At 34.2% G+C, this 288,358-nt stretch overlaps 1 protein-coding gene across 1 annotated transcript; it reads left to right on the forward strand.

Moving 5' to 3' along the window:
• The first annotated feature begins 275,661 nt into the window (after positions 1-275,661).
• On the forward strand, positions 275,662-278,366 carry LOC149529071 (uncharacterized). The gene is made up of 2 exons (XM_089810302.1): positions 275,662-277,188; positions 277,261-278,366. The coding sequence occupies exons 1-2, from the start codon at positions 275,691-275,693 to the stop codon at positions 278,364-278,366; spliced, it is 2,604 nt and encodes an 867-aa protein (XP_089666428.1). The 5' UTR covers positions 275,662-275,690.
• Positions 278,367-288,358: the final 9,992 nt, after the last annotated feature.

The raw sequence follows: 288,358 nt of genomic DNA on the forward strand, positions 1-288,358 counted from the left end.
CAAGAAAAAAGGTAAACCCCCACCGTTGATCATCCATTTCTTGATCTTGATCTCAATCATTCTCACCTTTAAAAGAGAGAGCTCTCTCCCTCTCTAAGGATCCCAATTTTGAGCTATTTTTATGTTGCAGGTTTCTTGATAGGTTTTCTTAGAGCTTTGTGGAGAACTTCTTGCTTCTTGTCTCATTCTTACATTATCATCCTCATTCCACTATAGATGTATTTGCAATAGTTTATCTTTCTATTTACATTAGCATAGATCACATAGCTTAATTAAAATGGTTGTAACATGCTAATTTTTCTTAGTTAACTTGCATTCTTGCATTTCATACTACCATAGTTCATTATTGCATTGCATGTTTGAGAGTTCTATTGGATATTTGCACTCTTTCTCTTGTCTAAGGAATCTCCCATTGCATGGTTTACTAGCAAGGGTTGTGTCTCTAAGGCTCAGCAGAGAGCTCTTTACATGCTCATTTGCATACCTTTTCACTCCATGGATAGAGAGCTATAAGCCACCATTCAAGCATTCCAATCCATGCAATAAATTGGATAGAAGGGTTTAAAGGAGTGCACTTTCTTTGTGTACACTTCCTAGTTCTCCATATTTCTATATAGAATCTTGATACATGAACATAAGTTGTGTCACTCATGAGATCTAATGCTAGAAGGAGACTTGTATTAAATAATCACAACTTGATATTCATATAATATCTATAAGCACTTAAAAACCATGTCTACACAATAACTACATGTTTAATTGGCATTGTGTTGATTTTACTCAAGATAGTCTTCTTGGTTGAGAATGTCAACCATACACACACAATGACTAGTTCTAGGGACAATGCAATAAGAGTAACTCATACTCTTAAAGTATTTGTGTCCCTGGTCCACCAAGTCTAGATGGATGCATGCAAAAAAATACAAGTGAAACTTATGTGGCTAGGGCATATGCTCTGAAGTACTTTAGTTGTTGAAATATTTTGAAAGCATTACTAGAAAATCCATTTTGTGCATAGCATGCAATCTATTTTGTGCATGTCTAAAAATGCATATACTAAACCAATGAATGGAAAATGTCGAATATATTTTTGAAATAATCGTTGAGACACTAGACACTAAAGAAGGAACTAATAATTTAGATTTGGACCAAGCATTAATAACAAATAAAACTCAGAATATCATGTTATGTTAAAGGAGAAAACACCCGCAACTATGGGAAGCGATTATAAAAAGAGGTAGGAAATCTATATTTGAACTTTGTAAATTTGATGGTGAAGTCAAGAATCAATAAAAAAATCTCCAATATATTTCATGCAAGGAGGGGGAAGTTTCTAAACTACTAGGCCTTATCTCAAGAAAAAAAAATGATTGAATAAAATTTTGAATTTTAATGTAGTAATAAAAAAATTTCAAGATAGAAATATGAAAATGATAAAATTTGTTCCTAGGGGTCCTAGTGTTGGAAATATAGGACATGCTAGGTTACTAAGAGGGAAGGGGTGAATCAAGAACCAATAAAACTTAATCTTATAGATATTCTAATCTAATTGCATGCATGAATAACTAAAAGCATTAAAACATTCATAACACTTTGACATAAGATATGGTGACCCAAAAACCTTCCAAATTGAAAGTAAAACTGGTGTGGGGATGATTCCCGCAAGCTTTAATACTATAGTATAAGTTGGCTGATTAAGGCTTACAATTGATCACTTCTGATGATCTGCCCTGTTAGGAGCAATAAGGACTGCTAAGTCCACCTTGCTAAAGGATTTACAAAACATACAGTGAAGTATGCACTTGGTAAAGAGATTTGCAAAAGACTATTATGTCTACCTATTAAAAGGATTTAACTATTCCACATGTTGGGATGAACTAGTGGCTAATCTCTGATCTACAACTCTAATTTGTTAGTTGAGATTCCTTTGGAGTGTAATGATCACTTTGTTGTGATAGATAAATCTTTGTTGCTCCTTATAATACTTGTAGCCTTTTTACTTCAAATTTCTACTGTTGATGTGTCTCATATATCTTATTCTCATATTTGGATGTGATACAATACATTACATATATATCAATCCAAAATACAATACATAAAAGTTAGCTACAATACAAGTTTCACCAAAATACACAAAGTTGGCTCAACTGTTGGTACTCAAGTTTTGAAGGCAAACTTAGGAAGGTTCAAATAATTGATAATCATTATCAACACTTGGTGTTGTCATGCTCTTGGTAGACGTAGAAGCTTGGTTTATACTAATCACTTTCAAGTAGTCTAAACTTGGTCAACATTGATGACTTGGTGAATACTACGAAACTCAGCATATAAATTGAATCACTTGGTTGATGCTTCTTGGCTTGGTCAATAATTAATTCACATCACTAATGTTGTGAACTTGGTAAAAAATGGAAACCACAGCTTGCACTATTCAATTTGGTAAATGCTATGAAGCTTAGTTTGCACTAATATTCAAAAACTTAGTAGATACTGCTTGGTACGAACTAAATACTAATTTTGGAACTCAATAGCAACTGTAGAACTCAGTTACTACTATAATTTGCAAGATAAGATTGGTAGTTGCTAACCATTTTGAATAAGTGTGAGTCACTAATGAACAAACTTGACCATAATATCAACAATCTACCCCTTTGGCATTAGCGACAAAAACACTTATCAATCAAAAACTAAATTCTCAAAATTTCAAATTCAAAACAATCTTTAGTCTCCATCCTATTTCTTTAACTTGGTAACATACTCTGTATTTGAGATTTTTCAAAATTTCTTTTGTAAGAGATGTTTTTTGATTAACTATATATTATGCTTCCCCCCATACATATATCATATATCATACTTTACTTACTATATACATATATCTCATATCTTTTTCTTTTCCTCTTTTATATCACATCTTATATTATATTGTCTCCCCCTTTTTGACATAAATGCCAAAGGTGTATGTTACACAGTAATGCCAAAATGTGACAAGAAGTCAGAATGTACCTTCAAACTCAATGTCATTGTCTCATCCCAATTTTTTTGTAATACCTTGCTTGTATGCAATGTAATCTATACTTTTGCTAATAACCCCATCATGTGATCAGCTATGGAGAAGTTATTATCATGGATAAGAGTTTTGGCATGTGCAATATGTTTTTTCAATGCAACCATGTTTTGGAGAATCATGCCTTGGATGTCTACAAGTGTGGCCCTAATCCTGGCTTCTTCCCTTAGTAATTTTTCTTGCATATTAGTCAAAAATCTAATCTTTGAGTAGTGAGAAAAATTGTAGATTGGGTCAAGTGACAACTGATGTGTACTTGCCTTCAAGTCTTCATCTATCTTAGATAGTTTATCTTTGATTCCCTGAGTGAAGATAGATGTATCACATAAATTTTTTGATAATGAAGTTACATTGTTTGCAAATGTTTCCAATGAACTGAGAATAGTAAACAATTCTACTTGATGTATAGTAATTTTTTGAGCGACATGTTCCAATACTTTGTTTTCGAATTTCCTCTCTACTCTTTGTAACAACTTTTCTTACCCATTCAGATCTTCATTAAATTTATGAACAACTTCTACTAACTAAATAAAAATAGGTTGAGTACTATCAACCTTTGTACTTAGTGCATCTACAAGTATGTTCTTTACATCTTCTAGCACTTGATTTTCTTTGCTTTTCTCTTCTCTGAGCTTATGTTTCTTAGCTTTTTTTTGCAATAGTTCACCTATGATGTTCATTTATTAGGATTTAGAGTAGAGATATCCCAATTTGGGATAACCATATCCTCATAAAGATCAATGTCTTCTTCCTTACCTTTATCTTTGCTTGAAACTTTTGCACTCAGTTGAGGCTTGCTCTCAACTTTCTCTGTACTAACTATTTTGATGCAGAAGCATCCTGGGTTACCTTGTTATCTTGCTCATTTTTATTCATTTTCAATGTTGATGTCAAGTTATTGTAGCTCTAGTGGATTTCGAGTTGCTATAGCTCTAGTGGATGCTATATTACTGTAGCTCTAATGGATGCCAAGTTATTATAGCTTTAGTGGATGCCAAGTTACTATAGCTCTAGTGGATGCCAAGTTACTATAGCTCTAGTGGATGCTGAGTTACTATAGCTCTAATGGATGTCAAGTTATTATAGAAATCTAGTGTTGACTGAGTGTTCCTTCATGTGCCGAGTTACCTAGTGTATGCCAAGTGACTCTTCATGTGTCAAGTTACCCAATGTATGCCAAGTGACTCTTCATGTGCTGAGTTACCTAGTGTATGCTGAGTGTTAGCATTTGGATGTGATTTTTGTGAGCCAACTTGCAATATTTATTTTGATCACAATATTTACATTAAGATCTTTTCTTGGGATACATCCAGACCATTGTTGGGTTGGCCTTCCTCTTATGTAATGTTCTAGAATAATTTGTAAGTCATTTTTTAAAGTATATATAATGTTTAGGCTTAGAGTTAGGCAAGTTTGGGTAGCTAGATGAGCCTTTGGCCCTAGTTATTCATCCTTTGTCTACATCAATTGGCAAGTATATATAATGTTTACGCTTAGAGTTAGGCAAGTTTTTGGAGAAGAGGAATTTTAAGAGCATTACTAAAAGTGCAAATTTGCAGTTGGATCTTTGAATGTGAATGTATTTGTAATTGGCCATAACCTAGAAGGCCTTATAGTTGGGCATGTATGAAGATGTTTTGATGAATCAATAAAATTAGTTCTCTCTTTTTCCTCCTTTAGTTGTTGTTCCTTGTGTTTGCTTCCATTGTGTTAACTCTTGTAGGGTGGTTTGGATAGTTGGGTGAGCCTTTGGCCCTAATTATCCATCCTTTGCCTACGATAGTTGGTATCAATGCTTGAGGTTCATCCTTGTAGAGATTGAATCATGTAGAAACCTAATTTAGATTTGGTTGTAGGGTTGCAAATCTATGGATTTGACCTATAACTTATAGAGGGTTACGATCTTGTAGGAAGCTAATTTGTAAAGATGCTTTGTGGTAGAAAAAAATTTGATGATGCTATATTGGATTGGTTGAGATAAATTGTAGCTAGATTAGATGTTGTGGAGATAGCTCGAAGGAGAGGAGCACATCTTGATGATATAAGTGATGATGAAGTAGCAAAACCAAATCATAATCTAGAACCTAAAAAAGATCAAGATGAGGAAAGATTATTGCGAGTGTTGTCTAGAGAAAATTCAATGCCCACTATAGAAGTTGTTCCTTATGATAAAAAATTGGATACCAATGTTGTGTTGGATTGGATCTGAGATATAGAGAAGTACTTTGAGTATGAAAATACTCTTGGTAATAGAAAGGTGAAGATTGCAGCCACTAGGTTGAAAGGTCATGCATCACTATGGTGGGAAAATTTGCAAATTGATAGACAAAGGAGAGGAAAGGAGAAGATCAGAACTTGGCCAAAGATGGTGAATAAGGTAAAGAAAAAATTCCTCCCTGCTAATTACCAAGTTAGGTTATTGATAAAGATGCAAAATTTGAAACAAAAGGACATGACTTTGAAAGAATATATCAAGGAGTTCTATAGATTGGGTATTAGATCTGGACACATGGATGATGATGTTGAGAAAATTGCAAGGTACATTAATGGATTGAGATCTAGAATACAAGATGAAATAAGTTTTGTGAAGTTGGAAAGTGTAGAAGAAGCATATCAATATGCATTGAAAGCTGAGGAGATGTTAACAAAGAAGCATGAACAAAGACAAAGAGGTAGAGGTGGTAGATTCAAGAGAGGCAGAGGTAGATCTTATGGTGAAGGTGGTAGATCTGAAAGTTTTGTACATGATAAAGGAAAATCCAAATGGAAGAATGATGAAAAAGGCAAGACCAAATGGAAAAGTGGTAATTCTTACCAAGAAGGCACTAATTCTTAGTAAGGAAGAGGTAATTCCTATTCTAGAGGTGGATTTCATGGCATTTGTTTTAGATGTGGTAAAGAGGGACATAGATATTTTGAATGTAGATCATCTAAAAGTAGGCAAGGTGATAGAAATGTTGTGATTCAAGGAAATGATGAGGGTTCACCAAGTGGACCTGACGCTAGAGAAAATCTGATGGTGAGAAGAACCTTATGTAATAAGGGAAGTGATGAGGACCCTATTTTAAGGAGAAGTCTTTTCATGACAAGATGTAAGATGGCTAGAAAATACTACAAGGTGATCATTGATAGTGGAAGTTCTACAAATTTGGTATTAGAAGAGCTGGTTGAAAAGTTACAGTTGTTGAGGCTAAAACATCCCAAACCTTATCATGTTTCATGGATCAAAGATGAGCATAAGATATTGGTAAGTGAACAATTCCATATAAAGTTCAAAATTGGACATTAATTTGATGAAGTTTTGTGTGATATTATGCCCATGGATTGTTGCCATATTTTCTTGGGTAGACCTTGGCAATATGATACATATGTTGTACATGATGGAAGATTGAATCAATATACTCTTTGGGTGAATGGGAAGAAGAAAATATTGTTTCCTTTGATTGAAAGTCTAGATAAGATTAGTTGCACTACAATAAAAGTTTGCATGGTTAATGGGAAACAATTTAAAAGGAAGTGAAGAAGAACCAAGTTTGTTTTGCCATATTTCCTAGAGTACCGAGTGTTAGTAGTAATGACTGAGTAGCAGAAGTTGGTAATGACTGAGTGACAATAGATAGTGATAGCTGAGTACTAGTAGAAATTACATAATTATTGAATGAGTATAAAGACATTATTTTTGATGATATTCCTGATGGTTTACCTCTAGTAAGAAGCATAATTCATTATATGGATTTAATTCCTGAAGCTAGTTTGCCAAAAAAAGCACCATATAGATTGACACCTATAGAGAATGAAAAACTTAACATACAAGTGCATGAGTTGTTACAGAAAGGTTTGATCAGAGAAAGCTTGAGTTCATGTGCTGTACCTACTATATTAGCACCTAAAAAGAATGGAGAATGGAGAATGTGTACTAATTCCAAAGCCATTAACAAGATAATAGTGAAATATAGGTTTCCTATGCTGAGGATGGATGACATAATGGATTGTTTGAGTGGAGCAAATTATTTTACCAAGATTGATTTGAAGAGTGGCTATCATCAGATCAAAATCAGAGAAGGTGATGAATGGAAAATTTCTTTCAAGACAAAAGATGGCTTGTATGAATGGTTGTTTATGCCTTTTGGTTTGACTAATGCACCTAGTACTTTCATGAGGTTGATGAATGAAGTTCTAAAAATATTTTTTGGTAAGTTTGTGATTGTTTATTTGGATGATATTCTAATATTTAATAAGAGTAAGGAAGAACATCTTGAGCATATTAGACAAGTATTGTAGAGGCTGAAAGAGGAAAAGTTGCTAATTAATCTGAAAAAGTGTTCTTTTATGCAAGAGGAGATTTTGTATTTGGGATTTATGATTTCAGCTAATGGATTGAAGATGGATCTTGAGAAGGTTAAAGCAATCTTGGAATGGCCTACACCTAAGAATATGGGTGAGGTAAGATCATTTCATGGTTTGGCTAATTTTTACAAAAAAATTATAAAAAAAATTAGTGTTGTTTGTAATGCTATGACTGAGACAATGAGGGGAGATAAAAAGGTATTCAAGTGGACACATGGAGCTGATAAGAGTTTTGAGACTTTGAAACAAAAGGTTGCTAAATTACATGTATTGGCTTTGCTTGATTTCAACAAAGTATTTCAAGTTGAATGTGATGTAAGTGGTAATGAAATAGGAGCTATATTAAGTCAAGAAGGTAAACCCATTGCTTTCTTTAGTGAAAATTTGAATGATTCCAAAAGGAAATATTCCATGTATGATCAAGAATTTTATGCCATTGTCCAAGCATTGAAGAAGTGGAGACATTATTTGATTCTTAAAGAGTTTGTACTATATACTGATCATAAAGCTTTACAATACTTGCGAAGTCAACATAAATTAAATTAGAGACATATGAAGTGGGTTGAGTAATTGTAGAGTTTTACATTTGTGATCAAGCATAAGAGTGGAGTTACTATCAGAGTTTTTAATGCATTGAGTAGAAGATGTTCTATATTGACTGAAATGAAGGTTGAAGTTCTTGGTTTTGATGAAATGAAAGAGTAGTATGATGCTGATCCATTTTTTTTAAGGCATGGAGAGAGTGTAGAGCACCAAATATAATAGATCACATAAGTAAGTATTATGATTATTTCTTTCAAGAAGGTATGTTGTTCAAAGGTATTTAGTTCTGTATTCCTAGAAGTTCTATGAGGTTGAATCTGATTAAGGAAGCTGGACGTTTTTTTTACTGAAAGAGAAATATTATTGTCCATAAATGTATAAGGATGCTAAAAAAATTGTAAAGAGTTGTGGAGTTTGTCAAGTTGCAAAAGGGGCAAGTCAAGATATTGGTTTGTATAGACCTATTAGTATTCCTGAGAAACCTTGGACTAACATCAGTATGGATTTTGTTCTTGGATTACCTAAAATAGTGAAGGGGTATGATTCCATATTTTTTGTAGTGGAAAAATTTTCTATGATGCCTCATTTCATACCATGTAAGAATACATCAGATGCTCAACATATTGCTGAAATTTTCTTTAAAGAGATTGTGAGATTGTAAGGATTATCAAGAAGTATTATTTCAACTAGAGAGAGTAAGTTTGATGGTTATTTTTGAAAGACTTTGTGGAAGAAGATGGATACTGAGTTGAATTTTAGTTCTACATTCCATCCACAGATAGATGGGCAAATAGAGGTTGTGAATAGAAGCTTAAGTAATTTTCTAAGATTTTTATTTGGGAATAAGGCAAGTAATTAGGAGATGGTATTGGCACAAGCTGAATTTGCATATAAAAATTTAGTGAATAGGAGTATGGGGAAGACACCTTTTAAGATTGTTAGTGGAATGCATCCTAGAGGTGTATTAGATTTGAGAGATGTTGTTAGTGAAGAAAAGAAAAGCACTGCAAGAGAAGAATTTGCTGATTTTATGGAGTTTTTGCATAAAGAAGTGAAGTTGAGGTTGGAACAAAGTAATTAGAAGTATAAGGAGAATGATGATAAGTCTAGAAGACATCATGATATTCAAGTTGATGATAAGGGGATGGTTCATCTAAAGAAAGGAATATTACTAGTTGGAACATACAATAAGCTGAAGATGAAGAAATTTGGACCTTGTAAGATCTTGAAGAAGTTTGATAGTAGTAATGCTTATGAAGTTGAGTTACCTGATGACATGAATATATCTCCTATATTCAATATTGCCGATGTTTCATGAGTCAAAGGATGAAGTTATTGTATTAGATGATTATCCTAAGAAGCAGATTGAAGAAGTTGAATAGATATTGGATTAGAGAGTTGGAAAGAGCACAAGAGGAAAATATTACTATGAATATTTGGTAAAGTGGAAGAACAAACATATTGAAGATGTTTCATGGATTTCTCAATTTGAGTTGGATTCAGCTCAAGTTGTGACATCTTAATGATTCAGGAGAATCATTTCTTTCAACCCTAGTTGTTTGATGCATGAGCATCCTAGCTTTCCTTGTTATCCTACTAATTTTTGTTCATTCTACATGTTGATGCCAAGTTACTATAGCTCTAGTGGATGCTAAGTTACTGTAGCTCTAGTGGATGCCAAGTTACTATAGCTCTACTAGATGTCGATTTACTATAGCTCTAGTGGATGTTGAGTTACTATAGTTCTAACGGATGTTGAGTTACTATAGCAATCTAGTGTTGACCAAGTGTTCCTTCATATACTAAGCTACCCAATGTATGTCAAGTGACTCTTCATGTGCTGAGTTACCCAGTGTAAGCCGAGTGACTCTTCATGTGCCGAGTTGCCCAGTGTATGCCAAGTGTCAGCATTTGGATGTGATTTCTATGAGCCGACTTGTGAGATTTATTTTGATCATGATATTTATGTTAAAATATTTTCTTGGGATATGTCTAGCCCATTTTTGGGTTGGCTCTCCTCTTATGTAGTGTTCTAGAATAATTTGTAAGCTATTTTGGCAAGTATATATAGTGTTTAGGCTTAGATTGAGGCAAGTTTTTGGAGAAGAGGAATTTGGAGAGTAGAACTAAAAGTGAAAATTTGTAGTTGGATCTTTGAATGTGAATGTATATGTAATTGGGCATAACCCAAAAGGCCTTACAATTGGGCATGTATGAAGATGTTTTGATGAATCAATAAAAGTATTTCTCTCTTCTTCCTCCTTTGGTTGTTGTTCCTTGTGTTTTCTTCCCTTGTGTTAACTCTTCCAAGTTGGTTTGGATAGTTGGGTGAGCCTTTGGCCCTAGTTATTCATCCTTTGCCTACGTCATATTTGCATACTAGGAATTGTAACAATAGTAGAAATAGAAGCACTAGTAACAAAAGTTGATATTGCACTAATAGTATAAATACCTAGTTGTTGTGTAGCCAAATCGAATGCTGGAGGAAACATTCTAGGGTTGTTTTTAGTGGCAAATATTCATAATTTTGTGAATTTTAGAAAAAAATTTCTAGTAATTTGGCTAATAATTTAAGCTTTAATGCAACTTAAATCACCACATTTTTACTAAATTTAGTTCTAAAATATTTAAAACCACTCAATAATTTATTTTATTAAAAAATTCAAACTCAAAGATTTACCACAATATTTGATACATGATTAGATATGATTCACCTAAATATTATATATTATCAAAGAAACTAAAATTAATTCACTAATAATTATCATAATTATTAGTTACTTTATGGATATATTACCAATATTTAGTTTTCACTATTGATTTTAATATATTGTAATTATCCTCATTATTTCCATAAGATAAAACATGTTCAATTTTGATTTGTAATATTCTGTGATGATTAGTGAACTTCCTATTATTATTGAGATTCACCAATATTTTTTACTAAAAAATTATGATTCCAAAATAATCACTAGTGTAAATAATATTTAAAATAAAAATAATTGGGAGATTTACTAATAAAAATAATTTGACTTTTCAAAATAATGAAAGATTCGCCAACAATTTATATCTTTTTTTGGAGGGGTTTTTTTTTAAGTTTACCCTAAAGCACTGGCTACTTGGTAGATGAAGTGCTGATTACTTCAGTTAATATAGTACTTAGCTAAACAAGTGCAAAGATTGGTTGGGTGCATGGTGTTGCAGTGGTTGCCACAACCAACTTGGCATAAGCTTTCTCTGAGCTTGATGGTATTAAAGCTTTTCTTAAAGAGTGAGGAAATGAGGCCATAACTACTACTGTGATTTTCTCTAGGTTGGTCTCCTTAATACTTTGAATCTCAAGGATATTCTCCTTGGTAGCTTCCTATTCTTGTTCCTCATCATCCTAATTTACATCATCTGCTTCTATATCTTCTTCATCATTATTATCATATTCATCACCAATGTCATTGACATGAACTAAAAAATCACTCTGTCGATGAAGTTTGTAGATATTCTTCTATGTAGTTGTAGTTGTCTTCACTACATGTTCAATGTCATTGACCAATATCATGCAAGTGTTGAATTTTAGAGTTAGTTTCTCTTCAATTTTCTTCAAGGATTCTTTCACCTCTTTATCACTAAGATTTGGCATAAGCTTCCTCAAAGTCTATTCAAATATTTATTTTATAGTTTTCCTAGCCTTTTCCCATCTAGGCTTGATTCCTTCCATGAGCTCATTAGGAATTTTTTGTACAAGTTAATCAAGTGAGTATTCCCATTTACCTAGTTTTGACATTATCATGTCTTCAACTTGTTTCTTCTCATCTACATTCTTGGTCTCATATATGAGAGATTTGAAGTTTTCCATGTCATCTCCTACATCAATCTCTTTTATTTTTTCTTGAATTGTAGGTGAAGGCCTCTTGTAAATAATATCATCTACATCTTCTTCATCTAATTTCAATTTCTTTCTAGATTTGGATGCTCTTCTTGTGAATACAATAGTAGATGACTTTGTAGGTTTGGTTATGATAACCTTACCCTTTTTCCTAATTGGCTCTTCTTCTTTAGATTTTTTTTTTCACCTCATCTTCTATAGTATCTTCTTCAAAATTGTCTCCTTTTGCTTTTGTCAATAGGAGATTAGGACTTGTTTGCCTTAGTTTTGCTATCCTCTTCTTTCCTTTGCTGACTACTTGAGGAAGCTTAATTTCAAGTTCTATTCTAGCTTTTGCTTCATCATAAGTTCCAAAATATGTGGCCTTGGGATCCATAGGTTCATTCAATAATGCTTCAATGATATCCTTAGATTCATCAATGTTAACCTCATATCTTAAAGGCTTAACCCACACTATTCTAGGTTTCACTGCTTGAATGTACACTTTGTCATAGTCTACCATGAAACAAACATCATCTTTTTTGTAATCTTCTACAAGTTTCTTAGGAATTCTAAATTTTCTATTCATATTTTCCTTGACTAAATCAAAGTAATTGTCCATGATATTGATAAAGTTCTCACCCATCTTTGCTATATATTCATTATTATGATATAGTACTGGTATATCTTTTTTACATATGACTCAACCTTTTGAGGGGATTTTTTTTTGCAAAAAGAATAGTAGACAAGTCAAAAGTGAACCAAATTTACACAGGTTATTCTTTGAAGTCCTAATTCTCTCCATGTTCTTGTTGAAGTGATTTAGCATTAGCTTGGCAAGCTTGAAGGACATGACATTCTTCACCACCTTGAAAGCTAGATCAATTGCCTCACATGACATGCTATTGAGATGACTAGAGCTATAGATTTTATAAGCTATTACATGAATTCCAAACTTTAGCTCCATGTCAGTCACACTACTAATCTTCATGCCTCTTCCATCCCACTCAATAAGAGCTTTTCTTTCTAGTACTATCCAATTTAGGGTTTTGGCAGATTTTTCCTTGATCAACATTGAGAGCCTTGTGATTCGATGAATCATTTTCTTTGCTATTTGAATAGGTTGCTCCAACCATAGTTTCTCATTGTGTACACAACTAAAGATGAACCTTATCCATTTTATATGAAAGTCTTAGGACATATGTAGGATGTGTGTTAAACCCTTGGTTTCCAAATGTTGATGCTTGAGTTTCAACACACCATTCACACAAAAAAAATTTAGAGTCTCATCCATCTCTAGGGTTTTGATATCTTGAATTAAATAGAAAAAATGTGATTGAATATCATTAATAAGTAATATATTTGGTAGAATATATGACTGAGCTCTAGTTGGATCAAGTGCTTTTGCACTTGTCGAACTCAATTTGAAGTTTGGTGCCTTCCAATCAACTCCTCGGACCAACATCTTAGATCCTTTCTTGTTCTTGCTATTAGAGGATGCCATGCTTGCTAGGGTTTATGAAAACACAAAAATATTTCAACAAAAAATGCATAGATCACTTGGAAGCATAAAAATCTCTCTTAGAAAATAGCTCTTCAAAAAATTCATGGTGATAAATGAATTCAATTTCCTTCTTTTTAACAAATTTTCATTTCAAATCACCATAAATGCTTGGTACAATTGCTTGCTTGGTGATAGATTGTCTTCCACATAGTTCAAATTTAGTGATTAGTAGAGTCATTCCTATATCAATGTCCACACAATATTTTAGTGTATCTTGACTTTGCTTAGTAGGGTCTTGCAACCTAACCTAGCTTAGTAACATCTAGATTTTCCTTTGACACTCAGTGATCCCTTTTCATCTTGAATGTTGATATGGATCTTTCCTTTTAGTATGCTAGAATTGATGTAGAATGTATGCTTCAAAGTCTCAATTCCAGTCATCCTTGGGTGAAATCAACTAGAAATTCTTGATTGACATGTACTTCATGGCTCAGACTTGAATTCTTAGAGGATTTTACAATTCATTGCTACCTCATCTACTTTCTAGTGTTGTCAACTTTGGCTTTCTAATCATCTTCTATCATTCTAGTGTTCATATAGTTATTGGCAAGATGACCAAGTTTTGTACAAATAAAACATCTTCTAGTGATGTCTCTTTTCCTCATGTGATGTTTTACACAATTTTCTCCAATGTGCCCAAATTCTCCACAGTAGTGCCATCTACACCATGTGTTGTAGTCCCAACCAAATATAGCTTTCATAATTTGTTCTGTTGGGTTCAATATTTTGGTTTTTCATTCAAAATATTTGTGCTCATGCTTCTTGCATTTGTGACATTTTCTCTCTAATTTAGGTTTATCCTTGCATCCATTAGCTCTATGACCATGCTTATTGCAATTGTAACACTTTCCATTGAATTTTTCCTTATTCTTACTCCAAATTTTTTTTGATGTATGACCTAACTTACCACAATAATTTCAAGTAGACATGATTCTTTTGAGCTCCTTTCTTGGATGATTCTGCTTCATCTGTGTATCCTATTCCTTCTTTTCCCTTTTGTCTGTATTGACTTTTCTAATTCAACTAATTCATGTCTACTTGAGATTTCATCATTCTCTCATTGGTTTTCTTTTTAGTGTTTAGATCATTTTGCAATCTTTTTTTTGATCTAAGATTCATGATTTCTTCATTTGCATTAGCAATTTGATCAATGAAATCTACATGTTGAAGGGACATATGTCAAATTTCATTATTTTTTCCTTCTATCTCTTCTTTGTCTTTGTCTTTTTCTTCCAATACTTCACACAATCTTACTAATTAAATTTCTTGTTCTCTTTTCAATTTTCTAATTTCTTCTTGAAGATTACAATTTTTTTCTAATAGTTTTCTAATTTTCTGATTTGCTTCATCTAAATTTATTTTTAGATAGATATCATCAATTATTTCTTCACTATAGAGTTTTTCATTTATTTGTATTGCAATATCTTTTCTTCTTTTCAAGGATTGAGAGAGTTGCTCTTTTGTTTTCTTAAGTTGTCCAATAGCAAATTCCAAATCTAACCTTTTATTGCCAATAGCCTTATCTAACATGAATACCTCCATTGTTTCTAATATTTGCTCAAGTTGTTAAACTTCTTATCTAAGAACCATAAAGCTCTAATACCAATTTTTGGAAATATAGGATAGGCTAGGTTACTAAATGGAGAGAGGTGAACTAGGAACCAATAAAACTTAATCTTATTTCACTATTTAATCCTTTATATATATATTCTAATCTAGTTGCATGAATGAATGACTACAAGAATTAAAAATTTCATAACGCTTTGGCACAAGATATGGTGACCCAAAAATATTCTAAATAGCAAGTAAGATTAAGGTGGGGATGATACCCACAAGCTTTAATATTGTAGTATAAAGTTGGCTAGTTAAGGCTTACATTCATCACTTCAAATTAACTACCCTATTAGGAGCAATAAGGATTGTTAGGTCTACCTTGCTAAAGAATTTACAAAACATACAATGAAGTATGCACTTGGTAAAGAGATTTACTAAAGAATTTTAAGTCTACCTTGTGAAAGGATTTAACTATTCCACTTGTTAGGATGAACCAGTGGTTCATCTCTAATCTACAACTCTAATTTGCTTGTTGAGATTTCTTTGGAGTGTAATGATCACCTTGCTATGATAGATAAATCTTTACTACTCCTTATACTTCTTGTAGCCTTTTTACTTTGCACTTCTTCTCTTGGTGTGTCTCATATATCTTATTCTCATATTTGGATGTAATACAATACATTTCATATATAGGAATCCAAAATACAATACATCAAAGTTGGCTACAATAAAAATTTCACCAAAATACACAAAGTTAGATCAACTACTAGTACTCAAGTTCTAAAGACAAACTCAATGAGGTTATGATACTCAACAACCATTGTCAACACTCGACATTGTCATGCTCTTGGTAGATATAGAAGCTTAATTCATATTAATCACTTCCAAGTAGTTTGAACTCGGTCAACACTAATGACTCAGTGAATACTGTGAAACTCACCATATAAACCTAAATCGCTTGGTTTACACTTCTTGGGTGAGTCAACACTTAATTCACATCATTGATGTGAACTTAGTAAGCACTAGAGACCACTGCTTACACTGTTCAACTTGGTAAACACTATGAAGCTTGGTTTTCACTGATATTCAATAACTCAATAGATACAACCTGGTGTCAACTAAATATTGATTCTGGAACTTAGTAGTAATTATAGAACTTGATAGAACTCAGAAATAACTATAGAACTCAATAGAACTTGGTTACTATTGTAATCTACAAGATAAGCTCAGTAGCTACTAATCATTTTGACTAAGTGTGAGTCACTAATAAATAGACTTGACCATAATGTCAACACTTAGGACTCCTAGGAATATATGTCATGTGTTCAAATGAGTTGAAAGGGGTCATAGAGTACCCTATGACACCTTTCAACCCATTATATGACAACACATGCCTCTAGGGGTGTAATGATCCCTAAAAACATGTGTTGTCATATAATGGGTCAAGAGGGGTCATAGAGTACCCTATGAGCCTTTTCAATCCATTCAAACACAAGATATATGTCCTTGGTAGTCTAAATTCCCCTAGGAATATATATTGTCTTATAATGAGTCAAAAGGGGTCCTAGAGTACTCTATGATCCCTTTGGACTCATTTGAACACATTATATATGTTCCTAAAGTTCCTAGGACCCCTAAGAACTATTGAGAAAAGATTGATAGAAGTATGAGGATGTGTTTTAATCATTGATTCATCATTGATGTCAAACCTACTTCCTGCTGGTAAGACAACTACTTAATTTATTCAAGTATTATCATTTGTTTGATTAATGAAGAGGATTTGATCAAATGAGATAACAAGAGCACCTAGAGGAAAGGTTGAGTTATGGTATGAAAAAGGAGTACAAAGATTAGTTAAGATAGTGATGATATAGTGTATTGTTTATTTACTTAAGGCTACAAAGGCCAATTGGATACACTAATTTCTAGAAGAATGCATAAGAAGAATTGTGTGTACCAAGCTTGACTGAGTGCTCAGTAGGTGCTGAGAAAAGTTAGTGCAAATTGAGTAGAAAATTAGTTGGAGCCAAGAAAAGTGAAGATTCAATGTATGCCGAGAGAACATAGTGTAAGCTGAGTAAAATTTAGTTGGTGTTGACCATCAATAAACTTTAATGTTCACTGAGTAAACTAGTGTTGACTGAGTGGAAGAACAATGTAGAACTTGAGTCAAAATATATTGATGTCAAGTGCTAGTATTCATGTTAAATCAAAGATTTGATAAATCTAAGCTAACTATTTTGTTTTCTTGAATTGTGTGAAGTGTGTGGAAGATAACTATAATGAGAAATTTTGGTTAATTAGAAAAAGATCTTAAATCTCTATTTATAAAGAGAGATGGTCAGAACAAAGGATTTTCATGTGCAAGAACCTAAGGAAGACAAAGAGTCTAGGGTACTACTTCATGTAGTAGCCGAACAAAAGAGATTGCAATTGGCATGCAAACCAAGAAGGCTTAAGAGTATGAATTCTTGAAGGGTAAACAAGCTATTAGAGCTTAAGTGTATGAAAGCCAAGAAAAATGGAGGACTAAAATAGAGATCTATAATCTACAAGTGAGTTGTAATTTCTTATTGGATCAAGCCTTATTGTTGCTTTCTAATCATTGTATCAGTATAAGGTAAATCCTTTGTATTAAGGTTGAGGCAATAGTCATTTGTAAATCCTTTAACTAAATGACATTCCAAGTGAATGGTCTAAAGTCCAGTAACAAGGCTCACTCTTAATAGGATGATTGAAATCCTCTAACTAGGTCACATTTAATAGTGTGTAATGTAACCTTTAACAGGGTTGGCCTTTCATAGGGCATCACTTTAGAAGAATGATAATTAGTAGCATGTTACTAGTGGTTTTTCCCAAATTGGATTTCCATGGAAAATCCTTGTGTCCAATGTGCTATTGAATTTGTTATATTTCATGTTTACATTTCTACAAAGTTATTTACACCTAGGATATCAACCTACAAAGTTTAAGTACTGTATGATCTAATGGATGCATGCATAATAATTTGTTATGGATATGGGTCTACTAAACATTGGAAAATTTTATTTGTACAATTGGACCTTGGATAACTGATTTACCCCATCCCTCCCTCTCAGTTATTCTAAAGAATTACAACTAGAACATATGTTCTTATTTAATTGGTCAAAAGGGGTCATAGGGAACCCTATCACCCCATTCAACCCATTCAAATGCCTGACGTATGACCCTAGAGGTCATACGACCCTTGGGAACATATGTTGTCATATAATGGGTCAAGAAGGGTCATAGTGTACCTTATAACCCCTTTTTATCTATTCAAACACATGATGTATGTCCCTAGGGGTTCTACTACCCATAGGAACATATTTTGGTAGATATTTGCTTGAAAGGAATCATGAAGTTCCCTATGACCACTTTTGATCCATTCAACCACTCAATAAATGTCCCTAGGCTTAGAACATATGATTTCATATAATGAGTCAAAAGGGGTGATAGCATACTCTATGACCCCTTTTCAACCCATTCAAACACATGATATATGTGCCTAGGGGTCCTAGGACCCCTAGGAACATATGTTATCATTTAATTGGTGAAAAGTGACCATGGGTTACCATATGACTCTTTTCCACGCATTCAAACACATGATTTATCTTCCTAGGGTTCTGAGGACACCTATGAACATATTTTGCTATATATTAGGTCAAAAGTGGTCATTAGGCACTCCATGACCCCTTTCAACTCATTCAAACACATGACATATGTTCCTAGGGTCCTAATACTTACGAATATATGTTATCATTTAATGGGTCAAAATAAGTCATAGGGTACCCTATTACTCCCTTCAAAGACATGATGAAAATATGTTATCATATAATGGGTCAAAATGGTTCATAGGGCACTCTATGACCCCTTTCAACTAATTTAAACACATAATATATGTTCCTAGATGAAATGGACCACTAGGAAAATATGTTATCATTTAATGGGTTAAAAGAGGTCATAGGCTACCATATGACCCCTTTCAACCCATTCAAACATTTCATAAATTTCTCTAGGGGTCCTAGTACCCATAGGAACATATGTTATCATATAATGGATTAAAAGGGGTCATAGGTTATTCTATGACCCATTTCAATCCATTCAAACACATGATATATGTTCCTAAGGGCCCTAGGATCCTTAGGAACATATGCTATCATTTAATGGATCAAATGAGGTCATAGGATACCCTATGACCTTTTTCAACCCATTATACCAAATGATTTATGGCCCTAGGGTCCTAGGAACCTAGGAACATATCTTGTAATATAATGCATCAAAAGGGGTCATAAGGTACTATATGACCCCTTTTGACTCATTAGAACACATGATATATGTTTGTAGGGATCACTAGGAACATATATTATCATTTAATGGGTCAAAAGGTCCTATGACCCCATTCAACCCATTCAAACACATGATTAATGTTTGTAGGAGTCCTAGGACCCTTAGAATAATATGTTGTCATATAATAGGTCGACAAAGTTCATAGCATACCCTATGACCCCTTTTGATCCATTCAAACACATGATGTATATCTCTAGGGGTCCTAGTACCCACAAGAACATATATTGTCATATAATGGATTGAAAGAGGTCGTAGGGTATCCTATCACCCCTTCTAATCCATTCAAACACATTTTTATGTCCTTAATGATCACAGTACCCATAGGAACATATGTTGTCATATAATGACTTGAAAGGGGTTGTAGGGTACTTTATGACCCCCCTCAACTCATTTGATTACATGATATATGTTCCTAGGGGTCTTAGGAACCATATGAACGTATGTTATCATATGATGGGTCAAAAGCAGTCATATGTTACCCTATGGCCCCTTTCAACCCATACAAATACATGATGTATGTCCCTAAGACTTCTAGGATCCATAGGGACATACATAATGTGTTCTAATGAGTCAAAAGGGGTCATAAGATATATTATGACCCCTTTCAATCCATATCACAACAACATATATTCCTAGGGGTCCTAGGAGCCCTACACATGTTGTGTTTGAAAGGGTAGAAAGGAAGCATAGGGTATCCCAAGATGCCTTTCAACCCATTACATGGAAAAATATGTTCATAGGGATTTGAGGACCCCTAGGACATACATGTTGTGTTCTAATGGGTTGAATGGTGTTAAAGGATATCCTATGACCCCTTTTGACCCATTACATGACAAAACATATTCATATGGGTCCAAGGACCCCTAGGGACAAACATATTGTGTTCTAATGGGTTGAAAGGGGTCATAGGATAACTTATGACCCATTTCAACCAAATACATGACAACATATGTTCCTAGGGGATCTAGGACCCTAGGGACATATATGTTGTGTTTCAATGGGTAGAATGGGGTCATACGGTATCCTATGACTCCTTTGGACCTATTACATGACAACATATGTTCCTAGGGTTCCTAGGACCCCTATGGACATACCTCTTTTATTCCTAGGACCCTTATAGTCATATGTATTATGTTCCAATGGGTCAAACTATTATGACCCCTTTCAACCCATTACATGACACCATATATTTGTAGGAGTCCTCCTAGGGCCATACATGTTTTTTTCCAGTAGGTCAAAATGGATCATCAAATAATCTATGACCCCTTTCTACCCATTCATAAAAAAAACATGTATGTCCATAGGGGTCTTAGAACCCCTAGGAACATATGTTACCATGTAATGGCTCAAAGGGAGTCACATGATTCTCTATGACCCCTTTCTATCCATTCGAACACAATATGTATGTCCCTAGACATTCTAGGACCCCTAAGAACATATGTTTTCATATAATAGGTCGAAATGGGTTTTAGGGTATCTCATGACCCCTTTCAATGGATAAGAACACAACATATATGTCCCTAGGGAGACCCCTAGGAACATACATCACCATATAGTTTAACAACATAGGTTACTAATACATATAATTTATTATTATAATTTATATGATATATAATTATATAATAATATGTAATAAATAGTAACAATATATAAAATAATTATGTAATAATTAATAATCATAATTATTTAATACTTTGTAATAAATTTTGGTAACTATATATAATAATTGGTCCCCACTCCCTTTGCATTTGAATTTGGCACCACAATTTGGATCCATATATTGAGTACCTATTTTGAAATTAGGTACTCAATAAGGCAAGGTATTACTTTTTTGGTTTGGTATTAGGATGGGTGGGAAAAAAGTTAAAGTGAATTTTGAAATGTTTTTAGACATTTCAAAAATATATATTTTTCATATCACCAGTTTTTGTCACACCATGATCCTGCACAGACCCAAAAGTGATAGCACTAAGATATTAGCTACCTCAGGGGGCTTAGCAATCATTAGGGATCACATGAAGGTTAAACATGAATGGATTATAAATGAATCCAACTATATGGAAGGATTGATCAAAATTATAAATAATTATTTTTTTAGAAAGTAAAATCCACCAAATTAAACTCAACTTATCAAATCCTATTCCAATAACCAATAATATGAACAATGTTAAGAGATATAACATACATAGTGATTTATTAACTAGGGAACCCCTTAATTAGAGGGAAAACATTAGTGGCGATGGTACCCACAAAATGATGTACTAATATAAAAGTTCCTTGTAAAAAGGATATGACCCTTTTAGGAGCCAATTACATACAATCAGTATATATGAGTCCCTGTTAGGAGACTTTGAATCCCTATCAAAAGTTTTTAGCTCTATTAGGAGGAATAAGGATGACAACTGAACCCACTATTCAAATTGATTAAGACTTATTACACAAAGAAAGTCTCTAGGATAACATATCCTAAGTAGTGAACTAACCAATAGAGAAACTTCTTTGCCAATATAGTTCCTTTGAAGTTCTCAAAACAATCTCAACATCATCGTCTACTATTATCTTATCAAATTTTCAGCCTTAGCATCATAATTATTTATAGCCACACTTACAATCAAGGAAAAACCCTTTCCTTTATATAATATTCTAATAAAAAATTAAGTTGTCCTATGAGGGATTTCCAAATACACAATGAGTAATACATGTCCTCAATAAGATATTACAATTTGGTTCCACACACTAGTAAATTTGACCTCATTTGTTGACCATCTATAAAAATGTTTTAGATTGGTTAGAATATGGAAGGAAAAATATCTATTTTTTTAAATCCATGCCCGTATTGGTCAAAATTTTGACCAACATGGGCTTAACATGTTAAAGTTCCTTTTTCATTATTATGTTCCATGGAGCATGCATAGGAGTTGCACAAGCATTCAGTTTGATTTTCACAGAGCACGAGAGCTACATGAATGAAGGAGCGAAGGAGTAGGGTTTCCAATCAAGAGATAATAGTGTATCAATTGAGTGCACACTTGAGGTGATTTGTGAGGCGATGTGTGAAGGGTTCTTAGAGAGAGTGAAGGGTTCTTAGTAGTGTACACCTAGATTTGGATTTGGTATCCTAATCAATCTCAATACTTATCTCTTGTGGATTTAGATCTAGATCTCTAGTATGAAAAGCCCCATGATTTTCTTTTAAGCTCATACTTTGGGTTGTATAAAATGATGAAATCAAGTTTTTACTAGGACCTTGTATGCAATAGGTCTCAGGGAAAGGGAATTTCATGAGTATATTGGATTAACAAACAAGGAATGTGCCTTTGCATTTTGAGGTTTGGACTAGCGCAAATTAGTATAAGAGTCATGTGCATTATGGGTCAATTAATAGAGTATCTCAAATATTGGTGGCCCTGTATTTACTTTGTCAATTTGTTCTTTTAAAGTTTGTGTGAACTAGAAGAGAATCTTTGATTGAGATTTACTAGAAAAATGTATTGGGTGATAGGTGAAAAAGGATGCACAGTTTCTCAGTTTGAACTTTGACTTTAAATAGCTAGAAGTAATTGTACTTGAATACATTCCTATCTAGAAGATCTTAGGCAAGTCAGTTATATTCATTGAATTAATTCTTTGGCTATATCGAGCAGATGGAAGAAATTCATCAAGATTACTCTAGCAAGTGGCAGATGGAACTAATGTCTGTATACTACTAAAGAGGAGGAAATTGGACTGAGAATTTGCATCTTGAATTATGAAAATTTTTCAAGGATTTTAAAGTTCAAATCTATGATGCATGTAACGAAGCTGGGATCAAGGTATTTTTCTACCTGTAGATTTATTTTTCTCTAAATTTAAGACAATTTTCATAGTCATCTTGATAGAATAGTTTCCATGCATGCACACATGGAAAAGAATATTGATTAAATGATTTAATATAGGTATGTGACAATTTAAATCTTAAGAGTAAAATAATGAATAGATGGCCCCCTTTTGGAATAGATGATTGAGGAAATATTCATTTATATCATGATGCAACATAAACTTAAAGAGGATCATAGTTATGATACGAAAGGCAAGGAGTGACATATTGTATTGTAAATAAGAAAAGTAGGAATAAAGTTAAGCTATTAATTACTTAATTTTGCAGTCATTATGGCAAGCCCTTAAAACAAGAATTCAAATGTCTGATGAGGGTTTTCTAGTAGGTATTTTATGATAGATTTAGATATTTTCAATGCAAAATGAAACAAGTTTTACTAACATCTTTAGTTCCAACTTTTAGGACATTTCTGCCTTACCCATGTCAGATTTCATCATTGTTCCACTAAAGAGCATGCTTCTAATTATGGATGATTCATACAGTTATACTCTAGATTATAAAGGTTTTGTGATTCCCCCTTGAAAAACTATAACTATATGGCCTTATAAAAATATTTTTATGGTTCTACACAAACCAAATAAAAACCAACTAGTCAATAGTGCAAAGCAGAAAAGATGCAAGACCATTTGTTTTCTTAGAAAGGAGTATCAATAATGGCAAGAGATATGAGTGGCAACCTTCTTTTCTATGGCAAGGTCATACTTTGCAAATTTCATTGTATACTTCACTTTTGAATAAGATAAAATTATTTGCAATTAGACTAGAACTTTAATTCTAGTTTGTTGAGCAGGCTTGGAACTCATTAATCAACCACTTTGTCAAAAATCTTGGTGGAAGTTGGAACACACAAGATGTTGATGACATGCCACTTATTTTTACTGTTCAAGGCACAATAATCTTCCTAAACAAGCATATAAGTTTTTTGTTTTTTAACTAAAAATTTCAATCATCCATCAATTGTAATAAAGCCCCACCAAAATGCCCTTCAAATGGGCTTCTCTATTTGGATGCTTTAATGTTTCTAACCTCTAGGGCCTTGCCATGCTTCATCAACATTGTCCTCCATTACACCCATGATCTAAACTACATGCTCTCCATTTCAACACCTGCTACTTCCACAAAGTGTCCTATGAGTGCTTTCTAACTTCATTACTGCATAAGCAATTGTCTTCCTAGTGCTATGGTTGTCCTATACTTCTAGTTCTACCATGGAAGGCTTTTTAATCACATATTCTTTACATGGAATATCTGATTTTCTTTTTCCTTCTCATTTTTATGATAGGACCATACACTACAAAGCTATATGCAACACTCATTAAGACCACAAAAAAACAAATATCAACTTGCTTGGTCAAAGGACGTTAATACCATCATTTCTCTTGTGATTGTTTTTGCATTCCCACAATGATCTCAACCATAATGACATCTACTTATACTGTATTTTTTTAAACTTTAGACTCATTTCTTTTTTATTTCCATCCTCTCCATAAGAAAATGAGGCTTGTACTGATTGTCTTTCATCCATAGGACTCTACTCCACCATGAAATTTTTCTATCTTTATCCCACTATTTTTCTTGCTTTCATTTAGTAGTTGTTAATGTTTATAGTTCTCTTTACTAGGACTTCTTGCTAAGCTTTCCATCAAACCTCTTTAGGACCACTTGCTACTGGTAGCCACTAGGCTTGCCATCAAATATTCTCTAGAAATTTTTTAGGACTCTTGCTACTAGTAGCCTGCACTAAGCTTGCCATCAACTATTCTCTACTACTTTTCTTTTTACCATGCACTATTCTTCAAGCTTTTGTTCCTCTTAACATCAATAACACTTTTCTCCTTTGCATGGCTTCATACCTCTATCCACCGTCTTGTGCATCTTGGTAAGGCATTCCTCTATTGTGGAGCAAAGTGACCTATAACTCTTGTTCAAAGTGACCTCTTCTTCTAATAATTATCCACATATTTTCCCATCTAGCTATTGACATAGTCTTCATGCATTCACGTTAATGATTATAGTCCTCTAAATTGTCCTAGGACTATGTTAAGCATCTTTTATCTTTCTTTTATTATGTTCTCATTCTTAAAGATTCTCTTTATTATCCTCCCTTGGTCCTTTATTGTTGACTTCTCACTTCAACCTACTACTAATGCCACTATTTAGATGCTATCCAAAATTGCTTCATTATTGTTCCAATTGGGATTTATGAACAACAGACTGTCATTTTGGTAAGTTTCTAATTAAATTTCTTATGGTGCAAGAAATGATGTAATGACACAGGTAGTATGAGAGTATGTGACTAGCCTAAGGAATTAGTTTGGGCTACAACGTATTGACCTCTAGGTTGTGCATTACTCACAAATCCCCTACACAAGATCTCCCAGCTAGACAATATTCATGTTGTAATGTCATTAAACTCTTTCTTTGTGAGAACTTTTCATAGTTGGAGCCTTTTTTACACTTGTCATTTTGCATGTCATCTTCATCGCCATTGACCTTTTTTGTAACCTTATGCTTTTCCATGCTGAATCCACTCATAACATGCTGGTCATTCTCCATTTGTCCTCTTTTTGTCTTCAATTATTGTCATTTTTTTTTTGTCCTGTAACTTAGATAAGCTATTCATTTTTTATTATGGTCTTGTTTATGCAAGCAACCATTTTTTGCATATCCTTATCACCATTATTTATGTTTTGGAGAACTTGACAAATTTTATTCCCTTCTCATACTCATGCATCCATAACTAAAGTTGTAGCATCTACTTGCAAGGCACCCACTATCATATATGATAATAAATTCTATTGGTTGAGTGGATCCAACAATACATGTAAATTGTGTGTTTCATAATTTGCTACAGAAACTATCATGGTTACACCTCTGTCTTCCTTTCAGACTCTCATCTAGGAAGCATGAATCATTGTCTTCATTAGTGTTGACTGCCTTTTGTTGTTCTTTAAGCTTAAAAATCATGCATTGATGCCAAAATGGACTGGTAATTGCTTGTTTTCTTTGCTTTTACAAGTTTGATGGTCTTCTTAACATTTTCTCTTTTCATTAATGGGTAGTAATCTCCATTACTTTTGTTCTATTCTCCTCAAATCATTCCATTAGAACCTAATAGATTGCCTCTTTGTGTCCTAGTTGATTGTCACATGAGCACAACTGCCTCTTAAGCTCAAGGCCCAACCTATTTATTCTTTATCATGTAAGAACTCATGGGAGGCTAGTATTTTTAAAGATATACTATTGCTGATCTCCTCATTAGAAAAATTGTTTTCTTTTATGAAGGTTAGTCTTCAGCTTACTACTTTATTCTTCCTTTATAGCTAGCAATTTTAGTATCACCTGGGCATGGATTTTCTTAATATGCTTCATCTTCTCTATATACATGTGTGCTACTTGGAAATTCTACCAGATCCACTAGACCCTTTATGTTGTTTATAAAATGTATTGGAATATCAACTTTCTTGTTGATATGTTCATATCAGGATTATAAGCAAACTTGGCTTGTGGAAAAAAATTAGTGTTTTATTGTATTGAAGCCTTAACTAGAATTTTCATGAAACAATTGATGGCGAATTCCCAAAATTCATTTTTCCTTCCTCTATTTCACATTAGTTTATGGATGATATGTAGAATTGTACTGAGTCTTGTTGGTCAAGTTTTTGACATGAAGCTCATTAGAGATGACTAATGAATCTAGTACCTTATGACTTTAGGGTTGAGAAATACTATTGAAACACTCTTGAACTAATTGAAAAATACATCTTTTGTTTTTCTTGCATTGTTTTGCTTGGTAAATTGAATGAAATTGACCATTTCTATACAAGTGTAAAACAAAATAAGATAATTTCTTAGTAGCTGTTCATGAGAGTTTACTACAAAATCCATCTTGATAGCAATTGAAGGTCCATCTACTTCTTGCATATATTTTCTTGTGGATTTGAACTTGCCCTGGTAGCTTAAGCAGTAGAGAAAGGGGCATATCTATTGATGCACTCCCCTATGAGAGGCCAAAATACCATCTTCATGTTGTTCAAGCTTGTCTCTACCAAAATATTTAGTAGAGCCTTGGCATGTATGCCCTTAATCAAGTTGTTTTTCATAGAAGCCACAAGTTTCAAGAATGCAAAATCACAACTCACAGGAAGACATCCAGGTTCTAAGCATAGATAGTTTTTGAATAGATTCTTGTATGATGCACGAGATGATGAAAAAAATTATTAATTAATAATCTCAAAAGACTTAATCTCTATCATATGCTTCACTTAATGCTTAAAACTACTTACATTTTACATTTTTAGAAGTTGATTGAAATTTCAAACTCTAATTATGTACTATTACAAATAATTTCTCTTTTCAATTTTGAACATGAAAATAACAACAAGGCAAACATGTTGATCATTATCCATCATTCTGATAATTTTTCTTGCAATTCAACATTTTTAACTTTAAGAGCTTGATGTGTAGTCAACAAGTACTTGTACTACATGAATATAGTGCAATATATGATAAGGATATAGTGAGTTTAAAGTCAAACACTATAAATATAAAATGTATACAAATATTTGCTAAAGAGAAACTTTAAAACTTGATCCAAGAGTTAGAAGAAATACCATTCACAATTTTTAGGCCTTTTAGCAACTATCATATTTTTGGATAGATGTACTTCATTCTAAAAAATTTTGGATACATATAATTTGACAATTTCCTGAAAATTTATATAAACATCAATATGACCTAAAAGTATGTTCAAATTATCCCTAATATTATATATCTGTTCTATCAAAGATATTACTAAGTTTTTTTTTTGTGTTATACTCTTTAGCTTGACATTTTTCTCAAGGTTATGTCAACTCTATCTACTTCTTTGTTGCCAAACTAGGTTCTTTGTTAATTTTATAGTACTTTTATTGTAGTTGAGTAATCTCTCTCTCATAATATCATGATGCAAGGAGATTTGGCAATATATGCAAAATTTAAAGAATCAATACATTTTATTCCAAACTAATATGTTTATATATTTTGCTTGATATTTTGATCAATAATAAGTCAACTCTATCTACTTCTTTGTAAGCCAAACTAGGTTCTTTGTCAATTTTATAGTACTTTTATTGTTGTTGGATAATCTCTTTCATAATATCATGATGCAAGGAGATTTGGGGATATATGCAAAATTTGGCCTACAATATGTAATTATTGACTTATCATCTAGTACATAATCACTATTACCAGTCATCAACTATGTAAAATATGCATCTAGTACGAATCTAGTTTTTTTGTTTTGTTCCATCATTAGTTTGAGACTACCATTGGTATAACTTCACATTGTACTAAGAAAAACATGCAACTTAAAAGTTGTCATTCATTTGACCAATGTACAAATCTCCTTTATTATCTTCAGTGAACATTGGGATAACCATCTCTAATAATAGGGAATCTTGTAATGTACAATGGACTGACATAGCTAGGTGTCATAATACAAAAATGCTTGAGAATTTAAGGAATGATCTTGTAACTTCTATTGGGCATCAAAATGTTTCAGTATCAAACATAGTTGGATTTGATCAGTCATCTTGGCAAAAAGAGGTTATAGATAAGAACATTTTTGAGCATTTGTCAAAGAATGGTATTCATGGAATTAACCTTGTCAAAGAAATTTCAAAAAGTGCCATGTCTGACCTCAACAACTATTCTGCTATTCTATCTGATTTTGATAATCCCAATGTTATAGAATTTGGTAGCTCTAATAACAATAGGTTTTCCCCTTCTAAAGGGAAAAATAAAACTATGAATGTTGTTTCATGCACTCCATCAAGTGGTGAACTACTTGAGGTATTGAGACCCACTTTTAAGGTACCAGAGAATAGCATTTGGGATGGCATATTATTTCATGGAGGCGTATCAAGTGCAAATCTAGGAAGCCAAAATCTTGAAGTTTCTCCTTTTTTAGATTATCATTCTAAGGAGAATGTAAATAAAAAATCTAATTTATACATAATAACAACAACTAAAGGGTGGTTTTTTCCTGAAACCAAGTCTAAAGATCTTTTAGATGCTATAGTTGCAAATAGATGCTTGCGCACTAACCAAGAGTTGGATGAGAATATATCTTGTAAAACTACATTTTCAAGCACTAAAAATTTGACCCCTATGTATTTTTCCTTTGCTAAGTCTAACAATTTCTCTATATTATAGGTGAGTGCATCTGAGAAGGAATAGTCTATGGCTGTAGACATTTCTAAGCCTAGAGAAAGCCTAGATTTAGGAGACTATACAAATTGAACCTTTTCTTCTATGTTCCATGAGGACATGGGGATAAAAATATTTGCAAGTCAGTCCTCAACAAATTCAATGCCAAAATCTCTAGTCAGTGAGGCTCATTGTGAAAACCATGGGTTTGCATAGACAAAAAGACCTAGGGGGCCTATAAAAGGTAACAAGAAGCGAGCCAAGCCTAACGAGAGTTTTAGGCTGAGCCCAAAGGATAGGCAATAGATCCAAGATCATCTTAAGGAACTATGGGATATTATTCCAAATGGAGCAAAGGTAGCTTCTTGTAATTGGTACCTCATTTTTTGTTTTCTTTGGATCATAGTTGTTATGATAGATTTTGAAGTTAAAAAAGTGTCTGGTCTCAAAAGAGTAGAACTAGAAATTAAGGGCCTCTACTTACAACAACTTTTTAACACTTTAGTGTAGTATTGATACTTTACTTGAAAGTATCATCAAGCACATCTACTTCCTACAGAGTGTGACAAAGTATGTAGATAAACTCAAGCTTACTAGGAAATCAAAGGTATGGTTCCTTTTGTATGATCCATTCCCTTTTTATTACAATCATAGTATTTCTTTTAGGATGTTTTGACTTTTTCTTTGATAGGCTCCATGGAAAGTGGGAAGTTGTCAAGTGGAACCTAAGATGCCAAATGGGATAAAATGGATGTCAATTTGCAATTTGTCAATTTTGTACTAGGAGGTCCTTTGACTAGCTTTAAAAACTAACAAAAATACCTGACCGGGCTTTGAAAATGGACACACTGATTCTCTAGTTTGCATTCTTGCACCCTGCCAAATCTCGTCTCATGAAGAATTCTCATTCAAAATATATTGTCTATCAAAGTTTTCCTCTCAGAATAGCCTATAAGCAAACATGTCAGCAAATAATAAATCATGTTCTATTTTGGTTTCAAAACTCGGACAAACTAATACTTGGGGAGATGAAAATTGGGGCATTGGTTCATTGTCATGAGGATGATATAAATCTATGGTTAGGGCTCATGAAAAATAACTAGACACATTGGCAAGTGGTCAAAGTAGGCTACTCAAATTTGCAAGATTGGAAACAGTGGCATTATTATTTCTAACATATTGCTCAATCTAATACACGACACATAAAAGACCTTAACCATAAATTATAACAATAATTTTCTATGAAGGATTGAATTTTCAACAAAACAAATCCCTAGTATGAGGATAATAGAGACAAGAAAAATCATACATTAATATTATCTCAAAGTGATTACATAGATTAAGTGTTGAAAAGATTTAAGATGTGGGATGCACAACTAGTTAGTACACCTTTTCCTAGTTATTTTAAATTGTCTAAAATATTAGCTCCATAACACAAAAGGAGATGGATTACATGTCTAAAATTATATACCTTTCATTAGTTTGAAACTTGATGTATTCCATTGTGTGTACAAGGCTAGATATTATGCACACAATGAGATTTATGATTAGGTTTTGTTGATTTAGATATAATAGGATATATTGATAGTAGAAGGAGAACTATAAGGTATATTTTCACTATAGGTCATACAATGGTTAAATGGATATTTAATGCCTCACTCAGGAACCCAAAATAGATAAATTTAATATGTTACAGATTTTACAAAACTATTTTATTTTTTAAAATTTAAACAACATCAAAGCAACAATGTGAAAGCAATATACACATACACAACACTTACACAAATGCAATTGCAATAGAGATTTCATTCTTGAAGGATTCCTTCACGTTGAGTTTCTTTTAAGAAAGTTTTATTAATAAGTTTACATCTCAATTACAATATTCATAATCATAAAATGAACAAACACATACATAATCTCATATGTGCAAACATAAAATAACTCATATGATAGAGTACATTCAAATAACATCATCCACTGCTTATGTCATAGGGTGTACAATAATAAATACAAGTACATCAATATCCAATACAATATCCTATACGATCTAAAAACACATGATACATAGAAACATCAAATGAATAAAAGTCTCCAAAATAAGGATAAGAATGATAATGATATAACTATATCAATGAGCATCCAACATCTATCAATTTGAGGGGGGCCAAATTGTAAGAAGACATTACCTCCCAACTATGTGGTTATCTAATTAGGTTCCCACTCCCATCGTGCATGAGAGATCATGTACAATGCACACATAGATAATCAAATCATAAAACAATCCTAGGTAAGAAATCTTGATAGCCAAATTTACCTCAAGGGTAACAAAAATTACTAGTAAAGAAAAAATAGCCAAAGTCAAAAAGACACTCATCCAAACCAATGCCACATACCAAAATCAACAACAAATACCAAGTACAAATCAAATATCAAAACCAAAAATATACAACCACCTCCAAATCAATGTCAAGTGTCACAAGCACGATAACCAACAAATAACAAATATTAGCCATAAAAGTAAACCACCAATCAATAACTCCAATAATAAAACACCACCAATGAATAATTTACATCCATTAATAAAAGTGAACTATCAACAATAACTAACATCAAATCAATAAATAATAACTCACAATAAATACACCATCAAAAGTAATATCCAAAAAATATACCACCAAAGGAAAATATAAAGAAAACATGAAGGAGACTCAAGCTACATACTATGGAGTGTCCTCACATGAGCCAACTCTAAGGTTACCCTAGTAGCCTCTCAGGACCTAGACTCCCTAATGACTCTATGCAGAACTAGAATATTGTCTTGTAAAGATGAGGAAACTAGTCATACCTCTCAAGGTATCATCTCATTCTCATCCTTAGCCTATACAAGCACTTAAGGCATGGATGAGGAAAAATCTATATCTTATCTTTTTAATTTATCTCAAGGAATGGGGGAGGAAAGTATTTTAATTAGTATGTTATCACTTGTTACACAACTTACAATGAGTTACCATAGCACCCACTTTGTGCCCCAACTCCCATTGCAAGACACTCCCATAGACATGCACCTAAACTACCTTCCCAAAAATCACAAACCAAAATTGTGTTCCATACCACAAAAGTAATATTGATTGAATTTAGTTCCTTAATAGACAACCCAAAAATACCATTGGTTCTCAAAACCCAAGTTCTCATAAATGCTCAAAAAAAGAAATCTCAATTTAAATCATAAAGTACATCATGATATCCAATAAAATAATCATAAAAGAAATCTAAGAAATGTATTTGGTGCATATACTAACTTGGCCAACTAAACAACCCATAAAGAAAAACCATCATGAAAACAAACATCACAAGACTATAAATAGAATATTTAAGAAAACACATAGTTTTCATCCATATGATTTAATTCTATCATTTTCTATTGTTTAGTTTGAGCCATAAAGATGTGTTTAAAATTAAAGTATGAATATGTATGCTGATATAAATTATTATGTTAATACACTTAATTAAATAAATAAGTATTTGAATGTCAAATCTCTTTGTCCATATAAAATACAATGCAATATTATGATGTTATTTTAAAAAAACCTTGAATCATGAATGATTTAATTAATAATAGAAATTTATATTATTATATTAAATATTAATATTAAATTCATTTCTAAAATATTAATTTGACTTCTATTTAAGTCCAATATTAAGATATACTTTTCCTTTGATTCATGAAGCAAATAGAGATAACTCAAACTTGAAATTTTAATTTTAATTTTTTGATAGGCTATTATAGGTGGGCATTTCACTATAAACCTATTTGATAGTAATAATACAAGTGGTAATTTTGTTGATGGTTTATATTTTCTTGTCAAATGTTTTTAGTCATTGGAATAATCATGGATCTGATCAAACAAAGTGTATTATGAATGATGTGGGTTCTTTAAATCAAGTACGGTCAAATTAAATAATTTAGAGATATGAATAGGATTAAATATGATATATATGAAAAAATTAAATATTTCATAGATTTTTCAAATATGATAATTTCAATAGAGGAGCTCATTCCCTTTTCATATGATTTACAAGGGAGCATGTTGATGGTTATAGACGAATTTATTTATGTTCATGGATTTTATGAACACAAGATTTCTCATTGTGGTTGTGTTTTTCATAGATAAAGTTGGGTCAAAGCTTCTATTACTCATCAACATAGTCAAGTTGTCTTAGTGTTTCTAGCCATGGTGCCTTTCCCTGCACAGGACAGGATCAATCCTCTAATGAATCTTGCCCACCTCCTCTCTTCTAGAGGAGTCTTCACCACATTTTTGGACATGAAGTTGAACCACAACCACATGATGTCAAGAGAAGTTGCAATTGAATCTTCTCATCATTTCAGATGGATTGCCACCTGATCACCCTCGTCTCTCAAATCTTCCTAAGTACATAACCATGTTGATCACCTGGTCCTATCATGGAGCACTATTTTCTATCCAACATAGCTAATGGAACTCCTCTAGGGTTTGAGCACCTACATTATAATAGAAAATTTCATGTCTTGCACATACAAAGTCACCAACAAGCTAAGAGTCCCCCAAGTGATCTTTTGGACAATGTAGGTTGCCTCTTCTATTGCACTATACAACACTGACCTTCTCCTCTCCTATTGACATATCCTCATTAAATTTATCGCAGTAATCTTCAATTTTAATTTGATTTGGGCATTTATGAAATGATAGGTATGGTCTCATATGGTGTAGTGTTTGCTAACATTATTATTTTCTAAATATTTAAGTTCTATGGATTAAGTGCATATCAAATTTCTAATTCTACATTTAAATTAATATTTCTAGAGTCCAAATTCAATTTTTGAATGGATTGAATCATAAATTATAGGGCTTTTTTCTTATTTCACCCTAGACAAAAAATATTGTCATAGTAACTTGGTAAATTTATTTGGCATGCTTCACCCATTTTATTCATTAGAACTATTAATAGCAAGACACAATTTGTGTAGAAATCTCATATAATGATTGTGGTATTGTAGAAAAAGAGTCTCCTATTAGGTTTCCATATCAATCATTCTTAGGCCTCTTTCTCTCTATCAATGTATTTGAATGAATCTCACACTTGTCAATTATTTCAATTCTTCTCATAGAAAAGAAAACTTCCAAAAATATGACTTATTTGAATGAATATGATCCTTCCCTAATCAACACTTTTTAAGAACAGTACTTACCCATATTGTTAATCACTATGGTTTTTATTTGTACATTTTTTTCTCAGTTGAGTGCATTTCTTTTAAATTATCTTTTTTTATTTTATAACAAGCACTTAGAATTAGTGAGAATTTTCTAAATACAAGTTTGTCAATGTTTGTGTCTACTTGGGGGTTGTGCAAGTATCTTTTGGTTGTCTATTAAATAATTTGGCTATAGTCATAATTTGTATTTGTCAAGATATGGAGAGATAAAATGACTAATAATCATAGCTACAAAAGAGATCATACACAATCAGATTGATTTCCTCAAGTGTTTATACATCTTCCTTATTAGTTCCTTCCATGTATGGAAGAACTATTATTGAGGCTACCACATAAAAAATTATTAAAATTCTCCTAAACAACCAATAATATTTTCTTATTATTGTCTCAACTGTTTTATTAAGCAATCTTCCTAATGAGAAGTTGCTTGACCCTTACAGGCTCCCTAATTACTTTCTTCTATGGCAGATTTCCATAGTGAGATATGTGCACCCTGGTGTAGATTTCTATACACAAAAAGGTGTAAATGTCAAAATGGTTATATTGAGAATAACAATTTAGCTGGTGAGATTTCAAAATGGCTACATTAGGAGTACCGATTTGACTGATGAGATAACATCTAGTGTTTAGACATACTTTTCCCCAAGACTGGCTAGGCTCTCCTTATCACACCAAGCATACTAGTATTAACAAGTGGCTTCTTGCATGTTTTCCCTATAGATGATCCATGTGCTAAGCTCTATAGGCTCTTCACATTGATTTAGATGGCATGACATTCAACCAAAATAAAATAATATATATTGGGTTGAAATAATATAATAGTTGATTTTCTCCCTTAGGCATGTGTTCAACAAATTACAAAGGTGGTTTCAATATTTTGAAAAAAAAATGGAAGCCTAATAGGTTATTAAAATTGGACCTCAGAAGAATCAAGGCATCCTCTATGCATTTTTTAGGTATGGAAACAAATGTCTTTTTAAACTCCATGCTCATTCAAAAAAAATTAGAAAATGAAATGTTATGTGCATAAATTGGTTTTCTATCTAAGAATCTCTGTTAATCTAGGGCTCTCATTTGGATCTTTTTAGCAACTACCAAAGTTTAGTAACTGGACTGAAGCAACTAATAAAAAATTAACTCAACATCGATATGATATTTAAATAGTGAAACATTGGTAGCTAATTAACCCTGAAGGTTTTAAGGTCTCAATCAAATTTTCTATGGGAATCATGTAGATCTTTTCAATTAAATTTTAATGTATTTCTTTTACATAATAGGGAATTTTTTGTTCTTCAAATGAGTTGTTTCCATTTCTATCATATCTCAACACCATGTGTCATTTAGTTTCTATTGGCTCACCTTCCATAGTCTTGGCCCTTTACAACTTTGAAGGAAGCTGAAAATGGCACTAGAGTTGTTATTTTTTATGACCTCTTGGCTAAAGTAGAGGATGCATCCATGTAGACAAATGATCTTTTTGTGCCTACTAAGCTATACTTTTAGTTAAATAATAAATTTATGGGTTCTTTGTTTTGTCAATTTTTGCAAGTCTACTCCAGTGTGATCATTTGGGAGTGACCTATTGCGGCATTCTATAATTGAGATGTTTATCTATTTATTTTTTATAAATTTGTCATTTGTATCTAAGGTTGATCATCTCTCTTATATGTGACTTGTAGTTTTAAAGATACACATTATTCTCATGTAATTATTTGGATAAAAAATTATCATTTTTAAAAATCATACATATGAGATGAGTTGGTTCTTCTACAAAATTATTTGTTAGACTAGGTAATGTTCCACATATTAGTAAAGGATTATAAAAATGTTTTCTTTAAAACATATTTCCTACACTTAAGATGGGGTTTTAGGTTTCTAGATTCTTGTGGCTTTTTAGTATTAAATTTTTTGCACCTAATTTGACACATCATATTTAGTATGTGCATCATGAAATATTACTAGGAAAATATTAACCCTTTAAAATCACTTGAGTTGGACTTGTGAAGACATAAATAATCTTTTACTATCCCTAGGATTTCCAACCATCACAAAATATAGTAGTGGTGTCTTGCCACATTTCAGGAACATCTTACCATTTCAAATACATTTGTGGTTGTCCCTTGTTGTGTTTTTGTGTTGTAAACATGGAATGGGATAAAAATATTATTTTAGGGAAAGGAAAAAATCCCAGTGGGACATATAATTCATTCATAATGTAGATAAAGGGAATATTGTATCATGAAAATTTCAAATCACTTAGATCTCTACCCTCTACCCCTCAATAGAAAAAGGCCCTAATATGGTATTCTATTTAAAGTATTTTCTGCATATTTTTGGATGGCATCATTGGCTATCTTGTCTAGCTATAGGTCCATATTGCAAAACAACATACCCCTACTCATTATCAATTTCATTACATCATGGATGCTAGAAACACTAGAGATCTATCCTAAATTATCACTGTTGAAATACTTTAGAATAATTGAGAGAGGGGGGGTGGGTTGTGAATTAGTTATCCAAGGTCTAGATGTATAAATAAAACTTTTCACAACTTAGTGAAACCATAAAATATTCATATCCATGCATGCATCCATACGATTATGCAATCACTAAAACTTGTAGGCTACTATCATATCAACTTGCAAAAATGTAAAGCATGAAACATAATAGATTCATCAACACACTCAATACAATGATTTATGTGGAAACACAATTTGGGAAAAACCACCTGTAACATGCTACTCCTTTTCACTCTTCTAAAGTAATGTCATGTGAAAGGCCATCCCTGTTAAAGGTTACAAAACACACTGTTAAATGTGACCCCTTGTTAAAGGATTTCAATCACCCTATTAAGAGTGAGCCTTGTTAGAGGACTTTGGGCAATTCACTTAGAATGCCACCCAGTTAAAGGATTTACAAATGACTGTTAGGTCAACCTTAATCCAAAGGAATTACCCTAGACTGATACAATTGTTAGAGAGTAACAATAAAGCTCTGATTTGATATAACTTACAAGTTCTCTTGTAGATTACAAATCTCTATTCAGTCCTCAATTCTACTTGGCTTTCATATTTTATAGCTCTAATAGCTTGTTCACCCTTTGAGCATTAATCTCCTTAAGCCTTGTTGCTTAGCATGCCATTGCAGACTCTTCTCTTAGGTCACTCAATGAAGCAAAACCCTTGACTTCTTATCTCCCTTAGGTTCTCGGACATGACTCCTTTTCTTAATGACTAGAAATTCCTATAAATAGGAAATTAAGATATTTTCCCACTTATTTTCCATCATCAAAATTTAGGGTTTTGATGGATTAGGTAGGATACGATGTATCTACCCCATATCTCATGTCTCTTCTAGAAACTTCTTCTAGAATCCATTTGAATTTACCTATAAATAGTTTACCTCAAATTTAGTGCCACCAACTCATCATCCTTATCTTCCTTCTAGTTCGCAAAATTCAAGAAAACAAACTTGTTAGCCTAGATTCAGCAAATCTTTGATGTTTTAAATAATGCAATAGCTTCGTATTATCAACCTTTTGATGCTCGGCACATATTGTGTTGTTTGACATCAATTGTGAAATTTCTCGGCATTAACTAAACTTTATTGATGCTTGGCATTAGCTAATCTTTTCTGAACATCAACTATTTCACTTGGAATCCACTAGAATTTTCTTTTACTCAGTTCCAACTAACTTTCTACTCAACTTGCACTGACTTTTCTCAGCACCTACTATCCACTCAATCAAGCTTGGTAGAAAAACTTTGTGTAACGTATTCTTCTAAAATTTCTAAGTGTAACTAGCCTTTGTGACCTTAAGTAGATTATCAATACATCATGTCATCACTATCTTAACTGATCCTTATACATCATTACATAATCATAAATCAACCTTTCCTCTAGGTGCTATTGTTACCTCTTATTGATTAAATCCTCTTCATCAATCAACTAAGTGATAGTACTTGAATCTTATAAGCAATTGTCTTACTAGCAAATAGTAGGTTTGACATCAGTGACAAAACAATGATTGAAACACATAGTCTTCTTCAACAATCTCCCTTTTTCAATAGTTTTCTTCAACAATGATATTTTCAATTAGATCTCAACAATCTCCCTCTTTGGCATTGATGACAAACCAAACTAATCAACTAAGTCAATCAAATGATGAATGTCTTGTTCAACTAAACTGACTAGGTTAAAATAGCAAGACAATACCAAAAATAAAGCTTGTATCAAAATTTCTCCCTCTATTAGTAACTTCCATCTTCTGATTAGGTTACAAAACTCCTTCTTGTATCTCCCTCTTACTAGGTAGATTAGGATTTCTCCCTCTCTCTTACATTTTTCTCTATCTCCCTCATCATACACGTGTTCTCTTCTTATCAACAACATCAGAAATTATCTCCCTCTAAGATCAATTTGTCTTTCCAGTTCTTTGATAACAATCTCTTGATATCTTCCTCTAATATACTTTCTCCCTCTAATCAATAAATTAGGATTTCTTCCTCTTTCTTCCTTTGATGGTGATCATCAGTTTAATGTTCTTTTCTCCCTCTTTGAAAATAATGCCAAAGACATATCATCTTTTCATCTAAAACATGTAGATATAGGCTTTTGGAGTTTCTTCAATTTCTCCCTCTATCACCTTACTTGTGACTATTTTGAAGTTTCAAAACTTTAATTACTTCAGGAAGCTCCTAAAGAAAGATCCTCTGCATTAATGTGTAACATATGAATATCATCTTATTTGATGTAGGGAAAACTTTTTGTTACTTAGATATCCTTTGATAGGGATATCACCCTTAATTTACCTCTTAGATACTCACAAGCATCCTTAGGTAATGATTTTGTGAAGATATCAGCAATTTTCTCCTTTGTGTTAACATATTCCATCTTCACCTCTTTATCTTGAACTAACTCTCTCAAGTAATGATAATTGATTGCAATGTGCTTTTCCTTTGTGTGCATCAATGGATTCTTTAATATAATGATAGCACTTGTATTATCACAATAAAGTATCATTGGTTTTGTGATCTCTTCCTTCATTCCTCTTAGTAGATGTTTGATCCATACAATGTTTGTGTAATTTACAATAGTAGCAACATATTCAACTTTAGTAGTAGATTGTGAAGTACAACTTTGTTTCTTACTAGTCCATATAACTAGTCTCTTTCCTAAGAAAAATGCTCCTCCACTGGTGTTCTTTTTGTCATCTATGTTTCTACCCCAATCAGCATCAATGTAGGCTCTCATTTCAAACCTTTCATTCTTCTTCTAGTATAGACCAAACTCTTTTGTTCCTTTCAGATATCTCATTATTCTCTTCACAACCATTAGATGATTTTCCTGTGATTAGCATAAAATCTTGCAACTATCCCTATAGATAATGTAATATTAGGTCTGCTATGTACTACATATTGATTTCAAAAAAATTGATCTCTCCAAATAGACATTTCAAATTGTTGCTTCATCTGATTTGCAAATTACTTACATAAAGCACCTTGACCTCCAAATATGATATCATCAACAAATATTTCAGATAACAAAAATACCTTTTCCTTTTTCTATTTTTATGTATAGATTACTAGTATCATCAATCCTTTTAAATTTGATCTTCACAAGATAAGTATGAAGTATCTCATACCATGCTCTTGGTGCTTGTTTCGAACCATATAGAGCTTTGTGTAGTCTACATACCATGTTCTTATTATTAACATCAACAAAACCTTATGGTTGTTCTATGTAAACTTCTTCTTTAGTATGCCATTGAGAAATGCAAATTTAACATCCATCTGATAAGCTTTGAAACCTTTGTATGTAGCATAAGCAGGTAGAGTTCTTACTCCTTCCAATCTGGCAATAGGGGCAAATGTGTCTCCATAGTGAATTCCTTCTTCTTGTGCATATCCCTTGCAAACTAATCTTTCTTTGTTCCTTGTGACTTCACCATTTTCATCTAGCTTGTTTCTAAATACTCATTTGGTACCAATCGCATTTTTATCTTCTAGTCTAGGAACTAGACTCCATGTTTTGTTCTTCTCAATTTGTTCAATCTCTTCTACCATAGTATCTTTCAACATATTCTAATGCATCTTTTATAGATTTGGGCTCCTTCGTGCTTAGTAAACATGATTCACTTCTCAATATATTTCTTTTCATTGGTCTAGCATCTTTATCTCCAATGATTTGAGCAATAGGATGGTGTCTTTTAACATATTTGGATGATCTTGAATCATGTCTTTTTTTTTTCATTTTGTCTTTCAACCTTAGAATCTCTATGTACATATCTATAAAATATCTTATAATCTCTTTCATTACCACTAACTTTAGATTTACAATGTGGATCTACTTCATTCTATAACTTGGCATCTAAATGTAGCTCAATTCCTAAATGCAATTCAACATTCATAGAATGTGACTCGGCATTCACTATAACTTGTTGTTGACTTGTAACTTGATTCACAACATCTTCTTCAGAAGGCATTCCTTCATAAAAGTATACAAATGATTTGTATTCTTCTAACCTTATCATAGGATTAACCTCATGTACTTCTATGTATTCATCAAAGTTCACATTTGCACTTTCCACAATTTTGCTAGTGTTAATATTCAAACACTTATAAGCTTTACTTCTTGTGGAGTAGCTAAGGAATATACCTTCATCACTTTTTGCATCAAGCTTACCATTCCTAACATCTTTAAGAATGTAACACTTTCTTCTAAATACCTTAAAATATTTTACATTGGGTGAGTATCCTTACCATAGTTCAAAAAGAGTTAAACGAGTACTTTTCTTGACTTGCACACAACTCAAGGTATAGATAATTGTGCTTACAACTTCTCTGCAGTACTTCAAAGCAACATTCTTCTCCATCATGAGTGTCCTAGCATAGTCCATTATAGACCTATTTCTTCTTTTAGCAATGTAGCATGACTTCTTGCCTTTATCTTTGTAATCTTTGTTGTCATCTTCTCCTTTGTTCTTGTACTTGTCACCACCTCTGTTGTTCTTCTTTTGTGTACATCTTGTAGCAATATGACCAACCTAATTAAAATTGAAACAAATGATAGGTAAATTACGTTTGAACTTGCCTTTACCTCTATGGAATCTTCTTGCCAGTAGTGCTTCCAGTTATTCAACATCTAACTCATTTGTATCACTATCACTAAACACATATTTTATCTTTCTCTTCTTCATCTGCTTCTTCTCTTCAGAATCCTTTAGTAACAACTTATCTTTGAAAGTAGATTCAAGAATCTTAGGTTTGAAATTGTCATAGTAGATAGCTCAAAAGCATTGAGTCTACCTACTAGACCTTCAAGGGTTAGATCATTTTCTGGAATACATCTCAATTCTTGAATTGTAGAAACTCTAATAGCTTAAATAGGCAGTAGTGTTCTCAAGACATTTCTTAGCACAGTATCATCATCTATCTAACTAGTGGCTTCTTTTATTACATTAACAACTTCTTTTATCCTAGCAACATATTGAGCAATATTCTCAGCTTCTTCCATTCTCATATCATCAAACTTACCTCTGAGACTCTTAGATTTGGCTCTTTGAACATTTTTGTCTCCTCCATAGATAGTGTGTAGCGAATCTCACATTTTCTTTGTACTATCACAACCTTTGATGTCATCAAATTTGGCATAGATTAGGGTAGAGGCAATCTCCAACATTGCCTAATTGTGTTCTTTATTCTTCTTCATATATTTAGTAGTCATAGCTCTAGATGGGTCAACATGCTCCACTAAGATGGTAGATTACACATGATCTCCAAGTCCTCCAAGGTGTAGCTTCATCAAACTTTTCCATGTAGGAAAGTTGTCTCTATTAAGATTGAGTACATCTCTTTTTGACATCTTGATCTTTGTGCTTCTAATATCTTCAAACTAGTCCTCTTAAGTAGATGGCTCTGATACCAATTGTTGGAATACATTAGAATAATTGAGAGTGGGAGTGAATTAGTTATCCAAGGTTTGTATGTACAAATAAAACTTTTCATAGATTAGTAAACCCATAAAACATTCATATTCATGCATGCATCCATAGGATTATTCAATCACTTAAGCTTGTAGGTTACTGTTAAATCAACTTGTAGAAATGTAAAACATGAAATATAACATATTCATCAACATAGTTGACACAATGATTTATATGGAAACCCAATTTGGGAAAAACCACCAATAACATGCTACTCATTTTCACTCTTCTGAAGTGATGTCCTATGAAAGGCCAACCCTGTTAAAGGTTACAATACACACTGTTAAATGTGACCCTGTTAATGGATTTAAATCACCCTATTAGGAGTGAGCCTTTTTAGAAGACTTTAGGCCATTCACTTGGAATTCCACCTCATTATAGGATTTACAAATGATTGTTACATCAACCTTAATCCAAAGGATTTACCATAGACTGATACAATTGTTAGAGACTAACAATAGAGCTCTAATCTAATATAACTTACAACTTCTCTTAGAGATTACTGTTAGAGTAAATAATTAATATCTAATTATTTATTCTATTGCTTAAGCTTACTTAGGTAATGCATTTATTTAATATTTTATATTTAATGCATGTAGTGGTTAGTTGTCGACAACTCGGGAGTTTGTTCCTTTTTTTAGCATATTCCACTTTTTGTGGATGTGTGCTGAGTTGTCAATCTTATCTTCTACCTCCTTCCAGCTTGTTCTACAAGCTTCCATGAGCTCTTTATATTCGGGCTCTCTCTCATTGTAACAACTACATCATATCATTTCTTATTGTAAATACATTTCTTCTTGTGTTTGCATTATGATGACTCTCATGTCCGTTTAGGGTTTTGCCCATGCTCCATGCTCCTCCCCTTCTATGGCTTCTCTTTGACAGGTTCGCATGCAGGTGATCTTGGCGTCTTCGGAGTTGGCTTTCCTCAACTCCAACATGGTATCAAAGCCTTCCTGCTGCAGCTTCGTTGAAGAAATTTTGAAGCCGTGATTTGAAGTCACAAACCCTAGTTTGTTTGTGCATTTTTTCTTCAAATCAGGGGATCAGTGATTTTTTGGAGCACTTTCAGCCCAAACAGACATCACCATTGGATCCAGAAGGCCGTTTGCAGTTAGGATTCATATAAAACTTGTCATTTTTGGAGACAGGGCAATTTTGGCAAATTTTTGAGGCCTCCAGGGTCACTGTCGTACGGATCGTACGGACGCAGAGCGTAAAAATTTTTTTTTTAAAAAAAAATAGTTTTCGGCAGCGCCGCCGCCGGGCCACCACCACGCCACCTGCGCGCAGCCCGCAGCGGCCGCAGCAGGCAGCGCCGACCGCGAACCACCGCGGCCCGGCCGCCTCCCGGCCGCCGCCCTCTGCCGGCGGCGCCTCTCCAGTTCTCAGCCCGCGCTCCTCCGCGGCCCGGTCTCCTCCTGGTTCTGCTGCCCCTGCGGCCGCCTCCGCCCGCCCGCTCTGCGCCACATCTGCAGGGTACATCAGCCACTGCGGGGGTAACACGTGGCCTGGGTGCCACGTGGACCCGCCACGTCACCCCTGCCACGTCAACTGCCACGTGGCACTCTTTTTTTGCTGCGATGACCACCAAACCATCAAATTTAATCGTGTGACTTGCTGACATCAGCGCTGCATCAGCCCTTCATTGCACATCTCCCAATTGCTTTTGGACCTACTTGTGGTTTTTTGGCCATAACTCTTGCATACGGAGGTATTTTTCCGATCCGAAAGAAGTACCAGAAAGCTGGTTCCGAGACAGAGATTTTGGTGTAGGTATTTTTTGGTTTTGATGCTTTTTTATTGCCTTTTTGTTCTATTAAATTTTGAAGTCCTATTTTTGACTCCGGCATGCATATCTTTTGCGTCCCATACCCATTTTTTGAAAACTTTATATTTCTGGAAAGCTGGTTTTGTGTACTTTCAGAAAAGTAGTCCTTTTTCTTTGTTTTTGGCCTCTGCTCTTTCTATCATAGTTTTGGCATTTTTGCTCTATGGTGGATATTTTGAGTATTTTAGGCCCGAGGATCGTTTTCCTGGCATGGTTTGCTTTCTTTTCAGCTGTACTTTCTTTTGGTTCAGCTCTTTTTCAGTTTTGATCATTGTAGCTATCCTTTTGAAGCACTTTTCTATTTCACACTGAGATAAATTGTCACTTTTGCATTCTGGGAGTCATGAATGTTGTTTTGAGTCAGGTGTACTTGCACTATTTCATAAAGCACCATGGGGGGGATTATTGTTTTCTATTTTAGGCATTCTCCCTTTGTCAAGTGAGTGTCCCTTCCATGACATTAGCCCATGTAGAGTCAGTCTTTATCAGTGTCTGTACCTCTTTCCCTCTCTCCTCGTTCTTGGTTCGTTTGCAGGAGATTTTGGCCCACCTTCTCAGTTGCCTGTCATCACACCCTGTCTGCATTAAGGGGGGGTTATGCTGTGTTCTAATGCATCCATGGTTCGATGGTTTGATAGTGTGAACTATGTATTCAGTGGTTGATCCTACATACAAGGCGATTGCAGTGGCTGGCTACCTGTGCATTTCGGTGAGATGGATCATCTACCATATAGACATGCTCAGTTCGTGCCTTCTTCTTCCATGGAGGTTTCTTTAGATCAGCAATTTGACAGATTTGCGGCTTTTTCATGCTTCAGTGATGCTGCTTCTTCATGATCACTCTTTGTTCCTATTTTAGGGGACAATTTCCCTAGTTGGAGACTTCTTCAGCTCTTCACTGGGTTCTTACCTCTTTTTGGGGGAGGGTTTTTTCCATGTGGTTTTCTCTCTTTCCCTGCTTACAGAGGTTGCATTTTCTTGCATTGTACTTGGGTACCTAACATGGCCTCGTTGCCAGGACCCATTATGCATTCATCTTAGCTTTGTGAGCTTAAGGCATTTCCCTAAGTTGCACTTAAGGGGGGGTGTTAGAGTAAATAATTAATATCTAATTATTTATTCTATTGCTTAAGCTTACTTAGGTAATGCATTTATTTAATATTTTATATTTAATGCATGTAGTGGTTAGTTGTTGACAACTCGGGAGTTTGTTCCTTTTTTTAGCATATTCCACTTTTTGTGGATGTGTGCTGAGTTGTCAATCTTATCTTCTACCTCCTTCCAGCTTGTTCTACAAGCTTCCATGAGCTCTTTATATTCGGGCTCTCTCTCATTGTAACAACTACATCATATCATTTCTTATTGTAAATACATTTCTTCTTGTGTTTTCATTATGATGGCTCTCATGTCCATTTAGAGTTTTGCCCATGCTCCATGCTCCTCCCCTTCTATGGCTTCTCTTTGACAGGTTCGCATGCAGGTGATCTTGGCGTCTTCGGAGTTGGCTTTCCTCAACTCCAACAATTACAAATCTCTATTCAATCCTCAATTCTACTTGGATTTCATACTCTACAGCTCTGATAGCTTGTTTACCCTTCAAGCATTAATCTCCTTAAGCCTTCTTGCTTAGCATGTCATTGTAGACTCTTCTCTTAGGTCACTTGATGAAGCAAAACCCTTGACTCCTTGTTTCCCTTATGTTCTCAGACATGACTCCTTTGCTTCATGACCAGACATTCCTATAAATAGGAAATTAAGATCTTTTCTTTCTTATTTTCCATCATCAAAATTTAGGTTTTCAATGGATTAGCTAGGATACATTGTATCTACCCCATATCTCATATCTCTTCTAGAAACATCTTCTAGAATCCATTTGAATTTGCCTAAAAATGGTTTACCTTGAATTTTGTACCACTAGCTCATCATCTTTATCTTTGTCTTGATTCACAAGATTCAAAAAACTTGTTGACTTAGATTTAGTGAATATTTGATCTTTTAAATAATGTAGCAACTTGACATTATCAACCTTCTAATGCTCGACACATACTGTGTTTCTTGGCATCAACTATGAAATAACTTGGCATCAACTAAAGTTTACTAATGCTGGCATCATCTAATATTTACTTAGCATCAACTATTTTCCTCAACATCCACTAGAATTTTCTTTTACTTAGTTCCAATTGACTTTATGCTCAGCTTGCATTGACTTTTCTTAGCACCTACTATCCACTCGGTCAATCTTGGCATACAAACTTTGTGTAACTTGTTCTTCTAAAATTTCTAAGTCTAACCAACCTTTGTAACCTTGAGTAGATTATCAATACATCATCTCATCACTTTCTTAACTGATCCTTATACTTCATTATATAATCATAACTCAACCTTTCCTCTAGGTGCTATTGTTACCTCTTGTTGATCAAATCCTCTTCATCAATCAACTAAGTGATAGTACTTGAATCTTATAAGAAATAGTCTTACTAGCAACTAGCAGATTTGACATCAGTGAAAAAATAATGATTGAAACATAGTCTTCTTCAATAGTCTCCCTTTTCAATAGTCTTCTTCAACAATGATATTTTCAATCAGATCTCAACATTCACCTAGTTTGCTAAGGCAATTAACCAAATGAGAGGGTTACTATCAAAAATTGATTATACAGGTTGATAAGTTCCAAAATACCTAAGCAACATTTGATGCTCAATAAACAAAAACTAAGTATTCAAACGCTCATTCAATGAATGAATACTACACCAAAAAACTAGATTATTCATAAAAATTATTTAGCAATAAAGCTCCTACCCAAACAAATTGCTAAAGCATTGACATTACTCACTTGTAGAGCTGATAATAAATTTTCTCAACTTGCTAGAGTTAGATTTCTAGTATAATTTAAAATGTATCCTTGCTTTAGGTGAACAAAAGCAACACTAATCAATAACACCCTTGTTTGTTCAATGACATAAATGTATAAAATCAAGTATATATCAAAAGCTCAAATTAATCCCAATATTTATCAAAACCTTGGTTTTGTCTACTCCATGGATAAATGAATCCCAACATATATCAAGGACTCAATTTTAGTTCTCTAAAAGTATGAGTTTTGTCCAAATGCCCCAAGTCTAAAATTTTAGATCTCCAACTTAACTTAGAGGTAAAAAATAAAAAAGGTACATAAGAGAATTATATAATAAATAAACTTAATGCAATTCAAACTTTTATGCTAGCAAGTTGCAAAAGGAAAAGTCAAATATTAATAAGGAAAATGTAATTATTCATTCAACACTATATCTATAATGAACTTCAAATATCCAAAGTAAAATAAAATATTTTATAGTAAGATGAACTTTATCTTAAGGCATGTCTAAACAAGAGATCACTTGATGTCATTAAGGAAAAACAATTTTTTCTTCAATTCATCAATTATTTGTTCTTAGTGTATTGATTTTCAATTATTCTTTTTGGATCAACCCTAAATTATATTATTTATATAATGTAATATTAAACAATTAATTCACATATAAGGTTTTTGATATTTCTAAATTGTGGTAAAAACACCCAAGCATCTTTAGCAATCGTACCCCCTACCCTCATAACATTTCACTAACCTTACCATCCACCATAAAATGGATAGATATATAGGGTGAGGTTATAGAATATCTTGATTCAAAAGTATAACTATAAGAATAGATATGAAACCTCCAATATGGCCATTAGTATGTATCAATGGATATACGAATGAAACTAAGAAGGAAAGCTTTGATTGCAAGCATCCAAAGGAAAATACTTGGTTATAACTTGACAATGCTCAATTGCAAGCCTATTATTCTAATCTACCCAATTTGAAACTTGGATGGTGGAAATTCAACCTGAACTCAGTGGCAATCTCTTACTAGGAGTGACCCCTCTAAATTGAATTCACAACTAAGAGCTTGACCAACCCTGTGAACTGCCAAAGTCTAATAGGCTTTCCCTTAGGGTAAACACATATATATCTATGGTTTTTGGATTTGATTGTAATATATTGTTTTACGAATGTTTAAGACCAAATCTCCATAATCTATGATCTTTTCTAGGACACCATTGAGCATTATCCAAATAAAAGATTAATCATAGTGAATCTAGAAATAGTGAGTTATATGTTTTTGTATTAATATAAACATATAATATGATACAAATGATATAATTTATTTATTTTTATTTATATAAACATATATTTTGATAGAAAGATGATATAAGGGCATAACTAGTGGCAAAAGGAAAGGATGATGAGGATTATAAGAATGAATAAATGGGGGTGTTAAAAGAAAAAAAAAACTCTATACATTATCATAAGTGGGAGAAGGAGAGACCATGACCAAGCCAGTATTATAAATATTGTGTATTTGGTTTTGATAATAGTAAAAGCATATTTCTTTAGCCTGATTTGAAATCCAGTTGTTCTAATTAAGATAATAAGGTATGATTATCAATTTTTTTTGCCTATTTATTCAATAATCATAGATCTAAGAAAAATGTAACCTCTCACACATTTCCTATCGTTTCCAATTCTAATGTGTCCATCAATCCTCTTTTGGACATAGATAGTTGGCTTGACATCAGTTAGAATAGATAGTCATTCCATTTAGTTTAGACACACTTCCAAGGCATCCCCCCTAAAATGACCACTTCAATATTATGAATTGACATGCTCATCATTAAATTTGGACAACTTTCCTTAACTTGTGGTGAAATAAAATAGTGTACCTTCCCTATCCAATTTCTCTTTGCACTTAGATTGATTCATTATTATTCTTTGCCCAAAATCAAAATAGTTCTTTCAATATTTGGTAGGAACTTGGCTGCTCTACAACTCTTGTCTATAATAAGTTTCATTATTCCTTAAGAAACCATTTTTATAGTGATCATTCCAATTATTATTGTGAAATAAATTATAGCCTTTATATAACATGTTATAAACTCTTGTAAATATTGCTACCAAATTACATTGATAGATTAATGTGTATAAGTGTTGAACTTACAAATCTGGAATTGAGAAATATACTTTATAGACTTGCTTTAGTTGGAAAATAGGAGTTCATTAGGCAAAAATAATTTTAATATGCTTCTCTTCTTCAATCATCAAAGTGTATAGGCTTTTAAACTAATAGGGCAATCTTATTTCTTTTACAGAAAACCAATGTTAATTGTGCTTGTTTATATATTTTTTCTGGCATAAAGACTATGCCAATAACAATGACATCTTGTGACTGATATATTTCTATAAACAAAAAAGATTATATCTAGTGGCTAATCTTTTCATCAAAACATTTTTAGATCCTTGCAAGAATCATTAGGGTGACTATTGTTTGTAGGAAACCAGAGTTCTCATGGGTTGAGACATCTTCTTGCTTGCAGAAGAGTGCCCACCTTTAAGAATTTGATGCTCCTAGTAATTTTTGGTGCAAAATTGGTGGAAACTTTCTTAGCCATTAATTAGGACCTGCTTTAAAGAGTATTATTGGAGGGAATGAAATGAGCTTTGAGAATTCTTCGATTGAATACTAAGAAAGAAAAACTATTCTATGAAAAAATCAAGACATTTATGTGGTTCTAAATTAAGCATTTAGACTATTATTAGTATATCTATTTAATTTCATTTAAATAATTTAGTTTAATATTTCTTGTAGGTTATGAAATTATAAAATTTTAATTGTTTGATTTGATCTTCTTATTTAAAAATAATTAATAAATATGTTCCTTTATATTTTTATTTTTTGTAATTTGATGTGTTAATAATTGAGGGATTAACTATTGAACAATGCTTACTACATTGTATTTTTATATAATAATGGGATTATAGAATAGTAAAAAAATATATATGTGAACAAATCTAACAAATTATAGTATTTATCTTTATAATATTTAATATTATTAAATAAATTATACTCTATAAATAATCCTTAGATCTTGAACATATGTATATGTGAGCATCAAAACTCTTATAATGATTGGTATATATTGGATGACCAAGAAAAAGTCTATACCATTGTTCTCTTTATTTTTCAATGCATAATTTTGGAGTAGGTTGTATAAAGCAACACAAAGATATTATAAGATTTTTTGAAATCTACAACATATATATTTGTAGCCCCATACGAATGTAGATTATTGAGACATAGGACATTTTCCCTTGCAAATTCCATATCACTTTTTAAAATCTTTTAAAATAAAAAGGTGTCTATCATATGTATAACTTGTATATTATTATATAACATTTGAAAACTTATATCCTTCAAATCATATCTTTCCACTTATTTTGAAATTATATCTCATTATGATGGTTGGCATTTTCTATCATGCAAACTATTATTTTATTTTTTCCCATCATTCCAAATCTAATAAATAAGGCTATGATTATCAACTAGATAGTTGTGGCTAACAGTTATCAATATTGATTTTGAAGGATAGTTGATTGGCCATACATGTTCTTGTTATAAAAAAAATTGAAATCAAATTTATTTTAGTTTTAGTTCTTATAGTATTATTTTACCAAATTCAAATATTATATATCAAAATATTATTTTTACTAAGATTTGTGAAGGATTCTAAAATAAGTAATATTAAAATTGTTAAGAATTATCAATAGGTTTTATTTGTTTAAATTAAACCTAAAGGATAGTATTATTTTATATTACTTAGATTAGATTGAGAAAATAATACCTTGAATTATACAAACAAGTTTAGGCATAATGTGTTTATTCTTCATAAACATAAACATAATCATTGCACCTTATTACAATCTTCATGCAAAATAAATTTTATAATCTTGAAAGCTAAAATATTCAACTAAATAAAATTATATTCAATATGAAAAAATATGTAATACATAATATTTTTTATGCTTTGTATAGATATACAATAGTGAACTAAATAGGTTATGTGGGTTATACCATTACACCATAACAATACTGATAGATTCCATGGAACAATCTATGCATCACACTCAAATTGCAAATATCTTTGAGAAATTCACAAGAGTTATCACATTGACAACCCTATTTTACCAACATGGTGACAACCAAACTCAATTTGAATTTTGTCAAAATTTTCAAAAAATGCACAATGTAGAATCAATTGAACAATATTGGGAATTATTAATGTAGCATACAAACAAAATTGTATATATTTTTGAATAAACCATATTTGACAAGTCAATGTACCTTTACTCTGCAAACAAACTAGTGGGGCTACACAACAATAATAATGCTTAAACTACTCAGTCTTCCTATTGCACTTAGTACTATAGTAAAAACACACATATAACCAAACATTGATAGTGATGTTGACCAAATTCTAAAAGAACTCTTACTATGTATAGGCCAAAGAAAAATATTAACAACAAATGTCTGAATTCAAATGGGTCTTGTAAATGGATCTCTTACACCTAGTTTTAAACCCCCATACCTACTTCTATATGTGGTTGTCTTATTTGATAATTTCAATAGGTCACCTTGGAACCAAGATGACCCAAATAATTAACCTATAACACCTTTATCCTTGGATAATCATAGATAAATACCACTACCATATCATTGATATTCACCATACATAAATCTAAAGGATTGAAGCTTAAAAAATTAACAATGGATATTTTAAAAAAGAATAGCAATGTTTGAGTTTATAGCTATATCAAGAGTTGAATCTATACACAACCTTTGTATAGAATGACAATTATCCTTTGATCAGTATTCAAGAATGAAAAATAATCCATATATAATTATTGAGAAAAGGAAGAGTCAAGATTGTAACAACTCTCACTATAGTACATAAAGGTACAAAATCTCATACTTTCCCTTATGTACACTTAAAAACTTTATTCCAGTAGGGAAAGAGGATAGTGAAATGCATGAATGTAGCTAATAAAAATGTGATGAGGGAAAGACACATAGAGTCAATATAGGGAAGGAATGCGATTTTGTACCTTTACACACTATAGTGACAATTGTTATCACTAAGACTCTTCCTTTTCCTTGATAATTGTATAGAGAATATTTTTCATTCATAAATATCAATCAAAGGAGAGTGGTGGTTCTGTATGAAGGTTTTATAGTGATTTAACTCTTGATAAAAATTGGTATAAAAGTCAAACCTTGTCATTTTGTTTTACCAATATCAAATTTTTTTTTCTAAAGTGTTAATTCTTTGGATTTATGTATGGTGTGTGCCCATGACATAAATGATTACTTAGGGATATAAGTATTATAGGAAAACTATTTGGGTCATCTTGGTTCCAAGGTGGGTCATTGTAATTATCAAATCGGACAATTACATATAGTGGTGGTTGTAGGGTTTTACAACCAATTGTGTAAACAATATCTACCACCTCCTCAAGTGATCCTTTTATAAGAACCATTTGAATCTAGAGGTTTTTGTTAACATTGTTTGTTGGCCTCTACATAGAAAAAGTTTTTTTAGAAGTCAGTTAACATCACTATAATGTTTGTAAACCAAAGTGAGAACCCTGGGAAACCACTTAATTAGATTAAATATGTTACTATAAAAACCTCAAAATAAGAATGCAACTAAAATGCAAGCAAGAAAATAGAGCTAGAAACTTGATTCTAGCCCCATAGTGGGTGCCAAAAATGTGTACAAAATGTCTCATGCTTCTATAAACCATTATACTCAAGAATACCCATGAAAGAGGGCATCTCAAGAGGCAACTTATATCTCTCTAACTATGATGTACAAAGGTAAAAGAAGTAAAATGGTGGCTCTCAAATGAACCAAAGCTATCCAACCCTTGCAAGGTGCACCAGAGAATGAGAGATTCAAAGATGGGAGCAAGAATGCTTGCATCCAAGAATCCTTGTCTTTGTGAAGAAATTTTTTTTATCAAAATTTGTGTTCTTTGTCCTGATGTGCTTCTGAGTTGACCACACATCTATGTTGTTTTTTGATCCCAAATCAACCTCACACTTCAACTACATTCTTTGACTACATGTGTTTCCAAAATGATCACACATTAGTCAAAGAGGGGAAAATGTATGAACCCTAAAATGGTTGCCTAGACTATGGACCCCCATTCTTCAATTTATCAATTTCTTGAATCAATTTATCAATTTCCTAAATCAATGCATTGCAATATTTTATAAATTCAAATCATTTTACTTGATCAAATTGTAATTAATTTAATTATTTCAATATTTCCTAAGGTTTGATCATATTATTATAAATCTTATTTAATTAAAAGAAAGCTTCTCTTTCAATTAAATAAAATAGCTAAAGTATTTAATTAAATGATCCTATTCCCTTTTAATTAAATAAAATCCCCACTTAAGTCTCTCCTTATAATGAAAAAAAGGAAATAAAACAAATAAAAATAAATTAAAATCCTTTTTATTTACACTTAAATGCACATATTTCTAAGTGGGATTCCTTAATTTCCTCTTTCCACTTTCTTGTCAAACACTTAAATGCACATATTTCTAAATGGGATTCCTTAATTTTGTCTCACAAAAATCAGCCTTATTATCACATATTGGTTGTGAGAAGTCTTCCATCTCCACAATTGACTATATAAGGAGTCCTCTCCTTCTCATTTGGATAGATCTATATGAGTTGGGAATGAATTTGGTTTGGGTAATTTTGGTAAAATTAGGTATCAATGCACAAATAAGATGACGTGTGAGGCTATGGCTTGTAAGTCAACTTGAAAGATAAGACCAAAGACTACAGATAATGCTAAGAGTGTGAAATTAGAGATTGATATCATGACTAGCATTTTTGAAATTATAGAACTCAAGGTGATCTTTGAGGAATAGGCACATGTGCATTTCATCATGGAGCTATGTGTTGGTAGGGAGCTATTTGATTGGTTGCATAGAAAATTGTGTACTATTACTTCTCTTAAAATATAACTAAATCACAATTATATATTTATTAATTTGTAACTCCACCTACATTAATAAATATATAATAATTTATATCCCATTAAGAGTTTTAAAAGTAATTGACATTAAAAACCCACTTATAAGGAAATAAATAATATTTATTTATTTAACTTTCAAAATAAATAAATAAATATTTTATTTTTAAAAAAAAATACTAAAAAAATATGAAAATTTTATTATATTTTTATAAAATAAAAATAAATATACAATTAGTATTTTCAAATGCATTTGATCACTCAAATCATGCAACCATACTATACTTAGTTTTCTATCTTTAGTCTATTTGTTTTCACATGCATGCATAAGTTTAGTTACAACATGCTTTCTTCTCAATTAATCTTTGTTTTCCCAATAAATTTTGGAAACATATTATTTTAGATATAAGAAAAATATTTTTCTTTATTTAGAAAATCCATAATAATCACGTGGTTCAAATAAAAAAACCAAAGTTGAAACCTTAGTTGTTCAATTTGTTATTTTCTTCTAATTTTCTATACTTGAATTCTCCTTATATTAGAAAGGATTTTAAAATAATACAATCATAACAATTTTTTAGATTTTTTTACAATTTTTTCCAATCAATTTTTCTTGGTTAATCGAAATATACAACACAATTCTTTATCCAAAAATTAATACAATAAATTAATAAGTATTATGCAAACACCCAAGGAGACACAAAGTAGATAGGTCTTTCAATAAAATTCTAAAATGAGTTTTCAAAACCTACCTCAAAACCATAGCTAAAATTTGAGACAATATATGAATGCTTGAAAATCCAAACCCTCTGAAACTTCAACAATTCTTTTGATCCAATTCTAAATTTTTCTCACCAAAACTTGTATTTGTAGAAGTGAGCTCAAATATTTTAATAATAACTCTACCTAGAGTTTCAAATTTTTGAACATGCAAAGGCCTCTCCTTAAAATAAAATTTTATTATTTAATCCTTTCATGCACACTTAAAGAACTTTTTAATTAAACTATTATTTTCATTTTCTCTATTTTATTAATCAATGCAAGCACTATTTAAAGTGTAGTTTATTATTTAAATTATTAATAATAATTAAATCTCATTATTATATTTTTATTTATTTTTACTGATAAATGGCCAAAGCCTTTTTTATATTAATTTAAGATAAATAACATATAATAGAGCACCTCTATTGAAACGGGCACTGGTAGGAAAGAATGGAGAAGAAAACCTCCAGTCTAGCTCGGGACCATGGTCCTTTATTATTACAATATAAAAGGGGCATATGCCAGTAGAATTATTACACATCTGTTATTGTTACAATATAATGGACATATTTCCATAAATTCACTTGATCTATTGCCTCTTATGGAAATATTCACTGATTCCTTACTAACTTCATCATTAGAATGGTTAGTAGTAACATATTCATTAGCTTCCTAATCAGATAAACAATCAGATAACCTGAGAGGGATAAGAAATAGACCAGTTCAAATTTATCCATCCATAAATACTCAAAACCCTCTTCCTCATTCATTGTTAAAAGCTTTGCCATACCCCACTTAGTAAATTCATAAAGCATATTGTCAATATAGATTAGTATTGACCAATATGGGAAATTAATTCCTTGTATGACTAAGTCAATACATTAAAACCATTATTACATTTAAAACTAGCTAAAACCTTCCATAGAAAACTAAGATGTTCCTAAATTATCCTCTTAATGCATAGAGTTCTATTGCCATCCAAAGACAAAAATAAACAACTAGCTATACTCTTGAAGAACACCATTTGCTGATTACATCCTCCAAAGCTACCAAAAATACCAAACTTAAGCCTAAAGACAAAATCAGCAAACAAGTGTTCCAAAAGACCAAACAAAGCATGCTGAAATCAATATTAGTAATAGGAGAATAGAATAATACTTCAATGGATAATCTATGAGAATTTACATTAATGAGATCAGTCAGAGAATTACCCATTCATGCTAAGAGAATTACCAAACTTGATACTCTATATTCATAAAGATCAATCAATCTACATAATCAAAATGAAGATTACCACATAGCAAACTAATTAGGAATAGAGTTCCTTGCTGAAATTGACCATGATTGTTAAGAAATTTTGAGTCAATAATTTAACTACTCTACTATGATACCAAATGATACTCTTAAGTTTTCTTTACAATTCCATTCAGTCCTAACTAAGAATCTTCCCATACTGTAATAAAAAAGAAACAAGCTGAATGAAAACCATTAAACTAGCTATAAAGAGATGAGAAAACCATGCCATATATCAATTAACTCGAGAGTACCACAACTATTATTAATATCCAATTATATATTAAGAATAGAGATAATTACATATTTGCAAAGGCTTCTATATGGCATAAGGCCACTACTCTAACCCTCCTCTTGTTACATTGTGAAGGACATACTATAGAGCCATGCTACTGAAACAAAATCCCTAAAGAGGTAGGTAACAGGCACTCTAGTTGGTTCTAGACTCAACTATAGATACTCGACCGGCGGGGGACCAAACGAGATTATAGTGATAGAAACTATATGAGCTACTAACCATATGATACTAAAAGCTATAAGACCAAGATTACTAATGAACATAACAAGATACCATCAACATTCCTTGCTAGAGAGGAATTATTAGGCCAATATTTGACCAACAACACAGATTAGAGCAGGTAGATGCACCCACCAAAAACTAGAGCTAGCTTACTTTAAATCAGACACAACTTATTTCTTCTAAAATACCATAATGACTTCTACAATATCATTAGGGTTTTTTGACTAAAATTGGGGATCAAAGCTGAACTTCTCCTTGTTGGACTTCTTGATTTTGATTGTACAAAATTTCAATGCCTCCAAGTTACCAAATCCAACCCTCGAATGGATGTATGCATTAAAAAAACTAAGATAGTTGTTGAGCCAATCAATTCTATTATCCATCCTATTTTTTCTCCATCTAAGAAGGAATTGAAAACAAGATTCCATTTTTGGCTATAACTCATTGAAGGCTACTAGATCCCTTATTGCTAGTGTAGGCCACCTCAATATATTTGGCTATGAAAAAGCTCCCTAGTGGGTGGTTCATGTACATTTCAGGAAGGGGCACTCTTAACTTCTTGTACAAGCTCATGATGACTTCTATTAAGCCATGACACCAAATGGGATCAAAGATATTCAAACACAGTTTCACCATGTCCACTTGTTTAGCCTGGCTCTCACCATACACCCAATGAAGGTACCTATGATGTTGTTGTTCATCCTCTAGGTGAGGTCATATTTAAAGAAACCCTCTCCTATTGCCTTGTTGAATACAATACACATCATTCCCTCAACCAACCTTAGCACCCTGTTCCACCTTTCTAGTTTAATATTGTCTCAGAAGGCCATGGTGTGGACCTCTAAGGTATGGAAAATACATATGAATGTATCCATCTCACAAAGACTAAATGCACATTGACAAAGATATGGCAAGACCAAAATAATAGGAACAAAACAAAATCTCATCGAAGACTCTAGAAACACCTTGGTACTTCCTCCAATATCTTAGTGGCTTGATGTCACTTAAATGTAATCATGTTGTGGACAGCCCTTCAAAAGGAACCATAATAAAAGGAGTAATGAAGAGGCCATACTAATACTACTAATGATGAAGAACCAAACTAAAAAACTAAGATAACATGCACTACAAAGCCGAGATCAAATTAAAAGATCCCATAATATAGGTTCTTAAGAAGATATATCTAAGGGATAAAAAACTTAAACCTATACCCACTAGCCTAATTGATATACCATCAATGGTGACTTACTATACTCAACATTATATGCTACTCTTCCATTTGCTACATGTATTCTTGGATAGAGGCTTTACCACTTGCTATCCTCTATGAAAACTACATCATATTTAAAAGGAGCACACCTTATGAAAAATAAACTAAAAATTAAAATAAAAACTATGGTTGGAAGTATTTATCACACATCTTTGATAACCAAGGAGTTTACACCACCATCTCCCTTATTTGCTAAATAATCTACCTTCTCAGTAAATGTGACATCCAAATTTTTGCAAATCGATCTAGGAGCCCAAGAACTTCTTCTACCTTAGAATTAAGGACCTAGTTGGGTGTTTCTCATTTCCTTATTACATTTAAGACAATTTATGAGTCACCTTCAATGATGATATTTGATAATACTAACTGTTGACATAGCTGTAGACCTTTTTCCAGTGCTTCAAACTCTACCAAGTTGTTGGAAGTAGGATGAATAGACATGGCTTTTTTAGCAATCCATTTACCTATATCATCATTAATGATACAACTAATACTTTTTTTTCCTAGGTTGCCTCTAGCTGCTCCATCAAAATTAAGTTTTGCCCATCCCTTCAAATGGGGATACCATTTACATGTTTCCCTTGCCTCCTTGCTTTTCTTAAATAAACTAGTGGAGGAATAATCAAGTTCAACCATTTCTTTTTCATATGACCATCCCAAATAGAAACGGAGCCTTCTTCTTTTCTAGAATTCTTGAGATGGGAGTTAGCTATTTCAACTATGCTAGCTTCTACTTTTAATATTAACTCTTTTGGATTTAACTTTGAATCATAGAAAATTTTTCTATTCCTTTCTTTCCAAACTTCCCACTCCAGAATAGGACAAATGTTCTAAAGTTTACTATAAATGCCCTTATACAGATTGGTGGGCCATCCTTTGAGGAGATCAATAAATGATTTTGGCAATGGAGAAGACCAACCTAACATATGTCTGAGCTAGTCCCAACATGTTTGGGAAAATGGATAGCTATATAATAGATTATCAAAGTCCTTGTTATTTTTCTTACATAAAACACACCTAGAAGGGCCTTCAAAGCCTAATATATAGAATCTATTTGCCATCAAAATCCTATTTTAAAATGCTAGCCATAAGAAAAATTTGGCCTTTGGAAGACAAGCAGGGTCCCAACAAAGTTTAAGTGGAATTTCCACTTTATCCCATCTTTGTGAGTGTATCAATGCTTTATAACCACTTTTCACACTATACTTACCATCATTCCATGCCACCCAAATGAGCTTTTCATTTCTCTCAAGCTGCTTAACTTTCCTATCTTGTGTTATTTCTTCGTATGTCTTTATTACAGTTGGGTCCAACTCTATGCTCTCCAAAGGTTTCCATATCCATCATCTAGAAGTTCCTTCTATAGTGATCTTTTTCTTGTAGTTACTGACTTTACTACCCCACAGATTGACTAATTTTTCTTTAAGTTCCATGGGGATGTGACTATTGTCTATTGGAGGATGAACATCCCAAGAGTCCTCCCAGAATAGGGCATCATCACCCTTACCGAAATCCTAAGATATTTTCTAATGAGATGATGACACTTAATCAAAAAGTTCCAACTCTCTAACCCTTTAGGAAGTGTTTTCATTCTAAAAATTGATAGAGGATTGTCCACATTAAGATAATATTATACATAATCTTTGCCCACTTATGTTCTCTTTCCTCAAAGAGGTGCCAAATTAATGTAGCCCCTAATGCTTCATTTTAACATTGTAAATTCTTAATTCCTAACCCTCCCATAACCTTAGGTTTGCATATATTTTCCCATTTTATGAGAGCCAGTTTTGTGTGTTATTTGCAATCGTTCCAAAAGAAATTTCTAAGTTTTGCCTCAAATTTATGAAGAAGGTGCTTGGATAATGGTAAACAGTAAAGAGGGTAAGTCAGGATGACTAATGAAATAGAGCTTATCTTAATGCTCTTACCAGCTTTTGAGAGCCATTTGTCTTTCCAACTACCAATCCTAGCATCCAGTTTCTCCAAAGTATTATCCCATACCTTATTGGACTTCACACCTTTCTCTAACTCAATGCCTAGGTACTTGCATGGGAACAAACCTTTTTTGTATCCCATGATATGGTAGATTTGATTTTCTATCTTTGGATCTATATTCAAAAAATAAATATCTAATTTCAAATCATTCACTTTCTATCCAGATGCTTTCATGTATAGCTCTATGATGGATTTTAAAACAAGCCCCTCTTTTACTAAGCTTTTTCTTGGTAGAATCATATCATCTACGTATTGTTGATGAGTAATATTAGGAATATTCCTTGTGATAGTAATGCCTTTAATCTTCTAATTATTATAAGCCTCAATGAGTGCTCTCCCATAGGCCTTAGACATTATTATATAAAGGGAAGGGGATAGAGGGTCTCCTTGTCTAATACCTCTAAAAGTTTTGAAAAAACCTTCAAGGGTTTTGAATAAGTATTGAAATCTTGGTAGATGATATGCATTTAAAAATAAGGTTGATCCATTGATGAGAAAATTTGAAAGCTTCTAGGGTCTTACAAAGGAATTGGTAAATCAACCATATCATAGGCTTTTTGAATGTCAAGCCTCTTTATTCATGTAGGTAGAATGAATTGTTTCTTGGATAATGAGAATGCCATCAAGAATATAACTCTAATTTGATTATTATTAATTAAATATTTATAATAAACCCATATTAAATATTTAATCTTTTAATATTTTTATTCTCTTTTTATCCAACTTCTTAAATTAGACTTTTAATTTACATCTTTTAAACTAAAGCACATATTTAATTAATTAAATATCACTAATTTCTCTTTAACCAATTTTCTAAATTAGACTTCTAAATTAAGTTTTTAAAATTCAAGCATATATTTAATTGGTTTTTAATTAATTAAATATTCTCATATTTTGATATTTTCTTTATAATCAAATAATATTTGATCATTCTAAATATTATATGATTAGCCCAAATATTATAATCAAATCATTTACCAAATAAATCACATAGTCAAATCCACATAAAAGCAACATTACCAAAACTGACCAAAACTCAAAAGTAAACAATGTGGATAAAGATAAACTTGTGGGTTTAAAAAGGGTGGAAAGTCATATACATAAACTCCTTCTCAGGATAAGTAATTAGGCTATGGCTAGGATTGGAGCTAAACATTATCTTCTCATTCTTACTATTGAGTTATTGCAATAGAGCATGCTCATCTTGGCAATTCAGGGAAGTTGATGCCTAATACTTGCAGATCTGTATAAAATATGAGCTTGTACATGTGCATATATATCTAAGCTAAATGAACAATGGTGTGGAGTGGTACATTGTGTAGATCATGACCAACAGGTGACTACATCTCCCTCCTCAACCATATTAAGTACATTAAATATAAATGTAAAATAAACACACACACACACACACACATACAAGTATGGGGTAAGTATAATAGTAAATCCTAAGTATAAATAACATAATATTCTAACATGAATATCTCATCATCGTGAGGACATACTAAATATCTTTCTAATACACTCCATATGGCATCATCATAAAAGTAATCTCATTAACTAACTAAGAGAAATTAGAGCATATCACTACTAGTAGGAAATTGTTACAACCTAACATAATCAATTACTCAATATATCAAAGTATTACATTTTAAATATCAAATAAGGGATAACACATCTATAGAGGAGTCATATAGAACTTTAACAATTAAGTCTACAATGATAGAAAATGAGGGGTATTACAAGATATCTAGATTGCAAAAGGTTGTAGCACTTTAAACAAAAGAAGTAGAATATGATGTTGCTAAGTAGACTAGTAAGGAGATAATTTTTGTAATGCTTACCCCTACTTGACTTTTTAAATTTAATTTGACTAGATTCTTTTAGGCCTATTCTATTATTATGTTTTATGATTAGTGGGGCTGGATTATCGAAATTGATTAGTTGTATTTCATATTCACTATATATATATATATATATATATATGTTGAGCTACTTAGTGCTAGTTATTTCAATTATTGAATGATTTTAGTTAGACGAATGATTTTTATGCGATTTTTATGGATACTTACCCTATATTTGTATGTGTATGGTGTGTGTGTATGTTTTCTTTATGTTTGATGTTTTTGATGTAGTTAAGGAAGGGAGTCATAGACATTTGCTAGTTGAGATCTACATGATGCACCACTTTCCACCATTGCCCATTTAGTTTAGAATATTGTGTTTGTACATGCGTGGATTTTATACAAATTGTAGGTACTGAGTATCGACTTCCCTAAATTGCTAGGATGAGCATACCCTATCACAGTATTTCAATGGTATAAGCGGGGAGATAACTCTTGAGTCCAAATCCTAAACCCTATGCCAATTTTCCTAGAAAATAGGACAAGTATATAAGTTAGTTTACCCTTTCTAAAATCATCAAGTGACTTGAATTCATTATTTTAGCCCTGGAATTTGATTTTTGTCCTGTGTCTTGAGTTGAGTTGTTGTATTTGGTTTTGTCGGTTTGTTGTGATTTTCTGTTATAATTAAATCAAACTAAAAGATAATTTAATGATTTAATTAAATGGAAATTTTATAAAGAAATTTGATATTTAATTATGTTTAATTAATTGAGAAACTAATTATTTAAAATAATTAAATTTAAAGATTTTATTAAATTTTTTTTTTATGTATTTATATTTATTTAATTTAATAATACTTATTTAGGAGTTTTATTTTAATAATAAACTCTAAATAATATTATTACTTGAATTAATAAATATATTATTAAAACATCTCATGAATTAATTAAATAAAAGAATTCAACTTAAAGATAAAGTATTGGTTCTAATTTGAGCATATTTATTTATTTAAATTAATTATTTAAGAGTTTTATTTTAAATAATAAACTCTAAATAATATTATTAGTTGAATTAATAAATATATTATTAAAACATCTCATAATTAACTAGAGAGAGAAAACATAAATTTAATAAAGTTATTTTAATTAAATTGCATAAAGCTTATGCATGAAATTAAAATGTAATAAATTAATAAGAGAGAGTAAACAATTATTTAATAAAGTTTTTTTTTAAAAAAATCTATTAGAAATAAGAGTTTTAGAAAATACCAAGCAACCAAAGTACCACCATGAAAGTCAACAAGGAGGCCAAGCCTCACTAAGGAAGAATGGAATCAGTTCTACAACATAACAAAAAGAGAAGAAGAAGGAATATCTAACTAAGAACATCATAGTAATTGACCATCCAAGAAGTCCGACCTAAGGCACCCTCCATCCAAACGACGCTGTTACAATCATGAATTTGCATCAGCCTGAATAAATCTTCTTTTGTAGCATTCACTTTCTTATTGATTTTTTTGTTTAGCCTAATGCAAGCTTGCTCAAAAGCTTTAGATCACCTAGGGTTCTATGCTATTGGTATCCAGGCTTCACCTCATAGTGGAAAAAAGTAGCATGCCCATCATGAAGGAACCTTCTCATCTTATCCCGCTCAATCAACATAGTAGCCTGCACCTACAAAGAAATTTTAAAATAAGTGAGTTTTCAAAAAAAATTAGTAAGATCCCTCAGCTTACCTTGGTACCTTTCCTTGTTCCTACACTTCTAGATCTACCAAAGAATGTTTGACGATAATATATTCCAAAATAAGTTGGTATCTTTAGGAAGATCATTAATATGACCAGTGATAATATCAAGAATATTAACATCGATAGGATAAACAATGCCAAACATTCTCCATATTTCTTTAGCAAAGGTACAATCTAAAAGAATATGTGTACCAATTTCAAGATCTTTGCATAAATTACAAATATTAGAATTAGAGAAATCTCTCTTAATAGGAAGCTTGTCCAACATGACTAACCATCTAAAGCATCTAATTTTAGGCTCAACAGAATTCCTCAAAAAGATATCAAAGTATTTTTTCCAAACATTAGCATCATAAGAAGAGTACCAATCAACATTGACATGATCAATAATATCTGTATTACAATCAAGGATTCTATATATATTCTTGGCCTTAAGTAGATTCATGACAACTCCACTAGGCCAGTTACAATTAAGGTGCCTTTGAGAATCAACATGGCATATAGTGGGAAGACCATAAATAGCTTGCACAGTCATGTTATAAGTTCTTTTATGGGAATTAGGGATATCATATTTATTTTTAAGCTCATCCCAAGGAGTGATTTGATTATGCTCAAAGAGATCTATGAACTGTTTAATACCTTTCTTAGCCCATAGTCTGGTAGAACACCCTTGGGTAGGGGCCAAAGGTTTACCATTTAGGTGAAGATTCCACCAAATGGATCTTTCACCATGGAGTTGATTATTACAATGCAAATCTTTGTTAATGATGAATCTCCTAATATGTTCCCAAGCCTTCCAAATAGATTTGAAAAATGTGGAACCTTGGAGAAAGCCTTCCAAGTTTATTTTAATTAAATTGCATAAAGTTTATGCATGAAATTAAAATATAATAAATTAATTAAAAAGAGAAAGAAAATAAATTTAATAAAGATGTTTTATATTGCAAAAAGTATGCATTAAAACATAAAAGATAATCAAAATATTAAAAGATTAAATGTTTAATATTATTTTATTATGATTATTTAATTAATAATTATTAAATTAGAGTTGTATTTAAATAATGAGCTTTAATATTCTTATTTATTTAAATAATAAACTATGCTTTAAATAGTGCTTACACTAAATAATAAGTGGAGGAAAAGAAAATATAAAAGAATATTTTAATTAAAAAATTCTTTCAATTTGCATGAAAGAATAAATTTAAAAGATTTGATTAAAGTTTTAATTTAGGCGTATTTATATTTATTTTATTTAATAATAATATATTTAGGAGTTTTATTTTTAATAAACTCTAAATAATATTATTAGTTAAATTAATAAATATTATATTAAAAATGTTGAATGATTTAATAAGGAAGAGAAAGCTTTAATTTAATAAAGTTTATTTTAACTAAATTGCATAAAGTGTGTGCATGAAAATTAAAATACAGTAATTAAAGACAAAGGGTTTTCACATGATTACATGATCAAAGCCTTGATTTGGGGGAAAAACTTTTTATTAAGGAAATTAGAGCTCATTTCTAGATACATAGGTTTGGAGGAGCCAATTTCTGGAAACAGGATTTTTGAAGGAAAACAAAGATTCTTGTATGTTTGTGCTTTCATTGTTTTAGCATCAGATCCAGGAAGGATCTTTTGGGTTTGTGCAGTAGTTGCCCATTCTTTGAATTCCTATCTTCTTCGTGTCTGTTGTGTTTCTATTTATAGAATTTCTTTGGGCTAAAACTCTTGTTTGAGAAAATTAATTTCCATTATAGAATTGTTTGTGATTTGATTTAAAAAGTTTTTGTAAATATTGAACTTTAGGGCTTTTCAAAACCTAATGAATTATGAAATTCACTTTTGTATGTAGTTTATGTGATGTGTGATTTACTGGTGTTGGGGTTTTTGGGTTTGACTTAGCTTTGGCCTGTCAAGATGTTACCAAAGGCTTGGGAGTTCTGTGTTTGTGATGTCATGATGATGTTTGTATATGATCTTTTATACTCAACCATGGTAATGTATCTTATATGCTCTATGAGGTGTTTTGATCTATTAATTGTTATTGCTTTCCATTGTTCTTATATGAAACTAAGGTGAATGGTGTAACCTATCTGATATAACCTTTGAGTCTTCGATCAATATTTTTGAGATGCTTTCCAGTTGCTTGTAAAGAACTGATGGATTATTGTGAATTACCTTTTTATGCTTTCCAATCACTTGTGTAGGACTGAGGTGAAATATTATGATTCTTTGATTTGTGAATTTTTTTATGAGCTTAGGGTAGGTTGTCTTTATGTAATGTTGGGAAGTGACTTGCAATGGAGGTTGAGGCCCAAAGTGGCTACCATGATAACCCATTGTAGGTTATTTAATAATTGATAAAATTTTATTAAATGGGTTTAAAATGAATTAACAAGATATTGGTACCATAGAAAGTCACTAAGGGGCCAAAGGATTAAAAGACTAGCCAGGTAACCTTAGAGTTGACTCGTTAGTATGCCTTGTTAGTATGAAAGGATACTAGTGCCACATAGAGTTACTAGTGGGCCAAAGGATTAAAATACTAGCTGGGTAACCCTAGAGTTGGTTTGCACGATGACACTTGCCCACTTGCATAGTAGATTTCCTATGTGTCTGTGTTGCCTCTAGGATTAGTTGATACTTGTGTCTTGGTACCTTTGAGTTAGATTGCTTTCAGGTGATTCCTTGAACCTAGATGTTGGTTTTTGACTTTTGAGTTTGTTATCATGTTTGGGATTTGAGATTGTCTCCACAACATGGTGGGTGTGGGCCATTTAGGTTCCATGAGGTCGGGTGGTAGTGCTTTTTCTTATACCATTGAGATTCGACCTTCAGATGTCGTTGCTGGATGTGTTTGTTCAGATGTTCTTTTCTATCTGTTCTTGCATTTCTATGATGGATAGTTGTACTATTGTATTGTATTTGATTTCATAAGATCTTAAGAGATGATGTAATTCATTTAATGATGTATATTATTTCAGCCTTTCATACCCTGTGACCTGTATAGTGGATGATTGTGCATTTTGTTTATTGCCAAGTGGCATCATATATAATTGCATATTATTTAAATGGCTTCATAATGGTATATTATTATTTGATGTGGATTTATTATATATTAGATTTACTATTAATTAAACTTAAATGTGATTCAACATTTTGGGATCCTTAAGGAATGTAATCTGTTTTATGGTATGTGTTTATGTGAACGTTAATTGCTTCTACTATGTTATAACTGTTGTTGTCAAGTTATTATCTTTAACTTAAAAAAAAAAATGTTTGTTAAACTTAGTGAAACTTTAGGTTAGCTTCTTTTGGTTCATATGGTGAGGCATTACAATTTTGTTACACATTTCCATGGAGGACTTAGACAAGACACAAGATTCTAATAGAAAGTTGTATAATGATAGTTAGAGTGTGATTCAACTTGCAAAGAGCCCAACTCTTCATTCTAATAGAAAAAAGCATGCAACTTCAATACCATTCCATGCACTTAGTTTTAGAGGATGAACAATTGAATTTGGAGAAGATCCATAGCAACCAAAACCTTGTAGATGTGTTGAGTAAGGTAGTAACTTTATACAAAACTAAATTTCCTCTTAGTTTATATTGGCCTTCAAGATTGATCATGGTGGAAATAAGAACTTATTGATTTTAGTTGCATTAGTCTAGTGGCAGCTACATGGGTAGTGATCTTGCTACAGGATCAATATCCAAGTGGGAGATTGTTGATATGTGGCTACTAATCATGAAATTACTATATGTGTTCTTAATCTATCCTTGCCCCTAAGGACTTTTATTGATGGTTAAGTTAAATTTTGTTAATCAAAATTGTAAATTACCTCAAAATGCTTGATAAATAAGTGGTTGTGCAATGTAAAATTGATCAAATTGTAATTTTCTCACCATTGGATAGTAAAATAAGTGGATAGTTGTTTCTTTGGTGGATGCAACCCATATTGTTTTAACCATGTTAAATCTCCATGTTATTCTCTCTCTCTCTCTCTCTCTCTCTCTCTCTCTCTCTCACTCACACACACACACACACACACACACACACACACACACACACACACGCGCGCGCGCGCGCGCGCGCGCACACACACATTTATGATTTATCTTTACATTATCTATTTCTCATATCTACCTAAACCCCAATAGGATCTTGTGATATGAGTAGGGTGATTGGTTTACAAGCCTTTTCTAGTTCATATTTTGTTAGTGATCTAGATTGTAGAAGGCCTATAAGTGACTATGGTATTATTTTGTTTAGAGAAGTAGTTGGTTGGATGAGAAAAACATAGGGTTTAGTTGCATTGTCCATTACAAAAGTAGAGTACATAGTTGTAATACATGTGTGTGATTAGGTACTATGGTTAGAGTGATTGTTCTTAGGTATTGGATTTTTGTGCAAACAAATGTGAGTAGACATGTGATAGTCAAATGGTATCTATTTGGCTAAAAACCCAATGTATCATGCTTGTATGAAGCATATATATGTTCACTATCAATTTCAACTCATAAGCACATTGTAGACAAATTACAATTCTTACCTTTCCAAATTATCTAGTATATAAGGGTGATTCAACTTGTATTAGGAGTGAATATGAATGATTACGAGCTGATAAACATGAAAAAAACCATCTAGAATGGTTTAAGGGTTATACAATCCATGTTAGGGAAGATATTAATTCTAATCAATTGTTTAGAGTATTTTGGGTTTTTAGAATGATCCACAAAACAATAATCTAAGGAACTAAATCTAGTTCTCTACAACATCTTTCCATACTATCAAATAGTTTTATATTATGAGTGATGAGTAGAGAGTTATCGCCCAACCAATTTGAGCTACCTAATTTTTTAGTTTTTAATATATTTGTAATTTTATTTATAATTTTTGTTTTCTAGAGACTTTTCATTTCGAATGGGTTGGCTTCCTAAGACTATTGGTATAAATGAATCTAATAGTGACTTTTGAGCTACACAACTCTTTCTTTCAAGTTTATGCTATTATGCACAATTTTCACATTACTTAGAAGTTTCTTCTTACCTTGTATTTTTTGATGAATCCCTTGACAAATTTAGATCATCTAAAGATTTATTTATTTGGTTTGTAAGGCTATGCTTTTTGAAAGTTGTTTAATAAGTGGGAGAATGTTGAGACAATGTCTTAATTTTTCTATTATTATATTTGTATTTGTAATATTTGGCTATGGAAATAATCACCTAAGATCTAAAGGAAATTTTAAGCACAATGACAAGAAATAATGAAGATGATAAGACTAGATTGTATTTCTATCAAGAATACAGTACAATAGGCATTGAGAAAATAAAAGACATTGTAACAATAGATAATGAATATGTTAAGAATAAATTGTGTTTGCACCAAGAATGCAATAGAATAGATATCATGGATGATAGTACATAGGACACCCTTTGATTATACAAACCAAGGTAAAAATGTAGGTGTTAATTTGAGACAATGACAAGTGGCATTGTCTCAATACATGTTAATTAAGAGACATCATACCATCCACCCCATGTGGAATCACATGTCCAAAAGAGGTAGGTCATCCTCCAATGTGTAATAAAGTTTATGAAACAAAGGTGGAGAGTGATAAAGTGATAAGTCCACAAAATGTGGAAAATTCTATCCAATATAAGTGGATATTACAATGATAAATCCACATTAAGTTGAAATACTTCAAATATTCCTATGTAATTCCTTAAATAAGATTAACTAAAGTACAATTAGTACCTAGGTGTGAATCAACCAAGATAAGATATATTAATTACACTAGCACCCTCTTAAGCTCAACTTAGGGATAATATACAAAAGATAACAATGCAAGACAAGTCTCCACTACTAGTCCATGCTAGATACCTATATACAAATGCAACATAGTATCTCATAAATGGTGAAAAGGAGAAAACCTAGTTAGACAAAACTCCTCTCCAAAAGAGAGATGAAAATACAAAAGAGCCTTTAGCGAAAAAATGAAAAGGAAAAACCCCCATATAAGATGAGAGAGACCACAAATATCTCCTCAATGTAGAATATCCTACAAGGATGGTCTAAGATGACAACTAATGGCCCTTCATAGGAAGAAATAGAACCATTGTTGCACCAAGAAAGTGAAAGTGTGACAAAATTTGGTATTAATGTCAATGAAAGTGATGATGAATCAACCACTACAATATGATAGAAATGAAGAATGGAGATACCTTCTTAAACATCAACTAGATACTTAGAAATGAAAAAATTGGTACTTTCTAAGTCTCTTTTAGAGCCATGGACTGCTAATGGAAGATTGATACTTTTTAAGTCTCATCTAGATCTATGCACCAAGCCTCGCAAGATACTACCTAATACACTAAGTGTAGAAGAATTACATTAAATATCTCATCAAAGAAAAAGTACATAGAAGGATGTGACTTTATATTAGTTTGTGTACGACATAGCTCAAGTAAGAGAATATAATGTGGTATGATAATGATGTCACAACGTGGTGTAAATGTTCATTGATGATTCCCTCTTATTGGACTAACATGACAAGAAAATGTAAGAGTAATTGACACCTTGGCTACTAGTTAGAGAATGGATTGTTGTAATGGGTATAGTAGGGGCACAAAAATATTTGTTCCCAATTTCACATATTTATTTGCAATTATATTCTGAAAACTTATGTAAAAGTTTTTAAAAACATCTATAACTATTTTTTATTAAATTAAAAAAAAAAAAACTCAATTTTGTTTTCCTTTCTCTTTTTCTCTCTTGTACTTTCCATTTTAGATATTACAATCACCACAATCAGGCTAAAAGAGACTTATATCACTATTACAAAAGATGAAGTTAAGGTCTATGCTATACAATTGTAAAATGAAACCAAAATTTCAAAGTACAATTTTTTATCCATCACTATAAAATAACCATACCAATGTGAAATATAGAAAACATCACATCACTTTCATAACAAATTACACTTGAAAAGGAGTTTGTATGAACTCAAACAAGTTCTTGAAAGTCTCAACTTGAGATTATGAAATTTTTGAAAGAATTCAAACACTAAAATCAAAAAAACCTACACCAACTTGTAGAGCATAAAATTCTATCCCAAATAAGAAAATTATTCAAAAAAGGAGTCTAGATGATTATAATATTACTATTTTAAATTTCATCTATAATTATTTTTCTTTATCATCATCGCACCTCCTCCAAACTTCAAATGGCTATATTGTTGGTCTTCAACGCTTTATTTAGATGAAACAAAAGTTGATCATGGGGTATTTTGACCTTCTTAATGTGATGTCAACCTTTGATTTGCACCACCAAGCACCATTTTTTTTCATGTAATAGAAATCCACATAGAGGACCACCCAAAACCCACCAAAATACTTGAGCAAATGGGAAATCAACATGACATCCTATAAGCCTTGATACTATGTAAAAATTGGCAATGAAGGTAGCAACCCAAGCGATAGAAACCAAATGGGAAGCGCAATAAGATTAGAAAATGAATATGATAAGAATGAAATATGTTCTCACCAAAAAGGCAATAGAATAGATAGCATGGATAGTATTATATTGGAGACCCTGTTGGTGTTTTAAAATTCTACAAGTTTCAAATTACCTCAATGAGAATAAGGTACATCTAGGGGGAGCTACTTCCCATTTTCAACATACCCTTTCAGACACTAGCCCAACTATAAGGCTAGACCCTTCTTCTACTTTACACTCTGCAAAACCTAGGTAGGTGGACCTTAGATTCAATTTATATGGTACCAGTGCTAAGCATATTCTTGAATCTAACAAAGTAGATAACAACCCTTAACCTCCTATACTTATGCAATAACAAAGATGTGCAGTAGAAAATTGCAACTCTATGAAATTCACAAGCTGAGCGAGGGCATTCTATTTTAGCTCTTCAACATAAAATATAAAGATAATTTGAATTTGATTTGATTTTATGTGGGTGGGAAAAGTGGATGAAAACCAAGTATAGACAACAAGCTAATGATCCTGTAGCTTATTAGTGCCTCGTCCATTGGGATTATTCACAAATCTCTCTCATGCATTTTGGGACATCTAAGACACATATCCTATGCCAAGATTCTAGATCCATCCATTTACCTTGTAAATTGGATATCAATGCTCAATCTAAATCTCATTCTTATTTGATATCCTCCACAAGAAACTTGCAACCCTATTAGTTTCCCTGAAGCATTTACATAACTCATTGAATTATAAGCAAAAATGAAACAACATATAGCCATAAGGGACTACAACTATGACCTAGACTCTTTGTTCAAAGATCATAAAACATTACAAATCACTAATAAAGGAGACAAGATCTAACTCAACACCTATTGTTCTTTGTATTGATTTCCTTGAAATAATACATGAAAATGCATGAAATTGACTCACAAAATACCTAATAAACCAAACTATACAATAAACATATGTTGTCATACAAGAGAAAAAATGGTTGAAATGAGAAACTGATGAGATGGGAAAGGAGTATCACAGCCAAAACAAAGCTTCATGGTCTGGAACTAGCACATACTAGATCTTTCCATTCAGACTTCATCAATTCTAGAGACAATTCTGCTTCAATTTCCAATTCCTGAATTTTTCCTACTTTTTCCAACCTACAATGGTCTCATAGTGAAAAACTAAAACCCCTCCAATGAATGAGAAAGAGAATGATATAGAGGAGAGTGAATTCTTGGATCTGTTTGTAGTGCCTGCCCCTAGTTCACATTTTGTTTTAATTTCCAAACTCTTTTAGGCCAGTTTTATACTTGATGTTTAGTAGCATTACTTTCAGATTATCAGATGTTGTTTTACACTCAATTTATTATATGATGAGATGACTTGGTACTCTATATTTCATGCATGTATGATGATTATTCAATGTTTTCAATTATCGATGATGATTAGTTATATGGTTTATTATCACATGTGCTTTCTTATGGATACTTACCCCATACTGCATGTGTATGGTGTGTGTGTTTGTTTTCTTTATGTATGGTGTTTCTGATGTGGTTAAGGAAGGGAGTCGTAGTCACCTGCTAGTCAGGATCTACACGATGCACCACTTCCTGCCATTGTCTGTTTAGCTTAGAATATCGTGTTTGTAGATGTGTGGATTTTATGCAGGTTGCAGGTACTAGGTATCGACTTCCCTGAATTGCCAGGATGAGCGTACCCTATCGCATTATCTCAATGGTAAGAGAGGGGAGATAAACTCTTAAGTCTAATCCCTAAACCCTTTAGCCAATTGTCCTAATTGATAATTAGGGCAAGTATTTGAGTTAAGTACCCTCTGAATGCATCAAATGATGTTATTTCATGATTATAATCCTTTTTGTTTGATTTAGTATGTATTTTTCTATGATGGGTTTTTGTATGTTGCTTTATGAGTCCTTGATGTATTTTCTATTAATTAAGTTTAATTAAAAGGATTAATTAATGATTTAATTTAATAGAAAATTATTAAGATATTTTAATATTTAATTATATTTAATTAATTGAGAAATTAATTAAATAAAAAAGAATTAAATTTGGAAATAAAAATTTTAAGTATAATTTTAGAATGTGATAATATTTATTTAATTTAATAATAATATATATTTAGAGTTCGTTTTTAAATAAATGCTAAATATTATTATTAATTGAATTAATAAATATTTTATCAATTAAAGTTTCTTAAATAAATTAAAAGTGGAAAAGATATTAAATTATTAAAGGTTTCCAGATTGCATAATCTAAGCATGAGTTTAAATATAAAAGAAATTAATTAAAATGATTAATTAATGATTTAATTTAATAGAAGATTATTATGATATTTTAATATTTGATTATATTTAATTAATTGAGAAATTAATTAAATAAAAAGAATTAAATTTGGAGATAAAAGTTTAAAGATAATTTAGAACATTATAATATTAATTTAATTTAATAATAATATATTTAGAGTTCATAAATGCTAAATATTATTGTTATTTAAGTTAATTAAATATTTTATCAATTAAAGTTTCTAAAATAAAGTAAAAAGTGAAAATATATTAATTATTAAAAGTTGTAAGATTGCATGATGCAAGCATGTGTTGAAAATAAAGAAATAAATTAAAAGATAAAATAAGAGGAAATAATAATGTTATTTTTAATTTCATAAAGTGCGCATGGGATTAAAAGTAATAAAGATTAAAAATAGAAGTCAAGTGGAATATTAAATAAAGTTATTTAATAATCCATTTAATGTGCATTAAAAAGATAAAGCAAAGATTAATACAAGTTAATTTGAGAGTTAACCCAGTTGAGCAAAGAGTCCTCTTGGGTGAACGCACAATTAGTGCCCCGATTTGAGGAGAAAACTCTTTATCACAGCTTTAGGGGTTCATTTGAGGGGACGACAGATATTGGACACGAAGGGGGACCATGAATTTTGGAGACAGGAATTTTGGAGAGAGTTTTTGGAGGCAAATTTCAGAAGGAGAATTCTAGGAAAGATTTTCAGAAGAAAGTTATTGAAGAGGAGCGAGTTCTCTTACAGATTTTGGGGATTGCGTATTAGAATCAGGTTCAGGTAGGGTCTGGTATTTTGACCCCTAAATGATTTAAGAAATTTAATATGTTCTGTCTACTTCGTGATTGTAACAATCTTGTCTTCTTGAGTGTATCATTTCTTTGTTCTGGATCTTTTTCTATTCGTTTTCATTTGTAAATCTAGATTAAAAAAAAATTGTTTAGGAACATCCTTCAACAAAATTAAATCAGGATTTAGGATTGTATTAAAATAGAGAAGAGAGAGAATTGATTTGGGGAGAGTTTTGAGATTAAAAAGAAAATTCGTAGGGTTGGAATTATTTTCTCTATTAGATTGCAACTGTTAATGTTTAAAAATAAATAAATAAATAAAAATAAAAATAAAAAAATTAATTAATTAATTATAATAATAATAATATGCTTTTTACTTGGAGGTGAATGATTTAAAAAGTTTTAAATAATTTTTTTTTATTAAAAAAAAAAAAAAAAAACAACAACACAAATTTAATATTATGGGAGGGGGCGGGAATACCCACACCCCCCCGTACCTTTCCGGCAGCTCTACTATCCCTGCCCGCAGAGTACTGCCGGCAGCCACAAGCGGCCTTATAATTAAGCCGGCAGGCTTATAAAAAAATACGCGATTTTTTTATATTTGATTTTCAATTAAATTAATGTTAATTATAAAAAGGTTTTATTACTATTAAAAATTTTTATTAATATTTTTTTATTTAATAATGTTTTAATAATAATTTTTATTAATATTTAATAATTAAATATTAATGCATTTAATATAGTTTTTTGTAAGTATTAATTTATTAATAATTTTTGGATAAATATTAATAAATTAGTAATTAATGGAGATATTAAAATAAGTAATTAGCACAATAATTATTGATTAAATTAATTAAAATTAGTTTAATTAAATTATTAATAGAACTGTAGATTATATAGGATTGATTTTTAGTTAAATTGAAATTTCTTATTTAAAATAATAGGTCATTATTTCAATAATTAAATAAATAATTTCCTTCTAATTATATTGATTAATTGACTTAGAATCAAAAGAAAAGTAATTGTACAATTTTATTCGAATATCTATATGGGTTATATTTATATGTTAATTATGAGATGAATGGGTTAACATGTAGGTCAAACTATGAACTTATTTTCGTGAAAACATACATTAAACTAGAAACAAAAATATTACACTTAACCTAATTACATATGTTCAAATCAATCTAGCAGTGAGAATATGAACTATATTGTTTTGTTATATTGTCTATGTTTTGAAGTTTTGGGGTTTGTTCTAGTATTGACCAGTTTAGGTTGTTACCAGAGGCTTGGGGTTGTGAATGTGATGTTATGATGATTTGGTCTCGATCTTTCTTAACCCGACCATGGTAGTGTGACGGAGTGCTCTATGACATGATTGTATTTACTAGTTGTTATTGCTTTCAATCTTCTTGTGTGAAGCTGAGGTGTATGTTTATGAGATACCTGACTTAACCATTTTCGAGTCTCGATCAGTTATATTTGATCACCATTTTTGAGTCATCGATCAGTTATATTTGATAACCATTTTTGAGTCATCGATCAGTTATATTTGATAACCATTTTTGAGTCTCGATCAGTTACACTTGGATTGCTTTCGGTCGCTTGAGAGGACTGAAGTGTTTGTTATGTTCTTGATGATGTCATGTGTTGACTTGACCATTTTGGAGTCTTTGGTCAGTATTGTGATTTATCATTGATGCCTTCAGTTGCTGATAGAGAACTGTTGTGATCATATGATTATTATTTGATGCTTACCTATTGCTCATGAAGAATTGATGTAAATTTTGTGGCTTATCTTTTATGATGTTTTTCAGTTGCTTGTATAGGACTGAGTTGATTTTATTATGATTCTTTGATTTGTGATTTCATGAGCCTAGGGTAGGTTATCTATGTGTAGTGTTAGGAAGTGGCTTGCAATGGGGATCGGGGCCCTAAGAGGCTGCCTGGAGTAACCCATTGTAAGTTGTTTTAACAAGTGAAAACATCTCACCTAAATACTGACTTAAATGAACCTAATAAGATAATTGTATGTTCTCTCCCATGCCTTGAGTGCTAGTACAGGCTAGGATGGGGTAGAGAGAATGCTTGGTTACGACCTTGCATTCTGCAGTATGCCTCGTCAGTACGAGAGGATACTAGTGGCCGCAGGAATCACTAGGGACCCGGGATTCCTAAGGGATTGCTCGGGTAACTTCTACGTGACTTTTGCGATGACACTTTCCCGCTTGCATAGCAGGTTTCCTACGTGTCTTTGTGGTGCCTCTGGGTCTAGATGTCTATCTATGTTGAACCTTTGAGTTAGTATACTTTTAGGATTTCCCAGACTTAGAGAGTACTTGTGTTTTGTGTTTTGATACCTTGTTTGGGACTTGAGACTATCTCCTCAGCGCGGTGGGAGTGGACCATTTAGGTTCCACGCGGTCGGGTGGTAGTGCTTTTTACTCTTACCATTGAGATCCGTCTGTGGTCACCGTGGCTGGAGCTTTCTTGGTTGGCATTTACCTTCACTATGTTCTTGGATTATTATGATGGATGGTTAGATTTTATGATAGATGTTTTATCATTATGGATGTATGGATGTATCAGGTATGTTATTAGTTTCATTTATTTTACTGTACTTTGTATCATGGATTTGAGGATGATGTATCTCTATCTTTACATATGTATATTCTTTTAAGCCTTTCATACCCTGTAACATGTACAGTGGATGATTGAGCATTCTGAATTAAATTGCCAAGAGGCATTCGGAGCAAATGTATATTATGGACATTGCACTTTCTAATTATTCTTTCATATGTATGTGGTAGTTGTTAGACTTAGAATAAATTAAATTTAAATGTGACTCTCAACATCTTGGGATCCTTAAGGAGTGTAACTTGTGATGTATGTTTGTTGATGATTACATGTTATTGCTTCCGCTACTATGTGTTTGATGTGTATGATATACATTCTTACTTTTTTTTTAAAAAAATGTTTAGCAAACTTAGTAAAACTCTAGGTTAATTCTTTTGGATCCCTTGGCCGGGCGTTACACTGTTGTGCATCTGACATGTGCCCACTTGGAAAACATCTCCTAGAAGTGACAAAGCATCTCTCTAATCTCTCTCTACAACTGGTAAATCAAATCCTCTGTCATTTGGCCTCCCAAAAGCATAAAAAATCTTAAAAACTTGATGGAACAATAACTATTTTTGATGCTAGATTTCAATATTTTCCCTCTAACTAATTTTGATACTGAATGATGAAATTTGCCTGTTTTGCTAAGAATGCCTCAAAAAATACAAATTTTCTTATAGAGTGAACCAGTGAATATTTGTGCAAAATCTAACTTCATATTGGAAAATTCATCTTGTCTCAGTTCCAATAGTATATTGGAGTGCATATTTCAAACAAAAAATGCCCCTCTAGTAGCCATTTGAAGTTTTAGGCTCCTTCTATGAACAGAACAATTAAAGGATTTGAATTTGAAATTTTTTAAAGTTTCTATAGTTTACACTATACAAAATCACATTTTAAGCAAAAAAAATCAGATTCTCAATTTAATCATTCAAGCTTGAAAAGCTATTATTTAAAAAAACTTTCCCTTATAGCTCCCTAACCATTCATGCGATGCCACGTGTCATTCTGTGATTTTCCAACTATACCCAGGCGAGCCCCACAAAACCTACAACCTCTCACTAGATTTTAAGGTTTTCCAGGAGGTCAACATGGTGCTTTCCAAAAAATGTTCCAATTTCCTATGGCAACATATCGACCACTGGATTCTAGCCATCTTTCTGACAGCTTCTATTCTGATCACTTAGGTGATGTCACTTGGTGAATTTTGGTCTATCCTCAACATTGATGAATACTCTCCATATTTCTATTTTTCTAGGAGGTCACCATGTTGCTACTGGTGAGATCCTCCCATTTTTTTGTGGTGACATGGTGACCACCAGAATCTTCAAACTTTTTTGGCACCTTTCTTCCTTTGCTCCATTGGTCAAAATATTTTATTGTTCACTGACCGGCCAAGTGGGCCCATCCTCATGCTTCACTGCCTTTCAAAAAGGTAGTGCCTTTTAGACACCAAGCATATTGCATGTTAGCATATTTAAAAATTTGGATTGGGCCTCCCACAATGAATGTGGGACAAATGAACTCCATCCTTTGGCCTAGGTAATTCAGAGTGGGCTCTTCCCTCTATCATTTTTTGGACATGTATTGCCTTACCACCTTTCTGCCAAGCCATGGATTCTCTCCTTCAATTGATTAATTTCATTTAGACACACATCTTCCACTCGAAAATGGTTGAGCTTTTCGCTACCTAACACCCATGGCCCAATCCTGATGCTTTTACAAAGGTAGGTTGGATCTATTTGGTTTGGTTGTATATGCATTGTTTATACACTTTTTCCTTTGAGACCCTTTTTCTTGATTCATGTCATCTGGTGGTGTTTGCTTCTCTGTGTGTGGATTCATCTTATGGCCACACTTGAAGGAAGGTATTTAAAAAAAAAGACTTTCCTTCCTCTTCACATGTAGCTTCCCCATTTTTCTGGCCTTTGCCCTTGGTGTGGATTCCCTTGTTATTTACGTGGCAATCCTCTAAAAATGTGGCTCCCTTGCTTTGATAACCTATGGCTCCTACTTTTTGTGTGGATATCTTTTTGGTTGTGGCTTGTTAAATATTCATTTCCTCCATCAACAAAGAGATGTGGCTGCTCCCTCTACTTTGGTGGCCTCTCTCCTTTTCATATGCTATGAGAAACATCCTTCAAAATGGATGTTAATTCCATTCTACATTTTTTGCTAACCCCTTACTCCAATAAGGCCAATGTGTGAGAAAAGAAAATGGCCTTTCTCGGCCTCATCACAGATTGGATAGTTTGGATGGTCTACAAAGATCCTAGTGTGCTATCATGTGAGGCCCATACATATGGTTTTGCATAGAGATTTCATTATGTCGTTCCACTACTATAGACTAAACATGGCCATCTCCACTTTTCTAGCATTATTGCTCAACTTGAGGGAGTTGAAGGTGGACACACTACTGCTACTCCAGGGGTCTATAATAAGATAATATTTTAAAGCAATAATTGAGCCCAAATTACCTTCCTTCCAATGAGCCCTCTGGACAAACCTACAAGTGGGGGTGGTTCTAACAAAGATTGTCTTTTTCTTTGTCACTGCTATTTAAAAAAACTCAATGCATGTTGAAATTGAAGACATTTGATCACACTTGTAATGCTCCTTAAAATAGTGTAAGAAACTCTTGAAAGCATCAACATTTGGTATCACCATATGCTTGATTTGACTGTTGTTGTATCTTTAATGAACCCATGTAAACATTCCTATACCACTCCCTGGACACTTAGATGTTGTTATCCTTCATATTCATCACCTTTAAATGAGGAAAGACTTGGAGATGTTTAGTATTCAACATCTTCATCGTATCCCCCACCATTCCTTCCTCCATCTTTTTGTTATGCTAGCTTTTGGTTATTGATTAAACCTCTAGCTTTGCCTATGTTATATTTCAACATGTAGATCCCCCACATATCCAGTTGTCTCTGCATGACAATATGCATATGTTAAGACCGTATAAAGTTGATGTCATTATAATCATTTATTTTAAAACATCCTTAATCCTCACAAATGTCATAAATTTTATGAATTTAGCTGGGCCCAAAGTGGGTTTGGCTAAAAATGCTGTAGTGGCAGAGAAGAGAAACGCTACAGGAGGCAACATTGTTGAAAATATAATAGGAAATTTAGTGCTATGTTTTAAATGCTTTTAGTTTTTGAAGTTTGTAATAACGTCCTAATGTGGTGGCATACCTAGAGTAGCAGTTCGATAAGCTCTCCAGATATAGCCACCTAGGACCAGGTATAGGTTTTTAAAATTAGAATAGTTTTAATTCGTAGATAATGATTGTCAGATTCTAATAATAGGTAGTAGGCAGTTTCAGATTCTTATCCTTTTCTTGGATAGAAGACAAAAAAAAATGTGGATATTTAAAATGTGGCCTACTGCATGATTGTCAGATTCTAATAATAGGTAGTAGGCAGTTTCAGATTCTTATCCTTTTCTTGGATAGAAGACAAAAAAAAAAACGTTTCTCATCCTTTTATTAGAAAAGGAGAGTCAGTTTTAAATAAGCCGGTTGGCTATGTAAGAGAGGCATTCGAATTTGGGTAATAGAGAAAGTTTTCAATTTTTGCCTTAGAAAGGATATAGATAATCGACTATGGATTTTGGCAGCAATTTGATCTTGGTCTCTCTTGTAAAAGTGCAAATATATTTTCTTTGAGGACATTCCAAGTTAAAGATCTTGGTGTGCAGGTGAAGATAAACTATGGAGATTTATATATTCTGATTAATCCAATCTTGAGTTTGGTTCGAGTTCGATCCTGGCTGATTGATGTCATGCCCCTTGAAGTAACTCAGTTGAGTGAGTATTCCTCCTGAGCTTTCCAAGGTGTGGCTCTGCATCATTTTTGGTATCAGAGCTCAGCAAAAGGTTTGGGAAAAAGTAGTTGTGTATATGTTTGTGTGATTGTGAAAGATTGAGAGAAATAGTCTGAGAAGAAGTCCAGGAGACTAGATAAGAAGAAAATAACCTAGTTGAGGAATGATGGGACAAGAAGAAGTAGCTTTATTGTATCTTTTTAGAAGGTATCGGCAGAGAAAGGATTCTAAACAGAAGGAGATAAAGGAAAAGAAGAAAAGAGATAAAGAAGAAAGGAGAAAAAAAAGAGAAGAGCTAAGCAAGATAGAAGAGGAGATAAACAATTTGAGAAGGAGACTTGAGGAGAATGACGCTAAGTTGAAAGAGAATAAAGCTAAGTTGAAAGAAGTGCAACACGAACACAAAGTGCAGCAACAAGAAGTGCAGCAAGTATCTCTTGACGAGAGCAATAACAAGACAAGCCCTATTGGATTTGAATGCAAACAATCTGTGGTTGGAACAGTAGCATGTCCTTTGAAAATAGAGAAGAGTACAATGCTGGAAGGTACTCCTATGGAAAAAATTTTGGAGGCAACTGATGAAGCCTTAAATATGCATAATGAAGAAAAATGTCAAGAGGAATGGCATGAAGATGAAACTAAGGAATGTGTAATAGCAAGTTCTAAAGAAGAATCTAATTTATGGAAAAAATTTGTAGCCATTGTGGGAGAATGGAAAAGGCCTGGCGGTAGTACGGAAACTCAGCTTGAAGAAGAAAACAAAGAGTGCAATACTGTTATTGTTCTTGAGCAAAGTTGTAATAAGAAAGAGATATTTGAAAGTGAGATTACTATAGAAGATCAAGATGATGATAAATGTTTAATAAAGGAAGAAGATATAAATACGATTCTTAAGATTCAAGATGTGAAACTGGTTGATAGTCAAGAAGCAGATAAGTTTATGGTTACTATTGATGAAGATAGATATGATGCACATTACATGGTGTATAAGGAAGCTCATATTCAAAAAGAGAACTCAAATAATCTTAATGCTGATGATATGTTTTTTTCTAATAATGTTTATGCAGGGATGCATATTTCATGTACAGTGAATCATGCTGGAGAATTTTTTGTGACATTTACAGCATTAAAGAATCAAAGCTACAATGTGGAGAAGTTGGATATTATCTTTGTTTTTCTTGTAGATATGCTCATCCTAGTTCAAAGAAATTGGAAAGTTCGAAAGAAGAATGAGATTCATTTCTACAACACATCATCTCAAGAGGACTTGAGATTCATTCTACAGGGGAGTATGCTGCAGTGGCAGAGAAGAGAAATGCTACAAGAGGCAACATTGTTGAAAATATAATAGGAAATTTAATGTTATGTTTTAAATGCTTTTAGTTTTTGAAGTTTGTAATAACGTCCTACATGTGGTGGCATACCTAGAGTAGCAGTTCGATAACCTCTCCAGATATAGCCACCTAGGACCAGGTATAAGTTTTTAAAATTAGAATAGTTTTAATTCGTAGATAATGATTGTTAGATTCCAATAATAGGTAGTAGGCAGTTTCGGATTCTTATCCTTTTCTTGGATAGAAGACGGAAAAAAATGTGGATATTTAAAATGTGGCCTACTGCATGATTGTCAGATTCCAATAATAGGTAGTAGGCAGTTTTGGATTCTTATCCTTTTCTTGGATAGAAGAAAAAAAAAAAACGTTTCTCATCCTTCTATTAGAAAAGGAGAGTCAGTTTTAAATAAGCCGGTTGGCTATGTAAGAGAGGCATTCGAATTTGGGTAATAGAGAAAGTTTTCAATTTTTGCCTTAGAAAGGATATAGATAATCGACTATGGAGTTTGGCAGCAATTCGATCTTGGTCTCTCTTGTAAAAGTGCAAATATATTTTCTTTGAGGACATTCCGGGTTAAAGATCTTGGTGTGCGGGTGAAGATAAACTATGGAGATTTATATATTCTGATTAATCCAATCTTGAGTTTGGTTTGAGTTCGATCCCGGCTGATTGATGTCGTGCCCCTTGAAGCAACTCAGTTGAGTGACTAATTCCTCCTGAGTTTTCCAAGGTGTGGCTCTGCATCAAAAAACTTTTTGTTTTCAAACACCTGATCATTTAAATGGATCCATTCATCATCTGATATTGACTCGAAACAAATTCAACCATTGGAAACAATTTTAAAAACTCATTTGATATCATTCTACAATTCGTCAACTTAGTGCTAGGTCATCCTTTGACTGGCCTTAAAAAATAACCCAGACAACTGACTAGGCTCTGAAATCAAACACAGTGATTCTCTGTTCTGTATATTTCTACCCTATCAAATCTTTTCTCCTGAAGAATTCTTAGTCAAAAGATATTGACCACCAAAGTTTCCCTCTCATAATTTCCTACAAGAAAACATGTTAGAAAACAATAAATTGTGTTTGAATTCAACTCCAAAAACTAGGCAAACTAACACTTGGGGGCACGAAAACTAGGGAATTAGTTTACTATCACGAGGAGAGTATGAATTTGCGATTAGGGCTCATGACGAATAACTAGGTGAAAATGGCGAGTGGTCAAAGTGGGCTACTCAAAATTTGCAAACTAAAAGCACTAGTAGAAAAGTGGTTTTTGCAAATGGAATGGACCTGGGAAAGTGTGCAGACTGATTCATCAAAATTTGAAAATTGGCACACTTGAAGTATTTTCAAAGGAGAATACAGTGGTACAATCCATTTGATCTCAGCTATCATGGATCTCAAGTTATAACATCCTGAACAGGGGTACTAACCAATTTTTTCTTTATGGCACCAGTAAAAAGTTACAAATTGCATTTAGAATCACATTTAAAAACTAATCAAACAGATTCATTATAAGCTCAAAATTGAAACATAACATGTCTCTGACCTCTAGAATGTAATGCAAATTTTTTTTTCTCATTTTGGTCAACTGGGTCAAAGTTATAACAAGTCAAATAGGGCTTCCCAAAATTCTATATAATTCACATGAGCATGACAACAATAAATGACTAACTTTGAGGTATTCAAAATCTAGTCAAACGGATTCAAAATGACTCGAAATCTGAAACATAGGCTTTCTAGTATGGACACTAAATACTCCCAAAGTGGTGAGTTATGAAATGTTATTGGGTGAGAGATATTCAATTGCAAATATAGACTCTTGTCAAGATTGAAACATAACATGTCTCTGACCTCTAGAATGCAATGCAAAATGAATTTTCTCATTTTGTTCAACTGGGTCAAAGTTATAACAAGTCAAATAGGGCTTTCCAGAATTCTGAATAATTCACATTAACATGACAACAATAAATGACTAACTTTGAGGGATTCAAAATCTAGTTAAATAGATTCAAAATAACTCAAAATCTGAAACATAGGCTCTCTGGTATGGACACTAAATACTCCCAAAGTGGTGAGTCATGAAATGATATTAGGTGCGAGATATTCAATTAAAAAATAGGCTCTTGCAGATTTGGAAATTGCTCAAAATGGGACTTCACGGAATGGCTTGGAATGACAATTTATCTTCATGGAATGCATAGACGCACTGAATGTAAGGTGTTAGAAACATTAAACACCTCTTAGGCCTCAAAAGGACAGCCGGTGCGCATGCATCAAATGTGCTTATGGGGCTTAATTTTTTAATGGTACTCAAAATCGGGGCTTCAATTTTGATTCCCAACAGACCCCTTGAATATAACCAAGGTACAATTATAGGATTTAATGAGACAATAATGAATGTTGTTATCTCATTACATCATAATCAAGAGATAATTTATCACCCACTCAAGGTGGAATCACATATATACTAAAGGTGGACCCTCCTCCAATGTTCAATAAAGTTTGTGCAACTTATATGCAAAAAAGGTGAAAAGCAATAAAATGACAAGTCCATAAAAGGTCAAAAAGTCCATCCATTGTAAGTGAATGTGACAATGCCAATTCCACACAATATGGAAATGCTCCAGCTCCTCCTATAAAATTCCTTAAGTAATCTTAACTATAGTGTAATTAGTTCATACGTGTGAATTAACCAAATTAAAATGCCTTAATTATACAAACGACATTTAATTATTGATTTACAATTTATACATATCTTTTAATTGTTGTGAGAGTTGCTGAATGCAACGATGACAACTTGCAAGTGTTCCATTTATTCTCATGAGAGATGGATTCATGTTGAATCACTACTCATGAAACATGGGTCATCGAGTTTGACTAAAAATCACACAATTAAATCTTGATATTCACATCACAAAATAGAAAAAAACATGGAAAAGGGGGAAGTGAAACAAATATTTGGAGAATGTAAGAAAGTATGTTTTCCCCTTTTGAGTACAAATACAAATTAAAGCAGAAGTTTCTTATTTTTTGGTTTATGCTTAGACACCATTTGTAATTTGTGAGCTTTTCCATGCAAATTTGCATTTATATTATAATTTATTTAAATCTCTGATGTATTGAAAGATGAATTATGATTTGAATTATATTTGTTTTTCCATGCAATTGCCAACTCCTCAGTATGGTGGCAGAGGAACATTATTTTTATCTTCTCCAATCTCCCAAACACTTTATGGGCATATGCCAAACATATTAATGAGCTGACTTCGAAAAGATGTATGTGTTGAAATCGCTTCAACTGAGCCTCTCTGCAACATAAAAATTGACGGCAATGGCATTTATGATGTGAAATGAGCAATTCTATTCCATCTACGTCTCCCCCGATGGCATTCTGTAAGCATCGGGGTTCCGTTTGGTTGCAGGAATTGGACAAGAATACGAAAATCTGGTATTCACCAATTTGATACTTGTTTGCAAAATACAAAATTAGAATTAGAATTCGTCTTATCCTAATTTGACTTCAAAATGAACATAGTGGGATCCTTGAAAAAAGGTTCAAGTAATGAACTCAATTTGATAGGTTGTCCGGTTTGTGACTTTATTGCTCAATTTTTTTTTGACTATTTCGTCTGTTCATTATAAGATATAAATTAAGTCAACATTATTTAAATTTTTTGTATTTTTTTTTTCTTTAATATATTTTAAAATAAAACGATTTTAGTTTTGATCTTATACTCAAATTTATACTTATATTTAATGTTGAAATTTTTAAAAAATGCTATCAAATATTTATAATTTAAAATATTAAATTTTTATTTTTTAAATAATAAACATAAATATTTAAAAATCTCACTTAGAATTTTAGTAGCTATAAATAATATTGAATATGATTTTAAAATAATATGATTTAATTTAGAATTAAAATTAAAATTTACAATATAATATGTCCTTTGAATTTCAAAGAATTTTAAAGGTTGTGGTATACCTTTCACTGATAAAATTAATTTAAAAATTAAAATACAGGCTACTTAAAATAATTTGACTTTTATAAAATTCATAAAAAAGTCAATTTTTATAAATAAATAAAAATTATTTAAAATATTACCAAACTAAAAAGAATAAACTATTAATATTAAAAAAAACTTGTTCCAATTCATAATTCAATTGTTGCAACCAAACACAAAATATGCATCTTTCGACTCCTCTTCTAGGTCAACCAAACAAGTCCAAATGATATTCTAGAACTTATTTTAAGAATGTGGGAATACCAGAAAAAAACTTATTCCAACATAGATGCATCTCGCATTCAACAATTCTTGCAGCCAAACAGGCTCTTGCGAGATTTCATTTTGAAATGCTAAATTTCAAACCCATTTCCTTATCCTTTAAGCTACTTTCAAATCTAAACTATTTGAAATTGCAAGGGATAGAAAAATATATTCCAGAATTAAGAGGATAGGCTAAATAAATGATATTACAATTTTTTTGAGGGTATCACCATTTGATTGTTTAGTTTTTGAACTAATTAAATTCATTTATAATATAATGATTTATTACATTAAAAATTCGTTATTTATAATAGTAAACATAATATAATAAGTTTTGATTCAAAAAGTATACAATTGAATCTCTCAACATATTATAATTAATAATTAGATTGCTTTAATGTAATGAGATTATTATTTATTTAATATGAGTTAAGAATTTAGCTTTATGTTTGACATCACATTACGATATGTAATGTGCTAAGAAATTGTAAAATGACATACACATAGTCCTCTCTCACACATATGTTTTTTATTAAGAAAAGCAGCAAGAGGGTGTTGGCTCAAGGTACAAACAACTCACACTAGATACTACTAAACATAATTAATAGCACCTAACATTGCCAAATCCAGGATCACCAAGGATCTACAATATAGACTTAGCTTTGTCAAAGATAAAGGTTTGAGAATAACACACCTTGGGACAAACCCCCATACAAGCTATGAAACATAACCAAAAACAAGAACCAAGGACTTCGATGAGCCCTTTAAAACTTCTAGCATACATCCAATCACAAGAAGACAAGAACTGGGAAGAAGGAGGTCCTTTCATCATCATAAAAATTGAACAATTAAACAAGGCAGCAACCTACCTATTATTTCTTCTCTGTTAGAGCTAGAGATCCATAACCATCTTGGCCCCTTTCTCAAGCCAGCACTTTCAAAGATCTTCCAACTCACAGTAGTCTCCTTTCCCACCTCAATAGTGAAAGGTCCCCCACAACAGAAACAAGGGGAGGGAAGATCAAAACATCAAGGTTAGGAAGATGGAGCCACCAACCCCCAACCTATCACAAGCAGCAACCTTGAAAATGTCCCCTTCAATAGGAGTCTCCAACAACTCATAGCAAATCTCCACCTTAATAGGAGATAGCTTCACCTCCATAGAATCCCTGCAAGAAGGAGCGAAGACAAAAATCCAAGTCCACCACCTCTGTAACAGTATTTTACTCATAATGAGAGGACAATGGAGAGTCCTTCTGACAAGGAACCAAACATCAAGGTTAGGAAGATGGAACCACCAACCCCCTAACCTATCACAAGCAATAGCCTTGAGAATGTCCCCCTTAAAAGGAGTATCCTCCACAACCAGCAACTCACACCAGATCTCCACCTCAATAGGAGATAGCTTCACATCCATAGAAGCCATACAAGAAGGAGCAGAGACAAAAATCCAAGCCCACCACCTCTATAACAACATTTTACTCATAATGAGAGGACAATGTAGAGCCTTCCCAACAAAGAACCAACCATCTGCTAGTGGGGGAACCCAAGCTTGATCAACCAACATAAAGGCACAAGAACCTAATGCTTGAAACTAGTAGTGCCCAAGAGAGACAAGCCACATGAGCCTCCACAACCCAAGATTGCCCCAAAGGTAGCAACCCATCATGACATCCAGCATAGGGAGGGGGTGAGGAACCATCCCAACCTAGTCTTTACCTGATATAAAAGTGAGGAGTACCATGCAGATAGCTAAACTCCCCACTAGAGCTTGGGAAGACACAGGATCCAAAAGACTTGATCCAAATAATGTCATTCCAAGGTAAGATGAACCAGGGAGAATGAAAGCCTGGAACAAGCATTGAAATCCAATACCCCCACCCTTGCCTATGTTACCATCACAACTAGCTATGAATCTGGGGGAAAACCTCTCTCCCCACACATGTAGAAGGGCGGAGCTAGCCTTCCAAAAAATTAGACAATAGCCCTCAAAATAAATATGCCCCTAGCAAAGAGCAACACCCTGGAGGAACCCGTCAACACTCTTACCAGTAGGAATGGTACCAAAGACCAGACCCCAATCTCTGCACATCCTTCTCAAAAAATGAAGGCCACAGTGAACATGAGTTCCAACCCAATAGAAAAAACTCCTAGCTGAATTTCACCACACAAGAGGATGATGTGTTTGAAAAACCCTTGCCTTCACACCAACAAACAAAGAGCACTAGGACAACAAGACAACTAGATCCAATAGGGAAAATTCCACCAAAATCTCACAAAAATAAACTCCCTCATAGCCAAGAACAACATCATCCTCATCATCATCATTATCTTCCCCCTCACCAATCTTAGACACCCCTGCAACACTCCTGCATCTATAGGAAACCCTCAGTTTGAAAGCTCCAGACTCGCTCCCTTTCCTGCTCATAGGCTTGTTGGTTACTTGAAAAAAAAGATTTTTTTGCTTGCACGCACGAATGCAAAAGAATACTACATCCATTCTCACACATATGTTACATATATATGTATAATAGATTAACTCATCTTTGTCTTCAATTTCCTTTCCTTGAATTAATCTTTATATTACAATTTTAATGTGTTGCATGAGGTTTCTTTTTTAACAAACATTTACTATAATGCTTCAAGGGTGATTATAATTTGTTCTCAGTTCAATGATACAAATATTTTGCATTGTTTATGTGACACTTACCTAATTTCTTTAAATTATTTATTTTTATCCTCCTTAAGTGTTTTTTATTTGACTAAATATTGTACAATTATTGATTTTTTTTGGTATTATCAAATTAAGTCATGTTTCAAATTTCAAGTCATATAAGAAATTTGGTTAACTTTTCCTTATTTCTTGTTTTAAGTGTTCTTCATTGAACTGAATATTGTACAACTATTCATTTTTTTTGGTAGTATCAAATTAAGTCATGTTTCAAACTTCAAGTTATATAAGAGATTTGGTTAACTATTCTTTTTTTTTTTTCCTTCCCTTTATTTTAGTTTTTCCTAAATTTGAGCCATATGAATATTGTTTTTTTTTTCAATCTCATGGTTCCCCAAATTAAGTATTATTCCAAGTCATATGATAGATGTGGTGAGCTCTAGCTTGTAATTTTTTTAGTTGTTTATTTTGATCTATTTATCATTTTAGTGATTTGTCTCTTTATATGTATCACATATGCATCCTTCATTTCAGTCATATAAATGTTGTTTTGTTTGATCTACCAATTTGCCTCCCAAAAGAAAGGAAGAAGAAAAAGATAAAGAGAACACTGAAGATCATGGTTGGTCTATTCCTAACCCTCTACTAAACCTCATTGATGTATACAATTTTGAGGATGCCAAGATCTGCATCCCTAGGTTAGCACTACTCTGGCCACCTAAGGTGGCTTTTTCTATTTTCATGAATAGTTATAGTTTTTGATGTTAAGGGTACATGAACTCTTGGGGGGTGATCTTGTTGCCCCAACCTTTTTTTTGAATATGTACTTAATAGAAATAGAGTATTCATCAATATATTTGTATGTATGTATACATACATACATACATACACACATATATCCATATATATGCATACATACAGACACACACACACACACATGCATGCATGTATGTATGTATGTACATATGTACTTACATACATACATACATATATTCCCAACCTAATGACAAATGACATCGTCATGCTTATCTTCTTTTGGATTGCCTTTTTATCCAAATTATATTCTCATTCAATTTTTTTGATAGATATATCCTCTTTCAATTTTTAGTTCCTATATATTAATAAGTTTATATATCTATCAAACTTATAATTAGATTTATTTTATTCTATTCTATTTTTTAAACTATTATTCATTTTAATAATATTAATACAGTTAATTTGTGTCTCAGAGTCCTATTTTAAGTTAACTAAGAGATCTTTAGCTCTGAAATATAAAGTTTCTTCTATGTGTTTTAATTTGGTTGTCATTTTAGTCATTCATCTCTTTATGTATGTCATTTATTTCATAATATAAATATAAATAATATTTATTTGTATGGTTTCCTACTTAGCCAAACTATGTATTCTTTGATCTAATGATCGATGAAGTTGACATGATTATATTCTTTTAAATATCTATAAACACTTAAAAATATCTCTTACCTAGCCACACCTAATTTTAGCCTTGAAATCTCACCTTCATCAATATATTGTCTTGATACCCAAATTAAATAAATATTCATTATTTATTTATTCATTTCACATTTACCCTATCCCACTAGTTACATAGATATATTTTAATTAATTAATTGCACAATTCACCTTTTCACCTCTAGCATTGTCTATTTAATCCTATCATTTAATCTTATTCACATGGATCATAATCAAAAGTTGCAGTCATTTGACATGTATCCTACCTTGTCCCATTCATATGTATAACTTAATATTTTCCCTCAATCATTGAAGTTTGATGCCTATCCAAAAATCAACCCAATTTTATATCATATTCCACCATCTTAACTTAAAATTCTTAATCATGGTCATTACTATAAGGATGTTGCCCTACCTTTATCTCAAAACTTATATCATTCCTTTGTGGCACTTTCACATGACTACATATTTTTAGCCTAGCCTTATTCTCCTCCACTTTAACCATTTATCCTCTTAGCCACAACCCTTGATTTTTCCTCATATTATATTTCCATATCTTATGGGTTTCAATCAATCCATGTCATGAGAACTTATGGTATTAAACCTATGCTACTATTTTGATCATATTATTGCTATCATAATAAGGTTATTATAGGTTTTTGAGAAATTAACATATCAAGAGAAAATCAAATAGAGCTAGGGTGCATTCTATATGAAGCTCAATCAAGGATAATAGAGGTGTTACCTAATTTTCACTTGATAGGCTCAATCAAGATGATATTCTACATGAGACAAATTGTTCTACAGAAGGTTGCATTCAATAAGAAATATAAGTAAAGTATAGGAAAGAATGAAAAAATTGGAAATGCATGTTGTTGGAGAAAGCATAATGCAAGTTGCTACAAGAAGTAAAGTGTAGTTACATGAAGTAACAATGGAGTAATAAGAAAAATAAATGTTGTATGAAATATGCAACTTCAAGAATAAAAATATAAGTAATGATCATTGCCATCAAGAATATAAAAAATTGGAAATACATGTTGTGGGGGAAAGCATAATACAAGCTACTACAAGAAGTAAAGTGCAGTTACAAGAAGTAACACTAGAGAAACAAGAAAAATACATATTAAAGGGAATATGAAAATTCAAGAATGAAAATATAAGTAATGACCATTTTCATCAAGAATATGAAGTTATATGTTGCTTCAGGAAGTGTACAATTTTATTAATTTTCTTATTATTATTTTTGCAACCACTTTGCATGCATGGTACATACTTGTATGGACACATGAATGTGTAATATCATAGAAAAATGAAATATATCTAAGTACACTTTCATATGAAAAAGGTTTCAGTCATTTTCACGAGGAAATGGAAACATTATGTCCATTTTAGTGAAAACAAATTGCCCAAAATCTTTTTCAAAATCAATATACAAAAGAGAAAAAATTGGTACATCTACATATGGACTCATATGACCCTATAAATTAGTGAGGAGTAGGATATTGATGTTATGAAAAAACTTTGTTCTTACTAGCAAATTATTTTTCCGTTTATGTGGTTGTATAGCTCATTTTTTGGGACGTATCTTGTTAAAATAGGCGCTGAAGCATATATTTGAATTGTCAAATAGATAATTTCTAACATCACAGATCTGCAAAAATGAATAAAGTAAATTGCAATTTAATGATTATCAATTGATAAATATTATAACTCAATCAATAATTATTAAACTCTTTCAAAGGAAAGAATTAATAATATTTTCTAAAGTAGATGAGGGTGAATATATGAGTTCAAAGACTTCTTCTCAAGAGGTTGAATTAGTTTGTGTTGGTAGCTACAAGCATTGAGAGGTACTAAGTTGGTGGGTAAATCAATACCTCAAGTAGTTCACCTTTTTAAACACTTTCTTCCTTTTAATTGATAGTTAGCTTAAACATTTATCTGATAGCATTATTCATAATCTTTTCAATATTATGTTAGTTAATGAGTTCTAACAATAAGATAAAATAAGAATTCAAACCATAAACATGAAACACACAACACACTAATTTTGGTATTGTAGAAAACCCTTGGTCAGAGGGAAAAATTGTAGTGGGGATGATACCCATAACTCATTACTATAGTAGCAAGGTGTCTGATTAAGAGCTATACAATAATGACATCTTTTGAATGACTACACTCTGTTAAAAGTGTCTAATATAGTGCTAAGAGTACCAAAATTCCTATTACAGACTACTTTGTTAAGATATTTTATCCCACTCTTCCAGTCCTCACCCAACTAAAGGATTTACATAATAAGTTCAAAATAGAACTTCAAAGTCCCATTAAAGACCACCTTATAGAAGGATTTCACAATCTTGTTGATTAAGTGATTAGGAATAAGCAACAAGAAATTGGTCTATAATTGCCTTTCCTCTTCTTGATAGATATGTTGCTTCAACTATTCATCTTTCGGTAACTTTTTGTTCTACTTATCATTGATAGTGTTTTCTCTATTCCTTCTCTGATAACTTTTTGCATCAATATTGCTTCTTATTAGTCATCTTTTAAAAACAAAACTTGTCACTTCCTTCAACTCTCCCTTTTATTTTCTTTTTTTTATTTACCATTTACGCTCGATAACCTAATTAGGATTTCTCAAATTTTCCACAAGCTTCCCTTGATCTCTTTTCTCTTGCCACACTAATAGATCTTTATCTTCTCTAATACATTAGGTCTAACTATGTCCCTGATAACATATCATACTCCAATAACACTTTCCTTATAACATAGTATTTCATTCAATATAATATAAATTTTTGACCAACAATGACAACATACAAAAATCATACCAACAAGGGTGTAGGATTTTGTCCTTAGTAAAAATCTCTCCCTTTCGCATTGGTGGAAAAACTCTATATGTATAGTTTCAATTCAAATTCTTGATTGCTCCCCCTTTCATCATAACCTTCATATTTCTTTCTTTATCTTGACTACCAAACTTCTCACTCATCCTAACTTCTCTACTTCTCCACTTCTCCCCTTTGGAAACAATGCCAAAGGTGTCATAATTGATTAAACTTTTATTTTACTGATTACATGTACTTCATTTCACTTTTTATACTTGATCATTTTATTATTCCAGTTCTCCTATAATTTTGATATACTTGCAATATGACCTTTAACATTTATAATCTTTTCAAGTGTATTTGTACTTAGTTCAATTGATAATTCAACTAAGAATACTTCTATCAACTCCATTTTTTGTTGCATGAGATTCATATAGAATGATAACCTATAAGTAAACCCTCAACAATGTCATTAGTTATCAATATAATTATTTGTCTATCTTTTAGTCCTACCATTTTGTTCTTCAAGTTGCTATGTTTCTTTGATAATAATTCAATAGCTTTAGTCAGTCTATTCTTATCAATTTCTTTTTGTAGCTTTATAATCAATTCCTCCTTAGTCATTTGATCACTTTCTATTATTTCTAAAAATGCTTGTAATTGTCTTCCACTTCCCATATTCTTATCACTTCTTATCTCTAGTAGAAATTGAGATGGTGCACTTAATCTTCTCTTAACTATCCTAATTTGTTTGTTTCTTTCCATCTACTAAAAAATGATCTTTCTTGCAATCTCTTCACATATAGATTTATGTCTTCAGGATGTAGCTTTGTGTAGGGTCTTTTCGTATCTCAAATTCATTTCTAGTATTGATTCTTCTTCTCTCTTCCTTTTTCCTATGACTTCGGCAACCTATGTCATATCTTGAAATTTCCTTGCAACCTTCTCTTCTAGAGATTCAATCTATTCTTTTATATTCCTCACTTTGTTTCCTTCTTCTTGTTCAAGGGTCATTTCTTTGATAGTGGTAGTTTTATTGGTATCCTCTATTTATGCTTCAATTGCTTTTGTAGTTGTTTCATTCATTTGTCCTTCACTTACTTCTTCAAATGTTTCACTCTCCTTTCCTTCATGTATTTCACACAATCCTTCATGTCCTCCAATTTCTTCTTTGGATACTTCTTCTAATTATGTAGTTGATATAATTTCATACTCTCTTTAGAGAAGACTTTCTTCTTTAGTAAGATCAATATGTTCACCAAGGTGCTCGTTCAAATCATAGATTGTTCCAATTTGTCGTTCTTCCTCTACGATAGTGTCCTTGATATGAAAGATGATATTCCACATTCTCTTTCAACATCTTTGATCATGCCTACAAGGATTTTGTCCTATCTATGGTTTATAGAAAACTTCTTCTCATGTTCTTCTAGTAGCCTATCTATTTCTTCAATTAATACATCTAGATTTACCAAATGTGACATTCTTTCTCGACTTTCTCTATCCCATTGATTTGCATTATGCCACTTGACTAAGATTCTATCATACAACTCCATTAGAATTTTTTCTTTTAACTTAAAAAGTATGAAAAATTGTGCATAGTATATATTATAGCTTCTTCAATTACTAATTTTTCTTCTTCACACCATTTACCAAATTTTTAGTCTAAGATGAATCAAATACTTCCATAATTCTTCATTCCATGTGCCAACTCCTCAACAATTCTTTCTAGTCTTCTTGTTCATTGTCTTAGAGCTAATTATGTTTCTACCATCTACCTTTGTGTGCTTGTCTGAGATATTCTTGCAGTTTGACTTTTTGTTCTTCTCTTTGCTTGTGTTGTTGATCTCGTTTGTCTCATGTTTTTGCATTCTGAAATATGTTTCTATTTCTTCATCTTTGTGTACGTAGATGGTATATTGTCGATAGTATTTTTTCTATTGCTTCCTTCACCTTTAGACTTCTTTTCTTCGATAATAATTCTCTTCATATGCTCCAAATCTCCTGACTCCTTCATCCTTTGCTTCAGCCAACAGTTGCTCTATTATAGGTTCAAGTTCATAATTTGATACTTAATAGCCAAATGGTGTCACCCATGAAAATCTAGGCTCTACAAATATCATAATGCATGAGTGTGCACTTGCTAGAAACCACATGTCCTTTGTATACTTATTTACTACTTGTGATAGAATCAAATTTCTTTTCTCCATTTTCTCTTGTAATTCTCTAAAACGAAACCACATTAAATTGTTGTAATTTGTCCCTAATATTTCAATAAATCTATTTGTTTGGTGCACAATCGACTCACTATCTAACCAATTCACATTTCCTATACCATGAAAATAATTTTGCACATAGAAATATATACTGACCAATAAACATACATATCTTAATCCTTGTTTCTTGATCTTTTGTAAATTTATTTTTAGTTGATCTCTCAACATCTCACATAGATCAAATATTTTTCCTTCAATAATAGTTTCATGTGCCACCTGTATGGCTCCTCTAGACATCTTGTCAACTTGCCCAACTTGATAAATCTTGTATTTAAACACTAAAGAAGTGAAACGTGTGCCTTTGTCCTTGATTAATTTTGCATTAAATGTTTTCTAGTCTATCTTGTATCTTATTAGTCCATCAATTTGAACTCTAGGGTCTAAGTCTTTTACACACTTACATCCATTTCCTGATAATCATGTAACAATGCTTATGATTTCTTTGGTCATTTCTACTTTTCCATTCTCCAACCATAGGTATTCTCCATGCATTATGATAAGGACTATTTTGATCCATTCTTTGTCAAGATTTTTAGGTATATGAATGATACACACTAGACCAAATTCATTGTTTCTTGGTTCCTTGGTCTTGAATAGTTCTTTGTATGCCACTCCTATGTCTCCTTTTCCAAATTCAACTTACTTCAAAGATATATAATACATCTTTTGTCAGTAATATTCCATCTTTTCATAATGCTCTAGCTCTAGCTAGATATTTGAATCTTAATGAACAGATATTTTATGTTGGCTCCTCTTCATCAGATCTTTGTATTAGCATATTCCTTCCTTCCATATTGTGCTCTTTCAAAAATTTTGATTATGATTTCTTTTTTTTTCTTACACACATGCTCTTTTTTTCTTTCCTTAGCACACATGTTTTTTATATGAAAAATTTGAGAGGCATTACCCCTAGTTATAGATTTCTTACTTTAACAATTATTGTACCAAGAGTAATAAATTCTAGTCGATAGTAACTAATTATCCCTTTCTATCGATAACACAATTTTATTTTTACTTCTTCGATATACATACATACATATAGGCATCTTTCTATCCCTACCTTATTAGGACTTTATAAATAGTCATTCATAGTTATGTGTCCTAGCTTTATGCTTACCCAGTTAGTTTGTAGATGAAGTTCTCATGTCATCTGACAAGGGTTCCTCAGTAGGAGTAGTTTCCTCACCTTCCTCACCCATATTACTTGCATCTCACTCATCACTAGTTCTTTGTCTAGAGTTCATTTTCCCTTTCTAGTTTGATTACTTCCATCATTGCACTGATACCAATAGTTGTAGGTGGAGTGTTCATATTTTGAAAAAAAGGAACATGAAATTTTTAATGATCTTGAAGGGAGTGATATTCATATTTTGCACCCAAAGGTTATATGTCCCTTTCCTCCACATTAATAACAATTTACAAGGTCACTTACAAAGTCCTCTAGAAAAAATTCAATACTTTTGATGATCAGTTATCTTGGTAATATGACCATACCAATATTACCTCTTTATCTTGTACCAATTCTCTCAAAAAATGATATTTTATAGCAATGTGTTTTGTTTTGGTATGCATCACTAGATTCTTTGATATATTAATTGCATTGGTGTTATCACAGAATATAACCCCTGGATCCTTGATCTTTATCTTCATACCTACCGATAGTTGTTTGAACCAAACAATATTAGAATAGTTAACTGTTGTTGCCACATAGTTTACCTCTATTATGAATTTAGAAATACAATTATGTTTCTTGCGTGTCCAAGACACTAGTATTTTGTCAAGAAAGAATGATCCACTACTAGTGCTTTTTTTGTCATCAATACTTCCTACCTAATCAACATCTGTGAATATTGTTAAATCCAAATTCCCTTATTTTTTGTACCATAAACCATAGTCTTTAGTAGCTTTCAGATATATCATGATTATTTTGATTTCCATCATGTGATTTTCTTTGGGATTTGCTAAGAATCTTGCCACCATATCAACTGCTAATGTAATATCAGGTCTTGTATGCACTACATACTACAATTTTCCAATCATTGATCTATATGTGGTCTAACCTACCTCCTTGGAATCATCATTTTTGGAAAGCTCATGTCCAGTAGGCATAGGAGTTCCAACTGGGCTTGTGTCTTCCATTCCAAATTTCTTTAGTATCTCCTTGATATATTTAGATTGAGTAATGTAGATTCCATCTTTCTTCTACTGGATCAGCAATCCAACAAAGAATTTTATCTCTCCAAACACAAGCATCTCAAATTCTTTGCTCATTTCTTCCAAAAATACTTTTCACAAGTCACCATTTCCTATAAATAAAGTGTCATCCACAAATATTCTACCAACACAATCTTCTTGTCTGGTCCTAATTCTTTGATATACAGACTGTTGTTATCATTTGTTCTTTGAAAACCAATCTATATCCAATAGTTATGAAGTCTTTCATACCAAGCTCTAGGAATTGCTTGAGACCATATAATACTTTGTGTAATTTGCAGACCATATCTCTTTTACTAGGATCTACAAAACCTTTAGGTTGTTCTATGTAGACTTCCTCATCAAGAATTACATTCAAGAATGCATATTTTACATCCATTTGATCAACTTTAAATCCTTTGTGAGTTGCATATGCTAGTGAAGTTCTAACACCTTCTAATCTTGCAACAAGAGAAAAAGTTTCACCATAATCAATACCTTCTTCTTTAGAATAACCTTTACATACTAACCTTACTTTATTTTTGGAAACTTCTCCATCTTCATTTAGCTTATTTATGAATACCCACTTTGTGCCAATTAGATTTTTATCCTTGGCTCTAGGAACAAGAGTGCAAGTGTTGTTCTTCTCTATCTGTTATATTTCCTCATTCATTGCTTCAATCCAACTTTCATTATTTGAAGCATCTTTAACATTTCTAGGTTCAAGTTTAGTAAGAAAATATGTATCTTTCAATTTTTTTCTTGTCATTGTTCTATCTGACTTGTCTCCAATGATCTAATCAGGTGCATGATGCCTTTTGATGTATCTTGCTAACATAGGTACTTTGGACTTGGAGTTTGTTACCCTAATTTCTTCATGATATTCTATATTAAGCTCAGGTCCCACTGTCTATGACTCAGGTCCATCAGACTCAATTTTCTCTAGCAACAACTTGGTAGCTTTTGACTATGACTCAAGTCCTTCAAATTGTGATTAAGGTTGCACTAATTGCAACTTGGTAGATTTTGGAGATTTTTGAGACTTAGGAGGTGAGGCCTCTTGTCTTCTAGATATATTTGGAAAAGTATCAAGTTCATAGTAAATAAATCTTATGTAATCCTCAGGTTCTTTGTTGCTTTCTTCTTCACTCTTTTTTGCAAGCTTATCAATTCTCACATGTGCACTTTCTATAATTTTATAATTAAAAAAATTCAAATATTTGTATGTTTTACTTTTGTAGGAGTATCCTAGGAATATGTCTTAAATCACCTTTGACATTAAATTTACCTTTCCTAGATTCTTTCAAGATATAACATTTGCTGCCAAATACTTTTAAGTAACTTACACTAGATTTGTAGCCATACCATAGTTCATAAGGGGTTTGAGTTGAGTCTTTCTTCAAGTGTACTCTATTCAAGGTATGCACTGCAATACTAATTACTTCCTTCTAGTATTTAATTGCGACATTCTTTTCTATCATTAGTGTTCTTGCACAATCTATGATGGGTTTGTTCCTTCTTTCAGCTATAACATTATGTTGAGGTGTACCAAGGGATGATATCTATCTCTTAATTCATTTTTCAATTTATAATTCATTGAACTCATTGGAAATGAATTCACCACCTCTATCTGATCTCAAACATTTCAGCTTCTTTTTCTACTCTCACTAGACACCACTTTAATTTTTGAAAAGCTTCAAATTTTTCTTTTAGATACATTATAGTCATCATTCTAGAATAATCATCAACAAAAAGAATGAAAATATTATCTCCACTATAACTCTCTATTCCAATAGGTCTACAAAAGTCTGTATGTACAATCTCTAAGACTTCTTCAGAAGATGGTTCCTTCTTTTGGAAGTAGTTTTTCCCTTTTTACCAATTTGACAATTTTTGCATAGACCCATATTAGGTTTCCTCAAGCTAGGAATACCTCTTACTCTTCTATTTTTTTTTTATCTTGTCTATATTATCAAAGTTCACATGACATAATCTTTTGTGCCATAACTAGATTTCTTCTACTTCAGAAATAAAACATGAACTTTCACTGAGATCTAGATAGAATAGATTACCTTTTGTTTGTTTGCCAGATCCAACCAGGTTTCCTTTTCCATCCAATAGTTTGGCTTTCCCATTCATGAATTCTACTTTGAATCCAATGTTATTCAATTGTTCCACACTCAATAGATTAGGTTTTAGTCCTTCAACCCAATAAGCATTATCACATCTAAGTTCATTGGTTAATGAGATACACACTTTCCCCTTTATGCAGCAGGGTTCATTATTTCCAAATCTCACACTACCACCATCATAATGTTCCATGTGTTCAAACTTTTTTTTGTCTCTATTCATATGATGTGAGCAACCACTATCAATAATCCATGTATCATTTTTGCTAACATGAGAGATAAGTGTCATTTTGTCTCCTTCATCATCAAATTCATCTTTTACAACAATACATACCATTTTATCTTCATTGTTACCAAACTCTTTAGCCATAAAACAAGATTTCTTACCTTTGTCCTTGTAATCTTTGTAGTTTTTGAATTCCTTCTTTCCTTTGTACTTCTTGCTTTTCCTTTCATCCTTGTCTTCTCTATTTGGGAACCTTGCAGTAATGTGATCAACTTCTTCACAAGAAAAATAGATTAGACTAATCTTACCTTTGTACTTTGCTCTGCATTTGGAATATTTCTTTGCAAGTAGGTCTTTAACAACTTCAAGATCACTGTTTAAACTTTCTTCTTCTTCTTCACTTTCTAATTGACTAGCCTTTAATTTCTTACTATTTTTCTTGAGTGAAATCTTGGCTTCAAATGCAAACTCAATACCTTTGGAATTGGAGACATTGTTATCATAGTTATCCTACTCAAAAATTTTTGATCTTCCAACTAGAGGATCCATAGTTATATTTTTTTTTGGATCACATCTCATCTCTTGAATAAAAAATACTTTAATTGAATAGATAGGAAGAAGAGTTCTGAGTACCTTGCTTACAACTATATTGTCATCAATGTCTCCTACATATGCATTGATTGCACTCACACTTGCTTTAATTCACTTAACATATTTTGCAATGTTTTCATCTCCTCTCATCTTCATATGTTCAAATTGTCCTCTAAGACTTTTGGCTTTAGCTCTTCTTATGTTATCATCTCCTCCATAGATGTCTTTTAGTTTGATCCACATATCATAAGTTGTAGTGCAACTTTTGACTTCATCAAATTCAACACAATTAAGAGTAGAAGCAGCTTCAATCATCATGATGTTATGATTTTTCTTTTCAGAAATATCTTCAATTGGTAATGTTCCAATAGGAGTCTTGTATTTACTATCAAGATATTTACAACCTGAATCACTGATAGTTTCCAAATGTAACCTCATAAGATGAAAAAGTTGTCTCGGTTCAACTTGGGAATCTCTCTTCTATATGACATTCTAATCTTTAGCTTTGGTCCTTAAAAATCTTCTCTACAAGCACCAAAAGCTCTAATACCAATTGTTGGAAATATAAGAAGAGTAACTAAGAGGGGAGGGGTGAATCAGTTACTGCAAAAATAAATCCCAAATCTCTTAGATGTCAATATAAATCAAAACTGAACTCTGTTGTAACTCATTAAACATACAAGAAAAATGTTGTAACTCAATAAACACTAAAATAGCTTGGTAAATTCTTAACATGAAAATCTTAAGATATTATCTGTGATTGATATTACTTTAACTTGGTTGCAAACACATAAAGAAATAACATGAACAATAGAGATTTTAACGTGGAAATCCAATTTGGGAAAACCCACCAATTGCAACTAGTTACTAATTTTCACTCTTTTGAAGTGAGCCCTATTAGGAGCCATCCCTATTAAAAGTTGTAAAACACACTATTAGGTGTGACACTATTAAAGGATTTAAGCACCGTATTAGGAGTGGCCTTGTTAGAGATCTTTAGATAATTCAATAGAAATGCCACCTTGTTAGAGGATTTACAAATAGTTGTTAAGTCAACTCTATTAAGAGATTTAGATCACTACTATAATGGTTAGAAGATAACAATGAGATGACTTGATTCCTAATGCAACTAAATTTTTGATTATAGATCTCAATTCTAGCTTGTATACTTGATCCTTCTTGATCAAATGTATCTTTGCATCTCAACAAGGATATTCTACTTATGATTCTGATTCACTTCCTCACAAAATCATCAAATCTTTAAAATATGTTCCAAACATTCAATCCTCAACTTGATCTTATATTTATATCTTGCACATTTTCAAGTCAACCTGAATACAACTTAGAATAAGTAATATTCATCTTCTTAGTCGACTAGAACCAACAAACAATTCAATTGAACTCAATATGCCAAAACAAGAAAATCCTTTGTTAATCGATCCTACTTGGTAGATACTAACTCAAAGTGATTTTCCTATGTTGACCAAGTGAATTTGGTTAACACTGCATATTCACAAAGTTCCTTTGGTTATCGAGTGAGCTTGGTTAACACTAGTTCCATCCAATATTTCCTTCATTAATCGAGTGAGCTCAGTTAACACTCAACTTCTACAAGCTTTACTTGGTTGCTTGAGTGACCTTATTAAATACTATCTTCTAAACTAGGTAAATTATGGAATGCTTAGTAGACACAAGAAACTATCTTCAATGCTTGAGTGAGCTCAACATACATTGACTAGCAATGATATGACATTTTGTGTAACATCAAAGACAATACACAATTAATCAATTGTTTCCAATATGTAGATCTTATCATTGTCTTTCTATCACTAAGTCTTTTCCAAACATTGTATCTTGTGTATCCTGATAAATGATTTCAACATCACTTTTCTCATTTTCAAGGGTTGCAACTTTATCCAATAGTTCAGTAAATCTGATGGCTTCAACTTCTTGATCCTTTTTCATTAGACTAATCATTTCCTTGAGTCCTTTATTCTTTTCAATCAATTCATCATTCATTTCCATTAGATCCCTTATGGCATCATCTACTTCAGGTCAAAATTAACACTTCCTTTAGATAGTTTATCCAAGTCATCCAAATTCATATTTAGCTTTTTCGCAAGTTCCTTTCTTTTTGTGAATGAGGCACTTAGTTTGTCTTTTAATTCAAAAATCTATTCATTTACATCCTACAAAACTTCTACCAACTCACTATGATATTTGTAAGTAGCAATTGTCTCAAATTTTCTCAAGTTGTTAAACTTTCTTATGGGAACTAGAGGCTCTAGTACCAACTATTGGTAGCTAAAAGTATTGAGAGAGAGAGGGAGAAAGAAATGTTAGGATTAACCATAGATAGAAATAACAATTACATGCATATAACCAATATCACAAAATAATAGATTGCACAGAAGAGAACACAAGCCACAAAGATTTAACTTGGATCACCCAATCCCTAGGCTACATCCACCAAATGAAAGTTCAATATTATTATTATCTAGTGATTACAATCCACAATCCCTTACAACTCAATACTATCGCAAGAAGCTATAATATCACCATACATTATGAAATCCCTAACCCTAAGAAATTTTATAAAAGCTTTTTATTGCTTATAAAATTATGGCTAGAATAAGTCATCCAATAGAAAAATAATACTCGATGCCTTTTATAATATAAGGCCATTTTTCGCTTGAAAACCCTTGTGGGGGCATTTCCCTTCCACCCCACCCTGTACTAGGATTGACCCCATATTGGGGGTGCTACCCCCAAACCTCTGTAGAAATAATCTAGGGAGAAATCACATTGAATAAACCTCAATGTCTGATTAGGCTCCAAATCATGAGAGAGAGAGAGAGAGAGAGAGAGAGAGAGAGAGAGAGATTCTAGTGTGAGGGGTTAGAGAGGGTGGAGGAGAGATATAAATAGAGATGGGTTATGATTTAAGGGTTAGAGAGAGAGAGAGAGAGAGAGAGAGAGAGAGAGAGAGAGAGAGAGAGTCATGCCCAAAAATTGGGGCAAAAATATAACAACAAAATTTTTTAAAGTTAAATAACCACTATGCTTAATACATGTTACCTTGAAAGTTATGGAAGGTTGACCAAGCATTGGAGTGAGTTTTAGTTATTTTCAATAAGATGCAAAGTTGACATTTTGACCATACTGTACAAGTTTGGGACACTCAAGTCATGGTGTTGTAGAAACATCGAGTTTGAGTTTACTAAACCCTAATTGTTGACTAAGTCAACCTTAATTTGACCCTGTTGTAAGTCACATTATTCTATTTCGTAAAGTTTCATATGTTCTTTTAGGTTATCAAGTTATTTCATATTCATTTGGTGTGTTGATTCAATCTCCTAGGTGAACCAGTTTGCATCATATCATAAGTTGGTCTATCGCCTAAGTACTTGATCTCATTTATAATCATACTTTAATTTAAATAATTAAATCATTATTATTCATCATTTGATTTTTTTACAACATTAACATCATTTTAAAACATAACCCCAATCACCTAAACAAGTTATCTAGTCAACTATGACTTATAACACTTAGATTGTTATATTAACACTAACTAACTCGATAACACTTGATAACCAAAATATTAATAACACTAAGAATTATATTTAATTAAAAATTTAGTTAAAATAATATAATAATTAAATCAACACTCTATGATAAATTTGATTATACCTTCACCCATATAATGAAACATTAGACCACTTCCAAATAAACCTATCTCTATTTCAACTTTAATATTACATCGAAAGATTAATAACCCATACACATTAAAATAATCAATCACATCTAATATATAATCAAATGTAAATCTACAATTATAATGTCCTATCAATTCTCCTAATCCAACGTCTAATCTCCAAATAATAACTCTTAATTATCCTAATCCAAAACTTAGTAAAACTCTTTTTTTTCTAAATTACCTTTATTACTCCTATACTAATCCTTAATAACATAATATTAACATTTATATTAATTCTAAAATAATAATATTTAATAAAAAAGGAGACTACATGCTAACTTTATTAATACAAATCTAATTCTAAATTATTTACTAACTTATCAACTAACATGCTAGTTTAAACCTAACTACTAACTAACTACCTCTCAACATATAACACCTATCCCTATCCTCCTATTACCCAAGGAATTCCCATGCTACCCAAGGCCTTATTTTTCTGTCCAAGGTAGCAGCCTTGTCCCCCGACTTGTTTTGAACAAAATATCCCATGTTGAATAAAGCAAGGGAGGATGAAAGGTAAAAAGGTAAGTGTGAATTTTTATTTATTTTTTGTAGTTTTTTTTTTTTTTTTTTGTAAAAATTGACTTTCTTTGCTGCCCAAAAGCTACATACAAACTCAAGTGGTAATGTTTAGAAGATGGGGGGTGATGTCATCATCTTGGAACCCATGCAAGGGAAAAGTTTTTTAAATTTTTTTAATTGATTTAAACATGGAGAGTTATGTTGTAAAGTTTGTTAGGTGAGGGGGAGAGGGTAGAATATTATAGGTGTTGCATTAAAATATTTAATAACATAAATATATTCTTGTTTAAGATTTTATATATATAATAGCAAACCTCAAAATATGAATTGCCATATACTTTTGAAAATTAAATATTTTCCCATACAAAAGACAACATCTTGTAGGTGCTTTTCTTTGGAAAATATTTTTGTGAGAGCATTATTTTAAAAATGAGTTTTCTAGTAAATGTATCAACCTAGGTCTATTTATATGGTATATTTCTATTTCTTTATGGTTTGGGGTGATTTATAAGGTAGAATGTAGTAGTTCCACAATGGTTATAGACATATTAGTCTAACATTTAAATATTATATTTGAAATTAAGGTGCAACTATAGGGAAGTGCATAATTTCAAACATAGAATTCGATTAGTGAACTCAAGCAAATATTTCCTCAATTCATTTTGATTTCTTCATAAAATATTATGACTAATGCTTAATAAAACATTCCTTTATTCTTTCATGATTGAAACCAATTACAAGGGGATGAATTTTCAATACGATACAAATTAATATTTAGCATCTGCATCTGTTATTTTTGTTCAGTAACAATAATCACAATGAGAGAACTATTGAGACATTATAAAATTCAATGAAACTTTTCTCCTATAAGGAACTATCATTTTATTAAAAACCTGATTCAAAGAGTCAATCAAGTAAGAATGAGCGAAGAAAATTGATATCATTGTTGTTACATATATAAAGTTAGCAATGAATTGTGAAACACTATATGTTTGCATTCATCTTAAACCAATCTATTTTCAAGGGATTTTACGTGAAATCAATTTAACATGTTTTCATTTCTACTACCAAATTTTATACATCGGGATCATATTTTCTAAGGAGAAGTCTCCATAATAATGAACTCAAGAACACCAAAAAAACACTTAATCTAGTTTTGCTCCATATCAAGGTATCAACTAAGTAATTTGCAAATTTACATAAATATATATTTATGGAGAATTGAAATTGACTAGGTGACAATTAGATTCAATCACATTGACACAATTAAAAACTAATCCCATCCAAGTCTTGCACAATAGGTCCATATTGAACCAAGACTACGGAGGTGGATTTTTCTAGGGTAGGAGATGTCAATCACAAATACCAAACATATGCCTCTTTCGAGACTAATAATCACAATGAACTTTAGTTCTTTCTCTCCTTAGCTCCCCAAATAAAAACCAGTTTGTATTGACAAGTAAGGGCCCATAATGCCTTACTTTCTCCCTCTCTTCATTGTGAGGAGAGACTCTACACTGACCAGGAGTCCAACTAAGGCCCTCCTCGTGTACACCTATCCAAGGGTGAGTAATGTCAACACACCCTTAACAATTTTCCCCACAAAATAAAAAGGAAAACATGAAAGGAAAACTCATCCCTCAAATATTTTACCACACATATGAAATACACACACATGCAAGAGGTTTACTTAAGCAAATAAAAATAAAGCATGAAGAACAAGGCCATGAAGGATCCTACCTTCACAAAGGTTATGAAAATGGATTTTTTGAGAAGAGTTAATCCTTCTTCCTCTTCAAATCCAAGCTTGAATCTCTCTAAATGTAGATAATGGGTGAACAACCTTCAACCATTAAAATAACAACTAAATAGGCTTCTAAACTCACCCACCTAAAATGACAATAACTCCAGACTTGACTTAAGCCTTCTAGGGTCTTCCCACTTGATCCCACCATTAAGAAAACTTTTTAGGAGAAATTTAAACTTGACTAACCTCATGGAGATGTTCAATTATCACACTAAAGGGAAAATGGGATTTTTAAGTGGTCATAAAAGTCAACAAAAGGGTCTAGAATGGTGGAAAAGGTTCTCAACCCATACACATACCCCTTGGGCACTTGGATTACATTAAATTTTTCCTCTAGGATCATTTTAGGACCTAGATAAATGACTTGAAATATTGGATCTTTTAAAAACCTAGGAATGTAACCTTTCCACTAAACCCTAAATAGGGTAATTAATCTAGGTTACCAACTAATCAGTCATAGATTACTAACTTAATTAATCTTTGGGTAATGGATTAGTCTAACAAATCAACATAACTGTAAGTTTTAAACATAATGCTCTTATAACAATCAACTCATTTTTTTAGAAGAGAAATTTGAAACCCAGAGATTGAAATGGTTCTCTTAACTTGTTGCTAAATTCCTTGCTCCAAACTGCAATTACACTTCTCTTTTCTCGTTCCCAAAATATTTTTTCTTCAACTACTATTAATCTCCTCCTTTGAATGACTTCTCCCCACTTTATGTAGCTAACATAATGGTTAATAAATGAAAGTCCCCAACCATAAATTTCCACTACCTACCGATAAATGATTTTGATTGGTATTTGGCTTTGGAGTGTTTAAAACTTTTTGTTCTATTAAATTTAACTATATCTAAATTGACCATGAATTTCAAATTTGAAAACTATTAATTACTAATAAAAAATGAAGTTCTTTTTACTTCATATTTATACATATATATTTTATTCCACTATATTAGAAAATAAACAAATCCACACTTTAATTCATCATTCTATTCTTAAAATAATTACTAAATCGAACTATCTTTATAATCAAAAGATAATAGATTTAATACAAAATAAAATAATTGTGTGTGTGTGTGTGTGTGTGTGTGTGTGCGTGTGTGCATACACCAGTCAATCCCATACCAACTCTATCGAGGAGATAAACTCCTCTACCACCACTCTTTCGCCTTCAATACCTACACACTAAAAAACTCGACACCACTCATTGTGTCAGTATTGTCATCATCATGATAAATAAAATAGCATCTTTAAATCGATATATCTTATCAAAATTCATGATCTCATTTACATTTAAATAATATGAATTAAAAAAATTATCATTCTTATAAATGAAAATTTGAACTTAATTTAAAATAAGTCATTTATATCATCGACCATAAGATATAAACATGTGAATACAACCAAAACTTTCAAAAATCATGTTGCTAACTCATATGATCCAACATAAAATGACTAACATAATAATGACTAACCAGGTGTAATCAAAATATATAATGTATTCAACTTGAGTTGAGTCATAACATAGCCAAACATAGTCTAATTCAAAAGAGTCGAATAGATACTAAGTCCTAGAAAATAGCAAGTCAAAAAGTGAGTCATGACATCCCTCCCCACTAGGAAGAGATGTTAACCTAATGTCCATCAAAATCCAAAAGATCATCATAACATGAGATAAACTAACGAAGCATATAAAAGTACTAATCTATGTAAAAAGATGTAGAAAGAATAATGCATATCATCAACATCCTCCTACATAGCACTATCAATAGAGAACTAGTCCCATTGGACCTTATAGTACAAAAAATATATGTCACACACTCAGATAGTGTGCTCATTAATGAGGTGGGTAGGTAGTACCTATTGGACACTTGAATCATTTTGCTCTTGAGACAAATGTTGAACTTCCTACTCTACCTCTTGCTTCTTCAGACACGAGTTCTACTATTTAGTAGGATGAACTTTATGGTTCAGATCTTGCAGTGTGGGATGAATTCTTGGATGCTCTTTCAAATGAGTCTCATAATGTAGATTTGGGAAATCCAATCTCCAAAGAAGGTGAAGAAGAATCTCGAAGAGAAACCCCCTCAGATGTATTAACCAAATCTGCATTATGAGACTCATCTAAAAGAGCATCCAGGAATTCATCCCACACTACAAGATCTGAAGCATAAAGATCATCCTACTGAATAGTAGAACAGATGTCTAAAGAAGCAAGAGGTGGAGGAGTAGGAAGTTCAACACTTGTATCAAGAACAAAATGATTCAAGTGTCCAATATTCTTCTCACATGAATTATTAACCCTTGATAAAGGGTTAGGTACATCATAAATATCATCATCATTGTCAACAAAATATGGAAAAGAATACAAGTGTGATGTGTGATCAAAAAATTCCATAGCTATGACATATCTAGTCTCCATGTCCCTAATATAGACATAATCAGGAGTGAACTAAACAATTTTACCTTATCCCTCATGAGTAATTTGGTAAATGGAAAGGATATTAGCAGTCAAGGATGGTACAAAAAGAACATCATTAAATGTACCCTCTCCCATAGGAATAGAACCTTTCCCACAAACCTTCATGTATGCATTATTAACCATCAATATATGTGGATAAGTACAAGGCTCAATAGAAGAAAACATATCCATAGAAGATGTCATATGATGTGATGCACCTGAATCAAGAAGCCATTTATCTTGCTCAAGATGTGTGGAAGCAATGAGTGCTTGTCCTTTACCTTTGGATGATGATGTAGATGTAATAGTTGCTTGATATTCAAAAGAAGCAGAAGACATTGATGAGGGCAACTGGATATTGTTCTTTTGAAGAATACGAGTGAGGTCATCAATCTTCTTATGCAAACATTTATGCTCATCATGTCCTAACTTTTTGCAATAAGCACATTTATCTCTCTTTGTTCTAGATGTTTCCTCTCTTGAAGAGAACTTGGATTCAACGTTAAGTTGTGAAGGAGAGTCATCACCTTTGTCATGTTTCTTAGGATCCTTATGTTGTTTGTTTTCCTTTCCTTTGGGAGCCTTTGGAGAGGATTCATTTGCAACCAATGCTGATGCTTTAAAGGCTTCAATTGACCCATGTGTGATAACTTTTTTTGTTCCCTTGTGAGTTGAGCTATAAAATCATCAAGAGAAGACATTTTTTATGCACTACCAAGAGCATCTATAGTAGCATAGAATGTGGAAACAAAGATTGAATATTCAGGACCTAGCTTGGAAAGAATAGATAATATCAATTGCTCATCATCTTTAGTAATGCCATAATTAGAAAGCTCCAATCTAAAGAAATTTAACTTAGAGAAAAAGTCTTGAATGTTTTCAAAATCACATGGATTTAGACCTATAAGCTCATTCTCCAATTTGAATTTTCTTATTCTATCAGGTTTACCAAAGATTCCTTCCAATGTAGTCTAGGCATCATGAGGATGTGTGCAAGATGCAATATAATTTAACAAATAATTGGAGATGGTAGATCTAAGAGAGCCAAGTGCTTTATCCCTTCTATCAAACCATTTACTTCTTTCTGCAACACCTATAGCTAGTTCTAGATCCTGTCCAAGAAATATTCTAAGTAATCCAATACTCATCAACTGATTAGAAACTACTTGCTTCCATTTGTGATAGTTATATGGAGTGAGTAATGGAACTTTTGAAAATTCACATTGAAATCAAATGATGACTGAAATAAACTGATAACTCCTTCAAATTACTAACTCAAATAAGAAAATTGAAATTCAAGTATTTACCAAGTGCAAATATAGCCAAAAAAGACCTATTTCTGAAAGTGACATGCCCACTCCAAATCACTAAAATCTAATTACAAATTTGGAAAGTAGAGGAAAAAACATGCTTTTTCAAAAGAAATTGCTCCTAAAAATTTTACTAAATGTGCCCAAATAGAGCCTTGAAAGTTGCAAAAAATGGGATCTACGATTTTGAAAAAAATTTAAAGACAGAGATTCAAAATCACCTGCACCATTGTGTAGATTGTGAAATTCTACCCCCAAAAAAAAAATTGCTCAGAAAAAGGAGTTTCTATAAGGGAGATATTGATGTTTGAAAATCACCTTTGAAATTATTTTATGATTATGATTGGTAATTTGCGTACCTCATATGGCTATGATTCTATTTTGATTTAAATTATGTGATGGTATAATATGCATATTGATGTATTATACTTGAAGTATTTATTTCTTGCATGTGTGATGCAATAAGGGTGTGAATTTATTTTAATTGTTGAGATAGTCAAATGATGGTGACTTTTGAATTATGCTTTGAGTGCCTACCAAATCAAGACTTGGCTTGTGATAGAAAAGAAAAATGTCTTTTATTGCGTAAATAGCATGTGATGCACATGTGGTGCAAGAATTATTCTTTTGTGCCAGATTTATGTGGTTCACTGAGTAACCTAGTATGATAAGTAGGAAGAACATGGATTTTGTTAAAAAAAAGTATTGCATATTCTACTATGCATTTACAAATGTATGATTATCAAGATAAATTGTGTGTCATTCATGTGAAGTTTGTTTATGTTCTTAGTGGTCCTTGGAAACCAAGTGTCATTAAACATCTACTCCCCCTTGGTGATTAGTAAGAGTCATTGTTCTTTATGTGAATTGGGCTTTCATTTGATTATGTTTAATTTTCATGAACTTTGATGTGATGAGGGGCTAGCTTGAAAAAAATTCTTGTGACCACCTAGCCACCAATTTATTATGTGACATATCTACTGTAACTCTTGTTCACTTTTATTTTATTAGTTCTGTGCCTCCTTCTTGGATTTTGATTTGAGAATTGTGAATCTTTATTTCAAGATTTACTTGATCTTGAGGTGGCTAGGGTGTGTACTTTTATGATGCTAGTCTTGTATTTTGAAATGATGTCATCTATCATGTTTAGTGTAGAGCAATAATAGGATGTATAAGGGAATATATTTTGAAGAACCTATCATTCTTTCTTTTGCATTTATTTTTATTTATTTTTAATTTTTTGGAAATCTTACCTCCTAGTGTGGGTGTCAAATGTGGACAATTGGGGAGGGGTAGAAGTGATGCTTTCCTTTTTCACTCTACTTACTAGTATAACACTGGTACTAAAAAAATGCTTTGGCCAAAGATATGTGTATATGTTTATTTGATATGGTTGCCCATATTTCATCTCCTTGCCACATCCATGATTAGTGCTACTTGGACATATGTGGGAAGTAGTATGTTTCATAGCTGCACTAGATACCTCCTTTTTACATTATTGGGTATTACTAGGTTGGGAATTCTACGTGTTAGGTAGGATCCCAAAGATAGTATCTTTTGTACTTTGTGTGCATTGCTAGGTTGGGAATTCTACGTGTTAGGTAGGATCCCAAGGAAGTGCATTTTGTATTATTTGGGCATTGTAGGGTTCGGTATTCTATATGTTAGGTAGAATCCCAAAGAAGTGTAAGGGTTCATGCACTAGTACAAAAACAACAACATATTACTAAATAAACTACTAAAAATTGTAGATATGTGACTAATTTTGATCATGTGACCAATGGTAGTTTATTGCTAGACATTTATCTCCCAACCATATTTATGACTAAACTATTTTAATCATTGATTAGGTCATTGATTTAGTTGTTTATTGTTGTTACTTGGTAGTTTTTGATAAGAAAAAATGAGTTTTATAGGGATCCTAGAACCCACAAGTTAAAACATTTTTAATGGTTAGTAATAAGCAACAAAAGCCCAACGAAAGAACAATAGCCAACCAAAAGGCTAGTACAATAGACAAGCAAAAAGCTAGAACAATAGATAGACAAAATGCCAACTATCAAAAAACTTTAGTAGTCTAACAATCCAAAAGATAGGAAAAGAAAAACCTAAGTTATTCCTCTATCTTTCTCTCAAGTTCCTACATCATTTCCACTGCTTCATAGGCTTTGTGTAACTCCTTAGCAATCTACTCCTACTTCTTCTGACTAGTCCAATCCAAGCTACTAAAGGTAATTTCCATCATTATGTCCTCTTCCATTCTATCTCTGGCTCTATCCTTTTATTCATTTTCATCCAGTCAAACTCTGGCTTTCAGCATACCGGCAAGGGAAGAGATGTTATTGTTTATGGAAGTCAAAATGGAAATCATCTAATTAGCTACATTATGATTGTAATTTTCCAAATTCTAAATTCTCTTTTCCACCAAGTTGAGGCCCTCCTGCTGATCATTCAAATCACCATTATCTGGCTTCTTCCTTTTGTTCTCTAGCCGACCCATTCTTTCTTTGAACTCTTCCAATTCATGCTAAAGCCATTTTATTGACCTAAAATTGTCAATCATATTCTTTCTAGCATTATTAAGAAAATTCATACCCATTTCCCTTGCATTATCTGTAATGGCCACCATGGCCAGATCAATGAGATCCTCCATCTAGAGTTGACCCTTCTTTTCTTCAAGAGTTTGGGGGTTCATTACCTCTCTAGCAATACCCATTTTGGAAGTTCTAACATTGAAATTTTTTTAGGCCATGCACCTATCTTTAATTACCACCTCTCCACTCTCACCATTGTTCTTCTCCTTGTCTTGTTCCCGAGGATGAATAGGAGAAAGAGGAATGAAAAAGATCTCTGGCCCAGAATCCAAATTCCCTTCAGAATCCTTCTCTTTAGACCTCCTCTATTTTTTAGCCACTGACTCCTTCTTATTATCCTCATCCTCATCATTTTCATCATTAGTATTCATATCCTCCCCTTCTTTGTTGTAATCTTTGTATCCCTGACCTAATTTTTTTGACACTAGCCCTCTAGGGCTTTTCCTACATAGGGTTTTGGTTGACAAGGGTGATTTCTTCTCCTCGGCCTTGGCCTTCTTACCAAAAAAAATGCTATCTTTTTCATCCTCTGAACTAATACTCTGAATATCCTCCAAGTTAGATGAGAAGCTAGAGCTTCCCATTTCGATAGAAGCATCCACAACCTGGGTGAGGGTTTTGCCTCTAGTCTGAGCCTTGAAATGCTCATATATCAGTAGCATTAACCCCTTGTGCAAGGTTGGATTAGTAGAGGGATTTTTCTTGTGCCCAAAAATAACCTTACATTTGGAAGTATATAAATAAAAAGCAAAAAAAAAACCTTGACACCATAGCGAAAATGATTGAGTAAAACAAAATGTTGAGTTCTTACTCTATCAAATCTAGTGTCCAAAGATATATACTCTATAATAACCCTCAAAAGATACCTCCATAATTTCATGATAGAGTCCATTTCATAGTAAGTTTCACTCTTAACCAATTCCTTTTTCTCCTTCACATTCTTTGCAAAGTCCTTCACAACGTTCACTGACACCTTCTTATCTCTATAAAACTTTAACCTCTCAGCTCAAATTTTAGTTACATGAGAAATGATATCCTCAATCACCTAAAATGAAACCCCATCCACTTTAATCCTCCCATTCTTCCAAGAATTTACCATACTAGTAGTGATCGAAGGGTCAAATCCATGAACTTTAGCAATATAATTGGCTATACCTCCCTTCTCTAACTTCTCCCAAACTTTAGCCCTTTATTTCCATTTGTCTACCTCTCCAACTAGTTCTTTCCTACTTCTTTCCCCTACCATTGTAGAATTCTCAGCACTAACAATTCTCATAAACTCTGTCCTCTGATTACCTTTCTCAAACCTCTGAAAGCCCTTATGCAAGCCTCTTTAATAATCACTAATTTTCTTTTCTCTTCCCCAAAAATGGTAAAGAAGAAGAAAAAATCAACCCAAGAAACATGTTGATTTGACATTGATAATATCATCTAACTTCACCTTCCATAATCACCATTATTACAATTACTCAGACCCTTACTCACATTCATATCCATAATTAACTTTAGATATCCCCTATACTGCCTTGGATTATTTCCAGCTCAATATGGCTTTTCACATCTTCCAGGATGTCCCCATCCAGGTTCCAAATCATCACCTTTTCTAGCTTAACTCCTTCATTTGAAAACCAATTTTCCGTAGAGTTTGCCTTCCTATATTCATGGCTAACATGGAATCTATCAAAATTTCCAAAAATAGAATGAATTTCTTCAATGATATTAGCTATGGTCCATACTGGGTGGGTAATCCCTTTAATACACCTTATGATGTTATTTGAATCCCCCTCCAACCATAATTTTTTGACTCCCATATCTAAAGCTAATTTCATTGTGTGGAGAGCTGCACTGGTTTCTGCACAGTGGTTAGTCTGATATCCCAAAGGGTGAGATATAGCCACAATCCCTCCACCATAATAATTTCTAATGATACCACCACATCCCGAAGGACCAGGGTTACCTTTAGTTGCACCATCAAAATTTTCTTTATGCCATCCCTCAGGAGGGAGCATCTATTTCACCTCCTATCTTTTGGCCCTCCTATCCTTGTCCTTCTCCTTTATCTTACCACTATCTTCAATGTCTCCCCCCTTTCTAAATTAGTATTTTTCCTTTATATTACTATAAATTTTATCTACCAAAACAAAAGTAGGTTCCTCTCTATCCCTGAAAATTCAATTGTTTCTTTCCTTCCAAACTCCCCAACAAAAATGAGGCAAAGACCAAGTACTTAAATCTTAAAAATTTGTACCTTCATTCATGCTATTCCATTGACAAAAGAAATCTAACACATTACCTAGCTTGCACCAACTAACCCCAAAATTCTTAGTAATACTGTCTCAAACTTCCCTGGAAAAAGGACAATGGATAAACATATGATTGAGCATTTCCATTTGATGTTTACACAGTATACATCTATTTGGGATATAATGTCCTCTTTTAATAAAATTTTCTTGAGTAAGAATTTTGTCTTGTAGCACCAGCGAGAAAAAAATATTAATCTTTGGAGTAAGGCTAGGTAACTAGGCTTTTGCCCAAGGTGGCTTCTCATTCAACCTCCAAAGAGAATTATATCCCAAAGCAACTGAATAAAATCCATTAGGATTATCTTCCCATGTTAATTCATCTCTCTTCTTATTTAGAATCATTCAGTTCAACATTATCATTATTGGCTTGAGATCATTCGAAATGAGAGATAGGTCTTTCCAACCCTGGTCAGTTCTATAGTCTCTAACCTTAGTCCAAATTGCCCAATATAGATATTTACCCAGTTTACAAAATTAGGATTATTTATTAGAGGGCCTTGGATCAACCAATTATCATGCTAGAAGACAATGTCATCACCACTACCCACTTTCCACTTTATCTTAGCTTTGGCTAGGTTCCTTGCCTTGAGGATACCATTCCATATGACAAAACCATTTGGTATATCATCATTATTGAGTAAGAACTGAAAAGTAGGCCTTATGACATACTTCTTAACTAAAATATCTCTCCATTCCCCTGTACTATTAAAAATGCAGCAAATCTATTTAGCTAGAAGAGCCTTATTGAGATGTTTTAATTTCTTGATACCTAGGCTCCCATAGCTCTTAGGAAGACATACATTATCCCAAGCCACAAAAGGATATATTTTCCATTCCTCAAGGCCTCTCTAAATCTTTTCTATTTTATCAAAAAACTTAGTCAATATTCCAAAGAGGCCTAGGGAAAACATTAGGATATTCTGAAGAGTGGACTTAACCAAAAGACATTTGCTTGCTTGACTAAGAGAAGACCCTTTCCACCCCACCAAATTTTTATTAAACCTATCAATAATCCCATTCTAGAAAGAATTAGGAGGCTTAGTACCCATTGGGAGACCAAGATAGCTTGAAGGTAGCTTACCCACTCCACATCCAAGAATCCTAGCAATTTTCCTTTGTCTGTCCTCTAGAGTGTTGATGAAGATAACATAACTTTTCTCCCAATTAATAAGCTAGCCTGATCCTCTGATATAAATATTTAGAAGATCCTTCATCACCTTAGTCTCCTTAATAGAAGCTTCCCCTCCCATAATGGTACCATCCAAAAACTACTGATGAGTAAAAGAAACATTCCCAAAGAAAGGCTTGATCCCTTTAAGTCTCCCTTCATGTTTATTCTTCTCAATCAAGCTTCTAATACATTTAGCCATTATATTGAACAAAATAGGAGAGAGAGGATCTCCTTGTCTTAAACCTCTCAAAGGTTTGAAAAAATAAAAGGGAGCCCCATTAACCAAAATGGCTAGAGAAGAAGTAGAAATAAGCTTGCAAATGTTATGATCAAAGCCAAAAGCCTAGGGGCACCAAACCCAGGAAAGACTAGTCCACTTGGTCATAGGCTTTAGAAAGATCCAGTTTAAGATGTAGGCCTTCTCTTTTTCCTACTTCAATGGAATGAATAACTTCATGAACCATCATGATAGAATCCAAAAAATTTCTTCCAAGAACAAATCTCATTTTTTGCTGAGATATGATCAAAGGGATAATTTTTAGAAGTTTGGACATTAACATCTTTGAAATGATCTTGTAGAAAGAGTTACAAAGACTAATAGTTCCAAATATATCCAAAGAATTATCCCCAAAAACTTTAGGAATGTAGAATTGATCTCTTTTAAGAGGCTTCTAGCTCCAAAAAATTCCTAAACAACCTTTACCACATCTTCCATAACCACCTCTCAGAATCTCTGAAAAAAGAAGGTTGGAAAACCATCTGGTCTTGGGGCTTTATTAGTTGGAAGAGAGAACAAAGCATCTTTAACTTCTTGTTCTTTAGAAATCATCCTCAGCATTTTTTTACGATGGGGTTGAATAATATAAGGAAGACACGAAACAATTTTATTATGATCCTCCACAAATAACATGGGGTCCCAGGACAATAGAGAAGAGAAAAAAAGAAATAGCTTCAGCTGCAATATCATTCTCTCTAGTCAAAAGAGCCTACCCCTTTTCTAAGCCAAATATCCTATTATTAGCTCTGTGCTTTAAGTAGAAAGATGAAAAAACTTGGTGTTCTGATCCCCCTCTTTAAGCCAATTAATTCTTGATCTTTGTTTCTAGAACTTCTCTTCTTTACTTATAATATTGTGCAAGTCAGTCAAAATAGACATCTCAACATTCCTATTCAAATCATTATACCCATCTTATTGAATGGTGTCCTAAATTGGACTGAGCATGATAGAAAACTCTTTTTCTTGAAAAATATGGCCAAAATTTGTCTTGTTCTAGATTTTAATCAACTATTTCACATTACTCAGCTTCTTTGCAACTCTAAACATAGTCATTCCATCCACCTCCATACTCCGCCAAGAGTATATCCTATTCAATAAATCTAGACGGGAAGTCTACATCTTTTCAAACTGAAAAAGTTAGTTCCTCCTAGGTTCAAGAGAGACAAACAAAAGGGATATGGGGGAGTGATTCAATCTAACTCTAGGGAGAATAGAAAATTTGCAAGAAAAAGACTTCAACCAATCTAGAGAAATAAGATCTCTATCCAAACAAACCTAAATAAAATCACTTCCAATTCTTTTATTGAACCAAGTGTAAATCCCACCCAAAAAATCCATATCCAGAAGAGCCAAATTATTAATAAAAATACAGAGATCCAACTTACTATCCCAATCTGAGGCCTAACCTCCCAACTTTTCCTCACCAGTGAGAGGAGTATTGAAATCCTCAATAATGATACCTTTATTCAAATTACTATTCTAAACCATATCACAAATCTTAGTCCAATAATACTTTCTTTCCCTTTTAGAATTAGGAGCATAGACATTGAAAAGGAACCAATAATCATTGGAATGCAAATGAAACACTTTAAAAAAAAGAATATTGCCATCATTATACAAGGGAGTAAAATTGAACTGTTTATTATTAAAAAGAGTGAGCAAACCTCTCGACACTCCTTCAAAATATGTAGCTTCTCCAATCATACTATTGCTAAAGGAAATCTTATGCAGAACCTCCTTCTTCATTTTAGTTTCTTGAATCAACATAATATTAGGTCTTTGATCTCTAATCATATTCCTAAGAATTTCTTGCTTATGGACCCCATTAAGGTCCATATATTCCAAGAAATTATTTTCATTTTTGATTAGAAGCACACTCCAAAATAGTTCTTTGGCTCCCATCCACCAAGTTCCTTCTGGTCTCCTCTTGTAAGACTTGACTTGCAACCCTCTTGCCTACTGACTTAAGCCTCCCTCTCAAGTCCAGTTTTCCATGACTCTTGTTTTGAGCTGGTGACACCGAGGAGAGATCCCTACTATTCTTTTTTCTTTGCTTTCCTTTTTTTTCCTTTGAACAATTATCAAACCTTTCCATCTTATTAGGAGAAGAGGGATTACCCATAATCTCAAATCTCTCTTCCAGATTATAGGAAATAGATTGGTCCTTCTGAATAGGAAATGTAAAACCCAACCCTTTTCTCTTGATTTTCCCTCTTAGACTCCACTTTTTTATCCCCCTTTCTCTCCCTTTGAATTGAGGACATTAATTTCCTTGGTCATAAAATCAATCTCTATCCTATTCTTCTTCCTCTCCCCTAGAGGTGAAACCAAATTAGCTTCCTGAGTTTGATAATCCTTCTGACCCCTTTCGTTATTGGAATCTACTATTGAAATTTCTTTTTTCGAAACAACAACTTTCTCTGAGTTCCCCCTATCCATGTGACCTTCCAACATAGACATAGTTGAAACCTTCTCATTGATCTGAGATCTAGTTTGCTTCTTTGGGATATCCACCTCATTGGCTTTAGAAGAGTCAGGTATCTTAGCTGGCTCTTCCACCTCTATGATCTTAGATCCAAAGAACCTCATATCCACTATCTTCTCTACCTTTGACTCATTCTAAGTTGGTTTATTCCCTCCTTTAATAGGGCCTTCCACTTTTGACTCTGGTTTGTTCCCTCCATTAAAAGGAACCTCCACTATTTTCTCCTAAAACTTTTGGCCTTCCTTTTATATCCTTTTTTTTCTAGATATTTTTCACCTTTCCCAGTCTAGAAACAATGGATTTCCCTATCTTTTCAGCTTTAACCTTGGGACACTAATTTTCCTTATGCCCATATTTCAGATAATGAAAACAAACAAAAGGAATACTTTCATAGTCCAACTTTTGAGTATGTGTTCCAAGCTTAGAATGAAAACACACAGCCTTCAACATATCAACCTCTTCCCACACTCCAATACAAATCCTAGCATATGTTAATCTTCTTCGGGAAGTTGTTATTGGGTCTATTGATAGAAGCTCACTAAAGGATTTTTCCACTCCTACAAACACATCCTTATTCCAAAAATCCAAAGGCAACTCTAGAAGTCTAACCCAAACTGGAGCTTGTATAAAAAAAGAATCGTTCAAATCTAGCTTTGAAGTCCACTTCTGGAGAACCAGGGTTGAGCGACCTATACTCCAAGGTTCTTCACACAAAATGCTTGATAGGTCCTCACTATATGAAAAATAAAAACACAGAAAGCCTTTTTCCATCGTCGTTACCATAGCCTATCCCTTGAGCTTCCATTTTTTCTATGTAAATGATCTTACAATATCTATATTTGACCTTTATCCAAAAAACTTATCGACTAGGGTAGAAGCCATTGAAGTAATGCTATGATCTACTAGCTCATCCGATATAGCAATCACACAAGAACCCTTCTCCAAACTAGACAGTATTTTAACCAAAGGAAAAAAAGACTTACCAGTAGGCTTAACTCCAAAGAGAGAAGACCATTTTGTTAGAAGAGCCCCAGACTGATCTGCCTTGGAGGATGAAAAAGACTTTTCCTAACCTTTGTCCTTCTCATGTGGGTCCCCGTCACCATTCTCTATCACATCTCTGATCTTTGCAACCCCCTAACATTCTATAACCCCTCACTATGATCCATGCTTTTGTTCCCCCCCTCCCTGAGGAATCCCGCCCAAGATAGGTTTTGAATTTTGAAAAGCCATGCTTCCCCATCCTCTTCCTCATCCCCTCCTGCTCACCATTTTTTATTGTTACTTGGTAGTATATTTGGTAGTATATATGGTAATTTTGGTAATTTATTTAGTAGTTTATTTGGTAGTACATTTGGTAGTATATATGGTAGTATATCTGGTAATATATTTGGTAGTTTATTTAATCATTAATTTAGTCATATTAGGGCATGATGGAATTGAACCACCATCATCCTACTTATAAAGCAAGTGCTCTTCAATTGAGCTAGTACCCTTTAAAGAATAATACAAAAAAATTGACACATTTGTCTTCCCAACATTAGATCTACCATGATCATGGTCACTGTAACATGATATACTCTTCTCAAAGAACACAAATTTTAGTTATTATGTAAAAAAAAATCTAAATCTTTATCAATAAAAATTCAACAACTTTAAATTCTTTTGTTCAAGCATTTTAAAATTATATTTCATGTCAATTACACTTCTGCAAATTATTATAGTGTTTGAATCTTATAAAATATAATTTGGAACACTTTGGCCACACACAAGTATTGTTTCTTGTGCTAACTTCTCAGAAAAATGATACAAATGATTATGCAATTTATGTCAAGAAAATAGACCTTTGCATTAAATAAAAACATCAAACCCCATTAAAAATCACATCTATTAAAAAATATGAAACACAATCAATTGAAATATTCACTTTTTAACATATGGAGGTGCCAAAGGATCAAATATTTCCTCTTCCTTATGGTCAGGTGGATGCTAAAAGTGTTCATTACACCTGATGTTGACATTTATTGAACCTTAGTCTACAAACAACATAAATATACAAATTTGATAGAAATACGGCACATGAAAAGAAAGTTGTTATCATTAATCTATAATTAATTTATTCCTAGTAATAGAGAAAGTGGTACCAATTCATAAACATAATAAAGAACTAAATAATATGTTTATGATAAATTGCTTTAAAAAACCTATAACAAAAGGAAATAATGGACTCGAAAAAAACAAAATGAAAAAAAAAAAGGAGAAGGAAATGTAAGCTTTGCCAAGACTAGATTCAAAACCTTGGTTAATTCATTATTGTCCTAATAAGAATATTAGAGACCATTAAAAAAGTCTCTTCTATCACCAACATCTTGTATTACCAAAAGCTCCTTATCCCTCCATGCTACCACAACTGAAAAATCCAAAGAAAGAACAACAATAGGACCAATTCGTTAGAAAAATCATGAATCTTAAGGCATGAAAATTAACAAGAAATATAGATTTTAGAATGAAAGATGATATCTTACGTTTGCAACTAATGACTTTACTAGTAGTTTTTGCAAGAGACAGAGGAACTCTACCATCTCTACTCTAAATTTTGTTGTTGAAAGAATCAATCTCTATTCCACTCTCTCTCCATTATCTAAACAACAAAAATGAAGAAAGAATTTTGCTTCTCTTCTAATTGCTTAACCTTAAAATATTTTCTTCACCAATATTCGAAGCCCTTGGACATAAAATCTCTTATCAATATGTTGGACATAGATAAAGCATAGAAGAAAAAGAAGGATAATAATCTACTGATATTACTCTTTAACAATCAAATATCCAGATTGAACCAATCAACATAAGCACTCATTGAAAGAGAAGAAATCAATATTCAAGAGGAAAATGACATCAAATTAGATCTATTTAACTTACAACAGTGAAGCACTTTGATTTCTTAAAGATCCACAAAACACTAAAATTTTAACTAAAATTCTTAAAGACCCATTAAAATTTTATAAATTTTAATTTACAACTGTAGTGAAGCACTTTGATTTCTTGAATATGTTTATGAATGCCATTAAAAATAGGCAATCCCTCTCTTTATCATCTTCCATGTTCAACAATATAGAAAAATGGCTTTTATGTGCCCAAACTTCAATATCCTCATTAAATATTATGAATATTACAAAACTGTCTTAAAGGTTCAATCTTGCAAAGGTTGAAGTTAGAAAAAATATTTGGGTTGGCCACAAATGTATGTAACCATAGCTACTTTCAAATGGGCATTTGCAATGGGACAATGGTGTAAAGATGTCACAAGAAATCCCATGATGGACACTAGTGCAACATATTGGTGCCCTTGGACAAGTTGATCTTTCTTTTTAATAGTTTACTCCTTCACCATCCCTGAGCCTTCTTTTTTTTCTAATGAGAAATTGACAGCCAATAGATCTATTTATAGGAACCATGTATTTTTCCCTCTGGTCCATCCTTCATCGATCTCTTGTTATCATCAAGCACCACATATGCAAAACCATTATTAGAGCTCCTCAACATATTGCCATTGTTGCAACACTTGCACATCTAGTATCATACACACCCATAATTTAACTACAACATTCTTAAAGATAGAAATTAGTGACTTGAAAATGGCAAGTTTCTAAATGTGCATGCATAAAAGCATTCCATTTCCTTAGAACTTTCACCCTTTCTCTACCTTCTCTACATCCTACAGGAATAGGTCTGATAGGTGCATGAAAGCACAAACACCATTGGTATCAGATGCCACTACCTACACTAAGGAGCACAACCTTTCAGACATGAGCATGTAAATTTGGAAAGGACTATATTAAACTTTCTTTAGGATTCTCATGTAGTCTCAACTAAAGTTGTATAATTTACCAATGTTATGAAGTTAATGTGTTGTCATTTTTTGTTGTTAAACAGATTGGATTCAGTTATAGATTAATGTCATATTAGTCACAAAAAGTAACTCTCTTAATATTAGATGCTTAAGATTTTTGAAATCTCTTGTTTTAGGGAAGTTTGAGAAATGTATGATTGCTCATGAAATAGGAGATTCAATCTCATTTTTTCTGGCCTCATTGTTTATTTTGTTGCTTTAATTGAGCATGTCTACCTTATAAACTATAAATTATTCTTGTAGTATAGGACCTTAACATGTCTACTTTTTGATGTATACTTTATTTTGTGCCCTGAGTTGTTATAGTCTTATGGTATTGTTTTATATTAATTACCAGTATTTTGATTTATCCACCTAGATGTATTGTTTTATGTAAAGATTGTTAAGTTAACAAGTCTGGAGCTCCAACCAAATGTTAGATAACTAAAGTGGATATTCTTCCATGGAAATTTCCTAGGCCAACTTTTTACACTTTATTTTGTAAGAAGTTCACTACCTAAATGTGTAGACAAATCTCAATTGTTTACTCTACATTTTTAATAATGGTTCTAATGTCATGGACCAAAATTATAGGATGCCCCACATGATTTCTTTCCTGGATTCCTAATTTCAACCATACCCAAAAACAAACTTGGTCAGGCTTTAAAAGTTGTGCTCTATTGAAAATGGTTAAAACATCACGATTTGAGGTTATTCTCGAGTTTACTGAAATTTGATCAGAGGCTTGCCATAATTCTAAATCCTACAAATCACATCTTGACTCTTAGGTAGCATTTTTGTCTAAAAATACTTGTGTGAGAAATACTCTTACCATTCTAGTTTATAATATTCATGCTTGTATTGGCTTCAATAGTCGTGCTAGCATGTGCTCTCAAGGTTGTGTCTTCACCTCTGTTGCATGATGTTTCTAACTAGTGTTTTCTTAATCCTTTAAATTTTATCCATTATTCCCTAATTGATTTTATAAATTTTATAAATTTTAACTTACAACTGTAGTGAAGAACTTTGATTTCTTAAAGATGTTTATGAACTGCCATTAAAAATAGAAAATCCCTCTCTTTATCATCTGCCCCATTTAGCATTACAACAGACTAGCTTTTATGTGCTCAAACTTCAATATCCTCATTAAATATTTTGAATATTAAAAAATTGACTTAAAGGTTCAATCCTACAAAGGTTGAAGTGAGGAAAAATATTTGGGTTGGCCACAAATGTATGTAGCTATAGCTACTTGTAGAGGGATTAGGGTTGTTGGTACCAAGACTTGACATTGAGCTACTTTTCTGGTGTGATCTAATTGTAGAGGAATTGGAAATAATCTTCAAATATGTTGCTATTGACAAAGGTTTATAGTATTTTTCTTTTGTTTGAGTTGTTATTTTCCATTTTTTTTGCCACAATTGCTTATACTACTTGCAAACCAGGGTGAGGGAGCTTTGATAATGGAAAAGGTTGCCAAAGGGAATACTAATGGTGAACACATGGACGAAGGCAAACTATGTGGTGACTGCAATTGAGATGATGGAAGTTGTTGCAAAGAACCACCAATATTTGGAATTTGAAAAGACTGCTAGCATTCACACAAAAGGTGTATTCACATTATCTCAGTTAAAATTTACTTCTTGTGATTTCTATTATTGTTTCCACAAAACAACTATGAAGAGTAAAACATAGTGCCATATGAAGAATCAAATTTATTTAGAGATGCAATTGATTTCCTTCATAATGATAGTCTAGAATAAGAGATATTACATTGTTGGTACTTTGAGGCTTATTTTTTTGGAATGTAAATTACTAACTAGATTGGATTCCATCTGTGAAAGTTTTCCAAGTGATGCAATCCATGCCAACCATTTTAAAACATAAATAACTTGTTCCATGTCAATGTTCCCAACCTTTGAATTTTGGACACATCAAACATCATAAGAAAAGTAGTAATAGTTACATAAATATTACATAGCACGATAAGATTCTTGAAACTCTACATGAATATTGTCAACTTAATAAGGATGTCAATTAGAGTAACTTAGATGAATAGATATGCAAGTTACTCTAATTGGGAAAATTTCATTGACAAATAACTCAATAGTTGTGTCACAAGTTGTTAGAAGGGTTCAAATGGAAACCTTAAATGAGACTACTAAATCAATTGGAAATTTACAATATTCATATCAAAAGGAAGAAGAATCAAATTCATATAATTTTAATAAATCTAGTCTTGCAGTTCAAATTCTAGAAGCAGACAAATACAATCAATTTTTTCCAATTTGAAAGATGATATAACTGAGAATGTAAACTTTCTACATAAAAAACCATTAGTGATGACTCACTAGGACTGGCTGAAAATGTACCAGTTTTGACCAATATCAAACCTGCCCTGCTTCAGTAGACTAGCGATATTCTAAATGAAAAAATATTGTCTCTAAATGAATTAGTAGTGGAGTAAACTAACGTGGCAAGGATTGGGAAGGAATGAGCCTCTAGAATCAATGGATAAATTTTAACTTATGCCTTTGATTCTAGAAGATGCAGCATCAGAAGTAGTCTGAACTTTTGACATAACAGGTAAGGTAAATTAGGAAGATTTTCCAACTATGGAAACTAGGAATAATAACATATTGGGAGTAACTAACACCGTGTCTTGTCTGGTCACACAAGCAGAAGTTACTCTAAATGATCAAATATCAACTACATATGATTTAATTATTGTAACCCAAGTTACCACATGGATTGCAGAGGAAATTTCAAGTGAGAATTATCAATCATCTGCGATTGATGGTTTTCTTCTAATTTTTGTTTTCTCTATTGGGCATATCATATGTTCTTGTTTGGAGAATGTCATGTATTAAGGATTGAGCTTTAAATTTATAACCCTGATAATATTATTTTGGTAGTTAATAACAAATAATTAAATGTTTGTTCTGTAATAAAAGATGGAAATCAAAATGGTTATCATTGCATAGAGAAACTAAGTTCAATTTGGGCATTCCCTGGTGTCCTTGGGATGATTGATGCATGCTTACACAACCCATGGTTGTCTCAGAATGTGCCGGAGTACCCCAAACATCCCTTGCTTTGGGAGGGAATCTAAGGGATGTCTTCATTGCAGGTTGCATTCTTTTTGAGTGGGATAGGTCCCTGTGAATGTTGAAGGAATCAAGTCATTTGCATGGAAATAATCTAGAAGAATAATGTGGAATATGATTTTCCTTTTCTCTGAAATCATGTCAAACTGTGATTCCCATTAATTGTAGGTAGAGAGAAAATTAATGTATCAGTTATCATTTGAGGAGGTGTGTAGTTTGAAATAAATGTTTAGATGACCAAGTTCCTTAACTAATCAAATATCATGGGTATGACTTTAGTGGCATGAATTTCTTTTACTGAAATTTTGGCATTACTAAACTTCTACTTTGGACTTACAAGATCTGTCTGTGCGATTCAGAAATAGGAAACAACAATAGAATGATTATTATAATTCTAGAATTTGCTTCCTTGATAATTTATAATTATTCTTTTGACCAGTTCAATGATCTAGGGAAATCATCAACTTGTTTAGCCTTTTTCCTAAGTTACCAGTTTTGCACCTTGGACCATCGATCCGGGTCCTGGTGTGAACTAGATTCAGGTTTCTGTGATGGTCCATGCAGGGTCTGTGATCAGACCTGTGGCCCAAAAAAAAATTTAAAAATACATATTTTTATTTGTTTTTTTGTTCTTTATAGCCCTAAAACAATCCCATATGAACCCTCCAAACACACATCATTTCACATTTGTTCTTTTCATTGGTACTATATTTTGAATTTTCATTTTGTAATTCAGTAATTCAATGTGATGATTTTCTTTAGAATTGTCAACATATATTGATGATCAATTATTTAATTATTTAATGTTTATCTTTGACATTTGGCATTGATCAATGATCAAGCATCGTACTTTGAAATTATAATCGTTAGTATATCTACACATTCCAAATGATCAATGATCAAGTATCGTACTGTGAAATTATAATCGTTAGTCTATCAACACATTCCAAATGAATTCCTATAGTGAAGAGATATCATTGGAAATTAAGTCTAAAGGTTAGAATTATCAGTCAACAAAGTATCTAGAGTTGCAATAGTAGAGTTGCATCCTTTTAGAAGTCCCTCATTCAAGAGAGATGTGTAGGCAATTACAGTGATCCTTGGCCAAGGTGTAAGCGGCCAATCATAATCGTATGACCATTATAAAAGGGTCTGAAGACTACCACGACGAGATTATTCAGGAATATGGAACATGCGATTAGGAAGCAGTGGTATATAAAATCATTGTTAACAAATAACATTTCATAATTATGGTCAACAACGAATCTGTGACTATGTTCCAGCAATTTCTCCTGGAGAAATAAATTGGCGATTACATACAGATGATAAAATATACATATATTATAGAAACCTTGCACTACCGCACTAAGAGTATAAATAAAGTCAAACAAAAGGAAATATACTCTTAAAGCCATTGGGACTTGTAAAGTTGACGATATGCTTCAGGTGTTGAGAAAAGGCAATCGATGGTGTTCAATGTTAATGAATTCAAATTAAGGTAACATACAAAATATTTATATCAAAAAGATACAAAAAAATCCTATGTTGGAGCCTACAAAACAGAACCAAAGGTGCAAGAAAGATAGTAATGAGATCCTATATTGAGAGTTAGTTTGCGGAATGAAAAGAGTGGGCATTTTGCATATTGTAATCAATGTTTTGGTGTATGTGTAACAAGTGATAACCTTTGAAGACACACACTAATGAATAGATGCTTCATCTTAATTTCTTCATTCTTGGATAATAATTCTTGCCACAACTAAGTCTCAGAGTATTATTTAAGAATTCTAATGGTACTTTATTGTTTCTTGCATGTTTGGAGGAGCCCGAATGTCAGCAGAGGATGAATCTTTGTGCCTAAAGCATGGTGATATCAAAGGACTACACGAGCCACAAATCTTTGGAGTTGCATTCACAAATATTCACCCAATATAAATTGTTATAGCGACTACAAACGTAATGGAGTATTGCACCTATAATATTGTTTCAATATCAATGCAAGAATCAAGAGTCAAGTAATAAAGAGTCAAGTAATAGCAGATAGATGGTTATTGTCATGTCCTAAATTTAACAAGACAAAACACAATCAACAATTTTTTTTTTGAATTCTTATACTGATATATACATGTTACGATTAAGCTAGCACAGAGTTAGGTAGTTTTGGATAAACCTATTCCGCATACACAGTTAAGAGTTACGTTCAATAGATGGTATGAGTGATCATAAGTCAAAATTGTTGTTTGGAAGTGAACTTGTAATTCAGCTATTTATCATAGATTAATACTTTTGTCAGACATGAGTTACCTTAACATTCTGCCTAGGTCTTAGGTGCCCCTGAATAATTTTGTTTTAGAATGCCTTAAGATGTAGATGAATAATTATTGATTCTAGTTGGTCACAATGTCAGATGATATGTTTCCTTCGACTCTCTAGTGCCACATCCAAATTAGTTTTAACGGTGAATCCAATTACCATTATTTAGGGTTCTACATTGGTTGTGTTTTAGAAGAATGACATGTAGGGTTCTAGGCAACATAGGTTCACAAATCTCATTCTCTGTCATGAGGATGAATCCTTTCGCATTGTTGATATATTCTAGTTCCAACCCTACATAGTGGAATTGTTAACCTTACTCAACTCTTTTGAGTTTTTCATCATTAGATCCAGTCGGATGAATCCTTTCGCATTGTTGATATATTCTAGTTCCAACCCTACATAGTGGAATTGTTAACCTTACTTAACTCTTTTTGAGTTTTTCATCATCAGATCCAGTCTCGTAACAAGAATCACATTAAGTTTGATTTGTTGTCATAAACTTATTACTAAATTCTAGGACAATCCCTAGACCACCAATATGCACTTAAGGAACACACACTATATCATTTCTAGGATATTGGTGGATCTAGGTGAAACGTTAATCTCTTATGGTTAAATTAATTTTGACATTAAATTCATCATCTAATATAGCCCTATATCAACTATCAAGATATATATACTATTATAACCTATGTCATCCTCAAACTCTAACATAAGCACTTTACTAACTGAATGAACCACACTTAGATTTCCACGCTGCTCCATTAAGTCATACAAATAATATAAGATTTGATAACCTTACCCTATCATCACTTGCACATAGAAAGCATGGACTGACAAGCTACCTATACTAGCATGCTTATTGCCCCTTATTATATACTGACTAACTAATACTTTACTTCTACACTTACAATTTCAAATTGACGTATATTCTATCAACTTTGATATCCTACTAATATCTTCAATCGAATCGAAATTTACTTTACAAATGGCATTTAATGACATAAAAATCCAACATTAACACCTACACAAATTTGATATGCCCATTATAATATACATTCAATCCTATATAGAATGCTTACCTACCAATGTTGCTTTGCTAATTAGATATTATAATATACTTATGCAACTGTGTTCCATAACTAAATTTGAATTTTCTCTTTTGATTATTGTAATCCACCATCCAACCTTATACTTTTATTTTTCAATCCCATCACCCTAATGACTTACTTAACATCACCCTAATAAAACTTCATCCAACTAACTTAATTAACATTCTTAACACTAATTAAAGTCATGAACTAAATTTTAAACTAACATTTGCTAACTAAATTTATTCACTTATCTAGCAATAAAATTTCATTTGACTAAGCAATAAACTTTACTATATTCTACTACTATAGCTAACATACTTCCTAATAAACTTATACTTAATCCATGCATTATTGGCTTATTACTAACCACCTAATCATAATTTATTTGTTTTAAGTTAGTATTTTACTATCCCTATGTCCTAACACCCACCCTCAACATACACTCCACCTACCAACAACCCAATTTAATCTTTACTTCCAAGTCTGCCTTCCAAATTCGAATTTCCATGTTATGGGGTCATGTGCCCACTCTATCCTCCTCTAATGGTGTTTAGACATGTGTCTGATTAGCTTTTCCCAAGCATTAAGTTTAAAAAAAAAGTGTTGGCAAGTGTGATCCCAAGGCATACACCTATCATGGGTCACTTTCCCATCATCCACCTACACCTCCCACTTCCCCAAACACCTATCTCCTCCTCCCTAGGCATGGAGTGTTGGGTGAGGAGTATAAAAGTTTTACCATGTTTTGTTTTTCAAGCTTATTTAGGCGCCTAAGGTAAGAAGAAAGCTTTTTGACTTATGTCAGAGGCATGAAAAGCTTACTAATTTAATTCATTTTTTTTCATTGGTTTCCCAAGTGCATGATATGCCTAGGGAGATGGGGCTCACATTTTGAAGGCCTTGACCTTGCCTTCTTCATGGAAGACTAGACACCTAGATGTGAGTACCTAAGCCCTTTCCTTGACTACCTTTCTGTTTGTTTTAAATTTTTTTGGTGGTGAGTAGATAAAGGTGGTCGGCTAGATAGGGAATTATGGGTTTTTAAAAAAGTTTTTAAAAAAAAAATTGTTTAGTGTTTAATAATATGCAAGCTTTTAAGTAGTGGGTAGTCATGTCAAGGGTGGCCTTGCTTTGAGATGAATATATATATTTCTTTATTTCTTTATTTTTTGTACCATAATGATTTGTATATTGATTTATAACACCTTCAAAAAACTTATGACTTTAGGAATGACCTAGAAGACCTAGCGTTAGCCAACTTCTATCTAACCCCTAAGTCTAATAGACCCCTACTAGGGGCATCAAGCATATTCCTTATTATTATATTAGTCTGTATTCTTGGGAGGACTTTATTTTCTCCTCCCATACATTTTTAAGAGAGGAAATGTATACTTACAAAAAATTTCCCCATAAACTTGGACTATGCTTTTTCTTTCCTTAAGCAAATTTTATTTTATCCTACCCTAAATTTTAGTGATTATATTGAAGATGATAGAGTTATTCTAGAACATGAAAACCAAATATTCTAATTTTCATTCACACAAAAAAAAGATTATCAAAGTATGGTGACTTCCTCCCATTTCATGGCACATGAATATACATTGCAATATCTATATCTTGAATTGCTCAACTGTTTCTGAAATAACCTTCCATATAATTTTAATGAAATATTTCTACCAAATGATTTACAAATAACATAAGAAAAAGGATCTTATTGCAAGTTTCATCATGATACATCAAATTTTATAACATGGATAGTTTCTTACAAGTAAAATATATATACCATCTCTCAATCTTTCCTTTCACCATTTCTAACAATAAACAATGTTAACAATTCTCTTTTACATCAAAATGAAATCACAATGGAAGCTTGATATCACAGTACATTTGAGAGGACATGACACAATTGTCTCTTTTACTCACTTGATTATTTCAACTCTATCAAGGGTGAAACCCTAATGTCTTCAAGAAACTCATCTTCACAAACCTGCACACACACACACACACACACACAAACTAGGAACCATGGAGGCTCACCTCCCATCCTAGGCCTCAAAAGGGCCACCCATTGAGTAGGGGAAACAAGGCACAAATGATTGCATACCTTCAACTCACATATCATTCATAACCATAATAGAAAAAATCAACAAAACACAACACAATACAACCCATCCCAAGACTTGCACAAAGATTCAACAATAGAATCAAGAAATAGGGTGAAGGTGGCCTCTCACCATGAGGAGAATGTCAAACCATGAATCACATATATTTAGATTTTCTCATAAGTAACATACCCTTTCAAGGCTTAACAATGCCTTCCCTCTTCATACACCTCCTTATACCTCCCAAGGTTGCAAGTAATCACGAAGTCCATACTTCATTGAAACACATCAAAATCATCTGCGCACATAGGATAATTTCTCAACTACATGGGTGAGCCCAACTAACCCCTTCACCCAAGCAGCTCTTTCCTCCCAAGGGTGAGTGATGCTTCACACCCATTCTACACAAACAAACAACATGAACAAACAAGATTCAAGGAAAAAATCTCATAAAACTTTTCATGTTCAACACACACACACACACACACAACAAGATTCTTCACAAAACCACATCTACACCATATCAAATCTACAATGCAATGAAGAAACACCATATATTATGGATACCAACCTCACTCCAAGCAATGACATTGAAAATTGTTGTAGAGCTCCTTATCCTCCTTCCTTCAAACCCTAAGTGTCCCTAAAATTACAGAGTGGGTAAGTGGGTCTAATTTGGCCCATCCTCTATAAAAGACTCCCATTTCGGATTCAATAAAAAATGCATTCATTTTGGGATCTCCTAGGTCTTCTAGACACTCTAGTGGTCAAATTTAGCCCCCCAACTTGAAGTATTATCATGGGTAAGGTTTATTTTCATCACAAATACACCTTGGAGCTACTTTTTGGCCCTCATTATGCTAGGTCAAGGCCAAATTTCTAATTTCCTATGGTGGTAACCTTTGTTTCCCTTACTAAGTCAAGGAAAAATGTCTAATCCTTAATTAAGGAATTTAACTTGAGATAAGGTGGCCACATGATCCATCTTTAGAGAACATGTCATTTTTCACATAATGAGTATAAGTGTCAAGTGACACACACCAAATTCACTACACATCACACATGACATGTTCTGACTCTATTCATGAAATACATACTACACACATACATCTCACATTTACAAAATAAACACATCACAACAAGGTTTATGAATCTTCTAAAGATTCACCTTGGTAGCATTATATTAACATGTGTTTATACCTTGTTTCCCCATTATGTTTCCATGGTTCCTTTTCTGCACACTAAACTTGAGCATTAGTAGTCCAATGAAAAGTCACATATAAAATACATATGAAAGTAATGGTACATGATAATTTCGTTATTCCACAATTCACATATAACACATTTCATAATTAACTTCCTATTGTCAACAATATTTGTTTGTTCCCATTCACCCAAAGAGTATATTTATTCAATCTTCTATCATGTATAGCATATCTATCATATTGCTAAAGTCTACCCAACAAAATATGACAACAATCCATAGGCATAATATCACACAACACTTCATCAAAATAATCTCCAATCTTGAACTTCACAATATTTTGCTCACTTATCAATATCTTATTCTCATCTTTGATCCATGAAACATGATAGGGTTTGGGATGCTTCAACCTCTGTAACTACAACTTTGTAACCAAATCTTCTGATGCCAAATTTGTAGAGCTTCCATTGTCAATGATTACCTTGCAACATTTTTCAGCCATCTTACATCTAGTTTTGAAAAGACTTCTCCTTAAGATAGGTTCCTCATTGCTTCCTTTATTACATAAGGTTCTTCTCACCATCAAATTTTCTCTAGTCTCAGGTTCAATTGGTGAAGCCTTGGTATCTCCTTTAATCACAACATTTATGTTACCTTTCCCACTTTCATAGGACCTACATTCAAAGGATCTATGCCCTTCTTTACCACATCTAAAACAATTACCATGAAAACAACCTCTAGAATAAGAATTGCCTCTTCCTCGATAAGAACTAGTACCTCCTCAATAGGAATCACCACCTTTTCACTAGGTCTTTCCTTTATCATCATTCTTCCATTCAAATTTCCCTTTATCTTGTATAGAACTGTCAGATCTACCACCTTCTCCATAATATCTATCTCTGCCTCTTTGGAATCTACCACCTCTACCTCTTTGTCTTTGTTCATGCTTCTTTGTCAAGATCTCCTCATCTTTCAAGGCATATTGGTATGCTTCTTCCATACTTTCCAATTCCACAAAACTTATTTCATCTTGAATTACAGATCTTACTCCATTTAGATGCCTTGCAATTTTCTCAACATCATCATCCACATGTCCAGATCTGATGTCTAATCTATAGAATTCCTTACTATACTCCTTCATAGTCACGTCTCTTTGTCTTAAACTTTTCATATTTCTTAACAAGCTAACTTGGTAATCAATAGGAAGGAATTTGTTCTTTACCTTGTTCACCATTTTCACCCAAGTTTTGATTTTTTCCTTTCCTTTGTCTACCAATTCGCAAATGTTCCCACCACATTGAGGCATGCCCTTTCAACCTAGTAACTACAATCTTCACCTTCCTATTATTAGGAGTGCTTTCTTACTCAATGAACTTCTCCATTTTAGAGATCCAATCTAGCACAACACTGGTGTCCAATTTTCCATCATAAGGAACAAATTCTATAGTAGGTTTTGAATTTTCTCGAGACAATACTCTCAACAACCTTGCTTCATCTTGATCTTCTTTAGGTTCTAGATTAGGGTTTGGTTCTACTGCTTCATCATCACTTACATCATCAAGATGAGCTCCTCTCCTCTTGGTTATCTCCACAACATCTAATCTGGCTTTAATTTGTCTCAATGTATCTAATATTGTATTGTTAACATTTCCTCTACCTCAAACCATCTTTACAAATTAGGTTACTATAAGATTGTAACCCTCTACAAGTTGTAGGTCAAATCCTTAGATCTGCTACCCTACAACCAAATTCACTTAAGGTTGTACACAATTCACTCTTCACAAGGACAAACCTCAGATTTGATACCACCTAACATAGGGAGGTATGAAGAACTAGGGCCAAAGGCACACCTAGCTATTCAAATTGCCTCCATAGAGCCAACACAATGGAAATAATAATAGATATAAACAACTGAGGAGATGGAGGAAGTAAAAATATTTCATTCTTATATTCATCCAAAGATCAATTGCATGCCCAACTGTAAGGCCTTCTAGGTTATGACCATATATTAATTTCAATTACAATCTTCAATGATCCAACTTTGCAAGCCTTCTAAGTTATCCTTAATGCTCTAACCAAGGTCTCTTAAATACATGCATGGCCACAAGTTGGCCTATTGCAAATACAACAAAAAAACTCTCATATTAAATGCTAGCCTAAGCCACAAGTCAACTCACAATAGATACTTAACACTAAATTAAATGAAAAGGCTAGCCTCAACAAGAAACCACACATAGACAACTCACTAAATGAAGGCTCCATGAAATACTGACACTTGGTACCCACAAAAACTTGGCATCCAAACGAACTCAGCAACCACACAAACTTGGTAACCACACAAACTCAAAAACCACATGAACTCAGCATCCAAAGGATGACTTGGCAATCAAAGTGTACTTGGAAGCAACCAGGAAGTTTGACATCCACTAAATTCTCAACACTTGCTTAGAACTCAGCAATCCAAGACATTGCAACTCGACAAAAACTAGAAAAAAAATGAAAACATGTAGGATGGCAATGCAACCCAGGATGCTCCGACATCAAGACTTGATATTCAATGGTGAAATCCCATGGTCAATTTCTTTTTTTGGACTCATCTACTTCACACATAAAGACATTCAAGAGGCTACTAGGGGTAGTTGAAGAAAGAAAATTAAAGACATGGACTTCAAGGGTTAGGGAGGAGGTTGACAAATCTTCAAGTGATAGCCTTCTTCAAGTAGTGTTGTATTCATCGTAACAGGGAAGAAGAAAGTACCACTACAGTATTTGGGGTCAAATTGGGATGGCAATTTGCAACAACGGTGTCATCTGTACTGATTTTAATGTTTTTTTTTGCAATTGTCCCCGATGCCATCACAATACCAATGTTGACCTCATAATTGTGACATTGATGTGATTAAAAAAAAAAGAAACATAATATTAATCATTCTCATTTGATTGATTACAGAGAGCAATGTACAAAATATTGTGGAGAGCTCTGAATAAGGGTACAGAGAAGTTGTGAAAGACGGTGGAGATCTACAATTTCCTAGTTGTTCTCTTGCTCTGCATTTTGTTTCCCTTTCTCTGCATGTTGTTGCCATGGTATTTTTCTTATAATGAATTCTCCTCATTATTTAGTCTTTCTATTGTTTCACACTAACTTTGAATATCTTCCTCCCTATATGAGATATTAAACTTAATAAAATGTTTTTTCATTGTCCATGGCATCGAATGAGCTTGATTGTATTGTAATGCTATTTTTAGTGGTCTATGATGCACATAATCTCCAGTCAATCTATGACCATGCCCTAGCTTGGTGATTGTGTTGTTGTGTCATTCCCTTGTGATATTTGTGCCCTTTTCCTTTATCTACCCTTGTTGTATACATATTCTAGAATCCAAATAATAAAACAATAAAACTCACTCACCCTATGCTAAGTGACTTACCTCAAGATCATGGACAAAAATAATGCAGACCGGGAAAAATGGGCAGAGTTCACAAGAAATTTTACAAAAACATATCATAAAAGATATTTTTAGAAAGAAACAAGCCATAACCCAGTTAAATTGGTCTAGTTTCTGATTAGCTAGGTTGATTACAAATTCCTATAGAACTCTCATCAGATTAGGTACAATAAGATGAACTATCAACTATTCCCAGCTAGCAAGATCACATACAGTTTTCCAAGGTGATAAAATTGCATATGCAAATGCATCACTTACATGCCAGGCATGAAGCACATTCCCCAATTTATAACAATGGTTGGATATAAAGGCTCCATATGTTGGCCCAACAATGGAAGAAAAGGATGTAACAATGCATATATTAGCATAGTCTCCCTGCGAGGATCCCAAGTATCTACTACTATTATTAATTTTGGCATCACTATATGACCTAGGATGTTATAAAGTATTGAAGCCGGTAGTAACTTCTCCCATGTCTCTATAAAATGTATCATAGGTTCAGGGTCCCTTGGATCCTAGGAATTTGTAGTAGTTATTCTCACTATGGGAAGAATAACTTTAGTGAAGAGTTAAGTGTAAGGAGTTGAAGAAGCAAGTTCTGCTTCTGTATAAATGCCATAATCATGAGGCTCGTTCCCTTGCAAAAGCCTCTACCACAATGAAATTACCTCTAAAAAATGCAAAGGATGTTGAAGTGGTTCCCAACCTTGATACAATCTTATAAGTAATGTCAAGAAAATGCATATGCAATACATGACAAATTGCACAACTTGTAGTCCTCCTACTATTTGGATTTTAAATTCTCAAAGACACTTGCAAGTGATTCCAATGTCATAGTACCTACTGCAACACTTTCCTAAATTCTATCTAGTGCTCCCATAATATACTATATGTTATCTAGGTGTTGTTTGAATGGTGTAGTCTCTTTCGAAAGCCACTCCTTCTCCTTTTGGTATATTGCCACAGACTCTCTCTCGTGCCATAAATTTTGATCAAAATTTTGAATATATTCCTCTACCATATCTAAAATAAACTTCACATTATGTTTTAACTCTAGGATAGGTGTTTGATACTTGATGGCTTTCATTTCTATTTTCACAATTTAAGTGAATAGGGAAGAGAATGTGTATGGATTGTGATCATTTGGATCATTTGGGTTTGTTTTGAGATATGTCACTTTGACTTTAGTATTGATTTTAATAAAAAAAAATACTTGGTTAATGGAAAGGAAAATGAATAAATAAAAATTAATGATAAATAACTTTATTAATAGAAGTAGTAATGTAAAATTTTTACATATAGATTTTAGTATGCTTTAATTGAATAAATACCTCATGTAATGGGTAGGAAAATTAATAAGTTATTTCATAAAAATAAAAATAAAAATAGAAATTATCTATTATTTTATAATAATAATTAATTCATATTATATATGTGAGCACATGTTAATATGCATATATGTGTGTGCATGTACATTTCTCATATTCATTTACTTATTGGCCCACAATCTATTAATCTTTCTATGATTTTTAATCAAAGATAGATGCAAAGGAACATCATTAAGAACCTTCCATCCATCTAAATGATTTAGACCTACATATCATTCATATCCATTAGATGGCAACCATAAATTTTAATAATCCAATAATCCACACACAATTAAGAGTTAGCATGTATCATTTAATTGAAAGGTTAAAAAAAAGAAAAATAAAAATAAAAAATGTCATGAAAGACTCTCTGAAGAGGAAATGGAGATTAAAAGTCAAGTGTAAGTTCTAAAATATCTTGTACTAGCTACTATTTTGTAAGATTTAAATGGAGTTCACAAAGATCCAAAATCAGATAAGAGTAGACCTACTTGCATAACTTGATTTGGTGAGAGGGGAATGTGGATATTAATGTGGGGTTAGTGATTAAATTATAGATAAAAAGAATTGAATAGAATAGTACTCGCATAACCCCATCAAGGGAGACAAATTCACAAGCTTTATATAGCTTATGCCCTACATCAATCATGGAAGATAAATCCATTTAGCAAACTGAAATTGAGAAGAAAAAGCACACTAAGACACTCACACAAAGAAGTTCCAACACAAAAATCTCTGTGATTCTATGAATGATCTACACATTAAAAATCTCCACACATGGTTCATACAAAAATAGAATCAAATAAGACCTTCCTTAGGAATACAAGAAGGAAAGGAATAGTTTATTTTCTCAAATGATCAAATGTGTGAGGGGATATGAATGGGAGAAAGATGGTCCAAATAAGTAATTAATACGAAATGGGAGTTGTATTAATGCAATAGATGGAGATATACATGGAGCATATTTACAGGGGTGAGGTGAGATCATTGGGTGAGAAATGTGAAGAAGAAAGAGTGATAAAATAGATAAAATATATTTTATCTTTATATCAAGTTTGCCAATTTACTTATTGGGAATCACAAAAACAACACATATCTACAACAAAAAGTACTCAAATTGTATTTATATATTAGGTGCCTTGCAGCCTGTAGGCACATTTTAATATAGTTCACTAAAGAAATACTAATTTTAATGTAGTTCAGTGAAGAAATATCTTGTTTAATAATTCTACCATCTTCAAAACCATATGTGCAAATATAAACATTAAGTACAACATGTCCAATATTTTTGCATATATACAGATTAATTACACCAAATTTTTCTTTCAAAACCATATGTACAGTGTAGAGATAAACATTAAGTACAAAATGTTCAATATTTTTGTAGATATACACATTAATTACACCAAATTTTTCTTTCAAAACCATATCTGTAGATATAAACATTAAATACAACATGTCTAATATTCTTGCACATATACTTATTAATTACACCAAATTTTTCTTTTAAAACCATATGTGCAGATATAAACATTAAGTATAACATGTCCAATATTTTTGCACATATACACATTAATTACACCAATTTTTTCTTTCAAAACCATATGTGCAGATATAAACATTAAGTACAACCAACTCAATAAGGGTACAAGAATAAGTTATTCTCATGAAGAAGGATTGTGTCATATAATACAAGGAAATTTGATCAAAATAGTGAGACAATCACTAGATTGTTGTCTAACTTTCAAAGAGAAGGCAATGAAAAATGTTATTGTCCTTGCAAGAGTTGTAATGGCTTAAAGACAAGAAAAATCAAAATCAAAACAACTAAGAGACATTGTAGGGAGTACGGTTACACTAAAGGGGGGTTTGATTATCATCCATTGGTAAGTTGCTTGTTATATTGTTTTCGTAATTGATATACATATGAACCATGAAACGGGCGTATGATTATCATCATTTTTATATAGGTCGATCTCCCTAGGGTAGAACATGATATGGATGACCACATCTCAAAGGAACATGGATGTGTGAATATGTAGGAACATGGGGGTGTGAGTATTGAAGGAGAAGATCATGATCCCATGGAATATGATGATCATGCACCAGAAAATACATTTAAGTATGATGGTACAAATGCATTGATCCATGACACATTTGGTACTAGTGTTGTTGATGATGATGAAGATGATTATGATGAGGATGATAGTGAGGTCATCCATGATATACCTCTACTTGAGAAGGAAAACATAACCTTTTATGAAGGATCCCAATCAACTCTTCTCTTTGTTGTATTATTGTTGGTGAATTTGAAGGTTATGAATGTTTTATCCAAAATAACAATGTCATGTATGCTAAGGTTTGTCATATACATCATTATAGTCTATAAAAGGTTAAATATGTATCATTAAGATTTTTTATACTAATGACTTATATTTTTTGTTGTAGATTGATAGGTGACTATTTGTTGCCACCATAAAATGTTCTCCCTTGTTCGTACTGAGAATTATGTGCTGCTATGAAACATATTGGAATGAAGTATCAAGAAATAGATGCTTGTCCTGAAGATCATGTTATTTATCATAAAGAACACAATAGTGCAACATAATGCCCTAAATGCCATACGAGCATATATCGAGATTATCAAGTGATAGAAAAGGTGCCTCACAAGGTTCTTTGTTACATACCCATTATTCCATGTCTTAAACGATTATTCAGGTGCAATAGCTTGGCAAAATTTATGGATTACCATGAATGTAATAGAAGTTGAGATGACATTATTTGAATGCCTATAGATGGTTAAATATTTATGGACATAGAGGAAAAGTAACCACACTTTAAAGAAGAACCTTGAAATCTTTGTCTTTCTCTAGCAACTGACAGTGTCAATCCATTTGGAGAGATGAGATCTATTTACTCAATGCGGCATGTTTTTTTTTATAAACAATAACCTTCCTCCATGGATGTTGATAAAGAGTGAGCACATTATGTTGGCAATGATTTTTTTAGGTATTTTATTATTTTATTGCTATCTACATGTAATTATAAGTCTTGGAGTGAAATGACCATAATAATTATTTGATGTTGTTCATTCAACTAGGTAAGTAAAAAGTGAAAGATATGAATGTATATATTGCACCTATTATCAATGAGTTGATGCTGTTAAGGAATGGTTTCACTATGTATGATATCTCTAGACCAATTGGACAAAAAAAAAATTCCATGCAATGCTTGTGTGGAAAATTCACGATGCCCCAGACTTGACACATTTATGTGGTATGTATAATGTTGAAATCTAGTTGTACATTATAATACTAATTCCAAAAATGAATATATTTAGTCTAATTGTATCGTTATCTTGTAGTTCTTCAAACAAAGGGAAAATTTGCATGTCCAATGTGTGGTATAAATATGAAATCTCATCATTCCAAAAGTTTAAGAAAGTAGTTGTTTAATGAGAATAGACACTTCCTCCACAAAAATCATAAGTATCGAAGTGCTGAAAAAAATCTTTTCAATGGGAAACAAGGGACTACATCAAAGCCATGAAGAATGACACCTCACCTATGGTAGTTGAAATATAATAGAATTTGAGGTAGTATGGCTCCACCTAATGGTTTATGTTTGGAAATTATATATTTTGATTGTGTTTTGTTGGCTAATTATGCAATTGATGATCTTGAAGGTTGTCAAAGCATCATTGAAAACCTTCCAAAGGGACTAAAATGTTATCCCAAAGAATTTAGTAGGCTTCCCTACTACAAGAAGTTACAAATTGTGCATTTGATTGATACTATGCATATAGGAAGGAATGTAATAGACACATTGTGGAAAATATTGGATGGAAGGCATGACAAAGAAAAACTAGCCAAAATTTGTACTGACATGTATGATTCCAATCATGCAATTAAAAATATCATTGAGTCAAATAGCAATGGAGACTATATTAATGCAAGTGCCCTTCCTTGGTTATCAATGAAGCAAAAAAGTAATGCCATAAAAGAAGTCATATGAAAAATTTGATTTCCTATAGGATTTGCTGTGAATATAAGCAATCTCATGTCAAAGAAAAGTGAATTTGGGCTAGGGCTGAAAATGCATGATTGACATACCTTCATCAAGGTAAGTCACAATCTTTTGTGTTTACAATATATTTGTGAAATTTCATTTAATTTTCATTGTATTATGTTAGAAAAGAATGAAATGATCAATTGACAATTTTTGCAATATGTTCTAACTCTACCATTCCCAGTCAACTTTAACAATAATATCAAACAAGTGATATATGATCTTGGAAAATAAATGAGGTAAAAAGTGATATTTATTCAATATATCAAACAAGTATTATATTGTAAAGTTTTTTATTTATATTTTTGTGTGTCTTGAATCCCTTCTAGGTGGTTGTCATGTACAGAAATCTATAAAAAGATATATTAGAAGAAAATAATTTTCCTACTAATGTGTGAAATGAAAAAGTGTTTACCTTCAACTTTTTCAATGCACAAGAACACTACCTTATACACCAAGTTGAGGAGATTAAATTGTATGGACCTGTACAACCTAGGTCAATGTGCATGGTTGAGAGACACTTGAAATTTTTGAAGGGTTTGGCTTGACAAAGATAATGTCTTGAGGGATCTATTGTTGAGGGATATGTGGTATTGTTGGCATAAAGTTATTTGCCATTAGTGACAACACTTTTCTCATAGTATTAACTGAGTAAAGAAGAACTTAGTATTAACCGAGTTCAGTCGGTTAACATAGAACTTAGTATTAACTGAGTTCAGTCGGTTAACTAAGAACTCAGCATTAACTGAGTTCGGTCAGTTAATTAAGAACTCAATATTAATCGAGTAAAGACGGATCCAGTGTTAACCGAGTTCGGTCGGTTAACATAGGACTCAGTGTTAACCGAGCTCAGTCGGTAAACAAAGAAGTTTGTTCTACCGAGTTTGTTTTGCTATTTGGCTGACTCAGTTAAATTTTGTCTACTTTTATTCAGCCGACCATTGCATGTAATTTTAACTTGGATGGTATATATATGTAATGTATTGTATCATTCTAAATGTATGTGAAGAATGTGTGCGAAAGCATGTAAGCTGAATTTTGAAGGTTTTCAGCAAGGTCAGCATTGGAGCATAAATGTTTTATCTGTCATATCAAGGACAATCAGAGCATAGCAGATCTTATCAGCAATCAGTTGTATTCAGATCCACTGTTTCATTCTAACAGGTGAATCAGTTTTTATAAATCCTTTAACAGGGTAGACTTAACAGTCTTTGTACTAAATCTCCTAACAGAGTGCATACTTATGAAGTATGTTTCAAATCCTTTAACAAGGTGGATATAACAATCCTTTATGCTCCTAACAGGGCAGATCAACAGAAGTGATCATTGTATGCCTTAACCGGCTAACTTCCTACTGCAGTAAAGAAGATTTGTGGGTTTCATCCCCACCCCAGTTTTACTTTCTATTTTGGAAGGTTTCTGGGTCACCAAAATCTCTGTGCTTATGTGTTATGAATGTCTACATACTGCAGATTAGGTGATTAAATATTTTACTGGTTAATATGAATTGATTTAAGATTTTATGTTTACTGATTCACCCCTCCCCTCTCAGTAAACTGTTATATCTTGAATATTTCCAACAATTGGTATCAGAGCTAACTTGGGACAAAGCTTGACAGCTTGAGCAAAGATCAAAGTCAATGGAGATATTCAGATTGGAGAAAGTTATAGAAAATGAAAAGTTAGATCTTGAAATGGCCATGGTTCAACTTAAAGAAGCAAAGGAACATCTTTCTCAATCCCTAAAAAGAAGAAAGGATCTTGCAAAACAAATGAATGATCATCAGTATGTTGAAGTGAATATTGAAGACCTGTTACCATCAAGCAATTCAGAAGAAGCTGACCAAGCAATCAAAGAACTTCTAGAAAAGAATGGATCTCTACAAGAAGAGGTAAGAAAGCTTAAGAGAGAACAAGAAATACAGTCAATCAGGCTATGGGAAGCTTTGGATCAAAGAAACAAAGCACAAGAAGAACTGGAAGATAGAAGTCATGAAATCCACAATCAAACTCATCAGTATGAAGATCTCATAGACCAACTCACCAATGCAAATGAAGAAATCAGGATTCTCAGAGCACAAAATGAAAGAATAAGGAATGATTTGAACATTGAAAAGCAAATCAATGAAAGTCTACAGAATGACTTGAGATCAGAAAGACAAATCAATGAAAGCTTGGAAAATGACCTAATCTCTGAAAGGCAAGTCAATGAAAGGATGATGAAATCTCAGGTAGACGTAAATCAATTGAATGAGCAGAATCTTCAAAAACAAACAAGCAAAGCTGGTCTTGGATACAAAGAAGCTGGTGAATCCTCCAAGCAAGGTGAACAAAGGAATAAAAGATCCACTTGTAATCATTGTGGCAAGATAGGTCATACATCAAACAAATGCTGGAGCAATGGGAAAGCAAAATTCAATGGTAAGTTCTTCAACTGCAATCAGCATGGTCACAAGGCAAATGAGTGTAAAGAAAAATCAAAATTTGAAGGCAATTGTTACAAATGAAAAAAGCATGGCCACAAGGCATTCCAGTGCAAATCCAAATCATTCAATCCAGCTGAACAACTTGTCAAAGCCATATTCAGATGGGACTACAACACCTGGTGCAGATGTCACTATTGTGGAGAGTATGGACATACTGGCATGAATTGTGCCAGACATCACCTAAGGAAAAAGGACACAACTGTAAGGTGCTATACATGTACAGAACTCGGTCATATAGCCAAAAATTGCATGAATATCAAAAGAATTGAAGATGAAAAGAAAATCAAAGCAGATAACATTCGAAAGCAAATGAAGCAGCAATGGATTCCAAAATCTACCGAACAAGATAAGTCAGATAGGAGTGTCACTCAAGAGGTGGGTGACTCTACCATTTCCAATTAGTATTCATATAAGAAACATTGGAACTGCATCTTCCAAGATTTATCCTATGCAGCTCCAAAGGAAAAGATGAATCATAGGTTCCGAATTCCACCCAAACTGGTTGAAGAATACAAGGAAGACATATGCTTCATGGTAGATTGCGACAAGGTATACATTCAAGCAGCCAAGCCTCGAGTAGCATGGGTGAAACCTCTTCCCTATGAGGTAAAAATTGACGAAGCCAGGGATATCATAGAAGCACTGGTGAATGAACCAGTAGACCCAAGGCAACCAATTTTTGGAACATATGATCAAGCTAAGGCCAGAATTGAGCTCCAAATTAAAATCCCTCGGGCCATTAGCAAAGGAAAGAGAAGGATAACCCAACTGAAGATGGAAGTTGGCTCTCTTATGATAACAAAAGGCAAAGGAGAAGACGAAGAAGAAGAAGAGGAAACCGAGTCAGAAAAGGAAAAGGAGCCTCAACAAAAGAAAGGCAAGGTGATCATCACCAAACCTAAAAGGCAAGCCTCTGCAGTCTTCTCCAGGAGAACAAGATAAGGAAAGAAAGAACCTATACTTGTTAAGCCTCCACTCACATTTGAGGATAGGTTGAAGCAATTAGAAGCAGGTGCTAGCTTCACAAACTTCAAAGCATTGAAGTTTGAAACCAGAACAGAACAAGAAAAGATGCAGATTGAGGAACTGGTACTGAACAAGATGGGTAAATGGAAATACTCACCGGACCAGATAGCCTCCCAGATCTCCAAAGAACTATTGGAGAGGTTGCAAATCAGATGGGAAGCTGCAACCAAGACTGTAAAAGACATCTATGAGCAGACACTGAAGAATCTCCTGCCGAGTTTCACTAATGCTGAAGTGAAAGCATCACTGAAAGATCACGAAGGCAATATGATGATTAGATTCCACACCTGTTTGATACTTGTCAAAGACATTGAGCATGTGGTAAATGATGCAACAAACATGTGGAAAAACATCTATCATCTACACAAATCCAGTGATGATACTGTTGAAATCAAGGACATTGACAACAGTGATGATGATGAAGATGATGATGATGTTGAAGATATTCCAGGGGATCTTCATTCAATCATGTTAGAAGTGGAAGAAGAGGCTGAGAAAGAATTAGAGGAAGAAGAAGCTGAAAAAGAAATGGAGGAGAAAGAAGATGAACAAGCAAAGGTGGAAGAAGATCCTGTACAAATTGCAGCTGAAGTCATTGCATCTCTTCCACACTCTCCATCCAAAACAGTTACATCAACTATGGAAATAGCTTCTACTGGTAAGTCCTCTCAGCTTCGTGTACCATCTATGCAAGTGCCAATCACTTCATTAACTGAGCTGCAGCCACCTTCATTAACCGAGTCTCCATCAGTCTCTGCAGTAAGTTCATCATGCACATCAACCTCTACTGCAGAATGTATAATAAGTGTACCTATAGATACTACAATTTTGACTTCTCTTAATCAAATTTTGGCAACTATTAGCTCTTCCACTCCATCCTGTACAACAACATCAATTTTTGATACCATTTGCACATTTCTTAGTCTTCCTTTACATAGTCCTATTCCAGTCTTATCAGCCAGCCCTGCCTCATCAACTATAGTCTCAGTTCACAAGGGTCAAGATGAAGTCTTTGCTGGAAAAGCAAAAAGATACATGTTTTCCAGCAAGACACTGGATGAGGAAATTGATTTGGATAAGGAAATTATCCTTCCTAAAATAGATCTTGATACAGCATCAGTTAATGAAATGAGAATGCTCAGTCAGCTATTAGAGCAGAAGGCTAGGCAGAAACAGCTACGGCATGAAAGAGATCTGGAATATAGCATCATTGAGAGTGCTAAAAATATTATAACAGAGGCTATAGGTGTTGAAGTAGATTCTACTCAACACATTTTGATTCAGTTGGAAGAGGCTGTAAACAAATTCAATGAGGATACCTCCGGCCAAGAAAAGTTGATTGAAAAGGCAGAGAAGAAATTTGACAATAAGGTGCTTGAGCACATTGCTCAGCATATTGCATTAAATCAGGTAGAATTGTCTACAATTTTGAATAATTTTGAGAATTCTTTTAATAATGTAACTTCACTTTTTGGAAAACTCTGTGATGTTACTAAGTATACCAAGGATATAAAAGAAAAGTTGAATAAAATTGATGAGGATATAAAGGTCAGTGCCCAAGTGCTACAATCTGACCTCAGTACAAGTTCATCCCATCATCATAAAATAAGATTTTTGTCGAAGAAACAGGAAGAATTGCTGAGAGAGGAAGCAAGAATCAGGTCTACTCTCATAGATATCCAGAATATGATTCTTCCTGTCATGACTTCAATGCAAAAGCATATTGCTCATTCCAGAACATTGATTCATGACAACAATTTCTCAGTTGCAGATCATATGATTGAACTTTCTGTAGAAATTCAAATTGCACTCTCCTCCAGCAAAATTTTGCAAGAAAATTGGGATAAGACTTTGGCTCTTATTCTCAAGGTGCATTCAGAATTTCTCTCTCATTTTGAAATCTCAGTGTAAATATATGTTATTTGGCATTATTGTCAAAAAGGGGGAGACAGAACTTCAGAACTTCAGAGCTATCCGTGCAAAGATATATGTATTAATCTATAAATACTGTGCATATTGTATGGGGGAGACATACATCTAATAAGATCTACAATTTTGGAAACTTTTTTGAAATGTATGTCAATTCCTGTACATAAACTTTGATACATAATTGTTTTTGTCACTAATGCCAAAGGGGGAGATTGTTGGCATAAAGTTATTTGCCATTAGTGACAACACTTTTCTCACAGTATTAACCGAGTAAAGAAGAACTTAGTATTAACCGAGTTCAGTCGGTTAACATAGAACTTAGTATTAACCGAGTTCAGTCGGTTAACTAAGAACTCAGCATTAACCGAGTTCGGTCGGTTAATTAAGAACTCAATATTAATCGAGTAAAGACGGATGTAGTGTTAATCGAGTTCGGTCAATTAACATAGGACTCAGTGTTAACCGAGCTCAGTCGGTAAACAAAGAAGTTTGTTCTACCAAGTTTGTTTTGCTATTTGGCCGACTCAGTTAAATTTTGTCTACTTTTATTCAGCTGACCATTGCATGTAATTTTAACTTGGATGGTATATATATGTAATGTATTGTATCATTCTAAATGTATGTGAAGAATGTGTGCGAAAGCATGTAAGCTGAATTTTGAAGGTTTTCAGCAAGGTCAGCATTGGAGCATAAATGTTTTATCTGTCATATCAAGGACAATCAGAGCATAGTAGATCTTATCAGCAATCAGTTGTATTCAGATCCACTGTTTCATTCTAACAGGTGAATCAATTTTTATAAATCCTTTAACAGGGTAGACTTAACAGTCTTTGTACTAAATCTCCTAACAGAGTGCATACTTATGAAGTATGTTTCAAATCATTTAACAAGGTGGATATAACAATCCTTTATGCTCCTAACAGGGCAAATCACCAGAAGTGATCATTGTATGCCTTAATCGACTAACTTCCTACTGCAGTAAAGAAGATTTGTGGGTTTCATCCCCACCCCAGTTTTACTTTCTATTTTGGAAGGTTTCTGGGTCACCAAAATCTCTGTGCTTATGTGTTATGAATGTCTACATACTGCAGATTAGGTGATTAAATATTTTACTGGTTAATATGAATTGATTTAAGATTTTATGTTTACTGATTCACCCCTCCCCTCTCAGTAAACTGTTATATCTTGAATATTTCCAACAGGTATACCAAATGATGGTGTAGTTTACTCAATATCTTCCTAACCTTGCAGCAAAGACCCAAATAGATTACATTTGGGATCTCAACTCTATTAAATTTTTTTTAAGGGGAGTACTTGGTGAGTAATGATAGATTTAGGAAAGTGAAAGGTAATAAATTATGAGATCTTATTGTATTTAATTAATTCTTAATCTTGAAAATAAATCTGTTGTAAGTCATCTGTTTACTTTTGTATAGTTGCTAAAGAGTGGGATGCAATACATTTGTTTATTGCAAACAATCAAAGATTGGATGATGATATGGATTGAACAATATCAACATTTTTTTCATAGATTAAATTGAGAATTTGTGTCTTCAATGGTTAAACAAGCTCATTGTAATGGAGATATCAATGTTACAAAAAAGGAAATAGATTTAGCATATACTTTAAGAGATCTCCACATACTTGTAAGTTTGTTAATCAACCATACATTTTTGAACCTTTGATGCAATAATTTATACATGTTTGACATTACTATAGATGAAACACCACAAGGCTATGTTATTCAATGGCTATAAATTTCACATCAAATATTTTGATGACACGAAGAGAACTTGTGATTCTAGGATAAGTGTAGTCTTCCAAGTGACCAATATTTCATCTAGAAATGACTTACATCCTCGAGAATCTCAAAATTGATACTATGGTATTTTGGTTGATATACTTGACTATGACTTTAATTCCTTCAAATTAGTTCTCTTCATCATCAAATGCTACAGACTATGACTCAATCAAAATGATTCTAATAGAACTATTATTGAACATGAGAATGGATTTCCAATAATTAATACAAGGTTGTTTGATCCAGTTGGGGATGAGCCCTATATTCTTCCAAGCCAATGTGAGTAGGTATTTTACTCAAATGTTCCACATATTTTGGGTTGGTTATTTTTTGTTAGATATCATCCAAGAGGAAGGCCGATAAAGTAAAATGTGATGGAAGAAGAAGATACCAAGGAAGAGGAAGAAGTGGATCATAATTGAGAGTTACTGAATGATGCTCTTGATGCTTCTACTGATCATGATGATGGTGCTTCTACTAATCACAATGATGATGATGATGATGATGATGATGATTATGATGATGACAATGATGATGTGACCACAATAGTAGTGGCAACGATGTCGATGATGATGATGATCCTAATGATGAGATGGATGAAGAATAATATCAATGATGGGGGGTTTTATTACCTAACATTGGAGGGGGGTTTTATTATCAATGACAAGAATGAAATGTATAGTTATGTGATCAATTCCTATACTATTCAATATTCAGTTCTTGATAGAGCAATGATTAATTTGATTAACTTTTCATGTACCTTTTACTATTTATAATTCATGTGTGATGCTAATATTAATGTAATTTTGAGTATATGTATCATGATTCTTTTAGCTAACTTAAGAAAATTGATTTACATATATAGAAACCTGAAGTCCTTTCACGAGCATCCCACAAAGTCTCATGGATCATCAAGTATAAGTTACTACACTCCATAGAGATTAATTTCTTTTACCATTTGTAGAATATCTCTATGATTGCCACCTATATCTCTTATTTTGTGGAGTGCAGATACTATTGAATATGTATTTATCATATTTGTCTTCCTTGAGTGAGGAAAATGTAGGAATGGAAGAAGAAAGTGAGACATTTAGTATGTCTAAATCAAAGAGATCAAGTCGAGGTTAAAATATCATAAAGAAATTCTATAAGATAATGAAATTTTACCTTTCTCAAGGGGGGTCATGTTCTTGTCATGATGAGTGTGAAGACGACTTTGATGTTCCCTTTAGTTACAAACATCTACAGAGAGAAAGGGTCCCTGATGAACTTCCTCCAATAAACACTAATTTTTGTGTTGGAGAGAGGATATATCACATAACATCATCCTCATTACATGGTTTGGGACTATTTTCCATGGATGGCATAAATGTCTCTTACAACAAGGTTGTTGAATTGATTGAGTATGTCAGACCTTGTTATGATTATAGTAATTGGATGCACATTGTTACATATAAAACAAGTATGCATAGGTATGCACTCACGGAAAATTATATACAACAAAAAATTAGTGAACAAAGTAAAATAGTGGCTATATACATTGATAGAAGGCCAAAAACTTTAGGGAATATTGTAGGTTTTATAAATAGTACATGACCTACATCAACTAAGAAGTAACCCAATTGCATATTTGAGGTGCGTGAGGGAAATCATGTATTTGTATGTGCGATAAAATCAATATGTGGAGATGAAGAGCTTCTTATTGATTACAATTTGAATCACATAGATACAAAAAAAGCTACTATCATGGGCGAGGTGGTACGTACTATGCACATTTAAAATCAGCTTCAATCAATGAATCCAACACATCATTAAATTTTTATGTGTTTTTTGCTAATTTAAAATAATAATACATGTGTTTTAACATGTCTCAATTTTTTTTTTGAAATAAAGGGCTACAATATGGATCAATAGCCATAGGATACACATGACGGCAATGGTTGTCATAGGACTTCTTCTTCCTGATAGGTAAAACTCATTGTTTTTGTACAAATTAGATACAAGAAATATGTTAATGTATACTCTTATTATGTATTATTCTTCACTATTATTTTGGATTGATTTTAAATATAGCACTAATAATATTATTCTCACAAATGAGTGTTGATCAAAAAAAGGGAAAGCAAAAAGTAGTCCACAAGGAGCCACATGATGAGCAGGATGAATTCATGATTGATTTTGCATTAGTCATAGATCCTATGGCTACATTGAAAAAGGTACTACATGATTTAGCAAGAAGGTTAAGGAAATTGGCATCAACTTGACCTCTAACTCCTAACATACAACAAAGGGAGGATGAGTTGATGCACCTAGTTGAGACATATACAGTAAGTATTAATGTAGTTTATAATTATAACAAAAGTTCAATAATAGTTTGTATAGTATACTATTTTATTTATGTCATTAAATAAAATACATGTGTTATTTTTATAGAGGATGCTAAAGAGGTTCAAGGGTGATGCCCGAGAGGATGATACTTTAGGTGTTTCAAGTACATTGCATGTTCTATCCTACACTAGTATTTTTCTCAAATAAGTTGTTTTTTAATAGCTCTAACAATCTTGTTTTATTGTGCTCTAACAATCACATTTTTTAGCTCCTACCATTGATCCTATGTTCACTATGCCACCTGCTACAAGGAATAGAACTGAAGAGGTAATGTTGACTAAAAATTCGGCAATATGTAGCATTGCCATAGATGTGATGACAATGCCTATTGGTAAGTAGATTTCTCTTTTTCTCTCTCATCTATCATATATTTATTTCACTTGAAATATTATTTCTTAGGGGGCATTTTGTAATATTGTATTTATTTTATGTAGGAGATGATGAGGACATTCCTGGGTGTACCCATGTTAGATGTACGGGAACACTAAAGCATTGTGTTGAATTGCTCATGAGCAATGAAGATGGTCTTCCCTTGAGAGTAACCCGATTTCTAGGTACTTTAAAGATTGATCCTTTCTTTTACTATACAATCTTATACTCATAATCAAATGCACTAACCTCTCATGTAATCCCTTGCAATAACTATAAAACCATTATTATTTTGCATGGAATAATCTATTTTATGAAAAAAATAATGATGAATGTTTGCATATATTTGGGTAGACTATATGCATAGGGTATCTTATTTTGATTTCATTAGTAGATCATGTTTCCTTTGATAAATTTATTCAAGTAAATTAAAAGTTAGCTTCAATTCATTTATGAATCTAATAATTATTTTCTTTTCTTAAAAGGTGAAGTTTGCAAATAAAAGAGTTAAAGGATAAACTCATTGATGCCCTGACAACACTATTTTAACCCAACGTCTTTCAAAGACTTAGGCTCCTTGAGAAAGTAGGCCAATATTTGAAGTATATTAGGTACAATTACAAGAACCAAATGAAAAACAACCATTATTATGAGCAGCCCCCTATATTCCTATTATTGAGTGAGAGAATCTTAAAAAGGACGCCATTGAGAAAAAACCAATACATGGTGGAGAAATAGTACCACCTGAGGGAAGAAGGTATGTCATAATATTAAGAATGAAATTATATACTAATTACTCTTAATACTTATGTGATCTAACATATTTCAAACTTCACATAGGTTTCCTGACACATCAAAGGCAACCGAAATAAGAAAATAGAAGCATGGGAAGCACAAGCTCGACTCGGGTGGATATTCAAAACTTGTTGCACAAATTGTAAGTATAAGTAAATGAAAAATTATTTGCAATAATTTATAAATTATAAAAAAATTGGTCTTGATGAAATTCATTACAAAAAAAATCTCGATACCAAGCAAAAATGTAGGCCATGGAGTTTAAAAAAATAACTTTTGAAGAGGACAAGAAATTAGCCTATAGACAAGGTGATACAACCATGGCTGAATGACTCTAAGAAATGAGAGTGTAAGGTTCTTCTATTGGACCTATCAATGAGGTAAATAATTCAATTGATTTTTATTTTAAATTGAATACTTTAGCAATCACTGTATTTGATATTAAGTTCCAAAAATATAAGTCGTTATATTTGTTTTAAGGAAATAATGATTATATATTTGTTTAAAACTTTCAAGTGAGTATATTTATATGTATTAAAATGAATGATTAATATTGCTCATTATTTTTCTTGTATTTATATGTATATATTATTCATATATGCACTAATTATTTATAGTGGATTGCAACCTAATATGGATCATAGTATTGAAAGTATGTATTTTCTATTCTATTTTTTATTTCTAAATTATTAATACAAGTAAAAAATTTAAATTGAATTTTGTGAAGCAATACAAAATTTAATTATAATATGTGTTGTGATTAAGAAAATATCTTGTATTGCAGTTGCAGGGGATGTAGATGTTTCCCTAATGAGTGTCTTGAGGTTCAAGCTAGCAGGCAAGATGGTGTGGTTGGACAAGGTAAAGATAACTATAATGTTCTTTAAAATCTTTAAAGTCTTAAATTTTTTAAATTTTACTCTTTATTTTTATTTAATATTTCAGAGGACCCACATTTGCAAAGAACAATAAGATCATTTCCATAGGTGAGAAGAAATATCGATGATGACATGGATATGCCTCTGCAACAATATAGGGAAGGACAAAAAAAAAAAAACAATCCATGTGAACTTATGTAACTTATTTATGTAACTCATTTGATAATGATTGATGCTTATGTCTAGATGTTTTATTTATGTTCTACTAAATGTTCATGTGAATGTTCTAATGAATCTTATGTTTTAATGTTAATGTGAATGTTTTACTAAAGCTTATGTGTTAATGAATGTTATCATGTGATAATTCATGAATGTTATATTTTATTAATAGAATGAATAAATTTTAGATGTTAACAAGGAATTTAGATGTTAGGGGGTGTGTCCAAATGAGCTTCCACCTTCACATGTTTGGCATTGATTAGTAGAGAATATTAAACTATTCTCAAAACCAAGTAAAGCTCAACATTAATCTATGATTGCATGACAACTAACTATGTGAATCTCTTAGTTTTAGGCAATGTAGAAGGAGACTTTATGACATTAACCCTATGGCTTGGACACTCTATGGTCTTTTGTCTTTGCAATATGGAGACCAATTTAAGAATGACTTGAAAAAGAAATGGTTAAATGTATAAATTTTCTAGAACTTATGTCGATTGTTTAGATTTGAAACTTATGTCAACTTTTTTTATTATGGTAGTTTTCTAACATTAGATTTTGTTGCTCTAGTGCTTGCAGATGGTGACAAATGGATTGTGCTTGCTATAATTCAAACAAGTTTACTACAACTACATCAAAATATGAAGTGAGGTATGTAGTATTTGGTACTTTTGTAATCTATATTGATAATGGTCATCAATTTTTCAATATTGTGGATGAGTTATATATATATATATATATATATATATAATTAATAGAATTGGGCATGTGAATTTTATTATCACATTCTCATTACAACTTTTATTTCTGGTTGATAAGATATGTTGATAATTGTAAGTTTGTATGCAAACACCAACTATGAACAACTTCATAGCGGCTTGCTTTGAATGCTGTAAGTATTGATAATCTCTTGAAGTTTTTATTTTTAACCTTGTAAGTGGTTAGTTGACATTGTTATATTTTTTATCCTCTGTCGACCAAGACTCATTATTTTAATGGTAGGCTCAGAGTTGATATGCCCACATTCTAGTTTGGTGTTATTATTTACTAGAACATTATTTTCAATGCAACTTCTAGGTAAATAATAATTAATAGTATTGTCACAAAGTTATGTGAGTGTTGTGTTTTAGAGTAAGCTACCATCATATTTGGATGAGGGTAGGACCAGTTGAAATTTTATTTTGGCTGTTGAGAAATTCTTCCCATAATGACAATGTCATTTAGATATGATTCTTTTTTTATCATTTTGATAGCAAGAGAGATTAATTTAGATTATATTAAAAAACTAATATTTCCTTGGGGCTCATTTGGTATTTAATTGTTTAGCATTATGCATTGCATTGTTTACATTTTGAGTTTCTTGCTACATATTTTGCAATTCATAGTTTGTCTTTTACAAGTTTAGATTCTGTTTTCTTTGTGTGATTTTATGTTGATATTAGATTGGTACACCATTTAGGAGTGAAATTTAGGACTTAAGGACTAATTTTTTTACATATGTTGAGAAAATAGGTAGTGGAATTAATTCTCACATATCAAAGTAAGGATAGAGGTCAAGTATTCAAGAAGCAAGTGTACATACATACGTACATACGTACGTACATACGTACGTACATACATACATAGATACATACATACATACCATACATACATACATACATACATACATACATACATACATACATACATACATACATACATACATACATACATACATACATACATACATACATACATATATATATATATATATATATATATATATATATGTTCAAATTATGCAACAAGATAGAAACTAAGATGCTATAATACAAGTGATTAAAACAATTTCTTTTTTAATAATTCCAATTCATTAACAAGAAAATGTTCAAACCCTCACTGAATCTAATTTTGTGGGTTAATTTTGAGTTCAAAACATAACTTTCATAATTGCCATTAGACAAGGCACTTAGTTGATCAATCTATTTGGTGCATGTCATGCATATAGTATCAAATGAAATGAAGTTGAGGATAAACCTTCATCTTCCAATGTTTGTTCTTGTAACTCTTTTAATTTCCTTATAAATGCTAATTAGTTAGTCAAGTAAACATTGGAAAAATGGCATAAGATTGGGAGAATTGTTGATTTTCTTAAATCAACAATGAAACCCTTTTAATAAAAATAAAATTCTAATTTTTTTGATATTGCTTGCTTCACAATAAGTTTGACAATTATGATTCATCAGTTATTTTTCTATAGTGGTGAAGATATTGTGATACCATTATCTGAATCTTGTGTAATTATCTATTTGTACATGTTCCCCTCCTATATAAAGAATTCTATTGTGGTTGCCTAATTTTCTAGCATGAGAATCACATGTTGGCTCCTATTTTAGCTAATAAATGTAAAACAAATCATACATATATTGTGTCAATTCTTTGATAGACATAAAAATATTTTCATGTCTTTTTGAATATTTTTGTGGATGAAGTTGATTTCAATCTATGTGTCATAATCACCAACTATAATGCAACACTGATAATTCAATTTTCTAACAAGCTATCTTTAGAACTCTCCTTATTCTATTTGATCCTCAAATCATTTTATCCCATATAGTGTTTTGAGGTAGATTCCTTAAATTTATTCTCCTTTGCTAAAATTAATGATAGACTACATTTTAAGATTTTAAGGGTTTCATCTGTAATTTCTCATTTATATGCCTTATTATAACTTAAAATTATTGATACTACTTTAGGTTCCTTTATTTTTCCTCATTTAATTTTAAGAGTTTCTTTGTGTAGGATGAAGAAAATGTGATGGAAATGGCTTGCTTATTTGCTGAAATGGGTGATTGTTATGTTGAATTAATTGAAAGTGGTACAACAACAAAGTTTGGAGCCCCCAGCTTTGAAGCTATTCAATTATTTAATTTTTTTGAGGAAAGAAGTTGTTCATAGTTAGTGGTGGATCATGTTGGTTATTTGTGATTTGTAGTGGAAGTTACATATCATCCATAATATGGCATTGCTTCCATGACATTCAATTTTCGGCATAGCCTTCAAACTATTCTAACACAAAGGTAACTTATGGAAGACATCTTAACTCAAGTGATTGTGGTGTAAGGAACTTTTTAGAAAATAAAATTGAAAGCCTTCTTGATGTTATGTGCTACTGAACATTATTATAATCTAAAAATATATTAAGCTATTCTTTTTCTTTGTCATATTGTATTTATTGAGAGTATCTTTGTATGTAGTTTACAAAGTACATCTTTAGTTCAACTTATATTCTGTCTGACTCAATAACATGCATAGGGAATTTTATACGTCATTTAGAAATGAAGCCATTGAAGCTGAAAAATTTTCATCCAACATTTGAGTTATTAGTATCACTAGCAAGTGAACCATAATTTTAATGTGCTTTCTTGTTTGTGAGAGAGAATTTTTTTTGTTAATAGTATATAGTATATATTATACTTTTTATTTTTGTGTACTTTGGATGTTGAGGGGCCTTAAAAAGGATACATGTATTATTTGTATTTCCATATAGCATTATTATAATCTGATAAGATATTAAGTTATTCTTTTTCTTTGTCATATTGAATATATTGAGAGTATCTTTGTATGTAGTTTACAAACTACAACTTCAATTCAACTTATATTCTGACTGACTCAATAACATGCATAGGAAATTTTATACATCATTTGGAAATTAAGCAAAAAAAATTGTCCAACATTTGAGTTATTAGTATCATTCGCAAGTGAATCATAATTTTAATGTGCTTTCTTGTCTGTGAGAGAGAATTTTTTTTCACAACGAAGCCATCACATGGATGTTGCAATTGCAATGGAAATCTAGAAGCTAAAGATGTTGCAATTATGATGCTAGACTGTCACAATTATGACATCATCAAAATGAACTCTTGTCCCTTCCTTCTTCCAAGTTACGAAAGTTTTATCTATCACAATTGCGATGGATGCCCTTGCCATTGCAATTTGTGACAACAAAAGTCCGACGCTCATTTGATGGGAGCCAATTCATGCTTCTGTCACTTGGGTGATGGGTGGCCATCTCAATTGTGATGGTCTACCATCACAATTTGAATCCAAATGTATTAGTGTATGTGTTGGAGAGGAGGTTGGTTGGAGGATGACTAGTGTAAAATATACCAACAAGAATAACCATGTTTTCTTCTTGAATCAAACCATAGTTTTATTTCATTTGAATCATTAAATTAAATGACAAAGAAAATATCATATTCCATGGTAGATCTTATTTATTTGTTGGATTGCATATTACATTGGTTGTGTATTAGTCTTTGAACCCATGTGTGCACTTTTCCCTTGAGTTGAGAAGAGTCTCCTTGTATTATTAGAAGTCATTACACTCTTCTTTTATTGTTGTTGTCTGGAATGGGTGATTGTTAAGTGGTTGGCTCCTTTGATTTTATGCAAGGGTAGTCTTTACATATTGATTTGCAAACTTTTGGAAGGCAATGAGAAAAGACGAAGATCACTTTTAGCACAATGAACATTAGACAGTGGGTTGACCCATGCAGGAGGACATCCACTTGTAGTTCAATGTACTAAATTGGTTTTGGAATGTATGAGAGCATATGATCAAAATTCTAGAGACATTAAGACCTTAGGAGGAAATGTTGTGGTGAGGCTTGATCCAATATCTATTTCAATTTCATTCATATTTCTAGTGAGGGAAGAATTCACAAAGATTTATAGATAAGGTGCTTAAGTGTATTTCCACCATAATAAAAATATGTGTTTAAATATTATTGCTAGAAGTTGGCTAGATCAACCTAGGAAAGGACAATCACAATTGCCAAGGACTCTTCATAGAATACTTTTCAATGAAGATATTTCAAATATGACTATCCTTCTAAGTAGGGTAGTTGGAAATGAGATGATTGAGGACTTTTAAGATTGGATTTTTTTATACATCAATGCCATCATCTCTAGAAAGTAATTTATTGATTAGGGGGAGATGATCAGTGATGCCCTTCACCATCAGTTGACTAAATTCAATCCAAATTAGGGATTCTATATGTCCTCTTACCTTATGTATGCCATTGCTAGTATGAAATCATGGCCTAGTCTCAATCCTTATGGGGAGTACAATGTGGCTATGAAGATTTAGAATTGGTGCCCCCAGTTGCAATTGAAATAAAGGAATGTTCACTTCTATAGAGTGAATGAGATTTTTTTTGACTTTCATATCTAGGTAACTACAAGGGGACATAGAGCTCCAAATTTCTCCTAAGGCAGTTGGTCTCATTCGCACTTACAGGAGTTTCTTCATACAATATCTCAGTTTCACCTACATTTGCGTTGGAGGTTTTCAAGATTTCCCTCTTAGGTTGCTTCACTTTGTAGATGATAATTTGGTACTTTAGAAGTTTGCAGGAAAATCAGTCAAGTGAACACGAAATGCTAGAATAAGATATCCATCCCTTTCCCAATTGGTATCAAACACTAAAGTTTATTTCCTCTTTAGATTCCCAAAATATTGAAAGATCTATGGTGAGGATAACTCTTTACTCTTTTCAAAGTCATTTCCCATTTGATGGTAGCGGGTACATTAAAAGCAATCTAACACAAGCACCTAGATATTTTCATTTTCCTTCAATGAGAGATTATCAAGTGAATTGTGAGAATGGCTTTGAGCTAAGAAGAAGGGACTAGATGAGATTTATAGTACAACATATCATTGATTACAAGATGTGATGGGACATGACAAGCATAAAAGAAGATGGATCGAATCTAATTGATCATTTCTTCATTGAACAAATTCAGCTATTAGAATTACCATACATTAATTGGTCTTTAATATAATTGAAAGATCTCAAGGAGAGAACCTTCTTTTTGATTCAGCGAACAAAGAATTAGTTAAGTAAAGCCTAGAAGCCACAACCACTAGGCCAATCGGGAAAAATAGTGCAAAGGAAAATAATGCTTCACAAGAAGGTGCATCCAGTTCAGCCTTTCCATTCTCCACCTACTATTTATGGCTCACCATAGGGTGCACAAGGAGGAGATGATGGTGAAGATCCTAACAAAAAGATTGATCTATTCTCAGCATGTGAGCTCAATGCTGTCACTAGATAGAAAAGGTCAAAACCCAAAGAGAAAACTTTAAATCCAATTTAGAAAATGATAGATGAAGCTTCTGAGATGAATGCCTTGCTATCATCATTTGCAAATGAAATGATTTAGTCCATAACTTCCCCTACTTTCTCATTGTCTCTTGAAAGTATTAAAAGGATTCAAGAGATGCTAGTCAGAAAATAAAAATGATTAGGGGCTCTCACCTATAGTATTGGACATTCCTTGAATAATTGATTCATCTACCATAGCCACATCATCTTGGCTACAACAAACTTTGGAGAGAAAGAAGGAAAGAGTGATCGAATTAGAAACACCAAATTTAGATGCGGTGGTTGATCTGGTACATAAAGGTACAAAGATGAAGAAAACTAGAATAGACTCTAGACCAATGGTGAATCCCACTCTAGGAAACCTATTTGTTGAGATTGCACAACCTATCATTGAGAAGAAAATAGATGAGGTAGATGAGTCTGATTTTAACATAACTCAAGTGGATTTGGGTCGAACTACTCATGAAGGTAAAGATCATAAATTCTAAGTTTCAACTGTTATCCAAATTCTTATTATTTATATTGGTCATAAGCCCCTCAAATATTTGAAAAAACTTAAAATTAAAAAATATTAAATTTAATGTTTAATTGATGTACCTTACCATTACTTATATTCTTTTTGTAGCTAGTTTTGAATTATTCTTTAATCAATTGATTGCAAAAAGAGGGGTAAAAATTTATTAAGACAGAAAGGAATACAAAAAGGAGAGCTCAACAAGGAGCTCAATCCTAAGCAACAAGATCATCAAACTCTTGCACCATCTCAAAGGACAGTTGCCCCCTATCCCTAATATTCCAACCCAGATCATGACTAGAAGCCCATTTGGCTAAACAATCAGCAGGTCAATTCCATTCTTGCGGAATATACTTGAACCTAATGAACTAAAAAGAGGAAGAGAAGAAAAGAATCTGCTTAACAAAAGTGGCTAGCTACCAACTAACATCCTCAAGCTCTTGCAAAGAAAGCATGTTCACCACCACCTGGGAATCAGACTCACAAATAATCTTACTCCATCCCCATAAGAAACACTGTTCCACAACATATAAAATAGCCTGAGCTTCCATGAGATTGTTAGTATAATCACCCTTATGAATTGAGAAGAAAAATTTAACATTCCCAGAACTACAATGAGCCACTCCGCCAATACCAGCCGGACCAGGATTCCCACGAGAATCAGTGTTAATTTTCAGAACTCCACAGGGAGGAGGAGTCTAGTGCCCATCCCGGTTAACCCGACCCTTCCTTTGATGGTGAAGCTGCCTGGACATAGAAGGAAACCTATGAGCTGCAACCCCATCCTGTAGATGAAAATTGAGGCAATTACAGATAGCAAGATCAACCGGATCCATACCCCCATCAAGCTCACACTTCACAAGAATAGTTTCCTGGAGAGAATGTGATATTTTCCACCAAAGATGCAAAACACCAAGCCAAACATCTTGGAATATGTGACGATTCCTCTCCAACCAGATATGCCAAAGCATGAAAGATGGGCCCGTAATCCAAGCAGCATGGAGAGAAGAAGACTTGGAGGGAGCACTACCCAAGCGAGCCCAGAACTCAGGCAAAGAGGAAGCATGCCGACAAGAGCAACCCCAAGCACTCCACCAAAGGTGCCATATCTGAGTAGAATAGGAGCAATGGAAGAATAGATGGGAGATAGACTCCTCTCCATTACCACACAAAACACAATAAGAGGGGCCCTGAAATCCATGTTTACAAAGATTATCCCAGGTAAGACAACGGTTGTGAGCCACTAGCCACATGAAAAAATTGCACTTGGACCAAGAAACTTTATTCCAGACTTGCTTCCACCAAGGGACCTCAGCATCCCCAAATAATTGTCTAGTTATCTCCTGATACCCAGCAAAGACATGATATTTACCAGACAAGGTACTGCCCCAAGCCAATACATCTGGACCAAGCAAAGAGGAACACTCTCTAGAGGCCAGAATTTGAGAAAGCTCCTGACGATCCATGTCTGTACCTCCAGGAGGCCAATCAGAGGAATGCTTCCATCTATAACCAACAACAGGTCCCAATTGATAAGGAGTCTTGTAATGAGCCACTTTATCCCATCCAGCGGCAAGAAAAGAGTCACAAAGAGGCTGAAGATGAGGGTATATGGATAAAATGGAAGGGAATCCATCCCAAGCATCAGACCAAAACAAAGCCTGAGAACCTCCTTTACATATCCAGAACAGACCCCTCTTCACCAACATCGCACCTGTCTTCAAAGTATGCCAAACCATTGAGCCACAACCTTCAAGAGGAAGTGCAGAAATAGAGCAAGGATCAGAACCATGAAAATATTTATGAGTGATAATACGAGCCCAAAGTTGATGCTGTCCAGAGTACCATCGCCAATAAAGTTTAGCAGCCAAAGCTTGTCTACTCAATAGAGCAGAATGAAGACCAAGACCACCCTCTTTTTTAGGCCTACAAATAGTTGCCCAATTAACCAAGCTCCATTTAGTACTACGCAAATTACCACTCCAAAGGAATTGTTGAGAAAGAGCATCAAACTCCTTGAGAAAGTAAATAGGTGCAGCATGAACCATGCTTCTATAAGTAGGAAGAGCTTGGATAACAGCTTGAAGAAGAGTAACTCGGGCAGCAATAGAAAGCCATCTATGAGTCCAATGATTTACCTTATCCTGAAGCTTGGTAATCAAATTTTGCCAGAAGAGATGTGGCTACCTGGAAACAACAATAGGAATGCCAAGATAAGTCAAAGGCAGTGAACCTATCTGAAACCGTAGGATACCAACAATCCTGTGCTGAATAGAATCAGGAGTGTTAAAAAAGTAAATGAAAGATTTGTGCTCATTAACTTTCTAGCCTGAAGCTACCAAATAAATGTCCAAAGTATGTCAAAAGGCTTCAGCTTCCTTGATCCTAGCAAGACCGACAAGAGAAGAATCATCAACAAATTGAAGATGGGAAAGAGAAGGTAAGCCATTACCCCACCGCCAGCCTTGTATAGAATTCTGGGACACCTAATGCTTAATGAATCTGCCCAAGCCTTCAGCCATGATGATGAATAGATATGGGGAGAGAGGGTCACCCTGGCGGAGGCCTCTAGAAGCACCAAATAGTTATGAAGGTTGACCATTAATAAGAATAGAAAAAGAGGCAGAAGTAACGCAACTCATAATCCAACTCACCCAGTCATAGCTAAATCCAAAAGAAAGAAGAATACTCCTTAGGAAGCTCCATTTAACTCTATCATAGGCCTTAGCCATATCCAGCTTAACAAACATGGCTCTCTCCCTTGAAGTAGCCATAGAGTGAATAGCGTCAGTAGCAATAACCATCCCATCAAAAATTTGTCTTCCAGCAACAAAACCACCTTGTTCTTCTGAGATAATAATGGGAAGCCACCTTTTTAGTCTCTCAACAATCAGCTTAGTAATAACTTTGTAGACCACATTACATAAGGCAATTGGTCTAAAAAACTCCAATTGATTAGCACCCTCTCTCTTAGGAATAAGAGTCAAGAATGTAGAGTTCAAAGCTCAAAGCATCTACTTGCTAGCATAGGATTCTTTAACCACCTCAAACAAATCATGATTAATGATGTCCCAAAATTCCTAAAAGAATTCAACCGGAAAACCATCAGGACCAGGAGCCTTCCCCTTAGGCATGCCAAAGACCACTGCCTCCAGCTCTTCCAAAGAGATAGGACGCATGAGATAATCATTCATTTCTTGAGTGATAAGGGACGGAATATAGGACAAAATAATATTTTCTTCATTATCAGTAGGAGGAGAGTCCTCAAAGAAGAGGGTAGAGAAGTATGAAATAGCCTCCTAGAACAAAGCTGGCAAGGAATTTAGTTAGATACCTTGAGAATTAACCAAAGAAGAGATAGTGTTCTGATTCCAGCGAGATTGCACTATTTTATGGAAAAAGGTAGTGTTTCGATCACCTTCCTGGAGCCAATCAACTCAAGCCTTTTGCTTCCAAAAAATTTCCTCTCGAAGTTCCCATTCTTCTAGAGCTCTAGAAGCAAGGGATTCAGCCTGACCAAGATCGTCCGAGAAACCTCGATCTCTAATCTCCCTTGTGATGACATCAAGATTTTCTTGAGCAAGCCTCTTCATAAAGTGAAGATTCCCAAAGCATTCCCTATTCCATATCTTGAGCTGCCTTTTAACATATTGAAGCCTTTTAGAAAATGAGAACATTGCAGTACCATATGCAGGGGCACCATCTTTCCACCAACAAAAAAAAAAATCATGAAGAGAGGAGTCACAAAGCCACATCAACTGGAACTTAAAAGGAGGATGCTTCGAAACATAAGCCCCTATAGTAGAAAATTTGATTGGCCAATGATCTGAACCCCTCCAATCAAGGATTTCTGAAGAGATAGTAAGGGTGCCACTAAGCCAGAAGCAAGAAACAAGAAATATATCTAGGCGTTCTGAGATAGCAGCAACACCAGTCCTGTGATTATTCTAGGTATAGAGGTCATTAGAAGGCTTAACATCAAAGAGATGCAAAAGAGATATGTGTTGCCGAAGAAGAGCAGAAGAAGGCCCCAATCTAGCCAAACCACCATGCTTCTCTTCCAGACTTAACACTGAATTGAAGTCCCCTACTAACACCCAAGGATGATAAGGATGACAATTTCTAACATATTGAATATGTTCCCAGAGTTCCTCCTTTCCCACAAGATCAATAGGTGCATACACATTAGTAACCATGATTACCTCTCCTGAGTCTAGAGCAGAAGCTACCATAGAGAGAGCTGAGCGAGAAGACATCCAGCCAAGAGGAGAAATTTTTTGAGGATCCCAAAATATAGCTAAACCACCAGCACTGCCTGTTGCCCCAACACACTGGCATTGGCCACGAGACCAAATACTAGAGGCATGTTGGACCATAGACTCCACAGAGAGCTTAGTCTCTTGGATACAAAAAACATCAGGACTATGATCAACCACCAAGTTATGAATAGCCTTTTGTCTAGGGATGCTATTCAACCCCCTTACATTCCATGAGAGAATAATCATCATTGGGTAGATTTGGGAAAATGAGAATCCAGAGGTTTCACTGAACCAAACTCAATCAATATATCTCCTATGAGTTTAATCTTCTCTTGGTCTGTTTTGTGCCCACTCCTTAGAGGGGGAGAAGAAGAAGCCCGCTTAAAGGGTCGAGGCAGCAACCCCAAGGGGAGAGGAGATCCCTTGCCCTTACCTGATGGTAGCACATCCTTAACCAAGTTAGCCAAAACAACATCATCATCTTCCAACACTGCAGGAGTCACAAGAGTCGCTGTCACAGGAGCTACAAGAACCTCACAATTCTGATATACTACAACTTGAGATGCCCCACAAGCATCATTAGGAACAGATCTCTCATCTGGGCAAGCTGGATCAGAAGAGATAGGAGGAGGAATACCCTCCTCTAGAACCATACTATCCAGCACCTCAAAACGGTTAAAACCTGAATCAGATAATCTTTCTTTCAAAGGCCTCTTTTGACCACGTCCCTTAGCTCGAGGACGAACAAGGGTAAATCCATCCTTATCCTGCATTGGAGCCTTACCCTTACCTGTAGCATCTTGTGGATTCATCCCCTTGGTAGTATTAACCATTTGAGATTGTCCTTTCCCTGTAGTATCTGCCAAACCACCAGCATTTCCAGCTGTAGACCGATCCACTCCTTTGAAACTCGAGTTACGGGGGCACTGCCACAGTAAATGACCATACTCATGAAAAATCTGGCAACAAAAAGGGAGGGATTCATAATCTAACTGCTACACCCAAGAAGAATCCCCCAGACAAATTTCCAAAGAATCTGGTAATGGGTTATTCAAATTAATTTCAACACAAATTCTAGCAAAAGAAATAACCTTTTTATCAAGGGTTTGATGTGCGATCGCAACTGGCTTCCCCAACAAAGCAGCAATTTGTCGAAGGATGTCTTCACGCCAAAATTCCAAGGGAAGACGAGGCAAGCGAACCCAAACTGGCACTGTTGAAGGGAGATCCTTAGTAGAATTAAAACCTAAATGCCAAGGTTTGACAAATAACCCCACATTGTTGTAGAAATAAGGGCCTCCTTCAAAGACACGATCATGATCAGACATGCAAGAGAATACAACAAAAAAATAACTATTCCCTGCCAACATAATCTCCATATCGCCTTCCACCTGCCAAGAGCGGCGGATCCATACCTTAAGAGCGGATAGGGAAATTCGGATTTCAAAAAATTTGCATATCAAAGCATGCTTGGTCCAATAATCAATGTCCTCCATTACAGCCGTTGGAGGAATAACTAGAACAGGGCGATCATGGCTACGCGGAAGACAACCATTAACTTTTTTCAGCTTGGAGCTCTCCCCGGAATAAAATGATTCAGATCGCATTGCATGCATAGTTGGAGAAGAACCATCTGTTCTCACTAACGAAGAAGAAATCCCAAGCCCTGCCATGCAAACAATAAAACCCCCAATCCAAAATTGACTGCAGAAGATCTCCAAAAACACCGACGCAAATTATGTCCAATAGCTAACAATCCAAATAGAACAGAAAAATAGTAAAGATTAAACACCAAGAACAGGCTAGGGGAAAACCCTAGCCCAGCCGGTAGCCAACGCTTCTCAGAGACTCCATTTGCCTCATTCTCGAAAACTTTGTCCAAAAGGGTTTGTGGTAAACCTAGTGTGACTCGAACCGGAGTTGATGCGTAGCACCGGGATCATTAGCCTAACACTATGCCTCACGACTCACCTTCACACCAACTTGGCTACTCACTCACCCTTTAAAAGGGTTTGCGGTAAACCTAGTGTGACTCCAACCGGAGTTGATGCATAGCACCGAGATCATTAGCCTAACACTATGCCTCACGACTCGCCTTCACACCAACTCGGCTACTCACTCACCCTTTAAAGGGTTTGTAGTAAACCTAGTGTGACTCGAACCAGAGTTGATGCATAGCACTAGGATCATTAGCCTAACACTACGCCTCACGACTCGCCTTCACACCAACTCGGCTACTCACTCACCCTTTAATCAATTGATTGTTTCCCTCCATTGATTTTAATACATTTAATATATGCGATGTGTATATAGTTTTTTTTTGGTAAGATAATTATGATTGTGCATATTAGATATTTAAAAAAAAAATTATTTCTCACATAATTTTACAATTAATTTAAATTATATATTGTTATAACAAAATAATCTTCCTTATTTTTTACAGGAACTTTGTCACATTGCAACCCTGTTAATTAAAGATACAAATAAATTAAATATTATTGGTTTAAAAATTATATTCAATTTTTTTGTGTATTAATTAAATTTATTATACAATTTAATTTACAATTTATATGTATTAAATAATTATAGATGATTATTTAATATAGAATTGATTAAATATTTAATATTAATCAAAATATATATTTTTTAAATTATGATTTTAGAAATCTACTATTAATTTTAATTTATAATTAATATATTAAAATATTATTTAAAAATTATATATATAATATATATATATATATATACATATACATATATATATATATACATATACATACATATATATATACATATACATACATATATATATGTATATACATACATATATATATACATATATATATATATATATATATATACATATATATATACATACATATATATATATATATATATGTATATATATATATACATATATATATATATATATATATATAAGTAATAAAAATAAAAATAAAAAATAACATTTTCTTAAAATTGAGTGAAATGAGAGATTTGATCAGTTAATTCAAATAAAGGAACAATTTGGAACCATCTTTTTAATGTTACTTGAAAAGAAATTCCATCCAAAATAGTTTCTCAAATAAAGTTATTGTACTTGTCATAGGCTAGTACTATTGCATTCACTTTGCGCAATTATTCAATTAGTTTGAAATCTATTTGTCAATCACATGTAATATTTTAGAATAATTAAAATATTTCTAAAGATTTTTTATTCATTTATAAATTTTATATTTCATACAAATTATATGATTGGCTGAACTCATTTTGTGTTATAGGAGCCCTTTTTTCAGAGGTTCTCCATAATGCAATATTTTTAGCTAGAATCAAGATAAAAAAATAAAAAATAGTTGCATAAGTTTATGTTTCTCTTTACATATGTTTTGGCTATAAAAGATAGTTGCATAAGTTTATGTTTTTCTTTACATATGTTTTGGCTAATGCAAATTTACACAAAATCAAAACCTACTATAATGAAATCTTAATAATTGTAATAGCATGAACAATTTTAATTTACCTTGTAAAGATTATTTTTTATTAAAAATGTGTGTGTGTGTGTGTGTGTGTGTGTGTGTGTGTGTGTGAAATAGGACAAGTGAAATTGTAGTAAGAGAAGGTATTTTTTATATACGAGAATGTTCTCACAAGATGTATGAAAGTAAAATGTATTTACAACTACCAATGTGTCATGCCCAAAAATACGAGACAAAAACACATGTAAATTTTTTTTTAAAAATTTCACAAGGTTAATATGTTTTGTTTTACCAATAAAGTATAGGTACATTGAAAGACAGATACGAGTCCTCTTAACAATGTTCTAGCATCCTAATTCAGTTTATAATCATATGCAGGAATAGATCATTAAATCTAAACTTTCGTTACTAAATTGATTAATTTAAATTAAACATTTCAATTTCAATTAATTAAAAGATCTAACACGTGATTGCTTCATTTCATTATAAAATATTATTGAGCAATATATTTATTCGAATAACGATAAAAAAAATACAAATCAAATTATTTTGAAATATTAAAATCATAGAACTAAGTAAAACATTCCTCCAAAATTACAATAATTTAAACTTTACTAAATCTCACATAAGCAAAACACTTTTTTTTATATCAATCAATATTAGATAATCAACCTAATTATTTAAAACATAAGTATCAATTCTACATTAATTTAAACCAATTTATTATCATTATACTTAATTAAAACTGAACTAACTTCTAATGCCCAAAAAATATACTCAAATATAAAAAACATAATAATTAAATTTACTTTAAATTACACTAACTCAAACATGCTTAAACTAAACTTAAATTAATGATAACTCCACTTTTACTATCACCAAAATAAAAATACACTACTGAACTAATATTTAAAACATAAAGATTAAAAGACCAAACCATAACAACCTTATCAAATTTTAAAATTCCATTGGATACTAAAATCTAAAATTATATAAAAATTAATTAAGTAAATAAGATATTAACACTCTTAACACATATAACAATTTGCAACAAATAAATTTCTAATGTTTAAGAATATTTAAGTTTGATTTTGTACAAAATACTATCTAGTTTTTTAAAACTTTTAACATTACTATCTAAGACTAAATTAAATTCTAACATTAAAATAAACTAATATTAAAAATAATAATAACCAAATTACTATACGTGAAACTTAATCAAATTTTAAAACTTTTTAAAAGAAAGACACTAACCAACCTAAACCCCCTTTCCCCACACCCATCCTAGTCAACCACACTACCACCCACTTCCCTCTCCCCATGACAAGACCCCTACCCACATGGGCTCAAGCCCCAAACAATCTCCCCTCACGCTCACCAAAGGCTGCCTTAAGCAGAAAAAATAAGGACAGGCAGCCATAAAAAATTAAAGTGGAGACAAGGTGAGGTTTAAATTAAATGCACACTTTTTCAATACGCAATCTGCCCTCTTGGTTTTGTCCACCTTTTTCATTGGACCAAGGTAAGTGTCATGTCAGCCTGAAATTTGCATGGGGCATGGGAAAGGTAAGGATTTAACAACCCTTTTATCATTTAATACCTTGACCTTCTCCAAATTTGATTCACTAGGGATATTATGTCAAAACATAGGGGTATGGGCTGATCAAGTGAGCCTTATCCTCAACGCCTAGCAAAGGGAAATGGTTAAGATAGCATTTGTGGTGTAAAATTTAGTAGTTAGGATATTGGTTATATAGGATATTTAGAAAATAAATATGTATTAATATATATAGGATTTCATCTATTAATTAATATTCTTTTCTATAAGTTGATATATTATTTAAGCTTAAAAAGATTGTTTACAGAATCTTAAAAGATTCTCTGTTCAAGAAAAAATTACCGTCTTTTCCCATACATAATACAACATCCTGTAGGTGGGTGTTTTATTTTTTTTGAGAGAATTTTTTTTTTTGAAATTTTTGAAGAACCAAAGTTGCATGATTTAATTTTCAACTTTCTAGGGATAATATTTGAATCCAATTTCAATAATTTAAAGGACAACTTGAGAAGTAAGAAGGATGTATCTCAACTTACATTCAAATCTAATGGTTTATTGACGAGTCTAATAGACAATTAGTTATATGCAAGGTAGGTTCATCCAAGGGCTAAGTTATTGATTTAATTTGCACTAATTCTTGTATTGAAGGTTCACACAATTATACTCAAAATCAATCCTTTTTTTCTTTCGTCATTATACAATTTACGAGAGATTGATTTTTATATACCATATAAAAAATTGAAGAAAAGGATATAAACTTATATGCAAGAACATTACTCAATCTTTTATCTTCTATTACTCAACCTGGTTCAAGGCTCCATCGGGAAAGAACCAGTAGAAAACCTGACATCCTTGCCAATACATCAAAATTTAAAATACATTTTTACATAATGTTACAATTCCATTGAATTCTCTTCTAGGTCTTTCACAAGAGGTCCTTTTCCAATATCTTCAATGCATCAAGGGAATCATGGGAAAGACAAGAACTGACTCGGAAGTAAAACAACATATATGATGAACAATTCAAGCATGCATTCCCAAACTGGTTTTGCACAATAGGTTCAACATTGAACCAAAATAGGGGGGAGGTGGATTTTCTCAATAGGAGACATCAATCACCATACCATAACATAGCCCTTTCGGGGCTAAAATTCAAGAACTTCTGTTCTTCTACAAATGCCCTTTCGGGGCCAATATAACAAGGGTATTCATTCCTTCCCTTCTTCAAAAATTCAAATTTTCATACAAGGTATGTGATGACAAGTAGGGGCCCATACACCCTACCCTCTTTCCTTCTTCTCACCATGAGAGGAGACTCTACACTATTGAGGTCCAACTAAGGCCCTTCCCCCGTACTTGGCCACTTCTTCCCTATCCAAGGATGAGTGATGCCAAAACAATCCCCATGAAATCCCCCCAGAATTTCAAGGCAAAGCATAAGAATGACACCCAAGAACAAGTTAAGATCCCTCCCAAAACACCCTCAACACACATACAAGCAATACAAAGATCATCACAATACCTTATGCATGAATCAAGCATGAACAATAAGAAGCAACAAGATCAAAAGAGTGAAGAACCCTACCTTCACAAAAAATTATGGTAAAATGACAATGGAGAAGAGCTTATCCTTCCTTTCATTCAATCTTCAAACTTCTCTCTAAAAACTAGACATTGGGTAACAAAACGGAACTTCTCCAAAGATGCCTCTAAATATGATCCTAACTCAACTAGAAAATGGGTAGACCTTGAGGTGGGGTTTAAGTCACCAACTCATGAAGGAGACAATCAATTTTTGCAATCCACTAAAAGTGGAGTTTTTGAGTGACCCTAAAAGTCAACCAAAGAGGCTAAGGGGGTGGGAAGTACTCCTAACCCATACCCTTACCCCTAGGGTACTTAAATTTAATGTTTTTAGGCTTTAAAGACTTAATAGGAACAAATCAAAAGTTAGGAGAATTTTAAAACTATATAACAACCTTCAAAGAATGACGATGCAATTTAGCACAAATAGCAAGGGATTCGGTCTCGTCTTTCCATTTGATTTCTTGGTTGAATATCCTGCACATTAATTGCACACATCAGTAGTTCAAGAAAATCACATACATATATTCAAAACTTATCTGTATAGTTACATAAATCACAACATGAATCTTTCATATAGTTAACTGTTTAATTCATTTCTTCTGACATTTAATCATCAGTAGAAACAGAATATATATAACATAACTTATTCATTAATTCAGATTAACATACTAGAATAATCATCGTTAGGCATGCATCTACCAAACATCATAACATCGCTAATTTAGGAATACTAAACTATCTAAAAGCATAAAACTTAATCATCGAGGTACCAAAATCAACACCCTTATCACTTGGTGAAAATGCCTTGTATTATCATTAGTAAAATTTTAATATTTACACAGTTGAGATAATGTAGTAGTTCTCGAATCTCTGAGCATTTTAAACATGGATAAATTAACTGATCACAATTTCATTAGGGCGTTCACAACATAAAACATTACATCTTATCTATTTCAATCTCCTATATCAATTTTGATAGAGCATTTGTATTGATAATTACATACAAGGAGGGACCTTACATCCTTCCCCACTAGCCTTTGACTTCCTCCTAGAAGTTGCTCAACTAAAACGTTCATTCCAAGATAGACCTTGTCTAAACTTGTACCAAAAGTTACTTCTATTACAAGAATGATCAATAACTCACATACATACACTGGCATGATCACCTATTTGTCTGATTATCATTGCTAAAAATAGAAGTTCGATCAAAAACTTTGACGTGGTTACATTTTTCACAATCAATTATTCCTCAAGATATATAGGTCACACACAAACAACATTTAAATCTAGCATAACATACTTATAAACTCTCTAAATATCATAGATATCCCACATTCTAGAAACCCACTCAATGGGGTAACATTTGTACAAGACTCCCTCAAATGAGGTTTCCATAATAAGCAACTTGGTTCTTTAATAAGGTTAAACACTTTTACTTTAGAGTTTCCACGATGTACTAATTCTTTAATAGGCCACAAAACAAGTTCATCACTACACATGCACCTTTTTTGCCTACATCTCTATTAGGTTAACTCCTAACCTTAACCAAAGTTATGTTGGGGTACAATTCATTACTCATAGTAGTCAATAGATAATCACTAGCCCATTTGTCAAAGTCCTGGGAGAGGGTGGGGCACAAATACTCTTGCTAGTAACCCCATACCCTATTGTTAAACATCCACTTAATCATCAAGAATTCCTTTTTGGTAGACCCATCATATGTCACTTGCCAACAACATTTAAAAGATAGTGTCTCACAATTTAAAATAAACAACAAGGATGAAAGATCCAACGCAAAAGTCTGAAATTAGAGAAATAAAGAGTGGTCACAATAGTAAAATTTTAATCAAGAATTAGAGACATAACCAAGAGGCAAAATAAAATCATCAATAATATAGTTGGCTAAATAGCCCCACATCACACTGCCAGTGAAATGTCCCTTTTCTGATTTGATATGGTATTTCCAACCTCTAATCAGATCTTTAAAATCAAATAGCTAATATCCCAAAGATCCACCAAATTCCTCAAGAAACCCCAAATCGGGTATGTTGAAAATAGTGCTAAAAGCTTCACAACTTCACAAATTATTAATGAATCTGAAAATGGAAATTTTTACAGAACTTTCAGCAGCATAACAGCCTACAAATTGACATTTCCAGATCCGTATAGCCTTTACACAAGAGCTCAAAAATGTAGGACCAAAACTATGCTCATCGGGCTCCCGAAATAGCACAAAATATGCCCGGAAACACCACAAGAACACTAATAATCTATCTCAGAAGTTTAATCACATCCCAATATATATATTCAGCTCTATTTTAACAGCTTAAAGTATAAAATACAGCAGCAACCAAAACTAATATGAAATACTCAACCGGAAACACCAAACTCTTACAAAAATACACCTGGAAACTCACAAATCTGCACTGTTCAGCACAAAGGCAAACTCTGTATGAGCATGCACATGGAATGGCTTCAAACTCCCATCCTTAGCCTTCCTAGAAACCTACAAACTCCCGTTCTTGGGTCTCCCTGGAAACCTACAAACTCTCGTTCTTGGGTCTCCTTCTCCACAGGTTTGGCAGCCTCTGAAGAATAACAAAGAATGAGCGAAAATCAAGTTCTGGAATGAGCCCAAAATGCCTCCAAAACCCCTTAAAAGATGGCATAACTGTAACTCACGTCCAAGAGAGGTTAATGAAACATATTTTAATAATAATTTTCATTTATTAGTCCAACGGTTTCCAAAGATTAACCCCCTTTTTCCGAAATTTCACTTTCTTGGGCCTGCCTGCCTTAGCAAAGATTATTTTATTTTAATTATTTGAAAAGGGGACATGACAAGTCCTCCCCTCCCAAACATTGCTTGTCCTCAAGCAATGGCTGAACAATAAACCAATCAATCCACCTGGATCCCAAATGTAGTCATGAACTATACTACTACCAATTAACACAGGCTCTTGCAATATCCTCTGCAATATGACCAAGATGAATCCATAATCAAACTGACAATTATAGCTCAACCAAAATCCAAAATCACCACTACCACAGTCAAAAACCCATGAGGCACAAACTCTTAGAACATCAGAACCCAAGCAAAGTGGACAAATCAAACTACCAACACAGTAAATACCATCAACGCATCCCACTGGCCTATACGGAATGCACAATCCAACTTTGCAACAATGGTGAATGCTCTCGAATGAAACTGTACCAAGTATGGAGAATCCACACACTATACAACTCCTGTAGTCAACACAACTTTGCAAATCACCGGCCACTATCTCATAACCATAACTACCATGCACCCCTGATGGTGAAAAGCCATCACAAGATAAATAGCAAGAATTGGAACCCAAACCAAATCTTCCTGCCATCAACTCCTCAACACAAAGATCAAATGCTAACTGATGTACATACCTTGCAATATAATTTTGATAAAAAAAACCAACCTTAGTCAACAACTCACCATGAACAAGTGATACAACCCATTGTGATTGATCACCAACTAAGTCAGGAGATGTCATAGCCAAAGGAGTAGAATCAATAACAACACCTGCTGAAGCATCACTCTGAAAATCCTGCTCTAAGTCATGTATTATCAAGCTTTCAACTGTAGAACCTATCGCCATGTCATGCCCATCACAACTCTCATCTTGAGGCATCAATTTGCCCCATAACTGATGATAAGCACTAGGAACCAAAGTACATCTCTGTATCATTATCTCATCAACATGGTCATCAAAGGTAGATAGATGAGCATACCTCACAGTGTAATGCCGATAGAATGCACCAATCTTAGTCAGTGGCTCAGACTGCAATCTAGATGTAACTAACTGCAATCGATCATTAACCAAGTTGGAACTGACTACTACCTCTGAAGACATTGCGAAGGGAGTAGTATTACTAGTAGGAACCATGCCAACTATCAGCTCACCAACGTCACACATGGTCTTTGATACAACATCTCTAGTCTTCGTGCCATTAGTACTAGAGGTCACCACCATGTCAGGCACACCACAAAAATCTGCTACAGCACCCAACTCAATTGAACCTGACTCTAGTGGGAATGAACCTGATATGCCAATGTTAGTATCAAGGATGGATGCATCTCCATCTCCACTGTCTCTAACAATCTCGGCCATGGACATCCTCGGATCACCAAACACCACAGCTTGTGACTGTATAGAATTAGGTAAAGACTGTAGTCACTCTAACTCCATGGTCACCTTAGCCAAATGAAACTGTGACTCCTTGAGAGCCAACTGTGTACTCTCAAGAATCTCAGAAGTCACCTCAAGCTGCTCAGTAAGCTCACTCACCTCATCTTCCTTGGCCAACAATGCATCATATGCTATACTGCCCCACTCCATAAGATAATCTCTGTCGGCTACCAACTGCATATAATTTTGTCTCAAAATCTGAATAGCCTCCCATAAAGAGTGGATCTCTGTCAAGGAAAGATAACTTCCTCCCTGCTCATCACTAGTAGGAGAACCCCATCCATAAACAGCTAACAACTGACGAGCAGCATCAAAATGTTGGCAAGTGATAGCAATGTCTTGGTCACTAACTCTCAACTGATTAGACACATGATGGCACTGGCTTGACTGTCTCCTACAAACCTCCTCTGATGCACTGTCTGAAGGAGTGTCCTCAAAGTTACTAGTCTCTAGAGTATTACCATCCATATCCTGTGAATCAAATCTAAAGCTCATAACAACATACGAAGTATCAAAAACATTAGCATTGCTGTCCAACTCCTATGTACCCAAGGAAACTAAGTCTTCAAAACTACCCACTGCATCCTCCTGGATGTCATCAGTGCCAATATGATCCTGGGACTCATCTATACACACTGCCAAATATGAAATATCATCAACACATTCCAGCAAGTATGGTCGACTAGATATATGAACAAAGCCCAACACCGGTGTATAAAAACTAATACAAACATCGAATAAGCTCCTGTCACAAGAAAATACAACACCGTGCAATCTGCTAATCAAATCCATGGTAGCACCCAAACAATCACTGCTACCAAAAAGTGTTAATGATTTACAGTCAACTGAACCCCAAATGCCAATATAAGAATCTCGAGTCCATATCTATAAACTAGAATTAGCTGGTAACTCAAGCAAAATCCTGACTTGAGTAATATGACCAATACCAACTAACTCCACATTACTGTCATGATGAGATAATGTAGTGACAATACTGTCTTCACACACCTTCAGCTGGCGGGATAAATCATGTGAAGTACTACTAGCCTCAACCTCATGTGACGAAGCATCTAACTGTGCCTGGTACTTTCTCTCAAAAAAGTCATGAATGCTCAATGTCTGCTCATCTACACCAGGTATCTCACCATCATGCACAACAACATCCTCATAATCATCATCCTTGAGGTCAAATCTATCTATCACTCTTTGACTAAAATCATCAAATGTAGTTACCTGATCATGACCTTGAGTAGTCATTCCATGATACCACCAATCATAGGCTGCATCTTCCAAGTGTAGACTTGCAATTTGAACAACATCACTCTCCTTCATGGGGTTAAGTGTGAAGAAGGTCTGTAATTTTTGTAGCCATGCTCTAGCTAAAATTTTATTTGTTCCATCAAAAGTAGGTGCTATAAACTTGCTTATTTTATTTTTGAGCTCTCTTCCACTTATGTCATGCTCCCTTCTGTACTCTTTCTTGGGCATCAAAGTGTTCATCATATCCACATATTCTCTAAAAGGAACTGAACTATGAAAGTCATCATCTAAGCCATTATAAGTAGCTCTTAATGTAATCAAGTTACTTGTAACCTCTTACATAGGATTAATGGCTGGATTTGGTACTGGTGGCTCATCTGCAGGCAAGAAAATAGTTTTGGTTGATTTAGATGGTGTGGATTTCAGATTTCTTGGCTCCTCTGAAGTGCTCCCTTTCTCATTAATAGATGCAACTCCTTGTAGTTTTTCTGTCAGTATTCGCAAAGCCTCTCTAGTTTTTGCCAAACTATCCATTGTTTGCTTCTGAGTATTTTGGATGTCTTGGAAGAATTTCTTTGCCATCTTATCTGGATCAGCCATACTTTTCCCTTCCTTGGATTTTGTACTTTTACTTTCAACCGGAGGTTTGATCAAAATTTCTTTATTCTTTTTTCGCTGCAAATATCTTTTTTCTCTTTCACTTAGTTGCATGCAACCATAAATTTTGACATGCAACTGATTAGAAGCAACATGCAACCACCAAATTCACCAAGAACTAACATGCATATGATTAGAAGTAGAATGCGCCCATAAATTTTGACATGCAAGATTTGGGTAGTTATCAAAACTGACATGCAAGATCTGGGTAGTTGTCAAAACTAACATGCAAGATCTGGGTAGTTGTCAAAACTGACCTGCAACTTCTACAAACCCTTAGGCTGGCAAGATCATGGCTCTGATACCACTAAAATGTCCCTTTTCTGATTTGATATGGTATTTCCAACCTCTAATCAGATCTTTAAAATCAAACAGCTAATATCCCAAAGATCCACCAAATTCCTCAAGAAACCCCAAATCGAGTATGTTGAAAATAGTGCTAAAAGCTTCACAACTTCACAAATTATTAATGAATCTGAAAATGGAAATTTTTACAGAACTTTCAGCAGCATAACAGCCTACAAATTGACATTTCCAGATCCGTATAGCCTTTACACAACAGCTCGAAAATGTAGGACCAAAACTATGCTCATCGGGCTCCCGAAATAGCACAAAATATGCCCGGAAACACCACAAGAACACTAATAATCTATCTCAGAAGTTTAATCACATCCCAATATATATATTCAGCTCTATTTTAACAGCTTAAAGTATAAAATACAGCAGCAACCAAAACTGATATGAAATACTCAACCGGAAACACCAAACTCTTACAAAAATACACCTGAAAACTCACAAATCTGCACTGTTCAGCACAAAGGCAAACTCTGTATGAGCATGCACATGGAATGGCTTCAAACTCCCATCCTTAGCCTTCCTGGAAACCTACAAACTCCCATTCTTGGGTCTCCCTGGAAACCTGCAAACTCCCGTTCTTGGGTCTCCTTCTCCACAGGTTTGGCAGCCTCTGAAGAATAACAAAGAATGAGCGAAAATCAAGTTTTGGAATGAGCCCAAAATGCCTCCAAAACCCCTTAAAAGAGGGCATAACTGTAACTCACATCTAAGAGAGGTTAATGAAACATATTTTAATAATAATTTTCATTTATTAGTCCAACGGTTTCCAAAGATTAACCCCCTTTTTCCGAAATTTCACTTTCTTGGGCCTGCCTGCCTTAGCAAAGATTATTTTATTTTAATTATTTGAAAAGGGGACATGACAGCCAACAAAAAGGAAGAACATTAAGAGTACCAAAATTTGAAATCAGCCAAATAAGAACATAAATCCATCCACTTACAAATTTTACACTACTGACATAATGCAGCCATCCCAGGTTTACTAAGGAACATGAGGGATCTTAGGTCTTCCAAATACATTGCAGGAATTTTAGATGGTGGTCTAACGACTATGTCACTCAAACTCTGATTGATACCACATGCTAAGTACATACTTATCTTCATTGACATCACCCTATAATTAGGGTCTGTTGTACTAGGGGTTTTTTCCCTAATTATAACTCGCTCAAAGTGCAAATGTGAGGATACTAATATAAGTTCCCTTCAATCCCATTGTTGTTACGTGGGTTTCCTTTTGAAGAATCTAAACATATGGGAAACTTTAGTGTCAGTAGAGTTGTACCTTGAATTTCAATTACAAAACCAAATCTTTTATCCTTATTTCACTTATAATTACACATTAGGGCTCCTACCCTTAATCTTTCTTAGGTCAAATTCACCACAGTATATTGGGTAAAGTTGTGTTATCATTTTCACCAAATCAGTATGATCCTCTACACATATACATATATCACTTTCCATGTTATTCCATCATTCACACAAGTTCTAATTATCATCTAAGAATGTACTTAATGCTATCACTCTTAACAATAAACCATATTTCACATTTTCCTATTCATAAGTGACTTATGAATACTTCCTTAGGTTGTAGGTTTACAAAAACTTAGGTATAAATCCATTACTATAATGTCGTCAATAATTACTTATCCAATGACAATGTTTAGTCACTCACTCTTACAACCATCTCCTTGCTATCGATATAGGTCAGCATCACTATCCTTTAACATGCCTTGTGACTTATAATCCTCTTATAACTTACTTCTGATACCTGAACCTTGAATTCATACTAGGTTGATCCAATAGTTTTAATAACAAAGTCTATGAACACTCACTTGATAGTTCAAAATTTAGTATTACTCATGCTTATAGAATAAGCTTGCCAACATCATAGACTCACATAACCCTAACTCATAAGTTTACACCTCCCCATCTTACTGATTCAATACTATATGCTACATACTTATCACCATTTAATTCCATTTCTTAGTACCATATTGAGATAGCTTCATTCCCCGAGTAGGGTTCTATTCCCCATAGGTTGAGATACTCTCTTCCCTTGTACATTCCTACTAACTCTTTCTTGTTGAGCAACTTCTCACATAAATAATCCTATCATTCAAGGTTTCCAATGTTACTTGTAGATCCCAAATTGGCTCTTGTTTGCTTTTCGAGGATTACTAGAATAATATATATTAAATCCCTAATAGGTTAGAGGTATCCCAAAAATTTGGTAATGTGATATACTCTTCAAGTGTTATCTTCCTATTTACTCACCATTCATTTAGTCTATTCAATATTTTAATCTGAAGGTACAAAGTCAGATTACAAAGATCATAGGTTTCTTTTTCTTATGTTTGTAATGTCTAAAACAATACTTAGTCTATTCGATCACTTCCATACTAGCTATAGACTACAATTCTTCTATGAGCAATCAGGTCAGATAAAATTTGACTTCTACTAAAGATGATGAGGAACACTTTCTCTTTGATTACCAGGTTATGTACTTGTCTCCACTTTCATGATACAAAGTTGTTTTAGGGTTCTTGATATAGTTTTCCCTCAAGGTAATTGTGTTCAATAAAATTTGAATTTCAATGAGATCATAATATACTTTAATATAACATCCTTGCATCTAAACATTCATTTCAAGTCATTAAGACTAGATTATCTAATATGGTTAACCATTTACATTTGTTAATACCAGTTCAAATTTTTTCTTAGGTTTAATTGTCAATGTCGTAGTTTAGAAGGACTGCATTTACTTAAAAAAAAATTTGCAAAAGAAAAAAAATCCTTACTTCCTGTAATAAAATTTAAATGTTCATACTTTACATGGACCCATTATTGCTCGAGTGTCACGAAACTAGGCTTTGATACAATGAGATAATGAGAGTATAATAAGTTTTAAACTATTCTATTTATTCATTTATATTTATACTTTGAAAACTTATAAATTATAATTCTTTTTTCACTTTTCTTAACAATTTTTTTTAGTTTTCTAATATTTGAATTAGATTAGATTAAATTTATTTTAAAAACTACAACTTCTATTAGATACTTATCATTACAATTAATAAGAATAAGGCAAGTACATGCCACTATGTGGCACTCGTTCATCTACATTAACATTTTGAAACTATCGTCAAATATGTTTTGTTTTATTCTTGACCAAAGTCTAGTGTTTAAGCATTATTTCATAAACTATACTTATTTAATAAACATTATTTAATTGACTATATAGGAGAAATTATTTTGTATACATATTAAATATATGTTGAAAGTATATATTTAATTTTTTTATTGTGTGAAATCTTCATATTTATTATATTTATTATATTTATAAAAAATAATTGAATATTGACTATGTAACAATTTAAAAGGACAATTACTATTCTGTTTATAGATCTTACATCTTATTTTAAATCTTACTAATAAATATAATAAAAATCTAAGAAAAAATTTCAAAACTTGTTATTATCCAAATAAAATAATAAAAGAATCACTATTAAAAAATTATTTATTAAGTTATATTAGTCTCATAAAGCTTATTTTTTAAATTTACAAATATTAAAGATGATAGTGAACAAATAGAATTTATTGTAATTTGTTATGTATATAACTTTCAGGCTTACTAAATTTATAGTTGTTCTTAATTTTGAATTAATAATCCAAAAACAAAGGACAAAAACTTAGTTGTTCAAGGTCTTTCATATCATGTCAAAATCTATTATTATATTATTTGTAGTAATCCATGAAGAAGAAATCAAAATTTACAATATTATTATCTTAAGGACAATCACTATTTATAAATTATTCATAATATGTTATATTAGTCTCATAATACTTGTTTTCAATTTACAAACATTCAAGAGAAACTTTGTAAATCATTGCTTAAATTTTGTAAAGTATTATGTTTTAGAAGCATAATACTTGTATAATTTCAAAATATGTTCATTAAAATTGTATTGTGAAACTCTCATGTTGGCTGAAAATTATAAATGGAGTTACCAATACATCGACTAAATTGTTATTATGAATAAATCCCACCAATAATTAAACTAATGAAATAGAAAATTGCTTCAAAATAGATTATTATTTAAATAAAATAATACGATAATCATTTGATTGATAATCAAAACTTTGTAAATACAATAAACTTGATATTTAAAAGTAATTATTTATGTGAATACAATTTTATGAAAGAAGAACTACAACTAATTTTTTAATTACAAGAATTAAATTGGCACATAGAGATTTGATGAACTAGTTAATATTATAAAATAGCACTAATATTAGCAAGGAGGGTTGAGCCATTCAGAAACCATGCTTTGACTAGAGGGAAACACATTCTTGGAATTATGAATAATATTCAAGTTATGAAATTCTCAGCTTCATTTGACTCATCATTTCAGTCTTTCTTCTCTTCACCTCCCCTCCTTCTCTTCTCTATTTCAACATTGAACAATGCATTACTCGAGAAGGAAAGGAAAAGATTTAAGAATAGAAGATTTGCAATCATTCTGATATTACCTTTGGATACAACAATGTGTATTGGTGCCTTTTCACAAAGAAATGGACTCCTTTATTTTTAGTTCCTACCCTTGACAAGATACTTACACATTCGTTCAATGCATATAAGTAATTACTTCTACCAATAACATTGAAAGATTTTTGTAACATAATTATAATCCTATGTTTTAACATTTATGTTTGTTTTTAAAATATTTAAAAATGGGTATGTGCAGGATCATGGTGTACCAAACTATGGCCTTAAGTGGTAGTGAAAAATCAGCAAATCAGGTTTATGTCAAATTGACACATAATTTTGAAGTGGTTATGGACTTTATATCAAAAAGTTGTAAGGAAATAATCTGTAGGAAATTGAATGTAGTTTCTAAAATACTAGGCCTTATCAGGAGAAAAAAATAATTAATTGGTCAAAAGTTTGAATTTTAATGTAGTACTAAGAAAATTTCAGGGCAAAAATAAAAAGTAGGTGTATGTCTGACCACCTTAATCAAAACCAAATCATAATATTTTTTTAATATAATTATAGATATAAAAAGTAGACTCATGCCTGGATGTGATGCATATTGTTTGATATTTTTATTCCAAATAAATAATTAAATATGAATTTTCTACCAGAACATTTTTGGAAAAAAAAAATTCCCATGTCTGACCACCCTAACTAATAGAAAATTTTACCATATTTAATTAATTTATTTTTTTCTTATACTAGGCGAAGTATAGAATGTGACATAATTTTTAGATTTAAAAAATGTTATACCGTTTGAAAGTTATAGCTATTTTTCAATCAGTATGTCAATCAACACTTTACAATAATCTTCATTGATAATTAACTAATAAATACTTATCGAACTCAGAATTTGATAAAAATTATATTGATGGAATCTAGAAAAAACTCTTTTTGTTTTATTCAATTTCGATCAAAGTAACATTGTCAGACGGTTACCCGAAGTCTAAGTATCACTAAAACCCTCTTCAAACACATCTTTTGGGTTGATCGGGTAGGCTTGGTAAATACCAAGCCTAATCGGATATCCAATTCCAAATCAGATATCCAATTTGAAATTTGACATCCGATATGATGCGGTTGGGAAATTTTAAATCCCAACCAATTTTGGAGGGAAAATTGGGTTTAAACGTTATAGCTTATGATTTATAAATTATTTCACTTATATTACAATGTAAAGACGTATTTTAATATATTATATATATAATAACATAATGTAAAGATATAAGATATAATCTAGTAATATATAATAATATATTATGTTAATCTTATTACAATCTATAAATATAATTTATATTATTATTTTTACTAAATATAATCACGTAATTTATATATATATATAATACGTATTATATATTATTATATTAATACGTATGTTATTAATATATATAATAACGTAATATTTTCATTAAATATAATATTTATTATATATTATTATATTAATATGTATAATAATATTATATATATAATAATGTAATATATTAAATATAAATATATAATATGTATTATATATATTATTATATTAATATGTATGTTATTAATATATATATATATATATATAAAATAACGTAATATTTTTATTAAATATAATATGTATTATATATTATTATATTAATATGTATGTTATTAATATATATATATATAATAACGTAATACATATTATATATATATTATATTAATATGTATGTTATTAATATATATGTATATTATTAATATATATGAGTCAAAGAGGGTCATAGGTCAACCATTGACCCCCTTTGATGCATTAAACGACGACATATGTCCCTAAGAACATATTACAATGGTTAATATAGGCCAAAGGGGGTCATAGGTCCCATTAAATGACGACATATGTTCCTAAGGGTCCTAGGACCCCATGGTACATATTTGAATCATTCATATGGGTCAAAGGGGGTCATAGGGTGACCTATGACCCCCCTTTGACCCATTAAACGATGACATATGTCTTTAGTAATCCTAGGACCCCTAGAAATATTTTTGAATGGATAATATAGGTCAAGGGGGTTCATAGGTCCCTTTGACCCATTAAATGATGACATATAACCCTAGGGGTCGTAGGACCCCTAAGGACATATTCGAATGGGTAATATGGGTCAAAGAGGGTCATAGGGTGACCTATGACTCTCTTTGACCCATTAAACGATGGCATATGTCTCTAGGGGTCCTAGAACCCCTAGGGACATATTCGAATAGGTAATATGGGTCAAAGGGAGTCATAGGGTGACCTATGACCCTCTTTGATCCATTAAATGACGACATATGTCCCTAGGGATCCTAAGACCCCTAGGGACATATTCGAATGGATCCCCCTTTGACCCATTAAATGACGACATATGTCTCTAGGGGTCCTAAGACCCCTAGAGACATATTCGAATCGTTCATATGGGTCAAAGGGGGTCATAGGTGACTTATGACCCCCTTTGACCTCTTAAATGATGACATATGTCACTAAGTGTCTTAGAACCCCTAGGGACATATTTGAATCATTCATATGGGTTGAAAGGGGTCATAGAGTGACCTATGACCCCCTTTGACCCATTAAATGATGACATATGTCTCTTGGGATCTTAGAACCCCTAGGGACATATTCAAATCGTTCATATGAGTCAAAGGGGGCATAGGGTGACCTATGACCCCCTTTGACCCATTAAACGATGACATATGCCCTCGAATCGTTCATATGGGTCAAAGGGGGTCATAGGTCACCCTATGACCCTCTTTGACCCATTAAAAGATGACATATGTCTCTAGGGTCCGAGGACCCCTAGGGACATATTCGAATGGGCCATATGGGTCAAAGGGGGTCATAGGGTGACTTATGACCTCCTTTGACACATTAAAAGATGACATATGTCCCTAGGGGTTCCAAGATCCCTAGGGACATATTTGAATCATTCATATGGGTCAAAGGAGGTCATAGGGTGACCTATGACCTCCTTTAACACATTAAATGATGACATATGTCCCTAAGGGTCTTAGGACTCCTACAGACATATTTGAATCATTCATATAGGTCAAAGCGGGTCATAATGTGACCTATGACTCTCTTTGACACATTAAACGATGACATATGTCTCTAGGGGTCTTAGGACCCCTAGGCACATATTCGAATGAGTCATATGAGTCAAAGGGGGTCATACGGTGACTTATGACCCACTTTGACCCATTAAACACATTTGAATCATTCATATGGGTCAAAGGGGGTCATAGGGTGCCTTATGACCCCCTTTGACCCATTAAACGATGACATATGCCCATAGGGGTCCTAGGACCCATAGGCACATATACAAATCGTTCATATGGGTTAAAGGGGTTCATAGGGTGACCTATGACCCCATTTGACCTATTAAATGATGACATATGTCCCTAGGGGTCCTAAGGACATATTCGAATTGTTCATATGGGTCAAAGGGGGTCATAGGGTGACCTATGACCTTCTTTGACCGATTAAATGATGACATATGTCCCTAGGGGTCTTAGGACACCTAAGGACATATTCGAATGGGCCATATAGGTCAAAGAGGGTCACAGGGTGACTTATGACCCCCTTTCACCTATTAAATGACGACATATGTTCTTAGGGATCCTAGGACCCCTAAGAACATATTTGAATTGTTCATATGGGTCAAAGAGGGTCATAGAGTGACCTATGACTCACTTTGACCCATTAAATGACGATATATGTCTCTAAGGGTCCTAGAACCCCTAGGGATATATTCGAATGGGTAATATGGATCAAAGGGGGTCATAGGATGACCTATGACTTTCTTTGACCCATTAAATGATGACATATGTCACTAGGGGTCCTAAGACCCCTAGGGACATATTCAAATGGGTCATATGAGTCAAAAGGGGTCATACGGTGACCTATGACCCCTTTTGACCAATTAAACGATGGCATATGTCTCTAGGGGTCCTAGGACCCCTAGGAACATATTCGAATCGTTCATATGGGTCAAAGGGGTTCATAGGTGACCTATGACCCCCTTTGACCTATTAAACGACACCATATGTCGCTAGGGGTCCTAGAACCCCAAGCGACATATTCGAATCATTCATATGGGTCAAAAGAGGCATAGGGTGATCTTTGACCCCCTTTGACTCATTAAATGATGACATATATAGACATATTCGAATCGTTTATATGGGTCAAAAGGGGTCATAAGGTAACGTATGACTCTCTTTGACCCATTAAACGACAACATATGTCTTTAGGGGTCCTAGGACCCCTAAGGACATATACGAATGGGCCATATGCATCAAAACCCATTAAATGATGATATATATCCTTAGGGGTCCTAGGACCCCTAGGGACATATTTGAATCGTTCATATGGGTCAAAGGGGGTCATAGGGTGACTTATGACCCTCTTTAACCTACTAAATGATGACATATGTCCCTAGGGGTCCTAGGACCCTTAAGGAAATATTTGAATCGTTCATATGGGTCAAAGGGGGTCATAGGGTGACCTATGACCCTCTTTAACCCATTAAATGAAGACATATGTCCCTAGGGGTCCTAGGACCCCTACAGACATATTCGAATGATTCATATGGGTCAAAGGGGGTCATACGGTGACCTATGACCCTCTTTGACACATTAAATGACAACATATGTCCGTAGGGGTCCTAGGACCCCTATGGACACATTCAAATCATTCATATGGTTCAAACGGGGTCACATGGTGACCTATGACCCCCTTTGACTTAGAGACATATTCAAATCGTTCATATGGGTCAAAGGGGGTCATAGGGTGACCTATCACCCCGATTGATCCATTAAATGATGACATATGTCCCTAGGGGTCTTAAGATGCCTAGGGACATATTCGAATGGGCCATATGGGTCAAAGGGGTTCATAGGGTGACTTATGACCCCCTTTGCCCCATTAAACAATGACATATTTCCTTAGGGGTCCTAGGACCCATACACACATATTATAATCATTCCTATGGGTCAAAAGCGGTCATAGGGTGACCTATGACCTCATTTGACCCATTAAATGATGACATGTCTCTAGGGGTCTGAGGACCCCTAACGACGTCTTCGAATTGTTCATGTGGGTCAAAGGGGGTCATAAGGTGAACTATGACCCCTTTTGATACACTAAACAACGACATATGTCCCTAGGGGTCTTAGGACATCTAAGGACATATTCGAATGGGTCATATGGGTCAAAGGGGGTCATAGGGTGACTTATGACCCTCTTTGACCTATTAAACGATAACATATGTCCCTAAGGGTTCTAGGACCCCTACGGACATATTTGAATCGTTCATATAGATCAAAGGGGGTCATAGGGTGACCTATGACCCCCTTTGACCCATCAAACGGCGACATATATCCATAGATGTCCTTGGACCCCTAAAGACATATTCAAATCGGCCATATGGGTCAAAGAGGGTCATAGGGTGACTTATAACCCCCTTTGACCGATTAAACGATGACATGTCCCTAGGGGTCCTACGACCCCTAAGGACATATTCGAATCATTCATATGTATCAAAGGGGGTCATAGGGTCACCTATGACCCCTATGACCCCTTTTGACCCATTAAATGATGACATATGTCTCTGGGGGTCCTAAAACTCATACAAACATATTCGAATAGGTAATATAGGTCAAAGGGGGTCATAGGGTGACCTTTGACCCTCTTTGACCAATTAAATGAAGACATATGTCTCTAAGGGTCCTCGAACCCCTAGGGACATATTCGAATGGGCCAAATGGGTCAAAGGGGGTCATAGGGTGACCTATGACCCGCTTTGACCCATTAAACGATGGCATATGTCCTTAGGGGTCTTAGAACCCCTAGGGACATATTCGAATCGTTCATATGGGTCAAAGGGGGTCATAGGATGACTTAAGACCTCCTTTGACCCATTAAACGATGACATATGTCTCTAAGATTGCTAGGACCCCTAGGAACATATTTGAATCGTTGATATGAGTCAAAGGGGGTCATAGGATGACCTATGACCACTTTTGACCCATTAAATGACGACATATGTCCCTAGGGGTCCTAAAGACATATTCAAATCGTTCATATGGGTCAAAGGGGATCATAGGGTGACCTTTGACTCCGTTTGACCCATTAAACGATGACATATTTCCTAGCGGTCCTAAGACACCTATGGACATATTCGAATGGGCCATATGGGTCAAAGGGGGTCATAGGGTGAGTTATGATCCCCTTTGACCCATTAAACGATGACATATGTCCCTAGAAGTCCTAAGACCTGTAAGGACATATTCGAATCGTTCATATGAGTCAAAGGAGATCATAGGGTGACCTATGACTCACTTTGACCCATTAAACGATGACATATGTCGCTAGGGGTTTTAGAACTGCTACAAACATATTTGAATGCGTAATATGGGTCAAAGGGGGTCATAGTGTGACCTATGACCCTATTTGACCTATTAAATGGCGACATATGTCCCTAGGGCTCCTAAGACACCTTGCGACATATTCGAATGCGTCATATGGGTCAAAGGGGGTGATAGGGTGACCTATGACCCCCTTTGACCTATTAAACAATGACATATGTCGCTAGGGGTCCTAGGACCCCTAAAGACATATTCGACTCGTTCATATGGATCAAAGAGGGTCATAGGTGACCTATGATCCTCTTTGACAAATTAAACGATGACATATGTCGCGAGGGGTCCTAAAACCTGTAGAGACATTTTTTGAATCATTCATATAGGTCAAAGACGGTCATAGGGTGATGTATGACCCTCTTTGACCCATTAAATGATGACATATGTCTCTTGGGCTCCTAGAACCCCTAGGGACATATTGGAATCGTTCATTTGGGTCAAAGGGGGCATAGGGTAACCTATGAACCCCCTTTGACCCATTAAATGATGACATATGTCTCTAGGGGTCTTAAGACTCTTAAAGCCATGTTCAAATCGTTCATATGGGTCAACGGGAGTTATAGGGTGATGTATGACCCTCTTTAACTCATTAAACAATGAAATATGTCGCTAGGGGTCTTAGGACCCCTAGGGACATTCGAATGGTCCATATGGGTCAAAAGGGGTCATAGGGTGACCTATGACCACTTTTAACCCATTTAACGATGACATATCTCCCTAAGGGTCCTAGGAATCTTAAGGACATATTTGAATCGTTCATATGGGTCAAAGGGGGTCATAGGGTGAATTATGACCCAATTTGGCCCATTGAATGACGACATATGTCCCTACGACCCCTAGGGACATTTGAATCATTCATATGGGTCAAAAGGGGTCATAGGGTGACTGATGATCCCCATTAAATGACGACATATGTCCCTAGAGGTCCTACGACCCATACAGACATATTCAAATCTTTCATATGGGTCAAAGGGTGTCATAGTGTGACCTATGACCCCCTTTGACACATTAAATGACAACATATGTTAATAGGGGTCCTAGGACCCCTACGAACATATTTGAATCGTTCATATGGGTCAAAGGGCACCCTATGACCCTCTTTGAACTACAGCCATATTCAAATCATTCATATGGGTGAAAGGGGGTCATTAGGTGACCTATGAACCCCTTTGACCTATTAAAAAATTACATATGTTCCTAGGGGTCATAGGACCCATATAGACATATTCGAATGGGCCATATGGGTCAAACGGAGTCATAGGGTAACTTATGACCCCCTTTGACCCATTAAACGATGACATATGTCCATAGGGGTCTTAGGAATGTTAGGGACATATTTGAATCGTTCATATTTTTGAAAGGAGGTCATAGAGTGACATATGAAACCCTTTGACCCATTAAACGACGACATATGTCCCTAGGGGTCCTAGGACACCTAGGGACATATTCGAATGGGCCATATGGGTCAAAGGGGGTCATAAGGTAACTTATGACTGCATTTGAACCATTAAACAATGACATATGTCCCTAGGGGTCCTAGGACCCCTAAGGACATATTCGAATCGTTCATATGGGTCAAAGGGGGTCATAGGGTGACCTATGACCCCCTTTGACTCATGAAACGATGACATATGTCCATAGGGGTCCTAGGACACCTAGGGACATATTTGAATGGGCCATATGGGTCAAAGGGGGTCATAGGGTGACTTATAACCCCCTTTGAGCCATTAAATGACGACATATGTCCCTAGGGGTCCTAGGACCTCTAAGGACATATTTGAATCATTCATATGTGTCAAAGGGGGTCATAGGGTCACCTATGACCCGTTTTGACCCATTAAACGATGACATATGTCTCTAGAGGTCCTAAATTTTGTAGGGACATATTCGAATAGGTAATATAGGTCAAAGGGGGTCATAGGGTGACCTATGACCCTCTTTGACCCATTAAACGAAAACATGTCTCTAGGGTTCCCCGGATGCCTAGGGACATATTCGAATGGGCCATATGGGTCAAAGGGGGTCATAAGGTGACCTATGACCCGCTTTGACTCATTAAACGATGACATATGTCCCTAGGGGTCTTAGGAGCCCTAGGGACATATTCGAATCGTTCATATGGGTCAAAGGGGGTCATAGGATAACTTAAGACCCCCTTTGACCCTTTAAATGATGACATATGTCCCTAAGGTTGCTAGGAGCCCTAGGGACATATTCGAATCGTTCATATGAGTCAAAGGGGGTCATAGGGTGACCTATGACTCTTTTTGACCTATTAAATGACAACATATGTCCCTAAGGGTCTTAAGGACATAATCGAATCGTTCATATGGGTCAAAGGGGGTCATAGGTCACCCTATGACCCCGTTTGACCCATTAAACGATGACATATGTCCCAAGGGTCCTAGGACACCTATGGACATATTACCATATGGGTCAAAGGGGGTCATAGGTGTTAGGAATAAGGTGTCTCAACCTTGTACAATTCTTATTCTTATTATTTGTTTTGTAAAATGTATTTTTTGCAAATAATGTTGATGTGTCAACATCTTGATTTGTGTGTAAGGAGATCACGACAAAAATGGTTATGATGGATTCCTATGACACGTAAGAGCTATGTTAGGAAGATTCAATGACAGGTGAAGACATGTGGCAACTAAGATATTTGAGTATTGTAAAAAAAAATTTGGGGTTCCTATTTTCTTGGAGAATGGTAAAACCCTAATACAGTTTACCTTTTAAGAGTAGCCCTAAAGTGAAGCTCATGTTATAAGTGTTTTTAGGGTTGCGAAGAGATGCGAAAAAGGTGTATTGTTGGTACTATGAGTAGCTACTAGAGTCTTTTGTTGTTGATGTTGAACTTGTATTGCAAGTGTATTGTAACCTCGTGTTGAAAATAATACATTGTGCAGGTTCTTAAGGGGTGGGGTTGTTTTACCGAAAGGTTTTTCCCTCCTAGGGACATATTCAAATGCGTCATATGGGTCAAAGGGGGTCATAGGGTGACCTATGACCCCCTTTGACCCATTAAATGATGACATATGTTGCTAGGGGTCCTAGGACCCCTAGGGATATATTCGACTCGTTCATATGGGTCAAAGATGGTCATAGGTGACCTATGACCCCCTTTCACACATTAAACAATGACATATGTCGTGAGGGGTCCTAGAACCCATAGGAACATTTTTGAATCATTCATATGGGTCAAAGACGGTCATTGGGTGACCTATGACCCTCTTTGACCCACTAAATGATGACATATGTCTCTTAGGGTCCTAGAACCTCTAGCGACATATTGAAATTGTTCATTTGGGTCAAAGGGGGCATAGAGTGACCTATAAACCCCCTTTGACTCATTAAACGATGACATATGTCCATAGGGGTCCAAGGACTCCTAAGGACATATTCGAATCGTTCATATGGGTCAACGAGGGTCATAGAATGATGTATGACTCTCTTTAACCCATTAAACGATGACATATGTCTCTAGGGGTCCTAGGACCCCTAGGGACATATTCAAATGGACCATATGGGTCAAAGGGGGTCATAAGTCACCCTTTGACCCCTTTTAACCCATTAAACGATGACATATGTCCCTAAGGGTCCTAAGACCTTTAGGGACATATTTGAATCGTTCATATGGGTCAAAGGGGGTCATAGGGTGAATTATGACCCCCTTTGGCCCATTGAACGATGACATATGTCCCTAGGGGTCTTAGGACCCCTAGGGACATGTTCGAATCATTCATATGAGTTAAAAGGGGTCATAGGGTGATCTATGACCCCCATTAATGACGACATATGTCCCTAGGGGTCCTACGACCCCTACAGACATATTCGAATCTTTCATATGAGTTAAGGGTGGGTCATAGTGTGCCCCCTTTGACACATTAAATGACAACATATGTCAATAGGGGTCCTAGGACCCCTACAGATATATTCGAATCATTCATATGGGTGAAAGGGCACCCTATGACCCTCTTTGACCTACATACATATTCAAATCATTCATATGGGTTAAAGGGGGTCATAGGGTGACCTATTAACCCCTTTGATCGATTAAACGACAACATATGTCCCTAGGGGTCCTAAGATCGCTAAAGACATATTCGAATGTGCCATATGCGTCAAATGGGGTCATAGGGTGACTTATGACCCCCTTTGACCCATTAAACGATGACATATGTCCCTAGGGGTCTTAGGACCCTTACGAACATATTCGAATCGTTCATATTGGTGAAAGGGGGGTCATAGAGTGACCTATGACACCCTTTGACCCATTAAATGATGATATATGTCCCTAGAGGTCCTAGGACCCTTAGGGACATATTCGAATGGTCCATATGGGTCAAAGGGGGTCATAAGGTGACTTATGACCGCATTTAAACCATTAAACAATGACATATGTACCTAGGGGTTCGAGGACCCATAAGGACATATTCGAATCATTCATATGGGTCAAAGGGGGTCATAGGGTGACTTATGCCCCCTTTGATCCATTAAACGATGACATATGTCTCCAAGGGTCCTAGGACACTTAGTAACATATTCGAATGGGTCATATGGGTCAAAGGGGGCCATAGGTTGACTTATGATTCCCTTTGACCCATTAAACGATGACATATGTCCCTAAGGGTCCTAGAACCATAAAGACATATTTGAATCATTCATATGGGTCAAAGGGGGTCATAGGGTGAGCTATGACCCCCTTTGACCCATCAAATGACGACATATGTCCTTAGGGGTCCTAGGACCCCTTGGGACATATTCAAATGAGTCATATGGGTCAAAGGGTGTCATAGGGTGAATTATGACCTCCTTTGACCCATTAAATGATGACATATGTCCCTAGGGGTCTTAAGACCCCTATGGACATATTTGAATAGGTAATATGGGTCAAAGGGGGTCATACGGTGACCTATGACCATCTTTGACCTATTAAACGATGACATATGTCACTAGGGGCCCTCGGACCCCTAGAAACATATTCAAATGGGCCATATGGGTCAAAGCCTTATGACCCCCTTTGACACATTAAACGACGACATATGTCCCTAGGGGTCCTAGGACCCCTAAGGACATATTCGAATTGTTCATATGAGTCAAAGGGAGTTATAGGGTGATCTATGACCCCCTTTGACCTATTAAACGATGACATATGTCCCTAGGGGTCCTAGGACCCCTAAGGACATATTCGAATCATTCTTATCTGTTAAAGGGGGTCATATGGTCACCTATGACCCTTTTTGACCCATTAAATGATGACATATGTCTCTAGTGGTCCTAAAACTCATATGGACATATTCGAATAGGTAATATAGGTCAAAGGGGGTCATAGGGTGACCTTTGACCTTCTTTGACCATTTAAATGAAGACATATGTCTCTAAGGGTCCTCGGACCCCTACGGACATATTCGAATGGGCCAAATGGGTCAAAGGTGGTCATAGGGTGATCTATGATCCACTTTGACCCATTAAACAATGACATATGTCCTTAGGGGTCTTAGGACCCCTAGGGACATATTTGAATCGTTCATATGGGTCAAAGGGGGTCATAGAATGACTTAAGACCCCCTTTGACCCATTAAACGACGACATATGTCCCTAAGGTTGCTAGGACCCCTAGGGACATATTCGAATCGTTCATATGAGTCAAAGGGGTTCATAGAATGACCTATGACCCCTTTTGACCCATTAAATGATGACATATGTTCCTAAGGGTCCTAAAGACATTCAAATCGTTCATATGGGTCAAAGGGATAGGGTGACCTATGACTCTGTTTGACCCATTAAACGATGACATATGTCCTAGCGGTCTTAAGACACCTATGGACATATTCGAATGGGCCATATGGGTCAAAGGGGGTCATAGGCTGAGTTATGATCTCCTTTGACCCATTAAACGACAACATATGTTCCTAGGGGTCCTAAGACCTGTAACGACATATTTGAATCATTCATATGAGTCAAAGAAGATCATAGGGTGACCTATGACTCGTTTTGACCCATTAAACAATGACATATGTCGCTAGGAGTTTTAGAACCGCTAGGGACATATTTGAATGTGTAATATGGGTCAAAGGGGGTCATAGCGTGACCTATGGCCCTATTTGACTTATTAAATGATGACATATGTCCCTAGGGCTCCTAAGACACTTTGCAACATATTCGAATGCGTCATATGGGTCAAAGGGGGTGATAGGGTGACCTATGACCCTCTTTGACCTATTAAACGATGACATATGTCGCTAGGGGTCCTAGGACCCCTAAAGACATATTCGACTCGTTCATATGGATCAAAGAGGGTCATAGGTGACCTATGATCCCTTTTGACACATTAAACGATGACATATGTCGCGAGGGGTCCTAAAACCTCTAGAGACATTTTCAAATCATTCATATAGGTCAAAGACGGTCATAGGGTGATGGATGACCCTCTTTGACCCATTAAACGATGACATATGTCTTTTGGGCTCCAAGAACTTTTAGGGACATATTGAAATCGTTCATTTGGGTCAAAGGGGGCATAGGGTAACTTATGAACCCCCTTTGACCCATTAAACGATGACATATGTCCCTAGGGTTCTTAGGACTCTTAAAGACATGTTCGAATCATTCATATGGGTACACAGGAGTTATAGGGTGATGTATGACCCTCTTTAACCCATTAAACGATGACATATGTCGCTAGGGGTCTTAGGACCCCTAGGGACATTCGAATGGGCCATATGGGTCAAAAGAAGTCATAGGGTGACCTATGACCACTTTTAAACCATTAAATGATGACATATCTCCCTAAGGGTCCTAGGACCCTTAGGGACATATTTGAATCGTTCATATGGGTCAAAGGGGGTCATAGAGTGAATTATGACTCCATTTGGCCCATTGAATGATGACATATGTCCCTAGGACCCCTAGGGACATTTGAATCATTCTTATGGGTCAGAAGGGGTCACAGGGTGACCTATGACCCCCATTAAATGATGACATATGTCCCTAGGGGTCCTACGACCCATACAGACATATTCGAATATTTCATATGGGTCAAAGGGTGTCATAGTGTGACCTATGACCTCTTTTGACACATTAAATGACAACATATGTTAATAGGGGTCCTAGGACCCCTACGGACATATTTGAATCGTTCATATGGGTCAAAGGGTACCCTATGACCCTCTTTGAACTACAACCATATTCAAATCGTTCATATGGGTGAAAGGGGGTCATTAGGTGACCTATGAACCCCTTTGACCTATTAAACAATGACATATGTTCCTAGGGGTCATAAGACCCCTATAGACATATTTGAATGGTCCATATGGGTCAAAGGGAGTCATAGGGTAACTTATGACCTCCTTTGACCTATTAAACGATGACATATGTCCATAGAGGTCTTAGGAACCTTAGGGACATATTCGAATCAGTCATATTGGTGAAAGGGGGTCATAGAGTGACATATGACACCCTTTGACCCATTAAACGACGACATATGTCCCTAGGGGTCCTAGGACCCCTAGGGACACATTCGAATGGGCCATATGCGTCAAAGGGGGTCATAAGGTAACTTATGACCACATTTGAACCATTAAACAATGACATATGTCCATAGGGGTCCTAGGACCCCTAAGTACATATTCAAATCGTTCATATGGGTCTAAGGGCGTCATAGGGTGACCTATGACCCCCTTTGACTCGTTAAATGATGACATATGTCCCCAAGGGTCCTAGGACACTTAGGGACATATTCGAATGGGCCATATGGGTCAAAGGGGGCCATAGGTTAACTTATGACCCCCTTTGACTTATTAAATGATGACATATGTCCCTAGGTGTCCTAGAACCCCTTGGGACATATTCGAACGAGCCATATGCGTTAAAGGGAGTCATAGGGTGAATTATGACCCCCTTTGACTCATTAAATGACGACATATGTACCTAGGGGTCCTAGAACCCCTACGGACATATTCAAATAGGTAATATAGGTCAAAGGGGATCATACGGTGACCTATGAGCGTCTTTGACCCATTAAATGATGACATATGTCGCTAGGGGCCCTCAATCTCCTAGGGACATATTCTAATGGATCATTTAATGGGTCAAAAGGGGTCATAGAGTGACCTATGACGCTCTTTGACCCATTTAACGATGAAATATGTTCCTAAGGGTCCTAGTACCCCTAAGGACATATTCAAATGAGCCATATGGATCAAAGGGGGTCATAGGTCACCCCCTTTAACCCATCAAACGATGACATATATCCCTAGGGGTCCTAAGACCCCTTTGAACATATTCAAACGGGCCATATGGGTCAAAGGGGGTCATAGGGTGACTTATGACCCCCTTTGACACATTAAATGATGACATATGTCCCTAGGGGTCCTAGCACCCCTAAGGACATATTCGAATAGGTAGTATGGGACAAAGGGGGTCATATGGTGACCTATGACTGTCTTTGACCCATTAAACGATGACATATGTCGCTAGGGGCCCTCGGACCCCTACGGACATATTCGAATGGGCCATATGGGTCAAAGGGGGTCGTAGGTCACTTGACCCATTAAACGACAACACATGTCCCTATGGGTCCTAGGACCCCTAGGGACATATTCAAATCATTCATATGGGTCAAAGGGGGTCATAGGGTGACTTATGTCCCCCTTTGACCCATTAAACGATGACATATGTCCGTTGGGGACACCTAGGGACATATTAGAATCGTTCACATGGGTCAAAGGGTGTCATAGGGTGAGCTATGACCTCCTTTGACCCATTAAACGATGACATATGTCCCTAGGGGTCTTAGGACCCCTAAGGACATATTTGAATCATTCATATGGGTCAAAGGGGGTCATAGGGTGACCTATGACCCCATTTGACCCGTTAAATGACGACATATGTCCCTAGGGGTCCTAGGACCCCTAAGGACATATTTGAATGGTTCATATGGTTCAAAGGGGGTTATAGGTCTCTTTGACCCATTAAATGACGACATATGTCTGTAGGGGTCCTTGGACCTTTGGGGACATATTCGAATTGTTTACATGGGTCAAAGGGGGTCATAGGGTGACTTATGACCACCTTTAACTCATTAAACGACGACATATGTCCTTAGGGGTCCTAGGATCCATAGGGACATATTCGAATCATTCATATGGGTCAAAAATGGTCATAGGGTGACCTATGACCCCCTTTGACCCATTAAATGATGACATATTTTTCTAAGGGTCCTAAGACCCCTAGGGACATATTCGAATGAGTCATATGGGTCAAAGGGGGTCATAGGATGACTTATGACCTCCTTTGACCCAATAAACGATGATATATGTTTGTAGGTGTCTTAGGACCCCTAGGGACATATTTGAATTTTTCATATGGATCAAAGGAGGTCATAAGGTGAATTATGACCCCTTTTGCCCCATTAAACGACGACATATATCCATAGGGGTCATATGACCCATACACACATATTCCAATCATTCATATAGGTCAAAGGGGGTCATAGGGTGACCTATGACCCCATTTGACCCATTAGATGACCACATATGTCCCTAGGGGTCTTAGGACCCCTAACAACATATTCGAATCGTTCATATGTGTCAAAGGGGATCATAGGGTGTGTTGGGACTAAAAATTGCATGGTCAATTTTGAGAACCATTAAAAAAATCAAGCCCTTAAATGCTTTTAAATGAGATTGTACCCGGTTGTTAGTCTGAGGCCTAAGAGGTGTTTAATGTTTCTAACACCTTTCATTTAGTGCATCTATGTGTTCTATGAAGTTAAAATGACATTTCAAACCATTCTACGAAGTCCCATTTTGAGCTAGCGTCAAAATTTGCAATTCTGCCCAAGTGTCAAATAGCGATCAAAGGCCCAGTTTGAATTTGAATATCTTTTACCCAGTAATGTTTCATGGCTCACCACTTTGAGGACGTTTAGTGTGCATATCAAATAACCTATTTTTCAATTTTCAAGTCATTTCGAATCCATTTGACTAGGTTTTGCACCCTACAAAGTTGGTCATTTACTATTTTGTGCATTTAACTAGTTGTTCACAATTCTGGAAAGCCCTGTTCGACCAATCATATCTTTGACCCAGTTGACCCAAATGAAAAAATTCTTTTTGAATTGTGTTCTAGGGGTAAGAAACTTCATATGTTCCAATTTTGAGATCATGTCAAATCCATTTGATCAGTTTGCTAACATGATCAAAAACCCAGTTTGCATTGTTTTGTTATGGCTAAGGTATCCAGATTGATCCGTACCCCTGTTCGGCATGTTATAACTTTGATCCTGTGATTGGCTAGCCTAAATGGATTGTACCATTGTGTTGTGTCCTAGAAATCCTTGAAGTATGCCAGTTCTTAAGTCATGATGAATCCATTTGCATACTTTCTTTTGTCCATACATTTGCCAAAAATCACTTTTTGACACATTTGCCAGTTAAAATTTCCAAGTGCCTGTTTTCGAAAATTCGCCAAATGTGCCCTGTGATTCTTTACGAGCCCAAAACATGGAATTATATTCTCTTCATGGCAAAGAACTTATATCCTAGTTTTCAAAACCTCAAGTGATCAATAACCCAGTTTATAATGCCGAAGCCGAGCCCAGTTTATGTTTTTTAACATTGTTTGCCTGCAGAGTAATTGAAGTATGGATGTTCGGAAATTAAAATCTTTTGACTGGGAATCCATCATGGGTTGAAAATTTGCAGTGTGATAGAGTATGCAGGATTGAACACTCATGCCGATTTTCATGGCCTGGTTACCTGATTGAGTTAGTTTTTACGGCCACCTGGTGGGCCTTCAGACAAATATTTCACACTAGTGCGGAAATGATTTAAAATGAAATTTTAAATTGATTGTTTTACATACAATCATTACAATGCTTCACTGTAGTCATTGCCATTATCTTAGTTCACAAAATGTATGAGATTGGACTTTTTCTGAATGATAAAAGAATCAAATAAATGTGAGGGGCTATTTGTTTTGACAATATAATGTTTTAACACAAGAAGAAAACTAAGAAAATGTGCAGATGCATTGAGCAAAATAGATGGCTTTTATGCCATAATAGAGGCATCACCAGAAAAAGAGTCAAACATCCACAGAGGATGAAGCATCCACATTTTTTAGAGAAATGAACAAATTTGTTGGTGAAACAAAGCTCAAGGCAGCATGTGATTCACGTTTTTGCAGCAAGCAATCAATAAAAGACCACATGTGCATAAAAAAGGAAGCAAAGAACCCCCATTTTTCAATCCCATGGCTTCTCTAAAGGTGCATCCACGTTTTTGAAGGGAGCAATAGCATTTTAAATGACCATGTGCATAAGAAATGACCATTACAATGAAAAGTCTGTAGATTCATAGCAAAAATGACCAGCAAGATGGAGCTTCATGTTTGGAATAAGAAACTCATGCCAAAGGAGCTGGAACAACTCACACATATGCAGCAAAAGAAAACTCATGCATTTAGCAATCACAACAAACACAAAGAGCAAGAACCATTAAGGAACATTATCCCACATTGAGCAAGTGGGAAGTATTTTTAGTCTTTATATGCTTTTGCACTCAAACATATAGTGTCAACAAGACAAAGTATTTTGAAAAGGCAAGGTAGGTGCACGTGGGTCCCAGTCGGCTAGAAGGAATGAAGTAAATTTTGAAAGAAAATGCATGCCCAAATGATGACGTCAATAGCTTATAGGCGGCCAGAAAAGTCAAAAATTCGGCAGGTCGCTATGTCGCTTGCCAAAAAATCTTGAAAAATCTGACTAGCGACATAGCGAGGTCACCGAAAAACTCAGGAATCCGGCAAGAGTCAACAGCCAATCAGAAAGTGACACGTGGCATTGGTCAAACCTAGAGTTGACCCAAAATTAAAGAGGCTAGGAAAAATAAAATGATTTTAAAATTTTCATTTTAAAATTATTTTGCCAAGAAACTGACATGGCCTTTTAAAAAAAAAATAAAGTTTGAACTTCTGATATAGTTTTAACTTTTGAAATTTCATATATTTGTGAAATATTGTCATAGAGACATGAGCAGAGGCTTGAACTTCAGAAGGCTATATTTGGGTCAAATTTTGCCCAAAATAGATACTCCAATATATCGCCGGAACCGGGAAGAGCTGAATTTTCCGATTTTGAGGTTGGTTCTTGCACAGGTGCCTCCTAGTTTGAGTTATAGCCAAAAATGTAAATTTTGGAGTTTTTCTCAATGGAACAGATAAAAAACTAAAAATCCAATTAGGGGATCAATAAAACATGGTAAAAATGCGGTTGGAGTTCACGTCTCTCACATTCACTCAATTTAACCCAATTTTTGCCAAGCATTTCAATGGGTAAATCAGATATTGTGGTGACTCAGCAATGTTGCATCATTTCAATAGAGATATTGTGCAAGTCAGTAACAAAAATGATGAAACAAGATCAGATTAGAATGAGAGATGGAAGAAAGAAGTTTTTCAGTTACAGAGGATTGCTTTTCAAATGGACACTTGTCACGTGAAGATCAGATCCAAGATTCTTTCCTTTGCTATATCTTTCTATCTTTCATTGTTTGATGGGTTCCAGTCTTTGGAGAAAAACCAGTCACTACTGAGATACCAAATTTTGGATCCAGTTTTGATATGTTCCCATACTGTGATACCACATATTTCTTCAGCAATTTCTCTCATGTGAACAGCAGTAGAAATAAGAATACAAATAGTTTGATCTGTTAGGTAGCTTTGCATTTAAATTTCATGCATCTTATTGTAATTTGTTTCAAGGAAATGAATGATAAGGCAGCAACAAGTCAATCTTCATTTTGATATCTTGTCTCTCATTCATGCTGTTTGTGATCTTTTGTGTTTTGTAAACAAAGAATATGAAACTCAGTTGCAACTTATTGGTTGTCTATGTTGATTTATTTTGCTTATGACTCAAAGAGTTATGTAAATGCTTGATTCCTCATCATAGGATTGTAGATTTCATGAAGGGATAAGTCTAGTATGAGGTTCAGAAGGATGCAGATGTCTAGTTCACAAAGTGGTTAGATAGATCAGGAAGTCCTAATGTATGACACATATCAGTGATTTTCAGGGATGCGTGTTAGGTTTTTGTATAAATTGCCCAATAGATAAGGCACTGATCACTTATAGGATCACCTGTTATACTACTGCATATTTGAAGTTTGCTGAGATCAACATCAATAATCAAACGCTTTTCCCCTTTCATGTTGAAGAGCTATAATAGAATGCCCTCACTCAGCTCATGAGATTCCTAGATTTGCATTTAGCTACTGTAGATGGATGTCATTTCATGAGTTATCAGGAGAAATAAGGGTTTTATCTACTTCATATTAGATTTAGTGTATGCTTTGACAACTGGTACCATATAAAGAATCTGTAGGTCCACCCGCCTAGGTTTTGCAGAGCCTGAAGAAGAAGAAGGGTCATGCATTATAGTTGGCCTGGTGTCTGAATGGATGTGTTGATAATGGAAGTTAGCTACCCCTAGATGTGTCAGATTCTCATTAGGGTAATTGGAAATGGGTAACATTTTCAAACACCAACAGGGTGACCTATGACCCCCTTTGACCCATTAAACAACGACATATGTCCCTAAGGGTCGTAGGACACCTAAGGACATATTCGAATGGGCCATATGGATCAAAGAGGGTCATAAGGTGACTTATGACCCCCTTTGACCTATTAAATGACGACATATGTCCCTAAGGGTCCTAAGACCCCTACGGATATATTCGAATCGTTCATATGGATCAAAGGGGGTTATAAGGTGACCTATGACCCCCTTTGACCTATCAAATGATGACATATGTCCATAGGGGTCCTAGGACTCCTAGGGACATATTCGAATGGGCCATTTGAGTTAAAGGGGGTCATAGGGTGACTTATAACCCCCTTTGACCCATTAAATGATGACATATGTCCCTAGGGGTCCTAGGACCCCTAAGGCCATATTTGAATCATTCATGTGTCAAAGGGGGTCATAGGGTCACCTATGACCCGTTTTGACCCATTAAACGACGACATATGTCTCTAGAGGTCCTAAAATCCGTAGGGACATATTCGAATAGGTAATATAGGTCAAAGGGGGTCATAGGGTGACCTATGACCCTCTTTGACCCATTAAATGAAAACATATGTCTCTAGGGGTCCTCGGATCCCTAGGGACATATTTGAATGGGCCATATGGGTCAAAGGGGGTCATAAGGTGACCTATGACCCGCTTTGACTCATTAAACAATGACATATGTCCCTAGGGGTCTTAGGACCCTTAGGGAAATATTCGAATCGTTCATATGGGTAAAAGGGGGTCATAGGATGACTTAAGACCCCCTTTGACCCTTTAAACGACGACATATGTCCCTAAGGTTGCTATGAGCTCTAGGGACATATTCGAATCGTTCATATGAGTCAAAGGAGGTCATAGGGTAACCTATGACCCTTTTTGACCTATTAAATGACGACATATGTCCCCAAGGGTCCTAAGGACATATTCGAATCATTCATAAGGGTCAAAGAGGGTCATAGGTCACCCTATGACCCCATTTGACCCATTAAATGATGACATATGTCCCAGGGGTCCTAAGACACCTATGGACATATTACCATATGGGTCAAAGGGGGTCATAGGTGTTAAGAATAAGGTGTCTCAACCTTGTATAATTCTTATTCTTACTATTTTTTTTGTAAAATGTATTTCTTGCAAATAATGTTGATGTGTCGACATCTTGAATTGTGTGTAAGGAGATCATGACTAAAATGGTTATGATGGATTGCTATGACACGTAAGAGCTATGTTAGGAAGATTCAATGACAGGTGAAGACATGTGGCAACTAAGATATTTGAGTATTGTAAAAAAAATTTTGGGGTTCCTATTTTCTCGGAGAATGGTAAAACCCTAATACAGTTTACCTTTTAGGAGTAGCCCTAAAGTGAAGCGCATGTTATAAGTGTTTTTAGGGTTGCGAAGAGATGCTAAAAAAGTGTATTGTTGGTATTGCGAGTAGCTACTAGAGTCTTTTGTTGTTGATGTTGAACTTGTATTGCAAGTGTATTGTTACCTTGTGTTGAAGATAATACATTGTGCAAGTTCTTAAGGGGTGGGGTTGTTTTACCGAAAGGTTTTTCCCCACTGGCAAATCCTTGTGTTATGTGTTCCTTTCTCTGTCTATTTTATGTATGCATGTTTGGCTGAAATATTGTTGTTTACATGATATTGAATCTATAAGTGTAGAAGATTTTAATAGAATTTGCATCATACTTTCTTTATGAAATTAGTGTAGGAAGCTATTTTCGCACCTGAGTTTCCTAACAATAGGGTGACTTACGACCCCCTTTGACCCATTAAATGATGACATATGTCCATAGGCATCTTAAGACACCTAAGGACATATTCGAATCATTCATATGGGTCAAAGAGGATCATAGGGTGACCTATGACTCACTTTGACCTATCAAACGATGACATATCTCTCTAGGAGTCTTAAAACCCCTAGGAACATATTCGAATGCGTAATATGGGTCAAAAGGGGTCATAGTGTGACCTATGACCCTCTTTGACCTATTAAATGATGACATATGTCCCTAGGGGTCCTAGGACCCCTAGGGACATATTCGAATGCGTCATATGGGTTAAAGGGGGTCATAGGGTGACCTATGACCCCCTTTGACCCATTAAATGATGACATCTGTCGCTAGGGGTCCTAGGACCCCTAAGAACATATTCGACTCATTCATATGGGTCAAAGATGGTCATAGGTGACCTATGACCCCCTTTCACACATTAAACGATGACATATGTTGTGAGGGGTCCTAGAACCCTTAGAAATATTTTTGAATCATTCATATGGGTCAAAGATGGTCATAGGGTGACCTATGACCCTCTTTGACCCATTAAACGATGACATATGTCTCTTGGGGTCCTAAAACCTCTAGGGACATATTGGAATTGTTCATTTGGGTCAAAGGGGGCATAGGGTGACCTATGAACCCCCTTTGACTCAATAAACGATGACATATGTCCATAGGGGTCCTAGGACTCCTAAAGACATATTCAAATCGTTCATATGGGTCAACGGGGGTCATAGAATGACGTATGACCCTCTTTAACCCATTAAATGATGACATATGTCTCTAGGGGTCCTAGGACCCCTAGGGACATATTCAAATGGACCATATTGGTCAAAGGGGGTCATAGGTCACCCTTTGACCCCTTTTAACCCATTAAATGATGACATATGTCCCTAAGGGTCCTAGGACCCTTAGGGACATATTTGAATTGTTCATATGGGTCAAAGGGGGTCATAGGGTGAATTATGACCCCTTTTAGCCCATTGAACGACGACATATGTCCCTAGGGGTGTTAGGACCCTTAGGGACATATTCGAATCATTCATATGAGTTAAAAGGGGTAATAGGGTGATCTATGACCCCCATTAAACGACAACATATGTCCCTAGGGGTCCTACGACCCCTACGGACATATTCGAATCTTTCATATGAGTTACGGGGGAGTCATAGTGTGCCGCCTTTGACACATTAAATGACAACATATGTTCGTAGGGGTACTAGGACCCCTACAGATATATTTGAATCGTTCATATGGGTCAAAGAGCAACCTATGACCCTCTTTGACCTACAGACATATTTGAATCATTCATATGGGTTAAAGGGGGTCATAGGGTGACCTATTAACCCCTTTGACCCATTAAATGACAACATATGTACCTAGCGGTCCTAAGACCACTAAAGACATATTCGAATGGGCCATATGCGTCAAATGGGGTCATAGGGTGACTTATGACCCCCTTTGACCCATTAAACGATGACATATGTCCTTAGGGGTCTTAGGACCCTTAGGAACATATTCGAATCGTTCATATTGGTGAAAGGGGGTCATAGAGTGACCTATGACACCCTTTGACCCATTAAATGATGATATATGTCCCTAGAGGTCCTAGGACCCCTAGGGACATATTCAAATGGTCCATATGGCTCAAAGGGGGTCAGAAGGTTACTTATGACCACATTTAAACCATTAAACAATGACATATGTCCCTAGGGGTCCGAGGACCCATAAGGACATATTCGAATCATTCATATGGGTCAAAGGGGGTCATACGGTGACTTATGCCCCCTTTGACCCATTAAACGATGACATATGTCTCCAAGGGTCCTAGGACAGTTAGGAACATATTCGAATGGGTCATATGGGTCAAAAGGGGCCATAGGTTGACTTATGACCCCCTCTGACCCATTAAACGACGACATATGTCCCTAGGGGTCCTAGGAACCATAAATACATATTCAAATCGTTCATATGGGTCAAAGGGGGTCATAGGGTGAGCTATGACCCCCTTTGACCCATCAAATGACGACATATGTTCCTAGGGGTCCTAGGACCCCTTGAGACATATTCAAATGAGCCATATGGGTCAAAGGGTGTCATAGGGTGAATTATGACCCCCTTTGACACATTAAATGACAACATATGTCCCTAGGGGTCTTAAGACCCCTATGGACATATTTGAATAGGTAATATGGGTCAAAGGGGGTCATACGGTGACCTATGATTTTCTTTGACCCATTAAATGATGACAAATGTCGCTAGGGGCCCTCGTACCCCTAGAAACATATTCAAATGGGCCATATGGGTCAAAGCCCTATGACCCCCTTTGACACATTAAACGACGACATATGTCCCTAGGGGTCCTAGGACCCCTAGGGACATATTCGAATCATTCATGTGGGTCAAAGGGAGTTATAGGGTGACCTATGACCCCTTTTGACCCATTAAACGATGACATATGTCCCTAGGGGTCCTAGAACCCCTACGGACATATTCAAATTGTTCATATGGGTCAAAGGGGAACCTATGACCCCCTTTGACCCATGAAATGATGACATATGTCCCTAGGGGTCCTAAGACCCCTTTGAACATATTCAAACGGGCGATATGGGTCAAAGGGGATCATAGGGTGACTTATTACCCCCTTTGACCCATTAAATGACAACATATGTTCCTAGGGGTTCTAGGACCCCTAAGGACATATTCAAATAGGTAGTATGGGTCAAAGGGGGTCATTTGGTGACCTATGACCATTTTTGACCCATTAAACGATGACATATGTCTCTAGGGGCCCTCGGACCCCTAGGGACATATTCGAATGGGCCATATGGGTCAAAGGGGGTCATAGGTCACTTGACCCATTAAATGATGATATTTGTCCCTAGGGGTCATAGGACCCATAGGGACATATTCAAATCATTCATATGGGTCAAAGGGGGTCATAGGGTGACTTATGACCCCCTTTGACTCATTAAACAACGACATATGTCCCTTGGGGACTCCTAGGGACATATTAGAATTGTTCATATGGGTCAAAGGGGGTCATAGAGTGAGCTATGACCCCCTTTGACCCATTAAATGATGACATATGTCCCTAGGGGTCCTAGGACTCCTAGGGACATATTTGAATCATTCATATGGGTCAAAAGGGGTCATAGAGTGACCTATGACCCCATTTGACCTGTTAAATGACGACATATGTCCTTAGGGGTCCTGGGACCCCTAAGGATATATTTCAATGGTTCGTATGGTTCAAAGGGGGTCATAGGTCTATTTGACCCATTAAATGATGACATATGTCTATAGGGGTCCTCGGACCCCTAGGGACATATTCGAATGGGCCATATGGGTCAAATGGGGTCATAGGGTGACCTATGATCCCCTTTAAACTATTAAATGACGACATATGTCCCTAGGGATCCTAGGACCCCTAGGGACATATTCGAATTGTTCAAATGGGTCAAAGGGTGTCATAGGATGACTTATGACCCCTTTTGACCCATTAAATGATGACATATGTCCCTAGGGGTCCTAAGACGCCTAGGGACATATTTGAATCATTCATATGGATCAAAGGGGTACATAGGGTGACCTATGACCTTGTTTGACCCATTAAATGATGACATATATATACTATTTTATAATAATAATAATAATAATAATATAAATAAACACTAAGTATTAATATTATTATATCTATAGCAATAATAATAATACTATTATAGCTATAATTATTATATATATTAATGCTATATTGTAGTATAATAATAATAATAATATAAATAAACACTAAATATTTACACTATTATATCTATAGTAATAATATTAATACTATTATGGGTATAATAATAATATTGATACTATAGCTATATTAATAGTATATATTAATACTATTGATACTTTATATTAATACTGTTATACTATTAATACTATTATATATTAATACTACTATAGTATTAGCTTAGTAATAAATCAAAGTTGGTTTCCCTCCAATGATTTTCATAATATTAATATAATTATGGCAAAAGAGAGAAATTATAGCAAGTTTTCCCCCCCAAAAATTTACTTTACAAAATTGAATATCCGATTACAAATCGGATATCCAATTTTACTGTCACCAATTCCCAATATTTCTCTATCCCTATAGATCCAACAACATCACTATTTCACAAGTTTTGCAAAAAGTTTCGTTTTGGGGGCCAACTAATCAAAAAATTTCAATAATATAACCTTAGGTGTTCGAATTTGTGATCTGAATGGGGAGCAGCAGTCGTCGAAAGGATAAACGCAAAAGGAAGATATCCAATGAAGACATTGTGGCATATAGGGAAAGGGACAAAATGGAACACCGAAGAAAAGGACAAGGTATGCTAAATATCAGTCAAGTTGATGATGAATTAATTGAAGGTGAAATTATAGAGTCAGATAATGAATATGTACAGTTGAGGAATGAAAATGTACCTATTGAAAATGATAATGCCGAAATTGAAAATTTGGAGGATGAAAAATTTGAAAAAGAAAGGCCACCAAGTCATAATCCAAATTGCATAATTGACCATGTCGAAGATAACAATGCATAGGAACCTAATGCACAAGAACCTTACATATCTCCTAATTATAATTGACATGAAGGTTCTAAAATACCAAAATAGATAATTGAAATTGATGAAACGATTATTACTAGTTTGCAAAGAAAAAAATAAGAATGAACCATTTGATTATGGGCTTTAAGACTATATCAGATGTTTTTCAGCAATAAGACAGTGGTAGAGCAATGTCATCTTTTCATACACTTATTAAAGATGCAAAAGATGAGACCTATGCTTTTCAAATTGAAGATTCGTGTCAATAAAAAGTTGGAAAGAAATGCCATTATTGTGAAGAATCTTTTCAATGCTCTGAATAGCATTGGAAAAAATAGCAGAGAGAAGGATAATAGAGCTGCTCGAAGGGTTATTACAACCTCTTTGGTAAGTCATCATTTGAGAAAGGGTAGATATATGAGAAAAACTTGTATTGATTTGAACCTAAATCATACTACTTTGAGAAGAGAACTTAGTCGACAAGAGAGAATTGATGATGCTCTTCAAAATGAAACATGGGCATTTGGTGAGAGACTTCCATGTTTTGATAAGAAGCTATCCAATGATGTGAAGGAAGACATTACACAATTTTGGCACTCTAGCTCACGAGTATCACCCAATGCTAAAGACGTGTTAAAGTTGAAAATTGGCATCAGAGACTGCACGCCACATCCTAAACACAATTTGGAGGTAAGTCAAACTATGTTGTTCAAAAAATTTAGAGAGAGTCATCCAAGTCTTCACATATCACAAAGGGCTTTTGAATCTTTGAAGCCATTTTATTGTGTGCCACTCAAAATTTAAAATAAATGTTGTTGCAAATATCATGTTGAGTTTTCTATGCACCATGAACTATTATGCTCCATCCGTTCTACTTTGCATAGTAAAGAAATGTTGGAGGATTGTGGAGCTAGTGGGCTTCCAAAATTATCAAGAGACTTGCTAGATCAACTCTTATGTCATAGAGTTGATGGTTGTTCCTTTTATAGAAATGCTTGCTTAAATGAGAAGTATTCAGAATGTGGTGGCTTATCCAAGTTTGACACATGTTTCCATGAGAGGTGCGAACAAGATCTTGGAAAGACAATACTAAAAAAAAAGGTATATGAAATGGTGAAATACACATTGAAGAGTGGGAGCGAGAGCTCTAGATGTGAATTGGTTGGAAAAGATATCAGTGTGGCTAATTTTATTTAAGATTTTAAGGCAAATATTTTTTACAAGTATGCAAGACATAGTCACAGGTCTCAGTGGTTTGACCAACAATTTAGAAGGTGTAAGGAGACTTTTACCATTGGCACTATTATATCAGTTGTTGATTTTGCTGAGAACTACACATTGCAACCTCAAAATGAGACACAATCTTAGTATTACAACTCCATTCAGATTGCAATTTTTGTTCACATAATATATAGACATGCCCCTGATAGTGCGGAAGATAATTGAAAGATTATTAGAGAGTATCATTTTTTTATGAGTGATGATAGATCTCACTCTCATGAGTTTGTGCAACATTGTTTCGAGAATTTTTTTGATTTCTTACATGAGCATGAAATTGCTATGGATAGACATATCATTTGGTCAGATAACTGTACAAGTCAATTCAAGAATGCTCACATGTTTTATTGGTTGTGTAGGATGCACGTAGAGAGAGGGGTGCCTCATATTTGGAGATTTTTTGAGTCCAGCCATGGAAAAGAGGAACATGATGGAGCAGGGGCATGTGTGAAGAGAGCTCTAGTTCAGGAGCAACTGAAGATTTCAACAACAGAGCTTCTTGATGCTCGTAGCATGTTGATTGGTGTAGTTTAGCATTATCACAGGGGGGGACTCTTGATATAGTGGTACATAGGTTTTTTTGGTTGGTTGAGTAAGGGTCCATAGGTGATAGATTAGATTGTGCTATAGTGAGAGACTCATCAAAAATGCATTCATTTCGGAGCTTTGATTCTAGTACATGGACCATTTGGACATGACAACTAACTTATTTTTGTCGTACTTGTTTTTAGTGTGATTGGAATCACTGTGAGTCAGGTGAGTGGGTGGAAACATGGGCTCCACATTATCTTACTCCATTGTCTATCATACCCTCTATCAAAAATGATGACATGGAAAGTTCACTTGAGCATAACCATCTATCAGATCTACTGCAGCCATGACATGTCTTTGCATTGCTTGCACCATAGGGGAATGATGAGAAATCCTATTATTGGTTAGCACATTGTGTAAGAGTTAAACAAAAACTTGCACAACTGATCACAGATGATGATGGATTCACATATCCTACTGGTTTAGTGGTTGTTGCTTGAACATGGCTGCGGACATACATGCTTAGAAGGAACAGAATTCCTACATTCGAAGACTATCAGAAGCACAAAGTAATTCTCATATATTCACATCTTATTATAGCAACAAATGTAAAGTTATTGAAGCATCAAGGAAGACCAAAAGTAAAAGAATTTTTTACTATTGCTAATGCTGATCATGAAGCCCTATTGGAGACCCTAAAATAGAGAGAGGACCCTATTGGAATACTCGACTAGGTATATATACTTCTTGTGTTATTTTTCTCATAATGATTTATTGAATTGATGATTATCTTGTTTAATACAATAAGTTACAAATTTTTTTATGATATTGGAATATAGGTACATCATGAAGAGTTGGAGGAGGGTGGTATTAGGGAGAATTTCTAAAATTTATGATGTATTATGATGTAAAATGTGTACTTTTTTTGTATATGGTTTTTGTATTTTGGTAGGTTCTTTGTAAGGAATTATAAGAGGAAGATATTGAACAAGTTCTTGAAAATCATATTTGCATGTGATACAAGGCTATAAGGACAATATTAAGAGCATTTATAACTATATGAAAGATAATTGCTTGCGGATATCTTATTACAAATTTGGTTTTTTCCTTATTTGACATAAAGCTGACATTATGATTATTAAAACTATTTTTATCAAACTAATCAAATAAGAAAAATCTAGAAAGTACAACTGAACAATTAGAATACTTGATTTCTTCCAATTTGCAACCAATCATGGCATTTGAGAACATAAAGAGTCATAATATTGTATAATGTTTTGAAAGACTTTCATATTGAAAAGTTGTATGAAGCACATTTGGGATAAGCCATGAAATCCATGAAAGAAGATAGCATGTAGGATAAGCCATTAAAGCCAATAAGCAAGATAGCATATGCATAATGACATGATATGAAGTTGGATATGAAGGCTATGAGTGAATGAGAAAGTAAAATAGGGAATCTCATGGATAAGATAATGGTTTTCACCAAGGCACATTTTTTATCTTCTTTTCTATTTATTTATTATTTTTTAGAAATAGGTTAACTCTTTTCAAGTGAGATAGTGTTCCTATAGGAAAGATAAGTTATGATAAGCCAAGACCATAGATAAGTATGCTCAATGATGTTGATGGGGTGAAAGAAGTGAGATGATAGTAGGATAAGAGTTCATTCCTTGGAAGGATTGTATGACTATGGATAGTAGGTAAGTGTAGCATTGAAAACATTGCATAAGGGTAGGTGACAAAGTGGGGAAGATCAACATTTACACACACCTTGGAGGGTTTTTGAATGATGGAGGAATCATGGATGAAATAGATCAAGGTTTAGATGTATGAGCTAGTAGGACAATGTTAGAAGAAGATTGAGTGGAATATTTGTAAGCTTTTGAGAAAGATGTTTGGAAGAAAATGGAGTGGAAGCCTTTGGAATATTGAATGTCAACTTAGATTTATGTTCAATATTAAAGTCTTTCAAGAGAGACTTTGGAATCCATATAGCTTTAGATTTTCCTTTGGATACTTTATAACACATATCTTCAATAATGGGTTTAGGAACCCATATTTTCTTTGATTTCACTTTTTGAATAGTGAACCTTTGTGGTATCTTCAATATATTTTCATTATGTCCATTCACATGTTGATTAGATGAGACATAATGATCTCTATTTTTTAATGTATTATTTTATTTCTTGTGTTGAACATCCAAATTGCTTCCAAAAGATTTGGGACTTATGGATGAATAAGGCTAATATGACTAGTTTAGATGGTTGAGTGGATGGTTATTTTCTAGGATGAATGTCTTGTTGATCTTGAGGTACATTAGGAGAGGTAGAAGTAGAAAGTGTAGGAGAAGGTTTGAAGACCTTATATTAGATGGATAAGGACCAAGGATAGAATCAGGAAATGCAAAGGGATAGTGACTAGGGATTTAAACATCTTCAGAGTGAGTAGCATGACCAAAGTCATCAATAGACTCACGAGTACCTTTTATATGAAAAAGACCTTTGATAGGAGTGTTTGAATCTTGAGCATAGTTTTGAAGTGGATATAGAGAAGTAGAACATGAGGGGACACTTTGATCTTGACATGTTTCTTTATATAGCATAGAAAGATAACTTTTCCCATAAGTTTCAGTAAGCTCAATGGAGGTAGTGGAAATGGTATCCTCATCATATGTAGGAGGTGGGTAACACACATGATATAGAAAGGTGAAATTTTGGATGAGATGAAAAGGTGTTTGATCTTGATCTTTATTTATATATTTTTCTTTTTGAGAGTCATCTTGAAATGGAGCACCTTCTAAGGAAAAGGGAAAATGTGAGGTGTGCATGATAGAATCTTAAAGCAATAATGTAGGATTAGCTAAAGTGGTCATAGTAATCATAGTATTGCATGAATGTTGAGGATCTTTAGTCTTAGTAGCATGGAAAAGGTTTGTAGACAAGTGTAGGTTAGCTTGATTTTCTTTTAGTTGTAGCCCTTGAGGGTACGCATGGTCTATATGAAAAGAATTAGGTTCTTTGTTTGGTGGAGGCATTTTGGAAAGCTTTGACACTTTCAAAGGTTCATTAGTGTTATAAGAAGTGAAGGTTTCAAGGAAATCATCACTTAACATAGGTTCATCAGCATGATCTTGTGACACATGTGTCATTAGAGGTATCAACAATCCCATCATAAATGAGAGCTTGGATTTTATGTTTCAACACTATGGAATCTTTAGTTTTATGAAATTTTCTTCCATGGAAGTGGAAATAATGATAATTTCTCTGCCATGGAGGTTTGATTTTGGGTTCATAAGGTCTAGAGTTGTCTAGTAATGTGATGGATTCATTATCAAGAAGTGTTTGCAAGATGTTATCATGAGAATCTTCCAATGGAGTAAAAGTTCTCTCAAAAATTTCTCCACAATAATTTTGTTGTTTCTTAAGTGAATAGAATGCATCCATGTCTTCATCACTATCTTGGTCAAAGATAGGTCCATAATGAAAGTTTGGCATAGGCTCAAAGGAGGTATCACTTGCTTGTTCTCTAAAGAGGTCTTTAGATCTAGAAGATGAAGATATTTGATGTCTTGTAGTAGAATATGTAGACCTTGAAGAAGATGACCCATGTGTATGTAAAGGTCTTAAGGGAGATTAATTTAAGAATGCAATATTCTCCTCTAACCTTTTCTCAAGTTTAGAATTGATTTCTATCATGTGCTTAGAGAGATGAAGGTAAGAAAGATTATTTGTCTCTTTTAGCTCTTTGTATTGAACATATAGATCTTGAAACTCTTTAGTGGCATGGAGGATATCATGATCATCTAGATTTGGTTGAGGTTTGGTAGCACAAGGTTTGAATACCATAGTGGTAGATAGATAATAAAGCATGAAGGAGACTAGAGGAAGCTAATAAGGTGACACAAGATAACTTGATGTCCAAACTAGAGAGGTATAAATGAATGAGTGACTTGTCAAACAAATTGTCCAAGTAGGTTACAACACTAGTGACTCAAGTCAAGAGCTACAAAAAAATCCCAAATAGCAATGTAGATAAAGAAAGAGAGATGACAAGTGAACAAATTTAAGTGTAGTCAATAGATCAAGGAAACCATTTAGTGAAAGAAATTCTTAGTATGCATATCATAGACCATGAAGTTAGAAAATAACAATAGCTCTAAGACCAAAGAGCCATTTTAAGCATGTTCAAGCACTAGAGACATAGAAAATCAAAGTCAATTTATGAAACTCCCTTTAGCGAAAAATGCAAACAAATATTTGCACTTGATGTTTTGACTTGGTTGAAAAAGTTTGGCAATAATTGATAATATTGCAAGCTTGATGTTCAAAAGCAATTTTTTTTCCAAGAAAGATAGTGACACATGGAGTAGTCTTCAAACAATCAAGCAAGGCACAAAGCAACCTTTCATGATACAAGTCAAAGGGGTCAACCTTTCTTGACAACTTTTCAAAATCTAACTCCTAATGGCTACAAGTGAGTGCCATTAGCTCAGAGTGGGTGGGTGAACCCTAATGACACCCTTGTTCCAACCACGAAGACCCTCTATCATCTGTGGCCACCCTGTACCAAAGAGTCCCCAAGGTTCTCTAAATACATTTTGAGGTCGATCTTCTGAGGGTCACAACTCGGAGCTCGTGAGGGCTATCGATAAACTATTGAATGCTATAGGATGCTGATGTTGAGGCCTAAAATAACCTATCTCATTTTTGAGAGATCACATTTTGTTTGGATTCGGCACAGTGATCTCGCTCGATGCCAAAACTTGCAGTGTGCCTCAGTTCATAGGTGCACCACAACGTAACTTTGAAACTGCTGATCTTGGCATTGAATTGTCAGTACCATTAGCTTTGGATGGGTGGTTGAACCCTAGTCACACCCTTTTTATGACCACAGAGACCATCCATCATTTGCGGCCACCCCGTACCGAGGAGTCTCCAATGTGCTCTAAGTGCATTTTGAGGTCGATCTTTCAAGGGTCATAACTCAGAGCTCATGAGGGCTATTGATGAACTATCAAATGCTACAAGACAGTGATACTAAGGCCTAAAATAACCTATCTCATTTTTGAGAGATCACATTCCATTTGGATTCGGCATAACAATCTCGCTCGATGCCAAAATTCACAGTGTGCCTCAGTTGATAGGTGCACCACAGTGTAACTTTGAAACCGCTGATCTTGGCATCAAATCATTAGTGCCATTAGCTCTGGATGGGTAGGTGAACCTTAGTCACACCCTTGTTCTGGCCACAGAGACCATCCATCATTTGCGGCCACCCCATACCGAGGAGTCTCCAAGGTGCTCTAAGTGCATTTTGAGGTCGATCTTTCAAAGGTCATAACTCAGAGCTTTTGAGGGCTATCAATGAACTATCAAATGATACAAGATGGTGATACTGAGGCCTAAAATAACCTATCTCATTTTTGAGAGATCACATTCTGTTTGGATTCAGCACAGCGATCTCGCTCAATGCCAAAACTCGTAGTGTGCCTCAGTTCATAGGTGCACCACAGCGTAACTTTGAAACTGCTAATCTTGGCATCGAATAATTAGTGCCATTAGCTTTGGATGAGCAGGTGAACCCTAATCACACCCTTTTTCTAGCCATAGAGACCATCCATCATTTGCGGCCACCCCATATTGAGGAGTCTCTAAGGTGCTCTAAGTGCATTTTGAGGTCAATCTTTCGAGGGTCATAACTCAGAGCTCGTAAGGGCTATCAATGAACCATTAGAGGAGACAAGTTTGTAAGAAGTAGTGGCTTAGTGTTTTTGCTAAAATAAGTTAGTGGGAAGGCTTTATTAGAGGGTCTTGGCCAAACTAGTGGGGTGTCTGCCCACTCTCTAATTTTAGAGACAGTTAATGTAAGTCCCACATGCATTTCAAAGCCCTAGAAAGATAGGCACTTGGGATAGTGTAAAAAGAGTTTAAATTTATTTATTGTGTTACCTAGATTTCATTGGTTGGTATGGTGATGCTTTCTAGGGTAGGGCCTAGTATTGAGGGAATGGGTGACTTAGGTTCTATAATAGTCTTGGCCTAGTTTTAGAACATATCTCAATGCATTTTAATTCAAGGAGATGTGACAGAGGTCACATGACACATATGAGCCTTCACTTTCAACTTAGGGTTTAAGCATTAGTTGCTCTTAAAAGTTATAATGAGCTATTGTTATTTAATGTACTATACTCTTGGGAATATTCTCCTTATTATTTTAATAGTCTGTAATCTTGAGTGAATTACTTTTCCTTGCTCCATACAAATTCTAGAAAGAAAATGTGCATCTATATCCAACCTTTCTTAAAGAATTTTAAGCTAAATCCAATGAGGAGGTATTTCCTTCTATGTCATCAAGGTGATGAATCAATGAGTTTTCTATTATCGATGTAGGCTAGGGATTCATTATTTTAGATCACCCAAATGTTTATATTCCATTACTAATCTTCCAAAGGATAAACACATTCTCATGAGAGGTTAACTTTCTATTAAGAAAGATATATCTCCATCTAAACATATATATGAACTATTCAGAACTTGATTCTTTCATTGCTTCACAATTCATAACAGTGAATCATAAAATTAAATCATATACATTGAAAGACAATTAACTTCTTACATGAGCCACCATAAATTGAATGTAATGTTAAAACTATTATTTAAAATATAATTATGACTATTTTCTAAACAAGTAACTCTCTCATATATCATTGAGAAGGTAAAAAACTCCTTCCATTCCAATTGAAAACTATGCACATATAGATATACTCTTACAACACAATGCAATTAGTTATGAGAAACTCCAAATTATTTTCTCTACCCATGAACCCATACATCACAGTGGTATATACAAATGGAGATTTTCTTTTATAACTCAATACACAAACAAAAAGAGTAGGAACTATACAAATACAACATTTGATGCCATGAAAAACAATATCTCCTTCCAAACAAGACATATCCCTTCTTCTCTACTATGCAATCATTCATTGCAACCATATGAACAATATAGAGAGTTCTCCATTGTAGTTACAAGCAAAATGACAAGTTTTATCTTCATGAAACGTACATGAGATGATCATACCAAGCTTGTTTCCATTGCTCCCTTGAGCACAAAATCTGCATATGCACCATAACAAAACAACAAGGACCATGGGTGCTTTCCACCCAACCATAGGCCTCAAAGAGACCACCATCGTGCTAGGGAAACAAGGCTCAAACCAGGTTACACACACATACATCACAAAATTTTGCATGAAGACACAACACAAAACACAATCAACACCCTTCCATGGCTTGCACAATGATTAACCATTGGAATCATAAAACGTTGGGTGAAGGTGGGCTCTTCAAGAAGGAGAAATTTTAACATCATAAGTATCATATTGCCAATGCATTTTTCCTCTCAACGCCACCATAACATAAACAACATATTGTCACTGCATTGTCTCTCAAGGCCTCCAAAACAACCATCTTCTCCTCATCCACCAAACCTCCTTGTACCTCCCAAACAACAAGATTCATGGCCATGATGGAGCCCATGCTCCATAATAACAACATCATCATGAGGTAAAAACAAAATTTTCTTTCTCACCTACAATGTCAAGACCAACTTATGCCCTTCACCTAAGGCTTCTCTGCCCTCCCAAGGGTGGGTGAAGCCTTCACACCCATAATGACAATCAACACTCACATTCAACAAGAACAAAAACAAACTAATGAAGAACAAAAAAACACAACCAAGAAAGGATCTCCAAAAGCACAAAACAAATTCATTCTTCCCAACACAATGACAAGCTCATAACACAAGATTGACAATGCAATGCATACTCCACTAATAAACTCCACACTTGCAGATTTGCTTAACCATGCTAAAAGAAATAAATGGAAAAGAAGCAAGTTTGAGATACCAACCTTGGTCCAAGCTAGGGTAAGGATAGTTGTATTAGATCTCCCTTAATCACCCTCCAAAAGCTAAGAGTCTCTAAAATTAGAGAGTGGGTAGACACCCCACTAGTTTGGCCAAGACCCTCTAATAAAGCCTTCCCACTAACTATTTTTAGCAAAAACACTAAGCCACCTCCTCTTACAAACTTGTCTCCCCTAATTTTTCCTATTTTTGACTTAGTGGAAAACATGAGAGAAGACAGATATGACAACTCCAAATTCGAATTGATGGAAGAATGCATGGGTAAAAGGGCCCTCTAGGCTGTCTAGGTACTCACATGATCAAAATTAGGCCCCTAACTTGCTATACTATCATATGGGTAGCTTATTCTCTCATAAAAGACACTCTGGGACCACCTAATGACCCCTAAAAACCCTAGCCAAGTCCAAATTCGAATTTCCTTTGATTGAGACTCCTCATGGCATTTTTTTCTATGTGAGGTTAACTTGGGTTCTTCATCGAGATTAGGTTTAGGTTAGGTTAATTCTTGACAAACCTTGAATGACATGGCATCTCCACAAGGACAACACAAGTTTCAAGTGATACACACAAAACATCACATTACATTAAAAATGAATTATTTTACAATAATACATGAACTAGGTGACTATGCACACATACAATTCACATATACGAAATAAAAAACATTACAATGAGGTTTGAATCTTTTCCACTAATTCAACCTTGGCTATGTCATGTTGTAGTAGTTTGAGCCTTAGATCCCCTTTAAACCCATGGTCAAATTCCTGCACACTAAACTCGAGTGTCAATAGTCTAAGAAAATCATATAAGCATATGTAAAATAAATCATTATCTCATTCAACATTAGGCTTGCATATATTTCATCATCTCAAATTAACTTTCCCTTTCTTACATATCACATTCGACATTTGAGTTCCATACTTCATTTCTTTTAATTAAATTACTTTTTCTAATAATTTCCATGTAAAATGCTCAAAATACTATAACATCAAACATAACATGGTAATTTTAATATTTTGAATAACTTCATAGTCTATTTTTTTATCATTGCAACAAGATGCTGACTCCACAACTATTGAATCCCTAGGCATGCAGGTTAGGTCTCAATGCATAACCAAATTTATCTTTTAACTCTAATTTCCACTGTAACATTACCTTCTTACATTACAAGCATTTCTACTATTCAATTTCTATTAAAGCAATGTCAATAGCTTAAAACATGAATAGAATCATTAAATGCATCAATTAGGTCATAATATGCAGAAGTAATTGTGAATCATCAAAATGCAGATATTAAAATAACATAACCCTACAGTCTCAAAAGTGTATCAAAACATAGGATTAAAATCACCGTAATGCAATTATCTCATTGGTACTATGACGGATTGGGTGAGGCCTCACAAATTGTTGATTTATGATAGCCCCGAGAGGGCATGAAAATTGTTTATTACAGATATGGTTTGGTATGGAAAGTCTCCATTTTAGAACACACCTTCACCCTATGTTTATGGTTCCATCTGTGAAGCCATTGTGAAATAGTCTTGCAAGGAAATTGTTCAAGTTTGAAATGTAATGTCTATGCATTAAAAGATTGTATGTGTATCCCAGTTTGAGCTTTGTTCCCTAGCATGGGGGTGGTCTCTTTGCAGTCTATTGTTGGGTGGAAAGCACCCATGGTCCTTGTTATTTTGTTGTGTTGCATATGTAGATTTGTGTCCAAGGGAGCAATGGAAATGGCTTGGAATGATCATCTTGCAGATTGATGTTGGATGAGAAAACTTGACATTGTGCCCTCATTTGTGAAGGAGGATTCACCAGCTTGTTCATGTTCTCAATGATCATGTTGGAAAATGTTCATGCTACTCATTGTCCATATCTTTCAATGTTCATGTTCCTTATGATTTTGAAAAGTCCCTTATGTTGCCCCATTGTGATGGAAGGAGATTGTATCATTGTTACCTAATGTACGTGTAGAGGAAATAATTGATAAGGTTGTATATGCATGTTTCATTTGGAGTTTATATTTTTATGAAAGCATTGGTATGAGTCATAGATTTGCTTTGACATCATTGTTATCATTTGAAAATGTGAAAGAAAGTTTTCTCCTTGTGGTATTGTAAATGACTAGTTGATAATAACAATCCATAGATGTTATGTGATACCATTGATTGTATAAATTTAAAACTTAGTAGATTGCTTACAATCTTGTTGTGCACTCAATAATTTGGAAGGAAATTTTTATGTTCATATCACATGCATGGATAACATTGATTTTAATTACCAAGCTTAATGCAATTCTAAGCAAGGAAATCATCAAATTAATTTCATGATATAACAAAATGAAGTTTTTTGTAAGAGAAGACATAATACAATCTATGAGATACATTGTTGTAGGCATGCATTTTCCTCTCTGGAAAATGTATGGTAAAGGCAAATAAATCCCTTCCTTAATATAGAGCAATAAAATATTAAAGAATATTCCTAGATTCTAGACTGCTATCCAATAAAAATAAAAATAATAATAGCATATAGAGACTAATGAGTGTCCTAGACTAATATATTTCCCAAGTGACAAAATGGTACACATTACAATCTTGTGACCTCTAAGTTACATCCAACACTCAAATAATAAATTAGTAATTAAATAAATAAAGGCATATTAGTGTGCATGTTATAGAATATGAAAAATTTAAATATTTAACTCAAAAATAAAATAAAAGCCAAGATTGATCTTGACTACCCTTCTAGAGTAGCCCCCAACATTTCCTAAGCCATCATAATGCAAAAAGTTTTCTCCACTCCCCAAGGCATATTGTTAAATATGACATTCATTCTAACATGTCATGTCAAAACTTTTATCCTTGAGCTTGCCTCCTTGAAAAGGGGTTTCATCCCCATTAATATACTTGGGTGCATAGGAGAAAGGGTTTATGTCACATCCTTGTCTTATGCACTAGTCGCCCCCTCCTTGCAATAGTGGTCATGTGTTCCCAAGAATAGGTAGTCGACTTGAAATTTCTTGCAGCAATGGTCACGTGTTCCCAAGCATAGGTAGTCGACTTGAAATTAAGGGGGAGTGGGATAGCAATCCCAAGGGATTTGTACTTAGGAGAATGTCAAGTTCACATTTAATATGACTTGTTCACATTAGGATTGTTGATTGGAGGGATGGGAAAAAGATTTCCTAAGGCTTGGATTAGTCAAAATTTTGCACATGACCCATGTGGGACCTTGTGGGGACCACGTGTAGGAAGAAATGTGGCCTTGGTAAGAGTTAGGGAATGATGAGGATTTAAGATAGATAGGAGATTCACCCTTTAGATTTATTTTTATTTTTATCAGATAATTATTTAATCATTTCAAGTCTTGAATAGAGGATAATGACACCTAGTGTATTTGAGCTTAGTTTAAGGGTAATTTTTATATCAAGGGGCTCATTTAGAAACATGTAACAATTAAACCATATGATAATGGAAAAGCTCAATATAGGAAAATAAATTAAATGAAATAAATAAGTTTACGAGAATGCATATATAATTGAACATGATGTTAAGTATGGAGGGTTTAGTTAAATTAGTGTTAAGACTATAAATTAGGATAGTTGGATGTAGATATAATAGGGTTAATATGAAGTAAGTTTTCGGGATGATGGGATTGGAGAATCAAGTATAAGGATGGATGGTGGATTAAAATAATAACTCAAATCTAGTTTTATCTAGTCAATAAAGCACATTGATAGATAAGAGTTACTAGATAGAATTGAATGCATGACAAACCTGTGTAGATGTTGGATTTAATGCCAAGTGAATTTTATATTTGACTTGAGGGAACGTTAGTTAGATAATGAATGTTGTGGATTCGATTGAAGATATTAGTAGAATATCAAAGTCGATAGAATATATATACCAATTTGAAAATGTAGTGTAGGAATAAAACATTAGTTAGCTAGTATGTAATAAGGGTCAATAGGCATGTCATTAGAGGTAGCTCGTCAACTCATGTACCCTATGTATAATTAATGATAATATGATTCATGTACACCACATTTTACTATGTTAGTTGCATGAAATGATGAATACATATATGTCAGAACAACAAGGTATGTTATATACAAACCTTATTTATATGCTTGCACCTAATCCTTGCATAAACAATTCATCTAACAAATTTAAATTGACACACTCAGTATGATGGTGTAGTAGGATGTGTTTAAATACTGACCGTGAATTATTATTGAGTTAAGTAATTTGAATTGGCCCTTAGACTTATTATGAGTTCCTCATTTTATGTGCTTACTAATTCGTACTATGAAACTACTTTGAATCTTAACATGCTTTGATAATAATAATATTGATAGTGAGAAAGTGAGTTTATGGTGAATAATTAGATGTAATAATGTAAAAACTAAATGTAATAGTATAGTAATTATAATAATTAAAATAGTAAATGTAAAAGCATGGAAATGTAGCTAGATTAGTTAGTAGTTGATGAGCTAGATAGTTAGTAATTGTCTTTTGTTAGAGTGAGTTTAATTTATGTATTGAAATAGTAATTTTTGTGTTTAGGAAACTATAGTGAGTGCTAGTTTGGTGAGGAAGCAATGTTGATAGAATGCATAAGGATGACTAAATAGAGTAAAGAGGGAGAAAATGACTCAGTATTGGTTCAATCTTCGAGAGGACCTGTAACTAGTAAGATATGGATGCAAGCACATGATACACGTTTGGCACATAAAACAAATTGTTTATTCCATAAGTTGTGTATAGTATGTGTTGAATGATGGATACTATCAATACAAGTGGCCCCTTCTCCATCATGTAGACATTGAAGCTACCTTTGGGGCATATCTTTTTTAATTTCCAATGGTTAGATCCAATATAGTGTGGTAGATAAGTGCACATTTTCTTATTTGACTAAGGGTGCTCATGTGATGAGTACTAAATCTAAATTCTCTAGATACGTGTGTTTAATCGATTAAGATATACTACACTTCCACACCATATAGTAATTGTCACATTAATATATATTTTAATGATTAATGAATGTGTGTACATTGGGAATGAGGATAATAAGTAATTCTGATCCCCTTCCCTTACATGCTAGAATCACGACCTAGTCCATATGATACAACTGACAGACGTTAATAGAATATTAGTATCAGAGGCTTGTTAGGATATGAATTACCTCACTAATTTATGAGTGTTGTATCTTGAACTTTCTCTTTTGACTCATGATGCTAACTTGAACTAGACTGTCATCCAATCTATTTGAAAACCACCTATGACTAAAATGTTACGACCGGATGACACTATCCACATGAGTCTTGAACTCCTATTCAATGATTACCTTGTTTTACAATATGTAATTTTTTATGTGACTTCATAAGCTACAAAAAAAAAAATTTAAAAAAAAAAAAAAATTGTTGTGTTTTTACTAGTAAAATTTAGGGCATGACACATGATCCATGTAAATTGAACAATACTAGATACTAAATTAATATGTATATCATTGTGCACATAAATGAAAAAAATATATATATCAAAATATATGTATCCATATATAAAATTTTACACAAATATATATCAAAGATCATGTATCCATAGACAAAGTACTCAAATATATATCAAAATACATAGATCCATATACAAAATGTGGCTAATTATGCCATCAAAATGTGTATAATATCAATGTTTTTGTATACAATGTGGCATATTCCATCTCAAAATGTATCATGATGCATCCTAAAAAATCTATACTATCCTAGGGTGTTGGTGGATGATCAAAATACAGCCTCTTCATTGCACTAGGTGGATCGGATGCCTCCTACATAAACAAAAAAGGAAAACCCAAAGTTAGACTACTAAATTTATATGATTCTACGTATCTAACATTGAATTACTCAAATGCATAATGATCTTTTTTGTAAAGGAGATTAATACTATCAAAATTTCATAATAAATACCTCTCTCATCGACCTCCTATGCCAGTCAGGAGTCCTCTCGTATGCCCTCGACAATGCTAGTACCTCTCTGATTGTGGACTGTATATGTTCAAATACCTTTGTCAGATGAATCTAAAATTTAAACTATAAAATTATAATTCATAACATGCTAAATTTATAACATATTTAATCATGAATTCAAACTACAACTTACTATTGTAGGCTCCTAATCCGGAGTGAGTGGCTGTGTCATCAAATCTACATAACTGTCCCTTCAGACCTCATGTGCAGTAGGAGTCTCCTATGAGATACAAAATAGAAGTTGTTAATATCATGGAAATTAGTTTTGAATTTATTTATGAAGATAAGGATAATAAAAAATAAATGATACTTATACATACAATGGGGCTCTCTGTGCGAATGGAAATCCCTGATGGTCTATGACGCGAAATCTATATAGGCTCATCACTAGTAGTGATGCCCTATATACAAAAAAGAATGTAATTAAATGGGATTACCACAAAAATTTTACAAGAATGCATCAATATTTAATCAAATAGAAAGCACCTAATTACCTTTCCTTTGTTAGTGTGTGCTGGCTCACCCTCCGCACTTTGTCCCTCCGAGATAGGTGCTACTTGCAAGATAAAAGAAAGATTAGCAACTATATATGCTACAATATCAAATAGAAAAAAAATGCGAACACAACATAATATACCGTAGATGTCTCAAGGCCAAATGAAATGGCCAAGAGCATGGCATCATCAATCTGTCTGAGCTCCTCCTTGGTCTTCAACTAGACGTGAATGAAGATCACATACATATAAAAGTCAATATGGCTTAAAAATTAAAATTACTCTATTATAAAATTTAACTTTAAATCACATATGTCATAAAAATATATATATATATACACGTACTGACACTGAAGGAGTCCATGCCTCTACATTCCCCTCCTCTTTGCATTAGGGTTTGTAGCCTCTGCGTGTGTGTCTGGTGTATCCTCGTCTAATACAAAATGATACTCAGGAAGATCAGCTATGGGACCGAGGCAAATATTCTTGCACGTAATGCAAGTGTGAGGCACACAAACATGTGATGAGCTAGCCGATGATGAACTGTCACCAGCATTATCAACATGAGGAGGTAGGATTGACCTAGCCTAAGATATCATTAGGCTACTCAACCTATGAATGGCTTTGATAGTTTGAGAGCTAGCCTCTATCATAATATATGGATGCTGCACTCAAGGAGGAGGGGAGATATCAGGTGGGGGGACAAAAGTGTCAGCTTTCTTCCACTGGGAAGAGGGTCTATCCTGAGGAGCTCCTAGTCCTAAGCCCATGTTGGGCTTCATGCTCCAATAGTTCACTTTAAGTTTCAACACAAATTCAGCATATAATTTTCTAAGAAAATAAAATGGTATGTCTAAATTGCCATGTGGAGGGATATCAAAGATCATCCACCAACGATCCCAAAAGTTTGCACGTATGGCGTCATTTGTGCACCATTTAATCGATAGTTTAGATTTTTTTGGGTCAACTGGTAAACTCATTTTCGGGTTCACAAAAAGGCTGGCCAAATTGTCTTTGCTTATGTTGAGGGCTGCAACCTCATCATAATCCAAACCATCATCAAACATCTCGCGCATTTGATCACACCAAAGAAGAGCGGCATTTTGTTGGTTTGTAAGGGTTTCAATGTTATCCACTATGGTGTTTACTGTGGATAATGTAGGAGCCAATGCGAGTACATTATTATATGTTCTATGCAAACCTCTCAACCCAGTGAGATTTTCATTTATCAAATCCTCGATTCGAGGAGGGTTTTGAGGGGGTAGAGGATTGTTTGGTGGATAGTTTTGTGGGGGTACTGGATCGTTTGGTGGGGGGTTAAGAGGAATATTATTCCCTACCTCAATGTCATCATTCTGATCAGCCATTCCTATTGAATTGCAAAACGTAATACATATTAAAAAAAAACCTTAATTTTAACCTTTTTTTTCAAAAAAACCCTAGATTTAACTAAAACAAATAAAATCATGCTAAAATCTATCGAATTTAGATTAAAAATTAGTTTAAAAAACAAAAAAAACTTACCTTAATATCCGATATTCGATTTTGTATCTGATATCTGGTCGTGTGCTAAATACTGGCCCCCAAAATGTGAGAAATAAGGGCTCATGGACCTGTTCTTTTTTTTTGTATGCTACAGGTATCAGATATCCGATCATGCCCATATCTTATATTTTATATATAAGATATATAACATATTTTATATTTTATATATATTATAATATAAAATATTATATTATATTATTATAATATAATATTCTTATTATATTATATTATTATAATGTATTATACTGTTATAGTATAATGTTTTTATATTATTATAATATAATACATTATAATATAATACTAATAATATTATAATATTATAGTATAATTATTATTATTATAATAATATTATATTATAATGTATTATACTGTTATAGTATAATGTTTTTATATTATTATAATATTATAATAATAATGTAATATAATTATTGGATATCCGATATATAATTGTATATTTTATAATATCAGATATTCGATATTAAATCGGATATCCGATATTAGATTGGATATGTGATATGGCTCGGCCTTTCCTTCTAGGCTTGGTACCTGGATAGGTGAAAAAAAGTCAGAGCGGATTTTGAAGCGCTTTTAGACGTGTTCAAACTCTATTTTTTTCACATCACCACTTTTTGGCACACCATGATCCTGGACATACCCAAATTATATATCTTAATTCTATTGGATAGGAAGAAAAATAACAAGAGGGAAAATTATTTTTATTACAACATAAATTCATAATTCTCTCAATTGTTGCGCAAAGTAATTGGAATTTTCAAGAAAAATAGTTGGAACTTTTGGGAAGTTGATAAGTTTATAGAATTAGATTCTAGTGATTCTAGAAATATAAAGGGGAAGGAAATTAATAAGAGGCAATCCATGGAAAATCAAAAGGAAGTAAGATACACATCAATTCCTAGCTCGATCAAGACAACAAGCCACAAGAGTCAATATGGAAGGTATATTAGGTGAGGTGATGTGTTGTTAAGTTAGTGGTTTCTTTCTTGTCATTGATGGTTTTGATGCGCACTTCTACCAACACTGGTATCTAAGATAGATAGGGCTTAATTTTAGCATGTGTTAGTGGATTAGCTACTAAAGCATGTAACTCTTGTCTTTCCTATCTTTATCTATGTGTTTGTGTGCACTGGCACTCCAAGATTAGTAATAATTGGGCCCCACAAGATTAGATTCATACTATGATTGACCAAATCTAGCTATACATATCTAGTTTAAACCCCTTCCTGTAGAGGCAAGGGTAATGTCATAGGAAATAGACACAACACTAGCATGTAGTGGGAATAATGGACAATTTATCTACAAAAAAAATTGTCTGCATCTATAATAAGCACCAACTCAATCATATGATGCCTCGTACAAAATAAATCAATTGGCTCAATCGAATGGTAACAATGATGCTTAGTATCTTTCATTTAGTGGTAAAATGGAAACACTTTAATAAGACTGTAAACTTTCACTTTAAACAGAGGAATTTCTAAGTATGATTCCACTTATGATCTAAATTAGATTAGCTAGGACTGAATTGAACTAATTGCTTAGGAAATGTAAATCTAGATGCTATATGAATACAATGATCCCAATTAAAATGCAAATCTAGGGTAAAGATATAAAAGGAAATAAAATATTAAAGACTCACCTTAAAGTGCATAGAGGAAGATGTTCTTTCAAAAAAGAAATTTTGGAGTTGAATCTTTTCTGAACTTCCATTCGTAGAATCTTGGAATGAAATGACGAAAGGAATAAAACCCAGAAATCTCCCCAAAATTTGAGACCAAAGGACTAGGTCAACATGGAAGGATGTCCTACAACAAATTTGATGTAGTCCACAACTCTGAAACTAATAACTATAGAAAGCTTGGGAATTGTAGGTTCCAAATATGTCATTCTTTTTGCTCCCAACCTACAAATAAACACATAAAAGAAAGGTTTGGGGGTTGGGTTTTGATGAGGGCTTGCCTTGATCAAACCTTAAGTTAAGGAATTAACTATGAATGAGAAATGTAAATGTAAATGAATCTAAAGAATAGGATAAATGTTAAGATTCACATTGCTTTTGTATATGTAATGTGTATGTAATGTAGATCTTAAATTAAGAATGTAGGATATCTCTACACTTTGTAATGGATCTATCATAACTCTAGCATGGTGCCATGGATATTAATATGCATCAATGGAGATGATGAATGATTCAATTTGGATTTCCTCCCTTGGTGGCCAAAAATATGCTAGATCTTGAAGAGGAAAAGCTTACAAAGGATTCTCTAATGCCAAGTGAAAATCTCCTTGCTTAAATGCTTGGGAAATGCTTGAATTCTTCAACTCCTTGAATGTAAAATATTGAAATATTCACAAGAGAGAAAGAGCCTAAAAATGAGATGCTTAATGTTCATGAGAGATGGGATTTCTTGAGATGAGATATGAAAATGAAGCCTTCGAGTCTCCTTATATATGATTTTTCAAGTGGGAAAACTATATAGGCTAGCTAGGTAACAGTCAAAAAGTAATTAAACCCTTAAGGAATTCCAAGCCTCAACTAGGTTTACCTGGGTCAAACTAGTCTAGGACTATGTTGACCTAGGAGGACTAGGTCAACTTAGGTTGAACTAGTTTAGATTAGGTTGACCTAATCTAGAAGGATAGGTCTTGGGTGCAACAAAAAGCTAGGGAAGATGTTAAAGAGATAAGGTAGAAATATGGAAAAGAGGAGAGGAAAAGAGAGTGAGCATGAGCATATCCATGGTCTGAAGAGGGAATCATGAAGAGGAGGGAGCTAAAAGGTCTAAAAGGCAAGTGCATCCATTTTAAGATAGTACATTTAGCCTTAACTTTAGCGGGAGTATGATTTTCCTAAAACTCATGGTAAAGTAGATTAAGATGAAAAAGAGAAAATATTATTATGACTAAAGAGGGAAGAAATCATCAAGCCCCCAAAATATTTGAGTCTTATCATGTTCAACGTCAAAATAAGAGAAATAAGCACTACAAAACCAAGGCATGTAGTTGGTTGCCCAATAAGGCTTGCAGGCCTTATTGTGAACCGCACAAGGAAAAGGAATAAGAGAACAACCAATGGAAAAGATCTCTACAAAAGGGGATGGAGTTGAATAGTCTAGCAAGTGTGTGTGACATGCTAGTCAACTCATCAGAGATGAACCAAGTGGTCTAGCAAGAGTGTGTGGCATACTAGTTAGTCCATCGAGGGATTCAACTTCAAGGGAACTCCATTTCCCAATAGGAATAATTGAAAGACAATCTAGGCATAAATATTTGTGTGTCCTTATGGGATCAAGATCGAGCTTTCAAGACTGTTAGTAGTCAAAAGAAGGGTCAAAAACAAGGATCAAGCCTCCCAAACTATCATAGTTTAGAGAGAGATCCAAAAAGAGACCAAGCCCCTAGGAATTGTCTAGAGTTCCTAGAAACTAAAAAGAAAAAGAAAAAAGAAAAAAGAGAGAGAGCATAAAATTCATGAAATGATAATGCATAGATGAGGTATACCTTATAAGTCATACCAAGCACTAATGCTAAAGTACTCCAAGATATACATAGAATCCATATTTATATCCCATGGAGAAATGATGAGTGGAGTGTATACCCCCATATTAAAGCAATTGCAAACACCTTAAAGAGATAAATAACTTTAATAGAAGTGTACATGCATGTAGGGAATAACATTTTCACTATCAAATGCCCCCAAGAGGAGAAACATATCAAGAGAAATAAGAACATACAAAATAAAAAGATAAGGCAAAAAAGGGATATACTAACTAATAGGTCAGTAAGATCATATGATAATATGTAATATTATGTCAAGTATGATAATATCATCATTCCTCAAAGGAATTAGAACTATGACACAATGGAGGAAAGGATACAAAAGGGATATGAAGAAGAGTCTTTTTGGGCCAATAACATGGAGACCAAAAATAATTAGTACTACCATATCATAAGCAACCAAGAAGACTAAACAAGACTATGGATATAGATAATAGAACATGCATAACATAACATATAATAACATATAGAAGAAGAGATATACAAATAGAAGAATGTAGATGAAAGAGTGATCACTTTAACCCCTTGCAATCAACAAAGCAAAAGGATTGTCTAAAGTAATAAAATTGAAAATTGAAAACAAAAGCACAACATAGGAGAAACACAATAGAAGAACACTAAACACTATCATTATGGACGGAGTTCACATCAAGTGTTATGCATGCACTCCCCCCACCCCCTAAAAAATCATAGTCTGAAATGTTAGGGGAAGGATGACAAATTGCAAGAGGAAGCACATCTATAATAGTAGGAATCATAACAAATTCTAAACAAGGACTTTGAAAGTCACTATGATCATTACTAGGAGTGATTGTAAGATGCATAGAAAAAATGTTAGGTTAATCAATATCTAAGATAATTAAATAATCATCACTATTATCATCTAAAGTATCTTCCATATCTAGATTAATAGAATCTAAATATGAACAAAATCATCATGCATAGTGTTACCTTGTCAAGCCTCCTCCAAAGACATGTGTATGGTGTGATCAAAGGAAGGTAAAGGTTGAGATGAAGATGTAGGCTGAGAAGAAAAGAAAAATCTTGAGCAATAGCTCTATCTTAATAGTTCTAACATCTTGCAAAATTGGCAAGCATGTTGATTACAAACAATTTTATGAGCGATATCAAAAGGATTAGGATCAACTACCATAGGTTCCACAGAAGGAACAACAATGGGTTGAGATGTAGGAGCTAAAGAAATGGATGTACAATGTAAGATAGGTGCAAATGAAGTAGGAAAGACATGTAGAGGTAAACAACCCTTAGGAAGAATAGACGCTCCATAATCTTAGCTACTTTATGTTGTTGATATTTTTATAAAGATAATTAGGATGGGTAGGTGAGTTTTCAGGATGAGATGGCCAATAAAAATCAATTTCAACACAATCTAGGACATGTTGTTTTATAAATAGAATGACTAATAGTAACAATGACTCCCTGGTAAACAAATTTAAGACATTTATGAATAAGAGAAGCAATAGCTTGCATGATAGAAATCCATATAATACCAAGCTTTTCATGAAATTGATCAAAAGTAAGAATAACTACAAAGGTAGTAAATATAGTTTTCTTTAAAATATTAACACATAAAGTGATAGAACCTTGAGGTCGATAAAGAAAACTAGTAAAAGTTTGAATTGATACATGAGTTGAATCATAAGTATCTCTAAGCAACCCTTTATTAAAATCATGTTCTTCGTTGATAACATTCACAACATATGAAGGATCAACCAAAGTACCATGAGACGAAATATGAGCCACTCTAGTAGAAATGTAAAGAGGACCATTAGGTGCCTTAAACATATTAAATTGACTAAAGATAATAATAGGTGGTGTTTGTTGAGGATCAGGTGGAGAAGAAATTGGAGGTTGAGACTCTAACTCAACATGATTAACCAAAATATTTGCTTCTTCTATATTCTCATCACAAGAAATATGTAAATCAAAAGAAGAAGGTTGATTTTTGACATTCACTGAGTTGGAAGACAAAGGATTAGTGTAAATCTACAAATTCTGATTAGGTAGTGCAATAGAATTATTTTTATGATTAACTTGAGCATCAACATAGATAGCCTTAGAATTATAAGGTCTTGAATAGAATTCTTCAAACCATAACACTTTTGAGTATCATGACTTGGTTGATGGTGATATTGATAGAAAGCATTAGAATAAAAATACTTAGGCAAAGGTTTAATAGGATGAATAGGAGGAAGATTAAGATCATGAGTGTGAATAAACTTATTCATCACCTCATAAAAAAGCTTATATAAGTTAGCATATTGATGATTAAGATGAAATACAAAGGAAATATTAGTCATACCTTGAGATGCAGTAGCCACTTGATCACCATCTATATGTGGAGATTTGATTTTCATAAAGTTTTTGGATTTAGAGAGCTTTTTTGAATGTTTGGTGGCATCACTCTTATCACTAGAAATAGGAGCCATCTGAGTAAATCTCTCAAGTTGTCTCACTTGTAACTAATAATGGTGAAGCACTGTATGTGTAAGGAGATATAATCAGCAAAGATAATCTTATCCCTAATGTCTTTTTGTAAATTAGAAATAAAAATGCATTGAATATAATAATTAGGTACATGATAAGAAATTTGGGCATAAAAATGTTTAAATCTACCAATAAAATTAGTAACTTTGTCTTCAACATTCTACTTACAATGCATTAAATTAGTTAAAGAAATGTGTGAACCAATACTATTCTGAAATTGTTGAATGAAAGCATTAGCAAGAGTTTGAAAATAATCAATAAAAAAAGGAGGAAAATGTTGAATTCTTTATGGATGTGATGTATTTCATTTATGTTGGAATAGTTGCAGGGGATAGGAATAGGATTGCTATGGAGAAGCTAAGTTACTTATAAGCAGGTTGGGAGAAAATTTTGAAGTAGTAATGGACAACTACTATGAAGAATTCAAAGTGAAAATGAAAAATAGAATGAGAATTCCAAAATTAATTGTGGACAGATACTATGATGAAGTATGTTTCATTGCAAACACAGATTTTGTGTATGCATAGCCAGTATTACTGAGGGTAGCATGGCTAAGGTCAATGCCCTATGAAGTAAATGTAGATGAGGGAACTACAGTAGTTACTGCACTCTTAGCAAAAGATATAGATGTGAGTGCTGAGTAATTTGGCATGTATGAGACTATTATCATCAAGCTGACTACCAAACCTAGAACACCTAAAGCAGGGAAGCAAAGAAAACTAAAGGTTGTCAAGGCCGGTAATGAGGAACAAGGAGAAGGATCAAGACAATCCATAGAGGCTGAGGAAAGCAAAGGAAAAAAAATTCTATTGTGAACTCAAAGGCCACCATACAGAAAAAATGTTGTTGTAATAGAACCTAAGGTAAAGGCCAACTTCAAAAAGGACATGCAAGAAATGGTGACACCACAGCGGCTAAAGGGCAAGGTGTTCATCACCAAAAAAATGTTAGCACTACCTCCTATCAAGCTATTAACAAAAATTTCATAAAAGAAGAGGAAACCAATTGAAGGACAAGAAAATCCAAAGAGAAAGTTGATCGTTGCATAAGAAGAGGAAGATGATGAAAAGACCGAGTCTGATGAGACTAGAAAACTTCAAAAAGTGAAGAGACTCCTTCCAATGATTGTGGATTAGGTATGTGCAAAAAACTGATTGAATCAGAAAGTATTTTACGATTCAAAGACATATAGTATGATTCTTTGAGTAATGATGATCAAGTTCAGGTGCACACCCCTGGAATTGGGAAATGGATTTCTAGAGGGATTATACAAAAGAGTGGATGCTAAGTGGAAATGGGCATTATCCATTATGAAGAAAATAAGAGAGATAACATTGGCACAAGCTATTCCAGATTTAGGGAAGACTCATATGTCTATAGACCTTAAATATATTTTTAAGAGGTTTATGCTGAGGGATAGGGCATATACAATTTTGAGAAATAAAGTTCATGAAGTTGAGCAAGATGACATTAGGATATGGAAAGAAGAATTTGGATTTCTTACTCCATCTGTAGAAGTAAGGGAAGACCAAGATGTTATTAAATTTGAAGATGAATATAAACAAGAAGTGGCCAAGCTAATAGAGGAAATTCAACAACTTGTCAGTAGGTGTGAATAGAAAGAGACAATCACAATTGATGATGACACTTACACCCCTCCACATAATCCAAATATACTAACTAAAGAGGAAATTCAAGGCTTAATAAATGACTCAAGCAAACTTTTTACTAACCCAATTTTGTTATAGGTAGTTGAATATCCAAAGCTTGAAGTCAAGAAGATTGATGATGTTAATGTCACATCAGCTATAGAGGCTGCACATGTTGAGCAACTTGGTAAGGCATTAATTGTATATACACCATTAACTTGAATGCCAATTTTTCAAACAGAGGAAAATTTTGAAAAGATTCATGCACAAAATTGGTAGAGGATGAAGTAAAATAGAAAGAGCAAGAGGCTACTCAAGCTCTTATTCAATTGCCAAGTGCAAAGACTATAGAACCTATTGTATATGAGCAATGTTAGTATGCTAATAGAAACCAAATTTAAATAAAGCTTCTACAAACTAAACAAAATTCATAAACTTCAAGATAGACTAAGATGAGCTCTCAATTGAGAATATGAGCCATTAATGGACTCTCTCAATAAGAAGCTCTCTTGTTGAGTAGCTTTATCTAAATGGATAGGATGTATGCTCAATATGCTTCCAAAGGCTTCAATGGATGATTGTGGATTTTTGGTGTGGATAGATGGCTTTAGTATGGATTTGGCTCTCAAAATAGCATTATAACTTTACTTCATGGATTGTGTTATTTTGCAAAGGGGAAGGATCCAATTTATAGGCAAGAGGCTTGAGGGTTTGAGGGCTAAGATGCAAGGATGGGAAAAAGCTTATGGAGGGCTCAGATTGCACGAGAGGAGAGCACATGGATTGTGCTTCCTTATAGCCAATCAAGGAGTGACACATGTCACATGGTGAGAGGATGGAGGAAAGGGGAAGGATGAGTCAACAAAGGAGGCTCAAGGGATAAAATCTTCATAAAGACCCTCATAATGACTTGTAAGAGCAATAAAAGGGCTTGTAAGAGTCATTTATGGCCTAGTGGACTTCATAAAATTTTATGGTTGAGATATTTTGAGGGTGATGAGAGCAAATTCGACTTGGACTTGATTAGGAAGGTTCTAAGCTTGCTTAGGCTTGTGCAAATGATTAGAGGATGGATTATGATGGTTTAGGATTAGCTTAGGGATAGGCAAGTGGATGGCATTTAATGAGGGTGGGTGAAGGAGGAGATATTTGTTAACTTTGGCTTGGGTTAGGAAGTCTTAACCCATGTTTAGGGAATGTGACAAGGTTAGGAGGGGATTAGGATTAGGTTTAAAGACATCTTCTAGAAGAGTCTAGATTTTGGATGAGGATAAAGACTTTCTAGAATAGTCTAGAATTTCCTAGGGTGAGGATGAAGACTTTCTAGAAGAGTCTAGAACTTCTTAGGGTGAGGATAAATTAGATTTTTAGGAAATAAATAAAGTTTTATTTATTTCAAGGGTTTGGGTTGAGGAGATATTTATTAAAACTTTTTTAATAAACATGAGGATTAATATTTAATTTTAATTAAATATTTTGAGTTGGGATTAGGGGTAGGAAATGATGGGATTAGCCTTTAATCGAAATTAAAGAAGGATTAGAAGATTTTGGAAGAGGTTATTGGTCATAAGGAAATTGGCCAACTTTTGGGAAAAAAATAAATTTTTTATTTATTTTAGGATTTTTGGTCAATTTATTAATTAAATAATTAATAAATAAGGAAATAATGTTTAAATAAGATTTAAACAGTTTTGGGAGGGATTCCTTAATTAAATATTTTTAATTAAGATAAAAGGATTTAATGGCATAAAAATTAATTAATTAATTAATTAATTAATAAATGATGATGTCATCGGGAATTTTTCAGAAAATAAAAATACTTTATTTTCTAAAGGATTTTTAGGTGTCTACATTTTGCCCCTCTTTGATGTGATGCCGCAAGTGGCATGACATTAAAGATAAGAAAATAAGATGCCCAAGGCTAGAGCAGAAGAGGAGAGAATGGACTATGAGATGCCCCCTCAAGAAGGCAGCGGGGAGAGAAAGCGAGGCTTGGTGGCTTCTTGAAAAATACAAGAATCTGGGATGAGCAAGGAGACTCAAATTGGATTAAGAGAAGAGGTTGAATTAGCTCAAACTCTCACTATGGGAGAATGATAAAGGAGAATCAGATGCACAAGAGGAAGCAAGCTTAAGACCTTAGGGAAGGTGGAGGATGAAGGAGCAGAGTGCTATAAAAAGGAATCCAAGATAGGGAGATGGATGAGGGGATTATAAAGCTGATGCAACAGGATTTCAAAGAGTTAGATTGGCGGAAGATGGGTTTCGGAGATCCCTAGGACTAGGATTGTGGATCTCGAAAGATGAGGCTTGGTGGGTTGATTTGGATTGGTGGATCCCTAAGACTAGGATTGTGGATTAATAAAGCTAAGAGTGATGAGTGATTCAAAGAGTTACTGATGCATCAGCTGGGGTAGGAGAGACGGATGCTGGATATGGATGGGGGATAATGGAGATGAAGGAAAACCATTGAAGCTTTTTGAGCGGGGGGATACTTCAAAGAGAAGTACCACCATGTAGTTGAGCACTAGATTTGCTATAGGACTATTGGTTAATTGCCAAGGTTACCAAGAACATCAAGGCCTTTTCACCAACCGTCCAAAGGACTGACAAACTAACTCAAAACAAACACACAAGGATTGCCCCAGCATCACACATGAATCCTAGAGGAAGCAGCGTGGAAACGACACTGGAGAACCCACAAGCAGAAAAGAAAAACAAACGAAAGACCTGATCAAGACCTTATGCTCTAATTGCCCCATTCGCAGCATACCATGATATGGAAGATCGTGGCAACCTTGAGGAGGGAACAAGGAGATTGCTTGGAAAAGATACTTCAAAACCCAAAAGGGAAGATCCCAAATCAAAAGAAAGTGAAAATCCAAAAGAGAACCGTTTGCCAACGAGATGGGTAGGACGAGGTACTAACGGACCAAGATCAGACATGAGGAAAGCTAAATCCTGCAAGGACCTATCGGAGAGCACCTAAGCTGGTGGATTTGGATGAGTGATGCATCTGGCAAGCTGAATTAAGAAAGATAACACTTTGGTGATAGGAAATCTAGCTAAAGGATGCATTGAAATATCTAACCAAAGTGTGTGATGTGTGCAAGATGTTGACCAAGGACGAACTGACACGAACGTTGGATAGATACAATGGTACTAAGCTAAAGAGGATGTACAAGATGATGGACCAAGATATGTTACAAATGTACAAGTTTTTTCATGTTTTGGTTTTTGTGAGATGGAAATGTTTGTGAAGGATGGGATGTCTATAATAGGTGATAGGTGGATAGGTAGATGGTTTGCGAAAAGATTAAGTGAAAATGGGGTTTTGTGTGTGCACGTGATAGTATACAAGCTAGGATACAAGATTATTTATAGGCTGGAATATGGTACAAACCTTGGACAAGATTTGGATAGAAAAGGTATGGTACAAGATTTACAAGGTATAATACAAGCTTTGGTACAAGATTTACAAGGTGTATAGGAGGTATTTACAAGCTTCATCAGATTTTTGGATATTTGGTTGGAACACCAAGGGAACAAGAAAGTGTGTCTTATGGGATGGTGGGTAAATGGATGAGGGATAGGATAGTGATAGATAATGGATTAGTCTTTAGTACACAAGGTGCCTGAATTACCAGGTTTTCACCAAGGTACCTATCCAAGGTGCTTGAATTGCCAAGTTTTCACCATTGGACGCTTGTTTCTCTTTACTATTTTTTTTCTTTTGTATTTTTCAAAAGCCTGGTATACCAAGGATCTTCAAGCATAGAACTTCTTGAGATGAATGATGTTAGTAGGATCATTCAAGAGTTCTCCTTCTGGTGTAGATAGCTGATAAGCTCCAGAGCCAAAGGAAGCAGTGACAACATAAGGACCAAGCCATGTAGGTTCAAACTTGCCTTTCTTTTCTCGATCTGCTTGGACTTTCATGTTTTCTTTAAGGACCATGTCACCTGGCTGAAAGTGTCGTGGAAGCACCTTCTTGTTGAAATTCCTTTTGAGACGAGTTTGATAGACTGTGAGATGATCATAGGCTTGTTGTCACTTCTCATCTAAGAGATCTAGCTGGGTGAGCCGAGCTACTCTATATTCTTCATCTGATATTTGCCCTTGCAAAGATATGCGCAAGGAGGGAAGTTCAACCTCTATAGGTAGTACTGCTTTGGCACCATAGACTAGGGAGTATGGAGTTGTGCTTGTGGATGTACGGAAGGAAGTTCGATAGGCCCATAGGGCTGGATTTATTTGTAGGTGCCAATCACGGCCGGAATCATTGACAACTTTCTTTAGAATTTTGAGGAGGGTTTTGTTAGTTGCCTCTGCCTGGCCGTTACCTTGTGGGAAATATGGGCTAGAAAAGCGGTGATGGATGCGGAGGGAAGTGCATAATTCTTCCATGTTGAGATTTTCAAAGTTACCTCCGTGGTCAGTGAAGATGGTGGATGGGATGCCGAAGCGGCAAACAATGTGGTACAAGATGAACTTGGAGACCTGAACTCCTGTAGCTGAGACTAGGGGGACTGCTTCCACCCATTTAGTGAAATAGTCTGTAGCTGTTATTATCCATTTATGTCCATCAGATGAGAGGGGTGTGATAGTTCCAACTAGATCAAGGCCCCAACAAGCGAAAGGCCAAGGTGGTGCAATAGGCTGTAGATCCTGTGCTGGAGCGTGCACAAGATTTGCATGCTGCTGACATGGGAGACACTTTCTGACAAAGTCATAGGAGTCTTCTTCAATGGTAGGCCAATAGTAGCCTGCTCTAAGGATTTGTCGCGCTAGGACAATACCACTCGTGTGGGCACCGCAAAGTCCAGAGTGTACTTCCTTTAACACCATTGCAGCCTCATTTTGGTCTAAACATCGAGAGAGAGTATCGTGATAACCCCGACGATATAGGGTATTGGCTATGATAACATAGCGGGATGATTTTCGGATGAGGTTCTGGCGTTGGGTACGTGTGAGGTGAGGGGATATGATACCATCGTTAAGGTAAGCGTGAATCTCATGGTACCAAGGGGATTGGGAACCAACCAAGATACAAACACGGTTTGAATCCTCATTCGCATAGGCGGGTGTGAGGAGCTGCTCCACTAAAAACTCATACTATGTAGCTGCTTGGGGAATTTCCAAGAGCGAGCCTATAGTAGCCATAGCATCTGCTGCTTTGTTCTGTATTCGAGGCACTTGTGTAAACTGAAGCTTTGTAAAATGTTGGGTTAGCTGATCAACTAGCTCTTTGTAGGGTAATAGCTTTTCATCTTTGGTTTGATATTCATTTAGGGCTTGCTTGATGATGAGCTGAGAATCGCCAAAGATTTGTAGCTCAACAATGTTCCATTCTACAGCTATCTTTAATCCTGCTATGAGGGCCTCATATTCAGCTATATTGTTGGTGCTAGGGAATTGTAGCTTGAAGGCTTTTGGAATGTAATCTCCTTGAGGTGTGACCAACAATATTCCTGCCCCTGATCCATGAGATGTGTATGAGCCATCAAAATAAAGTTTCCATGGGGGTTGTTCTTCAATTAGACAGATATGCTCATCTGGAAATTCTGTGATCAACGGATAAGCATCTATTAGAGGTGCATCAGCTAGGTGATCTGCTATAGCTTGCCCTTTGATTGCCTTTCTATCCACATACTGGATGTCAAATTCACTAAGGAGCATAACCCATTTGGCCAAACGGCCTGTAAGTGTTGTTCTAGAGAGCATATACTTGAGAGGGTCAATCTTGGAGACTAGTTGGATGGTATGACTTAGCATGTAATGGCGAAGCTTTTGAGTTGAGAAGACAACTGCCAAACAAGCTTTTTCCATAGGAGTGTAATTGAGTTCATAACCAACTAGGGTTCTACTGATGTAGTAGATGGCTCTTTCTCTTTTGTAGTCATCAAGCTGTGCTAGAAGTGCCCCTAGAGCAGTAGGTGTTGCTGATATGTACAAAATTAGGGGACGACCAGGAATTGGTGGAACCAAGATAGGGGGATTGATGAGATACTGCTTGAGATGGTTGAAGCTGCGCTGACATAAAGGATCCCAATTGAAGTTCTCATCCTTCTTTAGTAAATGTGAAAATGGTGTACACTTATCTGCAAGCTGGGAGATGAAGCGCCGAACAGATTGGAGCTTTCCTTGAAGAGAGCGAAGTTGTCGCAGTGTCTGGGGAGGAGGCATGTCTAAGATAGCCTTGACCTTCTTGGGGTCGATCTCTATACCTCGTTTAGAAACTATGAAGCCTAGAAGCTTGCCAGATGTGACCCCAAAGACACATTTCTTGGGATTCAGCATGAGATGATATTTGGCTAACCTATCAAAGACTTTCTCCAAGTCAGCAAGATGATCCATGAAGGTATGAGACTTGACCAAGATATCATCCACATAATCCTCCAAAATGCTATGGATGAGATCATGAAAAATGGCTGTCATAGCTCTTTGATAGGTAGCCCCAGCATTCTTTAGGCCAAAAGACATCATGTTGTAGCAAAAGGTTCCCCAAGGGGTAGTGAATGCTGTCTTATGTTGATCCTCTTCTGCAATCTTGATTTGATTATACCCAGAAAATCCATCCATGAGGGACAAAATTTCATGTCCAGCTGTAAGATCTACAATCATATCTATGTTGGGCAAGGGAAAATCATCTTTTGGACAAGCTTTGTTAAGATCTCTAAAATCAGTGCAGATTCTGATGTCACCGGAAGGTTTAGTGACAGGGACCATGTTGGAGATCCACTCTGAGTAGTCAATAGGTCGGATAACCTTAGCAGCTAACATTCTTTCTAATTCAGCTTTGACCAATAATGCCACCTTGGGGTGCATTTTTCTAAGCTTTTGTCTGACGGGCTTGATCTTTGGATCAACTGCAAGATGATGAACTACAAGCTTTGGATGAAGTCCTGGCATGTCCTGATATGACCATGCAAATCGGCCAATATTCTCTCTTAAGACCTCAAAGAGGAGGTCAGCTTGGTCTTGTGATAGGGATGCAGCAATGTGAACAAGTATGGGGATCTCTGAAGAACCAATGTTGACTTCTCGAGTATCCTCAATTAGAATAGAAGACACCTCTGGTCGATTATCTTGAGGAGGCAATGCTAAATCCTCATGTTCTTCTTGTGGCTCTAGATTTTCTTGCTGAGGGGTTCTCTTCGTTGCCTTAGCTAGTCTCAGATTCACCTTAGTTCCAGTTTTGGGTGTATCGGAACTAGGTTGGGGATTTTCTCCAAAATACCCCTTGGGATCTAGCTTGTAGATATAGGTAGAATCTAGCTTTGTTTTCTTGTGAGGAGTTTCAGCTCCCATGAATCTTAGAAGTGCCTCCTCTGATGTGAACTCATCGATGTGTATGACACTTGGTTGGTCCCAATCTATGAGTTGTGGATGGGCGAGTGGTAGGTCAATGAGGTGGATGGATAGTTCTTGGAGAACAGAGTCTCCGAGGGAGATTTGGTCTAGGATATCGTCGTAGGCTCTCTTTTCAACTTCCTCAGGAATGTCTTCAATTTCAACAAGGTTGCGGTGAATGTTTGAAAAAGCGTGACCGTTCTCATTGGTGCCCCCAGTTGTGGGTATGCCAAAGCCAAGACCTGACTTCGATTCCCACTTGTGTGCGTCGATGGGGCACTGCATGCCTCTTTCTTCTGGTCCTAGACCACCACCTTGATAGTTCCATTTGTTAGTGATGAGCTTATGTTCTTGGGGATACTTTTGGCTAAAGTGATCAAGGCGTGCTTGATTTCTTTGAGGTGCATCCTTATGTAACCATTTGTTGATATCTGGAGTGAGCTCCTCATGAAGAGGGATTTTCGAGGATACAAAGGTTGTTGGGCCAAACTGTTTGTATCGAGGAGGTGGAATTTCCTTAGCTTTGTGATATGTCGGTCGTCCATGGGCATGTGGATCAAGTGGGAGTGCCCCGACAGCAAATGCATCTGACAGACTATACTCTCCACAACCTTTGTTATTGATCTTCACGGTAGACAGGGTAGAGGCGAGGATGGTTTTTGGGTCATTATAAGTGTGGGATGAGCTGGCGATGGATGTGCCGATATCAATTCCAGGGCAATGGTTTGTATATGAGGCTTCAACCGCATTGCAGTAAGCAAAGGGTTCTGGATCGGCATGGATGGTTACCTCAGTGCCTTGATGCGGAAATTTGATGCACTGATGGTAAGTGGATGGAACGGCTTTCATGGCATGAATCCATGGGCGACCAAGGAGGATGTTAAATGGTAGGTTTAGATCAATAACATGGCAGAGTGTCTCTTGGATGACTGGCCCAACCTTGATTGGCAGCAAAATAGTTCCTTCTGTGGTTCTTTCCAAGTTGTCATAAGCTTTGATGGTGATAACCTCACTGATGATATCTGCCTCAGTATACCCAGCTTGTTTTATGAATTTTAGGGTGCAAATATTCAAGGCTGATCCATTATCTATCATTACTCTTTTTACAGCAAAGTTGGATACCATGATGGCTATGCGAAGCGGAAGGGTGTGATCTGGCTCGACCACGGGTATGTCGGTGGGTTTGAACGATAGGGCACATGAGGATGAGAGGTGTCCAACAAGATTACGAAAATCAGTAGCATTGATATCAAAAGGGACACGAGATTCTATGAGAGCACTATCAAGGATGTTCTTGTACACAGGACTAGTGCGAAGAAGGTCTAAAATGGAGATTTGGGCTGGCATGTTCCCAAGGTGTTCCAAGATATTGTACTGGCTTTTTGATGGAGCTGATGGTGTTGGTGTAACAGGTGGGCCTGCGATGTTAAATCGCGCTCTTCGAGTGGTGACTGCACACTCATTGTTTGGTCCTTGGATATTGATAACATTGACGGAAGGCTCTTTCTCGGATATACAACCTATAAGGCTACCATAGTCTATATAGGATGAAGTGTGGTCATTGTTCTTCCCATGCTGTTGGTTTGGCTGACGGTTGTTGGTGTTGTTGTTGTTGGTTTGGATAGGTGCTTTTCCAGGATTTTGGTTGTGGTGTGGAGGAAAAGCATTTTGATAGATCTGTAAGCCTGCATTGGGAGAGGTTTGGGCACCAACAGTGATTTCCTTTCGATCAATGAGGTCCTGCACACAGTCTTTTAGTTTCATGCATCTGAGGGTAGTGTGACCTTTTACCCTATGAAATTTGCAGTACTCATTATCTTTGTACCATGCAGCTTTGGATTGGCTTGGGTCAATTTGCTGGGTAGGAGGAAATTTGATGAGGTTTTCTTTGACTAATTTCTCAAAAATGACATCCAATGGTTCACCAAGGGGTGTATAGTTTCTAGGTGTAGGTTGGAATCTAGGCTTTTGTCCTGCAGCTACATTGATGGCATTAGCTTGATTGCTAGTCCCTTGGAAGTTGGGTCTTGGATTGTGGTTTTGATAGCTTTGGTTATTCTGTTGTTGGTAGTTGATAGCTTGTTGATTTTTTGGCTGATATGGTGGGTTGGACTGGTCGTGAGAAGGACCAACAATATTCACATGTCTGGTGTCAGTGACGCCATCTGTTGCAACGTGCTTGTTTTTGTTCCAATACCTAGACTTGTCATTGGAATGTGATTGATTTTGGTTGGCTTCCTTGTAAAGCTTGACCACACCATCTTTAATGAGTCCTTGCTCAAGGATCATTCCTTTCTCTTTGATATCTTTGTAGGTTTGCAAACAGTTCATGGTCATGTGGTGAGCCAAGCTAGGATGGGCATTATCAATAAACATTTTCACAACATGGCGTTCTGGCAAGGTGCAGGATATGCGGGTGGTAAGGGTTTGCCATCTTTGCAGGTATTCGACAAGGCTTTCTCCACCTTTTTGCTTGGTGTGGACAAGATCAACTATTGATAGCTCTGTTTCAACAAGATGGGCATATTGGGCTACAAATGCCTCAGATAATTCAGCAAAGTTTTTAATTGTGCCATAGGGGATTCTATAAAACCATTCAAGAGCTGGTCCAGCTAAGCTTTTGGGAAAAAGGCGCAAGAGGAAGACATCATTGTATGCTACGTCCTGGCAGTGCATGTAAAATTCTTTGATATGTGTGACAGGGTCTCCTTTTCCTCTGAATTTGTCAAATTTGGGTACCTCAAAGTGTTTGGGAAATGGTGTCATGGTAATGGCTCTGTCAAATGGGTAAGGACACACATTCTCAAACTTGAATGTCTTCGGATCATTCCCTTCTTGGATGGCTTTCAGAGCTGTCTTCATTTGCTCCCATTCTGAATTGATAGGTGATGGCTGGGGTGCCCCCAATGTAGGAGTGCCTTGAGGTAGGTATGTGCTGGATGGGGCCACTGAATATGGATGGCTATGAGGGATTTGCTGATAGGGATTGTACATTGTTTGGGTAGTTGCATGATGGATGACAGGTTGCTGAGGGGGAGGTGGTGCATATTGCTGCATGTGCTGCGAGGCTTGCTGTTGATATGGGATTTGAGGTTGGGATTGAGGAACATAAGCTGGCTATGGGATAAATGGATTGCTTTGTGGAGGTAAGGTATAAGATGGTTGATAGGCTTGGGGAAAGGATCGGGGGGCTTGTGGGGTTTGACCAATATATGTGGGTTGTGCCCCCATTTGGGATGGTATCTGCAAATAATTGGTGGTTGGCTGGGGTGGTGGATTACCTCCTAGAAGTGGCATTGAAAAGTAGTTGGTAATTGGAGGTAATGGATTAGTTGGTGGTGGAGGTGGTGGGAATTGAAAGCTTGGGAATGGAATTGATGGGGTTTGATAGCTTTGTGGTTGGATTTGGAAGCTTGGTAGAGTGGTGGCAGGGGCTGGGGTCACTTGGGAGCTTGGTAGAAAATTGGTAGTAGCTTGTGGGATTTGATAGCTTTGTGGAGTGAGGGTAGTAGCTTGTATATTTGTGGCTAATGGTATTGAGCTCCCAAGACCTAATGGAAATGATGGGATTGTGCTTTGGGCTACAGTGAACAAGCTGGGGGTGATGAAAGGTTGATTACTTGGCCCCATGGGTGGCATCCCTGTTGTATATTGCTGAGGTTGGCCAAAGATGCTAGCACTGATTTGGGAGATGGGTGGATTTGGAAGGCTGGGTTGGGGAGCAGCAGCAGCAATAGTGAAGGGGGTGAATGGTGAGCTATTTTGGGTAAAGGGGGTTTGGAGCAGAGAGGTATGAACCAAGGATGGAGTGGTGGTGGCTGGGTTGGCTTGCGGCATGGAGATTTCAACTTGGGTGGATGATGGTATGTTTGGGTCTGTTGGATCATATGGATTGGCTGGAGGCTCTTCTTTTAGCATATATTAAGGATAATTTGGATCGTAAGAGCCTATGGGTGGTGGTAGCTGCCCAAACAATGGGTGAGATGGATCTGATAATGGAGGGGGTCTTCCAAAGTCAAAGGTTCCTACATTTTCCCTTCGAAAATTAGCCATGATTGTCTCTTTGTTCTTGTCTATAATGGCATTTACCAATACTGCATTTCCTGGTTGGTTCATGAAAGCTTCAATGTCAGTACATGATGGCATAGCTTTCTCTGGGCTGAAGGATGGCTGAGTGCTCAAGGGGGGTGAGGTTGTTCGATCCAAATGATAGGGCTCCATTGTTTCTTTCTTCTTGGCTAAGCGAGTGACGGGTGGCATGAAAAATGCTCCTAGGGATGAGATGCAATAATGCTGATGGATGCAAAAGTGGGAAGGCTTCTCTATGCAAATGATTTCCTAGGTTAAGGCAAAGCTATATGACAAAACCTAAGGAGGATTGGGTTGGAGATTCAAACTTCAAAGATACGTTGCCAAAGCACGAAAGGTCTGCTTTCCTATGTGCAAGCTCGGTGGTGATTGTGTCAACTTAAGGATAGACTGATGATCCTTTAGGAAGAACACGAGATTGACCACTTGTGGATTCCAACCTTTAGCTCAAGGTGATGAGAGATACCAAGTGACAAAGCTGGATTACCCTAGACAAAGCTCTGTCAAAGGGATAACCTTGGTGAGATTGATGGATTTGGAAGATTTTTAGGAGTGGCAAACTTTTGGCAAAAGTGACAACAATTTTTAAGGCTTGGATGTGAGGTTTTGATTGCTGGCTAGATGGTTTGATTCTAAATGATATGGATGAGCTAATAATGCTTAAGGGGATAACCTAAGATGGCTGGCTTTTCTACAAAAATGACTCTAAAGTGAAGCTTATCCAAGAAGATGTGGAGAAACAAGGGTGTCTAATCATAGAAATCATGCCTAGTTGGTAAGGCATAAGCAGGATTAACTCCTGGATGTTGGCTAAATTTGATGGTGCGCTCTAACCAGGCCTCTTGAAGTGCTTCGTCGGTAGCTTTTGCCTCTACTTTGTGGAGTTTGGCAATTCGTGGGCTTGGTGTTATTTCTTTTCTCTTGGCTGAAAGTTCTTGGTATGCTAGAGATGGTTTGAGTTTAACTTTGTGGAACTTCTGTTTGGGTTTGGGTTGTTCTGACATCAATTTCTGAATCTGCTTGGCTTTGAGAGATCTTGGTTGTTTTGCCTCAACTCATTCAACTTCTGGAATAGGCAGTGACTACGCTAAGTATGCCCTAAGCTAGGATTGACCAAGTTTGGCAAATATTTATTCAACAAATAAAAGATCAAGCAATAGATAGAAACAACCAGATAGAAGTTTTTGATTCTCAAAAAGTGATACTTGTGCCAAGGAGTGTGTATGTTCTACAAATGTTTCGATCAATCACCTCAAACACATTAACATCCTAGATGGTTGTCTACAGGGTTGACAGTTGGCTTAGCTAAGGAGTCCTCGATATACCCAAGGTACGTGAGGCCCAAATCCGTAGATGAGACCAAAAAGATGTCACACAGCCGAGAGGAGCGGTAACCCACTTCTCCTCTTTCACTTCTCAAGGGTATAAAGTTCCTTGAGGCTTAGCTCGAGTGACAAAATCTTGATCCCAAGAGAGGTGTCTTTCGATTCACCTCCCAATTCTTATACTCTGCCAGAACGCTGGAGTTGAGGTCGTCCAAGGGGTGATGAAATCCCCAAGCAGGCCTCCTAAAAAGAAACAAGGTTTTGGATCCTAATCTTATGCACCCAAGATGGCCTCGAAAGACGACAAGGGGAGAGAAGACTTGGATGACCTTGGGCTAAAAAACACGCTTGTTCTTTTACCAACTGACTCTTATGTGTGCTAATCTAGACTTTGCAAGCACTCATGTTTAAGAGACAATGTTCAATTCCAACTTGAAGTGCCAACAAAAGTAAATCGATCGAAGAATGCAAACAATAAGAAGAGTTAGGGTCAACAAAAGCAAACTCGCGCGCCCAGAGGCCCTCCACGTCAAGTATCGATTAATTTTCTTTAAGGCATTCAAGATTGAGTGTGAGTTTGTTTTAAGCCCAAAACAAAAGTGTGTGAGATTCGATTTCAAGCGCGCGCCCGGAGGCTCTCCACGTCAGTTGTTGTTCAATTTTAGTGCCCAAACTTGAAGTGTGATCGATTTAATCTAGAGTTTTGATCATTTAAGAATTTTGATAAAGTTAAAGCAAACATTCAAAGACCAAGTGAGTGAGTTAGATTGTGGAACATTTAACACCTTTTTCAAGTAGACCCATCCCCATAAATGGCGCTGAGATTGCAACCAATGGTTAATATTTGATGGGTGATTAGAAAAGAGGTGAGTCCAAGGAACTACTCAAATTGATTTTTGCAAATTTGTATTTTAACTTAACAAGGTTTCTTAAATGTCCAAAAATCAAACTTTACCTAGATTGCAAAAAGAGATTTGTTTTGTTCAATTTTTAGAAGCTCCAAATGAAGTGTTTGATATTGCAATGGTTAATTGATCCTTAGAATTCAAGATTGGATTTGTTGTTTTAATCATGCTTTCAAGGAAAATTTGATTTTAATCCATGGCATTCAAGAGTGATTTTAGCAACATGCATTCAAAGACAAGTGGTTAAACATTCAAGTGTTTTCTTTTGAGCATTCAAGATTGAGATTTTGTGTGTTTTTTTAAGAACTTTGAAGTGCTTTGTTTTAACCTTAGATCATTCAAGATTTTGTTTTGGACTCAAAAGTGAAAATGACTCTTTGGACTTTGGTTTTCATTCAAAATTTTGTGTTCTAGTTTGCATGTTTTAAGCCCAAAAATGATATTCCTAGATTGTTTTGATGCATGAAAATCCTAAGAAACATTCAAGATTTTGCAATAAGACATTTGTTTGGAACAAATAACAAAGCTTTTAGGACAATTTTTGGCAACCATTTAGGACTCTTAGTTTTCATGAAATTTTTTAAAAGAACTTTAGTGTGCACTTAGTGTTGATTTTGAACCTTTTGAAATAAAAACTTGAAGTTCTTTTTAAATTCCCAAAAATGAAGTGTTCCTAATTTTGCATGAATGCATCTAAAACCTTGATGTTGCAAGGATGCAAATGATTAGATTGGTTTAGTTTCACTTGTTAAAAGATTTTTTCTTTTTTGCAAATTGTTAGTTTTTCAATGGATTTAAGTATGATTTGGGGGTTCATTTTAAGCACTAAAAAGAAGTGTGTATGATTTTGCTTCCTTAACAAAAAAAATGGCCAAGATCTCCCACAAGAAGAAGAAGAAGAAGTAGATGGAATAAGAAGAATATAGACAAGAAGAGGAAGAATAATCCCAAGTGCTTTCTCCACCTATAAGCTTGAAAAATCTGCAAACACTATGAGATTGACTATGAGTTCCTTTGTCTTCTTCATGCTCATGTAGACCTACAAAACCAATTTATACAATCCTACCAATCACAAAAACAAGAAAAATTAGCCAAAATCAGCAAATGACATAAAAAACTTGACTAAAAAAGCTAATGAAGATGACCCATGCGGGGTCCCACCGGGCGTGCCAAAATGTATATGAGCAATGTTAGTATGCTAATAGAAACCAAATTTAAATAAAGCTTCTACAAACTAAACAAAATTCATAAACTTCAAGATAGACTAAGATGAGCTCTCAATTGAGAATATGAGCCATTAATGGACTCTCTCAATAAGAAGCTCTCTTGTTGAGTAGCTTTATCTAAATGGATAGGATGTATGCTCAATATGCTTCCAAAGGCTTCAATGGATGATTGTGGATTTTTGGTGTGGATAGATGGCTTTAGTATGGATTTGGCTCTCAAAATAGCATTATAACTTTACTTCATGGATTTTGTTATTTTGCAAAGGGGAAGGATCCAATTTATAGGCAAGAGGCTTGAGGGTTTGAGGGCTAAGATGCAAGGATGGGAAAAAGCTTATGGAGGGCTCAGATTGCATGAGAGGAGAGCACATGGATTGTGCTTCCTTATAGCCAATCAAGGAGTGACACATGTCACATGGTGAGAGGATGGAGGAAAGGGGAAGGATGAGTCAACAAAGGAGGCTCAAGGGATAAAATCTTCATAAAGACCCTCATAATGACTTGTAAGAGCAATAAAAGGGCTTGTAAGAGTCATTTATGGCCTAGTGGACTTCATAAAGTTTTATGGTTGAGATATTTTGAGAGTGATGAGAGCAAATTCGACTTGGACTTGATTAGGAAGGTTCTAAGCTTGCTTAGGCTTGTGCAAATGATTAGAGGATGGATTATGATGGTTTAGGATTAGCTTAGGGATAGGCAAGTGGATGGCATTTAATGAGGGTGGGTGAAGGAGGAGATATTTGTTAACTTTGGCTTGGGTTAGGAAGTCTTAACCCATGTTTAGGGAATGTGACAAGGTTAGGAGGGGATTAGGATTAGGTTTAAAGACATCTTCTAGAAGAGTCTAGATTTTGGATGAGGATAAAGACTATCTAGAATAGTCTAGAATTTCCTAGGGTGAGGATGAAGACTTTCTAGAAGAGTCTATAACTTCTTAGGGTGAGGATAAATTAGATTTTTAGGAAATAAATAAAGTTTTATTTATTTCAAGGGTTTGGGTTGAGGAGATATTTATTAAAACTTTTTTAATAAACATGAGGATTAATATTTAATTTTAATTAAATATTTTGAGTTGGGATTAGGGGTAGGAAATGATGGGATTAGCCTTTAATCGAAATTAAAGAAGGATTAGAAGATTTTGGAAGAGGTTATTGGTCATAAGGAAATTGGCCAACTTTTGGGAAAAAAATAAATTTTTTATTTATTTTAGGATTTTTGGTCAATTTATTAATTAAATAATTAATAAATAAGGAAATAATGTTTAAATAAGATTTAAACAGTTTTGGGAGGGATTCCTTAATTAAATATTTTTAATTAAGATAAAAGGATTTAATGGCATAAAAATTAATTAATTAATTAATTAATTAATAAATGATGATGTCATCGGGAATTTTTCAGAAAATAAAAATACTTTATTTTCTAAAGGATTTTTAGGTGTCTACACCTATAAATTTGACACCTATGCAATAAGTGATTTCTACACAAGTGCAACAACCAAATATGAGATTGAGTGAAAAGGGGAAATAATTGAAACTATCACTACCAAGTAATACACCTGCACAATCCTAGGATGTGACTCATGTAGGAGAGGAAGATGACAAGTCAGTGAGCCTTGATGAGGTAATTACATTACCTAAATATGATTTGAATAATCTTACACTAGAGAAAATGAAAAAATTGCAACTCTTGTTGATCTATAAGCCAAAAAAAGAACAACTGAGAAGAGAGATAAAAAGAAGATATGTGCTACATACTTTCAAAGATATTTTTATAGATGCATTTGGGATCAGAGATGTGAACAATCAACATACAATTTTGGATCAGCTAGTATCTATAGTTGATCAGATCCAAACAAATGACATAGCGATCAATGAGAAGTTATTGCAATGGTTTGAGAGAAGAATGGAGCATAAAGTATTACAAAAAGTCTCATAGGAACTTGTACATAGACGAGCTGAGCTTTCTACATCTATCACATAGTTGGAAATAATTTTGAAAACCATAAATTCTTTATATTTGAAATTGTGATATATAGATTTCTTTACAGCAAATACAAAATTCTCATTAGAGTTATTGCATGAAGACACTAGAGCTAATGTTATCACATTGGTTAAGAACTCAAGTTCAAGTTCATTCTCTTACAATGGACTAGCATTTAGTCAAAAGAGGTTAGCCGAGCTCATGGCTAGAGATACAAAGATTAGGCACAAGTTGACATTGATTCAACTTCAGTTATTGCCACATATAGAGATAATTCAAAAGGTAATCTTTTTTGCTAAAGACATTTTGAAGAAAGAGACAAATTTTTCACATATTGCAAGATTCATTGATTTAGCTTTTGAGCTAGAGATTCAATTTCAAATTTTGGAACAATTACATGAAAGATGGAAAAAAGGCTATTCCAATATTGTGGCAAGTCATCAAATTTTTTTTGAATGTATTAGTTAGCCCCTATAGCCCCAAGTTCCATCAGTGACAAAAACAAGGGGGATAAGCAAGAATAAAAGGGGATATGAAATAAAGAAATACAAGGAGAGGAAGATAAAAAATAAAAGGGGATCTATGGAAGAATAAATCAAGGAGAAGAAATGTGTAGATCAAAGAGGATCTTATTATGGTCTCAAGGGGAGTATACATTTTTTATTGAAATGCTTTCATGAAAATGTGTTTTTGCCACTAATGTCAATTAGGGAGATTGTTGATCTCTAAGCCTATGTTGTCCATTAGTGTTCAAACATTTATTTATTTACTAAGAAAGATTATAAGGTCATCAATGTGACCAAGTTATCTATTAAAGGTCAAGCATACAATGCTCATACCAAGTACGATAGAGATTGTTGAGTATTCAATAGTGACCAAGCATATGTAAGAGCTAAGCAGATGTAAGAGTTGAGAAATATAGTAAGAGCAAAGCAATATAGTTGAGGCTAAGAATATTGATAGGTTATCAAGTGCCAAGAAAATAGGTATATAGAAGCCAAGTAATAACATACAAGTTTATACATGATCAAGCGTCAGAGCATTTAAGTGATGAGTACTTCAGTTTTGATATGTAAGTTTGTAATGGAACAAACTCATATGTAAACCATTTTGGTTGACATCTCTATGATATTTAATATTTTTTGAGGCACATAAGATGTTGATCATGCGTCATTGCATAAGGTAATGATCCTTAGGCCTAAAATTCAACCAATCAAAAAATGGGATAGAAATGTTAAAATATGATGAAGTGTAAGTCATTGATCAAGATCTAGAACCTTCCTAGAATGTCTTTTTAAGGAGGATTCTAACCCTAGAATTAGTGTAGTGTAGTACTGTTGAAATTCCTAGGAATGTATGTGCATGTGGAGTAAAGATAAAGTCTCAAAGACAAATCAAGTAGAAGGCAATTAGAGCAGTAAAAGACTAAATTATTAGATTAGCAGATCAGATTAGAGGTATAGCAAAGAGGAGACCCAAGATTATCTTGCAGAGAAAATTGAGGGCCAAGTACTAAATTAGTTATTTTTAATTGAAGCAAGGTGAATCTCTTGACAAAGTGGTCTTAACAGATCTATGTAAACCTCCTAACAAAGTCCTTACTTCATTGTGAGTGTAAAATCCTTTAGCAAGGTGAGACCTAATAGTCTATTAATATTTTAATAGGGAAGACACCTTACAAGGTAGATAATATCTTATGATAAAATATTGTAACCCTAACATATTAGATTTATTGTTGCAACAATGGATATTTGTGGGTTTCATCCCCACCCCAATTTTATCTTCATCTTGAAGTGTTTCTAGGTTACCAAATCATTATGTTATATGTTTAACTCTTTATGGATGTGATGTATTTCATTTATGTTTAAATATTAAATTTTAATGGTAGATCTAATATATGAGATGAATTGGGTATGAATTTATGAAATTCATTTTGAAGTCAAAAGTTTAAGATCCCCCCCCCCCCCCCCCCCTCAATATCTTTTTTCCCATATACTCATTCCAACAATTGGTATTAGAGCTCAGTTCTCTTGTTAGGAAGCCTAACAACTTGAGAGGATCAAATCATGGAGATGGAAGTGCGTAAGATGGGAAAAATCATTGAGAATTAGATGATTCAAATCCATATCATGTTGCAACAATTAGAAGTAGCAAAAGAGAAGTTAAGGAAAACCTTAAAGAGAAGAAGAGAGATAGCTATTTAGATAAATAACAATCAATACATAGAAGTTGACATAGAAGGACTACTGGAAAGTGGAAAGATAGGTAACAATGATGAAGCATTGAAAGAATTGCTAGAGAAGAATAGTATCCTAGTAAAAGAAGAAAAAGATCTCAAAACAAAACATGAAATTAAATTAGTTGCACTATGTGAAGCAATCAAACAAAAGAAGAAATCAATGGAAGACAAGCTCATGGCTGAAGAAAACAAAAGGCAGATGGCTAAAAGACTCGAAGAAAGATTATTTGAATTATAGAAGCTTACAAATAATCATTTGGATATGATAAATCAATTAGTCATTGCAAATCAAGAAGAAAATAAAAAAGATTTGGAGATAAAAAATCTAAGGATACAGAATGAACAATTGAAAAGTGAGTTAAGACATGAAAAGGAACTCATGGAGAGATTGAAAAAATCAAATGAAGCAATCAAGCACTTCAAAGAAATGTTGAAGTCACCCAAAAAAATAGACACCTCTGGACTTGGATACAACAAGAAGTCTTCATCTACTAAAGAAGGAGAATTTTCCAAAAGTAGAGAATAAAGGAATGAAAAATCCAAAGGTAAAACTAGGGTGGGGATTAAACCCACAAATCTTCATTGTTGCAACAACAAAGTTAACCTATTAAGGCTACAATATTTGATCATAAGATATGATCTACCCTATGAGGGATCTACCTTGTTAAAAGCTTAAGAGACTATTAGGTCTCACCTTGTTAAAGGATTTTACATTCACAATGACATAAGGACTCTATTAGAAGGTTTACATAAATATATTAAGACCACTCTATTAAGAGATTCACCCTATCTCAATTAGCAATAATTGATTCAATGATTGACCCTCAATTTTCTCTACAAGCTGATCTTGGGTCTCCTCTTTTCTATACCTCTAATCTGATCTCTACATTTGATAATTTGATTTATTCCTCCACTACTTTGATTACTCTCTGCTTGATTTGTCTTTAAGACTTCATCTTTACTCCTTCACATGCACATACAACCCTACATATTTCAACAACACTACACTACATTGATTCTAAGGTTTATAATCCTCCTCAAATAATAGACATTCTATGAATGTTCTCAATCTTGATCGATGACTTACACTTCATCGTCTTTTTCCATTTCTATCCCATATTCTGATTGATTGAATTGCATGCCTAGGGATCATTACCTTCTGTAATGACATGTGATCAACTTCTTATCTGGCTCTACAAATATTAAATATCATAGAAAATTTGGCCAAAATTAGTTTACATGTGAGTTTGTGCCATTACAAACTTACATATCAAAACTAAACTACTCAACACTTGAATGCTCTGATGCTTGGTCATGTATAAACCTTTATCCTATTATTTAGCTTCTATATACATGTTTCTCAACACTTGATAACCTATCAATATGCTCAATCTCAACTATATTGCTTGACTCTTACTATATTGCTTGGCTCTTACATCTACTCGGTCACTATTGAATACTCAACAATCACTATCTTGGTCGGTATAAGTATTGTATGCTCAAAATTTACTAGATAATTCAGTTGTAGTATTAGCTTCATTTTCCACTATTTCCAACTCAATTTCCAAATCTTCCCTCTCCTTTCTTTTCTTCTCCAATTCTATATTGGAAGCTGAAATAGTTTCTTGAGAACTTGTGATTTTTATGTGCTGATTTATAGTAATACCAATCACTTTCTACTTTGCTTTGTCATTTTCAACAATAGGGTATGTGCAGGATCATGGTGTGACAAAAAGTGGCGATGTGAAAAAAATAGAATTTGAAGAGGTCTAAAAGTGCTTCAAAATTCGCTTTGACTTTTTTTCACCTATCTAGGTACCAAACCTAGAAAGTAAGGCCCAAGCCTTATCAGATATCTGATTTTATATTGGATATTCGATAACAAAATATATCTAATATATTATACTATAATATAATAATATTATTATATTATAATAGTATAATATATTATAAATTATAATAATATAATATAATACATTACCTAATATATAGTATTATAATATAAAATATAATATATAGTAATGTAATATAATATATATAAAATATAATATAATATAATATAATATAATATATATAAAATATAATATAATATAATATAATAATAAAATATAATAATTAAAAAGTAATATAATAAAAAAAAGTAATATATTATAATATAATATATAATAAAAAAGTACATTATAATATAATATATCATATATCTAGCATTATATGAACCGATGCATATCGGATATCCGATATCTGTAACTCAATATATATAAAAAAAACAAGAGACCCACAGGCTCATTTTTACACCAGTTTGCAAGCTAGCAATCGGATATTGGATATCAAATTGGATATATGATAAAAAGTTTTTTTTTGTTTTTTTAAGCATTTTTAACATAAATTCAATAGATTTGATCATGATTTTGTTAGTTTTAGTTGAATCTAGGGTTTTTTTGAAATTTTTTGTTAAAATTAAGGTTTTTTAAAATATATATTACATTTTGCAATTTAATAGGAATGGTTGATCAAAATGATCACACTGAGGCAGGGAATAATATTCCTCATAATCCCCCACCAAATGATCCAATGCCCCCAAAAACTATCCACCAAATGATCCTCTACCCCCTCAAAACCCTCCTCGCATTGAGGATTTGATAAATGAAAATCTCACCAAATTGAGGGGTTTGCAAAGAACATAGAATAATGTACCTGCATTAGCTCCTATGTTATCCATGTTAAACACCATAGCGGATAAGATTGAAACCCTTACCAACCAACAAAATGCTACTCTTCATTGGCATGATGAAATGCACGAGACGTTTGATGATGGTTTGGACTATGATGAGATTGCAACCCTCAATATAACCAAAGGGGATTTGGCTAGCCTTTTTGGGAACCCAAAAATGGGTATACTAGTCGACCCAAAAAAATCCAAACTATTGATTAAATGGTGTACAAATGACACCATATGTGCAAACTTTTGGGATCGTTGGTGGATGGTTTTTGATATCCCTCCACATAGCAATTTAGACATGCCATTTTATTTCCTTAGAAAATTATATGCATTATTTTTGTTGAAACTTAAAGTGAACTATTGGAGCATGAAGCCCAACATGGCTGTAGGACTAGGAGCTCCTCGGGATAGACCCTCTTCGTAGTGGAAGAAAGCTGGCACTTTTGTCCCCCCCTCCTCAAGTGCATCATTTTGATATTATGGTAGAGGCTAGGTCTTAGACCATCAGAGCCATTCATAGGCTGAGTAGTCTAATGATATCTCAAGCTAGGTCAGTCTTGCCTCCTCATGTTGATGATGTTGGTGCCAATTCATCATCAGCTAGCTCATCACATATTTGTGTGCCTCACACTTGCATTACATGCAATAATATTTTCTTAGGTCGCATAGGTGATCTTCTTAAGTATCATTTTGTATTAGACAAGGATACACTAGACACACATGCAGAGGCTATAGATTCTGATGCAAGAGAGGAGGGGAATGTAGAGCCATGGACTCCTTCGATGTTGGTATCTGTATACACTTTTTTGTTATGACATATGTGATTTAAAGTTAATTTTTATAATAGAGTAATTTTAATTTTTAAGCCATACAAACTTATACATGTACGTGATCTTCATTCCTGTTTAGTTGATGACCGAGCAGGAGCTTAGATAGATTGATGATGCCACACTCTTGGCCATTTCATTTGGCCTTGAGACATCTACGGTAAATTATGTTGTGTTTGCATTGTTTTTTGTATTTGATATTGTAGCATATATGGTTGCTAATCTTTCTTTCATCTTGCAGGTACCATCTGTCCTAGGTGGACAAAGTGCAAGGGATGAGCTAGAAAGCATTGACAAAAGAAAGGTAATTAGGTGCTTTCTATTTGATTAAATATCAATGCATTCTTATAAAATGTTTGTGGTAATGAAATTTAATTACATTCTTTATTGTATATAGGGCATGGCTACTAGCGATGAGCATATATGGATTTTGCATCATAAATGACCAGGCATTTCCATTTGCACTAAGAGCCCCATTGTATGTATAAGTATCATTTATTTTTAATTTTCATTATCTTCATAAATAAGTTCAAAATTGATTTCCATGATATTAACAACTACTATTTTGTATCTCATTGGAGACTCCTAGTGCACATGAGGTTTGATGGGAGAGTTATGTAGATTTGATGATGTAGCCACTCTATCCTAAGGAGGAGCCTACAATAGTAAGTTGCAGTTTGAATTCATGATTAAATATGTTATAAATTTAGCATGCTATGAATTATAATGTTATAGCTTAAGCTGTGGATTCATTTGACAAAAATAGTTGAACATACACAGCCCACAATCAATGAGGTAGAAGCATTGCTAAGGGAATACAAGAGGACTCCTAACCAGTGCAGGAGGGCGATGAGAGAGGCATTTATTATGAAATTTTAATAGTATAAATCTTTATTACAAAAAAGATCATTATGTGTTTGAGTAATTCAATGTTAGATACAAAGAATCATATAAATTTAGTAGTCTAACTTTGGGTTTTCCTTTTTTGTTTATGTAGGAGGCATTTGATCCACCTAATGCAGTGAAGAGGCTGCATTTTGATCATCCACCAGTACCCTAGGATGGTATAGTTGTTGTAGGATGCATCATGAGACATTTTGAGATGGAATATGTCACATTGTTTATAGAAACATTGATATTATACACATTCTAATGGCATGATCAGCCACATTTTGTATATGGATCTATGTATTTTGATATATATTTGAGTACTTTGTCTATGGATGCATGATCTTTGATACATATTTGTGTAAATTTTTTTGTATGGATGCATGTATTTTGACATATATTTTTGTCATTTATGTGCACAACGATATGCATATTAATTTAGTATCTAGTATTGTTCAATTTATTGTGGATCATGTGTATTGTTCATGTTTATGGAATATCATTAATTTTGATTATGTTTGTTATATTCGATTCAAATGCAATAATTTGTGAATAACAATTTAACAATCTTTAGTATCAAATTTGGATGCAATGTTTAATTTGAAGTGCTATCATGACATAAACACACTTGTTAACCTCCTACACAAGGTTCAGATAACCCCAAATCTGATTTTAAACTCCACCTTCAACCTTGAAACTAACTCTTGGCTTCAAATCTAATCTCAACATAGTTAAGGACTCCACTCCTCAACCATGGATTATATTCCCAACCACAAACTCATTCCTAGACTCGTAATCTTTGATAACTAGCACTTCACTATGCCAAATCCAAACAGAATGTGGTCTCTCAAAAATGAGATAGGTTTTTTTAGGCCTCAACATCACTATTTTGTAGCATCCAACAGTTCATTGATAGCCCTTACGAGCTCCAAGTTATGACCCTTGGAAGATTGATCTCGAAATGCACTTAGAGCACCTTGGAGACTCCTCAGTACAAGGTGGCCATGAATGATGGATGGTCTTCATGGAAGAACAAGGGTGTCACTAAGGTTCACCCGCCCACTCAGAGCTAATGGCGCTGACGATTCAATGCCAAGATCAACGGTTTCAAAGTTATGCTATGGTGCACCTATGAACTAAGGCACACTATGAGTTTCGGCATCGAGCGAGATCACTATGCCAAATCCAAATAGAATGTGATCTCTCAAAAATGAGATAGGTCTCAACATTACCATCTTTTAGCATTTCATAGTTCATCGATAGCCCTCACGAGCTCCGTGTTATGACCCTCGAAAGATCGACCTCAAAACACACTTAGAGCACCTTGGAGACTCCTCAATACGGGGTGGCTGCAAATGATGGATGGTCTCCATGTCTAAAACAAGGGTTTCACTAGGGCTCACTTGCCCACTCAAAGCTAATGGTGCTAATGATTTGATGCCAAGATCAAAGGTTTCAAAGTTACGCTATGCTACACCTATGAACTGAGGCACACTGTGAGTTTTGGCATCAAGCGAGATCATTGTGCTAAATCCAAAAAAAATTGATCTCTCAAAAATGAGATAGGTTATTTTAGGTCTCATCATCATTGTCCTATAGCATTCAACGGTTCACTAATAGACCTCACGAGCTCTGAGTTATGACCCTTGAAATATCGACCTCAAAACACACTTAGAGCACCTTGGAGACTCCTTGGTACGGGGTGGCCACAGATGATGGATGGTCTCCATGGCTAGAACAAGGGTGTCACTAGGGTTCAAACCACCCACCTAGAGCTAATGGCACTGATGATCTGATGCCAAGATTAGTGGTTTCAAAGTTATGCTATGGTGCACCTATGAACTAAGCCACACTACGAGTTTTGTCATCAAGGGAGATTGTTGTGCCGAATCCAAATGGAATGTGATCTCTCAAAAATGAGATAGGTTATTTTAGGTCTCAACATCACTATCTTGTAGCATTCAATGGTTCACTGATATCCCTCACGAGCTCCGAGTTATGACCCTCAGAAGGTCAACCTCGAAAAGCACTTAGAGCACCTTGGAGACTCCTCAGTACGAGGTGGCCGCAAATGATCGATGGTCTTTGTGGCTAGAATAAGGGTGTCATTAGGGTTCACTCATGCACCCAGAGATAATGGTGCTGACAATTCGATACCAAGATCAATGGTTTCAAAGTTATGTTGTGGTGCACCTATGAATTGAGGCACACTGCGAGTTTTGGCATCAAACGAGATCACTATGCTGAATCCAAATGGAATGTGATCTCTCAAAAATGAGATAGGCTATTTTAGGTCTCAGCATCACTGTCCTAGAGCATTTTATAGTTCATCAATAGCCCTCACGAGCTCCAAGTTATGACCCTTAGAAGATCAACCTCGAAATGCACTTAGAGCACCTTGGAGACTCCTCAGTACAGGGTGGCCGCGGATGATGGATGGTCTCCATGGAAAAAAAAAAGGGTGTCACTAGGGTTCACCCATCTACCTGGAGCTAATGGCACTAATGATTTCATGTTAAGATTAGTGGTTTATCATTTCCCTATGGTGCAACCAATGCAAAGACATGTCCTGGCTGAAGTAGATCTAATAGATGGTTATGCTCAAGTGAACTTTCCATGTCATCATTTCTGATAGAGGGTATGATAGACAATGGAGTAAGATAATGTGGAGCCCATGTGTCCACTAACTCACTCGACTCACAATGATCCCAATCACACTGAAAACAACTAGGGCAAAAGCAAGCTAGCTGTTGTGTCCAAATGGTCCATGTACAAGAATTAGAGCTTTGGAATGAATGCACTTTTGATGAGTCTCTCACTGTAGCACAATCTGATCTATCACCTATTGACCCTTCCTCAACCAACCAAAATAACTTTTGTACCACTGAATCAAGAGTCCCCCCTATGATAATGCTAAACTACACTAATACTCAATGCTACGAGCATCAAGAAGCTCTACTGTTGAAATCTTCAGTTGCTTCTTAACTAGAGCTCTCTTCACACATGCCCCTACTCCATCATGTTCCTCTTTTCCATGCCTAGACTTAAAAAAGATCCAAATATGAGGCACCTCCCTCTCTACATGCATCCTAAACAACTAATAAAATATGCGAGAATTCTTGAATTGACCTATATGGTTATCTGACCAAATGACATGTCTATCTATAGAAATTGCATGCTCATGTAAGAAATCAAAATAATTCTCGAAACAATGTTGAAAAAACTTGTGAGAGTGAGATCTATCATCACTCATATAAAAATTATACTCTCTAATAATCTTTCAATTATCTTCCACACTATCAGGGGCATGTCTATACGTTATGTAAACGAAAATAAAAATCTCAATGGAGTTGTAATATTGAGATTATGTCTCATGTTGAGTTTGCAATGTGTAGTTCTCAACAAAATCAACAACTGATATAATAGTGCCAATGGGATAAGTCTCCTTACACATTCTAAATAGTTGATCCAACCACTAAGACCTACAACTGTCTTGCATACTTGTAGAAAATATTTTCTTTGAAATCTGAAATAAAACTAGCTACACTAATATCTTTTCCAACCAATTCACATCTAGAGCCCTCACCCCCACTCTTCAATGTGTATTTCATTGTTTCATATACCTTTTTTTTTGCTATTGTCTTTCCAAGATCTTGTTCGCACCCCTCATGGAAACATGTGTCAAACTTGGATAAGCCACCACATTCTGAACACTTCTCATTTAAGCAAGCATTTCTATAAAAGAAACAACCATCAACTCTACAACATAAAAATTGATTTAGCAAGTCTCTTGATGATTTTGGAAGCCCACTAGCACCACAATCCTCCAACATTTCTTTACTATGCAAAGTAGAACGGATGGAGCGTAATAGTTCATGGTGCATAGAAAACTCAACATGATATTTGCAATAACATGTATTTCAAATTTTGAGTGGCACACAACAAAATGGCTTCAAAGATTCAAAAGCCCTTTGTGATATATGAAGACTTGAATGAATCTCTATAAATTATTTGAACAACATAGTTTGACTTACCTCCAAATAGTGTTTAGGATGTAGTGTGCAGTCTCTGATGCCAATTTTTAACTTTAACACGTCTTTAGCATTGGGTGATACTCGTGAGCTAGAGTGCCAAAATTGTGTAATGTCTTCCTTCACATCATTGGATAGCTTCTTATCAAAACATGGAAGTCTCTCACCAAATGCCCATGTTTCATTTTGAAGAGCATCATCAATTCTCTCTTGTCGACCAAGTGCTCTTCTCAAAGTAGTATGATTTAGGTTCAAATCAATACAAGTTTGTCTCATATATCTACCCTTTCTCAAATGATGACTTACCAAAGAGTTTGTAATAACCCTTCAAATAGCTCTATTATCCTTCTCCCTGCTATTTTTCCCAATGTTATTGAGAGCACTGAAAAGATTCTTCACAATAATGGCATTTTTTTTCAACTTTTTATTGACACGAATCTTCAATTTGGAAAGCATAGGTCTCATCTTTCACATCTTTAATAAGTGCATGAAAAGCTGAAATTGCTCCACCACTGTCTTGTTGCTAAAAAATATCTTATATAGTCTTGAAGTCCATAAATGAATGGTTCTTTCTAATTTTTTCCCTTCCAAACTGGTAATAATCATTTCATCAATTTCAATTATCCATTTTGGTGTTCTAGAACCTTCATGTCGATTATAATTAGGAGATGTGTAAGGTTCTTGTGCATTAGGTTCTTGTGCATTGTCATGTTCGGCATGGTCAATTATGCAATTTACATTATGACCTGGTAGCATTTCATCCTCAAAATTTTCATTCTCTAAATTTTCAATTACGACATTATCATTTTCAATTGGTACATTTTCATTCCCCAATTGCACATATTCATTATCGAACTCTATGATTTCACTTCGACTAATTCATTGTCTACTTGACTGACATTTAACATACCTTTTTTTTTCCTTTGGTGTTCCATTTTGTCCCTTTCCCTATATGCTGCAATGTCTTCATTGGATACCTTCCTTTTGCGTTTAGCCTTTCGACTACTGCTGCTCCCTATTCAGATGGCTATATCAGACACCTAGGGTTATATTATGAAACTTTTTTCGATTGGTTGGGCCCCAAACCATGACTTTTTGTAAAACCCATGAAAAAGACCCCCAAAAAGTGATGTTATCAGGTTTGTAGTGATACAAAATATTTGAGAAATCATGCCAGTAATATTGGATATCTGATCTGATATCGAATATCCGATTTCATATTAGATATCCGATATCAAATTGGATATTCAGTATTGGCCCCAAAAAAATTGGAGGGAAAAACAAATTTGTGAGTTATATGACTAATTTGAGTTCTAAAATATGTAAAGATATAATATATAATCTATAAAATATAATATAATCTATAATCTATATATTATATAATAACATAATATTATATAATATATAATATATATAATAACGTAACATAAAGATATAATATATAATAATATATTATGTTATTATTATTATTATAATCTATAAATATAATATATATTATTATATTATATTATTATTACTTTTACTATATTTTTATTAAATATAATAACGTAATATATTATATATATGTTATTAATATATATTATTATTATCATCATCTATAAATTATAATCTATAATATATTTTTATTATAAAGACCTATGTTATTAATATATAATAATATATTATGTTATTATTATTATAATCTATAAATATAATATATATATATATGATTATTATACTATATTATTATTATTTTTACTATAATATTATATTTTTACTATATTATGACAACATATATCCCTAGGGGTCCTAGGACCCCTAGGGACATATTAGACTCGTTTATATGGGTCGAAGCAGGTCATAGGATGACCTATGACCCCTTTCGACACATTCCATGATGCCATATGTCCCTAGGGGTCCTAGGCCCCTAGGAACATATTAGAGTCATTTATATGGGTTAGAGGGGGTCATAGGATGACCTATGACCCCTTTTGATGCATTCCATGATGCCATATGTCCCTAGGGGTCCTAGGACCCCTAAGGACATATTAGAGTCATTTATATGGGTCAAAGGGGGTCACAGGATGACCTATGACCCCTTTTGACACATTCCATGATGCCATAGGTCACTAGGGGTCCTAAGAGCCCTAGGGACATATTAGTGTCATTTATATGGGTCGGAGGGGGTCACAGGATGACCTATGACCCCTTTCGATGCATTCCATGATGCCATATGCACCTAGGGGTCCTAGGACCCCTAGGGACATATTAGAGTCATCTATATGGGTTGGAGGGGGTCATAGGATGACCTATGACACCTTTTGATGCATTCTGTGATGCCATATGCATATAGGGCTCCTAGGACCCCTAGGAACATATTAGAGTCATTTATATGGGTCGGAGGGGGTCACAGGATGACCTATGACCCCTTTTGATGCATTATATGACACAATATGCACCTAGGGGTCCTAGGACCCCTAGGGAAATATTAGAGTCATTTATATGGGTTGGAGGGGATCACAAGATGACCTATGACCCCTCTCGATGCATTCCATGATGCCATATGCCCCTAGGGGTCCTAGGACCCTTAGGGACATATTAGAGTTGTTTATATGGGTCAGAGGGGGTCACAGGATGACCTATGACCCCTTTCGACGCATTCCCTGATGCCATATGCCCCTAGGGGTCCTAGGACCCCTTGGGACATATTAGAGTTGTTTATATGGATCGAAGGGGGTCACAGGATGACCTATGACCCCTTTTGATGCATTCCATGATGTCATATGCCCCTAGGGATCCTAGGACCCCTAGGGACATATTAGAGTCATTTATATGGGTCAGAGGGGGTCATAGGATGACCTATGACACCTTTCGATGCATTCCATGATGCCATATGCCCCTAGGGGTCCTATGACCCCTAGGGACATATTAGAGTCATTTATATGGGTAGGAGGGGGTCACAGGATGACATGCAACCCCTTTCAATGCATTTCATGATGACATATGTCCCTAGGGGTCCTAGGACCCCTAGGGACATATTAGAGTCATTTATATGGGTCAGAGGGGGTCATAGGATGACCTCTGACCCCTTTCGATGCATTCCATGATGATATATGCCTCTATGGGTCCTAAGACCCTTAGGGACATATTAGAATCATTTATATGGGTCGGAGGGGGCCACAGGATGAATTATGATCCCTTGCGATCCATTCCATGATGACATATTAGAGAAATTTATATGGGTCAGAGAGGGTCACAGGATGACCTATGAACCCTTTCGATGCATTCAATGACAACATATGCCCCTAGGGGTCCTAGGACTGCTAGGGACATATTAGAATCATTTATATCTGTTTGAGGGGGTCACAAGATGACCTTTGACTCCTTTCGATGCATTCCATGATGACCTATGCCCCTAGGGGTTCTAGGACCCCTAAGGACATATTAGATTCATTTATATGGGTCAAAGGGGGTCACAGGATGACCTCTGACCCCTTTCGATGAATTACATAGTGACATATGCCCATAGGGGTCTTAGGACCCCTAGGGACATATTAGAGTCATTTATATGGATCAGAGGGGGTCATAGGATGACCTATGACCCCTTTCGATGCATTTCATGACAACATATGCCCCTAGGGTTCCTAGGACCCCTAGGGACATATTAGAGTTGCTAATATGGGTCGAAGGGGATCACAAGATGACCTATGACCTCTTTCGACACATTGCATGATGACATATGCCCCTAGGGGTCCTAGGACCCCTAGGGACATATGACATATTATAGTCGCTTATATGGGTCAAAGGGGGTCACTGGATCATCTATGACCCTTTTTGATGCATTTCATGATGACATATGCCCCTAGGGGTCCTAAGACCCCTTGAGACATATTAGAGTTGTTTATATGGGTCAAAGAGGGTCACAGGATGACCTATGACCCCTTTCGATGCATTCCATGACAATATATGGCCCCAAGGGTCCTAGGACCCCTCTGGACATATTAGAGTCATTTATATGGGTCAGAGGGGGTCACAGGATGACCTATGATGCCTCTTGACGCATTCCATCATGACATATGCCCCTAGGGGTTGGACATATTAGAGTCATTTATATGGGTTAGAGGGGGTCACGGGATGACCAATGACCCCTTTTGACACATTCTATGACAACATATGCCCCCAGGGACATATTAGAGTCATTTATATGAGTCGGAGGGGGTCATAAGATGACCTATGACCCATTTTGATGCATTCCATGATGACATATGCCTTTAGGGGTCCTAGGACCCCTAGGGACATATTAGAGTTGTTTATATGGGTTAGAGGGGGTTACAAGATGACCTATGAAATCTTTTAACACATTCCATGATGACATATGCCCCTAGGAACATATTAGAGTCATTTATATGGGTTAGAGGGGGTCACAGGATGCCCTATGAACCCTTTCGACGTATTCCATGATGACATATGTCCCTAGGGGTCCTAGGACCCCTAGGGACATATTAGAGTCATTTATATTGGTTGAAGGGGGTCACAAGATGACCTATGACCCCTTTTGATGCGTTCCATGACAACATATGCCCCTAGGATTCCTCGAACCCCTAGGGACATATTAGAGTCCTTTATATGAGTCAGAGGGGATCACAAGATGACCTATGACCGCTTTTTGACGTATTCCATGATGACATATGTCCCTAGCGATCCTAGGACCCCCAAGGACATATTACAGTCATTTATATGGGTCAGAGGAGGTCAGAGGTCATTCGACGCATTCCATGATGATATATGTTGCTAGGGGTCCCAAGACCCGTAGGTACATATTAGAGTCATTTATATGAGTCGGAGGGGGTCATAGGATGACCTATGACCCCTTTCAATGCATTCCATGATGACATATGTCCCTAGGGGTCCCAAGACCCCTTGGGGCATATTAGAGTCATTTATATGGATCAGAGGGGGTCACAGGATGACCTATGACCCCTTTCAACGCATTCCATGATGACATATGTCCCTAGGGGGACATATTAGAGTTGTTTATATGGGTCGAAGGGGGTCACACGATGACCTATGACCCCTTTCAATGCATTCCATGACAACATATGTCCCTAGGGGTCCCATGACCCTTAAAGAAATATTAGAGTCATTTATATGGGACAGAGGGGGTCATAGGATGACCTATGACCCCTTTTGATGCATTCCATTACGACATATGTCCCTAGGGGTCCCAAGACCCCTAGGAACATATTAGAGTCATTTATATGGGTCAGAGTGGGTCACAAGATGACCTATGACCCCTTTCGACACATTCCATGACAACATATGTCTCTATGGTTCCCAGGACCCCTAGGGACATATTAGAGTCATTTATATGGGTCAAAGGGTGTCATAGGATGACCTATGACCCCTTTCGATGCATTTCATGATAACATATCTCCGTAGGGGTCCCAAGACCCCTAAGTACATGTTAGAGTCATTTATATGGGTCGAAGGGAGTCACAAGATGGTCCCAGAATGCATTCCATGATGACATATGTCCCTAGGGGTCCTAAGACTCCTAAGGACATATTAGAGTCATTTATATGGGTCGAAGGGGGTCACAAAATGACCTATGACCCATTTTGACGCATTCCATGACAACATATGTCCCTAGTGGTCTCAGGAGTCCTAGGGACATATTAGAATCATTTATATGGGTCGAAGGGGGTCATTGGATGACCTATGACCCCTTTCAACACATTCCATGATGACATATGTCCCTAGTGGTCCCAGGACCCCTAAGGACATATTAGAATCATTTATATGGGCCAAAGGACGCATTCCATGATGACATATGTCCCTAGTGGTCCCAAGACCCTTAGGGACATATTGGAATCATTTATATGAGTTAAAGGGGGTCACAAGATGACCTATGACCCCTTTCGATGCATTCCATGATGACATATGTTCCTAGTGGTCCCAGGACCCCTAGGGACATATTAGAACCATTTATATGGGTCAAAGGGGGTCACAAGATAGCCTATGTCCCCTTTCGATGCATTCCATGACTACATATGTCCCTAGGGTTTCTAGGACCCCTAGGGACATATTAGAATCATTTATATGGGTCGAAGGGGTTCGTAGGATGACCTATAACCCCTTTTGATGCATTCTATGATGACATATGTCCCTAGGGGTCCTAGGACCCCTAAGACATATTAGAATCATTTATATGGGTCGAAGGGGGTCATAGGATGACCTATGACCCATTTTAATGCATTCCATGACGACATATATCCCTAGGGGTCCCAGGACCCCTAGGGACATATTAGAATCATTTATATGGGTCGAAGGGGGTCACCGGATGACCTATGACCCATTTCGATGCATTCCATGATGACATATGTCCCTAGTGGTCCTAGGACCCCTAGGGACATATTAGAGTCATTTATATGGGTCAAATGGGGTCATAGGATGACCTATGACCCCGTTTAATGCATTTCATGATGACATATGTCCCTAGGGGTCCCAGGACCCTTAAGAACATATTAGAGTTGTTTATATGGGTCGAAGGGGGTCATAAGATGACCTATGACCTCTTTCGACACATTCCATGACAACATATGTCCCTAGGGGTCCTAGGACCCCTAGGGACATATCAGACTCATTTATATGAGTCGAAAGGGGTCATAGCATGACCTATGACTTCTTTCGACACATTCCATGATGACATATGTCCTTAGGGGTCATAGGACCCCTAGGGACATATTCGACTCATTTATATTGGTCGAAGGGGGTCATAGGTCATCCTATGACCCCTTTCGACGCATTCCATGACAACATATGTCCCTAGGGGTCCTAGGACATATGTCAAAATGATGCATTTTATGAAAATATTATATTTAATAATTATATAATATTGTATATTTTAATATAATAATAATATATTATTAGATTATATAACAATAATAATAATATATTTTACTAGATTATAGATTTAATAATATTAATAATAACCATATATATTATTATATATAATAATTTAGTCATATAATATTACTATATATATTTAATAATAATAATATATATCATAATATATTACTATATTATATTCAGTTATAATAATAATAATTATATTTATAATTATATTATATTTAATAATAATAATGATACATATTACTATAATATAATTATAATAATCAATAATAATAATATCAATGTCCACACTATCATGAAATAAATTTCCCTCTAAAAGAGTCTAAAGTTTCCCTCTTAAATTTATTTCCTCTCAAATTTCCCTCCAAATTGGTGTGGAAAATTTTTGGACGTAATTGGATATCCGATTAGGCTTGGTATTTACCAAGCTTATTTAGTTAACCCAAAAATCTTGTTTGAGAAGGGTTTCACTGACACTATGACTTTGGGTAGCCATCTAATAATGTTATTTTCATCAAAATTGAATGAAATGAAAAGGGTTTTTTTTATATCACTCTCAAGATTCCATCGATATAATTGCTATCAAATTATGAGTTGGATAAGTATTTATTAGTTAATTTTCAATGAAGATTATTATAAAGTGTTGTTTGATATACTGATTGAAAATAGCTATAACTTTGAAATGATATAACATTTTTTAAATCCAAAAGTTGCATCACATTCTATGCTTCACCTAGTATAAGAAAAAAAAATTAAAAGAAAAAAAAATGGTAAAATTTTCTATTAGTTAAGGTGGTCAGACATGGGAGTTTTTTTATTTTGAAAAAGTTTTAGTGGAAAATTCATATTTAATTTTTTATTTGGAATAAAAATACCGAAAAAATATGCGTCACATCTGGGCATGAGTCTAGTTTTTATATCTATAATTATATTAAAAAAACATTATCATTTGATTTTGATTAAGGTGGTCAGACATACACCTACCTTTTATTTTCGTAGTACTGCATTAAAATCCAAACTTTTGATCAATCAATTATTTTTTCTCTAGATAAGGTCTAGTAGTTTAGAAACTACATTCAATTTCCTATAGATTATTTTCTTACAAATTTTTGATGTAGAGTCCATAACCACTTTAAAATTATGTGTCAAGTTGACATAACCCTAATTTGCTAGTTTTTCACTGGCACTTAAGGCCACAATTTGGTTCACCATGATCCTGCACATACCCAATAGTGGATTTAGTATTTCTATCCTTAGAGTTCTCAACGGGTATGGTCTTATAACTTTGAACCTACCTAAAAATAGGGCCTTCCTTTTCAAATTCTTGGCTATTTGACAAATGTTCTTGCTCCTTTCTTAGGTTAGCAATATCATCTAAAATCACTGGTTTCCAAGGAGAAACAACTTTTTCATTTTTCCTTTTTAGAGGAGCAATGCTTTTGAGTAAATTTTATCTTTCCTATAAATATCATTTTCCTTTTGAAGATTTTTTATTTATCGTCAATTTCTCATAAAACTATATTCTCAACATGCTCAAGTCATCTGGATCTGGTCTACTCTCTTTAGAACTAGAAGTCATGTATGTATCTACATGGTATACTTGTGCTGACTCCTTATGGGAAAGATTTGAAAGGATAGAGTCTTGATGGGTAAGAAACAAATTATTATTTCTCCCTTGTTCCACATTTATTGGGTCTTGGAATATTACCTTCTCCTTACCTATGACTTCTAGGTATCATAAAAATTGTCATTAGAAAGCTCACTAATAGACTTAGAACTTTTGTAGGAAGATTCATTTTCACTAACAGAATGATGAGACTATCTACTAGTAATAACTTGTTCCAGAGGATCTAATTTTGTTGGTTGTCCAGTCTTCTTTGTTGACCAACTCTTCCATCCTCTAGGAGGGAGTTCTCCTTGAAGATCTACTTCAGGATTCTTCCTAATATATGCCTAAGTATTCTTTCTTCTATCCATTTCTTCAAATTAAACTTTGACACTAGATTTTTAAGCTTTGAGTCGCCACCCACTATCTATGGGAATATGATTTTGAAAGAACCAAAATCTCAAAATATTAAGTCATCTATCACCAAGTGCATAGGGCTAACTTCACCAAACAATACTCATAAAAGAAATACTTGGGCATATAACATTTCTCCATCACCAATAAGACAAGGAACTGAAAAATACTATGATAGACTGAAAATTATCCAGTATTACTCCCTAGAAGAGTCACCATTTTTTTGGAGTTCTAATTTAATAGTACCAGAGGACAACAAATAATATGAAACCTAGGGTCTAGCTACTTGCCATGAATGGCACACAATACTTGAATCTGGACCAACTAACAAGGCAATGATGCCTTCTACACTTTAGGTTCTACTAACCAAGGTGGGTTAATATAGGGATATTAATCATTTCTAAGAATTATCACACCACAAAATCCATAATAGTAGATTTGGTCATTAAGACTCCTTGAAATTGCAATTGATAATAGGCTTACATTAGCCAACTAAAACCTATTAAGCTCTTGCAAATAAGTGATTAATCTTCATTGGACTTCATTTCCATAAAAATTTTGAATTGACTTTTCTTTTAAAATGAATGATTTGATGCAAACTATGAATATCTTGCTTGATTCCCAAACCTCAACTAGTGCCTTAATCCATTGTTGCAATAGATTCATATCAATGAAATAAATCTATTTAATTGGCTTGCAATTAAATGTATTAATTGTTAAACCCTAAATCCCATACTTATAATATCCCTTCCATATATCAATAACCCTCTCACTTCATAGAAGCATTTAGTTAATTCAATGAATTAAAATCAGAAATCAAGTAATATACAATTCATCCAAATTTTATTCAAATAAAATTAACTTTGTTCAATCCATTCTCAAAGTTATAAACACATAAAAATGGGGGCAAAATTTGGAAAATCAGATACCCTGCATCTGCTCTTTGTATTAATCCTCTTGATTAACATTAATCATCTAGTTCAAGAGGTCCATTCAAGAGAGTTAGTTAATAGGTCAATGCTCTTTCATTTTTTTAAGCCTACAAAGGATTTATATACTATTCATAATTTCTTATGAATGTCTTTCACTGACAATAAAAATTGAATATAAATATTTTGAAACTAGACATATTTTATGATTTACAAAGTTTGTCTTAAATGTTTGTAAATTAAAAATAAACATTAAAATACTTATAGCATTACGAATAACAAATAGTGTTTATCTTTTAGACAAAAATATTTTATTTTGAACCATTCTTTATAGCCTATCATAAATATTAATGGAATTTGACATGATGTATAACATCTTAAACAACTTAGCTATTGTCTTATGTTTTTGGATTATTAATTCAAAATTAAGAATAATTATAAATTTATATATTACATTTGTAAAGTGTTGTCTTTAATGTTTGTAAATTAGAAAATAAATTTCATGAGAATGATATAACTCAATAAATAGTTTTTCAATAGTAATTTTGATTATTTTATTTGAGTAATAATATATTTTGGACCATTCTTCTTAGATTATTATAATTATTAGTGAGGTTTGACGTAAGATATAAGATCTATGAACAACTTAGTAGTTGTCCTTTTGAATTGTTAGTCAATATTATAGAATCAACTCTAAATACAATAGATATAAAAATTTCATGCACAAAAAAGTTGAATACATATTTTCAACATATATTTAATATGTTTACAAAATATTGTCTCCAAAACCCTGAGAAATAAGTACAATAATTTAAATAATGCTTAAATAAGTATGGTCATTTAAATATAGGCTTTGTTGTAGAATAAATAAAATATATTGGCTTATTGTTTCAAAATGTTAATCTAGATGATTAACTTAATTTAAGAAGATTGGTAACACAAAATTTTCTTTGTATTAATCCTCAGAAGATCCATTCCAGAGAGTGAAAAGTTGATCTCTTGAACTAGATGATTAATGTTAATCAAGAGGATTAATACAAAGAGTAGTTGCAAGGTATCTCAAATGGATCTCTTGAACTAGATGATTAGTTGCAATTGCTAGCATAGAAATTACACAAAATGCTCTTTGTATTAATCCTCTTTGTATCAATTTATTTTACAAATTTGATTAGTTCGTATATTTTGAATCTTACTACTCTACTAATATTTGAGGATGAACTAACAATAAAACATATTAATAATTTATCATTATAATAATAACATTACATTCATATGAAATATTAATTAAATATTGATTAAATACTATAAAATATTATCATCACAAATCATCGCTTTCTAACTATAAAATTTTTAATCTTCAATTATTATAACTTTTGGCAAATACAAGCCACTTTTGCCACTACGTGGCACTTGTTATTTGTAACAATCCATGAAGAATCATTCAAAATTTACAATATTATTATCTAAAGGACAATCACTATTTATAAATTATTCAAAATAATTATATTAGTTTCATAATACTTGTTTCCAATTTACAAACATTCAAGAAAAACTTTGTAAATCATTGCATATTTATAATTTCAAAATGTGTACATTCAATTTTATGTTCAATTTTATTCTATGGAAATATCTCACCATACATAGATATGCATTTCTATTTGTATATAGCACATTACAATAAGCAACCACCTGGAAGGGATTTGTTTATCAAATTTACCAAAGTGTTGAACTTGGCCCAAATGCACCTTAGGGGATTTGAACCTTGGTGGATGACATTATCTCCTCTTACCATCATGATTTTTGAACAAAAATGTTATATATAAATTACTTATTATTTCAAAAAATAAAATTAAGCCTACAATTTGAGTTAATTGTTCAACAACATAAGACATCAGTTCAAAATACATTATCATTCTTCAAATAACATACGATAAAAATTGTCCATAGAATTATGTCTTTTATTAATTAAAGACACCAATTTGTAAATATGTTAGATATTAATAGTTTAAAAATTATATTCAATTTTTTAATATATTAAGTAAATTTATCATACAATCTTATTTACAATTTATATGTATTATTTAATCTCATTTAAAAATAATTATAGATGATTCTTTAATATAAAATAATTAAATATTAAATATTATCCAAATTAAATATATTTTAGATAATTATTTTACAAATCTAATATTAATTTTAATTTATAATTAATATATTAAAATATTATTTAGAAAACATTTTATTTAATATATATAGAAATAAATAAGTAATAAAAAATAAAAAATAAAATAATGAATTTTCTAAAAAATTGATTGAAATGAGAGATTTGACTCGTTAATTTAAATAAAAGAATAGCGTCATATTGAAAACCTTGAAACAAGCTTTGGAACCATCTTTTTAACGTGACTTAGAAAAGAATTTCCATCCAAAACAGTTTTTCTCAAATAAAGTTATTCATCTACATTAACATTTTGAAATTATAGTAAAATATGTTTTATTTTATTCTTGACCAAAGTCTTGTATTTAAGCATTATTTAATTGACTATACTTATTTAAGCACTATTCAATTGACTATGCTTGTTTCTTAATGTTTGGAGACATCATTTTGTATACATATTAAATATATGTTGAAAATATATATTTAATTTTTTTATTTAGTGAAATTTTTATATTTATAATATCTTGAATATTGACTAAGTAGCAAATTAAAAGGACAACTACTGTGTTGTTTATAGATCTTACATCTTATTTCAAATTTTACTAATAAATATAATAAAAATTTAAGAAAAATTTTCTAAACACATTATTATCCAAATAAAATAATAAAAGAATCACTATTTAAAAATTATTTATTAAGTTATGTTAGTCTCATAAAGTTTGTTTTTTAAATTTACAAATATTAAAAACGACACTTAACAAATGAGTATTGCATTTTATTGTGCATAGAACTTTCATGCTTACTAAATTTATAGTTGTTCTTAATTTTGAATCAATAATCCAGAAACATAGGACAAAAACTAAGTTGTTCAAGGTCTTACATATCATGTCAAATTTCATTATTATTTTTATTTGTAGTAATCCATTAAGAATGGTTCAAAATTTACAATATTATTATCTGAAGTACAATTATTTATAAATTATTCATAATATGCTATATCATTGCATATGTATAATTTCAAAATATGTATATTCAACTTTCATGTTCATGAAAATTATAATTGAATGTATATGAGTTACTAATACAACTACTAAATTACTGTTATGAATGAATCTTACCAATAATTAAACTAATAAAACAAAAGTACTTCAAAATATATTATTATTTAAATAAAATAATGTTATAATCATAATTTTTTTTGATAAATAGTCATTTTCTATTAATAATTTAAATAATATTCATAAATTATAATTGATTGATAATCAAGACTTCGTAAATATATTAAACTTTAATAGTTTAAAATTTATTTATTTATGTTTTCATTAAGTAAATAAATTTTAATTTTAATTACAATTTTATAAAAGAAGAAGTATAACTGGTTTTTGAATTACAAATGCTTCTGTAATAATTTTTTTAAAAATACAATAATAAAAATTAAATTGGCGCATAGAGATTTGATGATGAACTAATTTATATTATAAAATAGCACTAATATTGGCAAGGAGAGTCGAGTCGTTCAGAACCATGCTAATTTGACCGGAGGGAAACACATCCTTGAAAAAACATTGACCTGTTGACTGGCATCGCCTTTTTAAGACCAGCATTTCACTGCATTTAACAACATATACACAAAGTGCATTTCCATCCCAAGTACAATGGTCGTCTCCCCTTTGTTTGTACTCAGCATTTCAGTCTTTCTTCTCTTCGTCTTCCCTCCTTCTCTTTCCCTGCCTCTATCCTCCATTAACAGATGTCCATCCCATGAATCCCAAGCTCTCCTCCGCTTCAAAGCTCATGCGTTCAATGACTCTTTTGGCTATCTGACTTCGTGGGTGAATGGAACAGACTGTTGCACCGACTGGACTGGCATCTCCTGCGACAATCTCACCAACCACGTTGTCTCTGTGGAAATGATTCCAACGTCTCAATTCCGAGGTGGGATATCTGAGAGCCTCTGCCAACTTACTTTTCTCACGTCACTCTATATATTTGGAAGAGAACCAGGTACTACCATTAATATTCCTCCCTGTTTGGGAAACCTCTCTCTTATGCAATTTCTACTTTTATATGGAAATAGCTTGACTGGGATGATTCCCCCTTCCCTTTGCTTGCTCAATCGCCTCACATTCCTTTCTCTTTCTGACAATCACTTGAATGGAAGCATACCCTCATGCCTTGGAAATCTCTCTTTTATGCAAAATATAATTTTATCTGAAAATCACATTAGTGGGATGATTCCCACTTCCCTTTGTTCGCTCAACCGCCTTACAGAGCTTGATCTTTCCGACAATCACTTGAACGGAAGCATACCAGCATGCCTCGAAAATCTCTCTTATACCCAATCTCTAATTTTATCTGGAAATGGCCTTAGTGGGATGATTCCCACTTCCCTTTGTTTACTCACCCGCCTTACATTCCTTGATCTTTCCCACAACAAGTTGAAGGGAAGCATACCATCATGCCTCGGCAATCTTCCCATTCTAACTAGTCTCTACCTAAATGACAATCAACTAAGCGGTGGCATTCCAAATTCCCTGGGTAATCTCTCTTTACTCAAAGAGTTGTCCATTAGTAGTAACCAACTAAGTGGGACCATTCCCTCTTCATTTTCTCGGCTTTCCTCCCTCACTCGCTTGGATGCTAGTGACAATCATTTCAACGAAACAGTCTCTTCTTCCTCACTTCCACCTTCTTTACTCACCCTAAACCTGTCACTAAATCATCACCAGATGATTTCAGAAACTTTCTTTGACAAGCTCAGAAGCCTACATGGTTTATATTTATCTGATTGCATCCTAAATATTAGTGCTACCTGGATTCCATCATTTCAGTTATCTGAGTTATATATCGTGTCATGTATGATTGGCACTGAATTCCCACTTTGGATTTCAACACAATTTGAACTTCAAAACTTAGAATTAAGTAACGCCAGCCTTGTGGGCGCAATTCCCTCATGGCTGTGGGAAACCAACCCTCACTTGTATTATCTAAGACTTTCAACGAATCGTCTACAAGGAAGATTATTCCCAAAAAATTCAATTTTGCCAAATCTACTACAACTAGATGTGTCTAGAAATAGATTGACTGGGCACATCCCTTCCGTGTGGCCTTCTTATGTGGAAGCGTTGCTGCTCAATGACAATTCGTTCACTGGCAATATTCCTCCAAGCTTAGGCAACTTATCTGACCTCCTGTGTCTAAATCTTGCAAACAACAAAATAACAGGAGAGATCCCTAAAAGCTTGTCCAATTGCTCTTCTTTGGCTGTGCTAAACTTGGGTAATAATAGCTTAGAAGGAAGCTTGCCGCATGAGTTTAGTAAGCTAAGTGACTTATACTCATTAGTTGCCCACAGTAATTATCTGAGTGGATCATTTCCACCCTCAATAGTAAAATGCTCAAATCTCCAGGTTCTTGATATTGGAAACAACTTTCTTGAAGGTGAAATACCCGCATCACTTACAAATCTTTCAAATCTAAGAGTATTGGTGATGAGCAAGAACAATTTTACTGGCAATATTCCTTTACAAATAGGTCAGTTAATGAATCTTCAAATCTTGCTTCTTTCTTCCAATCAATTCTCAGGACCGATTCCACACACTATTGTATCATTGCAAGCAATGGCGATTGAAAGTCAAGATGGTTTTGTGTTATCCACTTCGTATATTGGTTCTATAGATAGTGGTAATGTATATCAAGATGGATTGGTTATGACTTCAAAGAAAAGACTTGAGCACTACCCATACATCCTTTCCACTCTCACATCCATAGATCTGTCAGATAATGAATTGGAGGGACAAGTTCCTTCTGACTTTGGGATCTTGAATGAATTGAAGTTTCTAAATCTTTCAATGAACAATTTGAATGGGAACATTCCAATTAGCTTGGGAGAAATAAGACAGTTGGAGTCACTAGACCTTTCAAGAAATTGTTTTTCAGGACAAGTTCCCATAGGGCTTGAAGCTCTAAGCTTTTTGGGTGCATTGAATTTATCAAACAACAATCTTTCAGGACGTATACCACAAGGACAACATATACTCACATTTGAAGAATCCTCTTTTTCAGGGAATCCTAACTTATGGGGGTGTCCTCTACCCAAAAATTGCTCCTTGCCAAGGATGATTGCACCTCCTCCAGTTTCAATTAGTAAAGGAAAAAAAAGCCCTAAATTTCCATGGTATGCAGTAGCATTGGGATTGTCATATGGAGTAGCTTTTGGAGGAATAGTGTCATTGATCTTGATAAAAATGAGTTGGAGAAGGAACTACTTCAATACAGTTGATACAATCCTAAAGTTTTTGTTTCCATGGATGAAGAATTTAACACTATGATTCATTGAAATGTGAGCTTTTCCATTCTTTGAAGTATTCTTATTACTTAAATGTCTAAGTACTAAAACTCAACATTTCATTAGCTATTGTAGCCACCAAATGTAAATTATTTGCAATGCTTTCAAATTCAATAATGTAATCTTGTTATTGTAGCTGATCTATAAGTTTGCATGCAAAAATCTATTTGTGTGCCGGATGGTTTCTTGGTACTTTTGCCTTATTGAAGACATTATTCTATTTGTGGCTTCCCTTATAGTTGAATAATATATTAAAAAAATTATTTATAATTCTTTAGTTCATTGCATATGATTTTTGCAAGGAGCTATATGAAATAAGTAGCTCATATATTGTAATGAAGAGAATGAAAGAAAGATTTGATTTTTTTAAGTAACTGTTTTATTTAGAAATGTGGAAGAGAAAATATTTGTGAAATACTTATCACAATAATCTAGTGTAAAACAAACATTGAGATGTATATAAAAAGCAAAACATTAATTCTTTTAGATTATGAAAGAGTAAAATATTTTTATTTGTTCAATAAGTAGAGATGTTTCTCAAATTGTATACCATTGATTTTTTATTCTATTATCTTTCATTTTTACCAAAAGTATGTACAAATTTTTAGACAGCTTTTTACAGTCGTTCAAATTTCTAATATATAGCTAATATATTTGATAAGTAATTATTTAAACATTGAAATATCATAGTAGATAAATATTAAAAACACAGTTTGAATTTTATCCTTCCATAAAAAAAAGTTATTTTTAATGCTATGTATGATATGCTGAAAAAGGGCACAACAGAATGATCTAATTTACTGCAAATTATAGATGACAAATATTATACACAGACAATAGATTTTGCATGATCTACTAATTTAACTGCACTGACGAGAAATGAAAATGTTCTTTTTTATTTGAGGACGATAGCATTATCAATACATGAAGCTTTTCTACTTAATTAATGTATCTTTCTTCAAGATTTTATAAGGAACTAGTTAATGAAAAGATACAAAGATAGACTGCACTACAGTAATGAAGAAATTTTGCTTAAACTTTGCTTTTGGTTATGAATTGATACTGAGTATGTTCCAGATTGCTTCAGTTGTTCAAAGAGTTTTGAGAGCATCATTCATTGCAAAATCCATTTTGTGCGTATCTTGTAACCCTAGTTTTCCATGAGATGACATCTTTCTTAAACATTTTGTCAAACAGTTCACGTACCATGTGGATATTTCCATATTTTGAAAACATGCCTATCAAGGCATTGGTCACTACAACAATGAAGAAAATCTACTTTTGACTATGAATTGATCTATATCTGTACTCCGCTTTAAAGCTCCTCTGTCTAAACAGGCTGGTAAAGGTTTTGAAATCTGGTGTTATATCCAACAGTAGTGTTTGATTATATCCAACAATAGTGTTTGATTAATGGTTTCTATAACCCTTTTAACAAACCCATTTTGTGCATATCCTGCAACAAACTTTACCATAAATACCACTGTGAAGGTTTTTGCAATGCTTCTTGCATGAAGTTGTGTGAGATGAATGGTCTTGAATTAAGTACCCAAATATCTTTGGTAGATTCTCTAATAAAAAGAGTTGGTGCATCAATATTATCTTCATACATATCAAATAAAGGGTTCCAATGACTATTCATTATCGTTCTAATTCAACATTGAAAAATGCATTATTTGAGAGGGAAAGGAAAAGAATTAAGGTTTCCACCACCTTCTTGTCCAATTTATGCAACTTATCATTGAATGTCACAATCACCTTCATTGTCTTTCCTTTTAGCATTATTGCAAGGTCTTTTTGCACAGACAAGGCTTCAAATTTAAGCTTCCACATTTTGAAATTTTTCTCTAAGAAATTTCAATTCTCTATCTATCTGCTTCTTCCATATAAACTTAATTTCTTCACAACTTATGCAGTAAGACCCTTTGATCACACTCTTGAAAACCCACAAGCAATTATCCACAATGTGACCTAATAGGAAACCTTCTAGAATTAGGCATGTTTAGTGACTATTTTAGGTTTTTCTCCACAAAATCCTAAATAAACCCTAAAAAATTCATGTATACAGATACCCTTTTGGATTATTCAAGAAATTCAAGGCTATTTGGATCTCATTTTGCATCTATACCCCTCAACCAAACTAGGGCTAATTCTACCAATTAGTCCTATTACAGGGCATTTTCTATAAAAGCTTCACCAGTCAAATTTCTCAGGTTAATCACATGGCTTACATGGTTTGTACATCCCATTAGACTCTCAATATACCAATCAAACATTCCCACCAATTAGCAAGGCTCCAAACCATATTTTTTTCTTCCCTAACCAGGCTTGTCACATATAGATGCCAAGCCTAAGGCGTCATCTCAAAAATAGGAATCCTACACTTGCAACTCCAAAACCACCAAAATATATTAGTAAACTTTCCACTAAAAAATTCCACAAGGGCATTTGAATTTCCCATAGTGTAATATCAAACTATAGGCATTTTTCCTCCAAAACCCTAGGTAGCGAGGGTTACAACACTAGTATGACTTAAGCCTAATGGATCTCTCAACCAATATTACTTCACATCTTCAAATAAAGTAAAAATGCAAGGAAAACACAAGCTTATACTACTATTATTATTTCAAGGTATTCCAAATCCATACTTGTTTGTACAACATCAAAACAAAGAGGAAAACAATGAAAATTACTCACAAAATTGCAAGAACATATTTTTTTTCATTCCCCAACTTCAACAACAACTTTCCCAACATTCATGGAGACATTTCAAGTCCTCATGAATGACTACAACCAATCTAACCACCTTACACATATTGGAACTAAAATTCAAAATTTGTTAATACTCGAGCTAAGAAACTTTTGAGTGCAACTTTGTAATTTTTTCTTGCAATTTTGCACTATTTTGCATTTGTAACGTTAAGTAACCCAAATTCCTACTAGCCTATAGACCCAACAATGCCTATAAACTAAAAAAAGAACCATATTCCCTCAACTTTTGGAATGTTTGACCACTAAGCCTTAGGCCTTCCATTAGGCCTTAAGGACTTAGTTGGCTTACATCTAGTTTTTACATTACAAGGGATTAAAGTCTTTATTGAAAATTATAGAAAAAACCTAGAAAACATCCTAGGATATTCCTAGATCATTTGTAGGTGCTACTACACCATGCTCCCCTAGCTAGAAGAACCCAAGTCCCTTGAGTTGCAAGGTGTTGAAGAGTGGTGCCATGTTTGATGATATCATGCTCTGACATCCAAGTAGCATTCTCTATATTCTCCCTATCTATTCCTCATGACTAAGTTAGAGTCCAAGATATATTCTAGCTACAAGCACTGACTTGGTGGAAGATCATTCACCTAATCTTCATTTATTCCAACCTCTACCACATGTCTATCTACTTCCTTAACAGTATGGGTCTTGTATAGAAACAAGTTTGACACATTGGAAAGAGGGGAGATGCCAAAATTAGAAGGCAATTCAATTTCATAGGCATTAGGGACAAAGTTATGAACAACCCTACAATGTCGTATCTTTTTCATGAGTAACTTGGTAGACTGCCACATAGGTAACCACTCTTTCTTGAGATAAGCCATAACTAGGTCTCCTACCTTGAACTATGCATCTTGAATCTTTTGATCTCTTTGGACTTGTATTTACCAACATTTGTTTCCAAGGTGGCTTTTACCTTGTTATGAACCTCTGTCATGGTGGCAAAAAAGTCTTTTCTCTATGTACTTTGTCTATCTTTTGTTGCACAAAATTGTTGGTTGACTTCCTATAGGCTTGCTTACACTGATGCTAGGAAACTCAACACAGTTTTGGTCAACAAAGAAGGCTAAAACTTTACTTTGTTCAACCTCCACACTTTAGGCTCTACAAGACCTAGGCGGTTGTACCTTGATGGTGAATAATGATTGTAATTACATATTTAGTGATACTTTTGAGTTTGACAATAGTTCTCAAGGAGAAATCAAAATGGGTTTTGAAATGGGTAAAAGTGTTATAAGATGAGTTGTGTAATACAAATGGATTGAATCTCACTAACCTAGATCCATATATATACACTTAAAAGAAATGTGCAATGACCAGTCCTTGATCCTTTGGGCACATAGAGTCAATTCCAACATTTAATCTTATTATTTTAACCCTTAGAGATAGTGTGCACCCCATCAATTACCAGACAAAAGAAGAGATAATTGTAATCCTAAACCTAGATGAATTAACCCCAACTTAAGGAGACAATGTAGACAATTCATGCAATATCTTCTTTCATCAATACAACAATATTAATCCAAGATAAATAATGAAGAACGTGAGACATTTAATACACCATGAGCACAAAAGATTTAAAGGAATTGTCACTGTTTCTATTTCTTTATTAGGAAATATAATAGAGGAGTTCAGATTCAAGAGCCATCAAGAAAACACACAGAGATAAAAGTATTTAATATATCCTCCAAATTTTAGAGTATTGATATCATATCTGTTCTTTCCTTTTTTTTAAATGCTATAAATGTAGGTCTTGGTACCTCTTCGAAAAGGTGCAAACAACCTTCAGACCTTTGAATAATTATAACTAATTAACTAACGATGTAAAAACAAACATAAAGCATAAAATCATTAGGCCTCATCATCTTCTTCTCCTAAAACAACATCCTCAGCCTCCTTTCGTAACTTCATGTAGACTTCAATCCATTTGGATATATGTGCATGAGTTGGCCTTCTGAAAGTAGAAACTATAGGAGAAAAGGTTTGTAAATCATTCCATCTCTTACCTTGGGCTATTTTAACTTCTCTAATGAATTTAACAAATTTATTTTCCAAGGAAATCATCTTTTTAAGCAATCTATGAAATGTGTCTATCTAGAAGGTCTTGTCACCTTTATACTTTGTTATCACCACATGTGGGAACACTTTGAATTCTTGTTTCCAGTCATTTTGTTATTTAACCCTTCCATCTCCATCAATAATAGAAAGGATGCATGAATGTTCTCTAATAGATATTTCCTTCTATTTGGCACCAAGTTTATGTCTTTCTAGATTCATGTAAGCCAAATTCTTTGATATTGTATCAAGAAAATCAATGGTATGCTTGATATGAGAATTAGAGTAAAGTGTTAATTTAATTTAATTTATTAAATTACCTTTACTCTCTTCGTAAGATTTCACTTTATGCACTTTGCATTTCTATTTAATAATTAATTAGTAATTATTAAATATCATTTACCTCTTAGGATTTCCCTTAGGTTTTTTGATCTTCCTTTATAGGGATTGATCTTTTATAAATATCTCTCATTCTTTCAGTTTGATTATATAATTTGCATATTTTCAAAGCAAAACATTTTCCTCTTCTTTGTTTTTTCTTCTCTATGATAGGTTCTTGCATCCAGGTGTTCTTTGGATTTTGTGGATTTGTATTGCTCAAATCCTTCATGGTATCAGAGTCAGATTTGCTATAGCTTGTTCAATATTTGGAGAAAAGGAAGAACGAAGGTTTGATAGAGCATATATGGCATTTTTCAAGTATTTCCTATAAAAATAGAGGGGTTTCTAATTTTTAGAGCAATTTGAGGCCAAATAGACCTCATGGTTGGATTTGAAAGGCATCAAAACCCCCATTTTCATTAAAAAATTGTTAATTTTGGACAACGTTGACTGGGGAGACAAATAATTCTTGAATAATAGGGTCATACAACCTTTGTAGGAAAATTGAGATGATAAAATTGCAAAAAAATATTAAAAGTGGTATTTTTTTATTGTTGGTCGTTTAAAATTTACCATAGCGATTACCAAAACTGCTTGTGGTCAAACTTAGCTACGGTGGTCTCTGCCCTCATGCCATCGTCGCGCCACTACTACTCTACTGCCATGCTGCCACCACCACTTGTGCATGCCACTTCACCTCTGCTCATCCTGCATCTGCTAACGTGTCACCTGTGAGCCATCACCATCGACTACATCACTCGAGTCCCACTTGGTGATTTTCTTGATCTGAAAGAAGTGTTGAAAAGCTGATTTAGAGACTAAGATGATGGTGCAGGTTTTTTTTGGATTTTTTTTCCAATTTGGTACCTATTTTTTGCCTCTAAGTCAAATGATGTCTTCTATCTTTCAGGGGGTGTAACTTTCTCATTATAGCTCCATTTTTTTTATCTGAAAGAAGTGCCAAAAAGCTCTTCTCAAGCACTTTCTAGATTATCTATCATTTTACTAGTATTTTATACTAGGTATATGTGATACGCAACTAAAGTCTTTTTTCTCTAGTCTTGTATACACATTCCTTCTACAAGTTGGGGTCCAGTTTTTTGCATTGTTGGGGGGGAGGGTTTTATTATTTTCTATTATAATATCAACATATCAGAAAACTTCAAAATACTTTCTTAAAACAATGGTCGAGATCTCTCCTTATCTAGTACTTCCAAACCCACACAACCATCACACACTGAAATCTCATATGCAATGAGTTCTTCATTCAAAGGGTTTGTAGTCTTGTTTAGATATAGTGTAGCTAGTATTTCATAGTCAATATCAAAATTTGCAACATAGGAATAAGATGGATGAAGCCATGGATCTAATTTCGTTGAGTGTTTTAGACAACTTATAGTTTCATCTTGATGAGTGTTCCACTCCTCAAGAAATGTGGGACAAGTTCAATGACATGTTTGGCACTATCAAAAAGTTCAGAGCACTTCAGATTGAGGTAGAGCTTACTTCTCTTGTACCATATGCCTTCCCCTCTATTGAGGACTTTCTTATGAGGTTCAAACAATAGAGAAATTTTTTACAGAGATGCATGAAAGAGAAGGATAGATAAGGAATGCATCTATATGATTCTATCAAAGCTTTGAGGAAACATTCACATTTTCTCTTCTACTTTCCATTCCACTATGGATGCCTTGGGTCCCAAATTTACCATGCCCACTTTTGAGGTCTTTTGTGTTTGATTGAATAGAGAGTAGTCCAAGCTATCTCTTTAGAGGGTGATTTACCATAGGATGCTCTATTGGTTCCATCCATTTCTATGTACCACTTGTATGTCTTTCAGATTTGTCATTCTAGCTCTAGAAAGATAGTTGAGTTCTCACCAAATGATGTAGTTATTCAAGACCTCCATGATCCTGACTTCGTTATTGCTACTAGGAGTGTTGATTTTCAGTCTCACTTATACAAGTTTGATGGCTTTGAGAGCTCTAATTCTATAGGTGTTTCTATTATTTCTCATGAAGACAAAGTGAGTAAGCTTTGGCATGAGCATATTGGCCATTTCAACTATAGATATCTACAACAGATGAGTACATAGGAGCTAGTGATTGGGATACCTTAGATCTCTTGTACTGATGGTGTTTGTTAAGGTTTTGCACTTGGAAATTTGGACTTGGAAAACATCACAAAGATCAATTTTTGACAGGTAGATCCACATGTTCTAAGGCACCATTGGTGTTGATACACAATCATCTTATGTCATTTCCCACTCCATCTTTTTTAGGTGCTCGATATGTGCTTACCTTCATAGATGACTTCTCTAGATGCACATGGGTGTACTTTTTGAAGTATAAGTCTGATCTCTTTGATTCATTTCAAATATTTAATATATTTGTGGAGAATTGATCTGGTCTTTCCGTCAAGATAAGGCCACCATGTTGTGGAGCCAAAAAAATGACACACAAAATGATTGTTTTAAATTCTAAAAGTGTGTGCACACTCTTTAAAATCCCAACTTTTAATATATGGGCTACAAACCCATGGCCCATTTCATTTGATATTGTTGTTGCATTCTTTCTCCTCAAAAACGCTCACGTGGGTTGCAAAACTTGAAGAATTTTCTCACCCACCTCCTCAAAATGCCTCCTCATCACCAAAGATCAAGATCAGGATCATGTAGTATGTTTTCTACTATTGTTTTTGCATTTTGTTTTGTAAGTTTTTGCATTGTTTTGTAGGTTTTTTTAGTTTTGCTTTAAATTTATTTATTTATTTAGAATGCAACTAGTTTCTTATCAAAAAATGTGCATAATGAATTGCCAAATCCCCAGTCAGATCAAAAAAATCAAAATGAAAACCTTCCACAAGATCCAAATCAAAACCCTCCACAAGAAGAGCAAGACATTTCGCAATCTCCATTGATTGAAAGACCTCCTCCTAGAACCCAAGATGACATAATGAATGAAATAGAAAGAGGAAAAAATGAATTAGAAGCAATCATTGGTAGGTTGAAATATTTTGGAAAAAATAATCCTATGAGAGGACAATTGGCATCCTCCCTTGAGTCCATTATGACCCATGTAGCTTCTGTTAGTGGTTAGTTAGATATTTTGCATGTTAAAAGGGATGAAAAAAGAAGATATTATCCAAACAAATTATCCTTTAAAGATGTAAGAAAAAAGGAAATAGAAAAAGGTAGCATTTGTGCATTGTTTAAAAAGCCTGGAGAACAAGACATTGTTAAACATACAACTAAAAGATTCCCCATCCATTGGTGCATACATGATGATATTAGAAATAACTTTTGGGATAGATGGTGGATGGTTTTTGTTGCCCCTACCTGCAATAATCAAGAGGTTCCAATGTATTTCTTAAAGAAACTATATTGTGAATTTTTCCTTGGGGAGATCTTCAATTATTTTGATATATTAAAATCTCAGGGTAGAGGTGGGCGGTCATTATTTGAGAGGTTAGGGGCACGTCATGACCCTAATGTAGTTAGGGTGCCTTTTGTCAAACCACAAGGTGAGCATGTGATTATTCCTTCAGTTGTGAAGGAACATGTAGAGACCATCACTCTAGGGACTATCAATGCTTTGACACAAACCCTCATTCATTGCACTAGTCCATTAGTTGAGGAGGAGCCTTCTATGCATCATGGTCACATGTGCACATCATGTGGATACTTATGCACATTTGGCAGTCATGTTGGAGACAGTATGGATGATGGGCTAGTTACTGATGAGTTCCTGAGTGACACATTTGGTATTGACACATAGGTAAATTACAATTATAATAAACTAATTTGATCACATTTCATATGTATAATGAATGAATACTTAATTAGCATGTATTGACATTGATCAAAATTTAGGGTAAGAGTGTTGATTGCCTTAGTACAGATTCCCCAGCCCCATTTTACATCCCTCGATGAGTCAAGAGGTATGTATCCATTTAATCATTTAAATTAATACATATATTTATTAAGTAATCATATGAAAGATTGACAAAAAAAAATTATCCATGTGCATCAGTTCTCTACTGGACCCTCAACATTCACAAGGGAGTCTGAGCCTAAGCATGATATGAGCTTATAAGAGGTATATTTGTTTCATGTTAATTTAATTCATTTGATTATATTTGTTTCATGTTTCATGTTACATGTAAATTGTATTATATGACATGTAGTTGTAGATGTCTGAGACACCTCCTCATCTTTGCCAGTCCATCAATCATGGAGTTGCTATAGCGATGGCTATTTTAGAGCCATTGACTGAAGTATGAAAGAATTTTCTTAGTTTTAGTTGTTGTATATAATAGTTATTATTGAAATTTCAAATGTTATTTATAAGTGATTATATTGATTGAATTGTTGTAGGGCCTTATTACACCTGATCATCCATGAGCCTTTGAGGTGGATGTACAAAGTGACTATTTGATGGCGGTGAGAAAATAATTAATTTTATGTGTACAAATATTTGATTTCAATGTATAATAATTATTGATTCATATATACTTTGTTTGTATCAGCTCAATTAGAGAAGAGCCTAAACAAGAGGACGAGCGAGCATGTAAGGAAGACCCCATCATCCCCATTATCTCTCTCCACACAACGACCAAAGACCTTTTGGGGATTTGTTTCCTTCCCCTCATGGGTAGGAGAAGATATAGAGATAGACACACATGTATAGGCATTAGTGGACATATATGTTGGATTTTATGCTAGTCGACATATTCGATATACATTTGATGTATATATGACATTTTATA

This window comes from Cupressus sempervirens, chromosome 11 (assembly GCF_028749045.1).
Source record: "Cupressus sempervirens isolate cs-2001-9-10 chromosome 11, ASM2874904v1, whole genome shotgun sequence".
In the NCBI taxonomy this organism is placed as follows: Eukaryota; Viridiplantae; Streptophyta; class Pinopsida; order Cupressales; family Cupressaceae; genus Cupressus; species Cupressus sempervirens.

Coding starts and splice junctions, on each gene's coding strand:
- LOC149529071 (XM_089810302.1), top strand. CDS start 275,691: ATGGTCGTCTCCCCTTTGTTTGTACTCAGCATTTCAGTCTTTCTTCTC. Junction 277,189..277,260: donor CAATGACAATTCGTTCACTG/GCAATATTCCTC, acceptor ACAAAATAACAG/GAGAGATCCCTAAAAGCTTG.